Source organism: Eulemur rufifrons, chromosome 28 (assembly GCF_041146395.1).
Source record: "Eulemur rufifrons isolate Redbay chromosome 28, OSU_ERuf_1, whole genome shotgun sequence".
Lineage (NCBI taxonomy): Eukaryota > Metazoa > Chordata > Mammalia > Primates > Lemuridae > Eulemur > Eulemur rufifrons.
Genome location: NC_091010.1, coordinates 41,816,985 through 42,069,145, shown reverse-complemented (window position 1 = coordinate 42,069,145; position 252,161 = coordinate 41,816,985). Strand labels below are relative to the sequence as shown.

At 43.8% G+C, this 252,161-nt stretch overlaps 2 protein-coding genes across 3 annotated transcripts; one reads left to right on the top strand and one right to left on the bottom strand.

The window, feature by feature from the left end:
- Positions 1 to 11,637: 11,637 nt before the first annotated feature.
- CEP55 (centrosomal protein 55) lies at positions 11,638 to 31,051 on the bottom strand. Its single transcript, XM_069460642.1, has 9 exons — positions 30,755 to 31,051; positions 27,713 to 27,907; positions 25,304 to 25,579; positions 23,467 to 23,535; positions 17,833 to 17,983; positions 16,137 to 16,450; positions 14,739 to 14,810; positions 13,898 to 14,023; positions 11,638 to 12,781 (listed from the first exon to the last, which is right to left on the bottom strand). Exons 2-9 carry the CDS (start codon positions 27,893 to 27,895, stop codon positions 12,581 to 12,583), a joined length of 1,392 nt encoding a protein of 463 aa, XP_069316743.1. The 5' UTR covers positions 27,896 to 27,907; positions 30,755 to 31,051; the 3' UTR covers positions 11,638 to 12,580.
- Positions 31,052 to 44,239: 13,188 nt separating this feature from the next.
- On the top strand, positions 44,240 to 184,741 carry MYOF (myoferlin). Of its 2 annotated transcripts, XM_069460936.1 has the most exons (54): positions 44,240 to 44,468; positions 62,735 to 62,790; positions 65,733 to 65,824; positions 83,574 to 83,682; positions 86,772 to 86,859; positions 99,295 to 99,461; positions 100,088 to 100,216; positions 102,619 to 102,681; positions 102,765 to 102,815; positions 103,919 to 103,949; positions 104,479 to 104,594; positions 105,199 to 105,325; positions 106,981 to 107,084; positions 108,982 to 109,050; positions 109,151 to 109,194; positions 111,559 to 111,641; positions 113,739 to 113,777; positions 115,394 to 115,518; positions 116,594 to 116,710; positions 122,197 to 122,374; positions 123,928 to 124,052; positions 126,250 to 126,356; positions 128,666 to 128,858; positions 130,004 to 130,159; positions 132,928 to 133,059; positions 136,154 to 136,317; positions 138,530 to 138,644; positions 140,819 to 140,924; positions 142,107 to 142,252; positions 144,277 to 144,450; positions 145,351 to 145,459; positions 146,507 to 146,584; positions 148,477 to 148,658; positions 148,753 to 148,911; positions 149,031 to 149,129; positions 150,053 to 150,214; positions 152,242 to 152,407; positions 154,134 to 154,210; positions 157,822 to 157,833; positions 159,349 to 159,447; positions 161,056 to 161,181; positions 163,010 to 163,165; positions 163,628 to 163,719; positions 167,021 to 167,191; positions 167,933 to 168,081; positions 170,077 to 170,216; positions 172,325 to 172,413; positions 172,506 to 172,601; positions 175,125 to 175,266; positions 177,476 to 177,575; positions 179,845 to 180,035; positions 182,097 to 182,206; positions 182,577 to 182,724; positions 184,193 to 184,741. In XM_069460936.1, exons 1-54 carry the CDS (start codon positions 44,381 to 44,383, stop codon positions 184,229 to 184,231), a joined length of 6,186 nt encoding a protein of 2,061 aa, XP_069317037.1. In that variant the 5' UTR covers positions 44,240 to 44,380; the 3' UTR covers positions 184,232 to 184,741. The 2 variants fall into 2 exon arrangements, with proteins under 2 accessions (XP_069317037.1, XP_069317038.1); XM_069460937.1 differs by lacking the exon at positions 113,739 to 113,777.
- The last annotated feature ends 67,420 nt before the right edge of the window (positions 184,742 to 252,161 follow it).

The following is a 252,161-nucleotide window of genomic DNA, read 5'->3' as shown; positions in this document are numbered from 1 at the left end:
CAGATTGCAAAAGGTGCTTGTCCCTGTGGATAGATTTCAAGCCTCCCTCCTGCCTCTGTTCCTCCCATCTCATCACGGTGACACCCCCAGACCTCCAGACCCAACTGCCCTGAGTGTTCACCACTGAGTAACGCCCTCAGCCAGGCCGGAATGGGGTGAAGGGAAGACCACCTTGCACTCTGAGAAAGGTGCCCCTTCTTCTTCCTCCTGCCCCTTATTCAAGGAGGCCCAAGAGTTCCCAGGTAGACAAGGCGCTGATGGGTTCCAGGCCCAAGAAACAGCACACACAAAAAGGTGCACAGCACGCCTGGGAGGGGGCAGGTGCTCGAGTGTGCCTCAGGCCTGGGTCATCTCCACTGTCCATGTCACACTTACCCGCCAAAAGAAAGAAGTCCAAACAGACTGGAAAATGAAAAGGCTAAACCCAAGCAGGACTAGTGATCAGCTGCCTGCTTGTGAATTATTCACACACTAGCCCAGGGCAGGGATTGCGCAGTATCTGCTTTAAACAAGGTCTGGTGGCCGGGCCACAGCCAGCGCGTGCAGTGCTTTATATAAATTAGAGAAAGGTGCCCGCTCTGAGCAGACGAGTTAGGAGAGGGCACCTCTTCCTCAGGGTTTGGCAAGCAGGGGCTGGCCAGGGTCAAGCCCCCACATGTACCCCTCAGATGAGAGTCCTTTGCAAGTTGTGACCTGCACACTGGTTTGTGGGCTTGTGGGCAGCAGTGGCCCTTCACACTGGCTCTCCCTGCCCACGTATTGGTGGTTTCTGCTCAAGCTCTCAAAGCCCACCCCGTACCCTATCACATCGGGGGCATGAACTGGGCAAGGATCCTGTCTGTGTCCCACTGACGCGACCTCACGTGCCTGGGAACTTCCTCAAGCTCATCCCTGCGGGTGTCTCGCCCAAGGCGATGACGAAAGGAGAGCAAGGGCCAGCCCTGTAGCAACCGCCAGGACTGAGATGGCCTGACGCTGTCTGTCAGTGGAGCCCTGGTGTAACTGAACTCTCTCTCCCTGGCAGATAAAGAAGCCCCTGCTGCCCTGAGGGGGGGTTGGGAGGAAACAAATCAAGGAGGGATCATCCCCCACTCTGACTTTGGGGGAGAAGGCACAATGGGGAGCGGGTGGATTGGTGGGTGCAGGGAGAATAATAACAACAACAGTAGTAACAGTAACAGTATTAATAGTAATCAAACACTTATGTGTTAATTACCATTTTCCAGGCACAGTTTTAAGCACTGACTTGTATTAACTCATTTAATCTTTATTAAAATCCTATGAGGTAGTGTGGTGGTTATAAAATACGGCTGCAAATGTTTTGATACTCCTTGCTTCAAAAGGTGGAACCCAATTCTCCTCCCCTTGTCTGTGGCTGGGCTTACTGGCTTGCTGCGAATGAACAGAATGTAACAGAAATGGTGATGTGTGATTTCAAAGGCTCAGTCAACAAAAAAGATACAGCTTCTGTCTGGTGCTCTTTCTGGTATAGCTTGCTCAGAGGGAAGGCAACCGCCATGCTGTGAGGACACTCAAGTAGCCCCCCCTAGAGAGAAACCCAGGCCTCCCGTCAATAGTTAGTACCCACCTGCCAGCCAGGTGAGTGAGCCTCCTTGGAAAGGAGCTTCCCACCCCAAACAAACCTTCAGATGACCCTGACCAACACCTGACTGAACCTCATGAGAAGACTCATGACAGAGTTGCCCAGCTAAGCCACTCCCTCAAACCTGAACCACAGAAAGTAAGAGATAATACATGTTTATTGTTTTAAGCAACTAAAGTTTGGGGTAATTTGTTTCACAGCAACAGATAACCAATGCAAGTTGTTGCTTTTATTATCCCCATTTCACAGATGTGGAAACTGAGGGACAGAGAAGTTATGGAAGTTGCCTAAAGTCCTGGTAAGTGAGCCTTGAAGCCAAGCAGTCTGGCTCCAAGTCATCCTCTTCACCACCACAGTGAACCTCTCAAGAATCAGAATCTTAAGACAACCGAGTTCTGTCTAGGAAGTAAGTCTCGGGGACAAGAGCAGTGGCTCCTATAGCTTGAGTGCTCTTGGTCTTGCCCCTTTTATCACCTGGGTTCTACAGTCTTCCTGTCCAAACTGGGAACTATTAGGAGCCTTTCCAATGCACCTCTGCCCTGCTTATATTGGCCATAATGCACGAACTGCTGTTGCTGGTCACCAAGAAGCCAAATCAATAGAAGATCCAACACTACTGCCCTCCCCACCCCCCATGTTTTGAAGACAGTCTTTATTTTAATGAGGGCCAGATTGCCCCAATATGGGAGCTCAAATGCATAAAAGGGGTCTTGGTGATCACCTTGTTCCAGTCTTTCAAAGATGCAATCAAATCTCCCAAATATAATTATTTTTTTTAACTCAGAAAGGAGAGTGATTTAGGAATGGTCCATTTTCACTTAAGTGGCAGTTTTTCTCTACGGACCCCTCTTGGCCAGGAGCCACAGTGGCCAGCCTCGTAAGGAAAGAGGTCCTTTCAACACATGATTGAGCAAGTACCGCATGCCAGGCACAGGGTCCAGCCCTAGAAATGCCAGATGGCAGGTCGGTGACATCAGCACATGCCCAGAAGAGCTTTCCATAGTAAAGAGGTGGCTTCGCTACAATTCTGCAAGTCCCAAGGATACCACTAGCCAAGGTCTTGCACAGTGTTGCACAATTGCTCTTGCATCACTTTTTTTGTATTGATTTCTTTATTTTTTTATGCTTCTTATTACAAAATGCAAGAAATAAGTCAGAAAAGAATAAAGCGATTCATAATTCTTCCATGTAAAGATAACTCTGTGGGATTTTGCAGCATAACTTTCCAGTATTTCTTCTGTGCTTCTGGGCTGTCTGTATGCATAGGGGAATTTTCTAAAATGAGGGTCATGGTGCACAGACTATTTTGTAACATGTACTTAAATAGTTTTTCCCCAGCACATTATTTTCCTATTCTATCCTTCGTTTCCTTCAATGCACTTAACTGTCCTGTGACATTTTTAGCCCATTGCTTACTGCCCGCCTCTCACCCGGGCTTGGTTGCAAGGTGGAAGGACACCCCCGGCACTACACCAACCCTCCAGCAGCGGCTCTCAGAGGCCAGTCCCGGCTTCTGTTTCCACCGGGTTAAAGGGAAATGAGAAAAAATGTTGACCATGTAGTTTTTTCCAAGGCTAAACACATCAACACATCTACTTTTCGTTGCAAGATTATATCCCGCCTATATTTTTGTCGTTGTTAAACTTTATTTTCTTTTAGGACAGAGTGTTTGTGGCAGTCATTTTAAAAAAGAAACAATCCTACGTAAAAAAGCTGACAACTCTCCGTAAGTCATGGAGACTTTAATAGAAGAAATGATCATGACCTGTGCAGTCCTGAAGGCCAGGGACTGCTGCTTAGGAGATCTCAGTCAAGGCGCACCCGACTGGCTCGTGGCAATAATGACACACGTGTATCTACAAGCGAAGACCTCAGAATTTCAAAACCCTTCCACATCCACGCTCTTGTCTCATCTTGAGGGCAGCTCTCCAGGGCGTTGGCAGAGTGTCCTGTTTCACAGATGTGGTAGCAGGAGGGCTTGGCATGGCGAAGGGGGACGTGCCCGGTCACCCGGCTTGTTAGGCTTAACTGGAGCAGATTCAGGGTCCTCACTCACCCTCAGCCCAGTGACCTTGGAGGGGCTTTTCTCTGAGCTGCAGCTTTGTGGTAAGGCTGGGTCCCACACAGAGTAGGGATGTGCAGCTGCAGAATCAAACCTGACGGAATATTCTGGGGGTCCACTCCAGGAGTCACAAAGCTACAATACACTTGTCAGTGGCCAGAATCCCAGGCCTGGGGGTCTCTGCTGCTCCTGCTCACCCCCGTGGCCAGCGGGGTGGCTCACCCCAGCGGGCTTCACCACACTGCCCCAACCAAGGGGGAGGAGTTCCGAGTCGCAAGCCTCACCAGGAACATTGGCAGGAAATACCGGATCATCTGACGGCGGCCTCCTGGGTTCGAATCCTGCTTCTGTAGCTTCCTGGCTGTGCTCTCCTGGGCAAGTGACATCACTTCTCCAGATCTCCGTTTCTCCATCTGTAAAATGGGAACAACAATACCTCCCTCACAGGGTTACATAAAGATAAGATAATAATGAGTATCAGGTCTTTAGAATAGTAAGGGCTTAAGAAATGTAAGCTTATTTTTTTTTAGCATCTGACACATAGTAGGAACTTAAAATATTTTTAATAGATGAATACTTGAATAAATGAGTGAAATGGAAAGTGTGAGGTTTGGCGTGCCGTCTGCTGTCTCTGCTGCCTCAGGCCTGGTCTGCAGGAGGCTACCAAGATTTGTAAGGACAAGGGGGGCGGGGCAGGACCACACTAGTCCTCTCCCCGCTCTGCCCATACTGCCCCAGAGAAAGGACTGGAAATTAAAAAGCAGGCTATGGCCGGGCGTGGTGGCTCACGCCTGTAATCCTAGCACTCTGGGAGGCCGAGGTGGGCGGATCGTTTGAGCTCAGGAGTTCGAGACCAGCCTGAGCAAGAGTGAGACCCCATCTCTACTAAAAATAGAAACAAATTATATGGACAGCTAAAAAAAATATATATATAGAAAAAATTAGCCGGGCATGGTGGCGCATGCCTGTAGCCCCAGCTACTTGGGAGGCTGAGGCAGGAGGATCCCTTGAGCTCAGGAGTTTGAGGTTGCTGTGAGCTAGGCTGACGCCACGGCACTCACTCTAGCCTGGGCAACAGAGTGAGACTCTGTCTCAAAAAAAAAAAAAAAAAAAAAAAAAAGCAGGCTAGAGGAAACGGTACACAGGAGAAGCAAATGTTGAGAGAGGGTTGATTTGCCACAGGACATGTTCTGAGCGAGGGGTCCTTCCTTTCTTGGGAAACATGAGTCCAGTTGATCTGGGGCCCTTGGCAGGGAGAGGGGAGTCCGCTGAGGCCCCACCCACCAAGGCTGGCCTGCCCAGGGGCCGGAAGACACCCAGTGACTCGGCCTGGCCGTGGCCCAATGCGATATCGGTGGCCCGTCTCCTCTGTGCAGTTTGTGACCACCAGCAGGTGACCGATGGGGCCTCCTAGGAAGGGCCTCCAGGGCACAGAAAGCTGTGGGATGCTTGGCAGCATCCGGCCTGGGAAGGCGGGTTAGGAGCGTGCAGTACTGGAGAGGGCGCTGGACCCACATCGAGAGCCAACTTAGGAACCTTGTGCCCCTGGCACAGCCATTGCCCTCTTGGGCCTCAACTCCTTCCCTCAGGAAGGAAAAGTGAACAAAAGGAGCTCTAGAAGCTCTTCCAGCCAGGGCCTGGTGGAAGAGTGAAGGGAAGCCTTGAAAAGCTGCTCCACACTGCCCCCCGGTGGCCTTTGACTACAGTGACCATTGTCTCTCCAAGCTCAGGTGTCCACTCACCAGTTCAGCCACATACTCACCCAGCCACCAACTCACTTATTGACCTACCCACCCACCCATCCATGCACCTATCCATCCATCCACCCACCCATCCATGCACCTATCCATCCGTCCATGCACCTACCCATCCACCCATCTATCTATTCATCCATCCATCCATCCATCCATCCACTCATCCATCTTTCTTTCTTTCCACTCAAAAACACCGATAGGCACTCTGCCAGCTGTTGAGGGCACTGCAGAAAGTGATATATTGTCCTAGTGGGAAACTCACGAAGCATAGATAAATATGAGATCACCATGTAAATATTCCGAAGTGGTTTTAGTGACGTGTCGTGGGAGGTGGGCAGGGCAGCAGCTGACCCTCCTGGGTGACTCAGAACAGGATGCACGGAGGAGCCGGTCATGCCGCAGACGAGCACTGAGTGACAGACAGAAGTGAATTGGGAAATGGCCTCCAGGGGCGTGGGAAATGCAGACACAGGCCGTGTTGCACGGGTGAGAAAACCGCTGGCAGGGGACGTGTAGACCTGGGGAAGCTGGGGAAGAAGAGAATCATTCTGCACCCTAGTTTTGCCTCCCCTTTCCCAGGCCCGTGGGGCTCTGACAGGCACAGCCACTGGGAACTGTGGGGCAGGACCACTCTGGGGTGCCGCCCTTCACCCCAGAGGTGGGACTCACACCGTGAGAAATTCCCCAGTCACCTGCTGGACTTCAAAAGGACAACCATCAAGGATGATAAATATCCCCACAATAGCATTGCTAACTTATGCGTATGTGTGTGTATGAAATAGGCATGTGACCCAAGTCACGGTGAGTGTGCCACTGTCACTCTGATGCCTTCTCTGGGCACACAAGGGACTCTCAACACTTTCAATCTTGGAGATGTAGTTTTAGTTAAAGTCTCAAAGTCAAGTATTTTAAGACATTTTAAGCGGGTTTCCAAAAGTCAGTTTCCTGAATGAAATGTTTTACATAAGTTGATGGTCATTGATCCAATATTTACTTTATTTATGACCACATTTTTGAGGTCTGCTTTATAGTCTCTTTTACACGCATGTTTGTTCCAAGGTTGAATCATACTTCTTGCTCCCTGATGAGTCTACCTGAAATTCTAGAGATAAAAGCCAAGCATTTCTTAGACACAAAGTGTTGAAATCATTGTTTCCAAAAGAAACAATTCAGTTGCTTACAAAGTGTCTACTGAGGACCTACTATGTGCCGGTCCCTAATCTAGGCATGAGAGCCGGGAAGGGAGGCAACCTCTGACTGTAAAAGCTGCAGGGCTGGGCACGGTGGTTCATGCCTGTGATCCTAGCATTTTGGGATGCCAAGGCAGGAGGATCACTTGAGGCCAGGAGTTCGAGACCAGCCTGAGCAAGAGTGAGATCCCCGTTTCTACAAAAAACAAAAAAAATTAGTGGGGCATGTTCGAATGCCTGTAGTCCCAGCTACTCTGGAGGCTGAGACAGGAGGATCCTTTGAGCCCGGGAATTTGAGGCTATGATGATGACACTGCACTCTAGCCCAGGAGACAGAGTGAGACCTTATCGCAAAAAAAAAAAAAAAAAAAAAATTAAAAATATAAAAACAGTGCAGTCTGTTTGGGGTAAGGTGGGAAGAGAGGGTGGCAGGCAAATGGAAGATGACTGTACTGCTGAGAGAAGGGCCGTGGAAGAGGGAGGCACAGGAAGCTGCAGGGGAGAAACATAATTTCTTTTCTTTCCCTTCTTAGGTTCTTAGTTGAGGCACTTTCCTGAAAACAAAAGTCAGATCCACAAAAGAGAAACAAGTAGAAGTTTATTGACACATGCTGTACTCATCACGGGGAGAGGCTTCAGTTTAAAAGTATTTCTTTCTCAAGGCATCAGCTTAGGAGCTTTACTTAAGTAGTATTTTAACAAAAAGCCATAAATGCTACATAGGCTCAGGACAAAGGAGAGAGCAGTTCCAGTCTTTTACAATGAGGGAAAATGTGGGAAGAGGGTAGAATCTGTTCCCAGAGTCCTCTGGTGCCTGCTGGTGCCGTCTCTGGGCAGATAAGCAGGTGCCGTCTCCGGTAAGGAAGGATTTATGTCCTGCCATCAGGCAAGTAAAGGCAGAGGGTTCCCCTGCATTTTCAGTGTCTTTACTTCACAACCCTCAGTATTTGGTGGAAAAATGTCTGGATTCGCTTCAAGGCCAGGGAAGCCCAGAGCAGGAGAGCCCTCCCTGCCACAGCCTTGGCCAGACTTGCCGGCCTTGTGGGGGCAGGTGGAAATGGGATGGAGGGGCAGACTCCCACCCAGCAGCTATCCCCGAGCCTCTCTGTCACTGACATCTGGGGGTGGCCATGTGTGGCACAGAATGCCATGTGTTCATCATGCTGTTTCCTTTCCTGGGCAGGTTGCCCTTCCCAGCCACCTTCACAGTAGGTGAGGCCCTGGGATTGAGTCCTGACCAATAGGAAAGTGAGATGCGTTGCTTCCAGTCCGGCAAGTTAAAGACAGACTCGTGCTCCGCTTTCATCTCTCTCTTGGCCTGCTGCGATGACCATGGAGGCCGTATGTTCCACATGTATAACTACAGGGTGAAAGAGGACCACCAGCCCACAAAGACTGGGAGACGAGCAAGAACCACACTGAGTTAAGCCACTGAGATTTCAGGGCTTACTTGTAACCAAAGCCTAGCCTGGCCCATCCTGATACACTGTAAAGGGACGTGTACTACGCAGTTTCTGTATAATATTTTCCATTTCCAATGCATGGACTTTTCAATAAAAAGAGAAAAGCATATAAGGAGTGCTCATTCATTACCCTGGCTAGCTGTCTTCCTCTTGGCTTTGAAGAAGTCTCAGTAGAGTGTGATGTTTGGAACTACAGCAGCCCTGATGCGAACATGAGGAGGGGACCATTAGAACTCTGGAGATGAGAGCCCAGAGCCCAACATTGTGAAACGCTAGTCTAAACTGGGAGTGTGATTCTACACTTCTTTTTTTAAAAAAAGGTTATAATAAATGTCCTGATGGTGTAAATCTTTTATTTGAATTTGAACACATCTGCACTGACACTACCAGCAAATGAGGATGAGGAATGTGGTTATAATGGACATCCATTGTATCAATATGTGTGTGTGTGTGTATGTATATGTGTATATATATGAGGTTCTTGGGGGCAGATAATGTCACTCTCTTCTCTCGTGCTCTCTCCACCCCATCTACAGTATAGCCACTGCTGAAAAATAAAAACAATCCCAGACAGTATTTCCCATCCGCAATGTGTTTTCACGTACATATTCTGGCTTTAAAGTAACAGAAGAGAGGTGGCATAATGTAGGGGTTAATAGCTCAGCCTCTAGGGGCAGACACACGTGGGTTCACATTTTAACTCTGCCACCCTCTTTATTGTGTGACCTTGGGCAAATTCAACATAGCTTTCTCATCAGTATAATGGCACAATGATAGAAACTCCCATATATTGTCACTGTGAAAATGACATGACATGACACATATGAAGTGTTTCACAACAGCTGGGACATTAAAAACACTTCATACACAGGATCCCCTAAAGTAAATTGGACTTGGATTTTCATGACACCCCAGGATGATCGCGGTGGCAAGCATGAATATATTCCTAGTTTGAAGTTGGGGAAACTGAAGTGTAGGGAGGTTAATTGGCTCTAAGTCAGAACCACAATTTCAACCCGGGTCTGGTGGTTCCCATTTTAAAGCTCTTTCCATAGTAATATGCTTCCCTGAAGTGGCCAAAGAAGTAAAACAAAAGAAAATTTTAAAAGCTGAGGTGCTTCCTTTTTCATCTCGGATAAACAGAATCATTTTTATCAAGTTCACTCCTTTAAGGGAAGAAATTATTACTGTAGCACGTATGTACCATATTTTGACATTTATTTAACAGATTTAATTAACAGACTGTTAAATTTATACTGATAATATACTCTACAAGTTTTTTCTCACAGCTCCCCTGCCCGCTCACCGCCACCTTACAAAAATCGTGCGAAAATGCACTTCATAAACTGTACGAGGTAGCACATGTGCCGTTCTGCATAATTTGTGACTCGAACAGCCAAGTAGTCTTTTTCCCTAAGTTTTTTCTTCTCCTTCATTAAAACCTTTATGTATTATCCCCTCTGATAGTTCAGCATTCAAAACAGTTTGCTTTCTGTATCTCTGAGGCTACATGACTGACAACATGAAGGTAACAGGACACGAAGGAACGCCCTTTATCAGAATCTGGGTCAATGCCCCTGCCCTTCCTCTACAGCCCCATCCTTTGTCATCAGAAAGTGATCAATGGAACATAGGGCATGTTTTTCTTTAAGCTCTGCTTAATGATTCACTTGCAATGTAAGTCCAGGAACAAGCACAGTTAATACTTGAATAGTATTTGTTTTCTTCAACCTAGCTCAGTCATCGCCTCGTTCGGAAAGCCTGTCCTCTCTCGACCTTGTGGGGACTTCTCAGGGGGCACTCAGCTCACTGTGCTGTCGCAGATCTGCACTGACGTCCACCTGGCCTGGCTCTGCTGAAAGCAGATCCGTGTCTTGCATGGCACCTGGCCCATTGCCGGTGGATGGAATATTTACCGAATCAAGTGATGGTTTCCATGTGTGGTTCACTCCCTGAAATGGGTGGTATTTCTTCAGGAAACTTACCTGTAATGCTTGTTAAAACATTTTAATGGGAGATGTGCTGGTCCTGGGGGTAAATTAGTATTTTGAGCCTGGCAAGCAAGAAGGTGAAGGCCATTATCAGCTGCTAACTCATTCTCTTTGGTTCATGCCATTCCTTCTTTCTCTGGTTCTTGGTTCGGATGACATGACTTAACTTTGACTCTCTCTGAGTGTTCTATCTATTTCTGGACCATGGGACACTCCCCAGGGCTCAGTCCTCTCTGCTCCTTTTTTTGTCATCTCTCTGAATTCTCTCTATGCACTCTATGCAAATCCCTTGGTCCTGACCTTTCACCCTTGTTTGGGTGTTACCACTAGATTGGCAGACAGGAGACTCTCCTTGAATGTCCTGCTAATGTTTCCCACTCAACCATCCAAAGCCAAAAATCATTAGATTCAAACACAGAGAGCACAGCACAGAGGAAAAATAAGAAAAAAGAGAACCAGGCCAATAACCCACTAGATTGGCCTCAGGAAGACAAAGCACTGGGGGACTTGGAAAGAATGATGTTGCTCGAATCATGGCACACAAGCCAAGATGGTAGGGGCTCTAACAACCACTGCCTTTGGGAGCATTCCCCTCCCCCAACCTCCTGCAAATCTGCTGCTTGACCTTGGATAAGTCACTCTGCTCTCTGGGACTCCGTTTCAACAATAAGTCAAGGTTGGATTAGATCAGCAGTTCTCAATCTTCAGTAATGCACCAGAATGCTTTGAAGAGCTTGTCAAAAATGCATATTCCCCCTGACATTCTGATTTAGGAGATCTGGGGCAGGCTAAAAAAAATCAACATTTTCAGCTCTAAGGGTGAGGGGATTTTCTGGACCCAAGATGCCGAAGCATTATAGGTGACCTCACAGTTCCCTTCCAGCCCTGACATTCCCCCAGTTTTCAGGGTGGGGGAGCAGAGGGCAGCCAGGAAGTGCTGACAGGCAGCCAGCTCTCTGTCCAAGTGCGGCCACAAAAGCAGCCAGATGGCAGGTGCAAGGGAATGTTCCGGGAGGGCCGTATTCTCCATGTCACTCAGCACCCATCTAAGCGAACTGGTCGTGGGGAGACCTCGGTCCTAAGACAGCAGGCAGGGACTGAGAACCTTCCTAGGTTTCCTCCCCATGTCAGACTGAACGAATCACTCCTCCTTTTGCCTCATTCAGATGCTCCAAACAAAAGTCACGAAGTAAAAATGTGTTTTGGCCCACAGTGTTAAAATTTTATGAGTTTATGATATTTAAAAATGGGGAGGTTTCCTATTTACAAATCCCAGATTTCCCTTAGAAAGGTCTGCCACGTCGGACCCATGTGGTCCTGGGACACGGGCTGGCGCTGAGCAGCTGCGCCCCCTTTGGGTGAAAGCACGCATTGCCGCCCCGCGTGGTCAGCGACATTGCCAGAGGCTGTTTGGGAGGTGGCTGCCCTCACTCTAAAATTTACTCTGGGATAAGCCACGCATGTATCAGGACACTGCCTGCCCCTGAGGATCATAGAGTTGCCTGTAGCCCCCGACACTCCTCTTGGCGTAGAAATCCTAAAATATCTATGTATATACACATACAGTAGACATATTAAAACATCAAATAATTTTATTCTTTTCTCCTTTATATTACTAACAGTAGCCCAGTGTTAAGCATGTTAGAAAACATGAAAAAATAAAAAAATTTTTGGTTTACACAAAGCATGTACAAAAATATCTACTCAGATAAACAAATACCTGATAATGACATTGCCCAGCTTTAAGAGTGCCAAAAATAAATAGAATACTGTAAACCAAACAAGAGGGTAGCTGGTTTTGTTAAAACTCATTTTAACAACTTTAGCTAACTGACATGTGTTAATGAAATTCAAGTTAAAGTGATAGCCAGATAATATGAGAGAAAACATTGTGTATGGCTACTTAAGAGTATTGCTCAAATACAATATGCTTTGTGCTTAGAACATAGCTGGCCTTAGTTTCAACAGTAAGCAGCAGTAAAGATCAAGAAAATTCCCAACTTTTCTCTTAACCGTTCTACAATAGCAAGGAAAACAAAATGCAAATAGTATCATCACCTTTGAACAACGGACATCAGAATCAGAATTGTAGGTTTACTAAGTGCTTGAATAAAAAAATGCGAACACAGTAAAATTCTTGGTTAATTACTTGATTTTTTAAAAGCCACAAAACATAAAATATTTGCTTGCCTATGCAGTAACCCATAAGCAATAACCTGAACTATCTTTTCTTCATCAAGTACTTTAACAGTGCAAAATGTGAGTCGCTTCAGTACACAGTTGCTCACCACATTCTGTCATTGCAGCCTGATGATGAATCATCTCAGGGAGGTATCACTGCCCAGGAAAATGCAAAGCAGAATAAAAAATCCAATGATGCGCTCGTATGCCAGAGTGTCAAAGGCAGACAGGCAGTTTCTTATACAGAAGGAGAAATACACAATTCAAAATGTCCATAAGCGAGCATAAGATACAGTATTAAATCTTTTGACACAAAAACAAAGGATAATTACTGTGCTACTTTGAACAGTATTCCACATGGACAAGCAGATCTCGATGTTCCGTGGCTGGATACTGCATATTGCACTTGGGACACTCCACCAGGCTTTCGTTGAGTGCAGCAGTGGGGCTTCTTGGGGAAGCAACTTTCACTCTGTTTTCATTCTCTCCCTGGAAAGCAACTAATGGCTCTGCGAGGGCAAATTCATGAAGCTGCTTCTGCAAAACAAATTCCAAATCAACACCGTTTGTAAATACGGCCCCATTGTTCAGCAATTTTAACTGTTTCACGGATACTCTAGCTGTTTCAACCCTGCAGACTGATTTTCTTTTGAACCCCTTCTCATCCGTATCATGGTGGTAATATATGAGGTGTTTATGAATTACCCAGATAATTACTGTAATTACCCAACTTACCTGGGAAGTCCTGGAGTGGGGTGTTTATATGGATAGGTTTTATTAAGACGCTTAGGGCCAAAAGGAAGGTAGGTCTGTGTGCAAAGCTGACTAAATTTGCTAGTTTGGTAAAACAGGGGCAACTTCAGCAATAAAGAACTACATGGAATTAAGGGCAGCAAAAAGAATTTTAGCAGATCGAGCAGGTTATACACAGAAATGACTAAGATATTTTATAATACCTTTGAGACTTTCCTTTTTCATGTTTTTTTTTTTGTGAGAACTTAGTTAATAAGACTTAAAAATGAGTATTTTATAGCACACTGTGAAGGTGGTGGACAACAGGAACAAAGAAAAGCACAGGAAAATGTCAAATTCTTTTACATACGCTCTGGCTTCCTATGCTTTGGAAAACAGTCAATAATAAAAATGAATTACACATTTTGATTTCAAATATTGTAAATGGGCAAAATCAATGACATACTAAAGAATAGAGCTGTGTGCTGTCAAAGAATCTGTGTAGCCAAAGCTGGGTTTCTCCATAATATTCCATTATCCCTAAAAACAGCATTTCTTTCTTTTTTAATAGAAAAAGACAATTTCAGTTCTGGATTCTATGACTTCTCTCCCCCAGGCAGGCAATAATCAGAGGCACTGTTTATTGCCTCTAGGATCGTAACTGGGCTAGGTGGGGAGATGATGCCGGACACCAGTGATATAATCATCACCGAGAGGTACACAATGTCCCTCTTTCTAGTGCTCTGAATTGATGCTCAAAGGGCAGTGGCTTCAAATGAGGCAGGGGCTCTGCCTACTGATTTGAGATATAGCTAGCTGTTCTTTAAGCTGTATCCTTCTAGTTTGGGAACTGACTTGATATACTATATAAATGGAAAGATGGCAGAAAGAGCAATTTTAGTTTAAGCATTCCAGACTCACCAAGGATTCTAACTGTGTTATCTGACTTCTTGCTTTTCGGAGCTCCTTAAGGATTACATGCAACTGATGCTGCATATTTTGACGGTCAAGTTTTTCATTTTCAAAGTCTAAAGCACATGCCTGCATCTGGAAAATGCCCAGGACAAGAAAATTACAGTTGTATATACTCTCTGGTTCTCTTGACTGGATGCTTACATTTTTTTATTAGCACAAGAAGAAAACATGTGTTGTACCATCATAGTAAGAATTCATCTGAGCACTATGAGATGTTAATAAATGAAGAAGCTTATGGCTGAGGATTTGGTTTATCCAAGGAGCAAGGCCAATGCAGAGGTACAGGTGAGTGAAGAGCCCCTTAAGAAGTTGCTGGTTAGATTTATTCCTCCCCATCCCTCTTTTTTGGAGGGGGAAGAAGGAGAAGGGAAAATGATGGCCATCCCTGGTTTGAAATATACTAAGAATTTCTGCCCTACATTCTGAGAATGAATGGTGTCTGTCTGTGTTCTGCTTGAAGGTATCAGGTAGGCCTATTAGGAGGAGATCCTACTAGGCTACAGTAGGAACTACACCATTGGGGAAGAGCAAAACTTGCCAAGGCCAACGTTTCCCTGTCAAGAAAATTGTCATCATTCCTCAAAGAATCTGGTTTAGCCTAAAGACAATAACAGGAATATACAGCTAACACAGATATCTTTAAATATCTTTAAATATTTTTTGTTAAAGTCTTTTAAAAACACGTTTCATAACTTTCAAATGGTTCTCCACAGAAGAGTATAAACAAGAGGAAAAATTCCATTTTCTAGCAGACCAAATTGAGTGTAGAATCAACCCCAAGGAGTACCTGTTGTTCCAACAGAGCTACCCGTGTTTGTTCCTCTTGCTGCCTTAGCAGAGACGTGTAAAGAAACTGGACCTGCAGGATGTAAAGAGAGCCAGCGTTGTCACATCAACCTTTTATGGCTTGAACCAGGATGCATGAAAAGCTCACATCACAAGTGTCACATCTCTAACCAGGACACCACCACCTGCTAGTCAGCTGGTCATTTGGTGGCTCTCCATGCTAGCGGCTGAGCAGCACCACCTGGCTGGGAGTCCCCGAGGCACAGACACAAGGCTGATAAACAGCACCGGGCTCTGCCCAGGCCACACCCGCCTTCCTGGAGACCCTCACATCTACTGGAATTTCTGAGTGGAGTGACAGAGCTGGCAGTGCCTTGCCCTTGGCCACAGAGTTGGCACAAAATTTAATTATTTCTGCTTCAGCTTTCTCCAATATCACTGATCACACCCGCAGACAGAAATGAGAGTGGTAATGACTGAGAAGGCAAATGTGACAGACTGTTAACTGCCCCCGACACCACTCTCAACTTCTGGAGGATTTTGTGAATTACTATTATTTTAGTAGCAGTAACTAACATTGACCTTGCTTAGCTTACAAAGCACTTTACATTCTCTCAATTGACCCTCACAAAAGCCCTATGAGGCAAGCAGGGCTTACTGTTAACTGGACAAGTGAATAACCTGGGAGTCAGTGGAGCTACTGATTTGCCAAAGGCTGCGTATCCTGGACTGGAGCATGGACCAGGCATGGACCAGGCATGGACTCCGAACAGTGTTCTTTCCATTACTCCATTCTGCCAGGCAAAATCTAAATTAATGAGTTCTGTCAAAGTAGTATTCAATTCTAATAATCCTAACTTAGTAACTCCAACATTACTAGAATAAAGTTGTGACTATAAAGAGAACATGGAAGGTGACACGTGAATTCACTTAAGCACAGTATCATTACAGTCAAGATGCTGGCCTAGGAATCAGCTTTGGTTCCTCCCATTACTTCACATCTTCTTTTGGCTTCTCACATGGACCTAGCACCTTCTCTCTCAGAGCCCGTATGATTTCCTCTGCTGAGAGAAATTCCCACAGAAAGTCACCCACCTCACTGGATCCTTCCTGTCATCAGGTCTTTGTCCAAATACCATCTCCTCAGAGAGGCCTCCACCGGCCCCCAATTTCCTTTGTCAGACCACCATGTTGCGTTTTCTTTAATTTACTTGTTTATTTAGGTACTTATTTATGGTCAGTTTCCATTCAGAATATAAATTCTGCTCCCACGAGGGGGCAGAAACTTGGTTTGTTCCTTGCTGGTTCTCCAGTGGTTAAAATAGTCTCCGGCACTTAGTAAGTGTTCAGTGCACACTTTGAGTGATGAATCATGGACAACCTTACTGGGTAAGCTTACCTGAGATAAGAGCTCTTCAGATCTCTTCTTCTCTTTTTCAAGTTTTCCCCGAGCAGTATCATTCTCCTCCTTGAGTCTTTGTATTTTCTCTGTTTTATGCCTATCATCTTCCAGATGTTGTACATCTGCCTTTCTTTGGGAACACAACAGTTGATTTAAATCTTGAACTTCTTTTTGGGTTTCTTCATATTTTCTTCGAAATTCACTAAGTTCAAAACTCAACTGAGTTACGGTTTGTCGTTCAACCTCAAGATCTTTTTTGGCATTTGCCAAGAGATGGGTGTAGTATTTTTGCTTCTCTTCTTGAAGATAACCTGTGACAAACAACATTATGGCGCGACTCATCTTATAAAATAGGCAATATTCCTGAACAGGGAAACATCAAACATGTTCCTCTGAATGAGGTCACACTATTTCCTCAGCTCACAACATGGAGAGTCAGAGATAGTCAGACTACACTTGCTATTTGATGGAATAAGAAACAGAAGTTCAGGGACATCATTTGAAGTTACAAAACTCTCAAATTGAAGAACTAAAAACAGTACTATAACTATTCTGTATGGAGGGAAAGCCACAAATGTCTAAAGAAGACCAACAGGGACATGAGCTCATTATTTACAGATATGGAGATAATTACCAAAATTAAAAATAGAAATATTAAGAGCAGCTGTGCTGATGGGAGGAGGAAACAGAGACTGGGATAGAAAAGGTGGGGCACGGCCCTTCTCTACTATTATATTATTTTAACAAGTGCTTATATTATTCTAATAAAACAGAGAGAAAGAAAACTATATTACCAAAGAAAAAACAAGACTTAGCCCATAACTAAAATTCCGCTTTTATGTGTAATAAACATATAAAGGCACCATAGTACTAACTTTGTCTTATTAGGGCTAAACAGCTTTGAATCGCCTAGAGACATTCCCTTTGTATTTTCTTTTTAGCATTAGTTTAATTTTAAATATTCAAATGTGATGCTCCAAGATTATGAGTCTTATTCCCATTTCTTCAGCCTCCTCTTTATATAATTCAAGGCTTTGGTCCCCTCCTTTTCTGCTCTGTCAGTCTTTTAAGAGTGATTAAGAGGGTTTCTCTTTTTTTCTTAGCTTGCCCTCTAGAATTGCTGACTCTACTTCTTCATCTGTGAAATGTGAATGAGGACCTTTCCTGCCACCTTTTAGGGTTGCTGTGAAACTCCATTGAGATCAATGTTAGGTAAATTGCAAAGATCTTGGCAAAAAGACAGCGTCATGATAAGAAACTGTACCTCATTCTATAGTGAGGTTCAAATGACTGAAGAATCGTCTATAAAATGTATTCTTTCTCCTGGAATTGATAGAAATAAGTGCTAAAGGGAAGCAAAATAAAAAGAGAAGTGGTGACAAGGCCAGCTCTGGGGGAAATAAAAGTTGGAGAAGAACTTTGAAAGAGGGGAAGGACATTCATGGGTGAAAAAAATTTAATGTGACTCCAGAGCTGCCAAAGATGACCCTTTAACCTGTGTCTTGTCCCCTCCTTTTATCTGAGCATATCTGGAAATGAAACTTGCAAAAATGATATTTCTTACTTCAGTGCTAGAAGACTTACTATTATTTCACTTTCTAGCACATATCTATAAAAATCTAAATTTGATGAATCACTCCTTTTGGAAAATGTCAGGCCTATGCCAAAAGAACATTTTTACACCAGTCAGTACCTTCTGATTCAGCCTTTTTTGTCTGCTGTGGGAGTGAATGAGCAGCTGTTTCCGTTTTCTTTTCCAACTCAAAGATCTTTGCCAAAAGTCCTTTCACGTAGACCTCTCGCTGCTGATCATACACAAGCCACTGCTGATTTTTCTCCAGCGCCTTAATGTGAAGATGACAGGAAATCAACAGTAAAATAAAAACCAAAATCTTAAAATGGGCAAGGGAGTCCACCTGGTTTAGTCTTTTCCAACACATAAAAACTCTTATGGCTCATAGAATAATTATGGGCAAGTATGTCACACACCTTCAGAATACATGACGACATGGCAAAGACATAGTTTACATGGGATTAAGTTCATTTGTTTGCATTTTCCAATACACACCTTGCTTTGTGTGTGTGTGTCATTCTCTGTGAACTACAATGCCTGGTGTGGCAGACGTAGAGATTAGCCGTTCAGATTCCCCTTCAAGAAAGAGCTCTGCCCTGCTGCAGGTGGAGTGGTAGCAGGCAGCCTCCAGCTGTTAACCCCTTCAAGTTTCTCTCAGCTGTTGGGCGCAGCTCGGTGGCCCCAGCCAAAACTGAACAAGGGCCTGGCTATTTCTGCCCAACATGGAACTCTGCTCTGGAGCCCTCCACGGGCTGACAGAGATTCTGTCAGGTTTTCATCACGGTCTGATGGCCCATTCCTGTTTCCTTCTTCCTTGCCCAGATCTTGCTCCCTGATAAACCATTTGTACTCCCAACATCATCTCAGCGTCTGCTTCCCAGAGGATCAAACTTAAACAGCCACCTTCTCTCTTTATCACCAATTTTCATCCTTCATATCATCTTTTATAACCCAATTAAAAGCCCTAAACTGGGGTCACTCACATGTTTGTATAGGGCTTTTGTACCTGTAGTGACTTCAACAGTGTCCCCCAAAATTCATGCTTACTTGAAACCTCAGAACATGACCTTATTTGGAAATAGGGTCTTTGCAGATACATTTAGTTAAAATGAGGCCATACTAGGGTAAGGTGAGCCCTAAATCCAACGACTAGTGTCCTTATAAGAGGAGGAGAGGACAGATATACATCTAGACAGAAGGCCATGTAAAGACACAGGCGGAGACTGGCTGGCTGCTACAAGCCACAGATGCCTGGAGTTCCCAGAATCTAGAAGGGGCAAGGAAGGACTTTTCCTTAGAGCCTTGAGGCAGCATGTGCTGCTGGCACCTTCATTGAGGACTTCTAATTTCTGTTGTTTTAAGCCACCAAGTCTGTCATCATTTGTTATGGCAGCCCTAGGAAACTAATGTAGTACCTATTAACTCAGGACTTAAATAAATGTCTACTTATTTTAAAAAATGATTTTTCTTTGACCAGTTATCTTCAGCTTTTTATGTGTATTTGTTGCTTCTTTCAAACAGACAATAAGCTCTTTAAAGTGGTAGATTTTTCTCTTCTGAGGACTCTCACCTTTTGGGTATAATATATACACAAAAGAAATTATTTGGATGACGGGAGAATATTAATAAAATCGGCAGTGTCTGCTTAAGTGAGCAGGTTAGAGAAAGGTGATTCACGTTACTGTCACTGTTAGTACTAGTTTTTCATTTCAATCACACTTTTCTCTCAAAAAACTGGATATGCTCTGAGGGCCTCCCAGGCTACCCAGCATAAGGTTCAAAATCTTATAAATCACATCTGTATCATCCGCAGATCACACCACCTTATCTGTGACAAGACATCAGCAAATACATAAGAAGCTACATTAACTTTAGTGGATAAAACAAGGTGAAATATAAGAAATCTTTTTTTTCTAAGATAAAAAAATTCTATTGATAGTGTTAACTAGGACAAATTCACATATCCTCTGGTCCTAACTCAATGTTCTTAACCTCTTGATCCTTGGAATTCAGTCAAAGTCAAAGCAAAAAAGAATGTCAGGGCATCCCAGCCATCCCCAGCAAGTACATACTACCCCCTACCCCACACCTACCACCCTCAATTTTGCCAGGGGAGGTGACAGTCCTGCTACTGAAAGCAGGGCACGTTCAAGTTAAAAGCCATGGCCTCAAATAAATATGAATATTAACATTTTGACCGTGAACTTATAGCAAACTTAGTATAGTTGAGAGGATGCTAGGATTCGTGGCTATCTCAAAATAGGCTGCAGTAGTCATACTCTTATTCGATCTCCTGCCATCCCCAGTGAGGTTCTTATTCATACCCTATGCATCTTTCAAAAGAAAGGACTCATGAGAACCTCAGGTTCAGACTCAAATTTAGTTGACAAGACAGGTAGCATTGTATGACTCACAGAATACGTATATATCCAAATACCTAGAAATTATAGTGTATTAGATATCAAAAATACCTAATTTTATACCAAATTTTACATTTGTTCACATTTAAAAAGTACTTCCATACAAATAATTTAAGTCAACTTTGGATAGTCATGAATTCTTTTTTATCTTTTCAAAGAACTTATCCATACGTTACTTAAGCATGAAAAACAAAAATCCATGTTAGTTTAAGATTTAAGAAGCAGGCTGGGGACGGAAGCTCAGGCCTGTAATCCTAGCACTCTGGGAGGCCCAGCTGGGAGGATCACTTGAGGTCAGAAGTTTGAGACCAGCGTGAGCAAGAGAAAGACTCCGTCTCTACTAAAAATAGAAAAATTAGCCAGGCACAGTGGCTCGTGCCTACAGTCCCAGCAGCAGGATTGCTTGAGCCCAGGAGCTTGAGGTTGCAGTAAGCTATGATGATGCCACGGCACTCTAGCCCCGGCAACAGAGCAAGACTCTGTCTCAAAAAAAAAAAAAAAAGATTTAAGAGGCAATATTCTAAAAGACCACATGATGGCGATGTTACCCCAATAAAGTAAACATATCTTTACTCCCCACCTCTTCTCACTGACTCTGTATCCATCTGCCCTTTCCTAATAGTATCAATGAGTAGACTTGACAGCTATCATAAATGTTGATATTACTAGCTTTGAATCTTTAGAGTCATCATTACATTAGTTATCCTTTCCAGCTTTGTATCATCTACACATTTGTTAGGCATATGTTTAACATTTTCATCCAATTTGTTAATAAATACGTAGAACAAGAATGGGTACAAGAGAAGCCCTGGGGAATGCTACTAAAGCTCTTCCTCCTGGTTTGACAGAGATCCACTAAATATTCTGTGGGCAAAAATCCCAACATAGATTACAATGTTAGCCTGTATTGGAAGAATAAAAACCATGGGTCAATCGGCAAAACTGCAACAGGGATGGTAGATTACATAGAAGTATTGTGTCCATGCTAAATTTATTTGAGTTGCTATCTGAGCTATAGATGTGGATGAGAGTATCCTCATTCTTAGGAAATACACATTGAAGTACATAGGTTTAGAGGGCTGTGGATATGTGCAACTCACCCTCAAATGGTTCAGAAAAAATACAAAGTGTGTATGGTTGTGGGTGGGGGTTGAAAGAGAAAAACAGAATGCAAAATATGAACAATGGTTGCATTTTGGTAAAGGGCATATGGGTGTTATGTGTACCACTCTCATTCTTGTAACTTTTCTTTTAATTTGATTTTTTCAGACAAAATAATTTTAAAAAATCAGATGTTTAAAATTAAGAGCAAGAAATGCCTATTAAAACTGCCTTGTGGCTATTTGGTTTGATGTAGTTTGTTCCCTTTTTTTTTTTTTTTGTTTGAGACAGGGTCCCGCTCTGTTGCCCAGGCTAGAGTGCAGTGGTGTCATCATAGCTCACTGCAGCTTCCAATTCCTGGGCTCAAGTGATCCTCCTGCCTCAGCCTCTCAAAGTGCTAGGATTACAGGTATGAGGCACCAGGTCCTGCCTTTGGTTTGATATAGTTTGTACTAAAATAATTCTTAAATACTAAAAGGACTGACATTTGACAATATTTATAGCATTAACTCCACGTAATTATTTCAAAATGTCAGACAGATCTACATGGTAGCTGAGATATGATATAGCTAGGCCTTAAGGAAGATACACATAGGTTTTTAGGGCTTATTTTAAACATAACAAACACTGATTCTTAAAATAGGTGGACAAGCTTCTGCAGGAAGTTTGGTGGGAACTTTAGGGGGTGACAGAATCTGAACTGCCGAGTTCTCAAAAGCTGAATAATATGCCAGTGCAGGGACTACGAGTGAGATGTCCCTTTCCCGGCTCCCTAAGTCCTCCAACTACAATTTTCTTCCTGGTCTCAAAGATTTGCTGAGATTCCAAAGGGAAAACCAGAGCTAGTAAAATTTGAGAAACTCACAAGATTCCATCCATTCTTTCAAATGTTTTAGACACTGAGGATAGAGCAGTGAAGGAAACACACCAAAGTCCCTCCCTTATATAACTTACATTCTAATGGAAGAGTCAACAATTAAATAAGAGAAATAAGTAAAATAGATTCTAAGTTTAACAGTAATATGTGATGAGGGGCCAAAAAAGGGGAATAGGAATTGTCTGCATGCTATAATTTCAGACAAGGTGGCTAGGGAGCTCCCTCTCCTGGCCTCCTACCCCAAGAAAGTGACATTTAAGTAAAGATCTGAATGAGGTATGGAGTGAGTCATGAAGATATCTGGGGAAGAATGTCCCAGGCAGAGGGAACAGAAAGAGAAAAGGTGGTATATTCAAGGAGCAGCTGTAAAGCCAGCGTGGTAGAAGCAGAGTAAGTACAGTGGGGACACAGGAGGTAAGGTAAATTATTCATAGATATGTGCATCTAATGGGTAGCTACTGATATACACAGAATGATAAAGTTCAGTGTAATATACAACAAAGAACCTATTTTAAATTATGTTTCCTCTAAATTTCAGTTACCTCCAGGTAAATCACTTTGATAAGGGTACTTAGCACCCTGCTATGAACTCGAGAGATTTAAGTTCTTCATTTGAAGATCAAACAGACTTCAAGGGATACTCACTAGATTAAATAAAACAGGAATCTCAGAGCATGCTAACATCAGGATAGACATGCCAGGAATATTTCTGGAATCAAAATTCCAACCTACTAACCTAATACTTAAGTCGAGAACTTTACACTTTGTGTATTTAATATTAAAATTAAAAAAAATACACTGTAACAGTCTGTACTCTCAATTTATTCAATTCCCAGCAAAACCCACCAACCCATTTAAGACATAAGTTTGAAATAATACAGCTTTACCATATATATATCTAAAATAACTTCATATCAAGTTCTAGAGAAAAAGAGTACTGAGTGTACAAAGAACATGTCTCCCTTTCAAACTATGAAAGCAAATCCTAGTTCCAAGAGGATTTCAAACCAAAGATTATATCCAGTGTGAATAAAGAAAAAAACACTGTAAATTAAATTACATTATACTAAAATAGTAGGGCAAATTAGATATAGGTGGAGAGGTATATTATTGAGGCATTTGGTAGCAGTGGGTGATTTCTGGGGCATTCTAGCCTAAAGAGACCATGCTTAGAGGAAATGGCTCTTGAATGCCTGGAAAGAGACTGAGAAGACAATCACAAACCACTCAGTTCTTCTGTCTCAACGATAGATTTTTTTCAAGTCACAGCACTAATGCTGCCAATTTCCATAAAATTTAAAAATAAATGAATCAGTCCTCTTTACCCATAACTTAACAAAAAGGAAATGAACTTACATCTTTCAGCTGTATTTCTATGTCATGAATATTATTCACTGATGAGTTGAAGGAGTTTGCAGCCACAGTCTGTAAGGAACCCAATACTAGTTAATATCATATATTTCACAATAAAAGATTTTTCATTATATTTAGTTCCATAATATAGTACTATACTCCACAGGGTCATCCCCAAATCCAGATCTAGCACATGGCTGGTGAACCACAAAGCCAGGTGATAGTTACCAGAAGTAACCACTGTCAGAGTTAATATTCTCTGGAACTTTCCTAAGCAGATTAGAAACCCTGAGAATTCAGATCTAGGTTGACTTGGGGTCCTCTGGTCCCCAGGATCGCCAGAATAGCCCTTAATCCATATAAATAGCCCAGTGGTTTTCATCAAAAGAGGACAAAAGAACCGGGCTCCTTACATGAAATCTGGGAAATATTAAATTGTCCAACAAAAGACAAAACTTCTTTCTAGAACTATATTCTGTATCAGTAATATTATTAGTTATTATTAATTCATATAGATTATATGGAAATCAAAACATAATTTTTTTCTTCTTTTTTTTCTTCATTTCCTCATAGAAGAAAAAAAGAGGGGAAGTAGGTGGCTAGGTACCCAGGCTGGCCAAGAAACTCAGAAAAAGCTGTATGTCAGTCTCTCAACAGCTATAAGGAAAGAGACTTGTGAGAACACTGGCAAGGAAGGTCAAAAGAATTTTTTTCTCTCCAAAGATGTTCTATTCACTCACACTAATATGTACCCCCTTCTTTCTCCCAGTTTAGTGCTCTAGGGGGAAACTATGTTAGTGATGGTTCACTAAACCCCTTTCCTTTTTTTCTTGGGCACACTGTAGACTATGTTTCCCAGCCTTCCCTGTGGTTAGTGGGTCCACGTGACTAAATTCAATCCAATGGAATGTGTGCAGATGTGAAATATGGCAACACCAGGCTTGGCCCCAGAACCCTCCTAGGCAATTCTCCACATGCTCTCTCTATCTCACAGATGTTTATTAGAGGATCTGGTGGAGGACTCCACCCTACAGAATGATGGAGCCACTAGTAGGGAGGAACTTGGACTTGAACAACTCTGGAGCAAAGCCACCTCCACGCCAACCTACACTAGACTGTGGCATGAGGGAAAAATAAACATTTGTTGTGTAAGACACTGAGATTTGGAGGTTGCTTATTATAGCAATAGACATGATTACGAATACGAGATCAATACTGGATAGCCCACAGAATGATAAGAATACATTTTTAAATATTATAATTCTTACCAAGATTTGTATTTTATGTTCAAAAGTGAAGAAACTAATTCTTGAACTTCAAAAAAGATTTTAGTCAGCCACTTTGAATCTGACTGTAAAGTTTCATGAGTTTCAGCTTTGTGGAAATTCTCTAGAAAAACTTAACCTCTTTGAACTCATCAATAGAAACAGTTGCCTATCTTTGAAAGTATACATAAATGTATACATAGGTCTGATCTGTATCTCCTCTAAGGAGATAAAAACACACTTGATGTTATAATTGTATATCTCAAATATGAAAAATAACAAAAAAGCGAAGCCTACTATTTTCATGACACAAACTATAGAAATAAGAGCCCAACAAAATCTTATTAGCTATCACAGATACACAACGGACTTTGACTGAATATTCCACTGGGCAAAACAATGGTGTGGGAATCTTTGCCTATGGAAAAGAGGGTGGGCTACAAGAAAAGTGACTGTTAGTATACTATACTGTCTCATCATTTGGAAAGCATGTCTTAACAAACTCATTCTTCATAAGAATTACATATGGTATCAAAAAGAAAAAAAAAATCTAGATTTAAAGAAATTATTTGCACCTGTGATAAATGAAGTGTACTGGCTTTGCTTTCAAGCTCAGCAAGTCTTGCGGTCGCAGCTGACAACTGTTTTTTCAATACTTCTGTCTCTTCAGATAAGGATTTCAACAATTGCTCCCTCCTTTCACCTTCCTTTGTTTTTTCTTCCAGCTGTTCAAGCAATGCCGTAGTGCTGTATCTGGCCTTCAGCTGGTCTCTGAGTCGCTGTATTTCTTTGTCCTTCTCTGTGAGGTGAAAAGCATTCTTCTCGCTCTCTGCTTCAAGGACTCGAATTTTCTAGATATAAACTAAGAACACTCTTAGAACAAAGCCAGGTCAAACAACCAGCTAAACAAGATACTTCCACAAGCATTTATGGAGTGTTTCTCTTATATCAAGTCAGTATTACGCTAGATACCAGGGCCGAAAAAGAAGAGGAAGCCAAGGTTCTACGTTCAGATAGCTCACAGAGAAGTCAGCCAATACTGTAATGCAACGTGGTAAATGCTGTAGTTAAGAGACATAAAAAATGAATGACACAGACAGAGAGAGAAACCACCTCTATCAAGGGTGGTGAGAAAAAGCTAAAGATCAAAATGGCACTGTTACATTTTAATCTGTGTTTGCCTGAATACATTTGGGACACTGTGTTCAATTCTGGGTGCATAATTCAGGAAGAATATGGACAAACTACAAAGTGTTCAGGATGATGAGAAGCTAGAAAAGGTGAAGAATACGAGGTTGGTCCGCAGAAAAGTTGAGCAGAAGCAAGATTTCCTCAAATATCTGATAAACTGCTAATTTGGATAAAAAGTAGACTTGTTCTGTATAACTCTAATGGGCACAATTAAAATAAATGAATAGAAGTTACGGGAAGGTTAGTTTTCACTGATTATAAAAGAACAAAGTACCCAGTGCTTGTCCAAAGTGAAATGAACTGGAAAGCTCTCTCTCTGAAGCAATAAGATTCCATTCCAGATTGCAAAATAACCTTCATGTCTATAGATTGGTGACGGTTCATCTCTCAATGCTTGAATAAGTATTTACCTCAGTTTGCATTGTTAAAAACAAATCAGTTTTACGATATGCCTATATATAGAATTTCAAGAAATCAAACGATATACTCTTTGATGATTTATTTTCTAAATATAAATAAAAGCACTTTTGCAAAATAAATTAAAACCAAATTTGTGATTAAATCTTTAACCCCTCTAGCTCTAGTAAGTTCCTAACTTCCTTACCCTCTGTGCCATAACAAATTGTAAATTAGGGAATCTAAAATATAGTCAAACAGAATACAAAATGCCAACACCTATAATAATTTTACCTCAAAAAGCCTGAAAACAAAGATTACTTGGAAAATAGCCAATATGCATGACAAAATGGGTTTTAAACATTCACAAGGAAATCTGATCACTATTAACACTCTGAAAATGGATTTGATTTTTTACATTTAGTGAACAGAAAAACCAGATTATATAATTTCTGGTAAATATTTTCTCTTCTCCTACAGTAAAAAAGGGATGTAAAAATGGCACAGTATCCTTAAAGTACACATCAATGAATAATACAGTATTCCAAAACAGCACGGAAACAGAACGCTTCTAAGTTATGCTGTCAATTAAACAAACAGTGAAAATAGTAAACTGGCATGTTTTATAATATTAAATATAGCATGACAAAAATTAAGCAAGAATATTCATGTAATTAAGTTAAATTATAAAGAGGAATGACAGATTAGGTTACTATTTTGTTTTAAATAACTGAAAACCAGACCATACTACTGTGTTGAAGGTACATATTAATGAAGATGTCTTTATTTCTAAAACAAGCATAGTAACCTCAAAACACATACTCAATTACATTTAAAAAGTGAGAGAAGGCCGGGCACGGTGGCTCACGCCCATAATCCTGGCACTCTGGGAGGCCGAGGCAGGTGGATCGTTTGAGCTCAGGAGTTCGAGACCAGCCTGAGCAAGAGCAAGACCCCGTCTCTACTAAAAAAAATAGAAAGAAATTATCTGGCCAACTAAAATATATATAGAAAAAAAATTAACCAGGCATGGTGGCACATGCCTATAGTCCCAGCTACTCAGGAGGCTGAGGCAGTAGGATTGCTTAAGCCCAGGAGTTTGAGGTTGCTGTGAGCTAGGCAGGCGCCACAGCACTCTAGCCCGGGCAACAGAGCGAGACTCTGTCTCAACAAAAAAAAAAAGTGAGAGAAGTTAGTAATGACTAAAGTATGTCTAAGAATTTGTAAAGTCAAAGTAGGAATTTAAGATTCCGAACCCAAAGTCCACTTTCCAAAACTGATGAACTGGCTGGGACAGGAATAGTGGCAAGAATAAGAAGGTAGCATCAGGAAAAATCATAACATGCACCATCTTCTAAGAAAGCTACTACAGTTTAAAGGGTTATAAGACCACTTACCTCCAAAAGCCTTTGTCTCTCTTTATCAGTCAGCTTTCCTTTTCCGCTCGTGATTTCATCCACTGATGTTTTTAAGGCTGCAATTTCTCCCTTGAATCTCTGTAATGCAGTTTCGGATTTGGAGTTACTAGGCTTTGATACCCACTTACTTTTAATTAAATCTTTGGTACTTCTGGTAGACATCTCTGAAATGGTCTGGAAAAATAAAAATCAATTGTATTTTATAAATCTGAGTTTAAAAATTTAAATCTCAGGTGTTGAAACAGGTCTAATAACTTATCTGCTCTAAACAGAAATGAACCAAACCAATGGGGTATGGAGAACCACTGAGGAAGGCTTCTGAGGTGTGTAACAATTTTTTAAAAAATACCAGTGGTAGACAAATGGGAGTTCTCACCTGCTAAAAATATGACAACTTGTACCCTTACGTTTTGTGCAGTGTTCTGTATGTGTGCTATACTTCAGTAGACAAGTTTTGTTTAAAAAACAATTGAGGGGTTCCCAACCATTGAAAGAAGCCTGAAAGAAGTAGGTCATAATCAAGCACACATTTTACCCAAGAATAAAAACTGGTGGTAAATAGTATAATTCTGAGTATATAGGCATTGAAATGTCACTACTCAAGGCCAGGTGCGGTGGCTCACGCCTGTAAGCCCAGCACTCTGGGAGGCTGAGGCGGGCGGATCGCTCGAGGTCAGGAGTTCGAGACCAGCCTGAGCAAGAGCGAGACCCCCCTGTCTCTACTAAAAATAGAAAGAAATTATCTGGCCAACTAAAATATATATAGAAAAAAAGTTAACCGGGCATGGTGGCGCATGCCTGTAGTCCCAGCTACTTGGGAGGCTGAGGCAGGAGGATCGCTTAAGGCCAGGAGTTTGAGGTTGCTGTGAGCTAGGCTGACGCCACGGCACTCACTCTAGCCTGGGCAACAAAACAAGACTCTGTCTCAAAAAAAAAAAAAAAAGAAAAAAAGAAATGTCACTACTCAGCATAATGGTATGTTCTCTGTTTTAGAAGGTATGCCTAGTTCAGATCTCTATTGATAGTCATTTGAGAGAGCACAGTGGGAAAAAATGAGGGAAATTCAAGAAGAGACATTAATAGGAAAAGACGCACAATATTCAGGGGATTCAGGAATGAAAGGAATTAAGAATAAGGCACCGGCCGGGAGTGGTGGCTCACGCCTGTAATCCTAGCACTCTGGGAGGCCGACGTGGGAGGATCGCTTGAGCTCAGGAGTTTAAGACCAGCCTGAGCAAGAGCTAGAGCCTGTCTCTACTAAAAAAATATAGAAAGAAATTAGCAGGACAACTAAAAATATATATAGAAAAACTTAGCCGGGCATGGTGGCACATGCCTGTAATCCCAGCTACTCGGGAGGCTGAGGCAGTAGGATCGCTTGAGCCCAGGAGTTTGAGGTTGCTGTGAGCTAGGCCGATGCCATGGCACTCTACCTTGGGCAAAAGAGTGAGACTCTGCCTCAAAAAAAAAAAAAAAAAAAAAAGAATAAGGCACCAAAAGGAGCAGCTTGGTATCTGTTAACAGTACTAGATGACAGTTTAGAAGCAAGTATATAATATAAACTTTAGGAGGAAAATATATAGTGAAACATACTATGCATATAAATAGTATATAAAAGTAGCTCTTAATTAGGGAAGTTAAAAAACATTTTTCCACCTCATGCATCCTGAGATAAAATAATGGCAGTGTGATTAAAGAATATAAGAGGACTATGAGGCCATTAATGCATTATAAAATTACTACAGAGCCTATTATTTACGAAGCACCCTAATAGATGCTGGGTATAAACTGGTTCAAAAAAACAAAAAAAGACATGTTCCCTGACGTCATGGAGCTTTCAGTGTAGTAAGGAAACAAACACGAATTCATGAATTCTCAAACTGTTACAAATACTAATACAGGAAATGAACAGAGCACAGTGATAAATGATACCAGTAAAAATAGGGGAGATTGTCTTAGATAGGGTGGTGGGGAAATGACTTTTAAGGTCACCCCATGTGAAATCAGAACATCTAAAAATACTAGAACTAGTGTAGACTGAGTAGAATAAACCACTTGTCAAAAGGCTAATCCCAGATTTTTGCCATTTTAAGGTGAAAGACTAAGGCCAATCAGTTGAGGCAAATGCAAGGAAGGGTGTGGTGTCTCAGTAACCTACTGCCACAGGAAGTTCTTTCCTATGTGCTTCTGTTAACAGCACACTGTTGACTTGATACCCTGAGTTGATACCACAGAAAATTACTTTTCTACCAAGTCATTGAGACACAGAATGATGGAAATATAGATCAGCAGACCTTGGAAGAACCCCCAGAAATTTGCTTCCTGACCTTTGGACTGAAACTCCTGCAGTGAATGACTACTGCTTCTGGCCTCTAGCCTAGGCTGCTCTGCTCTCCCCACCTACTCCAACCAACCTCCTTCCCTGTATTATCCATTCCAGTCATCCACACGGTTCCACTATTTAAAACTTCCCTGACCCGGTCACATCTTCTTCAAGATGCCTTCCCTCTGTGAACTCTAGTAAATGATACAGCTCCCCACCCCCATCCCAGGCACAATCTGGTACCCAGTTATAACCACACCTAACCTTTGATTTTTTTCAATCGTTCAATAATTGTTTCAGGGGTCGCACTTTGAAAACTTTTTGCCATCCACAGAGCCTGATAATAGCAAGTGCTCAGAAATTATCGGTTGATTGGTTGAAGTGACCTTAGTCATGCGGGACAAGAGGTGACCAAACAAGCACTTTCATCCAATAAACTGCACAAGGCATCTCATGGGCCGTGTTTTCTACAAGAGGAGGCACATGTTTAAAAATCCTCACATAAGATCTCACTTGGGGAGACAGACAGGAAAAGAAAACTGCAAAAAGAGGCACTAGTTTTCTCACCTCTAAATTAAAGATGTTTGTAAAACAGACACGAAAGCGCCTGCTAACCGAAAAAAGCCATACTAACGAAAGACCTTGGCCAAGTTACTTGGCCTCTCTGCGCCTATCTGTAAGGAGATGATAATACCCACCTCGGAGTCCAAAAGAGGGATCAAAAAGATGACGGTCGTGAGGCGCCCAGCCCGGTACCAGGAACGAAGTGAGCGCCAGGGAAAGGGGACATCTATCGGGGCGGGCAGAGATTGAATCCAGCGGACTCGATCTGCCCACCGACCCCGGCGCCCTCGCAGTCCGGCCGGCCCCCTGGCAGCCCCTCACCACCTCCGCGGTCGCCTCCCTCAGGCCAGCCAGCAGCAGAGGTGGGCGAAACCCCTGGCTCGCGTCTACTCCGTCACACACTCAGTCGCGGACGCCGCTTCCGGGAGTTTGAATCCCGCGGCTGCAGGGCGGGGCACGTCACTGCCGGCGGGGGCGTGGCCAGCCGGAAGAGGGCCCGGGCTCGCGGCTCCCCGATTGGCTGCTGCCTTGAGGGGCGGGGCCTGGAATCTGAGGGCGGGCAGAGGCGGGGCCGCAGCTGAGGGGCGGGGAGAGGGCCGCTGGGCGGGGCAGACTACGGGAACGCCTCCTCCTGTTCCACCACTCAGTTTCGGTCTTGGGTTTCTCTGCGGACCTCAAGCTCGGTTTCTCTTAATAAGAGGCTGGTTTTGTGTTTATCCGACTTGGGGATGAAGCAAATTGCTATTCTCTATGGGATAAATCCAGTTAGTACTCATTCTGTGTCCTTGAGCTTAACGCACCCCTCTATCAGTTTCTCCCCGTATAAAATGGGGCCCCTCCTGCCCTTTGAGAACTGGATTTTACAAGGGGCGCAGCCTCCCTGTCTTCCCCTTAGGCCGAGCCTTAGTCCTGCCAAAAATCAGGGTGGAGCAACGGGGAGAGTAATCGGAGAGCTGATGGGCACGCCGAGCTTGAACGCTGAGACTGTGAACGCTAGAGGAGGCAGGCTTCAGCTGCTCTCTGGCTTGATACCTACCTGTGTCTGGGTCAAGTCTAGGTCTTGATTAGCTGCCTTGAGATTTCTATTGCTAAAAGAAGAAGCAACGGAAGTGCTTGGCAGGGCCTATCTTCCTCTCTTAGACCAAGCATAAACTCACCAGGGATTTAAAACAGTAGCTACACAGTAGCAAAACATACTAGGAAGGCAATGTTGTACAAAGGCGAAACTAAGACTTTCTGAGTTTAATTCCTGACTGCCTCTGACTAGATGTGTGTCCTTGAATAAGTTTATTTAACCTCTCTGAGCTTCGGTGTCCTGATCTGTAAAATGATGCAAATAATAATATCTACCTCATAGTGTGGTTATAAGCATTAAATGAAGGAACCCAAGTAGAGTGCTTAGCGTTGAGTTAAATGCTCAATTGACGTTAGCCATTATTAAACAAAAAGCAACAAACTCACTCACATGTTACTGAATAGAATGTATGAGAAACTATGTAGGGAATTTTAAAGAATCAAAAAACAAAGACAAAAACAAAACAAAAATGAAGAAGATGACGTCTCGTACCTACTTCCAGGGAACTCACATTTCTGGTGCGAAAGTGAACAAACTTTGTTTTCTTCCTATATGTTGTTAAAGTATCACATCAGATGGGATTAGGGTGGGAGAGGGAAAAAGATACATCATGGTGTGAACATTATTCATTGCCCAGAGTTGAGATGAAAGGTATTATTAATTTCTGTAGAAATTTATAAAGATTCTTAAAGAGAGAAAAAAAAAATCTCCCTGTTCACCTTTGAACCAAGTTGGGAGCAGAGAATGGGGGAGAAGGAGGGAGGAGGAACTCTGTGGAGAGAGGTGGCACCTGGCAGACGGGCAGCTGTGGGCCAGGCGCCCATGCCTGCTGGGCCAGACACTCCAATTCCACACGGGCTCTCCAGGACCTTCCTTTCTGGCCGGAAGCTCCCCCTGTGAGTGGGAACCTCAAGGAAGAGGAGCAAACGGGAGGCTCATTGGCTTGGGGAGCTAATTTAATTTTGTAATTGCCATTGTTAGATCTGAAAACCAATGTTTGCTCTTTACAGATAGGTGCTGCCCAGCATGAAGTTGTGAAGACCTGGTAGTTTCCACAAGGTCTTACAAGTGCTTTGATGTGGACACTTCATTCAGGGATAGGCTAGACAAAGATTCAAAACTCATCTTTATTCATGTAGAGGGAAATGGACCAGCCAAGCAGACTAGATATTTATCTCAGCAGGTGAGCTCATTTTCTTCCCAGTAAGAAAGTATACTTGGGAAACCAAAACAGTATCAAAAAGCTGCTGAATGGGTTAGAGTTTTTAAATGGAAATAGGAAGACTGTGGTAGATGAAGGCACCTATCACCTTTGAAGGTTATATCTTCTAAAGGGATACTAATGAATGCACAGGAACTCACCAACGCACAGACCTGCACTGTCCAATAGAACTTTTTGCAATAATGGAAAGGTTCCTCTTGCTCTATTCAATGTGGTGGCACCAGCCAGATATGGCTATTGAGTGCTTGAAATGTGGCTACTATGATTGGGAAACTGAATTTTTAATTAATTTAAAAACTGATAGTTGACTCTGTTAATGAAAACCTTTTAAGTATGTTTGGAACAACTTGGGTACATAAATTATTTTTTCAATTGTAAATTTTATGAAATCTAAATATAGATCAAGTATTTCTGTTGAAAATTTTGTGTCCAAATTGAAATGTGTGATATACGCAGATTTCAGAAACTTAGCATGAAAAAAAGAATGTAAAATATTATATTACACTAATACTTGTTTATATTATTATAGTACATGTTGAAATGATAATATTTTGGATATTTGGATGAAATTATATTAAAATTGATCTCACCTAAAGTATTTTACTTTTTTAATATGACTACTAGAAAATTCAAAATGATAAATGTAGCTTATGTTACAATTTCTATTGCACAGTGCTGGTATGCACACAAGAAATGTTCTTTAAATGCAGAAAAGAAGGAATGCGTAAACTCTTGCCTCCTACCAATCCAATTTCCCCTCAGGAGGGATTTTTTTTTTTTTTTAAATAATACAGATGCAATCATGATGTCGCACATTCCCTAACACAAACACAAAACATTTTATTGCCATTGTTCTTAGGATAAAGAACAACGACCCCAATCTGTTCTCTCAGGCCTAGCAGAGACCAATCCCACTGACCTTGCCAGCCTGGTCTCAAACCAACCACACTTGACACCTTTCATTCCTTGACCAGGCAGGCTCCGTCCTGCCTTAGAGACTTCTCAGAGGCCCTGTCTGGAATGCTCCCACTGTTCCCTCCTTTCCTACTTTCCAGATCTCAGCTCAGTTTTCACTGCCCCAGGGATTTCCTCTCTTTGCCCTTGTACTTCTTCAAAGCATTCACCACAGTTATAATTGCACATTTATTTCTGCGTGCTCTTTTTGATTGATATCTCTTTTCCCTCACTAGATTGTAAACTCCTTGAAGGGAGCGGCCAAGTCTGCTTTTGCCAACCACCATATCCTTAGCACCGAAGAGAACCACAGTGACTGAACAGTTGGGTTGAGAAGGAATTGATCAAAGTCTACTCTGACCTAAACTGTTGTGGAGAAACAGACAGATTCTTTACTTTCTTCCTTCTGTTATCGATATTTCTTAATAGGCACCAAAAGCATCCTTTTAGAGCCCAGGACCTTTTCAAGGTATACCCACCACTCTTCCCTAGATTAAAGTTCATCTTCAGCCCGGAAGGGCCGCATTTTAACTTGGCAAATCGGGAGGAGACACCCTCAGCTCCCAGCTGAGATCACTGCCGCTTTGGCAGCAGGCAACACGTTTGAAAACCATTTCAGGGGCAGGTGTTTCTTGGGGAGATTTTCTCTGGCTGGCTAATCTTATATTAGCCAGTGAGTGATACTTCCTGAGGTTGGTCTTGATTTAGGGTGCACCCTATTTAGAGAGGGCAGCCCCCTGAGTACTGACTGTTCTGCCTGTTTTAGCTCCTTTTAAAATTTAAGTCTGTGTGCTTATTAAAACATTTTACTTGTAACCAGGGTATAAGTATACAATCCAATCACTCCACTCCCCTGCTGGAAAAAACATCTTCAGTAGGTTCCTGCTGCCAGAAAGGCATGTACAGGAGTTAAGATCGTGGGCTCTGGAGGAAGACTGACTACATTCAGATCCTGGCTTCACTTATTGTAAGGACTTAGGCAAGGTACTTAGCCAAACTGGGCCTCAGCTTTTCCATCTGTAAATGGGGATCATAAAACAGTACTTACTTCATAGGGTAGTGTGGTGGAAGGATTAAATGAGACTAAAATGTTTTAAGATAGTGCTCAGCATGCAGCGAGCAATCAGTAGATATTACTGAGCAAATAAGACTCTCTGAGCTGGCATCTGCCGGCCCACCTAGGCTCACCGATTGACTGTTTCACCTCATACGTGATATTCCACCAACATCAAAAGGTTCCAAATGCTCACGATGTGTATTTGTTTAACTGTATTTCAGATATACAGTCAGACACATACACTTACACACACATACACGCACATCAATCCAACCATTAAGATTCAGTCTAGCTGTCAGCTGTCACCTCCTCCAGGGAGACTACCCTGCTTGCCCTCCCCTGCCTTATCATACACCTGGCTTTTGTATTTGTCTCTTCTTATCATTGCACTCACTACATTATGCTACAATTATCTGTGAGCTTCTTGCAGAGAAGAAATGTGTCATTCATCTTTGTAGTTAGCATTGTGCCTGGCACCAGGTAGACTTCAATAAGTGTTTGCTGAATAAATCCATATGTGCATGAATGAATGAAGACTCTTACAGAAGAATGACTGGGAGCCATTTGTCTATCAGACACTTTGATGAGGAGTTATAGTTTCTCTAAAAGTGAGCAAAAGGCTTAAAATTACTATACTTTTTCTTGCTCTATTTTTTTCTAGATTTGTTTTAGAAATTGTATCAATACTTTCTTGGAAAAGGTCAGATCATTCCTATCTTATATTTAGCTCCTCCAGTTGCCTTGAATAATGACAATATGATGGTGCCAAATGTTATAAAATCTTTTATCTTCTTCTGCCCCCCACGTAGACTCAGTCACTGCCAAGCACGTTTTTAAAGGAATGAAATTCAAATATACTATATATTAAGTTATTTAAAAATAGTGTCTTCTACTATGTAAAAACCTATAATTGAGCTACAAAAATAGTATTTTAGTTCTCAAAGCATTTCAGTTATCAACTGAAATAATTCTTGAATAAGTATTTCGGCAAACAGATCTTAACAATGGACCCTCTGTGTGTGCTAGTTTGAAAACTATTGTTAGGAAATACCTAAGACTCTGTAAAACTGAATTGGAATAAGATGTTATGAATCTTTCCTCATTTCTCTTCCACTAAATCCTTTTTTCTACCCCCAGTACTTTGTTTTCCATGTTTGTATTTTTTGCTGTCTCCCCTCTCTTCCTCTAAATATTTCTCTTTTTCTCTGTCTTTTGCCCCAGTGTTCCATCGCAAGCGTAAGGCCACTCACCTAGAGTAATGCACGCGTCGGCTTTTTGAGAGAAATGAGGAATAATGAATCTGAAATGTGAGCTCTCCGCTGAGGTGAAGCTGGAAAGGGAGTTTGACTCAGAGGACACTGGGTTTGAGTCTTGGCTCAAGTTTTTTAACTCTTCTGAGCCTCAGTTTCGTCAGCCGTAAAGATGACCATGGGGTTCTATCTCACAGAGTTGTCGCCAACATTGAACGATGAGACACGGGAACGCGCTGACTCGTGGTCCCCACTAGCTGGGGCTCCATCAGGCCAGAACTTTAGCTATTTTGCGCCGAAGCCCCATCACCTAACTTACTCTCGCCTGCCTCTGTTTCTTCAAGGTATAGAAATCAGTGCCAAATAGAAGACTCCAGGAAGCACTAGGGGTTGGAGAGTTCACCTTTTCCATGGCTTACTTAACAATTTGATAGGCTCCTAATTTTGAACCTACCACATGAAAAAACATACTTAAATGTCCTACATGCCACATTTAAAATAATATTTTTAAATTAGAAAGGATTTTAAATAATTATGTTATTGAAAATTTGGGTCATGAGCAACTTACAATGGGCTGTGATTTCACATATACTCAGGACTTGTTTCATAGTGTAAACATCTAACTGTACATTCTTTTCAAATGAAAATTCTTCAGTGAAAAGGGCGGCCTTGCAAAACTAACAAAAAAATACCTGATCTCACAGTTTCCCAGTAACAGTTAAAGATCAGTCCCATGAGTTCTCTCACTCACAGGCACCCTGCAGGAGTTCTGTTTTGCACAACTTCTGAAAAGAGCTGAATAGAAGGAAAAGGGATGTAAATCTCTCCCTTTCAAAATTGGTTTTTGAGAATCTGGTTTTACAGAGCTCCTGAGTAAACAGCAGGAGAACAAGTGACAGCCTCAACCATATCTCCAGGACAGAATCACATCTCCTGTGATAATCCCTTCTCCAAGGAAAGGCAGGAAACCAAATCCTGGACTTTGACATCCTGCTGCCACTTTTGTTATCAACTGACAGCCATCACTATTTGTTTTCTTTTTTTTTCTCTTCCTCCCCCTTAAAATCAGTGAGCCACTTGGCCTCGCTGGCACCCCCTTCTCTTTCTTTGGGATGCCACGCCAGTCTCCCTCCTCTCTTTGTTCCCCCTCTCTTTCCCCTCTATCTAACTCACTCTCTCTCTCTTCTAAGAAGGATAAAATAAACTTTTTTTATTTTTATATATCCTAATCTCTGCATGAGAAATCTTTCTCCACCCATGCCATGAGCACCTATAAGCTTTCCACCCTAACAGTGAATACCAAAAACTTACTCATTAATGAAGCAGACATTAGGTTTCGTTTTGTTCACAGGCTTTTTTCAAAAAATAAACTTTTCAAAGAGCAGTTTTGGGTTCATTGCAAAAGTACAGAAAATTCCCATATACCCCTTTCGGCCCCCAGACCTCCTCTACAACAGAGTGGAACATTTGTTACAACTGATGAGCCTACACTGACACATCATTATCACCCGAAGTCCATAGTTTAAATTAGACTTCACTCTTGTGCATTGTATGGGTTTCGACAATTGTATAAAGGCATTATCGTATCATACGGAGTAGTTCCACTGCCCTAAAAATCCTCTGTGCTCTGCCTATCCATTCTCTCTTCACTAACCACTGGCATCCACTGATGTTTTTAACTGTCTCCATAGTTTTGCCTTTTCCAGAATGTCACATAATTGGAATCATAAAGTATGGAGCCTTTTCAGATTGGCTTCTTTGACTTCATGATATACATTTAAGGTTCCTCCATATCTTTTTATAGTTTTTTTTTTTTTTTCTTTTCTTTGAGACAGAGTCTCGCTCTGTCACCCCAGGTAGAGTCCAGTCATAATAGCTCGTAGGAACCTCAAATTCCTGGGCTCAAGGGATCCTCCTGCCTCAGCCTCCCAAGTAGCTGGGACTACAGGCGCATGCCACGATGCCTGGCTAATTTTTCTATGTTTAGTAGAGACGGGGGTCTCACTCTTGCTCAGGCTGGTCTTGAACTCCTGAGCTCCAGTGATCCTCCTGCCTTGGCCTCCCAGAGCGCTAGGATTACAATTGTAAGCCACCGTGCCCAGACTCTTTTCATAGCTTGATAGTTCATTTATTTTTGGCACTGAATAATATTCCATTGTCTGCATATACCACAGTTTATTTATCCATTCATCTACTGAAGGACATTTGGGTTACTTTCAAGATTTGGCAATTGTGAATAAAGCAGCTATAAATATGTGTGTGCAGGTTTTTATATGGACATAGGTTTTCAACTCATTTGGGCATGTTTCATAGACTTTGTCAACCTTCAATAGCAAGATTCAGAAAATATGATTAAATGTAGAGCTAGTCCCATGGCTGCATCTGCCATAATGAGGTGGAGAGTAATGTGCTTCTCATAGAAAAGCACCGCAAGCCACGGAGCAACAGGTGGAGACATGTAACATTCTCCTAGGGACAGAGGAGCTATATGGGGAACCAGAAGACAATGGAGCAATGTTTTCAAATAACGGGAGAAAATGCTTTTGAACTTGGAATTCTGTGCCAGCCAAACTGTCAATCAAATATGAGGGTGGAATAAAGCCATTCAGACAGGGAAGGCCTATGCTTCGGCAAGACAAGAAAGTTAACTAAGAAAAAGGAAGACACACAGAATCCCAAATAAGAGAGATGCAAAGGGAATAGGTGTGGAGGAAGGAAAGCCCCAGGATGGCAGCTGTATATAGCTCCAGGGCAAAACCATCTAGATCCGAGCCATTCAGAAGATTCCAGGAGAGATTTCTTCAAGAATATGAAATTGACATAATTTCCAATGTGTATGAATGTGTTGGAAAATTTATACAATTTGGGGAGAGTTTAAAGTACAAAAAACAATAAGGTATTAATGAACTCCAAAAAAAGAAAGAAAGAAAAATCAAAATGTTGTAGGAAGCACATCATAGTATACTTCATGGCTTAGTTGTGAATGGTGTTTATATAGTCAAAATCATGTAAGCATCTGATCCACAAAAATTTACAAATATCTATATTGGGGGAACGAAATACAGGAAGTGTGTGCGTATGTGGATGCTTTGAGGAGGGGTGAAAGAAAGTTAATTCCTCATTTCCTTGTTAGGAAACAAATAGATGATGTCTGAAACTGGGAAATAAAAAGTAGAAATGAAAGCACGTTATTTGGAGATATGCAGATAAATACTAAAATAATTAGATGAAAGAGTTGGAAGTGGGGACCCCTGGGAATGGAAAATGGTGGTGGTGAGAAGAGGTGGACCGCTAACTTTGTAACAAGCCTAGTAGGGTTTCTTGATTCTTTAAAATAAATACAGGTATGACTTTTATAAAGGAACTACCAATCAGAAGAAATAATTTCAAATTCACAAATTCTTCCGAAGAATAGAAAAAAAGAGCAGCATGCCCCAGCTCACTTTATGATGCTAGCGTAACTTCCGTACCAAAGCTGACTGGAACGAAATGAGGAAGGGAAATTGCAAATCAGTGTTATTCATAAACATAGAAGCAAAAGTCATAAATAATATATAAGGATATTAGCAATCCAAATTTTAGCAATACGAAAGTACAAGATATGACAACCAAGTTGAGTTTATCTCAGGAATGCCAAGTTAGTTTAACATTAGAAAATAAATGTAATTCACCACATTAAGCATAAAAATCTTATGATCATCCCAATAAAGTAAGCCATCTGATAAAATGCAACTTCATTTATTATAAGAAGTCTTAAAGTCAGGCATGGTGGCACTCACCTGTAGTCCCAGCTACTCAGGAGGCTAAGGTGGGAGGATCACCTGGGCCCAGGAGTTCGAGGCTGTAGTGCACTATAATTGAGCCTGTGAATAGCCACTATACTACAGACGGGGCAATATAGCAAGATACCATCTCTAAAAAAACAAACAAACAAAAAGTCTAAGCAAGCTAGGAATAAAAAGAAGTCCTTTAATCTTAAAAAAGGCTAATTATGAGAAACCTACAGCAAACATTATACTTAATGGTGAAGTATGGAAATCTTTCCCTTTGAAAAAGATAAGGATGTCTGTAATTACCACCCCTAGTCAATATTATAATGAAAGGTCTAATCAACATAGTAATAAAAAGGAAAATAAAGTAAGCACAAGGATTGGAAAGGAAGAAACACACCAGGTGTTATTTGCAGATTATATAATTGTAATGGTAGAAAATCCATGAGAATTTACTGCTGATTACACTCTTACCAGCAGTATCTGAGACTTCCTGTGGTTCCACATTCTCATCACACTTAGCAATGTCAGATTTTTGCATATTTGCCTATCTGGAGAGTATGTAATAGTATCTCATTGGAGTTTTAATTTGCATTTTTCTAATTACCAATGAGGTTGAGTACCTTTTCATATTTACATTTCCTAATTCATGAAGTACCTATTGAAATCTTTTACCTGTTTTTCTCTCAAGTTCTCTGGGTTTTTCTTACTAATTTGCTGGAGCTGTTTATGTACTCTGAATACTAGTCCTTTGTAGGTTGTGATTTTCATTGAATTTATCAATATTTCCTTTATTAGTAGTACATTTTTTCATGTTAAGGAATCCTTTTCTATCCTGAGGTCATGTAGATATTCTTCTTTATAGTCTTCTAGAAACATATAATTTTTTTTTTTTAGAGATGAGGTCTTGCTATGTTGCCCAGGCTGGATTTGAACTCCTGGCCTCAAGCCATCTCCTGCCTTAGCCTATCAAGTAGCTGGGACTAAAGGCATGTGTAACTGTGCCTAGCTAGAAACATGTTGTCTTATCTTGGTTATTTAGATTATACTTTACCTGTAATTGATTATGTATTGTGTAAGGTTGGAGGTCATTTGTCATTTTTTCCCTTATAGATAGGTAAAATGCAAATTAAAACTCCAATGAGATACTGTTATATACTCATGAGATTATATAATAATTATATACATAATAACGGGCAAATATGTAAACAAAATCTAACATTGCTAAGTATGACAAGAATTTATAGCAACAGGGAATCTCATACACTGCTGGTGACAATACCACTGTGGAATACAATTTGGAGTTACCTAGTAAAGGTGAAGAAATGCATACTCTTGGATCCAGCTGTTCCACCCATAGGTTGGATTCTAAATAGACTCGTGCATATTTGTACCAGAAAACATGTAGAAGAATGTTCAGAGTAGCACTATTTATAGTAGCCCCAAACTCTGAACTATCTAAATGTCTATCAACAGTAGAATGGATTAATAGAATGTGTCATTCTCATATAATGAAATGCCATATAGCAATAAGAGTGAATGAAGGCCGGGTGCGGTGGCTCACGCCTGTAATCCTAGCACTCTGGGAGGCTGAGGCGGGTGGATTGCTCGAGGTCAGGAGTTCGACATCAGCCTGAGCAAGAGCGATACCCCATCTCTACTAAAAAAATAGAAAGAGGCCGGGCGCGGTGGCTCACGCCTGTAATCCTAGCACTCTGGGAGGCCGAGGTGGGCGGATCATTTGAGCTCAGGAGTTCGAGACCAGCCTGAGCAAGAGCGAGACCCCATCTCTACTAAAAATAGAAAGAAATTATATGGACAGCTAAAAATATATATATAGAAAAAAAAAAAAATTAGCCGGGCATGGTGGTGCATGCCTGTAGTCCCAGCTACTCAGGAGGCTGAGACAGGAGGATCGCTTGAGCCTAGGATCGCTTGAGCCTAGGAGTTTGAGGTTGCTGTGAGCTAGGCTGACGCCATGGCACTCACTCTAGCCTGGGCAACAGAGTGAGACTCTGTCTCAAAAAAAAAAAAAAATAGAAAGAAATTATCTGGCCAACTAAAATATATATAGAAAAAATTAGCTGGGCATGGTGGCGCATGCCTGTAGTCCCAGCTACTCGGGAGGCTGAGGCAGTAGGATCATTTAAGCCCAGGAGTTTGAGGTTGCTCTGAGCTAGGCTGATGCCACGGCACTCACTCTAGCCAGGGCGACAAGGCGACACTCTGTCTCAAAAAAAAAAAAAAAAAAAAAGAGTGAATGAAGTAGAGCTACATGGATGAATTTCACAAGATAATGCTAAAAGCAAGAAGCCAAACACAAAAGAATCCATACTGTATGAGTCCATTTCTATAAAGGTCATAATATAGCAAAGAATTTATACTGTATTAATACATGTATGTGTGTTTATATACATATGTGTAAATATATGAGTATGTGATGTTTATAACAGACAAAAGAATTTATATGACCATTAAAAGGTCAAAACTGGCTAGGCATGGTGGCTCACACCTGCAATCCCAGCACTTTGGGAGGCTGAGGCAGGAAGACTGCTTGAAGCCAAGAGTTCAAGACCAGCCTGGGCAACATAGTGAGATTTCATCTCCACAAAATATTTAAAAAGCAGCCAGGCATGGTGACATGTACCTGTAGTCCTAGCTACTTGGGAGACTGAGGCAGGAGGATTGCTTGAGCCCAGGAGTTTGAGGTTATAGTGAGCAATGTCATTATAGCTCACTGTACACCAGCCTGGGTGACAGAGTCAGATACTGTCTCTAAAAATAAATAAATTAATTAATTAATGTCATACCAAGCAAACCTAAACTATTTTTTTCTTTTGGTATAAAAAGCTATAAAGAAAAGAAAGGAGATTGTTACCATAAAATTCAGGCTAGTGGTTACCTCTGAGAGGAAGGCAGTGGATACGATACAGGGGACATCCCAGGGGCTTCTGGAGTGCTGGTAATACCCTCAGTCTTGATGCGGATGTTTTTCAAACTTCTACATTTATGTTGTATGCATTTTTCTGTAAATGTACTTCACAGTAAAAAGGAAAAATAAAAAGCAGCCAAATAAAGGTAATGTTGTCTATATTCCACTAAAACTCTGTGTCCACTAAATACAATAACGTGTATAGCATTGAATACTAGGTTCTTTGCTTTATGTAAGTCTTGGAGAAACTCATTGAGGCATTCCTGTAGCTCAAACTATCCTTTTTCAATGCACTGGAAGTATTTGTCTCCAAATGGGTCTTCTTGGTTGTATGTTCTGAAGCAAAAAGAAACCCTTTGTTTCTTCACCCTAAGTTTTAGCCTTTTCTTCTGAAACACAAAGAGATGCTGATTTTAAGCCAGCTTGCATTAACACAATGCTAGGAAATCAGGAGTAAGCATGAACTTCTGGTGTGTATGTGCTTTGTGCCAAGCCCCATAAAGACCTTTAATTTATCACAGCTTTATCTCCACTTTACAGATGAGGAAACTGAGGAAGAGAGGAGTTAAGAAAGTTGCCAAGGTGATGTAGCTCAAAGTGGTGAAGCAAGGACTCACACTCACGTCTGGCTGACTAAGCCCATGTCACCTCTTGTGATCTTAACCACCAGGCTTCACTGCCTAATGCATTCTCGGGGACGGGAAGATGCTATGCGCGCGGTAGGTCCAGAAGCAGCGGCAAGGCACTTCTCCATTTTCACCGAAGACTGTTGGAAATTTTCGATAGCTCAGGAAAACTTAGGAGCCCAGCTCTCACCTCTGAAGAATTTTTAAAGAAATTCTATGGGATCAGCCCTCACTACACCAATTTTGTAAATTCCTATTTCCGTGCCCACATTGGGTTAACTTGAAATGAACGCAGTTATTCCTTTTCCATACACTAGGGGGAGCCTTTTAACTGATTTTCAAAAGTTGAATCTCTGGATTGCTGGGTGAACGCGTTCAACAGCGTGAGTACAAATGGCAAAACTAAAATGGGGAAAAAAACCGACGAAAGTTTAAAACTCCATGAAACTCAGAAAGGAATGAAAGAGGTGGCAGAGAATTAATCCGATTTCGCGAATTATTTCTAAAAGGCAGCAACATTTTAGTAGTTTCCTGACCTGCCCACGTGTCTGAGCTCCAAATTCATTTTAGTTTCATTTGTTGCACAAACTTAATTTTTAGTTGAGGTTTATGTCCTTTTCACTTCCACATTTCCCAAATTCATAAGTCGGTGCCTGTGGCACTGCGTAGACTCCTGGGGTTGGGGTGTCAGTTTACACGCAGTAAATAATCCGTCAGAGTTCCACCCATTTTTGCCTTTTCTCCCTTCCCTCTTCCCTGGGAGGAATCCTCCCTTCGCTGGGAGAGGAATTCCCTCCAAGGGCGGTGCGGCCCGGAGCTGCGGCTTAAGTTCCTTTGCTGTTTGCTGAAACTTGCTTTCTGCCAATTAAGAGCCATGCTGCGAGTGATCGTGGAATCTGCCAGTAACATCCCTAAAACGAAATTTGGAAAACCGGATCCTATTGTTTCTGTTATTTTTAAGGGTAAGGAGAAGTTTTCTTCTTTTTCTGAAGCCCTGTTTTGGAATGTTAGTTTCTGGGGCCAGGTTCTTTAAAAGTCTGCGTGTAGGCAGCCGATAGAGCCAGGTGTCTCCTGCTTCGCTTGTTACCTGCGCAAGTCAGGGGAGAGGACCGATTTCTGCGGAAAGCAATGAATTTTCCCCGGGGCTGGGGACGCATTGAATGACCTGATATTTCAGTTCTAATAATGTGATTTCTATAGGTCCTTGGGGGAAAACATGTATTTCCTAATTTTTAAATTTCAGGTCTCAGAAAGGTCTGTATCTCTCAAAGTAAGAGATTCAGTAGTCTTATGTGCATATTTTTCTCTGCCTGTGAGAAATGGGTAAAGTAGGAAAAAGAGCAATGAAATTGTTGGAGGCACCATTACTCCATTGAACAGCCTGATGCTGCTTTTATTGTCATTGGGCTTCTGGGAGGCAGGGTGAGGTCAGTATTTTGAATGAGTTTGTTTTCATGTTTTCTTGTGCCACTTTGTAATTGTTCTTCATGTCAAGGCAGTTGGTGTGTTTTTTGTATGTTCTGTAGCTTTTAAATTGCCCATAGAGGACTGAGGTCTAAACAGCAAATCTGAATTTTGTAGATCTAGTTCTGTCTTACTGAATGGCCCTGGGCGAGTGACTTCATTTCTCTGGGGTCTCAGTTTTCTTTTCTGCAAAATGGTGAGGAGGGTTTAGACTAGACCATTGTTAAAAGGCGCATGGTAATGTCAAACAGTTATTTTTCTATGGCATTTGATTGTGATTGCAGGGAAGGGGACAGGAGTGCTCCATGTGATGGCCCACTCCGTGGTAGGGAGTTCAGTTTTGGCTGGAGTGGTGTGGCTAAATCTGAGTGTAGGGGCTGTGTTCATTTTGTGTTAGTCCATGGTCGGTGATCAGATTGCCGGCTCACTTCTCGGCAGGAGGAATGGCAGAGAGGGTGGGAGCCTTGACAGGCACATGTTTCCTGACCACGCCTTGGTATATTTCTCACTTCCTCCAGGAGCCTGACTGCTTCTCCCTGCTAGTTCCTCAGTAATCTAATAACTTTCTCCTGTCTTCTGCCCATTTTTTCCTCCCTATTTCTCTTCTCAAAGCTCCCTCTCTGTGGATGAGCAAGAAAAGGAAAGAAAGAAATGAAACTCAAAGCTACCAAATGGTTATTTAGTTTTTTAAAAAAGATCTGGAGGGCAAAAGTTAGATTCTTAAAGGATAATGTCATTTGAAAATCTGACTAGTGAATATCATGTGGTCACGTTAGATCAGAGTTATTAATAATTTATGTGTGCTAGGTTTTTTAATCTTTTTTTTCTTGAAGCAGTTACATAATAGGGACATAACATGAAGAGTTTTTATCTTTAACATTGACATGCAAAGACACATCAAAATATATTGGGATCAATCTGGTGATGTCATTATTTGAGGCGAGTCATATGGATTATAAAGGAATTGGAGTTAACACCATATTGAAATCTGACTTGTTATTTGGAGTGTGGATGCACTGATCAAAAATTTTAAATGACTAAAATATGTATAAGGCTATGGATGCAAATAATCAATTGGAAGTGGAAAATTTAAATTGGCAAATATAGTCCATCCAAACAATTGCGTTTACTAGATTACTTAACTTCAGTTTCTTTTCTGGTCTGCTTCGGTTATACAAACTGAGTGGTTAAGTCATTCATTTATTTATTCATTCATGCATCCAACCAGCAACTTGATGGAAGAAGGAACACTGAACACAGAATAGGAACATCTGTGCTCTAGCTGATGTGAACACAGTATCTGATGACCTAGGCTAAACCAGATTTAACCACCTGGGTCTCAAATTTCTCAGCTATGGATGATGGAAACTGGTCTCCTTCAGGTTCCTTTTGGCTTTAAGATTCTATAATTTTCTAGTTCCAGGTATTAAATGTCTGCTCTCAGCATGATGTGAAATGCATTGCCTTAGGTGCTAGGGGGATAGAGTGATGAATACAACATTTTTCTTGCTTTCAATCCATCCCAATGATTTACAACACTGGTGATGGCAAACCTTTTCCAGGTGTGCCTATCGATTTGGAGTACCGTGTAAAACTAAGTAATATTACGTTCTGACAGGACTGAGGATACCATGATAATGTCCATCTGAAGGAACATGGATCAAAGTTAAATGCACTTCACCATGTGGTGTCGGGTAGAATGTGGTAAGATATACAAAGCCCTAACAGGAGATCGAGGAGGCACGGAAGAAAATCCCTGTGTTAACGGAAATGTGTAAACAATTTGCCTCTTGGGTACATAAAACAGCAAGGGCAAAGCCTAAGCAGCTCTTCTCGAACTGTAAAATGGTAGGAAGAATGACCAGGCGAGGGATGTGTGAATGGTGATGCTGGTACGACACTGGGAGGTCCTGTTAGTAGCCAAGCTGGAGTTGGGAATGTGCTGTTCTGACAACACACTGGTTTAGAGTTGACCTCAGTCTTTTGTGTTCGAACCCCTTCTGAGGCTGACGGTCAAATGACCCAGGAGTAGGTATCCACTAGGAGGATTTGGGGGTTACTGTAGCCCCTGTTGCATGGTTGTTGTTGATATTTAGCCCTGTTGGAGTAGATTATGAAAGCCACAAAGCTTATTTGATTTTTCGCATCCTTGGGGTGCTCCAGGTTCCATGAGCCTGCTCTGAATCTGAAGGCCAGAGTGCCTGTGGGCCAGATGTGGCCACTCTATCCTGAGTGCCAGGCGGTGGAGCTGAATCTAGCCGAGATTGGATCACCCAGACCTCTGAGACCCTCTCTCAACTCTGAGACCTTATGATTCTCCCAAATGTAACAGGCTTACAAAAAAAATTTAATTTAAGTAACATAATATTTTAAAATTATTATTTTTTACTAAAAACTAATGCATATAAAAATAAAACAAACTAACAATCTGGAGGGGATTACACAGCTAAAAAGTGAAAATTCTCCCCACATTCTCCTACTCTTTCTCTCTCCTATTTTTACTACCTCAGGGTCACCGCTCTGAATGATTAGATTTGAATACTTCTCAGCCGTTCACAACCACTGCCCGTTAGCAACAATACTGCAATGGATGTCCTTGTAGCACGTATCTTTGTGAAGATATGAAATGCATTGCCTTAGGTGCCAGGGGGGATAGAGTGATGAATACGGCATTTTTCTTGCTTTCAGTCTATCCCAGTGGTTTACAATACTGGTGATGGCAAAACCTTTCCATCTTTGTGTGCACATGGGTGCATGTGTGTGTGTTTCCTTTCCTTTCCAAGACAGTTTTCCTGGCTATTGCCATGGATTTTTATTTTCCCTTTGACCCATCCCTTGCTTCTGTGTCAAATCTCTTGAAATGGTTGATTGTGAGAAAATTTTTTTGCATACTTTTTTATGGTTGTGCCTTTACAATGTGGCGACATTACATGCAAATGAAACATCCATCTCCTGGAGAATGCGGTTGTTGCCACCATAGTGGTTCTCTCTGTCTAGTTCTTACGGTATGGTCTGTCCCGTCAGCCAGAATTTTCTCTCATTTCTGGTCTTCTGCAAATCTTTTCCTGGTGGAATGGCTGCTACTGTTCAGATGACCGTGAAATAATTGTCACAGTCATGGGGCCCCTCTCTAGTTAGCATATCAAACTTTGTGGTCTTGAGCAAACCAGTTAACTTGTATGAGAACCCACTTTTTTCTTCGGAAAAATGGGGCTAAAATGGCTTATCTGAAAGGAGGTAAGTCGTAGAGGTCACTAACGGTTCTGATGTATCCCATAGACACTTGCCTGACTATGTTTAGAAGAACTGCTTTGTCATTTGAAATGTTACAGTTGGGTTTTTCTTTTTTTTTTTTTCAGTTGGGGACATTAACACCAAAGATATTTTTTAGAGAATCTTTGAAGTAGATGCAAAAGCTATGAGATCCCATTTAAGAATGGGGCAGTATGATGGGAGAAGGATCTCATGGGTCTCATCCACTGTGGTAGGTCAAGGCACCTGGTGAGTTGCCCACAGAGAGCCTTGGTTCACCTGGTGGGCTCCACACGACTCATCGAGAAGGTTCCTACCAGTTCAAACTCACAATCATGCCGCGTGGGTCCTCCCATAAAACCGCGGCACTGTATTCACAACACACTCAGGAGGGCAAAAGTGTTTAATCTACTGAGTCATTCCCATCACTTCCGGAAGAGCAGGGCTTGGAGACTCCCTGCCTAAGGCAAGTGGCCCCACCCCACTGAAGCACGGGAACTCTCACAGGTACACTCCCCAAAGGCACATTCTGCGGGCTCTCGGTCATTTACAAAGCCACAGTTGCCTTTTAAAAATTAATTAACGTGTCTTGTGTTTTGTTTCTCCTCTCCTCCTTCACAACTTATCTTACCTACACGCCTTCAGCCCAGGGCTGTGGGTGTTTGTCTGCCGTAGGTTTCTTTTCTGATTACTGATGAGTTTTTTCATCCCCCCAGAATGTGGCCCAGTCAAGAAGACATGGGGTTTTTATGTCCTCTGCAACACCTAGCACATCGTTGGTGTTGAATATACGTTTTAAATGTTGAGCCTGGAAGTAAAAACCTGGCAGGAGATTAGAGACATCTTGATGTGATTGAATCACTGATCCTTAGTCCTGAAGGGGACAGTGGGAAGTCAGCCAGTCTCTTGTTTCAGGCAGAATTCCACTCGGTATTCTCTCCGGTGTTTCTGGATGAGCCAAGCACCACTCCACACATTCCTTAATACTGAGCACAACCAGTTCCCAGCACCTGCCACCCAGAGGTAAATCGGTGGCTTAGATTTTTTTTCATTCTTGTTCTTGGCAAGGAAAATGTGAAGCTGCCAGGTTTTTTTTTTTTGTCTTGCTCTGTTGCCCGGGCTAGAATGCAGTGGTATCATCCCAGCTCACTGTAAACTCAAACCCCAAGGTTCAAGCTACTCTCCTGCCTCAGCCTCCAGAGTAGCTGGGACTACAGGTGCATGTCATGACGCCCAGTTAATTGTTTCTAGGTTTTGTAGAGGTGGGGTCTTGCTCTTGCTCAGCCTGGTCTTGAACTCCTGCACTCAAGTGATCCTCCCACCTTGGCCTCCCAGAGAGCTGGGATTACAGGTGTGAGCCACCATGCCCAGCCTAAGCTGCCAGGTTTTATGTTGAAAATTCATATGTGAAACTTCCAGTGGTCTATGATGCACATACTTAGAATGCCATGATATGGCAGTGGCCACCTTACCCACTGTGCAAGTTCTATTGAACGACTGTTTGGTGAACAGGGGTGTGCCTTGATAGAGACTGAGCAAAGTTCTCACTCAGAAGTAGCTGTGGCACATCTGGCACCGTAAGCCTTATCAGCTAACTGCTTATTGGGCATCAGGCTGCAAAGGCCCTGGGCTTGGGGCCAGAGATGCCTGGATGAGAATCCCCATTGCCATCCCTTACTTCCTAATTGCTCACGAGCAAATAAAGTCTTCAGCTTCAGTGTTCTTAGTCATACCTCCTACCTTGCAGAGTCATTTGAGGAGTAAATGAATATGCATGTGACATGGCACATGGGAATCCATACATTTCCTTCCCTATTTGAAAACAGTTATTTTAATGGAGTCTCACAACATACCAACATGTTAAGAACCAAGGCTAGAAACCTGTACATAACAAGGTCTTCTAGGCCTAGGAGACCAACTAGTTAGAATACAAGAATGAGACACAGACCAGAACAGACATACAGAAATTGCAATTTAAGAGTAGATGAAAGAGTGAAAAGCTTTGTGGAGAAAGTATCATTTGACTTGGTCTTAAAGGATGCATGGTCATTTGACAGAATGATGGGAATAAAGAGATTCCAGGCTTCAGAACAGCACAGAAAGACCGGGAGCCGTGGGTGTCTGCGCTGAGGTGAACAGAGGAGTAATCTGGCCTGATCGGGGCTGTGCTTGACTCAGAAACTAGTGGGGAGCCTCCAGGCAGCAATGGGAATAACAGATTAGTACTAGTTAGGGAGACTAGTCTGAAGCTTTACTAGTTGAGGCAAATGTTTCCCAGGGCAGAAGGAGCTCATTCCAGGACTAGAATCAGAAGGAAGAAACTAATAATGAAAGATATGAAGGAAGCAGACTGATTGGATTAAATTAATAAGAAAAGCACACTGGGCAGGCTCATTTGGCCATCGTCCCTCAGTCAGCTGGGAAATGGGACATCACACCGCCTTCCTCCCAGCTGGCGTGGTTGCCTAGCAGGTGGGTGCAGGGCTGGACGGGGTGGCTCTGGGCCCAGAAGCTGGAAGGCAGGGGAGCCCCAGCCTACCTCTGACCTGGACATAGGGCTTTGGTCTCATTACCAGCAAGAAATTGCTCTTAATCTCAGTTTCCCCAGCTTGAAGTAGAGATAAGACCTACTTCTGAAGGTTGTAAAAATCAAATAAGATGATATATTTATGGTGCCTGGACTTAAAATAGATGTTTATTCTCACTCCTTCTCTTGAAGTCTGACTCTCTTTGCACATTGCAAAGTGAAAAATTAGTGGGCTGCGTTGGGGACTAAAGAAATAGAAAGTTAGCAAATTAAGCAGGGACAGCAGACATAGGACCTTTAAGCTCTCCTTTTAGAAGGTGAAGCTATGAATCTGGAAAAGAGGTCTAGACTGGGTTCACATTTTGTCAAAACTAGTCAGTTTTGTGAAAATAAAATAGACCATTTCGCAAATTTTTTTTTTTACTTCATTTGGCAATCATTTATTTGCGTGCTTACTGTGTGCTAGATCAGCGGTCCCCAGCCTTTTTGGCACCAGGGACCAGTGTCATGGAAGACAATCTTTCCACAGACAGAGTGGTGGGGAGGTGGTGGAGATCTGTGGCCCAGCCCCTGACAGTAATGGCCCGCAGCCCGGGGGTTGGGGACCGGAGTGCTAGATTATTATTCAGAGCAGTGCTGTCCAGTAGAACTTTCCATGAAAGTGGAAATATTCAAGATCTGCCCTGTCCGGTATGGCAGCCACTAGCCACACATGGCTACTGATTGCCGGAATGTGGGCTCTGTGACTGAGAAACTGAAATCTTAATATTGACTTTAATTTGAATGTACATAACCCATGTGACTACTGACGACTGTATCGGACAGCACCGATAGTGGCAGGACAGCAGCGGTGACAGAGTCCAGGCCTTCTCTCAGTCCCTGTTGCCTGGCATTTCTATACAGTTACATGTCGCTTCCCCACAGGGCCATGTTCTGAGAAATGCATTGCTAGGTGATTTCATCGTTGTGCAAACATCATAGTGTGTACTCACACCAGCCTAGATGGTACAGTCTGCTACACACCTGGCCTATGAGGCGACAGCCTGTTGCTCCTGGGCTACAAGGCTGTGCAGCATGTTACTGTACTGAGTACCGTAGGCAGATGTGACACCATGGCAAGTATTTGTGTATCAAACATATCTAAACATAGAAAAGGTACAGTCAAAATATGTGTTATAATCCACGGAACCACCATTGTACGTGTGGTCCGTTGCTGACCCAAAGGGCGTTCTGCGGTGTCTGACTGTACCTTGGTTGCCTCATCTGTAAAGCAGAGAGGATAACATTGGAGCATTGCTATGAGGATTAGCATGAACAAAATGCAAGCACGTAGAAAGCGCTTTAAGCGTTAGTTGCTACTTAGGTCTTCTGGAGCTTTGGGCGTGGGTGGGCAGCCTGAGCAATAGGAGCTACTCACTCTTACACTGTGCCCACACCTGCGTGTCCTATCTCATTTAATCCCCATTTCATTTTTAAGAAGGAGGTGTTATGATTGTCTTCCTTTCCCCTCGTGAGGGAGCTGAGGCCGAGACAGGCGAGGACTTAACTGGATTCCAGATTGGCGGTGCCTATTCACCGGGCTCAGCATGGGTGGAGAAACAGCTCGCTGCCTGTGCCTACAGCCTCCAAGTTCAATGAACACCCCCTTCCTCTCGGAACAGATTGAATTGTTTAGTGTGTTGAGGCCATTTGGATCCAGTCTGAAAGAGGAAGAAAGTGTATCAACAACACAAGAACTTAAAAAAAAAAAAAAAAAAAGAAAGAAAAGAAAAACAAAACCCAACCCTCCTGGGGCGAGTTGGCCACAGGGTAATGAGAGCCTTTATGACTTGCTGTGACTCAGAGGCTCAGGGGTGACATAGCTCAGCCGTGAATCAGTTCCCCGGATAATCAAGCCTGAGCCATTTTGTTAGCAGAGACTAAAACTCTAACTTATGGCATGTAAAGTATTAAAACTCTAATATTTGGCGGGGTGAGGCTGCACTGCATTGCACCTCTGCTCGCTGGTTCATTACCGTCATTGTCTTTTTCATCCCAATAACACAGCTGATAAACTGAAAAAAAAAAAAAAGAAAAAAAAGAAAAATCCTTTCCCTTATCTCTCTTCCTTTTAATAATAAAATAAAAGCTATGTGTTTCCTACTCCTCCTCACTGTCTGAATTCACTGCCGGGACACCCCCTGGCTCTCTCCCATCTCTTTTGCTGCCGCTGCCTCCTTCCGAACATGGATCCGCTCGGCAAGCATTGATGGAGAGCGCGCTCCACCGGGCAGCGTGCCCAGCTCTGGGCACAGGGTGGAGAACAAACCAGGCTTGGCCCTGCCTGCAAGCAGCTTGTGGTCTAAGCTGTAATAGAGCTGGAGTTTGCTGAATTAAGAGTGCAATGAGTTCTGATCATTATTAGCAGATTATGTTGATGCTGAGAGCTTACCAGCTGTTAAGCACTGTGTGAAGTGCTTCACCTGTATTATTTAATTTTAATGGACTCATTTATTTTCTCACCAAAATAAATAAGTAAAAATTTTTTTAAGTTCTCATTTTAGAGATGAAAAAACCTAGTCTGGGTAAGGCGGGTTAAATACCTCGCTCAGGATCCCACAGCAGGTTGCAGGCGGAGCTGGGACACAAACAGACCCCTGTGTTCTCCCTTATTGAGCTCCTGGTCTTGGCCACCTCTGCATTTGGCCCAGCCTGTGGTCATACGTGTGGACTCAGGGCTCAGATTCCATGTGGCTGGCAATCCAGGCTCCATCTCCTACTCATTGTACTTCCTTGGGCAAAGCCAGCCCTGGGCCCATCTAGCCAGACCATTCCAGGTCCTGGAGCACTGGTGCCTTTGGCATGGACACCTCTGGCCTCAGAGGCCTTGTCTGGGACTCCAAATGCCCTCCAGCTTATCCCAGGGTGCTAGACACATTGTGATGGCTTCCCTTGTGTGACATGCCCTGGGGAAGGGGCCTTGTCCCAGGGCACTTACAGTGTAGAAAGCCCTTTTGTGGGCTTGCTCTCATTTGTTCTCCACAACAATACTCAGAGGCCCCTGCTGAAGGCAGGTGTTTATACCCATTTTGCAGATGAGCATGTTGAGACTTAGAGATGTCAAGCTAGAGCAAAGCCGTGTAGTCAGAAAGATGAAGGGAAGGACTAGAATCTGGTCCCAAGTGCTCCTCTGCTGCTTCATGCATGTCTGGTTTTCTTTGTGCTTGGCCTCTTGCTTTAATTCCACTGTCTCTGACCCAGGTCCTGGTGACAAACGACAGTCCACAGGCACCCCTGACTCCCCGCTCTCCCTCAGACCAGCAGCAAACAAGGAGTCCAGCTCGCTGAAGAGCCCAGAGGTTAAAGCCATTCACAGCATGGGAAGGAAGGCTGAGGAAAGTGGATTAAAACTGCTGGCAATGGCAAAAACCCCATTTAAAGAGATTACTAAATTGTGTGACACCAGGATCTGGGGCTGAGGGTAAATTCAGCTGGAAATTTTTTGCCTGGGAAGGATAGGATCTAATTATCAAGATTATGACTTAGTACCTTGCTTTTGTTTTCAAAGCTCTTTTATGTGACTATTTTATTTCTTCTGGCTGCCATCTCCTGCAGACAGGGAGGGAGGAGAACTGGATCCTCCAAGTGCTGGCCTAACGGAAGCAGTGAATGATTCTAACTCAACCCGTAGTAATGTCCCTGTGTCCCGGGCACTTCACGCTTTCTCATTTGATCCTTACTGCAACTCTGCCAGGAGTGCTTTTTCATCCTTCCTCCTTTTGACAGGATATGAGGGCCTTGGGAGGCCCCGTAGGCCCCACCTCCTCAGCTGGGTTCCACAGAACTTGCTGAGCACCTGCCTCAATTCACTCCCTAGCAAATTATGTCTCAGAAACGCGCCAGTCAGAAGCTAGAGAAGTTAAGAGGTTTAGGAGCCAGAACACCTATATTTAAATTCTGGCTTTGTTTTCTTACTTGCAGGTGATGCTGGACAAGCTACTTAACTGTGTTATGCCTCAAAATAAAGATGATAATAATAGGTAACATCTACAAAGTCCTTAGAAGAGTGCTTGGCAGATGTGAAGCCCTGTATATGGTAGCCATTATTCCTGGGCATTAGATACCAATATTTGTTAATGAAGTAATCTAGACCCAGAGAGCTGGAGTAAGTAGCCCAAGGTCACAGAGCTGGGAAAGGCTGAAAAAGTGGCAGGTCACTGGCACCCTCAGGCTGTGGTGGCAGCTCATCGTAGAGGTTTGGAAATCACCAGACTTGGGGCTGAAGTGCAGCCCTGCTGCTCGCTGGCTCTGTGATCTTGGGAGAGTCAGTTAACATCCCTGAACCTCAGTTTCCTCATCTGTAAAATGGAGATACTAACGCCTCCCTTGTAAGGAATGGATGTGAATGTGCTTAACGTGCCCAGCACGGAGTGGATGCTCACACACAAAATAAACACCAAGGCAGCCCATTCAGGTGCCTGGCCCACCTGCTGCCTCCACCTGCAGCCCTGGCAGTCGGCAGAGCTGGAACGCGACCGCTCACCGGCATCAGCCTTTAGGAAGTAGATTCTGTCTGAGTCGTTCAAATTGGCTGGACTTCACTGCAGTCGCCTTGGGGAATTCGGGTTTGATTCAAGAGCTTGCACGCAAAAGGGCATCTCCAGAGGCCAGTGGGGCACTGGGTGCAGAGAGGGGAGCAGTCACCCAGCCTATCCTTTTGCCTGGGCGTTCCTGTTTATCAGCGGCATCAGTGACTGTGGCAGAAAGGTACCACACTGCCTCGCTTTGTATCATGGTTGCCACTTGGCCAAAATGCCTGTCTCCAAGAACCTGTTTGGCAACATCCTCTTAGAGCGGGGGCAGCCAGGGATGCAGAGCAAGGAGTCAAAGGGACTCCTTTAGAGAGGTCTTCCTGGTAGGCCATGTGTTTCTGTGCATCCCCCAGTCCCTTTTCAAGTCCTGAGGGCTCAGGAGTGTCCTGCTGGTCCTTGCCAGAGCCTTCTCTGCCCCCTGGTTCCTGTGGAAGTTACCTTAATCCTGGTGGCTGCCAGGCTGCCTGCCACTGAGAAACAGTCACTGCCCACAGCTGCCCCTGGCGGGCCTCAGAGGCCTGGAATGGGGCCATGTGGGAGAATTATTCCACCAGGGCTGTCCCCAGCCTCACTGGGCACTTCCTCAGGCCCTGCCCTTCAGGCCCCCACAGCCTGGGCACCCCCCCAGGGTATGCAAGGGAGGGGGGCTGCCCTGGTGCTGTAAGAAATAATCTGATAGAATAATCCTGTTTGTTTAGTGCTTACTGTGTGCCAAGCCCTGTGCTGAGCACTTTGTATTCATTTGCTCATTTAATCGTTAAAGCAATGCTAGTAATAGTACTTACATGAATTTATGAAGTCCAATTCACTCAAATCTTAGGTGAATTACTATGTAGCCAGCACCCTGGGGGGAATAACAATGTTAATAAAATACAGTCCCAGGCTGAGCACGGTGGCTCATGCCTGTAATCCCAGCACTTTGGGAGGCTGAGCCCTTGAGAATTGCTTGAGCCTAGGAGTTTGAGACCAGCCTGGGCAACACAGCGAGACCCTATCTCTACAAAAAATTTTAAAAGTTGCCAGGCATGGTAGCATGCATCTGTAGTCCCAACCACTTGAGAGGCTGAGGTGGGAGGATCACTTGAGCCCAGGAGTTTGAGGCCGTAAGTGAGCTATGATCGCTCCACTGCACTCCAGCCTGGGCAACAGAGTGAGACCCTGTTTCTTAAAAAAATAGTCTCAGCCTTCAAGGAGTCACTGTCTGGTCTTAATCCTCCAACTTTGGAAACTGCTCTGTGTCTCTATCTGCCAGGGTTCGAATCTCAGCTTACTAGCTGTGTGATCTCTAATAAGTTGCTTAACCTCTCTGTGTCTTGATTTCCTCCTCTGTGACAGGGGATGATTACAATAAAACTTACCTCTTAGGATTGTTGTGATGATGAAGTGGAAGAACCCATGGGAAACACTGGAAGCAGTGACTAATTTAGAGCACTTAACAGATGTAAGCCTTGCATGGATGGGCTTCAGGGCTCTGTGAAATTTTAGGCAAAATCATGGATGAGTTTGTAGGTGACTGCTGATTTCTCAGAAGAAAGGAGCCATGACCCAGGGACCCAGAAAAGATGAAATACTTTTGAATGGGAGGTCAAGTGTAGACTTGTGGCTAAACCTACAGATCTTGTTGCTCTAGAGCTGAGTTTCTTAGGGAGCCTTTGTAAATAGCACCCCCACTTTTCCTGAGGCCATTTCCATAAGACACAGCAAACTAACCATTCAGGATTTGGGAGCACTAAGTCAGGCTCATGTGCCACCGGTCCTGGAGGAAAACTTAGAGATGATCTCATTTGAATTCATCAGTTTACACATGAGGGACTCTGAGCCTGGTGGTTGAGCCTTGTGTTTTCCCACGATAACAGGTCAAACTAACAGAGAATTCGCTGATTGGAAAATCTAGTCAGAAGAGCAGGGCCACCACCTGGCCTTTCCCCTGCAGGACTGTTAGGGTCATGGAGATGGTGTGTTATTTGGAAGCATTTAAAATGTGTTGCCATTGTAGGTGTGATTCTTACTTCCATGGGCACCTGGTGTTGATGGTTGGATTAGTCAGGGATCCCCAGAGAAACAGAATGAATTGTACAGGTGTGTGTATATATATGCATGTGTACAGAGAGAGAGAGAGAGAGAGGAGAGAGATTGATTGATTTAAGGAATTGCCCTATGCGATTGTGGGGGCTGGCAAGTCTGAAATTTGTGGGACAGGCTGGTAGGCTGGAAATTTCGAGTCCAAGATCTGTAGGGCAGGCCAACAGGCTTGGGCAGAAAACTTGGGCAGGGTTTCTAGGTTACAGTCTTGAGGCAGAATTTCTTTTCCAGATCTCAGTTTTTTTTCTCGAGACCTTCAACTGTTGGGATGAGGCCCATATACGTTATGGAGGGTAATTTGCTTAAAGTCAACTGATTGTAAATGTTAATCTTGTCTACAAAATACCTTGACAGCAACATCTAGGCCAGTGTTTGACCAAACAGCTGGGCACCAGACAACTTGGCACATAAAATCAACCATTGCAGCTGACCACTTGCACCGACGTAGCAAGCTAGTCTCGGGGGTCCTGGTGTGTTTCAGGCCTTTTCAATAAGGGTCCGACACGCTGTCTGGTAGGTGAACAGCAGAGGAAATGGTTCTGTGAAAGAGGGCGGGGTGGCTTGGCAAGGAGCCCTTAGTTTTCGGGAAAACCTCATTCAGAGGCTGGCATTCGGGTTCATTACTGCGGCGGTGACCTTCACAGAACCCAGCCAGAAGCAGCCATAGCTAATCAGAAAACAGGAAACGTCCTGAAGAATGCCTTGAGCCCTGGTCCACAAAGTGTTCTGCATTTGAGGCAGTTGTTATGTTCTGGGTTGAAAGTATTTAATTCCTTTCCATAGGAAGAAACGGTCATCTTAATAAAGTTAGAGGTGGGAGCCAGGCAGGGGGAGGGAGGGTAGGTGATGTGGAGAAAGGAGAGGGAGTTTCCTGTTGAGTGCCTGCAACTTTGATCTTTTTAAAAAAAAACAGTAGAATCAAAAAATTGAATAATATAAATATGTGACTCTGTGGCTGCTGATAAGAAAAGAACTTACCTTTTTTTTTTCTGCCTGACGTGTTTATGTGAGAGAATAGGTTTTCAGTGAAATGTAATGTATACACATTTTGATAAAAATCAGAGCCTCTTTCTTGGAAGAGACTGAGCTGGGTTTCTCCAGCAGGGTAGGAGGTAATGGCAGCTACTGAAGTTTTCCTGATTAGCTAGGGAGGTAGGAGAGTACAGTGGTTAGATGCTAGCCTAGACCTGGTTAGGAGGCTTCTTCCTAGCTCAGTGATCTTGGGAGAGTCACCTAACCGTTCTGGGCTCTCTTTGCTTATCTGCAAACTGAGGATAACGATAGCACCTACCTCGTAGGCTTTCCAGGAGGATTCGACGAAATGATGCGTGTGAAGGGCTTAGCGGTGCCTCCTGGCCCGAAGTGAGTGTCCCCTAGAGGGTGGCACCATTGGCCTCAGTTCCTGCACCAAATGCCAGGAGCTGCAGGAATTTCCACTTGAGTAGCTGGCCTGTGGTCAATTGGCATCTGCTTTATTCTCAACACACAACTGAATCATGTGTTCAGGAACAGGTATTGAGAGAGTGTTGGGCAACTTGGTTTTTCACTGGATTATGAACTTTTTAAAGGTATCAAGTCCAGTTTCTAACACTCTCCTCCCTTAAGTGCTTATCTCAGCCAAATGAAGCTTAGTCTGGTGGTCAAATCTTTACAGTGTGACCATAACCTTTCTACACAGCCCAACTGCCCCTACTCCTTCCACACCCCGTGGTTCCAGCCAACTGGGCCACGTTGTGTCTCAGACATGACTGGTTCTCGCCTCGTCCATGGCTGACCCCTCCCCACTATTGCCTCTACCTGGAGTGAGCTTTTCTTCCCACCTCCGTGTTTTCAGTCCCTCCTTGTGCTTTAGTCCCCAGCTCAGCCTCTGCTTCCTCTGTGAGGCCTGACATGGTGCACACAGCCAGAAGTCACCTTTCTTTCCCCTGAATTTGCATTTGCACGTGTACCTCTCTGATGGCAACTGAAATCCTTCCTTCTTTCTTTTTTAATTTTTTTTTTTTAGAGACAGGGTCCTGCTCTATTGCCCAGGCTGGAGTGCAGTGGCGTGATCATAGAACACTGAGGCCTCAAACTCCTGGGCTCAAGTGATCCTCCCGCCTCAGCGTCCTGAGCGGCTGGGACTACAGGTGCATGCTACCATGCCTGGCACCTTTTAAAATTTTTTTGAGAGACAGGGTCTTGCTATGTTGCCCAGGCTTGTCTTGAACTCCTGACCTCAAGTGATCTTCATGCCTTGGCCTCCCAAAGTGCTGAAGTTACAGGTGTGAGTCAATACACCCGGCCTGAAGTCCTTCTTTCTGTATCAGTCACGTATGGCCACATCTACCTTCCTGCTAGACCACCTAAGGGCAGGAATCATGTCTCGGGGATTTGTATATCTCCTACAATGCCCAGCTCAATTCCTGGCAAAGACTATTTCACAGATATTTGTAGGTTGGAAGAATGAAGGAGTTGATTAATGTCTATGGAAGATCTCACTTAGGGAACCATTTCTGTGAGGTGAGCTGTGTGTCCCGTGGCCTGAGCAGGCCAGTCAGTGACTATTTCCATTGTTCTCCCTCATATTCCCCGAGAAGGAACTCCAGGATGAGAACGAAGCAGGCAAAAGCATGGTGAGGTTTTTTGCTATTTGGTGGAAACATGCACTAAGATTTATTTGCTTCCTCTATTCAGTAGCCCATAAACTACATTTATGGGCCTTTTTAAGACCAGGAACGATCTTGCACTCTTCTGTTTCCTGTTATTGGCACATAATGGGTGCTTATAAATGTTCATGAATGAATGAATGAGTGAATCTTTTTACATCCCCCCTGGTGACTCTGGAACAATCTTGTCCCTCCTGGGGGCAGAGAGGGTCAGTAGTACCAGACTCGGCATCAAGATAGCTTCTCAGCATGTCTACCTCATGCTCTATTTCCTAGGACAGTAACCAGGCTTGGGACTTTCAAGTTAACAAATGCTGGCTTTTTCTGCAGCCTCCCTGGAGCCCCTGTCCCTGCTTTGGCTCCCTGCTTGAAGTCTTGGGGACTTGGAGACTGGATTTTGCTTCAGTACTATCCTTCAGTGACCCAAATCCTACCCCAAGCCCCAGTGCCCAATTTCTATAAATTATTTGCTGCCTTCCTGCTTCACGTTCTTGCTGGGACTTCTTGGAATTGCCCCTCTTCTGTCCTGAAGGTCTGCCATGGCCTCAGAGTCCAGATCGTCTCTTTCAGGACTCAATTCTCCCTCGCCAAGCCCTGGTTATGCGCAGCAGGGGTAGTGGCGAGGCGGAGGGAGACTGGGGGCTTCATTTCATGCTTGTTGAATGCAGGGATTCCTTTTTCAAGGTCACTAACTCATTGGAGAATCTGGTGAGAACAATAAACTCTTTCCCCAGAAAAACTCACAGATATAATATTTTGCATACTAGAGAAAATAATCTTAGAGAGTTTCAGGATACCCTGGAACCTGACCACGGACTTCCCTGTGGACATTGCCAAGATGCCAAGCCCATCACACATACTCTGTTTAGGCATCTTCCGTATCCATCATTCCTGACAGCTTCCAGTGACGCGCTGTGGTGTGGTAGCAAACGTGCAACTCAGGTTTTGGAGCCAGAGGGATGTTCGGTTCAAAATCTGGCTCTGTTTCCTTATTAGTTATGTGTTCTTAGGCAGGTTAACTAGCTCCTCTTGGTTTTATTGTCTGTAAAATGCAGAGGACAATGTTTGCCTTGAAGGATTGTCGCAATGGTTAGAGACGGTGCTGGACAATGCACAGCCGGGCACCTGCAGATGATTATTTAGAGGGAGCTGCTGCAATTAGGCGTAGGAGCCATTTTATCCACTTCCATTTAAGTTAAAAATCCTTCGCATGGCTCCTCTTTCTCATAAGAGCACTTCCTGTACTGTAACCGGAGAGGGAGATTGGGAGTTTATGTCAGATGAAGGGCGGGGTGGGGGGGACAATACCGGAGTGTGGGAGGGGAAATTTCAAGGCAGCATCTAGGCAACATCTGGATCCGATCCAGTGAGGATCTCTGTGGGCCACGCAGGAAGACCACAATCAGAGCCAAGCAGCAGAGGTCCGGGCACGAGCTGATGAGTAAGGTCGCACTGAAGCCTAGAAAGGGAGCCCAGTCGGGCTGTGTGACGCCCACTCAAGTGGAAAAGTTAATGCTTAGCTGAGAGAAGGGCATGATTCACGGCCTTGCTATGCTGAGGTCTTGGAAGAATGAGGTGGTTAGTCCCACAGCCAGCTGTGTGCTGGGCGCTGAAGCAGTGTGGCATTCAGCTGAACAAAACCCACTACCTCCTACATTCCACAGCCGTAGAGAGGAAGCAATGGCCAAGGAGTAGTTCAAAGTGTGGCCACTGGTGTGAGACTGCCTGGGTTCAAGTCCCAGCCCTGCCACTTACTAACTAGGTGCCTTTGAAAATGTTACTTAGCTTCTAGGTTTCCTTAGCTGTGAAAGGGGAATGGAAATAGTCACATATACCTCCCAGGGTTTTTAAGGAGATTAGAGGAGATAATGCTTACAAATCATTTTGCACTCAGAGATTAGCTTTCGTTTTGGTAAGTATCTGGGGACTTGGGAATCCAAGAGAACTCTCTGCTCTTTGGACTTTGCTCCAAGGAAGCTTTAAGCACTAACTGGGTTTACTCATGTGCTCACCTAGGTAGGTGTACTGCCCGGGCTTGGACACAACCAAGGAAGACCTCGTGTCTTCAGAAAAGGTGGGCTGAAGTAAAGGAAACCCCAGATTCTCCGCTGGTCCTAGGAAGTGTTCATCTCCTAGTCAGCTTGTACCAAGGCCCGTGGCAGGGAGTCCAGGTTCATCTTTAAGCTGTGTTGGGGGTCTTACTGCACTCACAGGCAGCATGGGCTTCAGAGCTGAAACGTCAAGTTGACATCAGGGCAGCACTGCCAGGTGTGAGCCCAGACACATTTTTGACTTCTTTGAGCTTCAGTATCCTCGTCTATAAAAAATGGTGACACCACCATCTCAAAGGTCAGCTTCGGTGGCATCTTTCTGCAGCAAACTGGACATGCAGAGGTCCTGGAGAGCCGTGGTGAGAGAGGGGCGGAACATCACAGCATTCCCATGATTTTGAATCCCTGATCCCTTAAGTCTTTGTAGATCTGGAGATGGGAAAACGTTGTAGGCTAAAATATGCCATTCGGTTTGGAAAACTTCGATTCAGGAAGCCCCATCCTAGGCAGATGAATGCGGAAAATGTGGGCACCTAGAGGGCCCTGAGGTAATGTGCTTTGAATGAATAAATTAACAGTACATTCTCTTTACTTATTTCTGATTGATTGATGTCTTTTATTTTTTATTTGCAGATGAGAAAAAAAAAACAAAGAAAGTTGATAATGAACTCAACCCTGTCTGGAATGAGGTGACTGTATTGTTTTTTTCTACTTTAACAGATAAGCTATATCTGATTGCCCAATCTTTGGGTCAGAGGTTAACCCTTTTCTTTGGAAGGAGAAGGTCTCCATTTCACCCCACCTCATCCATCTCCCCCTTTATGCCCACCAAGAAGGCAGAGCAGTTCGAGAAGATGTAACACACTAACAGCCATCTCCTGTGCAATAATAGTGTGGCCAGGGAAGCCTGGAATGAGTTCTAGCCTGGCACAGCCGTGACCTTGCTGTGTGTCCGGGGTCCATTTATGCTGCACATACATGTGGGGCACATCTGTAGAGCAAGGGGTGGGATTAGGTCATCTCCAGAGTCTCAGAAGGAAAGCGCCAGAATTAAAAACAAATCTGCATGTGACTAATCAAGGGAGTATCACATGAGACTCTGTGTCTAGCTGGGTAATGACATCTATTATTTATATGTTGATAAAAGTAATGTCCAGGATACTTAACATAGAAATTTTTGAGAAAAATTAGCTTTGGTCCCACTCTCTAGAAGCAACTACTGTTAATATTTGTAATATATCAATAAGTGTTTATTGAATGAATATTTTAATAAAATATGAGTCTGAAATACAAACTAGCATCATATAGCAAATACAGCTCCCTCTCCTACTTTTTGTTACTATTTTATCCAGAGCATATGCCCATATCATTCAATCCAAACATAGTTTCAATGACTGTGTAATATCCTATTGAAGGGATATAATATAGCTTTTTCACCTCCCGCCACTGCTGATTTTATATCTGTTTTATAAGTGTTTTGGTGTTTAATATTTTCATAGATATGTGAAAATTTTAATTCTTCCCACTGAGTAGGGTTTTCCTACTCTATTTTTTTTATTGAATAACTACCCAATCTTGCATGAAACCCTGACAATCTTTTAAAAGTTGCTGGTCAGCCCCACTGTTTTTCAAAAGCCAGGTCAAACCTCCCTGGCCAAGAGCAGCAACAAATGTCTTTGTTATTTTCACCAAGTCACTAGGCCGCGAAGGCTCCTCCTCCTCCCAGTGCAAATCCCTTCCTCTTCCAAATAGAGAGGAATCTAGTTGGGATTTATCTCCACAAAGATAGAATATTTATCTCTAGATAGTGGAGACTAGACCTTATCCTTGAATGAGGTGAAGACAAAAAGCTTCTTAATGCCTTTCTGAAAAGCCCCGCTGGTCTCAGGCAGGTTGAGAGAGAATTCTGCTTCTCTGTAGTTTCCCTGGAACCCAGAAGACAGCCAGCTGCATGACAAGCTCCATGACAGCAAGAGTCATGCCCTGTCACTGTGGATCCCTAGCACTGGGCACAGAGCTCCAAGGATAAAGCAGTAAAAAATACATTTGGCCGGGCATGGTGGCTCACGCCCATCATCTCAGCACTTTAGAAGGCTGAGATGGGAGGATCACTTGAGCCCAGGAGTTTGAGACCCTGTCTCTACAAAAAAATGGAAAAATTAGCTGGCATGGTGACGCATGCCTGTAGTCCCAGCTACTCAGGAGGCTGAGGCAGGAGGATTGCTTGAGCCCTGGAGTTTGAGGTTGCAGTGAGCTATGATGATGCCACTGCACTCTAGCTGAGGTGACAAAGCAAGACCCTGTCTCAGAAAAACAAAAACAAAAAAAACCCAAACCCCAAAACCCAAAAAACATTTATGTGTATTGTTTACTGCTTCAGATTTTGAATCATCCTAACATGTCTCTTTATATTTGAGCTCAAGCCATGTGACTGTTGACAGATAGATGTGTTGTCATGTGAGCTGGCATGTTCTCCACAGGGAATCATCCATCCTATTTAATTTTGTTTTCAACATGGTGTTTTTTTTTTTTTTTTCATATTGCAAATGTATTTGTCAAGTAAACTTCCCAATTGCAGTTTTATAACTAAAACCAAGCCCAAATGAAATGTCAACCCCAAACCCATTGGGAGTGTGGGTGTGTTCCATGAGCCCTGGGACAAGTTTTTCTTCCATTCCAAGCCCACTACAAGGAGGATCAAATCATCATTTAACTTATTTTATTCATTTATTACCTAATCAATCAAAGGCATTAGTGGTGCTATGTTGATTTTTTAATATATATATTTGTCATTAGAAAGCAAGTTGTTGCATTGAAGTGAGGGACTCAGAAAGTAGACGGCAGCACTGACTGACCACGATGGGACTTAAAATGAGGGGCTGATGCATTTTAGAAATGTTTTCTTAGATTTTTTGTCTTCTTTGTTTCATAGTAATATGACGAAAAGAGTAAATAATTTAAAACCATTGAAGAAAGCATTTTCACATACACATTTCATTTCATTCTTGCAGCAGTTGTGATTGGCATTAATCCAATTCTCTGGCTATGAGGCGGGGGATTGGGGACCTGGCTGAAGCCCCAGAAGCTGGGAAACAGGAAGCCTGAAGTTGCTTACAGGTCCTCTGCATCTAAGTCCGTTCTTTTCCTCCCACACCCTCTGTTGCCGCCAGGTTTGTTTGTTTATTTATTTATTTTTGAGACAGAGTCTCGCTGTGTCACCTGGGCTAGAGTGCCATGGCATCAGCCTAGCTCACAGCAACCTCAAACTCCTGGGCTTAAGTGATCCTCCTGCCTCAGCCTCCCGAGTAGCTGGGACTATGGGTGCACGCCACCAAACCCGGCTAATTTTTCTATTTTTAGTAGAGACGGGGTCTCACTCTTGCTTAAGCTGGTCTTGAACTCCTGACTTCAAGCGATTCTCCCACCTCAGCCACCCAGAGTGCTAGGATTACAGGTGTGAGGCATCGCACCCGGCCTGCCTCCAGGTTTAGAATTTAATCATTTCTGTCTATAAACTTCAAAAGATTGTCATCGGTAAACATAATGACCCAACATTCAGTGTTGGTGCATCTTATTATATTCTCTGTTCCTTTTAACAACATTTTTGTTTTCATACCCTTTATGTGAACAGATACTGGAGTTTGATTTGAGGGGTATACCACTGGACTTTTCATCTGCCCTTGGGGTCGTTGTGAAAGATTTTGAGACGATTGGACAAAATAAGTAAGTTGTTTTCAACTGTTTTTCTCATTATACATATCACTATTGTTTATTTTGTTGAAGAAACACATCTTTAATAATATTATAATACTTCCAATATAGTCATGCTTTAATTCCATGCCTCTGCCCCCTTCCGAGCCAATGTCAGATGTGACTCATCAGTCAAACACCTTTTTCCCAATGATTGCTTTCTTCCAAAGAGGCTGCACACACTGAGCCACCACTAGTCCATCAAATCTGGCATTTATGGTGAAACCGTTTATGCTCCTACAACTTCTTTGTTAACTGCACCTCCTACTTCTGGTTGTTTATCTGAACTGTAGCTGTATTGGACACAACCAAAATCATTTCTTCTTCCGATTATTTGTGGCCCGTACACATGTCTTTCAAGTACTACTTCCAGTCCCACTTCTGCTTTAATGTCTCACTCACCTATTAATCCTAACAGACCTACGATAGACTCCTCGTCTTACTGTCTCTTTCAGTTTCAATGGTAAGGGTCATGGTGGTGCCCATAGTGACACTGAGGGTTGTCCTCTGGGTAAGGTTGGGAGGCTTCCCAAACAGGTCCTCATGGGACAGAATGACCTTAGTAAATTCACCCCAGTCTTGGAATTGGACTTTGGCATTGTAGACTCAGACCTAGTCTTAGGTTACCTGTTCAAACTAACCAAGTTCACCAGAGACTAATGCTTAACACCAGAATACCTACTTGGTATTTTCCAGTGGAAATCAATTGCCTGGTGGGAGGGCATTCCTACCCTCTCATCTATCAATTTTCCTTCAAGTTTTACCACATGGGAAGCCAAATTACTCTGTATCCTTGATTGTAAGATGTCATTGTTCATAAGATGTACTATCAAATTAATAACTGGTTTGGGGCAAAAGAAGCCTGATATTTACTGTCCACATCAATTATAAGCAGCATCTCAGTTTTTAGTAATGTTAGTACATTTGAAAATGTATGTCTTTGCTCAGACACATTTGCCAGATCAGAAAGCCTCAATGAGAGCAATGAATTGGGATGAATTAGTTGAGGTCGGGAGACCACATGTCCTGATTTCTTGGGACAGTCCTGGTTTATTGTCCCAATGCAATGATTAATAGTGCCTCTTTTGCTGTCAACAGTGGCTTGGTTTGGACAGTAAATTAGAAAGTCACTTCAGTCATTGGAGTCTTTTGCTTAATGGTATCAGACTGAGAGAGCCCGGACAGACGGTGCTTAAATGGGCACTGCCATGCTCGCCTGTGATGAGGTCCCCTTTCCATGCTCCATGGCTGACCAATGCCTCTTGCAACTGATGCATTTTTTTCTTCAACTATCTAAATACATTCTGGTGGGTTCTGGTCCTACTCTCTTGGACTGAACACTATTCTAGCTTTTTAAGGTTCTGTTACATATCTCAGCTTCAAACCATTATGATTATTCACCCCTCAACCCCAACTCTCAGAAGCCAGTTTTATTCCCCATATTTCAAAGTTCTGGGGAAGTGGAAGGTAGAACCTCATGCTGGCCTCCTGTGTGTTACTAATAATAGTCTTCTTTTCTTTCCTCTTTCTGCCAATGCTACTGCTATTTATATTCCAGACTAGCCCCTTCCAATAGAAATGTAGTGCAGGGTGCATGTGCAATTTAACGTTTTCTAATAGCCACATTAACAAAATAAAAAGAAACAGGTGAAATAAATTTTAATAATATATTTAACTCAGTATATCCAAAATGTTATCATCTTAACATGTAACCGGTATTTTAAAAACCATTGAGATACTGAACATGTCTTCTTTTTCTTACTGAGTCTTTGGAATCTGGTGTGTATTTCACACTTACAGCACATCTCAATTCAGACTAATCACATTTCAAGCACTCTGTAGCCACATGTGGCTGGTGGCCACCATATTGGACAAGACAGTTCCAGACCACTGGGCTCAAAACCTCAGACCTCTCTGCATCCTCTCCCTTTTGCATCTCATCCAATCTGTCCCCAAATCTTATGTTTTCTTCCTTTCCACAGTCTGTGCCACGTGTTTCTTCCCCATGCCCACAGCCACCAGCCTGGTTCAGGCCTTTGTCAGTTTGTGCCTCATCTCTTAGCATGGCAACAGAGCCTGGTGGGCTGGCCTCGGCACTCCCTCTGTGTTTCAAAGTCCTTGCTTTCCTGAAGGTTGCATACTTAGGGAAAGTCAGAAAATAAACAAATGCACGAAGAAATATATATGTAATGAGCAGGTACTATGAAGTGCTATAAGCTAAGGAGGAAACTCTGATATATCCATGAAGAAAAATAAAGTGGAGTGAACGAGTAAAGAGAGGTCAAGGGTGGGGGTAGGGGAGATCCAGTTTTATTTGAGGTTGTGATATGGCGACCATTGAGCAGAGACCTAAAGTAAAGGAATGAATCATGCAGCTCTCTGGGGGGCAAGAATATCCCAAGCAGAGAGAATAGCAAGTGCAAAGGCCCTGAGGCAGGAGTGCACTTGGGGTATTGGAGAAATATGAGGAGGCGAACCAGATTGGACAAAATGAGGGAGGGGGTGGGAGAAGGAATTGAGGTCAGTGAAACTGCAACACACATGGGTGTGTGGGCCATGGCAGGGGCTTTGGATTTCCTTCCCAGTGAAATGGAAACCCATTAAAGGGTTTTGAGTATGATCTGACATATTTAAAAAGAATCACTCAGGCTTTCTGTGTGGACTAGAGGTAGGAACCAGTTGGGAAGCAGGAAAAACAATACCAGAGACCCTTATATATTTATTTACACCTATTGAAAACACAGTAGGAGCCTCGGATGACAGCAATGACAGGGAGAGAACAAACCCCCACCCTAAGGCTCACCTGGCACTCATTTCTGGTGTCTGTGTGCACTTCTAGAGATAGAGTTGATGTGCGGTCTATCTGAACCTGGATATTGCATATTTTTCTGAATCTATGACATTATTCACAACTCGGAACAAAGAAAATACGATGAGTCCTGTTCTAAGAGGCTCCTGCTGGAGTTTGGGGCTCCATGCATCTCGCTGTGACACGCTGCACGTGGTACTATGGTGTCTGCCCGGTGGACAGACCAAACGAGCAGGGGGCTACTATGGTATTATGATGACAGGGGAATTTTTAGGCATAACAGAAAAAGGTAAATTCTGGGCCGAATGTGAAGCTCGTCTTCATTACTTTTTCACTCTTTCCATCTTCCTTCCTCTGATTTTTCCCAGGCACCTGGCGTCTTTATGTTCTCTGGCTCCCGCCAGGGTGCCTGCTCCGGCCTGTCCTCTGAGCCACACCCGGCACCCTCTGCCAATTCTTTTCCCCAACAAACTTCTCTGTCCTGTGGCTCAGTCCTCCCAGGTCTTGTTTCAAGGCACTTTCTGAGAAACTGATTCAAGGGAAGGTGTAACAGCCGCTAACGGTTCACTGCGTTAACTTCCCAGAAACACTGACTCTTTGGACCAAGGCCATCAGTGACTTACGTGAAGGAGGGAACAAAATGGGAACTTTAGGCCCTGTGTCAGTGTCACTGGGGTGGGTGCTTTTCATTGGGAGATGAGTTCTCTGACCTGCAGGTTTCACTGCATAGTTGTTTACTGTCTTGCGGTGGAAGGCCGACCCTGCATTGGCTCTGTGATGAACAGGGCAAGACAATAATGTCCCCCCATCGCCAAGCAGCTAGTGTCCCCATCGACAGCTGGAATCATGACTTTTGGCTTAGTTTCCACCAGTAAGCAACACATAGACCTTGGTCAAATTACCTGTGCTTTTCAGATAAAAAAAAAAAAATTAAAACTATCTGGGGAATAAGCTGTATGCTTGTCCAAAATATTTGTGTATTTTGGCCCCAGATTTTCTTCTGGGCTTTTCTTCTAGAGATTTGGCCTTTGAGGAGCTGCTCACCGCTGTGTGGGAAGGCGTCCCTCACCTGGAAGCCCTGGGTGGAGGCAGAGGATTTTCTACCAGCTTAAGGAATGTCATGCCTGTTGACTTTCCTGTTGCCATGGAGATGGCCAGTGCAAATAGGCACTCTCACGGCTCATCTGCTGCCCCCGGGCCTGTCAGCAAATAGCCAGGCTGCCTGGGTTTGCCTGTGGGCCGTGCCCACACCCACGGGACCAGACTGGGCAGGCCCAGTGCGCACAGGGGAGCAGGTCGGCTTGTTCAGAGTAGACTCTCTTCCTCCCTGTACAATCATCTAACCAGCCATCCAGACTGAATGAGGGCGAGAGAAGAGCCACAGGAGTGTCTTGGTTACGTGATCAACACGAGCTATATTTTTAGCAGAAATGTCAGAGTGGAAGAATTTTCCCAGAGACTGAAGAATGAAAGCTGCCTTTGCAGACTATCGGCTGTTGCTTAACGAGGACTTAGCGTGTGCGAAGGCTTATACCCAGCCCTTTGCATGCATCATCCTACTTGATCCTCCCAGACACCCTATAAGACAGGTCCTGTTTTTCCTCAGAGAGGTTTAGTAACCTGCTCAAGGTCACACAGCAGGTATGTGTCCGAGTCAGCTAATTTATATCCAGGCCTGTGGCTCCTGACTTTTATGTTATGCTGAAAACCTCTGACCACCTGTGGGAACCAAAATGTAGGTAGAACGATCGATCATGTCTTTGCTAAAATGGAAGTGATTTTTCTTCCTGATTTTGAAAAACAATTAAAAATTCTCAGTATCAGAGTATTGGTACTTTTTATAAGCTCCTCCCTGGCTAAAAATTTTAAGCAGGTGTTTTTATCCTATTAAATACTAAGTCACTTATTTTCATGCTCTACAACAGACAAGGTTTGTTCAGAGATTATATCTCATCTCATTTAATTTCTGCCATAACCTTGAGAAGTGGAGAGGAGACTTGAGCATCAGAGCGCATGAGGCTGGGACCCTGGTCCCTTGGCATCCTGGCCTTGCTGTCACTCCACTTGAGTTTCTATCCTAAAGAAGAACCATCTTCAGGAGCCTGGACGTGTAGGAATAAAAGATATTTACAAGTTTTCAGATTTGTGTGTGCTTGTGTGTGCACACGTGCACATGCCCTGGAGAAAAAGGAGGCGCCACATAGGGCTTTTGCACTGCTGTCCGTCTGCATGGAATGCTCTTTCCTTCAAACTGCAATAGATGTACAATCTTGTCCTTGTCACTGGGCCTCAGCATCTTTGATCACCCAGCCTACAGCAGCCCCTCCTGGCCATTCTCCACGCTAGTGCCCTGTTTCACTCCTCTGAGCCCTTCTCATTAGGGAGCTCTGCAGAGCGTAGGAATGGTGGAGGGAGTCTCTCTCTGTGTGGAGATGTAGACGCTAGGGTTGGGTTTTAGACAAGTGCTCAGGGTATGTGTTGGTCTGCACATCTGCTATATCGAGCTCAGCATTCAACACCATCTGAAACTTGCTTATCTATTTATTATTCATTTGTTCTCCCTCTGCTAGACAGCAGGCTCCAAGTCAATAAATGTTTGTTGATTGAGAGAACAAGTGAGTTCTGACAGTACTGCATGAATGACATTTACCATTTACAAAGCACCATGTAGCTGTCCCATCAGCCCACCAGGAATGGGCCATTTCTGTGGAATCTGTCCACAGCTCTCTGGAACAGCTCTCGGGTTCCAATTTGGATTTAAGCTGCAAAGGAGTCAGGACACAAAGGAAATAAATGCCTCTCACAAAGCTCATGTCCTTTTGTAGAGAGACGTGGACCTTGAGACTGAGCTCACAGGAAGGCAGTAGAGCATGGTGGCTAAAAGCTGGGATTCTGGACCAGGCAGAGGCTGGTTAGAGACTTAGGTCTACTGATTACTAGGGGGTGACTGGGGCAAGTGACTTAACCTCTCCAGGCCTCTGAATTCTCAGCCTTACAGTGACTGAAATTTGGAAGTTCCATTCATCCTAAGATGACATCACAGGGACCATATTTACCCTCCCACCTGACATGATTAAAACAAAGTACATATAACAGCACAGGACAGTGATCCCTGAGAGAGGGGAAATAAATGAGGTGACCCCTATAGGTGCCCACATTAATGCCCAGAGAGACTCGTCTCCAGCTACAGTGCAGGGAGAGGGAACCCAGGCAGATCCTGGCTGTCTCCCAGAGCTAGGGAGATGCAGGTGGGATATCCAAGCAAAATGGATAAGAGAGTCTAGAGATGTCAAGGTGCCAAGACCAAGAGGAGAGAACTACACATGTGCACATGGACACACGTCCATGCCCCACCCCACACACACAGAGACAGACTACTCTAAAGATTTACAGAGAGTTCTCCTTGAATCTCAGCTGAGTACTGAGTGAGGAAACTGCTTGAGGCAGGGGAAAGAACTACCTCAAAGGAGCCAACAGTACAGTCTTTGGGACTCTCACAGGGCTGGGAATAGTTTATATTCCCACCAACCAGTGTGGACAAACCTTGCAATTCATGGAGAAGGATATAGCTCAGTAACATTGAGAAAAAACAATCAATAGAAACTGACCCAGAAATGGCACACATGATATTTTTAGTATACTTGGACATTAAAGTAAGTATTATAGTTATATTCCATAGGTTCAAGAAGGTAGAGGATTGCTTGAGCATGTTAAGTAGCGACATGGAACATATAAAAAAATCCAAATTGAACTGCTAGAGACAAAAATTGTCTGAGATAAAATTACCATAATTATCTCTCTAAGAGTTTGCATTTCTAGTATTCTTCCCCGCTCCATATGTGTGTTCTCGTGCATGCAGAACTACCATTACACATACCCTCACACAAATGCAGAGCAAAGTTAGAAACTGTATCTGAACATAAGTCACTGTGCAAGGCATCTGTTTTGCTGTATTGTGAATATGAAGGAGATAACAAAAACCTAACAATAAAGCTATAAGAAAATTTATTCAAGTTCTTGCATAAGAGGTGTGGGCAAGTGGCTAGCTATATGCTCAAGAGATTAGTTGAGATTTTGGTTTTGCTGCTTGGGTGACTCTTGGCAAGTTTCTTCATCTTTATAATGGGGACTGTAATACTTCCTCAATAAATAGTAGACATAAGGGCAAATTTGATATAATTAAGAAAAAATTGCTTCAGTTTCCTGATGAACAACAGAACAATGAATTTCTTTTTGTGGGTGTAGAATGTGTCAGGGATTGTGCTAAAACTATTCCACACATATTTAATCTTTATGACAACTCTGAGTCAGACAGTCTTATCCCCAGTTTACAGATAAGAAAAATGTGGCTCAGAGAGGTTCACCAAATTGGGTAAGATCACCCAGCTCTTTAAGTGGAAGCACATGGATTTAACCTAGGGATGTTAAAATCCTCTTACATAGGGCCCAGACCTTCCAAGGTTTATGTGTGTGTATGTGTGTTAAGGTTGAGGGCCAGGGTGTCAAATGTGAAAGTGAAAGAAAACATAGTACACACACACACACACACACACACACGTACATACGTGGTGGTCCTGGGGGCTACAGAATTAGAAAAAGAAAAAGGACTAGCATAAGTTGTGAAATATACTAACTCTCTGGGCAAAGGTTTTTTAAATTAAAGAAAACAGAAAGACTGTGGTTTGGAATGAAATTAATTTGGTGGAGCGAAGTAGGGTATTGTTTAGAAGAAATATTCATTTCCTGGTATACGAAAGACCTTTGTCTTTTAGCTTTTAACACTTTTTCCCCTTCTAGTTATGCTGCTCATTTCTGACCTTGCCACGTGTGAATGCGACAGTGGGGTTTGTTTAGGTGGTCCCTCCTCCCAGGGTTGCTTGGAGAGGAGGGTGGACAGGCCATGGCTGGAGGCAGGTTTTTCTAACTGGAGTAGCTTCTCAGGCTGTGAGAAAATCTAAACCAGAAGCAGTTGTTACTATGGAGGAGACTTCTCAGTTCTGGTTTCTTTTAGTTCCACATTTTCAGTAAAGCAGCAAAACTATGAAAATATCAGAGCTGGTTTGGGCTGGCTGTCTCTGGAGACTGGAGAGGCTGAACTGCATTTTTGGGGAAGGCTGACGAAGTTGCTCCTACAGTCCCGCTGGCATGGCTAAGATCTTGTGATTCAGTAAGGGTGGGCCACAGCCCTGTGGAAAGATACCCACAGAGGCTGAAAGAGAAAGGCATTTCGTCATGGCAAGAGCTGTAATTATCTTCCAGTAGTTCTTCAGAGGACAATCTCCCAGAAGAGGAAGCTTTTTAACCTGTAAATAATTTGCAAGAAAGATCATTGGTCTATCTTCCATGATGCATCAATTAATTTATTCACGCCACAAATAGTGACTAATGCTTGGACATGGTGTCAGACCTGGCTCTAAGCACTGGGGGTACCGCATGCGTTTCATGGAGCTAACATCTAAGTGGAGGCAACAAATACACATGTAGCGTATGAGATGGTGATAACTGCTATGAAGAAAAATAAAGCAGGGTAAAGGAGAGAAGACAGCAGGATGACGTGGGAGTGGGTGCTGATTTAGACAGAGGTTTGTATAAGGATTTGTTTTGGGGTCTCTTTTATAAGGAAACATCTTATGAGACCTAGGGCTTTAAAAACTTCATCAGATTTCACTAAATTGGATTTTATGAGAATTTAGCTGCAACGGACATTTACCCTTGTCTAACCCTGAAAATAAAAATTGTTTCCCAAATGGGTTCGTGGTATATATAGCATGGAGGGTGGGGAGGGAGCTATTTGATGTATGTAAGAGAAAGGAGTGGTTTAAGAACTCTGCACAGTGATTGCGCAGAAGTGAACGTGGCTGGTTCCAAGGGCTCTTATCTGTTCATTCATGCCCTCGTGCCCAGCCGCCTGCTGTTCAGACCAGCTTTCTCAGCAAGTGCTGGCTGGGAGTCATATCCTCACATGCTTTTTTTTAGATCCCTTTTTCTAGAGTGGCGTCTGAAATAATAATAAAAGGTGACTGTTAAGCACTTGCCGCCTACTTGCCCTACAGCGATATATTAGGTAGGAGCTGTCATTATCCCCATTTTACAGATGAGGAAACTGAAGCTCAGAGAAGTTAACATGTACACAGCCGGGAAGACAAGATGAGTCCAAATTAGCCAGGTTTGCCTACCTCCATGTCCTTAATCATTATGCTGTGCTGTCCCCTTATAAGGTTCAAGTGCATTAATGAACAAATGAGTGAGTGAGTATATGGATGAATGAATGAATGGAAAAACTATTACTTTGGTTCTAATGGTTGGGGGAATTAGAGATAGTGCCTGGGAGCTCTGCTGAGCCATCAGAACAGGCAGACACAGAATTGGTCAGGTGAAAAAGGAAAAATAGTAGGTTATAGTCACTTATTAAAGAAATAATACTGAGCATCTCCCCATGCCCGACATTAGCTTGTTCATCTGCTCCCTGCAGCCACAGAGTAGCCGACTCTGGCCTCAGTGCCTCACTGCCCAGGAGGGCCACAGCCCTCAGGGCAGGTCAGTGATTCCACAGCCAGGTGCGGAGTTAGTTAAATGTGCGGGGGAGGCTTGGACACAGCCAGGTTTGGGAACCACTGTTGTGGACCAGCATTTCTACATTTTTTAAAACCCATGCCTCCTTTTGATGAACAGGACAAAAGCCTCAAGGTTCTCTGACAATCCTGGTATGGAGTAAGGAGGGGAAGTCACAGGAAGGATGCAGGTTATTAGGCCTGGGGAGCAGGTTTTAATGGAGTTTTGCCTACTACAGTTTGTTTTGATAAGTAATTGGATCTCTATGCAAATGGGAACCTGTATTGTCATGTTGAATGTTTTTAAAACTACACATGTCCCCCTGTCCCTAGATCCTGCTTTGCCACTTGCCTTCCCTACCCCCATGCCCTGTACCCACCCTCCACCTTCCTCAGGTCTAGACCATTGTTTCTCAGACTTCCTGGGTATAAGAATTACCTTAAAGAGAAAGTCTGACTCAGGGTCCTGAGAATTTGCAAACACCCTGGCGCGGCCTGAGGGAAGCAGATGTTTGGGAGATAATCCAGGGGCCAACGGAAGGTGAAGGTGACTCCCGGATTCCCCACTGGTGCCAGTGGAGGGGCGAACCGAGGAGGTGCCCTTCGAGGGAATTCTACCTTAGCAGGGGCTTTCTGTGACATGACCTGCAGCCATGGCTGTGTTAAAGAAAAAACTGTTTCCTGACACTTGGTAAAACATGGTAAGAAAGACTTTGTTCAGGGCCATCAAGAGAGGTAGAAGGACCACTGCAGGGGGCAGAGAGATGGGGCTCCACTCCGAATGCAGCACAGCACGGGGCAAGGAGGAATTTATGGGCAGGAGCAGGGTGGGGGTCAGTAGATGGAAAATCACTACAGGAAACCTCAGGGTGAGGGGGATTCTGGCTAAACCGCCCTAACAGGATTCTTGCTAAAGCCGCCAGGTGAGCAGACATCAGTGGGGGATGGTAGAGAATGAAAAACCTGATTAGATGTGGAGAATGATCAGGTATCGGGGCTGGGGGGTTCTTGCTAAGCTGACTTGGTAGGGTTCTCTGTTAAAACGGGATTTCACGAGGAATTTCACACAGACAGGCCTAGGACGAGGTTCAGGCAGGAGCCTGACTAAAGTCTGGCCAAGCAGAGTCTTTGTCAGCTGAGGCTGCCTCTCCTGCCAGTCCCGTTCACAGCAGGGGCAAGCTTGGCTCTCCCAGCTTTGGGCTTGGGACCCAGGAAGAGCGTGATGGATCCTGGCCCAGGGGAGGGAGAAGTGCAAGGAAGGGACACAAGGCTCAGCCTGGGAACCCCACAGGCCCACGGGCCTGGCTGAAATGACAGGGCTCAGCCAGCTGAGAGCCTGGTGCTTCAAAGGTGGGGAGGTCCTGGTGTTTCAGGTTCCCTACAGGGAAACTGCCAGCAGCTTGGAAACATGTTTGTCCCCAGCCCAGCTGGCGACTGTTATTCCCCTTCAGAGTCTGGGATGGCAGACTGGGAGGCAGAACCAGTTCGACACGTGACTTATCTCCCAGCCTCCAACATGTTTTTCCTTCCTTCATGAAGGAATTTCCAGTAAATCCTCCTCCAGTAATCACGTGGGCTGAATCTCTGCTGCCTAGAACAGCTCGGTATATGTGAACCCCCTTCTGAAGACTCAGCCAGCAAAGCCCTTAGTCACCACAGAGGCACGCCGCCCTGAACATTTGCGCCAGTGCTATTGGGGAGAACATTTTCCATTTCTCTTTTCTAAACAAACTATACTCTGTCTATTTTAGGAAGAAAAAAACAGTTTAAGAAACTTTTAACCAACACTTGCATGACTAAGTTGGCTAGTTTACAATTACACTCTTTTATTCCCCCAGGCACATTTAATTTTCAAGTAGTTGCTCCCACCGTTTAGAATTATTAATAGTTCAGTGTCACAGAGAGACTCAACTCAAAACTGTATGACATTCATGCACCGAAAGAAAAAAGGAGCATGACTGGCTTTTTCTTCTTTTTAGAGGACATCTGCAGTTTATTAACTCCACAAGTCAATCTGGACAGTCTCAGGGCCTTGAATTGAGATTCTTTCACTATAAAGTTTCCTTTTGAGAACGTGGTCCATCTGTTTTAGTGTTGAGTGGAGTCCACGGGGAGACTCTTATTTTTCCATGGAAATACAGGGCAAAGCTTCCTCATTACTCTAACACTATAGCATTTTAGCATATTTATGGCATTAGTAACGTGAAAGAGAAAAAGGGTTCTTGGTTCAGTGTCACCTCCTCTAAAGGAAATTGGCTTGTGGTCAGAGAGATCTGTTCTTATCCCCGTGTAGGAAGCCAAGTCATCATTTCCCGGTTTTCCACAGTATTTTGTATCCAGGCAACGCCATAGAAAATGGGCCAGGCCAGGCTGGCAGGAAGTCACTGCAGAACTCAGACTTACCCATGGGGGGTGTTTTCTTCAAGTCACAGTTTAAACTGCTAGAAGTTTTAATTGTTTGCATTTTTCCTAAACTCAGCCTACTTGTAAAAATGTCTTTGGGATTGAAGTCTTTGCAGGCTTTCATCTAAACACAGTATCTTTACTTCAGAAAAAAAAAAAAGCAAGTTTTCTTTTATGTGTCCCCTGCAATGTCCCTCCCTCCACCCTGTCTCAAAGCATCCGAATTTTTTAAGAAAGCACATGTTAGGAAGTAGGGCTAAAAGTTTCCAAAAGATGGGATTGAGGATAGGCTTTATAATTGGCTTCTTTTATTTTACTCTGTTCCTGGTCAGCTACCTCACTACCCTCTCATGGGGAAGAGAAACTAGCAGATACTGGCTGGGTCAGAATGGAGATGGTAAAAATCATTCTAGGCCATAAGAGCTCTGCAGACGGGGAATGTTTTAGGCAAGCCTGTTCTCTCTGGTCAGCCACAAGCCCCACTATTCCCTATTGTATTACATATCACTCATTGCATCCCACGTTTCTGTTATTTGCCTAACCTTTCCCCCTGACACTGTGAATTTAAGTTTGATCCACAACATTACATAGACCAATACCCTTGAAGGCAGAAACCCTACCTGGCATTCTGGATTGTCTAACACGTACATGTTCTAGGAGATTTTCCCCCCCTAAATTAGAGAAAAAGGACTTTAAGAGAAGGGCAAAGAAGTATTTAACATGAGGTGGTTTCCTAAATAGATATATATATATTGAAAGCATCACATATACAGGCCTAATAGCAGACTTTTGGAACTGAAAAGGGTTTGAGAAAGTTTTTACTTCAATTCACTTGTTTACAAATAATGAAGTAGGCTCAGAGAGTTAGGTGACTTAGCTAAGTCCTCAAAGAAAGTTGGGACACAGAGAATTAGGGATAGAGCAGGAGTTGTCCCCAACCTGGGGCGATTTTGCCCTCCAGGGGACAACTGGCTGCTGCTGCTGGCATCTAGTGGGGAGAGGCCAGGGATGCTGCTCATCAGGACAGCCCACGGCAAAAACAAAAAAAAATTTTTTTAACTATTCATTATCAAAGATATATTCCATAAGACTATAAAATAGCTTCTGGGTTATAAGGGAGAGTAACGTCTGTCTAGAACTCTATACCAAGCTAAACTATCATTCCATAGTCAGGATGATAGGACTTTTTTCCCCAAAATGTTAATTAAGGGGTGCAAGTGTTTTTGTTACAAGGATACTTTGTATAATGCTTAAGTCAGGGCTTTTGGTGTGCCTGTCACCGGAATAGTGTTCACTGTACCCAATGAGTAAGTTTTTATCCCACATCCCCTGTCCCACCCTCCCCTTTTCCTGGTTTCTTATGTTCATTATATCACTTTGTGCCTGTGTGTACCCATCTATTAGCTTCCACTTATTAGTGAGAACATATGGTGTTTGGTTTTTCTATTCTTTTTTTGTTTTGTTTTGTTTTTCTTTTTTTTTTTAATTCAGCATATTATAGGGGTACAAATGTTTAGGTTACACATATTGTCTTTACCCTGCCCAAGTCAAAGCTTCAAGCATGTCTATCCCCCAGACAGTGCGCACCATACCCATTATCCCCACCTCCCCCCTGGAGATACCTCAAAGAGCTAAAAGTAGAACTACCATTTGATCCAGCAATCCCATTACTGGACATCTACACAAAGGAAAAAAAGACATTCTATGAAAGAGACATCTGCACTAGAATGTTTATAGCAGCACAATTCACAACTGCAAAGATGTGGGAACAACCCAAGTGATTTTCCATTCTTAAGATACTTCACTTAGGATAACGGCATCCATGTTGCTGTAAATGACATTATTTCATTCCTTTTTATGGCTGAGTGGTACTCCATGGTGTGTGTGTGTATCACATTTCTTTATCCATTCATAAATTGATGGGCAACTTAGGCTGATTCCACATCTATGCAGTTGTGAATTGTGCTGTGATAAACATTCGAGTGCAGGTGCATTTTTTATAAAATGATGTTATTTCCTTTGGGTAGTTACCTAGTAGTGGGATTGCTGGATCAAATGGTTAAGTCTACATTTATTTCTTCGAGGAATCTCCATACTGTTTTTCATGGAGGTTGTAATAATTTGCAGTCTCACCAACAATGTATAAGTGTTCCTTTTTCTCTACACTGATGCCATCATCTTTTGTTTTTCGACTTTTTAATAGTGGCCATTCTTACAGGGATAAAGTGATATTTCACTGTGGTTTTAATTTGCATTTCCCTGATGATTAGTGATGTTGAGCATTTTTTCATATGTTTCTTGGCCATTTGTCTATCTTCTTTTGAAAAATTTCTGTTCATGTCTTTTTCCTACTTTTTGATGGGATCATTTGTTGTTTCTTGCTGATTAGTTTGAGTTCTTTGTAGATTTTGGATATCAGTCCTTTGTAAGTCCTTTTTCATATTTTCTCCCATTCTATAGGTTGTCTATTCATTGTCTATTCATTGTCTATAATTTCTCTTGTTATGCAGAAGCTTTTTAATTTAATTATGTCCCATTTGTTTATTTTTGTTGTTGCTGTATTTGCCTTTGGGGTCTTAGTCATAAATTTTTTTGCCTAGTCTGATGTCTACAAGAATTTTTCCTAAGTTTTCTTGTAGAATTTTAATAGTTTCATGCCTTACATTTAAGTCTTTAATCTATCTTGAATTAATTTTTGTATATGATGAGAGACAGTGGTCCTGTTTCATTCTTCTGCATGTGGCTATCCAGGTTTCACAGCACCGTTTATTAAATAGGGCTTCCTTTCCCGAGTGTATGTTGTTGTCTGCTTTGTCCAAGATCAGTTAGTCGTAGGTAGGTAGTTTTATTTCCCGGTTCTCTATTAAGTTCCATTGGTCTATGTCTCTACTTTTATACCAGTACCATGCTGTTTAGATTACTGTAGCCTTGTAGCATAATTTGAAGTCAGGTAATGTGATACCTTCAGGTTTGTTCTTTTTACTTAAGATTGCTTTGCTATTCGGGCTCTTTGTTGATTCCAAATAAAGTTTAGGATTTTTTTTTCTAGATCTGTGAAATATGACACCGGTATTTTGATGGAGATTGCATTAAATCTATAAATCACTTTGGGCAGTGTGGACATTTTAACGATGTTGATTCTACCAGTCCATCAGCATGGGATGTTTTTCCATTTATTTGTGTCATCTGTGATTTCTTTCATCAGTGTTTTCTAGTTCTCCTTGTAGAGATCTTTCACCTCCTTGGTTAAGTATATTCTTAGGTGTTTTATTTTCTTTGTAGGTATTGTGAATGGTATTGAGTCCTTGATTGGACTCTCGGCTTGTTTGTTATTAGCATATAGAAATGCTACTGATTTGTGTACTTCAATTTTGTAATCTGAGACTTTGCTGAATTTATTTATTTATCAATTCTAGGAGTCTCTTAGTGGAGTCTTTAGGGTTTTCTAGATACAAGATCATATCATCAGCAAACAGGGATAGTTTGACCTCATCTTTCCTGATTTGTATGCCCTTTATTTCTTTCTCTTGCCTGAACAACAAAAACATTAACAGGTTCAAAATGTCAGTAGTGCCAAGGTTGAGAAATGCTGGTCCAACCCCAGGCCAGCCCTCTTTCTACTTTGGTCTTGTCCCAAGATGCTGCACTGTTCGTTCTAAGACTTATTTACTGATGATAGAGATTCAGGTCATTTTGACTTTAGCAAAACCAGATCAGTACATGTTCAAGTGCACATGGCTATTAATCACAGAGTTGGGGTAGGAATCATGGAACTGGGAGGAATAAAGTCCAGTTTGTTTCCGCATTTCAAGGCAAATACCTCATTTAAACAATTAGTACCAGTCAGATGACTTTTAAACCTATAGTTTTCACATTTTATTCTTATAAAAACTCAATTAGCCAATCCCATGACTTATTGCCCTGTTTTAAAAACATGGAAAGAAATCCTTAGGCTCATACTGTGTGGCTGAGAAAGATGTAGAAGAGATGTTAGGGGCTCTCACCTTGTCTTAGAGGTTCCCCTGTTTTGTCTGGTGAAGATGGAATAATGTATAGACTTCTGCCCTCAACATGTCACGGGAATAAAAATCTATTATAAGTGAGAAAAAAATGCTCAAGGAAAAAAGCCTAAAAAATCATACTGAATGAACATGCTCATCTAAAAAAAAGTCTGTAATATCCCCATCAATTCTTTATTTCTATAAACGTAAAATGTATTTTTATTTTTTAATTTCTATAAAAGATAATTTATTATTTAAAGAGAAAATAATAACAATAAATTGTGGTGTTTTTAACATGTAGAAATTAAATGTATGGCAACAATAGAGGGAAAAAAAAAACACAGGAGAAAATTCCCACCAATTCTCAGCCTTGACTGAGAGACCTAATTTCTGTATTGACCTAAAAGGGCTGAAAAAGGTCACTCTTATTTCTCTGGAGGCAAAATTTTTGTTTTGCATTGCCAACTACAGACCCTGTTTATGATATTAGAAGAAATGAGAAGCCATCACAGTTGTTCATTGTCTGCGTGGTGTGCTGTATAAGAAAGTGCACTCTTCCAAGAAACCGTGTACAAAAGGTTTATATCATTGGGTAAATGGGTGAAACAGGGTGCTATAGCAATTTCCTGGTCTAGTGCAATGTAATACATCTATTCACAGAAAGTGAAGTTACTTATTAATATTGCCGAGTCACCGGATATATGTGATTGGGTTGCAGACCCCAGCTCTGCAATCTAGTCCTGTTTCTGAGGACTGAGTGGGGGAGGAGAATACGGATACAGTATGTATCTCTCACTTCAAAAATGATGTACCCTCATGGCCACCTGGCATCCCTGGAGCACCTCTGGGAATCAACTTGTACCTCCTGATTTTTGAAAGGAAACTGTATTATATTTTAAAATAAAATGAATTATTTCTGTACAAGATGAATTTTCCTGATTATTATTTTGCCCCAAAGCCCAGAGTTATATAAAAATGCTCACCCTGGAATTTTGATATAAGGAATCTCTATTATCAGTTTAAGTACTTAGCTTTCTATTTTTATGGTGATTATTTTCTGTTCTATCCTATCTGCCAGCTATTAGTATAAGTTCCTGCAAATGTAGGCAAGATATAAGTAACATTTAAAAATTCTTACTGTTTCTCTTTTCCTATTTCAGCATCCATACTGAGAGCACACCCCTGGGCTGTCATTCTCAATATATGAAGATATTTTTATTCTTTCCTTCATTCAGGAATTATCTGTTAAGAACCTACAATGTTCTGGCACTAGGTTAGGGGAGTGAACAAAACAGGCAGCAATCTCTGCCTCTAGGGAGCGTCACACGTGGGCGGGGACACAAGGGTACTTCTGTACCAATATGTTATGTGCATTAAGAGATGGATGGTCAAGTGATAGAGGCTGAATACAACCCTGCAGGGTCTAGAAGGGGAGAAAAGTGAACACATTGAACTTCTGAATGCTGCACTGGAGTACATGGGGTCGCAATTTAGCCCCATCAGCAACCTAGTGACCTATTTACACTTCTAGGAGGTCTACTCAGGGGGACACTTTTACAGTGGGCAAAGATTTATGGACGCTTTTACATTTCTGTTATAGATGATCACCTTCTTCTCTTACTGAATTTTGTCCTACTTTTCTCTCTGCCTGGATTCTGGGGGGCTGTATTCAGTCTTGACCTCTCTGGGTATAGATTCATCGGTCTCATCTTCGTGACTGTTGAAATTTCATAGGCACCAGAGATTGGCTCCTGAGTGATGCCTTGTCATGGAGAAGGGAGGGCAGACAGGTCATGTGTACTGACAAAATACCCTTCGAGGCTGAGAAAAAAATGGCCCACCTCTCCTTATGAGATGACTTTAGTGAGGACAGATGGATAGGTAGGGAACTGGGAGGCCCTGACTCAGTGGACCTTGCCTCCTACTTAGGCTGCTATATGCTTGTTTGTTCCCTGCAGGTTAATTGGCACCGCGACCGTAGCCCTGAAGGACCTGATCGGTGACCAGAGCAGATCGCTACCGTACAAACTGATCTCCCTGCTAAACGAAAGGGGGCAAGACACCGGGGTGAGCCTTTTCCCTCTTGTCGAATGGCTTAGTAGTGAGATGCTTAAGCGAAATTCATTAAGAAAAAAGTATGCATTGATAATTAGCTGATTACACAAAAAGCAAAAATCTTGTTTTGAGATAAGTGGGTCTATTCGAAAATGACGTGGGCCTTATTTTATACTTGCAATGGAAGAACCAGCAAGTTAGATAAATTTAATTTTCTTTGGCAGAATTCTGTAGTGTGAGTGGGACCCCTCTGGGTATAGCTCTGTGCTTATCCTTGTGGGTATTAACATGTGTGTGGTTATTCTAGCTCTGTGTTTCAGACACTCTTTGAAACATTCTATAGAAGGTAGTTCATTAATATTCCCTTGGCATATCGAGATGGTAGTATCATAATTTTTATTTTTGCATTGGTAGCTGGATGTTTTCTGATCACAGCTTCCCTAAATAAGTACATACTGATATTGTCTGATGTGACACCAGATTTCTTTCTCAAGTGTGTGTGCTAAAAAAAAAAAAAAATGACTCAAGTGCCACAGGTCCCAGATTTCACATGATTACTGAGAAGCACTCATAAAGCTTCCATGCTTGACCCCTAACCTCTAACCCCTTTGTTTTCTAATCAACTTATTTTGCTTGGGAGCTTGGGCAAAGGGAGAAAATTTTACACTAAAAGAGGATATCCTATAGACAAGAATACAGGCCAGGCTGCTCAACGCCCATATGAGACAATGTCAGCTTTGCTGGTCTAGTCTCCAAAACTTATAGGCTTGCTATGAATCAGCATTCTAATATAAAACATAAATTCAAAACACTGGCTGAAACACTTCTCTACCCAAACCTGGCTGAGAGAAATGATGCTCAGGAAAGATGGTAGAAGTCAGTGATTTCTCTGCCTGCTTTTGTTTGTTTGCTTTCCATTTTCTTTATTTAGAATTTAGTTTCTTGAGGAGCGGTCAGTGGATCTGAAGTTGCCACATTTTTTTTTTTTTTTGGAGACAGTGTCACTCTGTCACCCTGGGTAGAATGCAGTGGCATCATTATAGCTCACTGTAACCTCCAATTCCTGGACTCAAGTGATCTTCCTGCCTCAGCCTCCCAAGTAGCTGGGGCTGCAGGTGTGCACCACCATACCTGGCTTATTTTTCTATTTTTTTGTAGAGACAGGGTCTCACTCTTGCTCAGGCTGGTCTCAAACTCCCGAGTTCAAGCAATCCTCCCGCCTTGGCCTCCCAGAGCACGAGGATTACAGGCGTGAGCCATCACATCCAGCCTGAAGTGGCCACATTTAAGTGAGCTGTTCATGCTACTGAAATAAGAATGGAGATGCCTATATATAACTTTTCTCTCAATCCCACCGAGAGACTTCAGCCCATATTACATTTAAGGAATTTCAATCGGTTTGTTGTCCTGTGCTGCTTCTTCTTTTTTTTTCTCTTTCTCTCTCTTTTCTCCTTTAAGCACAGAAGAAAGCATGTGTAGAACCTAGAGTGGCAGGACTGATGTGATTCAGTGGAGTGGGGAAGTCAAAGGGCCTCAGGCCCTGCCCCCTGGGATTCCCCTCGCCCTGTGGGGCCCCTGGAACACCTCTGGGAATCACGAGGTTACTCGGACACAGCATGAAAACCACAGAGCCAGGGGATGAGCCATCTGTGTGCTCTTCTAGGTTTTAAAACTTTGATTCTTAGGTTAAGTTTAGCACCTGAGCCCTCAGTGCTCCCTGCGTTCAGTCTTCATGCTGTAGCCTGGTTTTCCGCACAGGGAGCCGGGAGGTGCTGCTCACGTGGTTCCTTCTGTGCCGTGAATCCGTGGGTGGGGGCATATTTCTTATCCTGCTCCTGGTCTCCCAGATCAGTAGTTCTAAGTTGGTCACAGTGTGTGCTGATCCGTGAGGGCATATTCACTGAGGAGCAGACAAGTGGGAAAAATAAGGGCAATTCAGTGTGTGGGAGTGTGTGTGTGAATTTATCAGATGTAGCAATAATAGCCAAGGAAAGTATAGGATGCCCATTTAAATGTGAATTTCAGATAAACAATGAATACTTTTTTTAGTGTGTGTATCCTACACATTGTGTCCTGTATTTTATATGGTCACTTGGGTTGTGTGTGTGTGTGTGCGTGTGTGATCCTTATTTACAAAAGACTCTCTTTATTATGAGATTCTTTTTTCATTTTTGGTGTTAAAATGCCTTTCTTTTATGAAATGATTGTGATAGTACATGATAGTTGTAGGCCTGTGTTTGGCAAAATACATAGCATATGGTTAACAACCTTATGTTGATTCTCTGTAGCAAATTTTTGGAAATTGGGTAGGTCCGTGAAATATAAAAGTGTTGTGTAAGAAATTCTGCCCTAAAATAATGTCCCAGGTGAGAAATTTATCTCAGAATTTTTAAGTAGAAGTAACTTTATCTCCTGTAGGGAACTGGGATGTTTCTTTCTTTCTGAGAGTGAAAGCTGCATAATAACATTTTCAGTTTCCATTTTTGCTTTGGCCCTTGGGCACTTTGGGGTCACAGTTTATGCAGGAAGGGTGGCAATTACATTTAACTTGGTGCTTTGCCTATTTGTTTCCTCTTTAATCAGACTTAATTCCTCCTTTTTAATCCTCTTTTGTAAATCCCAATTTTATACACATTTTTGGTAGTCACTTAAAATTCATTTTAGAGAGAAGCATGAAAATAAATCTCAGCAATTAATAATAAAATAAATCCATGAGCAAACAAATAAATCAATGATTTAAAATGAGCCTCTGTAATTGTAACTGGGTGACAGGAGGCCATCTCCAGTTTAGGATGGCGTTACAAGTTTGCACTTGCTTGTTGTTACAAGTTCACACACTTGCTTGTCACAACTTTACTCCAGTCTGTGAGGTTGACCTTTGGCAACCTGTGACAGGTAGCTCCTGTCCCGCTCCACCTGGCACACGTATGGGAAGGTAGGAGCAGTCTAGCTGTGCCAGCCTTCCCCCTTTCCTTCTCACTGTCCTATTCCCTCGCTCACCCCTTCCGAGATTTTGGCTCTTGCTGGATGGGTCTGCAGTGAGTCTGCAACATGCCGACGCCCTGCCCTGATTCCATCTGCTGTGAATTCTTCCTACCCAGGCCACCATTGACTTGGTGATCGGCTATGATCCACCTTCAGCTCCACATCCGAATGACCCGAGTGGGACCGGCGTGCCAGGCATGGGAGGTAAGCTGACCCTCTGAAGGCCCACTCTACCCCACGGGGAATTTGCTAAAGACACACAGGAGAGTGTCCAGATAGAGCCTGTCATGTGATCACACAGTCATCGCTCCCTGCCCACCGAGGCTGGGGCATTTGAAGGCAGGTGGAGCTGCCTAATTGAAACACTGCCATTGTTTATGAAATGCCCTGCAAGGTAGGGGGAACGGTGAGACAGTCCTTTACTGAGCAATCTCACGGTGAGCCCGACAAGCACACACAGGCCCTGGAAGAATGTCCTACATATGGCTTTGCTTCAGGTTTGTAGCTTCCACCCCATACAATGTCCCCAGGCTGTTTGGCTCAAGGAACAGCCCCTCTGCTCCCCTGCACGTGTCTCCTCACCTCCCAAAGTTGCGACCACCAGTCTCATGGTCAGTGCTCTTGGAATGGAGTCTCTCTTTCTTCCTTGGCCCTGACCCCCTCCCACCCCCAGACAGCCCCTTGGTCCTCTAACCGATTGCTTCCCTTCAGCATAACCCACCCCATACTCTGACATGCGTTGCCTGTCATTCAGGGCCATCAGGTGCCACTCTAGATGGGTTGGGGCTGCAGGCTCAGGAGAAGGCTTTAGGCCTGAGGTGGAGGGAGGGTCTGCGAGACAATCAGGCCTTTCACTCGGCTGAGTGTGACCTCGTCTTAGCGTTTTTCCAGGTGGCATGATGCCAAAAGTGTCTCTGTCCCTTCCTCTGTCCTGAGATGCATTACCAAAGGCACCTTCTGTTCCCCCAGCCTTGGCATGTGCCCCAGGAAAGGAGAGACCCCTCATCTTGCCACCCTCACCTGCTGCCTTGACATTCTTCCCCTGGGGGGATCCCCTGGCACTTGTCCTTGAGGTGGCTCCTCAGGGCCTGTCTTCTCTTGCTTCTCAACTCAGCTGTCTGGCCACCCGAGAGTCTACTCCACACCCACAGCGACGCCTTCCCTTCCTGCCTCTGCCCATTCCTGCCTGACTTCATGTCTTAGCCCCATCCCACCCCCTGCCCCTACTTATCCACCCAATATTAATGTTTTGGCCCATTTTTTGACCAAGTAGTTATGAGTTTCCAGCGTGGGTTAGCTGGCCTTCTCTTGGTGACAGTTACGACCGACAGCTCCCCAGCATATCAGCAGCATGCTCTGCATGTCACCCTCTTCCTAACGGCACCGTGACCGTACTCCTCGGTCTTGGACACTCATTCCCGCAAGAACCCTGCTGTGGCTTAAGAACATCCACAGCTCCCTTTGCTTCCACAGCAGTGATGGTGACGAAAACACAGTGCTGAATAGCACACCTGCAGGTGCTGAGCCGAGTGGTCCAACCCATTTCCATCCTGCCTCCTCTGCTGACGATGTCACCAGCGTTTGTATCTGCCGGGGAGGGGCGCTGGGTACTTTCTGACCTGCATAAGGCCTTGCTGGTGGGCTGTCTGCAGTAGCCCCTGAAAACTGGGAAGATCAGGGCATCTTCCCTCACACTGATGTTTTTCCTAAGCCAGACCCCGTTTATTAGTTTCCTAGAGCTGCTATAATAAACAACCACAAACTGGGTGGCTTAAATAACAGAAATTTCTTCTCTCACAATTCTGGAGGCTGGAAGTCTGAAATCCAGGTGTCAGTAGGGCTGGTTCCTGCTGGAGTCTCTGGGGGAGAATCTGGCCCATGCCTCTCTCCTGGCTCCTGGCGGGCTCCAGCATTCCTCGTAGATGGATCATTCCAGTCTCTGCCCCTGTCATCACGTGGAGTTCTCTCTGTGCGTCTTTGCTTTTGTTTTTGTTTTCTCTTGGATATAGATCCTGAGTGTCTCTGTTTTTATGTGATGTTCTCTTCTCTGTGAGTCTGTGTCCTAATTTCCCACTTCTTATAAGGACAACAGTCATGGGATTAGGGCCACTCTAATCCAGTATGACCTCATCTTAACTTGGTTATATCTATAAAGACCTTATTTCTAAATAATATCACATTGTGGGGTTCTGGTGAGCATGACTTTGGGGGGAGACAGTATTCAACCCAGTACATTGCATATGAAAGGCAATTTCATTAAGCTTATTCCATTCTAAGAGCCAAAATGTGAAATGGCTTCCTTTGTGTTACTCTGTTGGCCAGGCCTTTAGGAAAAAAGTAATGCTCTGGTTCATTCAAGTAAGAGTCATAAACTTACAGAGGTTGGTGCCACACTGCTTATTCTATTTATGGAGTAAAAGAATTGGTTGCTGGGTTTCTAGAGGGCCATTGCTAGATGCTGCAGTACCAGGGTGATGAGTGTCAAGAAAAAGCCCCTGCCCTCCAGGAACTTTCAGTTCCAGGTTGGTGACAAGAGTCTTTTTGTCCTGAAAGTTAACATTACAGATAAAAGCAACGGCTTTGGAGTTAGCCTGGCCTAGGTTGGGTTCTGTGTCAATTGTTGTTTTTTTTTTTTTTTTTTTGAGACAGAGTCTCACTCTGTTGCCTGGGCTAGAGTGCCGTGGCGTCAGCCTAGCTCACAGCAACTTCAAACTCCTGAGCTCAAGCAATCCTACTGCCTCAGCTTCCCGAGTAGCTGGGACTACAGGAATGTGCCACCATGCCTGGATAATTTTTTCTGTACATTTTTAGCTGTCCAGATCATTTCTTTCCATTTTTAGTAGAGACAGGGTCTCGCTCTTGCTCAGGCTGGTCTCGAACTCCTGACCTTGAGCGATCCTCCCGCCTCGGCCTCCCAGAGTGTTAGGATTACAGGCATGAGCCACCGCGCCCAGCCAGTGTGTCAATTGTTAATTATCCATAGGACCTTGGGTAAGTCCCTTAAACCTCTCTGAATCTCAGCTTTCCTTACTGGACAGTGCGAATAATAGCAGCACTTATATCAGAAGGTTGTTGTAAGGATTAAATGGGATATTGCCCATGACGTGTTACAGCAGTATCTACACTAATGGTAACTATTGTTACTATTGTTGCTATTATTACAAAAACATTTCCTGATGGCTTGTAATTATAGCTCAGTTGGGTGGCACACTATGTATGATATTCAAATTATTTCCTCTGAAAAGTAGAACTTTTAGAAACAAATGGCCTGGTTTGGCTCAGAGTCAGGTTGAGATGATCAGAGGCTTTCTGATCATCTTTTTAAAAACCTTTTTTTAAAAAAAAAAATTTATACCAGTGAACCAGAAAGTTTTAGAGAACAAGCAATTTATCAAGCTATTCGAATGTGGGGGAAGAGCCTGTCTCCTGAGATGGACCCATGTGGGTCCAAACCCAGAAACCTAAGTGCCAAAAATATGTGATTTCTCTGCAGCAAATTTCTGCTTCCTTAGAAATAAGAAAAACACCAACTCTTGAATTTTTAAACCCTCTGCAGAGAAAATCCTTGCCACCTAGGCCTCCTCACCAAGGGCTCCTTCCCCTCACCGCTTGGCTTAAGCCTCTGTGGCACGGCACTGGCACCAATGCTCCCAGCAGCCCTGTGCATGGAAGGAGCCCACCCTCCCCCTAGGAGGCTGCCTCCCAGCAGGCTCTGCGGCAGGCGGCTGGGCAAGTGCAGCCTGGGTCTCCCATGGAGTTCACCAGAATCCCTGATGCTGCTCAGCTGAGATGGGACGTGAACCCGAGCTTGGGTTCCTTGTATTTGGGTGTCAGACAAAGAATGTTACCAAGTGCTGCTCTGCAAATGAGCTGGGACTGCAGGGCAATTTTATTTTCAAGTGTGAGATGACAAAGTGAAATTTCTTTATTTAAAAAAAATGAACAGGGTTCTTGGATCTGGAAGTGCTGTCTTTGTTCTATAAAATGAGTATTTGTCAAGACTGGCTCAAGGGTGACATTCTTAATGTTGGTCTGACTAAAAGAAACTTCTCTTCAGTGTTTTAAAAAATCTTCTAATACCCTTGATTATCTAGATGTTTCAAGGAAGAACATTTTTTTCCCCTAACATGGTCATTCAATTCAACCGAGCAAAGATATCTACGCTGCAACTTCATGCTAGAGAGGACATCAGGGGGAAAAAAAGCAACTTACACTCCTGAGGGAAGATAAGGCCGACAAACAGGAGACAGAGAAAGAACAAGACAGCCGGCCCTCTTGGCAATGCGAACCTCAACTACACAAACAGGACACCTGGCTCAGAATTTGTTTTTTTCCCTTCAATTGACTCTTTGAAAAAAATGAAACTTTTTCATTCTACATAAAAGTAAATGTTTGCTTTCTCTGATTTATATAGATATTTTCAAATTCTTGGAAGTTGAGTTTCTTTATCATTTCTTGAGCACAAAAAAATCTGCTTATTAAAATGTAAATGTCGGCCAGCTGTGGCGGTTCATGCCTGTAATCCTAGCACTCTGGGAGGCCGAGGTGGGAGGATGGCTTGAGGTCAGGAGTTGAGACCAGCCTCAGCAAGAGTCAGACCCTGTCTCTACTAAAAATAGCAAAAATTAACCGGCCGTGGGGGTGCTCACCTGTAGTCCCAGCTACTTGGGAGGCTGAGGCAGGAGGATCACTTGAGCCCAGGAGTTTGAGGTTGGTGTGAGCTAAGCTGATGCCATTGCACTCTAGCCGGGCAACAGAGCAAGACTCTGTCTCAATAAATAAATAGGTAAATAAAATAAAATAAAACAAATGTAAATGTCACAGAAATATAAGGCACAGAAAGTGAAAATCTCTCACAGTCCCATCTTCCTGAGAGCACCACTGTCAGCAACTAGTGATATTGATCTTAAAGGTTATCATCCACACAGTGGCTTCTGCAGAGGAGAAATGAGAAATATCGATGATAGCACACAAAAGTGAAGCTTTTCAGGAAAATTCACCCCTGCAATTTGAAGAAACTAGTTATGATCATACATCTCAGGAATTGAACACCTGAGGGGTTCGTTTTTAAGGAGTGCTTTCTTGGAACTCTTACATCAAGAGGACAAAAGGTACAGACCCTGAGGCATTGGTGGCTTGACTGAAAGTGTGTGGTGTCAAGGATGTCCCTTTCCTTGACCCATCTCAGAGACTGTTCCCCGGACAGAGAGGTGGGCTGACCAGGACTACAGGCTTGACCTGAAAATCTGTTACCATGGCAACTTGATTCACCAGCTGTCAGCAGCTTTGCGGGAGCCTACATTCCCGTAGCCGGAAAGAACTATTTTTAAAATCTCACATCTATTTTTGAAGAACCATCTGTTAAATGCGTGCTCTGTCCAACTATAGAAATGCAAAAACTCATTCATAGCCAAATTTCACTGCTCCAAATTTATTTCATTCCATGAACACCAAAGTCATTTTTCTTGAAATTAAATTCAGTCAAGTTCAGGAAACATTTTCTAACCCCTGTCTGTGGGCCATACAGACGTAAGAAAGGCATCGCTTTGCCACCAAGGAGTTTGCAGTTCAGTAGGAAGGTAAGATATAAACATGAATAACTATAGCCCAGAGCTAAACATAATAAATTCCTCCAGAGAGGACTAAGCAAATTATGACATGGAAACAATTTCTTCAAGAAAGTACTTTTTCAGCCATGTATTTCAACCTGTGTCTTCTTGGTGCCAAGAAAGTCTTGGAAAGTCATAATGGTTCAGTAATTGCTTGGCTGGTTGAGTGAATGAATGAATGAATGAGTAAGTGAATAATGGATGGACAATGGATATGGTTTAAAATTTTTTCCAAGAAGGGCATTTTGGGGAACACTAGTGAATAGACCAAAGTGCCTGGTTCATTCAGAAGTATGTTGAAAAGGCAGCATGTTCCTGAGGGCTGCAGATGCTGGGCTGAGACATTTGTCCTTGATGGACAGACCATGGAAATCCATGGCACAAGGGACTCTTGGTCAGAGCTGAACTGGAAAATGATCAATGTGCTAGAAGATTGCTGCAGGCACTATTTCCAGGATTGGGTCTCTAATCAAGTGATTTTGTCCAGTAAACTAATTGTGTTAGGCCAATTTTTTTCTAGGATATTTAGGAAAATCAAAGTGCTCATAATAAACATGTAGTTCTCAATATTTAGACACAATAAAATCATCAAGAGAGATCTCTAAACGTGCAGTTATCTGACACTTACCTCCAGAGAGCCTAATTTAGCTGTCTGGACGGAGCCCCCAGTCTGTAGATCCTGTTGAGGACAGATTCTGGAGTTGACGTTATAAAACCCTGGAGCTGTGCATTTTACTAGGTTAACATTACATTGCCCAGCTCTTTGGGTACTGTTTTCTAGACCAGATCACAGCCTGGATAGATCAAAAGCAGATGCTGTTCGGGACTGCCCAGCAGTCCTGTGTTTCCATCCCTGATTGTCAGAGGCTCTTCCGTGGCATGTTTGCCGGGATCCACATATGGGAGCCATGCCAGCGGGTTCTTAGGGCACATCTAGTGCTATTTACCCAAGAATTGGGGTGGGGTAATGAACTGCTTACAGTAGGACACAAACATTTATTTATAAAAATTTAACATTTTAGAAACTCAGAAAAGTTATTGTTTAGCATTCCAGCTAAGTATATGTGTTATCCCCAAAATGTTATGTGTTTCCATGCTTCGAAACTTACTCTTCTCTGTTCTGCATTACTTTTTCTTCAGACAGCGTCTCTCTCTGTCGTCCAGGCTGGAGCAGATCATTGCTTACCATAACCAGATCGTAGCTCACTGTAGCCTTGAAACTCCTGGGCTCAGGCGATCCTCCCAAAGCGCTGGGGTTATCCTCTCGGAGCCTTAAATTCTTTACTCATGACATCAGGGGATTGGATTAAATGACATGTGGGGTCCCTCCAGCTCTGATGTTCTATGATTCTATTAAAATGGCCTGGTGGAAGCCAAGGTTCATGTAAGAAGATGGGATGACAGAAGTCTCTTTGGTGATGACATCAAATTGCAAGTGCCAGGATGAGCATTTGGTTCGATAGGCTGGACCCCAGAGCAGAAAGTGTTTCAGCGATTACACGAACAAACGCCGCGGGGAGTTTGAGTAAGAGGAGACTTGAGGCTGGACTGTTGGATTTTGTAATATGAAGGTCTTTAGTGACCTCAACAAGAGCAGTTTGGTGGAGTAAGGGGCAAAGGCCTGGAGGGGGCTCAAGAGACAATCAGAGAAGAGGAAGTGGAGGACGTGAGTGAAGATGATTCTTCCAAGGAGTTTGCTGCAAAAACGAGCAGTGAGGAAAATGGAGCAGTAACGAAAGGGGGCGCTGTAGAGTCAAGGAAAGGGTTTTGTTTGTTTTTAAAATCATGGACGGTATTTCAGCATGTTTATATTTTGATGGGAATCATTCAGTAGAAAGGGGAAAACTGCTGAGCGGATACAGAGGCAGAAACTGCAGAAGCACATCCTTGAGTAGCGAGAGGAGCTGGGATCCGCACAAACAGGGAGGTTGGCCTCGAGCTGGGAAGCACAGTCGGTTCAGCAGTGGAGTGAGTGTAGCAGGAGAGAAGGCAGAGAACAGATGCAGGTAGGAGATAGTTGACTTGGAGTTGGAAGGATGTGAAAATTCTCTTCTGATTGCCTGTTTTATCAGTGAAATAAGAAACAAGGTCATTAGCAGACCATGAGAAAGATAGAGAGGGTGTTGCAAGATTTCAATAGCTGAGAGTTCAGAAAGGTGAAGTGATTTGCCCGTGTTGGTTAGTTAGTGGCCGTGTAAGACTAGGATCCAGGAAAGCTTTGGAATTGATGTCTGGGAAATGTGGTGGGGTGGTCAGGCAGCCTGATGAGTACACTCACGGTTTGTCATCCTGAAATTAAAGTGGGACCAGCCAATAAGATGTGGGGTCTTCTCGGCCAAGTTCAGTTACCTGGTGCAGAGGTGGGGTAAGTGGAGAGGTGGATAAACCAGGTAAGCACAGTGAAGTGAGAGAGGGGAAGGGATTGCGGGGCCTTTGGGGGAGCGACTACAATGTCAGATCACAGAACCTAACACAGGCTTGGCGAAAAGCAAGATGTGAAGGAAGTGGGGGCAAGAAAGGCGATGTGGTCGATAGATTGGGACTGACTGTGTGGCTGGAGGAACAGATGGAGCAAACTGGAAAGATACACAAGACGGGCTCTCTGGTGGGTTGAATAGTGGCCCTTGAAAACTCATGTCTACATGGAACTTTAGAATGTGACTTATTTGGAAATAGAGTATTTGCAGATATAATTAGTTAACGTGAGGTGATAGTGAATTAGGGCAGTCACTAAATCCAATGACTGGTGTCCTTATGAGAAGAGGTGAGGACACACAGATGCACAGGGAAGAAGGGCCTGTGACCACAGATGTAGAGATTGGAGTGATGTAGCTACAAGCCAAGGCTTGCCAGGAGCCACCAGCTAGGAAGTGGCAAGGAAGGAATTTTCCCTGGAGGCTTCAGAGGGAGCATGTCCCTGCCAACAGCTTGATTTTGGTCTTCTAGGGTTTGGAACTGTCAGAGAACAAATTTCTATTGTTTTAAGCCACTGGGTTTCTGGTACCTTGTTACGACAGCCCCGGGAAGCTAATACAAGCAGCAACTTCCTATTCAGTCAGTGGTTCCCAACTTAATGGGTCTCATGGACAGGACGTGCCGGCGCAATGGCTAACAGTTTAGTAACGAAACATCTTGCGCAGAAGGGTGTGTTCAGCAGCACCTTAGGGCCCCGTCATTCTTTGTGGAACACTCAGTATTGCATCGTTTCATCCTGTGCAGCTTCCTGCCACACAGAGGGGAGATTTCCTGCTCGATGTCTTTCTGCTTCGAGGCAGAGATGCTGGCTGTCACCACGGCTTAGACTGTTGCCTCTGATCCATCCCTTCAGCCTAAAGTCTGAATAGCAGGAGGTGTTTCCAGAAGAAATAGGCTGTTCATTATCTGCAGTCTGATTCTAGAACTTATCCAGAGTCCAGCGCTGCTAATGAATTAGGAAGCAAGCTCATGACTGAGCCCTCCTTTTTCTCCTGCTTGGCACTATAAACAACCAGCAGCTGAGAACAGGCCCATCCACAGCAAGGAGGAAGTCCCACTTGGGCCCAGGATGGTTGACGGAAGTAAACCCAAAAGCTATCCTGCCCATGTATTGCTCAGTCCAAGACAGGGGAATGACTCTCAGCGCTTCCCCAAGGCTGGCGCCGAGGTTGGGGGAGCTCTCCTTTAGCTGTCTGCATGCTCTTTCCTGAGAACTGGACCTTAGCTTTGCCAAACTTGAAGGGACATTCAGGGGTCACAATTCCCACCCATTCATTTGCTAGTTCCACGTTGATGAGCCCCCTGCTATGATACCAGGATTTGTGCACGGTATAGGGGCAGATACAAAGGGGAACAGGGCAAGCCCCTGCTCCTGAAAAGTGTCTGGGGGTGGGGAGGCCTACGGGTTAACAAGTAGATGTAAGAGCGCGTGGTGAGGACTAGAAAGGACAATGTGGTGGCAGGACAGGGTGGGACTCACTCCATCCAGGGGAGGTGAGAAAGGCTGCTGGAAGACAGCATATTGCACCTGCAGCTTGAGGAAGGGGGGCACTCACCTGCTGGGGAGTAGGACGGAGGACACTGTGGGAGCTTGGATCCAGGCCCTCCTCTCCTAGGCAGGAGGCAAGCCCACGTTGGGAAGCCTCTTCAAGAACAGAGAAGAAGTGACCCAGACCATGTGGCAGAGGACAGAGGTAGCTGTTCCTTACCTTTGAGGTCTATGGGGGTTTTCCCAGTATCCTGACAAAGACGGTGAGGCCCCGGAGAGCTTGTTCTCCTGCTGTTTACTCAGGAAATCTGTAAAAGCAGATTCTCAAAAAAACAATTTTGAAAGAGAGAGATTTACATAGGTCCATTCAGCTCTTTTCAAAAGTTGTGCAAAACAGAACTCCTGCAGGGTGCCTGTTAGTGAGGGAACTCATAGGATGGATCTGTAACTGTTACTGGGGAAATTGTGGGTTAGGTATTTTCCTGTTACTTTTGCAAGGCTGCCCCTTTCAGTTTAGTCAGAGGAGGAGGAGGACAGCTGCAACAATCCAAAGGAGTATGTGTGACCCTGTGTCCACTGCCGTGGAAGATCAAGGACAAGGACACAGAAAAGTGTGCTGAGCTTAGCAGGGAGAGGCCATGGCTGGCCTGGCCTTGGAAGGACAGGAGCCAGGTTAGGACGGGCTACGCATGAGTGGACGGTGGGGGGGGGGAGCAGGGCTTCCCTGGGCTAAACTGTGAAGCTGTGCTTTTGGGGAGGCCTTTACTTCCTCAAAGCTGCCTCTTCCTCACTCTGTGCCCCCTGCCACCGTGCTGCCCTCTGACTGCCCCAGTCCCACCCCGCCCTGCCCTAATTGCTGCTTCCCAGGAAGTGTTTGTTCTGGGTGCTCTTTCCTCCCAGCCGCTATGGTCTAAATGTTGTGTCCCTCCAAAATTCATATGTTGAAGTCTTAACTCCCAAAGTGATGGTATTAGCTGATGGGGCTTTTTGGAAGGTGATTAGGTCAAGAGGTCAGACAGCTCATGCCTGGGATTAGTGCTCCTATAGAAAAAGGCCCAAACGAGCTCTTTGTCTCCTTCCGCCATGGGAGGACACAGAGAGAAGGCACCACACACACCTCACCAGACAGCGAACCTGCTAGTGCCTTGATCCTGGACTTCCCAGCCTTCAGAACTGTGAAAAGTAGATTCTGTTGTTTGTAAGCTACCCAGTTTATAGCATTTTGTTATAGCAGCCCAAACAGACTAAGACACTAACCCAAACTGACTGACTGGTGTCTTAGTCCATTTTTGTGTGACTGTTAAAGAATACCCGAGGCTGAGTAATTTATAAAGCAAAGAGATTTATTTCGATCACGGTTCTGTAGGCTGTACAAGAAGCATGGTACCAGCATCTGTTTCTGGTGAGGGCCTCAGGCTGCTTCCGCTCATAGCAGAAGGCGAAGGGGAACTGCAGGTGCAGGAATCACATGGTGACAGAGACGCCAAGAGAGAAAGCGGAGAAGATGCCAGGCTCTTTTCAACAACGATTCTTGCAGGAACTAAGAGTGAGAACTCACTCACTCCTGTGAGAATGGCATCCATTCATTCTTGAGGGATCTGCCCCCAGGATCCAAACACTTCCCACGTGACCCCACCTCCAACACTGGGGATCAAATTTCAAAACAGACTTGGCAGGACCAAACAAACCATAGCCAAACCATAGCACTCAGCAAAACTAAAACAAAGAAGTAAATTGATTGGATGCTGCTCTGTGCCAGGCACTGCATTAAAAGGCTTTGCATGTAGATTAATTTTATCTTTACAGTAAACCTGTTGTAAATACTATTATTTTCCCCTTTTTACAAATGAGGAAACTGAGGTTTAGAGAAATTAAGAAACTTAGACTCACAAAGCTTGAAACTGGGATTTGGAGCCAGGCAGCATGGCTCCAGAGCCCAAGCTTTCAAGAGCAGGGCTACAGAGTAATCTGATTGAACTAATTCTTACCAGGGTGTGAGTGACTGACAGGTGACTGCATATGGAATATGGAAATTAAATCTCTTACATAATTTTGCACTGTAAAGGAGAAGTTTCATAATCTAAAAGTAGGCCACACAAATGCTGGTATTTTCTAGACAAGGTGGTTAGTCTTCTGGGCTCTCAAATTATATAGTACAGATTACTATTATGAAAAGAAAAGCTAAAGTTTGTCAGTGAGTTTCAAAGAGTTTGTGAATAAAAGAAAGGGGAGGGGGCAGAGTTGATTTTTGGTTTTAGAATTTTTAAGGAGAGAAAGATCTGTGCACACTTGAAGGCAGAGGAAAGGCCTCTGTGGAGAAGAAACCCCTGGAGGTGAGAGAAAGAGAGAGACAGAGGAGAGAGAGCACCTGCGCATTTGCTGGGGCCCTCAAAGAATCAGGAGGGGGGAGGATTCACTCTGCTAAGCAGGGAAAGCTCCTCCCATGGTGCAGGGGAAGCTAAGGGGATGAATGAGGAAACGTGTTGAAATGACAAACCAGGAGGACGATGGGAGAGCGAGATGACCACCTTGGTCTTCTTGGCAAGAAAATGAGGCGAGTTTCTCATCTGCCATGAGGGTGGAGAGAGGCTTGTGAATTAGGTAGCTCAAGCAGAGAAACAGTACAGACATCTTATGAGCAGATCTCTAGAGAGAAGAGTGGGAAGGGTGAGAGTGAAGTCTGTTTTTGCAAGGCTCCAGTTTCCTGTGGCATTTCCCAATTGCTCTGTCCTAACTGCAGAAAATCTCTCTGACCTCAGGCTGGGTTCTGAGATCAGAACCCAGTGATTCCTGGCTGGGTCCAACGGTTGCCGTCTCCTCTCGAGATCCCCGTGAACTCTGACTTCTCTTGGTCTCTTTGAAGCCAGCCTGAACAAGTGCCCTGATGCACCACGAACACATTTTCCTAAAGAAACGATCTGAGTCGCAGCAAGTCCCAAGTCAGTGTCACCAAGAGTGTTTCTTTCCCCTGCCATCCTGGGAACACTTAAAACATAATGGCAGGCAACCCATCTGTTTCCTGAAAACGTGAGTGTTCTCTAACTGGATTCCTTTTTGATATTTTAGGAGAAGGAGAAGAAGATGAAGGTGATGAAGACAGATTGGACAGTCCAGTCAGGGGCCCTGGGCCCAGGGGCCCAGCTGGGACGGTGTCGGAAGCTCAGCTTGCTAGGAGGCTCAACAGAGCGAAAAGCAGCCGGCGGATGCTGTCCAACAAGCCCCAGGACTTCCAGGTAGAAACAGCCCAGGTGCTCTCCATCTTTGTTTAAACACCATTCAGGCAACTGCAGTGATGCTAGGAGGGACCTATGCCTTTAGTAAAGCAATAGCAAAAAGGGGTGGCGGTGCACAAACCCAATAAGAAGACCTCTCTGTCTTTCTTCCGCATGCAGAAGTGGGTTTAGTCAAGCCAGAGGAGATTCTTCAGAGAAATGAAACTATAACTTTCCTTTCCTTTGGTGGTAGGAAAGAGCTAATCAAAGAATAGAAGCACAGATGTTGCATTTTTCTTAGCTCTGGGCACTTCCTTATACTTGGGAGACAGCTATGGGGTGAGTTAGTACATTGTCAGGCGCAGGAAGAGCAGGTATGTGGCTGGAGGCTGGAGTCTGAGCAGTGACCTCTGCCCTGCTCTTTCCAAGCCAGCTTTGAACTATTGCAGCCCCGCCATGACCCTTGGTTTCTACAACCCAACCCCAGTTTCCATCTTGGGAACGATGACAGGTGGCCGCTCCCGGTCTGTGAGCTCCGGTATACTGCAAATCTGTGCTGGCCTGGTTCCAGCGATTCTTCTCCTGAGGGTTCTGTTCCACCATGTGCGGGGAAAGGAGCAGTGACAATACCCCTTCTGTGCCTGCAGATCCGCGTCAGAGTGATTGAGGGCCGGCAGTTAAGCGGCAACAACATAAGACCTGTGGTCAAAGTCCATGTCTGTGGCCAGACACACCGAACGAGAATCAAGAGAGGGAACAATCCGTTTTTTGATGAGGTAAATGGGTGGAGAACGCACGTCCCTGCTCCGTGAGTCCCGTCGGGGAGGGAAACACGCGCAGACCTAACTGCTAACGGCAGCAGGGATTTCTAGTGTTCAGCAGACAAAGTTATGAACCGATGGGTGTTCGAATCACCTGGTCGGCTTTGTCACTGGTTCTCAGAGATGCTGGTCTCTTTCTGCTGTTTTAGCAACAATTCTCAATGATAGAGCCCATGACGTCATTTGTACCTACCTTTGCTTCTGCTAATTAGCAGGATGTCCCTGAGGGACAACTTCGTGTGACTAAGTAATGCAGTTTTTTTTTGAGATGTCAAAACTTACTTGGCTATAAAAATAATATATCTTAAAGGAAAGCAATTATGAGCAAACCGGGTTTTCCTGGCCCCCATACTGAGCATGTGGCCTGCTTCTCTTGACTTCTTTTATAGCGCTCCTCAGAAATACTTCCTACCTCGACAGCCTTTTACTGGGCTGAGGAGACACATTTCTGAGATTCCCGGGGCCTGTGGGCCCAGGTCTTTCTTATCACAGTTTCTCTTCGTTCCCTACAGCCTCTAATCCCGACTCCAGCTTTTCTTTTGTTTTACTTCTCTCTTCACAAAATAAACCGGTTTCTTCTGCCCAGTGTTTGTGTTTCTTCCCCTTGGTGCAAGCTGGCCCCCAGCTTCCCGGAAGGCCCCATTCTCTTCTCCCCTCGGACTTCCCCTCTTAAGAGGAATTGCAGACAACAGCAGGCTGCCAAGTACAGTAGTATAAATGCTCTCTCAAGAGGTCAGGGTCACACTGGGATGGGGCACTTGGAATGGACTTCAGAGAAGGCTGGGAGAGATTCACGCAGGAGGGCAAGACTGGGTCAGAGGGAGGACAGGGTGCCGGCTGACGTGGGCCCGAGTGAGGCCTATCTAGGCACTTATACTGCAGGCATCCTGTTTATTCTACGGCTCTCTGAAGAGCCCAGCAAGAATCTCAGCCTTCCTCAGAATTTTTCCATTCTAATGAATTTTGGGGGGATTAGATTTCTTGGCAAAAGGGAAGAAACAAATAACTAGGCCTCCAAACAGACTAGTTTGTAAATCAATAAAAGAATTTTACTAAAAAATTCTTGGTTTATGTAGATCTTCTTAACCAAGCGATTAAACTTGGTATCACCAATGATGGGACATAAATGACATGGTGTCCTGATGTGGTAGAATGGAAATAATCAATATTGCCTGTGTCATGTCTTGTTAAACGATCAAGTTGCATCCAACAGCGGGGAAACGTTCACACAAATCCAGACTGTGGGATAGTCTACGAAGCAACTGGTCTCTATAGAAAGAAATGAGAAACAAATAAAAATGGAAATAGTATTGTTCTAGATAAAAGGAAATCGAAGAGACACAACAACCAAATGCAATGTATGATCCTTGCATGGATTCTGGATTAGTTTTAAAGCTAAAAGGAATTTTTGGGGGGAGGACATTTGGAGAAATTTGAAAATTGACTCTAGGTTACATGTTAAATTTCTTGGATATGATAATAGTATTATGATTATATAAGATGTCCTTGCTTTTAAGAGATGCATGTCAATATATTTTGAAGGAGTGAAGCATCATGATATCTAGAACTTTCTTATGAGTAGTTCAGTCAAAAAAAAGAAAAGGATAAAGCAAATATCCCCAAATGGTAACAATTGGTGAACATAGTTGAAAAGTGGTATTTATCTTACCATTCTTTCAACTTTCCTGTAGACTTGAAATGTTTCTAAGTTAAAAGTTGGAGAAAAAAGTCTCAGTTTGGATAAATGCTCAATATTTTTTAGGATTAACGTTTATTGGCCTGACATGATACAACCTCTATATACCTAATATTCATCTCTCAAGAATCAACCTTCTTAAAATTAGCTGTTACGACGAGTTAAAATGTGATCAATCTTGACTCTGCTGAGGCACTAACCTAATCTAATGGGCAAAGTTATTTTTGAAGATGTTTTCTTAGAAAGAGTAAGATTAGAGTCACTAGACACAAACAATAGAGCTAAAAATGTTAGAGAATTAAATAAACACCTTAGGTCGTGCCAGCCCTAAGCACCTATTTTAGTAAGAGTTGCAACATGAATTAGCCTTGGATCTTTGCTTCATTTAGATTTTAGATACCTAGTCCCAAATAAACGATTTTATTTAATTAAATAAATGCTATATTTGTTAATCCTTTTCCTTTTTCCACCACGTGGGTTTACCATGAAGCTTTAATTTCAGGGCCTTTTCCAAGGCCCTACAATGTGTTCATATGGTTAAGTCTGATTTTGAATTTCTGTTTTGTATTTTTTTAGGAGGGCCCCCAAAATTATATCATTGGATCCCACTAAAGCTGAATCCCCTGCTAACATTGAAACATTTTCCCTGTTGTTTTGACAGTTGTTTTTCTACAATGTCAACACGACCCCTTCTGAGCTGATGGATGAGATCATCAGCATCCGGGTAAGGCTGGGCGAGTGAGAAGGTGCCGCACACTCACTGCCAGCCAGTGCCGGTCACCTCGTCACTCCTCTTCTTTCTTCCAGGTTTATAATTCCCACTCTTTGCGGGCAGATTGTCTGATGGGGGAATTTAAGGTAGGTGACAACAGTCTGCTTCATTCAACTTACATAAAGATGAGAATGTTCATAATAGAACATCTGATTCCTGGGTACCCATCTTGGTGACATCTTAGGGTCACGTGTAAGAGATGAACACCATGATCCTTGCCGAGGGCTGCCTGGGGCCTGCCGACTTCTAAAGTCCAACACCTAGCAGTGCCCCAAAGCAAGATGCCCCGAAGCTGCCACATCAGGGCCCTGCCAGATTTCCATCTGTGACTGAAAGAAAATACACTTGTACGGCAAGAAGCCCACCATCCAGCTCCACTTACCAGTGGCCCCAGAGCTCCATCTATTAATACAAAGCCAGTTATAAGTCTGGAGTGTGAAAGGAAAGCCAAACCAGGCAAGAGATTCAAGGTGCTTTTCTAAGAAACTCTCATTGAAATTAAAAGACAAATACCTGGTTGGCTTCTTCCCAACAATTCTACCTGGAATAGGCTACCTCCGAAGGAATGAGCCAGTCACTAGAAGTCCTGGAGGCTGATCTGGGCCAGGCAGACCTGCGTTCATACTCTGTCTGCCACCAGTGAGCCACATGGCCCAGGGGAACTCACGTAACCTCTCTAATCTTCATCTGTGAAATGGGGTCATTGTGAAGATTAAATGAGATAGTATATGTAAGTACCTAGCACAGCACCTGACACATTGAACTGCCCAGTCAATGGTTATGTTAATATTAGCATTAACTGGAGGAAGAAGGGGAGGAGGATTGGACAGAAAGCTGGGCCAGGTGAATTTCTATACGATGACCAATGGTCCCAGTTTGCCTGTTACTTTTAGTGCTAGAACTGGGAAAGTCCCTGGCAAACTAGAACATGTTGGTCACCCTATTTCCATGGTCCCTTCCAGCTCTAAGACTAGTTCATTCATTCAGTAGTGATTTATTGAGGGTCTTCTACGTGCCACACATCAGACAAGGCATTGGGGACGCAGAGGGTAAGATGGGAATGTTGGGTCTGAAGGAAATTTAAGTCTAGTCAAGAGCATTATATTTAAATATAATCATGACTGTTTCTTTATAGTGACTAGACTGCTTTTAAAATTTACTCAAACTACTTTAAATTATTTTTTCCCAGATTGATGTTGGATTCGTTTATGATGAACCTGGTAAGTAATATTCTCTCCATCAATTTGAAGTCTTAAGTTCATGCCTTGTGACACTGAAGAAGATTCTAGCAACCAATACAATTTGGAGAGGGGGGAACAGGAGTCAAGGAATTAAAGTCAAAGAAATTAAAAAATTTGATTTTTTTGATGGGGAGAGGGGAGGATACTTAGCGAGAATAAATATTAGTAACAGTAGCTTAGTGCGGATGTCTAATTTTTTTAATGTTAACACTCATAAGTAGGTGATTTCTATGTTTGTGAGGATATTTTGATCTTATCAAGATCAGATTATGAAATTAGTTGATCCAGCTTAGAGAGTCTTGTTTGAGTCACATGAGGACAGGACGGCAGGGGTGGGGAGGGGGAGCGTGTAGAACAGAGGACATTAACATGGAGACTCCTCTGGGGACTTTGGCGTGCACCATGAGGCTTCCAAGAAAATGCTTGTTTATCTTACAGCACATGAAATCACAGACCTGTCAGCATCTCTTTAGAGTGTCCCTGTCCTTCTACTCCTTCTTTATGTTAGGTCATGCTGTCCTGAGAAAATGGCTTCTTCTCCATGACCCAGAAGATACCGGCTCAGGTGCTAAAGGCTACATGAAAGTCAGCATGTTTGTCCTGGGAACTGGAGACGAGCCTCCCGTGAGTCCCTAAATTCTCTACCTTTTACACTTTTCACTAAAAAAAAGACCACAAATTAAGTGTATGGGTACCAGGAATTGTGAAATGGAGCACAGCTTGTAATTCATGGAATAATCGGGGAATTCTTCATCATGGAATTACCATTCTAGCTCACCTAGACTCCTTCCTGGTGTCCGTGGGCTAGCATTTAATTCAGAAAAGATTTGTGTGTTTTCCCAACTTCCTTGCTTCATTTACAAAGACTGATTTTTTTATCTACAGAGCATGGCTTGTCTGCAGAGTCAGGCATTGCTCCCTAAATGGGAAATTGGGCAGCAAACTGGAGAATAGTGAGTGGCCAGTGAGATTTGGACAAGCATCAGGAACACACACACTGTACTATTTGGTGCTTATCAAATTACAAAAGACACAGAAACCTACGAGCATTGATTTTTGTAGAGCAGTTTTGAGGCTGAAGGAAAACTAGTAGCTGAACTCTTAAGCCCAAAACACTGGAAATCCTAATGGAAACAGTTCTGATTGGTTTCATTTTATAAGCATTAATTTGGCTTTTTCTAAGTGCTGCTTTTCTATGAGTATAGTTTTAATCACGTGTCCCCAATAGCCTGACAAACAAGACCACGATGGCGACTGTGATGACGTGGAGAGTAATTTGTTACTCCCTGCTGGCATTGCCCTCCGGTGGGTGACCTTCTTGCTGAAAATCTACCGAGCTGAAGATATCCCCCAGAGTACGTATGGATTTAATCTTGCCCCGGGATTATCAGTTGTCTGCGTGATGAGATGTGTTAAACTCATACTCTGAATGGCATTGGTGTTCCCTACTATGTGCTTTCTTTCTTTCCTACCACGTGTTTTTCATGGAATTGTCTTCATTCATTCTGGCCCCACCGAAAGCTGCCTGAGCATGTTGGCGCAGCTGGCTGGTTGCTGATCCGTGTTCCTGTCATGCACTTGCCTTTGGCCCATTCTGCTCTCGTTCATCTTCCGCCAATGTCCTATACTTGCCCCTTATTCTAGAGAATGCTAAAGAGAAATGAGCAGTCAGCACTTCCAATCCCTTTCATCCCAAATTAAAATGTGAACTTTTATTTTCAAATAAATGTGTTTGCTGACTATTAAAAATTGCTGAGCAAAGAGTGGTAAAATCCCAGTGACTAGAAGTCTACTGCTATTGTATTACAAGATACATTTAAGAGAATCGCTTACAGTGATTCCATTTCCAGTTCCTCCTTTGTCACTGCTGACATCTTTTCTGCCTTGCCGAGTCTGCCTGCTCCCTGCTGGGCTCTGGGACACAGAACCCTTCTCCAAGTCCACAGGAGGCAGCGCCCACTGTACAGACCAGGGGTCTCTTCAGGGTTTGCTACTTCTCCTGGGAACTCTTGTCCCCACCCCACCCTACCCCTCCCTTTTTTTTTTTTTTTTTTTTTTTTTTTTTTTTTTGAGACAGAGTCTTATTCTGTTGCCCAGACTAGAGTGCAGTGGCGTCATCATAGCTCACTGCAGCCCCAAACTTCTGGGCTCAAGCAATCCTCCTGCATCAGCCACCCAGTAGCTGGGACTATAGACATGAGCCACTGCGTCCAGCTAATTTTTCTATTTTTGGTAGAGATGGGGTCTCGCTCTTGCTCAGGCTGGTCTCGAACTCCTGAGCTCAAGTGAGCCTCCCATCTCAGCCTCCCACTCAATCCTAGACACTCTAAAGTGCTAGGATTACAGGTGTGAGCCACCGCGCCTGGCCTCTTCTCCCTTTTTTAAGACACTGTAATGCCTCTCCATACCATCTTTCCCTCAGAAATATCTCAAATCAAGTAAATAAATTAAGCCTTACATTATACTTCCTACGCTGACCTGTTTGATTTCTATTCACTTTTGAGTTTGTTGAAATAGTTGATTGAATGTGTTATTTAGGATTATGCCTAATTTTCTTGAATTCTCTGCAAAAGGTAGCCTAGACCTATCTTGTTGCGACCTAAAGCATCTTTTCCAAATTGAAACTACACCTGAGTTTGAGAATTGCCTCTTACCCTGACTGAATGAACTTTATTCTCATTTTTTCCCCTCAATAAATGATTGAGTCTCAACAGAATAATTTATCAATTTATTTTTTCTCTCAATAAATGATTGAGTCTCGACATAATAATTTATCAATTTATTTTTCAAGGGGCTCCTGTTGATTTTAAAATTTTGTGGAGAAAACATTTTCTTTTTTTTTCAGCTAAGACAAAAAGAATTATCTGCTACTAGTTCTTGCCACCCAGGGGAACAATTCTTGTTGCAACTATTTTTACGTATAAGAGAAAGTTTTAAATTTTGCTGAATAATTTCTGCTCTTTTAAGAGAATCAAATTTAATTTCTGCTGTGTGATATGTTATTTTCCAGTGGATGATGCCTTCTCACAGACAGTGAAGGAAATATTTGGAGGCAATGCAGATAAGAAAAACCTTGTGGATCCTTTTGTAGAAGTTTCCTTTGCTGGAAAAAAGGTTTGTACATGATCTAAATGCAAATGCCTCTAGGAATAAATATTTCAAACACTGTGCTTTCCTTGGAGTGAATTCCGGCTTACTGTTTGTTAAAACAGCCCCCTGATGAGCTGGGCCCTCTGCAGGAACACAGATTATCTGAGTCTGAGCATGCCAGACTTCTCCACAGGTTTATTTTGGAGTGGAAAGTATGCAGAGCTCAAATTAGAAAATTCAATCTTTTGAAAGATTAGAATAGCGAAAGTTACCACTGAATTTTTGGAATTATTTTTCAGGTCCAAGCATTATATTAATCTGAGGCAAGCTCCCTAGCCAGCCGCAAGCATCCCTGGTAGATATTGTAGAGTGTAGACCCCCACCACCCAGCTGCTCCCTCCTGCCACCCCGCTCCTCTGGAAAAATCTGGGAGATTCTAGGTGTAGGGATAACTTTAACCTACTGAGATTGTCAAAGATTGGAGAATGAGATTCCACAGCAGAAAAGCAACACATCGTGGACAGTTATAGGCGTGAAGAACTAGCATCTTCTATGTGTTTGAACCATGTTTTTGTGAAAGCAAGATTTGGAAAACCACGCACACACATGACTGGGTGTTTTTTTGCTAAAACAGTCAGTGGGGTGTGGTAGAAAAGCCTTCAGCTCTGGGGCAAAATGAGGCCTGATTTCAATTCAGGCTTCACCCCGCTCCATAGATATTCAAATCCTGTACCCCTCTGACTTTTAATTTCCTGAAAATGGAGATGGTCATAATCTCATAGGATTGCTGAGATGGTTAATTAATTTGAGAAGTAATTATTGTGCACCTACTGAGTACCAGATTCTGTCCCACGTGCTGGGATACAGAAATGAACACATGGAACAGCCGTTGCTCTCACGGAGCTTACTTTGGAATAACAGAGACAGACAAGAAATAAGCAAACAAGTAATTGAATAATTTCAGACAGGGCTAAGTATCATGCAGTGATTGGTGTGGGGGAGTGGTATTTAGCAAGGTTATCGTATCAGGTGGGGCAACTTTGAGGAAGTGACATTTGAGCAAAGGCCTGGATTTACGGACATCTGGGGAGCAGGGGCTTGCAGGCAGGGAGGAGTGCAATGGAGAGGCCCCAAGGAGGACACACACTTGCAGCAAAGGAATATCCATGTGGCCGCAGTGGTGGAGTGAGCCGGGGAAAACCGAGAGATGCGGTCAGAGAGAAGCGGTGATGGAACAGGTAGGGCTTCGTCAGCCAGGCAGGGATCTGGACTTTATTCTATGTGTCCTTTGAGGACTCACTGAAGATGTTACACAGAGGAGTGACAAAAGTCAGGAGGCAAGAGAGGCAGTCGGGATCCAGATAGGAGCCAACTGCAGGTGTCTGGGGGAGACACGTTTCAGGATCTGCCTGAAGATGGAAGTGTCAGCATTTGCTATTGCACTGGGTGAGGCACGCGATGGGGAGAGGTGTTACAGCTGACTCTGATTCCGACCCTGAGCAACTGGGCGAACCGCGATGGAAAGACTGGAACAGGAGTAGAGGGGCGAGGAGGCTGGTGGGGAAATCAAAAGACCTGTTTGGGTGTGTTAATGATGAGATGCTTATCAAACAGTATACATTAAATGCTCATAAGCCTTAACTCTTGCTTTGGTATATTAATCTAATGTTAGAAATCTGACAACTGGAAAACTAATGAAATTATTAAAAATAAGCTTTTAGCACATAGAAGAAGCAAAGATCAGTATTAAACTCATGTCATATTTTGCCAAATCATTAGCAAGAAAAATATGGTTTAATCAAGTTACTAAGTATATAACTAATAAGTAAACTGCCAGAGTCATAATCTAGCATACATATATTATAAACTTTTAGACATTAGAAAGTTAAAAACCTACTGTTTTGCTTTGGTGATTTTGCAGGTTTGCACAAATATAATTGAGAAAAATGCAAACCCAGAGTGGAATCAGGTCGTCAATCTTCAGATCAAGGTTTGGCTTTCTTTTCTTTTAGAAAAAGTAAGAGTATTTACTTTAATAGCTACTGGATAAATAGAAAAATAACTACTTTTTCTCTGTTTCATTTTTACAGTTTCCTTCTGTATGTGAAAAAATAAAACTAACGATATATGACTGGTGAGTTAAAAATAGACATATGTCTAATTAAACATTAAAGAATTAAACATTTGGATATTGTAAAACATTATTCTAGATGGTCTAATTTTCCAGTATATTTGCTTTCCTTCCAGAGGAAGGGGATAAACTGGTCTTGGGATTAGGTGTTTTCTAAAAAAATTTTAAAAAACATTTAATAACAGTGTTATTGCAGAAAAGCTTTGGATATTTTGGTTCAACTCCTCATAAATAAAACAAGGGGAAAATGATCTGAAATGTCCCCAGATAACAAATCAAGGATTGAAATATCATCAGGCTGTCCAAAATAGACTTCAGAAATAGAGTAAAGTCTATTTCTTAGGAAGAATCTTCAAAACATTATAAGAACGATTCTTTGGTATTGCTAGAAAGGAAAGTGAATGAAGCTACCTAACTGAAGGCAAAGGAAATTCGTTAGAATGGTCCATCAGAATTTTTACTAGATCAGCCTCATAGTACTGATTGCCCTAATGAGACCATTCTTGGAAGGTTCTAGTTGAATGGAGCATTAACTGGCAGCCCATAGTTTTCTGACAATGGAAACATGGCAAATATCGTCACCACTACCATCATCATCATCATAATTTATCATGTTAGTTGCCATTTTTTTGAGCACTACCAAGTGCCTTGTACTGTGCCAAGTATCTTACATACAGTATCCCATTTAGTCTTTAGAGTAACCCTATGGAGTAGAGACTGCTATTAGCTTCATTTTATAGTGAAGAAACTAAGGCTCAGACAGTTAGGTAGCTTCCCACAGTCATTTGGAAAGTGACCCATTTGGGCTCCCACCCTGTCTGGCTGTCTCCACCATATCTCCTTTGGCCAAATGTATTTAACTTTCCTCTTAGTACCTTATCAGTACCATGGCATCAGGCATGTGGGGAGGAGGGGAGAGGATCTCATTTTGTCCAAGGACCACATCACAATTAATTGAGAACCATAGCTGAATTCTGAGGACAAATCGTGCCTTTCCAATGATTGTAAGCTAGTTTTAAGGTAGGTGGGACCCTCAGGCCACCTACAGAATGTGCTCCAGTGCCCTCAAGAACCCTCAGGAGTGTGGGTTTGGAACCTACATAGCTCAACTGACCACTCTGGCCTATGGGCTCTGCAGATTGAGCCATCTCAGAGTTACCTGTAGTCACTACAAATGGGTGTGTGTGTTTTTTTTTCTGACCTAGTCTGCTCTCCCCAAAGCAATAGTGTAGCTTAGGCTGCACAACGAGACACAGTTTAACTGGGGAATCCTTGGAGCCAGATCTTAGGTTACATATCCTGTAAGGTATTTGCACAACTGAGGGAAAGATAAGGATTCTTTAATTATAGTCTAGACGATATTATCTGGATGGACAGAAAAGATTCAAACTCCATGCATGTGATTTGATACCCATAAATAATAAGTTTTTCTTATGCAAATTGTGTTTAATTAGTCACTTTCTATAACCTAATATACTTTGCTAAATCCTCCCCCAAAATACTGAACCTTTGCTCCCTCGTATGGGGCCTTGGAGTTCCGAGCAGGCACGCCACTAGATGGAATGAAGAGGAATGAAGCAGAGAGAATGTTCATATTTAATAGTATGTACCCAGTCTGAGGCCATTTTATGGTTCAGGCTCACAGGCTGTCTAAGGTACCCCCAGAAGGATACACAAAGTTGTATGTACTTGTAGCGGACTAATGTGTCCCCACAACATAGGTAAGATTTAGGTTCTAAGTAAGCAGCTACACTCAGAGAAGCAGCATCTATCACGTGTTTGGTGCTCAATCAATATTGGAATTGAATTAGAGGGGAATTTTTCTCCCTGCAATGTTCCTTTAGATATAGCTCTTTATAATTATTAGGCCATCATAATAATTAAAATGAACATGGTCAAATAAGATCTATACACCTATTTTGTGTAAGGTGATTGATTATATTACACTCATCATGTAATGTGCCTATAATCGATTAATTCATTTCATGACAATGGTATTGAGTGTGGCCACAGGCAAATCCCTTGACCTCTCTGTAAAACCATAGTTTCGTAACTGCAGAATGAATTACCTGACTGGATCAGTGTTTGTACAGGGTGGTTGGAGGACCCTCTGTATCAGATTCAATTGGGATATACTTGTTATAAACAGGGACTCTTGGTGCCCACCCCAGGCTTACTGAATGAGAAGCTTGGGCGGGAGATGAGAGTGGGGAGTTTCCAGGTGCTTCTTAAGTGCAGTAAAACTTGAGAGGCCCACTGGACATGATGAGTTCTGAGGTCTGGGGTATTTTCCAGCTCTACCTTTTTTATTATTGAAATGAAGACATGTTTTCATAGGTGGAGGCCTTAACCTGTTCTTTTATACAGGGACCGTCTTACTAAAAATGATGTAGTTGGAACAACGTATCTACACCTCTCTAAAATTGCTGCCTCTGGTGGGGAAGTGGAAGGTAAGTCACTCAGCAGATTTGGAACAAGATAAGATAGAGAACTTCTGGAGAAAGAATGGACTGAGATAGCCACCTGGCGATAGACTTGGTTTCTTAAAAGCCAAATGTGAACCATTTCTGTGATATTTTGGTGATGGCCAGTAAACAATTAATAATCGAAGCAACTCACAGCTTGAAGACTTTAGCTCTCTTGCTCCCATCCCAAACCTCTTTCCCAGTAGCTGTTTTGCTAATTTTTGAGTGTCAATACAGAGCACCAGCACCTTATTTTTTGGAGTGGCATTGACACAGGTCCACCCAAGTGCAACATAATATTCTCTTCTCAGTGGAATCCCTTGACAGGAATAACAAGGTCAGATGCCAAGGAACCACGTAATCTCCACTCCCTAAAATAATGTGTATTTTGTTTTCATTCTCACAAGCATTGGCAGCCAAGACACTCTTCTTTTTGTTTTTCCATACTTGAGAATTGCTTGTCTATACCTGGCACTATGATTCTATGCATATGCCAGAAATTGTAATGGGGAACAAAGAAAAGAGGTTAAGATGATAAGAGAAAAAACTCAATGTGAACACATTAATACCAGCAATATTTTTTGTTACCAAAACAAAAATTCTTGTAGTTGCCAACATACTAAATATATTGAGAGATTAAACGTATTTTAAAAAGTGAGAGAATTTGGGACAAAATTTTGTCTTGGGAAACTCAAGGTCCCTCTCATCTTCAACTTGCTTAAGGTGTTTTATGGGTTTTGAAAAAAACATTGTTATAGACAACATGGATAAGAATCTCTAATACTAGATATTAGAGATATGGTGAAGAAGATATAGATTTCCTCCCCAAAGAAGCAAAAAAAGGAAGGCAATTAGAAATTCCAGGAAAAACATAGAGGTGAACAAAGAAGGTATGGTACACATACAAAGTCCTGTGTGGTGTTATTTCAAGCAAATGGTGGAAGGTAGGAAAGAGATTCCATATGAACATTCTCTGCTGAGTAGCAGAGGTATGATACTGAAGCAGCAATGAAGGAAATGTAATTACAACCCCTTCCTTTTTCTCTGCAGAGAACAATATTTATACGGTTGCTAGAATGTAAGCATGATTTATTGTTTTTGGATTTTTTAAGTTAAGCCTATAGCCAAATCTCAGAAAGGAGTGTAAATGTCATTGCCCATCACAATGTAAAAGTAAAAGTATGGAAAATAGAGATGAGAAGTGAGAGGAGGAAGGAGAGAAGTAAGGGCAGGAGGACTAGTAGCCTCTTCTTGTCAAGTCAGGAAACCAGGTATAATGACTGCAGATGAAATCATAAAGGTAACCAATAGAGGAATTAAAAATCATGCTAAAACTACTATATATGAAAGGAGAGTAAAAATGACTTAAATCCATTCATTATTAGTAGGAAGTTATTAAATAATATCTAAAGATAATTATTCAAGAAATATTGGCGTAAGCATTTTACTTAGTGCTATGGTGGTAACATCCAGAAGAACTAAAACCAAAAACTGTTACAAGCAGTTTTAGCCAATGTCTCTGAGACCTTCTGTCATTGCAGACCCTGCAGACAGTCTGTTGCAGGGCCACAAAATAACAAGCTGTCATTCCCCCTACCCCTGACCCCCCAAAAGAAATAAACCATGCTTTGAATAAAATGATGTACAATAAACTACAGGCCTTTGCTTACACAGTATTAGACTAAATTTACTTGGATTTTCTGGCCTTGGTCCCAACTAAGTCAGCCTTAAGACAAGTAAATGTTTTATTAAAAACATAAAATACTGGTTAACTTCACCAGGCCTCCTTTGGCCCTGGAAGTTATCTCTTCCCAGATGGCTGGCTGCCTTGGGGCTGGCGAGATTGCGTTATTCACGTGTGGTGGGTCTGTCACTTGTCACAAAGTTTTGAGCCATTTTGCATTTAACCGGTGAGACTTGTATAAATCACAAAAGGGTGAGGTGATTTAGGTCTGAATTTGGGATTCTTCTGGTGTTGCTAAACCACTTACCTAGCATGGGATTTGATTAACTTTTTCAATGCCTGTTTTATAATGATTGTGTTTCTCTTGTTGTTTAACCAATAATATTTTTACTGTGTAGATTTATCATCCTCGGGAGCTGGGGCTGCATCATATACAGGTTTATGCTTTGTAATTTTGCTGTCTATTAGATCTTCCTATCTACTATTATCGTATTAAAGATATATTAATTGATTGCCTTTAGAACTTTTTTTTTTTTACGTTTTGCTGTCTCAAACATTGTTTTGCTAGAGTAATAATTTTTGTGTGTGTCGAATGGTTGTCCTGCCTGAGCTTAAAACTATGTTAATCAGGCTTTGCTCTGTCTCTTATTATTACATAAATGCACACCACCGTCCTATTTGACTTCGTTGCAAATAATTGTAAGAGATAACATTTTTTATTATTGTTTATGTTCAGTAAATCAATTGTTCTGAAATGTATGAAGTGACTTATTCCAACTTTCAACGTGCATCTCTAGGTTGGAAGATATTGAACACTTTCCGCTTTGTTCCCTGAAGGTCTTCACCTCCCAAATATGAAAGAGCATAACGTGTCCTTTGGTCTGCACAGAAATGGCCATTTTTTGCAAGTTTGCTCAATGCTCTCACACACTTAACCATCACAACTCTCCCAGGGCAGGTGTTATTATTCCCCTAATAGCTGAGGGCTCTGAGGTTGAGAGGTTCATCATCTGTCAAATAGGCATGATCACTGCTAATTCACATTTCTCTTTCTCCCTTAGTTTTAAGCACAGAGTCAGAAAGGGCCATAGAGGTTATCTGGTCAACTTCTCACCTGTAGCAGGAATTATCTGAACATCCTGAAGGACAGGCTGAAACCTTTGCCTCAACATTTCTTCTAATACTGTCTGTCCCATTGTTTGTCATCTCTAATTCACAGAAAGTTCTTTCTTACACTGAGTGAACCAAAGTTGGCTTCCTTGCAATTCCCAGCAGTGGTTCTAACTCTGCTTTCCGAGACAAGTCCATCCCTCTTCCATATGGGGGCCATTCAGACTACTGAAATCAGCTCTTACATTTCCCCACCCTCACCCACAATCTCCCCTTCTTCCAGCTCTTTCCTTACATTGCCCTCAAGTGCCCTTTATTGGGGAGTAGTCTTGCTAAGACCAGGTAGCAGAAATAAGGAGCTTATCAGACGATCACCAGAGATGGAAAATAATGAATGGGGATCTTCTCATCACTTATGAATATCATATGGTCTTACAACTGTAGGCAGGCAGTTCATTGTGACATAAAATTTTAAAATGTCATGTATTTTTTAACAGCATCTGCCAGATTTATACTAAATGCTTGAGATTAAATGACATTTTTTAAGTACAAAGTTAAGCTGATACATCATTTAAATGCCTTTCCAAAACAATATAACTTTTTATCCCAATTGACAATGACTTGTTTAATACAACACCAATTATAAACTTGCAAAAAATGTGAAGATCAACTTGAGAGTCTTCATATTCTTTCATTCTAATAGAATTATCTGTTAGTAAGAATAAGTTTACGTGAGCTACCCCCCAAATGTTTTTTATTTAACATTTTATAGCAGTGAGAAAAGAGAACTATGGCAAATCCCATAGTGCTCATAATTTGCACTAATACAACTAATGCACAAAATGGAGGAAAATAGTCTCACCTACCTAACTAATAACTAATATTTATTTCAACAGATTAAATGTTAAAACCCTAAAATCTAATGGTGGTGTTTATCTCTCAGTAAATACAGGAGAAACAGAGGTGGGGTTCGTTCCAACATTTGGACCTTGTTATCTGAACCTCTATGGAAGCCCCAGAGAGTACACGGGATTCCCAGACCCCTACGATGAACTGAATAGTGGAAAGGTTAGTTTCTCAATTAAGGTTTTTATTAAGGAGCACTGGTTAATGTGATTCCTTCATTATAATGGTTATAATTAAGTATCATATTTAGGGGGCATCCCTCCCCCACCACATGAACCCATTGTGCGACTGATCAAGAGTTGAAGGAGAGAAGTCTCGCACTCCTCAAGTCTTGGAATGCAAGAATAGAAGAGGGTCCTGGAGATTATCTCCGTGTAATGGCCACACCTCCCACAACTTCTATGCTTATGGCAGACATCAGTAATCAATGCTGGTTCTCTTTCCTAATAAGCCACTGTGCCGCCTTGGAATTCTTTTCAACACCATGTTCCAGGAATTTATCAATTGGCAGTGACGTGCCCACTGAAACGCTTTGCCGTTCCTGATCTGATTCAGCCCCTTCATTTCACAGAGGAGGACACGAAGGCTGAGAGACGGGAAATGCTCTTTCTACAACAGAAGCCAAATGTCTCTTAGCTGGGAGCAAGGCTCAAGAAAGGGACTAAGCCAGAGAGAGGAGGGGAAAGGTGGAAGACCGGCTGTGGAGGTGGTGCCTGCCCTTCCTCTCTGGAAGCGTCTAGTGCCAACACTGCTGGATATGGGGGGAGGAGTATCCACTCTTCCTCCTCATGCTCAGTCACATCTTGACCGTCTTCCTCCTCTACTTCCTGGCCATTCTGAGACTGCCAGCATGGCAGCCTCCCTATTCTGAGAAGAGAAAAGAAGCTGAGTTAACACAGACAGATGCAGAGCTGCTCTGCTGGAGCCAAGTGAGGGGGACTTAGAGCCCCATCCACCCCACCCCTAAATCTCTGGGAACCCCTTCCAGACTGAGAGCATGATTTGAAGGCCTCTGACCTTGGTCATGGCTAAGATCCCTTTCAGCCCTGGAATCCCATGGCATTCTTTGGGATTCTCGTTGGTTGCTCTCCTTTCAAGTACCAAAGATCTGAATCAAGCTGGGAGAGTTGCTGGCTCATTCATTTTGAAAGTTAGGGAAGGAGAAATTTTTTTGTAGCTGAGTTCTTTTTGCTGTTGTTCATGCCTAGAGGAGTAATTCTGTGTTGCTGCCTTTCAGGGAGAAGGAGTTGCCTACAGAGGCAGGATCTTGGTTGAATTAACCACTTTTCTTGAGAAGACACCACCAGATAAAAAGCTTGAGCCCATTTCAAATGATGACCTGCTGGTTGTTGAGGTATGTAAATAATGCACGGTACAGAAAAGGGGACATCCAGGGACCGAAGGGTCAGCTGGGGTGAAGCTGGAGGGAGACCTGACTCATAGCAAGTGCCCTTGACAACCTCTGGACGTGTCTACAATAGCCCTGTGAGGGTGGTGAGATTTGCTTCATCCTTTGAGATGTTGATACCTTACTGAAAACTGGCAAGAGCGCTGATACCCCCAAGCTGAATGGCCCATTTGCTCACTGGGATTGGGGGTTATAGAAAAGTGGCCACAAGAGCCACCATTCAATGCCATAGGTGCCACACTCGTCATTTCTGTTTTCAGAGATGACAGTTGTATCTCAGGCTCCCCAACATGTGAGGGTGTGCTTCCTCAAGGCCTGTGTTACAGTGGCTCTGAGCCCTCATTCCTCCTTGAAGACAGGAAGTCTTCCCAGTTCAACCCCCCAACACCAGCTATTTCTGAGAGTCCCGGATCCGTGCTCACATGTTCCTCAAATCCAAATTGTTGCCAGAGCAGCCAGCTCCCTGATGCCGCTCTGCCCAGGGACACTCCTTGCTGGGTTGCAAGTCACCCCAGTCCCCCAAGCTTCCCACAGCTGCTGCTGCCTTCCCGTCACCCCCTATTCCAAGCATGGGACCGGCTCTGCTCTGATTTTCCCACATTACAACAGAAACCAAATGACAACTTTAAAAAAGCTTTTACTTTCAGTTCTGGGACAAGAGTAGGAAAACACGGTGAAATAGTGACAACATGCCTGCTAAATTGGCAATTCTCTGGCAGACAGCCTCCCTGTCTCCTTCCAGCCTGCCTCCTTGTGGCGGACTCAGCTCTCCGTTCTTCCCAAACTCCAGTCATGTCCTGATTACATCTTCGTCTCAGTCCAGGCCCAACTGCCACGAGTTGTGCGACCTTGAATACACCTCATCTATTTCAAGAGTATTCTGTGAACTTGAATAGTTCTCTTTACTGCAAATAATTAAATACACATAGGCAAAGAAGCTTATTTCAGGATTTTAGTAATTAAAAGAGCCAACAACATAAAAGTGCACGGTGTATGTCAACAATATGTCAAGAGCCTCCCCATGAACCTTCTCCTGCTCAACTAGAACCTCCTTGAGTTCTCCCACTGGTCTGGCCCACAGGAAGGCTCAATAAATGTTGCTAGAAACAACACCTTCAGATTCTTCCACCTGCTCCCCCAGTCGTCAGCCACATTTAGTTAACAGACCAAAGGTGGCAAGTTGGGCAAATTTTTTTTGGCATCTAGTCTCCTTGTCACTGATCACAGCCATTTTCAAGAACTATTACCCCTTGTCAATATTCTGCTTGATAAAAATCACCTCCTTTCCCGAACTGACTTCTGAAACTGCCCTATATCACCTCCTCTACTATGTGCACTAGTTACCGAGGATCAGAAAGATAGCCACAAGGCCCTACCCAAAGAAGCATCCATCAGTGTCTAATGGCTATAATTTATGTTCTTTAACTTTCCCGCTTTGTGGGCAGTTTGCATTCAGGCTACAAAGGGAGGGCTCAGAACAAAAGCTGAGGCTCTGGACTTCTCTAAATGGTGTTTAGTATTCCTTCCTCTTGGCCTCCTCTTTGTGCTCTGAGGACAGAGGGGAGGTGGGAAAGGGCTGGGGGCCACCAGGATCCTCAGCTGCCCTGATTGAGGGTAGCCTGACTCTGGGGCAGGTGAGCAGGTGGTAGAGGTGCTCCTTGTGGACTTGGGACTTGCAGATGGTCCAAGGAGCTGCTCCCTCTTCAGTGGCTTGCTCACAGTTCATACTTACTGTGTTGGGAGTTGTGGTGATGACCAGAAGCTCAAACTATTGTTTTTAGGGCTCAGACTCTCCAGGATGAGGGTCCTATCAGGGATTCTCTGGGTGACTGTGCAAGTTCTGCATGAGAACATCCAGGGAGTTGTGATGAAATCCTTGCCCATGTGGAGGTGTGCAGGGCAGAGCCAGCCCGGCCAGAGGGCATCCGCACCCCTCTGCGGAGCCTCCCCCGGACCTTCTCTGTACTCCGCAGCCCCTGGCTTAATAGATGGCTCTGGCTTAAATACTGGTCACTTTCTTCCGGGCCCTGACTTAGGCTCCAAATTATGTTTCCTACTTTTAGCTCCTTCCCTTCCCTTGTGTCATCCTAGGTGGTTTATGAAGAAGTCGTGCTGTTAAGTTCTGACTAATATTATACAAATAACTTCCTACTTTTTAATTTTTACACAATTCAAACTCAAACCCAGAATTTCCCTAGCATTCCTCAACCATGGGTAGCTCAGGGGGCTTAGTTGTGGCTAGTTAAACAGAGCTCTTGACAAATAGCCTAAGTCTCTCAAGCTCCTCTCTGCCAAAGTGACAATGGACTAAAACAGAGAAGCTTTGAAACTCATAAGGTTTGGGCTAAAGCTCCCCAGGTAATTCAATACGCAGTTAGGTTACAAATCAGTGTTGGCTCAGAGGGTTTTGTAACAGAGGGAATAGCCTGAAAAAATGGCAAAAATGTTTTCCATCTCTTTAACACATCCTGCACTCCTTTTTGGGAACTAAAACCTGCATCCCTGCCTCAGTCCAGCGGTTGGGAGGGACAGGTTAAGTCTTTTGTTATTTGTGCAGTGAGAGGTGGCCCAGCCCAAACCTGTTAAAGGGAGGTCCTGGGTAAAGGTCAGGAGATTGTCTTCAGCAGAGGTGGGAAGATCAGAATCATCAGCTGTAGTTGAACAGTAATTGCCTGAAGCTGAGAACCCATCCTGTAAAAGCTCTGTATTTCTGCTTATTATTAGGACGATTGTTTTCCTCCTCCTTTTGCTGGCAAAGTAATAAAATGTCTCTTTCCTTCTTCCCCAAACCACTTGTCCTCGTTCTTCCAATTGGGCCTTGTGGACAAGTGCTGAGCTTTCGGGAACAGTTTCTGATAAAACCCTGTTGGTGGGTTCTGTTATACCATGTCAAAAATTCCTTTAACCAAAATGGAGTCTTTGTAATAGTGACGTATCCAGGGATTCTTTAACCACAAGCTACAGTCACTGTCAGAAGTTCTGAAAACAGTACTCAAAAAATTAAAAATAGAATTACCGTATGATTCAGCAATTCCACTTCTGGCTATATACCCCAAAGAACTGAAAGCAGGGACTGGAACAAGTATTTGTACATCTGGTGTTATTTACAATACCCAAAAGGTAGAAGCCACCCAGGTGTTCATCAGTGCATGAATAGATAAACAAAATGTGGCATATTCCTACAATGAAATATTATTCAGCCTTAAAAAGGAAAGAAATTCTGACACATGCTACAACATAAATGAGCATCAAAGACATTATGTTAAGTGAAATAAGTCAGATGCAAAAGGACAAATACTGCATGATTCCCCTTATGTGAAGTACCTAGAATAGTCAAATTAATAGGGACAGAAAGTAGAATGTCATTGCCAGGGCTGAGGGGAAAGGGGAAATGGGTAATTACTGTTTAATGGGTGTGGAGTTTCAGTTTCGCAAGATGGGAAGAGTTCTGTGGATGGGTGGTTGGTGATGGTAGCACAATGCGAGTGTACTTAATGCCATTGAACTTAGCATTAGAAATGGTAAATTTTATATTATCTATATTTTACCACAATTTTTGTTAAGCAGGAAGTTTTTTAAATGGTTGTCTAAGTACTTCTGTAAATATGTGAGCATATTCTTGCATCACACAAGCCGGAAGACCCATCCTTGACAGTGATTCGTTTTATTGAACAAAAGCCCTGGTATGGATGGGTAACGAAGGGAAGGAAAATCAGTTTAATAAATATCCTAGAGGGATCAAGTCATTTTTATTAACATCCAAGAGGTGAAAGCCATCATGACTTTATTTCTTAGATTGTGGAACACAAAGTGATGGCAAGGAAAAAACCAAATACAACAACAAAAAAGTCATCGTATGCCAAAGTTTAATACCTGTGTGGCCTCCAAATCTCAAACTGAAGGACCGCAGAGCTGGAGTTCCTTCTCTAAAGGCTGTTGAACTAAACTTGCTGTGGTGAGAAATTGTCAAGCTGTTTGAGTATGATCGCTCGTGGGTCTCCCAAGTGCACAGGCGGGGCCCACAGCCAATGTGGCTGCGCTGCCGTAACCACTGACGTTCTCGCCTCTCGGGTAGGCAAGTGTACACGGAGGCCGGACACCAGCAGGGCTCCAGAACAGACTACGGTTGTGGACAGTATTAAAGGGCAGAATGCACAGGACATAATGAAGTACAGCAACTTAAACCATTGCATGGCTGTTTGAAAAGAACCCAGGAAGACAGAGTGCCTGCTGATCAGTGGGGATATAGTTCTTAAAGAAACAGAAATGTCATCTGAGCAAGGATTCAGGGCAGGATGTGGATTCGAGAGATTTTATGTGCCCGTGAGGGAAGGCCTGAAAGGTTCACGGTCATTTCTGCTGGGCTGGTAGATGATCAGCGTGGTTATTCTTGGCCCTATCTTCAGCTCCCTCACACACAGACACACTCACTAAATCAGCAATTTAGAAAGAGAGAGAGAAAAAAAGAAAGAGAGAGAGAGAGAGACAGAGGAAGTTCGATTTCCATTTCAGAAAAATAAATTCACCTTATTTCATTTATTTTTAAATTTGGCATCAAAAATATATTTCTGATTAGAAAATTAATAAACATTTCAAAAAATTAAAAATGTATAAGTTAGAAAGTAAAGTTATAATCTCTCTACCTTCCTCAACGTAACTACTGTTAACGATTTGAGTTATATCCCTACAGACCTTCTCCATGCAAATGACAATATTAAAAATATATATTTAATGGATTCATGTAAAATACACTTCTTCTGTGTTTGCACATATGGATCTACTTAAGTCTTTTTTTTTTTTTTTTTTTTTTTTTTTTGAGACAGAGTCTTGCTTTGTTGCCCGGGCTAGAGTGAGTGCTGTGGCGTCAGCCTAGCTCACAGCAACCTCAAACTCTCAAACTCCCGGGCTTAAGCGATCCTTCTGCGTCAGCCTCCCAAGTAGCTGGGACTACAGGCATGGGCCACCATGCCCGGCTAATTTTTTCTATATATATTTTTAGTTGGCAAGATCATTTCTTTCTATTTTTAGTTGAGACGGGGTCTCGCTCTTGCTCAGGCTGGTCTTGAACTCCTGATCTTGAGCGATCCACCTGCCTCGGCCTCCCAGAATGCTAGGATTACAGGCGTGAGCCACCGCGCCCAGCCTACTTAAGTTTTTTTATGAGCTTTCATTCCATTATATGGATATAACATAATCTGCACTGACAGCCATTTGTATTGTTTTCTTTTTTTCCTATTTCAATTGACGCTGCAACATACATCCTAGTACTTCCGTTTTTGCTCATGTGTGTAAGTTCAAGGGGAACTGCTGGGTCCAAGAACATTCTCCCCGGTGTTTAATTATTAAGTTTAGAATTTCATCTGCTAGAAATCCACATGTAAATAAGGGCAAAAGGAATTTCACTGAGCCTTATGTCTGCTCATACTTTACAGAAATATCAGCGAAGGCGGAAGTACAGCCTGTCTGCTGTCTTTCATTCGGCCACAATGTTGCAAGATATTGGTGAAGCCATTCAGTTTGAAGTCAGCATTGGGAACTATGGCAACAAGTTTGACGCGACCTGTAAGCCTTTGGCCTCAACCACTCAATACAGCCGTGCCATATTTGATGGTAAGATTGCCGCTAACCGTTCTCCCCTCTGCACCACAAGACAGGAAGCATGCGCTGTATCCTCCCTCTGGCAGCCATACCCCCAGCATATGCTTAGTGGAAAGGAAAAGGTTGAATGGGGAAGAGAGTGTATTTGGAGTTCAGGCACCTTCAAGATTGGCCAGACCCAAGAAGTTGCAGGTTCCATTACCAAGAGCTGAACCCCAATGCCCCCCGCCCAGCTTAAATGCTGGCTTTACCTTGTAAAGTCCCAACATGATGATTCTGCTAAATACTGAGCTTTCCCAAAGCAGCTCCTGCCCCTACCAAACACCAAATCTTTCTTAGACTGAGTAGCTACAGTGGATGGGGCTCTGGCCCAGGCCCTGCAAACTCAAGTTTCTGGTCTTCGCTCTGTTACTCATCAGCACTCTGACCTCAACCACACCACTTAATTCCAACTCTTGGCATTTCCATCTTCCCCAGAGTTGCTGTGAGGATTAAAAAGCTCTATTTGAACATGATGAGTGAGAAATGGTCACCGCTTTTAAAGAGCTTACATTCTAGTGTGTAAAATAAATCATAATAGAGGGCAAGGTATGAGAACACCCTAATAAAAGTATCAAAAAATGGTTTGAGAGTATAGAGAAGGGAGAGGGGAATTCTGATCAAATAACCCAACAGTACTGCCGTAGTTTTTACCTAATTTTTGTACAAGCAGTTTTAAAGTATAAAATGCCCTAGAAAACATCAGCTAATAATTCTTTTTTTTTTTTTTTGAGACAGAGTCTCACTCTGTTGCCCGGGCTAGAGTGAGTGCCGTGGTGTCAGCCTAGCTCACAGTAACCTCAAACTCCTGGGCTCAAGGATCCTACTGCCTCAGCCTCCCGAGTAGCTGGGACTACAGGCATGCACCACCATGCCCAGCTAATTTTTTCTATATATGTATTTTAGTTGGCCAGATAATTTCTTTCTATTTTTAGTAGAGACGGGGTCTCGCCCTTGCTCAGGCTGGTCTCGAACTCCTGACCTCGAGCAATCCTCCTGCCTCGGCCTCCCAGAGTGCTAGGATTACAGGTGTGAGCCACTGTGCCCGGCCAGCTAATAATTCTTAATCATGGTAAGGCTCTAAGTAATACCAAACCCCATGTAGCCAGCCAATGCCTTCAAAAAACAGAAAATTCTTTTTTTTTGGCCCACTTTCAACAAAAATATTTCCTTATAATAGCAGTTTGCAGGGATAAACACATTCCATCTAGTCTCCCATGCTGTCTGTATTTACTGCCGCCTCATTATGTAATCATCTCTGATGTTCAGATGCATGACTTGGAATCATTAAAAGATCCTGAGATTGTTGTACTCAGTTTACTAGGGTATTTTAGAGAGATTTTTAAAAACAGGCTGGATGAGAAAGAATTTTCTATCCCTCAGTTGCTTAACTGAATAAAATTAAAGAACCCAAACCGTGCCCCAAGCATATGGCTTCATCAGCAGCTCAGTCTGCACATTTCTTTAGTAAACATGTTGTCTATTTTAAGTGTCCAAGATTCTCTGACCCCTGTGTTTTATACTAGGGAACTACTATTATTACTTGCCTTGGGCCCACACAAAGCCAGTTGTTACCCTGACTTCATATTGGGAGGATATTAGTCATCGCCTGGATGCAGTCAACACCCTCCTAGTTATGGTAGAACGGCTGGTAAGTTTATCTTTTCTATGTTTCCCTTTACCAGACTAAGTGAACTATGTATTAGTCAGGATGCAGGCTAGGCACCTATGACACAAGATCCCAAAATACAGTGGGCAAAAAGGTAACAGCAATTTCTTTAGTAACAGCTGAGGTTGAGGGTCCAAAGCCAGTATGGAAGGTCAGTGGTATTTGGGGACCCAGGCTCTTCCCCCTGGTTTCTCAGCCATCACCAAGGAGTTATCCCCTCCAGCCTGAGATAAAGGGAAAAGAGTGAAGAGAAGATGACACAGGCCTTTCCCTTCAAGGGAAAGACCCAGAAGTCACTTGATTTCTACTCATGTTCTGTTGGTCAGAATACAATCACAGAGCCACATCTAACTACAAGGAAGTTGGGGAATGTAGTCTCATGCCTGGGCAGGCGTATGCCCCAATAAAGGTTTCTCACTGTGGAAGGGGCGAGGATGGGAAATGTGGGGAGTGGAAGCTCATAGTTTCTTCCACAATTTGTATGTGGAGAGTGGCTCATTCCAATAGCAACATGCAACTCTTAAAGCTTTGCTGTTAGTGCAGCAAAAATCCCCACTGTAGGAAGAGATGGCTTAAAGGAACCAGTGTCTGGCATTTTCCACTCTTGCTACAGACCAGAGGAACTTTCCTTGTTTGGGTGTTTGTGGGTTTCCTCTGGTGAAAACTGCATAGATATGGTATCTGTGATTATCCATCTAGTTGACTTTGGTCAACTAGGTTGGTGAGAAGGGGGATATGTTTGGGATATTTCTAATTAAGTCAAAGATACTGAGTTACTCCTATTTGATAAAAATCTATCTGGTATCAGTGTTTTGATTTCCAAATTATATTAATATTAATTTTTTCTAAGATCTAATCTCTACCAGGGCTGGGCCAAGATACATGGGAGTTTGGGGAGTATACCTGACCTAAGACTCCATGGCAAAATCTAAAAGTATTATTTTATGTTACAAAGACAATATGGAAGGATAATAAGAGGTTTAAATTAACTTAATCATAACTGTTCATATAATACAGCTGCAACTGATATGCAATGTAGTTGTAGTATTAATTTCCAGTCCTCCTCAAAGACATTCGTGGAGAATTAGTCACACCTTTATTCTAATTATGTTTTGGATGTTCTTCAGCTTTCTCCATCTGGTTCTTCTTATCAACTCTCTCCAGCTGTCTTAATTCCATGCTACTCTGGACAGGATGGGTGACTTTCCATGAAGAGGACTGTTGGTACTCATGGTGGGCACTCCCTTGACCTCTCTTTTTGGCAGATGCTCAACGTAACACAACAATATGTTCTGGGCTTATCTTGTACTTTCTCTGCCCTGGCCTTGGAATCACCATTTCTCCAAGTTCCTTTTAGTGGCAAATGGCATTTAAAAAACAAGATCTGGACACTAAGTGCTCACTACTACTGAAACGTTGTTGCTTCTGGGCTTTCTCTGCAGGCAAACTCACACACACACGCGCACACACACACACACGTATATTTATTTCTATATCTATCCAGATACTAAAACCCAGGAGTTCATAAAGATACCTCCAATTCCAGTCCAACACACAGGGTTTATTCTAGCCTCCTCTATTTCTATATTTATAATTTTCTTCTCCAACAGTGAGAAATCTGGCCTTTGTCATCTTCAATATATCTACTCATTTGTTCAATTGTAAAATCCATAGATAAGCCACTGTGAAAAACAAGCCTGCTAATTAGGGTTTGACAAGTTTATGGGTTTTTGTTTCTGTTTTTGCCTTTGAGAATACATAGTCAAAATATTGTGTTCAAAATTTACTTGGGTTAGTTCAGTGTAATTATGTTATTCATCTGAAATATAATTAGATCTATTTTGTCTCTGATTATATTCCATTTTAGGGTTTTCTCCCCTATCCTTGCTGGTTTCATTTTGTTTTTTGAATATATAAATATTTACATGGTTTCAAAGGTCAAACTATATGAAAACATTGTCCTATTACTTAAACATATTAGTACTAATTGCATTTTGAGCAAAAATAAATAGTTCTAAGCTATGGTAAGTATTATTAAATGAAAAAAAAAACCCTTTAGTTTTTCTCTAATTGAGCCTTTTTATGTATTTTTTCCTCGAAAATAAAAATTAAACCTTTACTGGGTATAATAGCATAATGCACAATTACCAATTATTTCCTCTCTTTTCAAATTCTTCAGCAATCAAATGTAGAGGCTCTAAAATCAGGGATACAAGGTAAAATTCCTGAAAACCAGCTGGCTGAATTGTGGTTGAAGCTGATAGACGAAGTTATAGAAGACACGAGGTATGGTGATCTTATTTCTCTCTCAGAATTTCCAGCCAAGCTCTTCTCCCTGAAATCCTAAGACTGTAAAAGCCTCTAGAATTGTCTCTAGTGTTTGTCTAAAAAACGAATTTGAACTATTCAAGCTTCTTAAAAGGCCCTCACTGGGAGGAGTCTCTGAATCACCACCAGGAAAAGCTCTACTTTCTGATTTGGTGCCAATTCTAAAGTAGCCTGGGGAGGCTGAGGCCCCACACCCAGAAGCACGTCTCAGGGCAGCCTGGGGCAAGGGACAGGGGAGTGGCGAGGTATCAAGTGTGGTGCCCACCGCCCTGGAGAAGGGTGGCTTCTGGCTCCCACCGAGAAGGGGGTCTCGGGGTGGAGCAGCAATTTTACCATTCAGAACAGTGTTCCTAATTCATAAACATATTTTTAGAAACACCCTTTTTACTTATTCTTTTACTGAATGCCTAATGTACACTGTGGCCCACCCTCTGTTAGGCAAAACCCGTAGATTTGACTTAACCACAGGACTTTTCGTAACAGTGACTTGGGGAAACAGCTCAGATCTTTTATCATTTGGAAATCAAAGGGGGAAGTGATTCATTCCAAACTCGTTTTCAGTGTTGGCTAATAAAGCAGTGGACAGGGAAGTTCCAAAAGAAAAGCACATTGAATGCTTTCCACAAGCAGCTAGAACCACGGCCTTTCTCCCCCTGCGGGGCTAAGTCACCCTGTCTTCTTGTGCCTCCTAGCGGTTGAGCCAGGTAATTGCAACGCAGCCGAAATCAAAGTACGAGGCTTAAGTTCAGAATTTTAGACCTGGGTCCTAACCATCATCTCCTCCAGTCTCCTTATCTTGTAGATGAGATATCAGAGGCCCAGAGTGAAATGACACGCCTGATGCCCCGAGTTGGGTTTACCAGCTCAGCCCCTTTTCCTGCCACATGTTCCATAGTCAACCTCTGTCAAAAGGCTCCAGTGTGACTTCTGAGCAAACAGCTTCCAGACATATTTTTGCCTCAAAGAATCACCGAGGGACTTAACCCTTCCAATGCATTGCTATAGCTATTAATGAAACCAAACAGAAACACTTGGTAATAACTTTTATGTAGAAAATGTCTGAGAATTATAAGGTTTGCTGAGCAAATCACAGACAGATCTATTTATACTTCTGATGTGAGCTGTTTTTGAATCTTTTTCAACTTTCTGTAACAGGAAATTCAGTGTTTAAGGGAAGTCATGCTAGGATCTCCTTCATTTAAGAAACTGGGTGAAATTCAAGTGAGTGGAAATGCTAGGTGGGGACAATGTGAGTAGAACTTCCTGAAACGGGTGACAATCTCACCCTGTGTCCCACCAGCTGCCACAGCGGGAGGGAAGGCTTGGCAGAGGATGACTAATTTTGGCCCCAGCTCGGCCATTCTCAGTAACCTTTGGGGGTCCCCTCACTATATTTCCCAGTTCTCATTTTCAATGGGGGCTTGACCTACGTAAGTGATTCTTAATCTTTTTGGAGCTCATGGGCCCCTTTGAGGATCTGATGAGATGATGTCAGTGACGAAGATGACCATGAGATGATGGTGATGACAGCATTATTTAGACTTTACAATGCAACTGTTTCAAATATTCTCCATATGCTCATTCGTTTCCTTCTCACAGCCACCATAAAAGGTGTTTCTCACATTTGAAGGTAGGAGAACAGGAGAGTAAGGGACAGCCAAGATAACAGAACTGGTGAAGAATAACAGAGCCACGATTAGTACCCAAGTAGTTGGCTCCAAAACCTGCGTTCATCATTGTGTCACAGTGCATGTGAACACAGATGCACACAGTTTTCTTAATAAATTCCAGGCTTTCATGGACCTCCTGAGGCTCACCTGTAGACTGCCTAAGGATCCCTGGTCCCTGAGTTAAGAATGTTTCAGCTAAATGGTTTCTAACTTCCCTTCCTCCTCTGACATGTTGTGGGTCCCTACAGTGATTCTAGGAAGCCAAAGAGGGGAAAGCCAGTTTCTCCCAGCTGCTGCTGTTTCCATCTTCTTTCCAGTGTCTCCTTGGGCCTTAGGTTAATCCCTAAGGCTTAAAATTGCTTTGGGATTTGAATCCCCCTCTCTTCCTCCTGAACATTAAGAGACCGTCTGGCAGGTCTGTCTGGCAATGCCAGACCCTCAGCTCCACCTTAAACCAGGCAATGCCTGTGGAATCAGTTAGGAGATTGATGCGGTTTCCAAGACAGAAACCTAACATAAAGGAACTCAACAGTTCTGTTTCTCTCTCTTTCTTCCTTTTTTCCTTTGTTTCTTTATTTTTTTATTTTTACTTTTTAGATACACGTTGCCTCTCACAGAAGGAAAAGCCAATGTCACAATTCTGGATACTCAGATCCGAAAGCTGCGGTCCAGAGCGCTCTCCCAGATACACGAGGCCGCCGTGAGGATGAGGGCTGCAGCCACAGATGTGAAGTCCACACTGCTGGAAATTGAAGACTGGCTTGATAAACTAATGCAGCTGACTGAAGAGGTAAGACCTTTAAACTACACAAACGTCACCTGATCTGGAAGGAGGATTCTATGGAATGGTGCCAAGGATGGGAGTGGTGGAAGGAGAATCTACTACATTATCTTGGATATTGAGCAGATCTGACAGATTATAAAAACCAAGGAGTCACTGGACTGGGAATGCTAATGGGTAACGGGGATGAGTGTCACTGAAATCGGGGCAGGAGAAGAATTTTGAGTTGGTGATCCTGGAAATGTCTTCAAAAGTAGATAAATCATTTTCATAGTACTGTCAGAGCATATTTTGAATGATGTTGCAGCAGATCTATGTAGCACAGAGGATTAAAATGTCAGCTTTGGTTGGGGCCAGGAAGACCTGAGTATGAATCCTGGATCTACCATGTGTAACTTCAGGCAAGTTATTCAACCTCTCTAAACCTCAGTTTCTGCATTTGTAAAAGGGAGATAAACATAGTGCCCACTTTGTATTGGAGCCCTGGTGTGTGAAGATTTAAAGACGATGAATGGGAAGGGCTTAGCACAGTGCAGGGCATACAGGAGGTGCTGGGTAAATGCTGGCTGCCACTGTCCTTCAGAGATGAGGACAGTAGGTAGCAATGCATTTGTGGGTAGAAATATATTTGGAAAAAACAGGGTTACAGGTAATTTTTATTTTCTGCTTTGTATGCTTTGGTGCTTCCACAGTTTTCTATGGTAAACTTAGATCTCCGTTATAATCAGAAGAAAAAAGAGGTTTTTAAAAACTAAATTAATATTTCAGATTTGGCAAATATTGGATTGTGAGGCTGAGACACTCTGTGTCCTGTAAAACGTACTCAACCTGCAACCCTTTGACTGCCGCTGCCGGCTTTCTTCAAATGATGCTTGAGATGCGAGGGAGTATTTCAGAGCAGAGTAGGTGGGGCTTTTGCTGGGTGAAACTGCCCCTCTGCTTCCCCCTGTTCCCTGTGGCCACCCCCAGCCTGCCTCCCGGCCCTGCAGGCTCACAGTGTGGTCCTAGAAGATACGAGTCACAGGAATTTAGGACAGTGCCCTAACCACGGCATTTCTGTGCTAAATGGAGCCCTGAGGGTCCAGTCTGCGGGGTCTTCAGTCCTCCAGACTGACTGTAACGTTGCCTCCTTTTCCACCAACCCTCGTGACCAGCCGCAGAACAGCATGCCTGACATTATCATCTGGATGATCCGGGGAGAGAAAAGACTGGCCTATGCACGAATTCCTGCACACCAGGTTTTATACTCCACCAGCGGTGAGAACGCATCTGGGAAATACTGTGGGAAAACCCAAACCATCTTCCTGAAGGTACACATCTTCACTGTGTGATGCGAAATATACTCAAACGCAAACCCTGTGTTCCCAAGAAGGGGCTGCGTTATGTGATTGGCTGATTATTGAATGGCAAGGGTGGTTGTGATCAATTCTAGCCCATTCTGGTCCCTTCCTCTTGGGTGATAATTCTCAGAGAGTGACTTGAGTTTGACTGGCTTTCAATCCAGGACACCTCCTTAGATGTTTTTGTGGCATCCGTATTATCATGGCATTGTGAATGCTCTGCTTTCTGGCATGAATTTTCCACTTACTTCTAATGTCTCATGCAAAGCAATGCCTTTCTTCCCTTCATTCCAGTGAGTGTTGGGGGGAAAAGGGAAGGTAGTATACATAGACCATGGAATGTATTGCTCTAGCCAAATGGGTCCTCAGATTGAAACATTTTGGTAATTCCTGCTTTAGGGCAGAGATTCTGAACATTTTTAGAGTCATGGACTATGTTAAGTGCCTGACGAAAGCTATTGGTCCTCTCCTTGGAAGGAATGCATATTGCTTGTGCATCCAATATTTTGCATAGAATTTGAGAATTTCATAAAACTCATAAGTCTGTCTTAGAACCCTGTATTAGTAACTGCTCCGTGTGTACACATGGGGAACCAAAGCAGGGCCTGAGATTGGAAACAATGAAATCAGAATAATTCCCATCTATATGTTTTGACATCCTCTCTCTGACCGGCCCCAAGTGGTGTTCATTGGATTTAGGGGAGAGAAATAAAAATCAAGAAGACAAAAAGTAGAGTCAGAGGAGAGTGTTCTCTTAAAACAAGGAGATATCTGCTAACTTTTAGTAAATTTGCTCACTGCTCTTTAATCAGGAGGGTGTAAATAGAATCAGAGTGATTATCTTCTTTCAAGTGTCTCTTGGTAGAATAAATTTTACTTAAGATAGAACCACAATTATAATTGACCTCAGCAGTGGGTGGAAGCAAACTGATTAATAAATAAAACTTCACAGGGGGTGGGAGGGGAGACAAAGGCATCTTCTCTGTGTTAGGTTTTAGAACTCAGTGGATAAACAGCAAAATGCTTTTAAGAGAATGTTTTATATATTTATTGATTTTGTAATACTCATTATTATAGAGTTTAGGAAGCATTAATTCTGTGATTTTTTTTGTTCTTGGGACCCCTTTATACTTTAAAAAATGCATGAAGACCCCATGATTTATGTGGGTTATATCTGTTAATATTTACTCTAATAGAAATTGAAATTGAAACTGAGAAATTTAAAAAATATTTATTAATTCATTTAACAGTAATGATAAACCCATTATTAACATAAATTACATATTTAATTTAAAATGTTAATAAATTATATATTTTTATAAAATATAACTATACTTTTTGTAAAACATCAGAAAGCAGAGTGATCATATTTTACATTTTTGCAAACTTCTTTAATGTCTTGCTTAGCAGGAAATATAACTGGCTTCCCGTATCTGCTTGTGCATTTAAGTTGATAGAAATAACCAAATAAGTTATTTGGTTGAATTATATGAAGAGAATCCAGCCTCACAGAGACATGTAGTTAGAAAAGGGAAGAGTATTATGATAATCTTTTCGGATAATTGTGGATATCCACTTTTGACATAACACCAAACTCAAGTGGTAGTTTTTAAAAGGTTGATTGTCATGTGAAATCTGGAACTGTATCAATAGTTTTTCATACTCAGTTACATTAAAATCTACTGGACTTTCTTGAACTTTGAATGACTCTTATCCATGCATGACTTTGTAACTTCAAGTATGATCATTTGGAAAACTATTGGTTCACTGAGTTATGCAGATCATCCTAATGTTGATGCATTTCATCATACAATATTGAAAAACAATCACATTTTTATCACATTTGTTAATATCACCTATCAGAAAAGTCTTTATGTATTGGGAAGCTATCAAACTCACTGTGACAGATACAAGTTTTCCAAAACTCTATTTTTTACTTGAAAGCTTGAATTTTGTCATTGGCAACTAATAAAGAGAGCTATTTTTCTTGAAATGAGAGGCTTACTGTATGTTAAAGAAAATGCCCTAAACTCAACTCTGAATAACCATATTTGTCTGTCAATTGTTGTTTTAAGTAAAAATGGTGTTTCATTTTTAAAAACTCTAGTTCAATTTACAGCTCAAAAAAATTGCACAAGAGCTTTTTTGCTCAAGACAACCATCATATGCTCATTTGCAGCAGGAGTGGTTTGTGTGTACTTCCCATTTCATCACACAAAATATTAAAAACATATGTATTCAAGGGTCAAGACTTAATAAGAATAATAAATTTCACTGCTTGATCAAGCGAACTCTTTAGTAAAACTGGCGTTTTGTTTTCTTTACTGAGATTGCCTAGTTACTATTACTTCTACTATCACCACTGGGTACAGTTTGGGGTCACTGTTTGATTCCTGCTTCAGTGCCAGGAGTGTTAGCCACCATTGCTTTTGCACCATCGGTGCAAATGTCAATACAGTGAAGAAGATAAATACCGTGTTAGTGTTATTAGGAAAATTATTTTGACCTGGAAGACCTCCTGAAAAGGTCTCAGGCAGGAGTCCATGGATCGCACTCTGAGATTCACTGCTTTGGTTATTTTAATCTTTGCTGTAGGGTCATTTGGAAATATTTTAACTGAAACAAACATAAAATTAGACTGGTGTCAGCAATGATTCACTCTTGCTTTTGGCTTTAACTTAATGTCACAGTCCATGCTGTGCCCAATATAACCTAACGTGTTATTGTTCGCCTCACAGTATCCGCAGGAAAAAGACAACGGGCCAAAGGTGCCTGTGGAATTGCGAGTGAACATCTGGCTGGGCTTAAGTGCTGTTGAGAAGAAGTTTAATAGCTTTGCAGAAGGAACTTTCACCGTTTTTGCTGAAATGGTACATTTAATGAGATCACGATCTTTTCTTCTTTGGTGGGAAAAGGGGTACTTTTACGTTACACTCTTGGGGAAAACATGCACCTACAGCCATCATTACCACCACCTAAAACCCCATCCAGGGGACCTTAACCTAAGGGCATAGGAGAAGATCCTCTGGAGGTTTTATTTTCAACACTGGAATACACCAGCGTGATTAATGCCTTTGTGTGATAATTCCAAGAGGTGACCTTCACCCAGGTCTTACCAGCAATACTGAAAATGGGTACCCTTCTAGCTTTCAGAGCTAGAACTCAGTAATAGTCATACTGGTGCTTGATGGTGGTGTACTGAGTACACACACACACACAGAGACACACATACACAGACACACACACTCACGCACACACACACTCACACACACACATATGCACCAACCCGGGAAAGGGGACACTTAAGATGTTCAGATCTTGATAAGCTTGCTTGGGGTGGGGGTCTTTAAACCGAGGGAGACCCATCCTACACTTAGGGGAAGCCTCAGGTGGGTTTGCCCAAGGACAAAGAAAATGCTGCCTGAATACTTCAGAAACAACAGAGATAATTTGTAAAAACCTTCACCAAGTTTAAAATCCACTTAGTTAATTGAAAATCTCATTACAATTAAACTAATGAAAATGATTGTCACAAACTTTTATAGCTAACAGTAGAGTTATTTTGATTTATTATATTATTGTTAACTCAAAGTGCTTATTGATTTAAATTTACTAGATGTATTTGGTGGGTCTCTTCTGACAATTTTCAGATGAAAACTCCACTCTATAGTTAGGCCTTCATGCTCAAAATCCATGAGGAGAAAACTACCTTCAGTCTAGCTAATCTATAAACCTGTCCCTGCTACCCACTACTGTACCTAACAACTGATTCAGGACCATGGCTCTGCTCTGCTTGCTGGGCAAGAAACCCATGGCCATCTTTTATATTTACTTTTTATTCATTCAACAGTGCCTGGCATGTAACAGGTCCCTATAAATATGTATTGAATGAACAAATAAATGATGACAGAATGTATCCACCCAACCATCTATCCATCCATCCATGCATCCATTTGTCCATCCAAGCTTTTAGGGAGTGGGGTCTTTACTCCAGGCACTGAGCCAGGTGCTGAAAATGATGAAGAAGCCAAGCTTCTTCAAGGATCTCAGAATCTCCTGCAATGATTGTAAAACCGGGTTTCTGGTTAAATGTGCAGACACTCAGAGCCACCCTGGGGATTCTGACTCTGTAGCTTAGGTTAGGTTAGGGATTAGCACGAGAGGTGATTCCAGCGTGGGTAGACCTGGGGCATCAGTGGGCCACTTTAAGAAACAATGGAAAGTGTGGGAGACACACACAAACAAATCCTTACAGCTCAGGCTTGGAAGTGCTAATGGAGATGAATAGACGGTGTGCTGGAGGCCACCGGGGAGGCCCTGAGTGGAGGATGTTGATGTCCAGCCGGCTAGGTGGTGTGGGGCGGGGACACCAGGGCATACATAGGGAGAGGTTTGTTCCTACCTTCCTATAGGATTTCTTGGCATTCACCTGCCCTCCAGCTCTGTGGCTGTGGCCAAGCCAGGAGAAGCTAACCCTGAGCAACGATCGACCAGCCCAGGGCGCCCTTCTGCTCTTTCCCATTTCCAGATCCTTCCCTGCATAGAGTGGAGCTCAAGCTGCAACTCATGTAGAGAGACAACTCACCCATTTCAGCTGCATCGTGTGACTTGCCCCTGAATACCAGGAGGGGCATGTTAATAATGATAATGGGAATTTTACTGGTTCTTGCCTTCATGTGCTAATACCAGAATTCAGTTCTTTGCAAAATTTCCCCCTACAATTTCTGGGGGTCTGTGAGGTGCTTGCTCATGAATCCTTGTTTCATGCTGTCCTGCCTCACTGCGGCTGGCTACAGGCCACAGCTCTCAAAGCCACTGGAGGCTCCATCTCTGCTGCTCCCTTCTTGTCCACGCCAAGATCTTTGCCTGGATTTTATCAATACTAGGGCCATGCTGGTTTCCAAGCAGAAGCAGCAGGAATGCTTTGCTCCTCCATTCTGTGTCCTTGTCATATGTCCCCAAGTCTTACTGTCCCTTGTGATAACAGCTCCTTTAGCTTCTGCCTGAAGCTCATCTTCCCTGCAGGGTCAGAGCCAGCCTCTGAGACAAGCACTACTGTGTCCTCTTGTTCCCAGTTTCCTAATCAGACCCGTACTCAAATCTCCTTCCTCATCTTTCAGCCAAAAGCTTTGCTATGGCTCGTGCAAATCATCTTCTCAGTGGGTTCATCAGTAGAAAAATGGAAATTCCAGTCTGAGCCCAAAGAATCACACTCATCACATGGGCAAATTTCTACCCTTTCTATGGTTGAGAAAGTGGCGAGCAGACCATCGTAAGTTAATAAATTCCAACTTGGAAAGGAATGCCCTGGAAACCAGAGTCTGCTGCTGTTACTAAAACTGCTTCCCAGAAAGGTCTTTGTCTACCTGCCATGCTCGGGAGGGGATTAAGGCTTGTAACTTTTAGGTCCAATAAGGGGCCAAAAGGACCTTCATGTTTCAGACGGGTTTTTTGTAGGCTACCTGGGAAGTAGACCACGAGTTATATATTGTTTCAGTGGGTAAATGTGCCCCAAGTTCTAAGCGGTAGGCTTACAAATAAACTTTATAAATCTACACATTCATAAGTGGAAGGACTTTTATAGGTATTTAAAAGATAAGGTTCAAAGAACCATTTTGAACCATGCAAAATAATAATAGAAGCAACTAGCAGGATATATCACTGTTTACAAAGCACTTTCATAATCATTTGCACGTTTGAACTACAGAAAAGCTCTATAAGAGAGGTATTGTTATCCCCAGTTTTCAGATAAGAACAGCATCTCATCTGGTGTTTAAATAAGTCATTGTTTAAAGTTGCAAAATCAATAAAAGCCCAAGTTAGGTCTATACCTTCTGAGCATAAAGCTTTTTTGCTTTCTATGGTGGTCTAGGCTAAGTCCTAGACGAACTTGAACATTTATGGGCTGGCTTTGTTTCTTGCTCTCTGATGATATTTCCCCAATTTCATTTCTTTTTTTAACAGTATGAAAATCAAGCTCTCATGTTTGGAAAATGGGGCACCTCTGGATTAGTGGGACGTCATAAATTTTCTGATGTGACTGGAAAAATAAAGCTCAAGAGGGAGTTCTTTTTGCCTCCAAAAGGCTGGGAATGGGAAGGAGATTGGATAGTGGATCCTCAAAGAAGGTAAGTGTTCCATTTTCTGAGAAGAAAAAAAAAAAAAGGATGCTGTGAAGACTTGCCCCAGAAATTTCTAGATGGATTGTTTCCATCATCATTCTTGATGGTATTTATATAACTAAGGAGTAAGTCTATGGAAATTTATAGACAGTCAAAAGATGTCATCAGTGTCCCATGAGCATTGGCTTCGCGTCTTATTTGATCTTGACTACAGCCCTACAAGAGAGGTAATGGCACAAATTATGACAGGTCTGAGACTGTACACTACTTGAAAACTAACAAGGTCTCCTGCCACAGTTTCATGGATGCCGGCAGGAGACACCTGACTCCTGGGTCAGGTAAAAAGGACTTTATTGCCCACAGCAGTAGCAATACCAGAGGATCAGCATTTTCTCTAGTTCCTTGTGCCCCAGTTCCCACAGGGTGACATGTCGAGGGCCAGATGACACTTGAACATGCAGTGGATTGAGTTACAAGAGAGGAACCCTGAGCTGAGGGAACCGAAATGTTTTACAGTGGGTGGTAAGCAGGCTGGCCCTTCGCTCTGGAGTGAGACCATCTCTGTCTTCCAAAGCTGTTCCCCATGGAAATATTCTTGAAAAGATAGTCCATAACACGGGCAGTCAGTGCCTCAGCTGGCAAGATGTGCAGACATGCAAGAGACTCACAGAGAATTATCTCCCAACAAGAAGTAGTAGCATCTCCACTGTGCAGACAAGGAAGCTGAGATCTAGAGAGATTAAATAACTTGTGCAAACACACAGCCTGTGAGCAGTAAAGCTGGGGTAGAATCCAACTCTAGCCGGGAAACCCAAACCAGTATTCAACTATTACACTGAAATGCCTGCAAGAAGCACTAGAAGGTACGTTTAAATGGGTGAATTGCATGGCATGTGAATTATATCTCAGAAGCTGTTATTAAAAAGAAAGAAAAACTAAACAGCGTGCTTTTCCCGCAGGGCACACTAAAGCCTGGTTTCTAGATGTTTCCAACAGCATTAGAGCTGGCGCTCCCTCTTCTTGCTGCCTCGTGACAGCACACTTGAGTTTGGGGGAAACAAGCTTGGGAAGTGGGATCTTAAGACCCCCAACCAGAGTCTGGTCTCTGTCATTTGTTTTCCATACTCACAAAGGTATCAGGGGGCATGGGGGCAGTGGGACACAGGCCTGTGAAGGTCCAATGCTTGCACACGATTGCTCTCAACTCAGGGCAGCTTGCTTTGAATAGACTTGGGGGAGATGGGTGAGGAGAAGAAAAGTGAGATTTGCATTGGACAGAGGGAAGGAAGGTTAGTGAGGACAGGGGAAGAGCAGGGGGAATCGTGATGGAAAAAGCAGAAGGCTGAGCGTGTCAGGGCTGGATGGGATGCTGGAGGCAGCAGCCAGGGCTCTTCTTCTCCTTTTCTGGGGTCCAGAGAAGTGATGGACGGACCCTAGTTATACACATGGTTGGGATTCCTTGTTTTTTGATTCCTTTCCAGTGCTTGATTCTAGGGGAGGGTACGGCAGGGAAAGATGCAGAGGCAGTAAAGGAAAAAGAACCCTCATTTGAGTGGGTGCCTGGCAGAAGACCTGAGTCAAAATTGGAACCTCTGTGCTTTCCTCTATGAGCTGTCAAAATAGTTCCAAATCTGAGAGGAAAATTGTCATGGCAGAGAGTTAGTATGGATTTCTCAAGTGCCCAAATGCAGTTTGGAGTCTTAAATGACCTGGTTTGGCTGTCTGTCTAAGAATTATCCAGAAAATGTAAACTCCTCCCTTCGGTCTGCGTTACGTAGACCTAGCAAACCTTGAGTAAACGTTTCCACACTTGGCTTCACGAGACTGTCTCCACTCCATTTTCAAAAACAGGGGCCATGCGGAGGACGACTCCCTGTTCTTTTGAACTGTAAGCCAAGCTGAGAGAAAGCTGAACAGCCCTGAACTGAAACAGAAACATGGTCCCTGGAAGAAGCTGCCCACAACACTGTTTTCCCAGTCCCCACCCTAATTACCAAGAAGGAGCAACCTTGCTAATTCGAGGAGTTCTCTATAATTTAGGTCTCATGGTTCCAGCAGGCCCTTTCTTCAAAGGAACGTCAGAAGCGATTAGTACAAAGAGTAGTTTGGAGTGGAGTAGCAAGAGGGGTAGGGCGAGGAGGGAGCTGGTACCACTCCAGGGTGCGGATGCTGCCCGGCCATCGGCAGTAACTGGGGCTGCCGGGGTCTGTCTCTGCAGCTTGCTGACCGAGGCGGATGCAGGGCACACGGAGTTCACTGACGAAGTCTATCAGAATGAGAGTCGCTACCCCGGGGGCGAGTGGAAGCCCGCAGAGGACACCTACACAGATGCGGTGAGCAGCCTGCTCAGGAGAGAAACCCTCGCACGCGATCACCTCTGAATCATGATCTGCTGGGAACCCACCAGCCTCCAGGCTGGGCTTCACCCTCCCTCTGCTCCGTCTTATGTTCTGAACAGTCTTCCACTCATAATTTAAGCCACACAAATACCATGACAGTTACTTTTTTTTTTTTTTTTTTTGAGACAGAGTCTCTCTCTGTTGCCCAGGCTAGAGTGCCGTGGCGTCAGCCTAGCTCACAGCAACCTCAAACTCCTGGGCTCAAGCGATCCTCCTGCCTCAGCCTCCCGAGTAGCTGGGACTACAGGCATGCGCCACCATGCCCGGCTAATTTTTTCTATATATTTTTAGTTGTCCAGCTAATTTCTTTCTATTTTTAGTAGAGACGGGGTCTCGCTTTTGCTCAGGCTGGTCTCGAACTCCTGACCTCAAACAATCCTCCCGCCTCTGCCTCCCAGAGTACTAGGATTACAGGCGTGAGCCACCTCGCCCGGCCAACAGTCACTTTCTATGGAATAGAAATTGGGCCCATTTCACCAGATGTTGGTACATGGTAAAGTCTGGGTTGTGTGAATTTTTTAGGGTAAATTTTTATTTATTATTTAACTAGTTTTAAAAATCTTAACAAATGAAATGTTCCTTTCTTTTAAAAATCCAAATAGTGTGAAAGGAAATGAAAAGTAATTCTTCCCCCCGATCTGTATTCTACTACCCAAAGATAGCCATTGATAGCAGGTATATAACTTCTTTTTTCACTGCCTAAATAAAGTTGTGTTATACTTAGAGTTCTACAGCTTGTGTTTTTCACGTAATAGTATATCGTGGACATCTTTTGATATCAGTGCATATAGATCTATGAGCTTTTAAAAAAAAAATGCCTGGAGCCAGGCACTGTGGCTCACACCTGTAATCCCAGCACTTTGGGAGGCTGAGGCCAGAGGATTGCTTGGGGCCAGGAGGTTGAGATCAGCCTGGGCAACATAGTGAGACCCTATCTCTACAAAAAAATTTAAAAATTGGCCAGGCATGGTGGTGCATTCCTATAGTCCTTGCTATTCAGGAGGCTGAAACAGGAGAATGGCTTGAGCCCAGGAATTTGGAGTTACAGTGAGCTAGGATCAGACCCCTGGGCTCCAGTCTGGGCAACAGAGTGACACCTTATCTCTAAAAAGAAAAGCCTGGAGAACTGGAGAATGTTTTATTATATACACCTAATTCACTTATTTAATTAATCCCCTTCTCATGAACATTTAGGTGCTTTTTTTTCTTGTCTTTGATTTTTATAAACAATGTAACAGTGAACATCCATATATATACATTTTTATTCGCTTATAAAAATTTATCTGCAGGAAAGATCCTTGGATTTGCTTGGTTAAGGTTTAAATATATGTAAAATTTTGATAAATACTGACAATTTGCTTTTCAAAGAGGTTTTATAAATTTGTATTTCTAGCAACAGCCTAAGAGAAGGCTGTTTGCCTAAACACTCCCCATCCCGCTGTATCAGCCTTGCCAATACATGAATAAGTGGTATCCTGTTGCTATTTCAATTTTCACTCTCTTAATTTAAAGTGCAGCTGAGTGTTTTTCCACATGTTTATGGGCTACCTTTAGTTCCTTTACTGATGAACTTTCTTTTCATAACTATCAGTTTTATGCAAACTTAAATCAATATTTCACATAATCTTTGCTCAATCTTGTATGACTAACATCATGAGCCTCCAGTAGCATCTCCTTGGACTTGAAAACACATCTTTAATGTTTTATCCGTTCTCTGATGGGTTCTTTTCTAGATAAGAGAAAAGATCTAGAAAAGATCGTTTCCTCATAAAGATCGTTGCAGCATTTTATAATATTGAGTTGAACCATGTGAAACTGCTGAGATTCTACCCTTTTTACCTACAAAGACAGCAATTTTACATGGTGCAACCTAACGCTATTCCCTAAGAGAGAAACAGAAGGGAGTTAAACAATTGTTATGTAGCAATTGTGCATAAATACAGGTTAGAGATTTTTCTTGGGTAAAATGGATCCCTAAGGTGGTATCTAAGTAAACGTGTGGATACCGTAGTTAAGTGTGAGGAACCGTATCTTACCCTTTTCATCCTGTTAACACTACGGCTTACCTCTCTTCTTTGTTTTTGCTCTTTTGTTTTTTGTTGTTAAAGAATGGTGATAAAGCAGCATCACCGAGCGAGTTGACTTGTCCTCCAGGTTGGGAATGGGAAGATGATGCGTGGGCGTATGATATCAATCGAGCCGTGGATGAGAAAGGTGATGTTTCACATCTATCACCTGACCAGGGGCTGTGCAGCAGGGCCTTGGTTAACCAGAGTAAAGGTTCTTTGGGAGGGATGGTGGGGATTTACCTCTGCTAGTGTGTGGCACCCAGGTCATGCGGTGCTATCTGTGCCTATTCAAATGTAGAATCTGAGGGACAAGCAAATGCTTGGATAGGTGCTGGGTTGGGGGGGGGATGTTCAGAGTGAAAAATATGCTTGTCTGATTGGTCTTGTTGATTAAAAAAAATGAAAAATATCCAGTGATGGGGGCCAACTTGTTGGGCTTTGAGATACTTGGGGATCCAGCATGGGCGTTCAGGAGGGAGCTGGAGTTGGGATTTTCTGTATTTTAACCATACCCCGTAATCTTCCTGGGAACACCCCCTCAGGGGCCCCCTCTGCAAAATACCTTAAAAGTCCCCCTATGCAGATTACTGGCATAGCTTCTGGTAGTGGTGTAGATCTTTTTTATGAACAGTAATCTAAAGTCAAGATTTGAATCAAAGAAAATTTGATTTTTTTTCCTTTTGAGAGGGAATAGTTCATAGAAAGAACTAACATTGATGCCGAAGATTTCAAATCAAGTTCCTTGCTGAGCTTGATACACACACCAGGTCTTAGAATACCATCATTAGCATTGGTTGAGCAATAATTATGTGCTAAGTATGGCCCTCATGCTTTGCATACATTATTTTGATTGTGTTAAAATACTGTAACCCTATAAAAAGATGTATTTTGCCTTTATAATGGGGAAATTGGGCCTTAGGTAGATAGGTTTCCAACTTGCAGGAAACTTATTTCATAAACAGCCAACACCTGGTAGTGTTGGGATTTGAACCCAGATCGTGTGACTACATGGCCCACACCCTTCCCACTGTCTTCTTCTGCCTCTTGAACTGTGTTTTATTCTTAGATGCGCTGAATTACCATGAATGACTAGAGGCATAAAAAATGAAGGAGAACTCCACAGCACAAAGGGAGTTTTTTGAGGAGGGAGCCAGGGAATGAGGCTGTATTCAGTTTGGCTGAATCCCAGCAAAGTGAAAGAAGCTGTGTGTGCGGTCATGACAGCAGAGAACATCTGGGGGCAGAGACAGTGACTATTTCCTGGAGGTTTATTTGGCAATCTGGCAATGCATCTCATTTGGGTAACCATTCACAAACTCTGTTCCAGGCTGGGAGTATGGAATTACCATTCCTCCTGATAACAAGCCCAAGTCCTGGGTTGCAGCAGAGAAAATGTATCACACTCATAGGCGGCGAAGGCTGGTCCGGAAACGCAAGAAAGATTTAACACAGACGGCTTCAAGCACTGCAAAGGTAAGAGAAGAGGGGAAGGGAGCTGGACAGGGGAGCTCTGCCTTCCAGACCACACAGAGCTCCAGTTAACTAGAAATTTCTGCAGAAGCTGTTTGCAAATCTCGGGCTTAATGCTGCACTCAAGGATTCTCAAAGTGTGCCCAGCCCAACAGCAATGCCTCACCTGGGAATTTGTTAGAAATGTCTCACCCCAAACCTGCTGGGGGTGGACCCAGCAATCTGTAGTTTAACAAGCTTTCCAGGTGATCCAGCAGCGAAATGTTGAGAACTGCTATAGAGCTGTTAAGAGAAACTGGAATTATTTTATCAACATAATATAGTAGTGTAATAACTCAGGACTTGGAACAAAATATGTAAGGATTGAAATCCTAACTTCACTTTCTTTCTCATCTGCTAAATAAGAATAATATCTATACCTATCTAATTAGGGTATTGTAAGCTTTAAATGGAACAATAATAAATTAAATAGAATAATAGTAAGTGGCGTGTGTAGAAGTGTCCTTCTGTAATGCCAGGTACTGAATATGCATCATCTACAATCTGTAAGGTTTGGATTTTATGTATATTTTACAGATAACGCTCACAGAACTTAAATAGACTTGCTCTAGGCCCTATGTCTAGTGAGTGACAGAGCCTGTGTTTGAACCCAGGCTAGGCTAATTCCAAACAGGAACTCTTTCATTCTATTCCACAAAATGCCTAACTCTCGTCAGTGTTATGAAGTTATTTTTATTAGATAGTGAGTTTGGGGGAGCAAAGATGGAGCGATAGTCATCTTTGTGTCTTCCTTGCTAACTCAGGAATGTGCTCCTAATAGATAATATATTTAATAGTAGAATGAATGAGCTGATGAATGAATGAGCCTTTATTATTGAGTTGGCCCATCCTGATGGGGTAAGAAGTTTCTAGAGGTGCTTGACCCTCTCCTTGCACACGAGAGCACCAAGGTGAAGTGGGAAGCACACTGAGCCATCGGTCAGAAGGCTCGGGACGTGGCCCAGTTCTACCAATGAGTGTTTCTGGGACTTTGATCATGTCACTAACCTGCCTTACTCTTGGCTACGTGAAATAGTTCGTTGCCACTATCAACATTGTTAGAGGGTCGGTTCCAAGATTGAGGTTAACCTGCATTTTACATTTATTCAAAGTGAAAAAAAATAGACCCAACAATAATAATTATCCACGTGGAGCTCTTATTTCTAAGATCCGAAATGTTATTCAGTATTATTTCACATTTATTAAATCCAGTCATACTTTTAAGATATTTAAATAAAATTTCTGCCACTAAAATGTCAGTTACATGATGGCAAAGACCTTGTCTGCCTTTTTCTTCACTGTGTCCTCAGCCTTAACACAGTCCCTGTCACATAGCCGGGCGCTCATATTTGTTGAATGAACAGAAATATTATCGCATTGAAAACTGAGATCATTTGTATATTAATAGTTTTTAAGCTGAAAACTACCATACTCATTAGTTATTATGGAAGTAATATACTCTGATCTATTCATTTAATTATTAGTTATGGCAAGCTATTAGCTTATTAAGACATTTAAACCTGGGGGGGGGGCTATCATTTTTTTCTCCATATATAAAATGGGTATAATAATGTTTTCCAAGCTATATCACAATAGCAATATTCTTATAAAATAATGACGTGAGAAAACAGAAAGCAATTTGAGAAAGACTCCACTCATTCATCTCACCCTAAGTATGAATAAGGTGCCCTTGCTGAGGGTATGTCCACCACACGCCAACATCTCACTGTGCTGTGATCGCCTGGTTCTCTCCCTGTATCCCACAGTCCATCCGCTCTGCAAGCGCAGAGATCTTGTCTGCTTTTTTCTTTTTAATTTCAAAATATTAAGGGGGCCTATCTGGTTTATTTTTTCTTCGCTGTGTCCCTGGCTCTAGCACAGTGCAGGGTAGATTTTAATACTACATATTTGGTGGTGGACAAAATGACCTGTTTTGATCCATAAAAGGACTATTGCTATTATCATTAAAATTTTTACTTCTGTTTTAGGCCATGGAAGAATTTGAAGACCGGGAGGGCTGGGAATATGCTTCTTTAATTGGCTGGAAATTTCACTGGAAACAGCGTAGTTCAGATACCTTTCGCCGCAGACGCTGGAGGAGAAAAATGGCTCCTTCAGAAACACATGGTGCAGCTGCCATCTTTAAACTTGAAGGTGCCCTTGTAAGTAATAAGTAGCCAAAGTGCAAATAATATTGGCATAGAGGAAATATATGAGTGTTGGATACAACACTGCTGACTCCATAGAGGTCCCTGTGACCCCAGTACTATAAGACTGCAGACAGGTTAAGTAAGGGAAACTTACACATCCTAGGTGCTCAACAATTCTTATGGAATAAATACACCGTTAACACAAGAAAAGTTCTAAGAAATAGTACTGCAGACACACCTGTTTCACCCAACATTTTCCAAATATATCTGTTCTAGGACCCCATTTCAGGTAACATCTATTAACGTCCCAGGCACAGGCTCCTTGGATCACCCTTTGGAAGCTGCAACTGTTCAACAAACCAGAAAAGTTAAATATACAGATGTGAGGGGGAGGAAATCTGAGGGATGGCTCCCGAAATTAGAGAACAATTCATATGGAGGCACAATAAAGAAGACAGGGAGAGAAAAAGAAGGCAGGTGGAAGGAAGGAATAAGAAAATGGCAGTGGATGATGGTCTAAACCAATATGGTGGTCAGGAGCCATTTCCAAACACAGCCTATTTTTGTACTTCTGCACTCTGACCTCAGTGTATTCCTCTGCTGCTGCTCTTTCTCTTCCTCCTTCTATCCTTCTAATCCCCTTATTTATCCTCTATGTTTTTCCTTTTTTTGCCCGTTCTTTCGGCAGCAGAGTTTGGCAAACCTGGGCTCAAGGTAGGAGGACTGGCTGGCTGCTGCTGTCCAGCTAAACGACTTTGGGGAAGTCACTGGGACTTATTCATCTTTAAAAACGGTGCGATTGGACAATTAAATCTTATAAAAGCCACCATTCCACTTGTTTGTGATTCTTGCCTCTTGGTTTGTTGTTTGTTTTTAGGCAGTGTTCATTGACTTTTCTGCCTGTTACTTTAGGGGGCAGACACGACCGAGGACGGAGATGACAAGAGTGGGGACAAACAGAAGCACAGCGCCACCACTGTGTTTGGAGCAAACACTCCCATTGTTTCTTGTGATTTCGACAGTGAGTTTTAAACATGACTTTGTGATTTCTGCTTCTATAACTTTTATTTTAAGCAAATTCTTTCAATCTCTTCATGCAAACATGAATTTCATTTTCACCACTTAAAGAGGAGGATTTTTTAAAAATACGGTTTTAAAAACTGTATCCTACATGGGGTGAAGGGTGGTCAATCACTGATTTTAACATAGCCTGTCTAATATGTACTCATTCTGTCTGATAAGCCCCCCAAATTATTATTTTAATTAGGAAAAAAAGGCTCAAATATAAATCAAGCTTGGTTTCAATGATAATCTACTGGGCTTTTAGAATGAGGCAGACCTTCTCTATAATAATAGCAAATACTTGTGTAGATCTCAGCACGTACCAGAAACCATACATATAGTAGCTTGTTTGATCCTCATAGCAACCCTGTAAAGTAGATAGTATTATTGTTCCCATTTTATAGATGAGGGAACCAAGGTACAGGAAAATGAAATAACTTGCTCATGGTCTTATAGCTTGTAAGCACTAGAGACAAGATTTGAACTCAAGTAGTCAAGCTTCCAGAATCTGTGTACTGAATCACAGTGCTCCACTATCTCTCAAACTGTGTGTATGTTAATATAGTAATAAAGAGAAGGAGTATGAAGATTTTGAAATGCCAAAGAAACTTTTAGCAGATAACTTTCCCAGATCTGGTGTTGAAGGAGTATAGAAAGCCCAATTTCTATAACTGCCAGAGGCCTAGTTGCATTTTAAAGGTCTGTGATGACAAGCAGTACCCTAAATCCAGATAGTTTAAAACAGGAGTAATGCTCTCCTGATTGACACAGTGGCATTTGCTCACTATAGTATTGTTTTAAAATGGGTTGTAATTTACAGGAAGCAGAACTGCTTTGGGAGGACACATTGTCATTATTATATGTGCTCTTCACTGTGGGGAACTAGACTGGGGTGACCCATTTATCTGAAACATGTATTATCTCCAAATATTCCAGAAAAACAGCAGTTTGTAGTGTTATATTTCTTGTAAGTAATCTCCGCCTTGGTTGTTTTTTTTATTTTTAGGAGTCTACATCTATCATCTGCGCTGCTATATCTATCAAGCCAGAAACCTCATGGCTTTAGACAAGGATAGCTTTTCAGGTAAAGGAAAAAATATGCTACACATTACTATATAGTGGGCTTGATTGTACTTCTCATCAAGTGGATGCTTTTTGTCATTTCTAACAACGGAAACCCTTTTCACGTTGAGATGGGTTTGGTATGCTTGAAGCAAACTGCTCAGTCATTAGAAAAATAATTACTGAGTGCTTTGGGCACAGTTGCTGGGTGCTAGGGACACATTAGAAGATCCGTGGTTTTTTGATACTAATAAGGATTAATTGATTAAGTAATAAAAAGCACCAAGAAGAGTGATTTCTGATCTCTATTTATATACTTGATTGTATTTTTATCCCTGGGCCCTTGGGTTGACTGGTAAGTTAAAATACTTTAAATATTTTTATAGCTCTCTTAAGGTGACAAAAAGATCACAGCCAGTTCACTCATTTGCCTACAGCACCAAGCTTTGGCAGTCTGGAGTCCATTTGGGCCTCCTCTGATGCCTGCTCCCCAAGTTCCCAATACTATGAAACCCCCCGGGCATTACCACCCCTTGCACTGTCTCCCTGGCTGCTCTTGTTGCCTTTGGACTGGGTCTCAGGGAAAAGCTGTTGGCAGGGGAGGGGAAGGACGGGGAACCTGCCTGCCTGGGACTTGAGTCCCTGCTGGTGGAAGCACGGGTAGTTCAGGAGCGGTCCCTGGCTGTTTGGGGAGCATTTCTCTTCGGGACCTGACGCCCCGCAGAGCTTCCCTGGGCCTCCTGTGGAAACAGCCTTAAGGCATTTTCCTGACACTCTGGCATGTTCACCTCAATTGTGAAGCATGTTCCAAGCCCTAATATTTATCAACATTTGTGAATAGTTTCCTTTTCTTACAAATTAGACCAGATTCAAGATCATCCCTAGAATCCACATCTCCAAAATGTTTTAGAAGACATTTTCAAATATTCTCCACCAGGGGGCACTCCATCACTGAAAGTCAAAGAATCCTTTCCAAATTACTTGACCGAAGGTTTAAAAATCTCTAAGCGCATTCTTTGCAGTTTGAGATATAAGATATATCATGGGGCAAAGGCAAAGAGTTCCATTCGTATGACACTGCTACACTGCTACAAAACCAAGCACGCTTTTGGCTTCTGCAAGAATTTCAGAGTAGACATTAGGTTATTGCTTAGATAGATCAGCCCCCAGGTACTGCAAAAAGGTTTGATGAAATTATTTAACATGAAGGAAAACATTGATCACTTCCTAATATATAAAATTGCAGTTAGTTCATTTTCAAATATGGTGAAACAAAGTTTCCTGCTTTTACCATGCTCAGATTGTAAACTCTATGAGCATCTGAACCTTTCCTGGTACTATGGTACTTCGGAGACCTGACACTTAATAAATATTTGCTGAATGTGTGGATTACTGTCGGCGTTAGAAACAATGATGATAACTAGCCTTTATCAGATACTCCTTACATGATGGGCTCTGTCCTAAGTGGTTTACATTCTTCATATCATTTTATCCTATCGATACCATGAAGCGGATATTACTTTCATTGGGTGGAGGAAGGAAGATTAAGTATTTTTCCCCAAAGTCATGGAGCAGGGGTGAAGAGGGATTGGAATGCAAGTGTTGGGGCTTCAGAGGCTGCATTCGACCACGAGTGCAGCACCCTTGCAGAAAAAGACTGTGCGCACAATTAACCTTGGTGGGGACGCACTCCAAAGAGCGAGCCCTCAGGACACATCAGGGCCTCATTTCGGGTCCCCCTGCTGCAGTGCCGGAGCCTGCCTCAGCACATCTGCTCCTAGAAACCCTATCTCCAGGTGGATGAGGAGAGGCCACGATTACTGTATCCAGAGAAAAAGAAGCCGTTGCCGTGAGTGGTTCTGGGGCGCTAGACGTTAGCCATGGCCCCACTGTTATTCCCTTTTTCTGTTTCAGATCCATACGCTCACGTCTCCTTCCTCCATCGAAGCAAAACCACTGAGATCATCCACTCGACCCTGAATCCCACATGGGACCAAACAATTATATTTGATGAAATTGAAATCTATGGGGAACCCCAAGCCGTTCTACAGAACCCACCCAAAGTTGTCATAGAACTTTTTGACAGTGACCAAGTGGTAGGTAATTTAGAATTTCTGAGATGACTTGGGGGAATGATGGAGATTTGAAGGGATGTTTGTTGGGGGATTTAAGGATCGCTTGTTTCTCTAGGGCAAAGACGAATTTTTAGGACGAAGCATTTTCTCTCCTCTGGTGAAACTGCACTCAGAAATGGACATGACGCCCAAACTCCTCTGGTACCCAGTAAGGAATGGAGAAAGACTCTGTGGGGATGTCCTTGTCACTGCAGAGCTGATTCTGAGGCACAAGGTACACTGCCATGTTCTCACTCAAGCGTTCCCGCAGCTGCTTAAAACGCCTGCTTGTAACTGTAGGCACCGTTTGCTTGAACTAAAGGTAGCATTGACATTGCCATGTTTATTTCACAGGATGGCTCCAACCTCCCCATTCTTCCCTCTCAAAGGGCACCGAATCTGTACATGGTCCCCCAGGGGATCAGACCTGTGGTTCAGCTCACTGCTATCGAGGTAAGCTGCTCCTGTGTTTTATAGATCAGATCAGACACGTGTGACTACAGAACAGGAGTCTCTCGTATAGGGAATGGAATCGTGTGGCATATTTTCTTGCTGTCCCCAACTTCCTTTAGACTTTGTCCAAAAACTTGAGATATTCATGGACACAGAAGGCTTATTGCAGCAACAAGGAGAGTCCATTCCTGTGTTCCTGAGGGAATCTAAAGTCCTCATTTGCTGGGAGCCAGCAGAGTTCTGAGTTTTTGGGGTCAGCTGGAGAACCGGGAGAGGGAAGACAGGCCAGCAGGGAGTGGCTGTGTACAGAGGCAGGAGTGGGGAGGGAGCCGTGGGCAATGGCAACATGTGAGACACCAGTAGATGGTACTAACCAGGCGACTTGGGGGACGGTATCTGGCCTACACTCGAGGCTTCCCCCTGTCCAGTCAAGCAGCTGTTACCCCAATATTTCCCTTCTCCAGCTGTCTTGCTAAGAGTTCTCAAAGACTGAGGCAGGGGGCTTTAAACAGCTATAATTTCTAAATGCGTGTGGGTCAGATACCATGTTAAGAAGTTTACACTTGACCCTCAGAATAACGCTGTGAGAGACGCTCAGACCAGTCTTCCTGTAGGTGAGACAGAGAGAGGTAATTTCACTCATCAGCGTTCACCCAGCTGCGAGACGGCACAGCCAGGATGGCATTCCTACACTCTTACGAACCCTGCTTTTTTTAGCAGCTCGGGCAGGAGAAGGAAAGGTGCAAAACCGCTCTCCTTGCATGACCTACAGGCTTGCTAGGATAATGTTCAAAGATATTCTAGGCAGGTCTACACAAATTAATCTTAAAGACTTTGCCAGTTATTGAGACAGAATTTTTCCTTTTGAATATTGTTTTTCATATGCTGGGTTTCCTTCTCCTCTCTTTAAATTGTTTTCTCAGATTCTAGCTTGGGGCTTAAGAAATATGAAAAACTACCAGATGGCCTCCATCACATCCCCCAGTCTTGTTGTGGAGTGTGGAGGGGAGAGGGTAGAGTCGGTGGTGATCAAAAACCTTAAGAAGACGCCCAACTTTCCAAGTTCTGTTCTCTTCATGAAAGTGGTACAGTATCAACATTCTGTCATAGTCCCTGTGTGTTGAAATGTGACTGTCTATACCACACGTGCACACGCGCGCGCACACACACAGAGTTTATTTCCAAAATCTGACAAATAGAAAAACCCTGCCTTATATCCAGCTTGTCAGTGATTTTTCTGCCTTAGGTTTTCACACTGTAATGATGGTTTCTTAAAGCTTCAAACAACTCCAGTGACAAAGCAATATCTGTAAGCAATACTTACTTATTTCTCCAGTAAACTTTCTATCTACTCAACTGTTACAGGCTTTTGATCAACTCCCAAGGGCAGAACATTAACTCCTAGTCGTGCATGGACAAGGTGCACTGCCTATGGATGTAGAAGCAGGACCCTAGGGATAAGGGCTGGCTGGCTGGGGAGGGGGCTGCTGCACGGAAACCCATGCGGGGTGATGGAGCCATGGCCCCAACAGCTCATGACTGTGCCCCACCTCCAGGCACCCCTGGGGTGGCCCCTTCTTTGCTCCATCGAGGCCACCCTCTGGCTACTAGAAATATGAGAGCATCGGGTCCAGTTCACAGTCCTCTGTCACAGACCCCATAATACTTGGAGCCAGCAGAGGTCACTCAGCCTTTCCATTTTTAAAGCAGTTAAATTCATAACTTATAAAATTTAAAAAAATCTTTCTTTTTTACTCTACTATTATATAAAAGAGGCAAAAATGAAAGCATTTTCTTAGTTTGAAGGGTTGGAAGGCCTAGAACCTTCCCGTTCTTTTCCCTGCCCCAGTCATTTTCCTGCCCTTGAGGTTACCCACACACTGCTCTTGAACTCTGGGGTCATGTGGTTCAACCTCTTTTTACAGATGAGGAAATGGAGAGGGAAAGCGACTGGTCCAACCGTATAGCCAGTGTTAGGCCACGCCTCCTAATCCGAGGTGACTGTGTCCCAACTATTAATACCACAGCAGCTGTAGCTCGGTGCTAGGTGCATTCATGCTCTGTGCACTTGGTCTTCAACCCTGCAGGGTGGGCATTTTCACCCCTCACCCGCCCACCTTGAGGGAAACCAAGAGGTTACACAAGGGCACACAGCCAGCAAATGGGTGGCCAGGGTTTGGACAAAGATCCCTCCAACTCCAAAGCCCAGGCTCTCCTCCCTATCGTGCCACAGATGGAGGGCCACCTGGATGCTCCCAGCCAGAATCCCAGAGTGCTGCCCCAGGGCCACTCCACCCATCCTTCTCCTCTCTCCACCCCTCGCCCACCTTCCAAATTCTGGTCTGGAATCTAGCATTGGTCAGCAGGGGCGAGGGAAGCCACTCAGCCCACCCCAGCTCCTATTCCTACACAAGGCCAGAGATAGAAATTCACCCAAGCCACATACCCAGCAAGTCCCTGGGTCAGCCCATGATAACCCAATCAGGCAATGTCACTAAGGCCACCAAATTCCACATGGAGGAACCAGGAGAAGTCGAGGAAAAATTAGCATGCCATTTTTGGCACTGAACTCCCAGGGCTAAAATACTCCCAGCCACAGATATTTCCCTTGGAGGTTCAGTTGTGTCTTGACCATTTCTAAATTCCACTCAGGACTTGGCTACTAGATTAGCAAAGTCCTAGGTTCGTTGTCTTGTGCAAATCCCCTCTTGGGAAACAGAGTACAGGTCAGTGGTAAAGCGTGCTGGTTCCACATCACGTTAGCTAACACAGGGCACTTACCGTGGGCCAGGTACTATTCCATGCACTTCACATATAGTAATTAAACAACCCTGCTATTACTGATGAGATGACTGGGGCACGAAGAGGTTAGAAAAAGTCCCTAAAGTGATGCAATGTGTGTTGGCAGAGGCAGGATTTGAACCCAGGCAGGCTGGCTAAGAGCTCGTACTCTTAAGCTCTGAGCTGCTTGCCTGGCACATAAATAACCCAACAAATTATTGTGAGTCCCCTGGGCTACTTGGCAAAATGAACTCTTGGGGGAATTTTTGGCAAAGCTATTCTTGTCAGGTCTTGTAAGGAAAGAGAAATGATCTCCCTTTGTGACCCCCAGTTACTGCCCAAGGAGGAGTTGTACATGCCTCCGCTGGTGATCAAGGTCATCGATCACAGGCAGTTTGGGCGGAAGCCGGTCGTCGGCCAGTGCACCATCGACCACCTGGACCGCTTTCGCTGCGACCCTTATGCAGGCAAGGAAGACATTGTGCCACGGCTAAAAGGTAAAATGCAAATCTATAAATAAGTCTGTGGGCTTTTCTTGCATGGATATAAATTAATTTTTACAAACCTTCTCAAGGTAAGTCCTGTATTCGTTGCCTAGGTTTTGCAACTGAGGAAACAGTTGGATTTCCACTGGGCTATGTAACTTTCCTAAGGTAATACAGTTGGTAAGTGGCAGAGCTAGGCTGGAATCCTGACCTAGTTTTGGGGGGCCCAGTGCTCCAGTGATGACCCTGTGAAGTGTCCTGCTCCCAGATGAACATAAGACTCCTTTTGAGGCGATGTTAAGTGCTTCATGAACTTGCCCTATTTTCCTTTCAACAAGCAGTCTGGCAAAGCAGGGCGGGCTGCTCCCACATCAGTGATGGGGATGAAGCGATTCCCTGCGCCCTTCCACAAATGGTATCAAACACTCACTGAATACCATGCACCGTTGTAGATGTTTGGAGGACAGAGCGGGCCAAGACAGCCATGTTCCCACTCCCACGGAGCAAGACTGCAGCAGGGAAGACAAACAAGGACATGGGCAGTTACAGTCCGGAGCGATAAATATTTTGATGGGGACATGCAAGGATGTTCCCCACCCCCATGCCCACCGTCCATGAACACTGGGGGAAGAGATTTTTATTTTAAATTGGAACAGATTGCTTTTCATCTGTTGTCTCACCTCATTAACCCATCCCAACATTGTTGTGACGTAACTTGAAAGATATTTCATTGTTCTCCACAGAGGAAAAGTGTAAATGACTTGCACTAGGTCATATAATCACCACGTAAGGGATGGAGCAGGGCATAATACTTACTTTAGATTTCCATAATAAGTAATAGCTAATGATATTGCTATTACCCATTCAACAGTTAGTTGTTTTTAGCTTATCATGTGCCAGGGACTGTGTTAGGGGCTGGGGTGTGGATCACTCACTCACATCAGTGCATGAGATCCCAGGGCCCCCTGCCTTGAGATTAGACCCCAGTGGAGGCTGGAACACCCTCATTGGCTGATCATTGGTCACTTCAGGAGTAAAGCAGATGTCTTCTATTTCAGCAGCTGTGCCTCTAACCAGTTCTATTTAAGCTTCCATAAGGTTTGGTATTGATTGATTTTCCAGAGCTTCTGAAACTCATCTGCTATGTAGGTCTGAGCATCCTGTATCTCTGATTCAGAGAAGTAGAAAAAAAAATCCACAGTCACGTTTGAGCCTTCTTCTCTGCCCACACTGTGAGAACAAGGGCCGAGAGAGCCACTGCAACTTCAGACCTGAAATACACAACTCTCCATTCTGCTTTTCATTTCCTTTCCTTTCTTTTTCTCGTCTCTTCTTTTCTCTTCTTTATTTTCTGTGACTTACAACAAATTCCAAGAAAAGATGGCTCCTTTAAATGTAGGTTCTCCAACCACCACGCCCATATCCTCTAAAGACATGTATGAAACACATTTCTTTTCTGAGAACTTCCTGTGTATAAGCACTGGGCTAATTGTCTAAAACTAAAGAAAAATGGACCATACAGTCCCCTAGAAAATGTCTAAAACCATAATATGTTTGGGGGAAAATGATGGATTGTTGGGTTATTTGCTAGACTCAGGTGTTGTCCTCTCCATCCAAAGTCTCATCCAGGAATAAACTCTACCATCCACCCTATGGCTGTTAAACTTGAACTTAGAGTAAAATGTTCACCACTGTATTTCTCTAAGTATCTTGGATTAAGAAATCGTCTGTCTTGCAGCCTCCCTTATGTCTGCCTCACCCTGCCGGGACGTTGTTATCGAAGTAGAAGACACCAAACCATTACTGGCTTCTAAGGTAGGCTTCAGAGCTGATCATTGATAGTGTCAGTTTTATCTTCCAGATGTCTAAGCATTTGGTGAATTCAGTCAAACATCTTTTGAGTGCAATTAAAATAATAATCATCAGACCAATTTATCGAGGACTGAGGAGAAACAAGAATCTAAATCTTGCACTCAGTCAGCAGTTATGAAGACACAGTGGTCTCAACCATCACTAGTCAGTCACCCAGGATACTTAAAATAATACCCAGGCTTAGGCCCCACCCTCACAACCCAAGTGGCAGAAAGACCTGGACATCAGTATATCTTCAAATCTCCCCAAGTGATTTTAATGTGCATCCAGGTCTGAGAACCACTGGTGTGGACAGTCTGAGTGATATCATTTGCTAGAAAGAGAAGTTTCAGGAACAAATTTACACCATTGTAATGTTCAGAATACGGATGCATAGAGCATGCCAAGTTTGTTCCTTGCAAGAAGCAGAAGTGTCATGGAGTTTTAATGACCCTATTTGTCAGTATAAGGGACACTCAGATTTGTATGTTCATTGTGGTTTTGAAGTGAAGAAATTGGTGGAAATACTCAGACCCTATTTTAAAACCATTCCAACCACTTCTACAAGAAGGAAGGGAAAAAGAGAAATCTCAGCCCAGAAAAAAGAAAACACCAAATATCTCCCTGTTTCTTTTGGCATTTACGATGAATTTTCACAGCATGTTTTAATGTGCAAACTGGCCAAAAAATGCACATGATTGTACTTTAATGTGTTACGTCCATAAACAGTGCCTTTAAAAAAATCTACTTCCTTCCCACCGCATTAAACTCACTAACGATTGGACCGAATAAAATGTGGTCTCCACAGCCAGCACCATGCAATAGTGTGCTTGAGTCTACTCTCTGGGAATCCTATACAGTCACAAATGACAATACCAAATTTCCCATCCCATGGGGCAAAACTACTGTTATCCCATTGTAAACCACCCCAAATATTCCCAATAAGACAGTAGTAGCCTTGGGGGAAGTTAATATACATAAGACCCTTCTGTAGATTTTTACAACTGCTCTGGAAAAAAGATAGTTTAAGATCTTGCTGTATAATCTGCCTCCAGCTTTACCGTCTCCCGTTGTCGATCAGTTCTTACCACGTGCCTCCTGGGTACTCAGTAGCCCTAAATACAGTTGGGTTGCAGGAGAAGAATAAAGTCAATAATCCATGCCAACCTTTTCATTCATTTCTCAACAATAGGTAAGAAACTACCAGTTTGGGACACCAAGGCAGGAGGATCTCTTCAAGCCAGGAGTTCAAGACCAGCTTAGGCAACATGGCGAAACCCTGTCTCTACAAAAAAAAAAAAAAAATTAAAAATTAGCCAGATATGGTGGTGCACACCTATAGTCCCAGCCACTCCGGAGGCTGAGGGAGGGGAATTGCTTGAGCCCAGGAGTTTGAGGTTGCAGTGAGCTATGATTGTGCCAGTGTACTCCAGCCTAGGCAACAGAGCAAGACCCTGTGTCAAAACAAAACAAAACCCAGAGATGACTAGGCTACGGTAGCAACATATTATAAAATTTCAGTTTACATTGTAGAATTAAACATTGCAACATAGCAGGATTGGGGGTGGTAGTATCAGTCATCCCCACTGTACTATAAATGACTTTAATCAGCTTACTCTCCTAACACCTCGTAGAGGTACACTGTTGATAAGAAAGACTGGTTGAAATCTCTAGAAACCTGAGTCTGCCTGTTCATCTGGGTAGACATTGCACATCTGTGCAAAGTCAGATGAGCAAAGTTGAACTTCAGAAGAGCCAATGATAAGCTTGCTGATGTCCTGTATTACATGTATATGTAATGTACATGTAATGTAAATGTATTACCACTAACTCGATGCAGGCCTTATATCTAGGTAAACTGAGGGAATGTGTCAAAGCTAACTGTGCTATTGCTGGGGGCTGGAGACTATGGCTTTGGGTGACATTGTCATGCTCCAGAAACTCATGGCATTACCTTGCGATGTCCATGGGTGTTCTTAACAAATGGGCTGAGCACTACCACAAGAAAAGTGAGAAATAAGTGTTTGGGGCAAATTGGTCAAGTGCTAGCCAGATAACACGGACATTCCTATATGGCCGTCTCAACAATGACCTTCCAATTCCAGTGCTTAAGCAGTATGTCTACAGCACTCAGCAAAATGGCTTCTCCAACGACAATGCATGTATGTATGATAAGAAAATGCATGAAGCTGCCTGGGACTGTGGGATCTCGGACTAAAGACTTGAATTCTTCTTTCAGATTCTTTCTATTAGTAGATTTTGGAGTGAAAGGTGATCTTTAGCCAAATACGATTGTTTTAAGCCTAAGGGAAGAATCTTCTGTGCCGTTTAATGATTCGATTCCCATTGCAAGCTCATTATTAGATGTAATAAAGCAAGTCACGTTGGTTGCTTCCGTTACTTCTCCACGTGAACTAATGAGCGAGTAGGCATGAATATATCCTCTCATGCTAATCCTAAATTTTACAATCAGCAACTTGTCTTAAATAATGCTTTCTAAATCATGAACTGTTTTTCAAAGCAGTTTTGAATAGCTGAAAATAGATGTGAATAAACAGACTCTAAAAACCTGAATTCAGGAACCATTGAGAAATGTAAGAGTACTTTTGGAATCAAATCCCTCTCTCCAAAATCTCAATTTGGCTGTGACGATTTAACCCTTAATCGCTTTGGTATGTGTCTAATAGAAAGAATTGATGTATCTGTCTGTCTCTCTGCCTCTCTTGGCAATTCTGTTGTGCCGAATGAAAATCAAATTTGGAAAATACGTAGCAGCTGTGAGAAGCGTCCATTAGAAATGAACTTGAAGTCAGGATTTCAGAAAGGGGATCTCGGCAGCATTTTGTTAAGCTGCCGCTGAGGATAAGCTTGGCTGACGTCCCAGCAGGCACCAGGACCACACTCAAAACCCCTGTCTCAGCTCTTCATTTTCTCAGCTCCTGGTTGTGCCCCAAGGTCAGAGTAGATTCTCCATGCAAAAATTCACACGGAAGGATTTGGCCAATGAAAAACTCGAATCCTCATATTGGAGTAATTTTGACGAATGAGCATTTATTTTGTGCTATGACATAGGCGTGGAGAAAAACCAAGAGAAAAGGACCTGCATCATGAGATAGCAGTCAAACACACCCTGTGACAGGGGAGTTTTTGAAGGGAGGAGAATCGAGCCAAGTTGGGGAAATACTTTAGGAGATAAATGGAATGAAAGGTCCAGGGTAGGGAAATGGGCAGCTCCCCACCTCCCTCCAAGCGACCCCTGTGTGAGCAGAATGGGACACGTCTGATTCTAACGGAAACATGAGATGGGGTGGCCACCTCCAAGCCTTTCATTTTAATACTGTGTGTAATCCTTTTGCATATTTTCAGAGAAGAAACCAATAAGGTGTGTTCAGTTATGAGATCATCTTGACTAGAATAATTTAAATAATCCATCAAAATGTTGATAATGTAACGCTTATATGAAAAATAATTTCTTCTTCTCTCTTCCTCTTTAAACCTAATGTTCGTGGGGTCTCTACATCTGTGTGACCTGTTATATGGTTTGCCCTCTACTGACCATACATGTGCGTGAGCAGCTGACAGAAAAGGTAACTGTTGTATTCATTTTGCTACATTTAAGATGCACAGGCCACTCATTGTGGCTCAAGCCAGTAATCTCACACTTTGGGAGGCTGAGGCCGGAGGATCACTTGAGGCCAGGAGTTCAAGACCAGCCTGGGCAACATAGTGAGACCCTGTCTCTTCAAAAAATAAAAAAGAAATTAGCCGGGTATGGTAGCACATGCCTATTATACCAGCTACTCAAGAGGCTGAGGTGGGAGGATCACTTGAGCCCAGGAACTTGAGGTTATAGTAAGCTATTCTCAGACCACTGCACTCCAGCCTGGGCAACAGAGCAAGACCCTGTCTCAAAAAAAAAAAAAAAAGATTTATGTATTTTCTGCCCATAATTGACATGTAAATAAAAATTTTCTGAATCCACGGGTGGGTTACTAACCCATGAAGGGGGCTCTGTGTAACACACACATGCATCACACACACAAATGCACATATATATATAACACAAATAAGAAATAGCTTTTCTCATCTGTTCTTCCTTTCCCCAAAGACTAAATAGGAAGCTATACTACAGGTGACATTCTGTGTTTTTGCCCACATCACTACTTCCAAGGGAGAGGAAAAGAAGCAATGGTTGGGGCTGATGAAAGTCTATTCTTGTTATAAGTCTGAGTGGAAGGCCTTCTGTAGTTTGAAAATGTTCCCCAAGTGACTCTGATATGCTGTCCCTTCTGCCCAACCAAGAACCACCCATCAAAACCAGAGGTCCTCAACACTGGCTATACATTAGAGTCACCTGGTGCACTTATGAAAGCACATTGGACGCCCAGGTCTCACCCTGGACTGACTGAATCAGAATCCCCAAGTGTAGCCCCTGGTCTAAATGAGCCATAATGCCTCCCGACTGCCATTTCACATTTTATAGTTTTCAAAGCTCTTTCATCTAATGATCTTATTGGATTCCCAGAACAACCTTCTACGGTAGATGGAGGCAGGTAGTGTTATTACTTCACTGATGCTCAGAGATGGTAAACAACTTGCCTAAGCTGATATGGTTTATAACATAAGTGTAGGCTTATAACATAGAGGAGGGACCCAGAATTAGAACCAGTTTTTCCAACTCTCAGCTTAGTGGGTGTTGTGTTACAATGCATTGCTGGCTAAAAGGGTGAAGAAAATGAAATAGTAGAAAACATATATTGGAAATTTTCTTTAAATGTATATGTATATGTACATATCAAGTCAACAAGATAAAAAAATAACAAAAATTAATCGATTGTGTCTATAGTATATAAGAAAATTATCTAGTATCACTATGGATATTAAAGCCATACATATCATTGGCCAAGAATGGTCATTTCACCCTCAGCTTCTGAGCAGAATTGTGAATCCTTTGTCCATCACGCATGTAAACAAAAGTGTCATTTGACCTATAACAGTTCCAGAAGTGCCTATTTCTTCTTACCTATTACATATGAGTTTTCCTGCACAGATTGGAAATCCAGGTCATCACCAAAGATTTTTCGATTTTGACATGTCTTTAGGAAGAAGAAGTCGTGGACTGGTGGAGTAAATTTTATGCTTCCTTAGGGGAACATGAGAAATGTGGACAGTATATTCAGAAAGGCTATTCCAAGCTCAAGGTACGTGGATGTATGCCGATGTGGGTGGGGAATGAACATCCATTAAACCTGGCCACATGCAGAGCTAAGACACTACTGAACGGTCGGTCTCTTGGTGGGTGCTAATGGGATGGGGGCAAGAGAACCTCTGACCTCCTGGAGAGCCCTTTTGCACGGGTTTGTCTTTGCCAAGATTCCAGGGACTAGAGGACAGCTATTGAGTCATGGTTACGTGACTGCCACTCTGGGGCTTGGAGGCATCTGGCAGAGCGTTGGGAATGAGTTGGCACCACACTAATTAGTCCCACAATGATCCTGTTTGACTCAGGGAGACCCAGAAGTCATAGTGCTCTTTGCACAACAACACAGGATGTCAACATGCTTCATTGTGTCCTCTGAACAGGGATGGGTTTCACTAGTTGAAAAGTTGATTCTGTCACATGTATACAGCATAAAATCACAACCGTGGGAACATGTGTCCAGGAGGAAGACAAGTATTGAGCTAGGCAGGGCTGGCCATCTTTGATATTGCTGTGAATGTTTTGAGTTTTCCAGTTCTTCATTCAATTTTTCAGCCTGTCATGTACTCACATAGAAGCAAATGCTAAAGTTTTCAGAACCATGTATATGAGGAGCAAACTTTAAACTGAGAAATAACTAGTCACTAAAATAATTTTCCCCATCAAAGTGGGAAAAAAACCACATCCATTCACGTGATTGTCATAACGTCTCAGTGCAGCTTAAGAAATACTAGCATGTAAAGAACCACTAATTTAGCAACATGATCAAACTGGGCTGGGGGATCAGTTTCACAGCTCATCCTCCCTCCCTCCCTCCCTCCTTCCTTTCCTCGCTTCCCTCCTTCCCTCCCTTTGTCCTTCCTTCCCTCCTTCTCTCCCTCCTTCTTTCCCTCCTTCCCTCCTCCTCATCCTTCCTCCCCTCCCCTTGTTCTAGCCCTTTCACTGAGGAATAATTTACATACAATAAAGTGATCTATTCAGTGAGTTTCCACTATTGTATGCACATGCGGGCACCACCACCCAAAACAAGACAAAGAATAGTCCCCTCACCACAGAAAGCTCCCCTGTGTCCCTGTCCCGTCAATTCCCCACAATCCTGATCCCTCCCGGGAGCTGCTCTGACTTCTATCACCATAGATTGCTTATGTCTGTTTTTACGCTTCACATAAGCGGACTCATCCGGGATGTATCCCGTGTGTGTCTGGCCTCTCTGGCCCCACGTTGTAGCTTTGAGACTCACCACATGGTTATGTGTGTCTGTAGTTTGTCTTTTCTTATTGCTGAGTAGGATTCCTCCTGTGGATGTACACAATTTGTGTATCCCTTCTCCTGATGCTGAAGCTGCCGTGAACATCCTTGTACCATGTGGACATGTTTTCATTTCTCTTCAGTAAATAGCTAGGCAATTTCCGGATCACTGGATAGGCGACTCTTTAACTCCCTAAGAAACTGCCAGGCTTTTTCCGAAGTGGTTGTGTCGTTCCCCCTCTCACCAGCAGCTGGAGTTCCAGTTGCTACGTCCTCACGCCCCTTGGCATTGTGGGTCCTTTTGATTTTAGGTTTCATCTGCATTTTAATGAAATATTAAGAATCTGTTGATGGTTTTCAGATATATGATTGTGAACTAGAGGATGTAACAGAATTTGAGGGCCTGACGGACTTCTCAGATACTTTCAAGTTGTACCGAGGCAAATCAGATGAGAATGAAGATCCTTCCGTGGTAGGAGAGTTTAAGGTGAGGAAAATGTGTGTGTTGCCCTGTTTAGAATCTACCTTTAATTTCTTTATAGACCTGAGATAAAGGACAACCAACCTCTGGGGCAGGGACATGTCCTCCAGCCTCTGAAGGGGCAGGAAGGTGCCACCAACACAAAAGGGCGATGGGGGAGCCAGGACACTCAAGGTCATTTTCAGTCCCTCTTCCCTCCTCCCGGCTCACGCCGACCGGTCCTGAGTCCTGTAGATTCACTCCGTCCGAGATCTAGCTCCTCCTTCCCATCCCACACCAGGATCATTGTGACAGTTTCCCAATTTGCTGTCCTTGCCACCTTTCTTGTTCCACTGCAGTCCAGCCTCCACGAAACCAAATCCGATCCTATTTCTTGTGGCTTAAAGACATTGTTTGGGTTTCCACGGGATCAAGTCTCAACTCCTTCCTAAGGCAGAGCCTGCCTTTCACCAGCTACGTGTCCCCTCGTCCCCCTCCCTCACACACCCCACCCTCCAGCTCAGGAGAGCCTGTCCCCAGCCCCGGACACACCTTGTCCTCTCACTACTTGGGGCCTTGGGACAGGCTCTTCTTCCTTTCCTCTTTGTGGTCTGACAAAGCCCTACTCATTCCTTTAAGCGCCAAGTGTCAGCTCAAATGTCACATTCTTTGTCAAGTGTTCCCTGATTGCTTCAGTCAGCGTGACTCACTCCCACTCTGGGCTCCCACAGGTCTGGGGTCATGCCGCCATGGAAGCTCCTTTCTCACTGTCAGTGTCTGCTGTTGGGATCGCCTCTCCCTGCAATCGCACCTGGCAAAGCCAGGACAGGTGTGCTGCCGCTGCTTAATCCTTCGCCCTCAGCAGACACTGTTAATGGGCCAGAGGATGGTGCCCTCCCGGTGGTCTCCAGGGCTTCTCATTTCCCACCGAGCAATCAAAGTCGGCAGGAGAGTCAGCCCCGGTGGACATTCCTGTGCCACACTGGTTTCCTTGAGCTCATTTTTGGGGTCCCAACACCTGGCACACAGTAGGTGCTTGTTTCATGCTGCTACTGAATGAAGACAGCTGGAGCTAAGATTCATGCCTTCTGAATAACCAGCTTCAGTGCTTTCTCCTGGACTTAAGCTGGTTTCAAGGCAAAATAGGTGGCCTCTCCAGTGGGCCTGCTGGCTCACTCTTCAAAACACGTTTTCCGAGCCCCTGCTCGATGCCCAGCCCTGTGCTGGGCCCTGGAGATGGAGTGATGAACAAGACCCAGTGCCTCCCTCGGGAAGCTCACAGTCCAGTAAAGGACATGGGCAACAAATGGTCCATTTCACTGTGGAGGTCAGGGCTGAGTGCAGGGTCAGAGACACGCAGGGGACACACCCCACCCAGGGGCAGTCAGGGAGGTGTCCTGAAAGAATTGAGCCCTTTCAGCTGAGACCTTGCTGGGAGGGGGAGGGGATGCGCAGGGCTGATGCAGGAAAATGGAACTCAGGCTTGGTGCCTCATTGGGTTGAAGAATTTTACTGTTATTCCTCTCTGCAAAGTGTGCGGCATCTCCCTCCTCCTCGCCACCACCTCTCCAGCGCACGGCCCACGGCACCTCCGCCCCTCACCGGGGCTCTGGTCTGGCCCCCTTGCTTCTGCCTGGCTCTCTCTTCTCCCCTGTGGTCTCTCAAACAATTACCTTATAATCACTCCACTTTCCCTATTGCAAATACGCAAAGTGTGTGTGGCCCACGTTGTCTCTTCCATGAAGGGCGGCAGCTCCATCGCCCAATTCCACCCCCCTGGTGGAGGAGGACGCTGCCGTGGACCCCCCTGCCTGGGGCGCCAGGCCCTGCAAATCCACCCGTGTCTCTCTCTTAGGGCTCCTTCCGAATCTACCCCCTGTCGGATGACCCCAGCGTGCCAGCCCCTCCCAGGCAGTTTCGGGAATTACCTGACAGCGTCCCACAGGAATGCACGGTTAGGATTTACATTGTTCAAGGCTTAGAGCTCCAGCCCCAGGACAACAATGGCCTGGTAAGAGTTTGGGTGTGGGGCCTTCTCCTGTAGCAAGATAATTATAGTCATCAGCCTGCAGTAATTGTCATGTTCTTTCTTTCTAGGCGTCTGTTATCTCACTAGGGGAAAGATACTCTATCCAAACAATGTATTTGGGAGGGTTGTCCTGATGGGGATTTATCTAAGAGCTTGTAGGGGCTTAAAGTCCTCTGGTTCATCCTTCTCATCTTACAGGTGTGAGCTGGGACAAGATTCGCTCCAGTCACACAGGCAGAGCCCGGCTCCCCTGCACCCACACTACTGGCTTCGAGCCACCAAAACGGGAGTGTTGCTCTGGCCTCGTCTTAGGCTCACGGGTGCCACAGTGGCCGCCTTGTCATCAGCTGGGAGCGGGTGTGGAGGGAAGCGGAGTCTGTCCCAGAACTTGACTTCCACTTGTGCCCTGCGGTGATGTGACACCTGTCTGTTTTGTGCTCGCAGTGTGACCCTTACATAAAGATAACACTGGGCAAGAAAGTCATTGAGGACCGAGACCACTACATTCCCAACACTCTCAACCCCGTCTTTGGCAGGTGAGGCACATTTGTAAATGTTCTTTTGTCATCCGTTTCCTCATGGAACATGCACGAAGGGTGCCATGTGCGCCCATCCCTGGTCTAGGCTCTGACACCGTGGTCATGATGTAAACAGACATGCTAGTCAGGGGAGCAGGTAATGAATAGGTAAATGCGCAAATACAAGAATTTCATGGGAGGGAAAAGTGCCGTGATATACGTAAGTGACGAGAGGGCTTTTCTGAGGAGAGATTTGCTCTGCGACCTTGGCAGGTGGAGGGACAGCGTTAGCACCGGGCGCAGGAGTCTGATAAGCTGTGGGTTCTCCACAAGGGCAGGAAGTGACTTCACTGCAGTGACACGTTGCTCTCATGTCCTGGTCCAGTTTGGGGTCTGTTTTCTGGGATGTTTGATTCCACCATTTTGATCGGGTGAATGTACCACTGACTCTGGTTCCCAAAATCAAGGAGGCGGCAGAAAGTGACAGGGCCAAAGTGTCCCACTGCGCCTGTCTTCTGTTCCCAGAGATCCTTCAAACAGCATCATTTTCTTCACCGTTACGACTCGGGACTTGTTTCTGGACTGTGATATTTATCTCATCAGAACCGTCTCAAGTGACCCAATCCATGTGATCTCTAAGCAGGACCGGCATTTTTCAGCTATAAACAGTTTCCCCATTTAATAATAACTAGTATTTGTGGAGCACTTACTGTGTGCAGGCATTGCGCTGAGCTGTTTATGCAAAACATCTCAAAAATCTCTATTTTTATCCCTACTTTGCAACAGAGGAGACCGAGGCACAGAGAGAATCAGTGCCTGATGTGCCCCTGTGCTAAGGGTGAGGATCCGAACCCAGGCCACCTGGCCCCAGTCTGTGTGGCTCAATGCTGCTGCCGTGGCCTGACTTTCCTCTCCACGTCAGGGCAGGGCAGAGATCCGCAGCCCAGCTCGACAGGGGAGGGAAAGGGGCTCCCAGAGCTCTGTGGACAGAGGAACTAAGTGATAGAGCCAGATTTAGTAGGAATCCTGATTCCAAGCCCCATGCTTTTTCAACCCCTTTGGGGATGTTCCATATTGGTGGCAAAGCCATCACCTGTAGAGAAATATTCTTTGTTCAAAACGTTTGTGAAAATGGTGTAACTTTCCCAGAACCTTGCCGAGAATATTGTGCTCTTGTCCGCTGTGAGGCCTGTGTTTTTATTCCTGGTTTTATTATCTTGCCTGTGCACTTCTTTTCTAGTCACGTGTGTTGGTTTGTGCCCGTTTGCTCTCTCATGTGTCTCAACACACGCACGCACACACACACGTTCATCACTCACAGTCGCTCAAGTTCGCACACACACGGTAACACACGTGCACACAAGACCGCACACTCAGCCCCCGGGCGCACACACGTGCACAGTCGCGTGCACACGCTCCCCCGCTGTGCCGTGCGCCCCGGCCGCGTGCCGAGGCCAGGGAGTGGAAGTAATCCTCTGGCACGGCAATATGATCATTTTCCTTTTCTTCCACTGATCCAGCCCTGGGGTCTAGACAGGAAGAGGCACGCAGGGCAGGAAGGAGGGCTCCCGTGAGGGAGACGGGGAGGCAGGGAAAGCCAGCTTTGAAGGGAGAAAGGCGGCCCTGTCTGAATCGCTCGTCTCGGAGGAGCCAAGCACAAGCTTAATTAAGTGGCAGGAAAAGCCTTGCTTGGAGCCACCCTGGAAGGAAGGGATGCTGTCAGGCGCTGCTCAGCCAATGGCCGCCCGGCGGGTGTGGAGACTTCCCCTCGGCCAGCTCTGGGCCACAGCCTCCGTCTTAGCGGGTGGCTTTCTTCTCAGCAGAGATTCCTGGGGACTCTGGGACAGGAACTCAGGAAAAGGCAACCTTTCCCATGTGCTTGGCCATCATTCAGCATATTCCTGTCGCATCGTGGCATTCTCCAGATCACATTCAAATGAATGTCAGTGTAAAAGAAAATCAGTGTCTTCTATAAGACATTAATTTGATGTTCCAAGAAGGAAAAAAAAAAAAAAAACGGTATTCCTTAGTCAAACCAAAACACCTGGGTTAAAAAAGATTATAATTGCAGGACTTCTCAGAGCTTTTAGTTTGTCTATAGGAACTCCAAAAGAAGTGGTTCTCAACCGTATTTGATCAAAGAACTATTTTTCTCAGAGGACACATATTACCTGTCCCTTGGAATCTAGTATTGGAAATGTGACATTATGGGGCATGTGTGCTTACGGTGCTTCCTGTGTGCTCACGATACAAGCACTACAGGCCTCTGCCGCAGTCTAGAGAAGTTGCTCTAGGATTGTCGAGAGACATCTTGGAAGCTTTTCTCCAGAGCCGCAAGGACACACACCCTTCTGTTCAAGGGGGTCAACATTCCTGGCTCTGGGGCAGGAACCAGTCCACACACTGGAGAGCAGGGAGGAGGGAGGGAGACACAGGGAGGGAGGAGGCTTCTCGCAGTTTTTCCGCCAACAAACTTTACTGAGCACCTTCTCTGGGAGTAGTACCTCTGCAGACAGTGCAGATACAGACTCCAGCACCCATCTGGAGCTTATGCCATACACTTAGCACCCTCTGGATCAGAGTCCTCACGTACCACAAAGAGTACTGTTTGATTATTTATCTTTGTCTCAGAAGCGTTTGCATTTTAATGTGGTTTCTATAGAAAAGTCTTAAGGAACCAAAGCCAGTGGCTGCCCCAGAGGGTCTGGGAGGAGGGAGGAACCTTCTGGGCGCGCTGCACATCACACCGTATGGTGGATTCCACTCACACCCCTGCCCTGTGCTCCTGCGCGGTGAGTCACAGGTGTTCTGTGGCATAGTGGTCCCTGTTGGGGCAGAGGAGGGAACATAGTAGGGGCACAGATAGGGGGCTATAAACCAAGGTGATTGTGCCTTGCTAATCTCCCAGCCGGGTAGAGACAGATGCTCAGGAGACCTGGTAAATGGGCACATGATGATCGTAAAGTTGATGATGTTATTAATACAATGCATTACTGTTATTATACTGTGGTTTGAGGAACGCACTCATGCCAGATGCTTTCTAAACATTTCTTCACTCGACCCTTATAGCAACACTGGATGGCAGGTATTATAATCACCACTTTACAGATGAGAAACTGAGCACAGAGAAGTTAAGTAACTGGCCTAGAGTCCCACAGCTAGCAAACAGCAGAGGTGGGATTCGAACCTAGGTTTTTAAAGCCCACAATCTCCTCCTGAGCAAGCATATATTCTCTTACTGTTCTTCTTACTAGTATGTGGCTTTTGAGAGGTACCTGGACGGGTCGTGGAGATTCTAACCTTGCATTTGTTCATTTAGAATGTACGAACTGAACTGCTACTTACCTCAAGATAAAGACCTGAAGATTTCTGTCTATGATTACGACACCTTCACCCGTGACGAGAAAGTGGGAGAAACAATTATCGACCTGGAGAACCGATTCCTTTCCCGGTTCGGGGCCCACTGCGGCATCCCTGAGCAGTACTGTGTGTAAGTTGCTCTGGCCATCGATGAGGCCATTGGCTTCATGTGACAGGCCCACTTCGGGCAGCTTTGGTGCTCTATCTCACTGTCTTTCTTCCACTGCTCCTTTCAATTGGCTAAGTACCATTTTTAATGATAGAATTGTCATAGAGAGAATCAGGGCCACCACGTGCTACCCAAATTCACATCACGTGCTTTGTAAAATAGGGCCCGCTGGAGCAGTGCCACACCCTGGAGGTGGCATATATCACAGCTCAGAGAACCAGTCGCCTCGCACAAGCCTCTCCTGGATGTCAGGGACTGAGGGCCAGCAAGGTTTGATGGCAGGAATCCCCCACCCGTGGGAAACAGGGATTCCTTCCCCCTCCCCCAAACTGATGGATTTTGTGAAGTCCCTCTTCCTCTGCCTGCTATACGGTGTCTTTCTACAGTATCTAGTGAGATGTAACTTGCAATTTCTAGTTTATGAGTTTTCCTATTATGATTAGAATGATCTCAAACTCCTCATTTTTACAGAGGAGGAAACAGAGGGCTAAATAAATAAATAAAGATAACTGATTGGCTGAGGCGAAAATAATGTGGATTTTAGGCCTCCGAAATAGGTTTCTAGGCAAAATCTAAAGTGGAGAGCACATTCCCTGTTCCTATTATACGGAAGCGTCTAGAAGTATATGTGTATGTATGTGTGAAACCAAGAACCACCTGTGGGCCCTACCGTAACTCCGGCACCTCTGATGTTATTCACAGTTCTGGCATCAATACTTGGCGAGATCAATTGAGACCAACACAGTTGCTTCAAAATGTAGCCAAATTCAAAGGCTTCCCACAGCCCATCCTCTCCGAAGATGGAAATAGAATCAGATATGGAGGACGAGACTACAGTCTGGATGACTTTGGTGAGCACATTGCTGTGGATCGTAGACCGGTACAAAGTGTAATAACTCGTTTATGTTGCTGGGTTTGGGGGAGTGGGGTAGACAGAGCCAGGACCCTAATTATGCCTTATGAGACTCTGCACAAATGACATTATCTAACAACAAGCATGTTACAGTAAAGTTTTTCTGACTTGTCAAGTGTCAAGGTGGACACATTCTCTTGCCTGTCTTTTTTTCACTCACCCTTTTTAGGTCATGATCATTTGAGCTTTGAAGACAAAGTTCTAGTAATTCACTAATTTCTATGTAATATATAATTATCTCAAAAATGCTCAGACAGTGGTGCAAGAATTTCTCTTCCAAATTTATTCCATCATTCCCTTCTCTGAAAAGCCTCAGGGACACTGGGGGTTGATTCGTAGAGCCCACTAAGTTCCCATCTGGCTCCTGTCCAGGCCTGGGGCCTCCCTCTTTCCCAAGCAGTAATTTATATTACAACCTGTCCTGACACATGAACAGCTAGCCACACTATGACACTGGCAGAAATAGGCTTCATGGAGCATAACAGCTATGGAATGCTGCCATGCTTGGCAGGGGCAGGGATATCCAGAGGAGGGGTAGTGGGGCTGGCCTTCAAGGTTGCGGGACTCCCTGTGGGATACCCAGGGAAAGCTGAGCAAAGACACACAGGAGGGAAGGTACTTCCTGATCCTCAACTTGACCTTGTAATTAACTATGTTTTGCCTTTCCATGTTAAAGAGGACTTAGTCTTAGTCGATATCAGGGATGATTAGATGAAGAAATGCTGATGCCACTAGTGTGTGGCCCTGCAAAAGCGATTGCAAATAAACTGGGAAGCAACATGGTCTAGTGGTTTAGGGTACCCCCAAATAATCAAGTAGCTACCCCCCCAAAAAAAGCTGTATCAGTCATGTGGATTTTTCTGATTATTTTTGTGATATAACAAATCACCCCAAAACTTAGCAACTGAAAACAACCATTTGTTTTACTCACAATTTCGTGGATCAGGAAGGGGCTCAGCAGTTCTTGCTTGAAGTCGTTCACGCAGTTGCAGTGAAATGGAGCTGGGGTGCTGTCATCTGAAGGTTCTGCTGAGGGGGGACAGCCCAGGTGGCTCAGCTGGCAATGAGAGCACGTCCACGGGCCTCTCCAGCAGGGCACTTTCTGGACGTTTGGGCTCCTTACCTGGTGGGTGGCTTCCCACACTGAATGTCCCAAGAGAACCAGACAGGAGCTGTATGGGCTTCTCTGTCTGGCCTGGGAAGTCACACGGCTTCTTTTCTCCAGACTTTAGTGTTTGAATATGTCTACAGATTCAGAGGGAAATGCACAGACCCCACCTCTCGATGGGAGAAGTGTCAGAGAATTTGGGCGCCATGTTTTTAGAAAGCCATAGTGATGCTAGCTGCTGTAACAGTTGAACGTACAAATTCCAGTAGTTTAAGACAAAAGAAGTTTCTTTCTCATTGATTCAAAATAGGTGTTCCTACAGGTAGGTGACCCCCTTCCGAGTGCAGGGCCCTCCGTTTTTTAGCTCTGCCATTCTTCAGTGCAGGTGTCTAAAGAGAAAGGCATATGGAGGATCCTCCCAGGAGGGACTTATGGGCCAGATCTAGAGAGGATACATGTGTCACGTCCACCCGAGTTATGCTCTAGCTGAGCCCGGTGGCCTCATCTAGCTGCAAGAGAGGCTGGGAAGCAGAGCTAGCCAGGAGCTTGTGCCACTGAAGTCAATCCAGACTGCTCCCACTTACACGTTCCGGTGTGTTCTGGTCCCTTAGCTATTGGCAGTCCACAAGTTAGGTGTGAGCCTGGGTGGGGCAGGGCCCCTGGTCAGGAGTTACTTCTATCAACTATTCCTTTACCAAAGTTTGCGCATTGGCACTGCCCATCCATTTTGGCAAAGTCTGGGATGGAGTGCTGCAAATCCCCAGGCAGTTTGGCTGAACTGTTCCCAAATGCCCATCCCTGCTTCACTGTCACTGTCCATTCCAGAAGCCAACAAAATCTTGCACCAGCACCTCGGGGCCCCTGAAGAGCGGCTCGCCCTTTACATCCTCAGGACTCAGGGGCTGGTCCCTGAGCATGTGGAAACGAGGACTTTGCACAGCACTTTCCAGCCCAACATTTCCCAGGTAAAGGGGCTTCCCTCCTTTGAAGACCCATCATCCATGCCCCAAATGCAATAGCAATGGCTGACACAGATTTGTTTCTTTTATTGTGTTTGAATACTTTCAGATACACAAGAAATAGAAATGAAACTCAAATTAGTTTCATCCCAAAGGGGAATTCATAGTAAGAATCTCCAGGTAACTCACTAAGCCCAGAGAGGAGATTGGCTGTGACTCAGAACAAACCTGAACCAGCGTCTTTCCCTATCTCTTACCTCTGTTTCTCTCTTTGAGTCTATTTAATCTGCCCTCTTGCTGGGATCACCTTCCTATGAGTCCAAATATTATGTACAGTTTCTGAGTGTTTTGTGTTGTAATATAACTCATCTGCTTCCAAATGTCAATGGATTGGTCACCCCAACTTGTCCAATTGCCCACCATGGGGCCACTCGCTATAGCCAGGAAGGTAGGGTCTGGGAAAGTGAGTGACCTTGGCCTGGCATGGGGGGAGGCACCATCTGAGACTAAAGCATCAGGGAAGCAGGGACCATGTGGATATTGGTGGGAAGGGTCTGTTCGCAGAAGATGGGAAACAGTTTCCAAAGAAGCAAAATGAGACGTGGCCAGTGACAAGATAATCCATGAGGAAGATTGTTATAATGAAGATTTCTGGGACGTGTCTGCAGAGATTTAGATCCACTAGATCTAGGGTGGGGCCAGGAATCTGAATTTTAACAAGTACTTGGAGGGATTCTGATCACACTCTAAGGAATATTAACTAATGCAAATATTATTGATACTGACAAGAACACTATGGACAAGGTAATCTCTCAAGAGCAGCCACAAGTGGCCTGGGCTTCCTAGATTATTTTGTCATTTGCTTCTTGCCTTTATTCTGTTCCACATTTCTATTCCTTCCTTTTCTTATTCTCCTTCCTTCCACCAAGGAGCCTATTTCCCCTCCTCTCTCCTCCTACTCCTCAATTGTACAGAGAGTCTCAACAACTGACAAAGTGAGGAAGATTTCTCCCTGGGAATCCACCAATGTTCCATCACTTCTGCCTACAGTATTAGATGCAGACTGTGGCCAGGTTTTAAGAGACACCTGGACGCCTAACGTTCCGAAGTGTGCTTGATGTATTATAGAGCCCTGAGCCCTAGAGATTAGTTGGAAGAGAGTCAGGATCATAGTACAATATATCTCTTTTCAAGAGCTTGAGTTAATTCATTTGATCCCAATGCATTAGGAAGCCAATCTAGTGGTTTCTTTGGCAACTTTCTTGAAGACCAATCTGTTTTTCTCTGAAGACAGAGTCTACAAGACATCCAAAAAAAGTTTGGAGACTATAAATTGGTTTGTATGGTTGATATAGTTTTTTAATGGCATTCCTAGCCTGTCTGGAAGAACATTTCAGTCAGATGGATGGGCCCAGTCTGGCAGTCAGACAGCTGAGCTGTCCTCACCAAGATGGCGACACAAGTGTTGTCCAACTTTCACCCTCCCTTTCTGTGAGTCTCTTACTAGGTGGTGGGCACTAGTGAACCCATGGCAAGGAACCCTCTTTAGGAACAGTAACATTTTTGATGTTGTTTGAGTCCCTCCTTTGAAAGTGCCACGTTGTAAGTTTTTCTTTACAAAGTTCAACACCATTTTCATTACTCTGATTTTGTATCTTGAGGTAAGTGGAGAAACCCTGGGGGATCACAAAACTGGGACTGATATGAAGTAGGCAATGTGTCGATGACTAGAGTGACAGCATGAGAACCGTACAAGGTTGAAGAACCCAATTTTAAGTCATTATAAGAGTGTGTGTGTGTGTGTGTGTGTGTGTACCGGTGGTTGGGTTAGTGATAGGAAGCTCCTCATCTTACTAAGCAGGGAAGACTAAGGTGGGCATTTGCAGCCACTGGAGATCCCTTGGTGAGAATTGGATATGGGTGGCCTACATGACATTGTAGATAAAAGATTAATATTGGTATGTTCTGCTCCACTTATTGCCTTCCATATTGACTAATGAATTAGCAATTCCAAAGAAATAGTTTTACATAAGAAATATGAAAGAAAATTGTTGTCTCTACCAATCATAATATAACTTCAGTCCTCTTTTCTTTTTTCTTTTTGGATGGTTTAGGGAAAACTTCAGATGTGGGTGGACGTTTTCCCCAAGAGTTTGGGGCCACCAGGCCCTCCTTTCAACATCACACCCCGGAAAGCCAAGAAGTAAGTAATCGTGAGGCCCTGCTACATACACTGGGCTGGAGACTTAGTCCAGGACTAGAAGAAAAAATACCTTCAAAATTTGCTCTTTTCAGATACTACCTGCGCGTGATCATCTGGAACACCAAGGACGTTATCTTGGATGAGAAAAGCATCACAGGAGAGGACATGAGTGACATCTATGTCAAAGGGTGAGGTTGGCATGCAAGCGCCTTTGACAAGCTCAGGGGATGAGACAGACTCTCTCCTTCATTAATTTTCATTATTGAAGGTGCCCACTGTAGGATTCTTGATTATTTGAAGCTATTTTATGTCACTGATGCAATCTGTTTAGGTAGCTCCTAAAAAGCAAAGGAGGAGGGAACAGAAAAACAAAAGAGGGAAACTCATTTGGACCTTGTTTATGAGCAAAAGTATCTAAGGACTATAAGAACTGATAAATATTTCTTTGTTTCCCTTTTAATAAAGTGGATTTTCTTTACTGTATCTACTTCCCAAGGATATTCAGAAGATTCAGGGCATTTAGGATAGTGCCTACCAGATAGTACACACCATATGCATGCTAGCTAGTATTATTACTCTTTCATGTGAACTGAGTTTGGTTCCTGGATATATAAAAGATAAGGCTTGTGGAATTTAACATATTCATAAAGTGAGAACAAAGTTTCACTTGTGATCCTAAGTGGGCCTCAATCAAAACTTTGTTAAAGACATAATTACCATCATTTAAGTTCCCTGTAAACAGGGAATGTTTCATCAAGTTCTTCATTATTCTTTCTTATTTCAGGATCTCATTACCATTCCCCAAGGAAAACTAATCCCAGCTAATTATATATATGTAAATTTATTTGACTATCATAAGCATTTTTTTTCAAATCAAGGAAACAAACTCAATAATGCTAGACTGAGAGAAAACTCCTCTAATCAAAGAATAGAGCTCAACTTAAAGTACCATGTAAAATTTGGAATTAAAATCTAAATACTATATGTGAAAAGATGAATAATGCATAAATACCATGCTTAGCACTAGGCACATATGGGTACTGTCTTATATACAAAGCTACACATATATGCACACAAACACATACACCTAGAGTGGTTGTTTAACTTGTCTTAAAATTAAAATGTGAAAAGATTCACGTTTAAAATTAAATATGAAAAGATTCACCAAAAAAAGAGAGGATGAGGTTGCAGAGGTGAGTGGTCAGAGGTAGAATGATGGTGACACTTTAGGTGTGGGTCTGGAGATAAAGCCACCAAGGTCACCGCCAAGAGAATGTGAACTCTCCTCAGTGACTTGGTTTAAAAGTTAATAGCCCAAAGGAGTCTTTGAACTAATTTATCTAGTCAGTTCATTGCTTAGCAAAAAGGAAAACTACTGTAGTTGATTGACATTGATACCATTGCTAATATAATAATAGGACTTAATATTAGCAAGTGACTTTGCAGTCTCTTTAGTGTAACCGGACTTTGTAGCTCAGTAACAGGACTTTGGAGTCAGACTGACTTGGAAGTCATACTTAGTTCTGTCAGTTACTGGCTACTTGACCCTGAGTAAGTTAAAATATCCTCTCTGAACCTTAGTTTCATCATCTGTAAAATGGAGAGAGTTACACAGTTGTTGGGAAGAATAAAATAATACATGCTAAGTGCCTGGTTCATAGTAGATGATCGTAAGCATGCATTAAAGATTCCCCCCTCCCCACTCTGCCCCTGCTAAGCCGTGATCTCTCATTCTGTCCTCACTTTGACCATGTGACGGGAGCACGTGTCATCAATCTCATTTTCCAGATGGGAGATGAGGCTCAGAGAGTTTCACAGCCAGTCCTGCCTCCTACCATGAATCTCTATCTGTGCGGTCCAGGCATCAATATTTTTAAAAGCTCCCCAGTTGATTCTAATGTGTTTCTAATGTGCAGTGGTGAGAACCACACACTCTACCACTTTGCCAGTCTAAAATCAAAGTCACCCCTGGTTCCAAACCAGGAGTCTTCCCAGTTCCAGGCAGATATGACAACTTCCTTCCAGGCGCACACGTGCATGCATTCTTTCAACAGGTATTTATTTAGTGTCTACTATGTGCCAGGCACAAACAAAAGGAAGCTTTTCGAATGTTAAAAGTTAAGACATTAAATTGTTACTAAAACGAATTCTCAGAGATATGCATATGCAAATAAGAGCTTATATGCCAGTCTCATTAATATGATCATAGTGAATTTAAGAATAATAAAAAAAGGAAGCTGTAAGATTACTTGATTCATGCCTTCTTTGTTTGCTTAAGTAAAATATGGGAAAGGAAATGCTGAAATTTTGAGCTAACTCATATTCATTGAGCCTATCAGCAGCGATGACAGACACTGATGAGTTATAGTTGTGAAGACTAAAATCATAGCCAGCGGGCTTCAACCTACCCAAAATAGAAGCTATGTTGTTGATATTTTCCAGAAAATTTCACCTTAGCTCTGTTAACTGAAGTCTAAAGGGCTTCCTGCTTTGGTTTTAGAGGAATTATATTTTATTTGGCTACAAGCTGTGTTGGATGCAATAGAGCACCTCCCCTTCATAAATCACCCCCAGCTCTGTAGATAACTGGAAGCTGCCCAAGAAAAGTGCATTAATCCTCCTGCTCTTCACTCCCCTAATCACGGCACAGTTTTGCGGCTAGATTACTTGTCAATCACACGAAGCTAAGTCTGTTTGCCTCTGCTTTTCAGCTGGATTCCTGGCAGTGAAGAAAACAAACAGAAAACAGATGTTCATTACAGGTCCTTGGATGGGGAAGGGAATTTTAACTGGAGATTTGTGTTCCCGTTTGACTACCTCCCGGCTGAACAACTCTGTGTCGTTGCTAAAAAAGTGAGCTTTGAAATATGCCAATGGGAAGTGGATGTCATGGGTCTTCCTTAACTAGAAACTCACGGAGGCACTGGAGGTCACTGAGTCCAGCTCCCTCTTGGTACAGACGGGGAATCTGAGACCTTGATACTTGCCCAAGGTCACGCAGCTATGACGGGGATTTGTGTAATTAGGAAGAATAAGGAACGCAACTCTTTTCCCTACCATGTTGGTGGCGGGGTGAAGGACAAAGGGTAGAAGTGATGTCTTGTATCAGTGCATTCGATAACCCAAGTGAGTTTTGTATGTGATGGGGAGACTGATTTTCTCCCATGACAGGCAGAACCAAACAGAGGCAAATTATTAAAGACGGTGAAATGTCTCTTTTGCCTTCCTTATCCAACCTCAGCGTCTGCTTTGCCTCCTTCAGAAGTAGTTCGTGAGGGTTCAGGGCCCTCGTGGTCTTAATAAGTAAGATGTTCAGTTACAGAACTCAACTCCAACTGGTTTACACCAAAAAAGTGATTTATTGGTTCACATTACTAAAAAGTCCAGGGTTGGCTGGCGTCAGGGATGTCTGGATCCCACACTGAAGGGATGTCTTTAGAAACTGGTCTCGCTTTCTCTGCCGCTCTGCTCTGTCTTCCTCTGTGGGCCTCATTCCCAGGCGTGCTCTTCCCTGGCAGGGGCAGCAGCCCCGGCTCACAACCCGCCCTCTCCGCAGCCCTCGGCAGAAGGAGAAGAACGAAGCCCTGGAGGTGCTGACCAGAGTTCTGGAACTGGGCTTCCTTGTCTCTGCCTTTGGGATCATGTTCCTATCACCCAACCAACCACTGTTACCCAGGGATGCAGTGCCCTGATTGGCCAGGCTCTGGAGTTAGGAATGGGGTCAACTCCCACCCAAATTTCACACACTAGGGAAGGGGGAGTCCCCAAGGAAAATCAGGTGCTTTCATCCAGATTTTCATCTGGGGGCCTGGAACCTAGGTGGACAGTAGTAACAGATACCCCCTGTAGGTCCCCTGTCCCATTCCAATCCTGCACATCCTATCAGCTTTCCCCAGCTCTGCCTGGTCACCTCCTCTCCCCACTCCTGATCAAAACGTACCTCCCCTGTGGCCCATCGGGCCAGACCCTACCCTCTGCTGGCCCAACTCAGCGCTGATGCTGTAGTAAGCACTTTTTTCATGCCAGGTGGGATGAATGCCATCAAAGGGGACCTTGCAGAGGTACAGAGGCTCCCTGTAATATCAAACATGCACACTGGCAGATAGTGAGGCAGAAAGGGGTGCAGATGGGGGAGGAATTCAGGTCAGGTAGGCCTTTAGGTAAAGTTACTTTCCTGTTTACCCATATCTAGGGCTGGACCTCCCCATGCCATGAGTGGTACTTGGGCATGACCCCACCCAGGACAGTCAGGCAGGGACAGACTATAGCAGAGTGGGCTTCCCAGCCTCTCAGAGCCAGATCCTCTGAGCCCTGCAAAGGAAAACATTCCTGGAATATGTAAAACAAAAAACAACTCAATGATCTTCCTTCAAATTCCTGAAGCACTGAGGGAATTCCCTTCTTGCTGGGGTTGGCTAATATTATCTGGGCAGAGGCGGTAATACCTACCTCTAGTGTGAGGGATCTGAAGGTCTTAGGTGACCACAAGCATATAAAAGGCAATGGTATTTTTCAAAAGCCAAAAATGCCAGGACATTCTAAATCTGCACTGATAAAAGAGTGGAATCTGGGCCCCCTTCTCTTCACCCCCCAACCCATGCAAATGAGAGTATACTCAGACATCTGTGTAGGGTAGGGGGAAGGCTGGTGAGCAGAAGTGACACCCCAGTGGGTGATATTGTGGGCTGGCTTAGAATGCCCGGCTTTAGGAGGATAATCTAAGTGGGCCATTGTGGTCTTCAGGAGGGAGATTAATTACTCCCCAACCCCCAGGGGTGGCCGCAGGAAGTCACACTGATAGGAACATGGCAGGAAACCTTCCATTTGGAAACAGCCTGGGACATCCTTTGTGTCACCCAGCTGGTGGCCTTGAGATTTCCTGGGGAGCCTGACTGCCCCTGTCCATGGGGCAGAAGGACAGGGCCAATGGGAGGGAGTGTCCAGGGAGTGCAGAGGAGATGAAAGGCCCAGGCCTTGATGCTGTTGCAAGGAGCCAAAGGTGAGAGTTTCAGCATCCAGTAATCAGGGTCATTTGGTTTGTCCATGTCTCTTTTCATTTTAGGAGCATTTCTGGAGCATTGACCAAACAGAATTTCGAGTCCCACCCAGACTGATCATTCAGATATGGGACAATGACAAGTTTTCTCTGGATGATTACTTAGGTAAGGCTTACATTTGGATAATTTTCTCTAAGAAACTGTACTTGGAATTAATGAAATCAATTAAAATTAGAAGCGATTATTTAAATCTGTAATACTTTTTGGTATTAGGGGGACAGGGGGCACCCCCATTGCTTGGCTGTCCTCTTGGCAGTGTGGCCTAACAGTGAATGCCACCCGGTTCCATGGGCCCCGTCCTCTCTCCAGGGCTCTGGGGGAGGGCCTGGCACCAGCTCCTGTCTCTCTACAAAGACCCAAACCCTGTTTCCACAGAGGGATGCCGCACCCCTGCCTCTACTTCCACACCACCCGCACTCTCCTCAGCACCTCAGAATCAACTCCCACCCCCTCCTTCACCTGCCCTCGGAAGTTACTGAGCCCCCTAATCCCCTAGCCATGGCTCCTTCCCCACGTCCATCCTCCACCCTCCTTTGTGGCTAAAGGTACCGGTTAAGTGGCCTCCTCCTGCCATGGCGCTGTGCTCTCCTGGCTTCCGCTCTCCCTGGCCTTGGCCCCGTCGCATGGGCCGGCTCTGTTTCTTCCTCCCACTCTTTCAGTGCAGGCTTCCCTGAGGTTCTTGGGCTCCTCCCCAGCTCCCTCCACCCCGACCCCAGCGATGCACCTGCTCTCCCCTCCGGGGAAGGTGCAGCTCCACCTTTCCCCCTTCAGCAAGATGCGACTCCCGAGCCAGGGTGTGTGCCCTGACCTCTCTCAGCGCCTCACGTAGCCTCATAAGAAACGGTCACGACCATTATTCCCAATTCCCCACCAGAACCTCTCATCTTTACATTTGGCTGGCGCCTCACAGTTATCACACCAGACATCAGACTCAGCCTCTCCTCCCGGCCCTCATACCCGCTCTCCTCAGGACCGTCTTTGCTGTTCACAGCCCCTCCGTTTCCCGAGCCACCAGGGGACACACCCAGCATCCTCTGTGGTTCCTCTTCTCTTCCCCCGACATCCCTTCAGCCACTCGGTCCTAGCGATGTCATCTGCTTCATCTCACGCACGTGCTTTCTTATTCCCATGTGTCCACCACTGGCCAGTTCAGACCTCATTTTCTCCTGGCCACCATCACTGTAGCCCCTGACTGCACTCCCTGCCCCCGTCTTGCCTCAGAGCACTCACCTGGCAGAGGAAACCCCGCCAACAGCTGTCTCTTATTCATCCCTTGGCCCCTCAGAGCACCTCATGCGATGGTTTTGACCTAGTCAGTGCTCAATAAGAGTTGAACAAACAGATGAGTCTGCAGGTAGGCTAATGCAAGGCACACAGGTAGTAAGTTCCAGAATAGTACAGGGTTGTGCCCTGGAATTTAAACAGAATAGTCTGACAGCAAATAAGGAGAATGACTATATCTCAAAATGGCTTGTGAGCACGTCACCAAAAGGACAGAAAAGACAAAAGCAGGCGTAGGCTCAAGAGAGGCTGAGGTAACTCATGGTCTGTGGATCCATTATATTATGTGAGGAAGGGCAGTCCCTGACCCGATGGTTTGAGAGGAATCTGCCCCAACCTCGCTGTGGCTCTTGGCTGCCACTGTTGGAAACCAGACTCTTGTCCCAGTAGCCCATAGGCTCAACCCCACATCACACACACCGTGTTCTTGAGGGAAAGGGCTCACAGGAGTTCCCAAGCCCCAAAGACACTGTTCCCTCACGGTGAAAGCAGGAAGAGTTACTGCCTCGCACCACAGAGGAGCAAATGTGCTTCTCCAGACACCCCGATTGAGGCTGGGACTCGTAGTCGCTGGTGAGGATTTTATGTCGAGTTGTTACATTTCTTCTCAAGCTCCTGTCTCTGAGGTTATGCCAGGAGAGAAGACTTGAAGGCAAGTGTTCACTGAGCATCCCATGTTCCAGGCGCCAGTTGTCTTTACCCAAAGCCAAATGACCTCTCTGTTCGGGACAGCTCAGAAACAAAATGAGCACGTTTTTAAATCCAAGGTCCCTGAGTTCAGTGGAAATTTTGTCTATAGATATTTAATCCCCTTGAGTCTACAGAAGAACTCTGTTTATGCTCACGTCTTTGAGAAAGAAAACATGTAGTTCTCTGTGCAGTGCTGAGCCGTGGATGGTGGCTAGTTCTTCTGTCGTTTCCCATCCTATCTGGAAAGAATCTAAACATCTACCAGGATTTTTTTCTCAAACTCACCTGTCACCTGTTCGAAATTACTGCGTGTCTCTTCCCTGACAAGAACATTCTGTTCGCTCGTGAACAACGGCTGATCCACTCAAAGCTTATTTGGATTTAATGTTCTTTCCTTGGCTAGGTTTCCTGGAGCTTGATTTGCATCACACAATCATTCCAGCAAAATCATCAGAGAAATGCAATTTGGACATGATTCCAGACCTCAAAGCCATGGACCCCCTTAAAGCTAAGACGGCCTCCCTCTTTGAGCAGAAGTCCATGAAAGGATGGTGGCCGTGCTACGCAGAGAAAGACGGCACCCGTGTGATGGCTGTATGAGTGCTTCCTGGTTGAAGTTCACTTATTCCTTTATCATTTAGGTTTTGCCCTTTATCCATAGATTTACTCCAGATAAGGAAGTGTTAAATTGGCGGGACTTTATGGGAACAGTTTGTCTTTGGGATTACAAGAGAGTGTGGGAGATGCCATGAGCATGAGTTTGGAGTTGGGGGAAGGTGAAGGACTTAGAATGGTCAAAAACTAGGAGCTTGAGTGGTTTCACTAAATTTCTTTAGGACTCTGCTTTATCAGGAAGGTTACTTTATGCCGAGCTTCCACTACAATTCAGTACAGAAAAAGAAACTTCAAATTTGAGTTGTTCTCATCTAAAAAAAAAAAAAAAAAAAGTACAGGAAGCAGGAAGTGCTGGCATTTGTTGAAAAAGAAGGTCATTACTTACAAGCAAGTTGATGAACTCAAGATGTATTCTGATATAGAAGCAATATGGGTTATCATGCCATGTCACAAAGGACTACCTAGTCCATTATGCTTTATGTATTTATTTATGTATTTCAGAGACAGGATCTTGCTCTGTCACCCAGGCTGGAGTGCAGTGGTGTGATCATAGCTCACTGCAACCTTGAACTCCTGGGCTCAAGCAATCCTCCTGCCTCAGCATCGCAAGTAGCTGGGACTATGGGCTCGTGGCACCATGCCCAGTGGATTTTTAAAATTTTTTTGTAGAGATGGGGTCTCACTGTATTGCTCAGGCTGGTCTCAAACGCCTAGCTTCAAGTGATCCTCCCACCTTGGGCTCCAAAGCACTGGGATTATAGATGTGAGCCACCCTGCCCAGCCCCATGTTGCATTATTAATAATAGCTAATATTTTTATCACTAATTATGAACCAAGCAATATACTAAGTGCTGTACAGTCATAATCTTGTTTTTTAAAATAACCTTTATATATAATTTACATAAAGTAAACTGTACCCATTTAAGGTACAGAATTTTATGAGCTTTGACAGATGTATATGCCCATGAAACCACCACCATAATCAGAATCCAGAACCTTCCCATCATCCCCAAATTACCTTTTGTCCTTAGCAGCCCATCACTCCCTCCTCCCCAGCCCCAGGAAACCACTGATCTGCTTTCTGTCACAATACACAAGTTTGCACATAATCTCATTTAGTTCTACTGACAACCACATGAAGTAGACATTGTCTCCGTTTTATAGATTCCAAAAACAGGCTTGGAGAGGTTGAGCAACTGCTAGTGTCAGGCATCCAGCTCTGTCTGACTCATAGGCAGAGGAGTCCTCTGAGCTCTGCCACCTAAACGAGTGTCAGGGTCAGGGCTTCTCAAATTGCTGCTGACCTTGTGGGCCTTCCTGGGTCCTGGAAAGTCAGTTACAACCTTAGGCAAACGTAGCTATAAAAGTAGGCAAGTTTCTGGACCTCTTTCTCTTCAGCCTCAATGTTCTCATCTGCATATAAGGACAATAATAGCACCTTTATGGGGTTGCCATGAACATTACACGAGATTACCCACGTGGAAGGTTTGGAGAGTGCCCAGAGCCTGGCTCAGGAACCTGGTAGCAGGGAGGAGCATTCACTCATTCAGTCACTCATTCATCTGTTGAGCTAGCAGACATCAAGTACCTACTAAGTGTCAGCAGGGCTTCACACAGTAGGTGAGGATGATGAGCATGAACACACAAGGCCCTGCTCTCTTGGAGCCTACGGTTAGTGCTCCACAAATGTTAGGTACTGTTGTTAGCAGGATTCAGATTCATCTGGGTCCAAGCAGAGTTACAAAGGAAAGTGCATGAGAAGGCAAAGAGATGGATGTGAGAACGTCAGAATGACGGGGAGACAGAGAAAAAGAAGCAGGGGGGAAGAAAAGCAATTTCTCCTCTCCGTTTCCCACACCGAGCTGGTTCAGGAACACATGGAAGAGGAAATGGGATGAAATCTCTTGAGGAAAATTTAAGGCAATCTAAGGATTGTTTTACAAGAATAAAAATCGTTGCTCGGGGAATACTCCTAGGGTCGGAGTAAAAATATTTGTGCAACGTGATGTCATGTGTTTAACCTGTTCTGCTTTACTGAAGGGGAAAGTGGAGATGACATTGGAAGTCCTCAATGAGAAGGAGGCCGACGAGAGGCCAGCTGGGAAGGGGCGGGATGAACCCAACATGAACCCCAAGCTGGACCCACCAAAGTGAGAGGCCTTCTTTGTTCTTGATGCTGCCTGCCCCCCAGACACCTGCAGTCTGAAAGCTCCCCCTCCAGTTGGCTTAATGGGCTGGATTAGCTGTTGTCCTTCCAATTTTGGGCTGAATAGTGGGAGGTGGGGTGGAGAGGTGGGTGATCTGGCTGTATTTGAATCATTCTCCTTTCCCATGAAGCCGAAGTTCAGTGTGTCTCAGGAAGCCATAGTAGGTTAAAGAGCCTTCTCAGCCAACTAGGGGAATCAGATCTTTTCTTGACTTTATTCATGTTATTGGGTATTCCTTAAACTGTGTTATGGTCTGAGGTGAAATATTTGTCCCTCCCGAGTGGGCAGGTAATACCATTTCTTTGCACCGCAGCCGACCAGAAACGTCCTTCCTGTGGTTCACCAACCCGTGCAAGACCATGAGGTTCATCGTGTGGCGCCGGTTTAAGTGGGTCATCATCGGCCTGCTCCTCCTGCTCATCCTGCTGCTCTTCGTGGCCGTGCTCCTCTACTCCTTGCCGGTGCGGGTCCTTGGCTTCTTGTCTTGGCTTTTTTGTGAATCGTGGTCGGTCATCTCACTTGGCATTTGCCTTTCTTGCTGTTCAGAAAAATAAGTCACTTAGCAGTGGGGTGCCACCACCCCTTCAGCTTCTGGAAAATTGAAAGTAGTGTGTCCTGTGATTGGAATGACATTTGTAGGGTTTCATGAATCACAGGCAGAACATTATGGTCTGAAAAAAACTTTGGTTTCAGGAATTGTAGGAAAAATCAATCAGGCCTTGATCAGTGTATGTCTGGACTATAGCCAGTGTTTTCAACTGATCTTCCTGCCATCAGACTTGCTTGTTCCCAACCTTCCTACATCCTAACCCCTTGCCCTAGCTTCAGGGACCCCCAACTCTGTGCTCAGTATAGGTTTACACAAACTCTGTACTCCACCCAAACTAGATCATGGATCCCCAGCCCCAAAACACTCATGCCCTTACCTGTCTGGATGCCTTTGCCAATGATGCTCCTTTTCCCCCATTTTGTCTGTCAAATCTTACTCATTCTTTAAGGCCCATGTCACATGTAACCTCCCCCTTAAGTTTTCCTTAATCACCCCAGTTATCAATGGGAGTCCAAATGGGAGATCTGGCAGTGTGCCTAGACGTAGAATTCCTTCATTCCTCGGGTTTATTGAGCATCTACTATAAGCTAGGAATTAAGTTACAGAGATGACCACAGAATGATTTCTGCCCATGAGCAGTTCATAGTCTGGGAACAGGCAGACATTTGGACAAACAGATTACTGTGGCAGGCAAGCTGCTACAGAGACACGCACAAATGACCACAGGAACTCATTGCTGAGGACCGTTCCACCAAGGAGGGGACATCTTTAAGTTAAATTCCCCAAGTGGAGAAGGGACAGTCCAGGCAGATGAAACCATGGGTAGAAGCAAGGGAGGGGTACTGGATGTCACAGGAGATGTTCAAAAATTTTATTCCAATTCATATTAATAATAATGTCAATAATTTTGTCTTTAGTAGCATAGTCATACTAAAACCACAATAGCAGAGGTTTTATGTTTTTATTTTTCCCCAGTATAATACTTTTAGTTTGTTAACTATGAGTAGATGCACACTATTTTCTAGTTGTATACAGTTCAATCTGTCTTGACCATTTAAAACACCCCTCCTAGTTATTTCTTTCTCTTGACTTAGAATCTATTGATTTAAACCAGTGGTTCTCAACTCCATGGGGGGGTGAGATTTTGCCACCCAGAGGACATTTGTCAATGTGTGGAGATACTTTGGTCGCAGCAACTGGGGGGTGCTCCTGGCATCTATGTCCAGGGATGCTGCGAACATCCTACAATACACGGGATACTCCCCAACAGGAAAGAATCATCTGGCTCTGAATGTCAGTAATGCCAAGATTGAGAAACCCTAACTGAAATACACATCTTCATAAATACATATTTATCGTTGTTTCTCGTTCCTTTACAGAACTATTTGTCAATGAAGATTGTGAGGCCGAATGCGTAAGGAAAGCAAAGCCTTCTTTTCAAGAGTCATCCAGCAAGAAGGAATCTCCCCTCTGTGGACCAAAATCAAGTGTGATTCTGTTTGTGTGAGACCACAGCCCAGTGGCATGTTACACTGCTTCAGCGAGCCCGTCCGTTCTCAGACGGCCTCCATGCTGCAACGTCAGGCCAGCAAGCGATACTTTCATCTTATCTTTTAAAGTATTAAATGTTTTATTTTCTAAAGTTTTGACCATGTTTTCAAGGTGGCTGGTTCCATTTTAAAAATCATCCTTTTATGTGTCCTTATTTCTATAATTCAATTTTTGGAAACTGCTGAAATGAAATTTGAAAATGTATGCTTCTTGATGTCATATACTCATTTGTAATCAGCTAAAAAGAACTGTGCATGATAAAACCAGAATAGTTAGAGTGATTCTTATTTATGCCTACAACCATTGTTATGATATTTTATATGGATAAACCTATTTTAACCTCTGTGACAAACCTAAATAAAAATGTTTCATCTTTACACCTGGCTGTTTGGTGGAGCTGTGGGTCACGCTGGGGAGGAGGCAGTCTCTGGTCCCCTGGTCTCGCTGGACAGAATGCCGTAGCATACCTCTTGGCCATAAACCCTTTATAAGTGTGCTACCCAGTTTTGGCCAGTGTGTCAAACTGAGGGTAACATTGTAAATAATACAAACTAACACTTATTAAAGGTACTTATTCTGTACACAGCATTTTTTTAAGTGCTTGATGTTTATTAACTCACTTAAGGACAAGGTAACCCTATAAAGGTAGATAACATTATTAGCCCCATTTTAAAGTTGAAGAAATTGAAGGGAAAAGGTCAAGTAACTTGGCCAAGGCCACACAACCAATGAATGGTACAGCTGGAGTTTGAACCCAAGCAGCCTAGGTTCTCTCTCTTAATGTCTCTTAACCACTGGACTATACCACCAATGGAAGGTCTTTCAAAAGGCACACAGAGCTGAGATGGTCAAGAAATCAGTGACAGTAGCAATGCAGTGGTGACTCCACGCCTACACCAAAGAGAGCCAGCGTGTTTTCTAGAACATGTGAGAACACTGTCCTGCTATGTAAGAGATTATGGTGAAATCAGTAAACAGGTCTACTCAAACAGCAACATAGAACCGAGTGGAGCAAGAACTGGCACCATAATGACAATGCTTTTAGACACTTAGACAAAATTGTACTTCAAGGGTGATTATGTTGGCATTATTGCTGAGTTGTTTCACGTTTGCAATATTTTAATTCCTTTCCATGTCCTGCCAAAAATCCAAGCATTCCAAGTGTGCTAAATACATAAAAATGAGACACACCGCTCTGGCTGAATTACAATGTCCATCCTTCCCTATGCCCCCCTCCTCCCCGAATGCCACCCTCACCTTTGCTGGTGGAACTCCTGCCCACCCTTGAAGTACTGGTTCAAATGCCACCTTCTCCTTGACCCTTCTTGGGCCCAAAGTGATTCTTCAATCTCAGAAGTAGACGAATTAGTATAAGCTTTCTGGAGAAATATATATATTAAAAGCCTTGAAAATGTGGGCTACTTCAGGCTCCCCCGTAGACCTCCCTGTTGTGGGGCTGAGCGGATGTCATCACAGCTGTCATGTAGAGTGGCCAGCTATTCATGGTCCAGGCCCCCAAGCACACATACCCTTCCAATCCTTTCAAGCCATATTGTACCTACACCCAAATTACTACTTTATAACAATGTCACATCATCTTGCTTAGACCTTAACTGATGGTTACTGTCCCAATTTTACAGATGAGGAAACTGAGTCACAGAGGAGCAGAACCATAAACCGACGCTGGGACGGACAAAATCATTTAGTTCAGTGCTTACTTTCACAAACGAGGAAAAGGAGGCCCTGGGAGGAGACGCCCCAAGTCACAGGGCTGCGTCGTGACCAAGCTGGGGTGAGCTCACAGGCTTCCAGACGTCTGGAATCCCCTGGCCCCGTGCTCTTGCTGCCTCGAAGACAGGATTCCATCCATTTATTTTGTTTATCCCCGTGACCCAGGTGAAACCTCCTCTGCGAGGCTGCCGTGCTCCATCGGAATCCAACTGGATATCCCTGGTCCTCCTTCTGATAATTACCGGGGCAGGACTTAGCTGAAATATGATGGGGGAGGATTACAGGTTTGGCTCTAGGATTTTGTGAAAACACATGGAAGTAGCACATTAATATTAGTCAAGGACTGAAAGAGCCTTTTTAAGAAGTTGAGATAAATTTTGGCAAAATCAGGTTGCCCTGAGAAGCATTCAATGTACTGTGAGGGAGTTGCCCAAAAAATTATGATTTTTTTTTCCCCCCTTGTTCAGTTTATTTAAATAGTAAAAATCTGGAGTCTGCGTCTCCTGCTAAGTTGCACCCCTGAAGTCACGCGTTAGACTGTACATATGGTGGGCCTGTGTTTTTCATTATGTTCCCTTACTTGTTAGGGTTTGCAGTTAGTCCACGTTACACGTTTCTTTCGTGTTTTTGTTGAACTTCATGAACTCTGGCATTTCATTTCATGGATGTATATCCAAGGGAAAAGCAGCCTTCCTTTGATCTTCCTTGGGACCCCATTATGTTGAACCTAAGAAAGATTAGGGAGTTTTCATTCAGCGCTGAACAAACACAAAATTCAGCTGCAAAGATGGCGGGTGCTTAATCTATTTACAACATTGACTCCATTATGAGCTAATTCCACATCAAGCAGATTTTTGAAAAGCATTCTTCTGAATGGAATTCCCATCTGCTTTCGGAGGCTAGATGCATATGGCCCACAGTACTGAATGTATTGGCCTCACAAAGGAATCTATTTAGCACGAAATATTTAAACGGTAGAGGGTTTTTAAACTTTGAAATCGCTGTCGCTGTTGGTTTCCCAGATGGTAGTCAAGTTGTATTAATGCTTTGTGCTGGCTCTCGCTGTCTCCCTGAACTGACCGAGCAGTTTCTGGAAAGTGCCCTCACCTTCTAGTTGTATTTGTAATAACATCTGCTCCACAGTGGTGAGACAAGTCAGCTCCAGTCCCTGGACAAACAATCCTCAAAGCGGAGCCGGGGTGAGCTTGGAGGGGCACCGCTCGGCCAGCACCTGGAGAGCCAGACAGCTCAGCTCCCTTCTGCCCATGTTGGGTTTCCAAAATGGGTTTCGAAAACATTGCCCTTTTAAATAGTGCTTTAAAGTAACATACGGGTCTAATTGTGACATATTTTTTTTCTAGCCTTAAAATGAGAAAGGAAGAGCAAAACAAAGTCAAGTGTTAGCCTGTCAGGATTTTCGGTTGCCTGTCATCCCATGGCATTGATGGAGATTTATTTTCCTAATGAAGGCTCCAATGTTAATGGTGGCACTTGCTAGAACCAGTTAGGACTAAGTGTTATTTAATTCACAGTGAAGCGATAATCTGACTGGACCGTGATTAGTTCCAGCTTTTAGCTATCATTTATAGGTCACCAGGCGGCTAACAACCTCAATTGAGGGATCATTATCTTTTGACAAGATGAAACTTTTTCTGGGGGGTGGGAGGGGAGAGAGAGGAGTTATACCCAGAAAGCCCAGCTCAATATTCTCCATGGGAATGATTTCACTCCTAATAGAGCTTTGCCGCCATTTACTCAAAGGAACTACTCCAGTTATATGTCATTTAACAACAGGGATACATTCCGAGAAATGCATCATCAGGAGATTTTGTCATTGTGCAAACATCACAGGGTGTACTTACACAAACCTAGGTGGTATAGCTCGCTACACAACCTAGGCCATATGGTATAGCCTATGGCTCCCAGGCTATAAATCTGTACAGCTTGCAACTGTAGGAATACTGTAGGCAATTGTAATGCAATGGTAAGTATTTGTGTATCTAAACATAGAAAAGGTAGAATAAAAATATGGCATTATAATCTTATGGGACCACAACTGTATATGCAGTCTGTCATTGAATGAACGCTGATTTGTGGTGTGTAATTGTTGTGGATTCCAGTTAGGTATGGTAAACACAAGGAAGGAAGAGGCTTTCTTCATGGCCATTCGTTTATCCACTCAGCAACTGTTCCTTGAGTGCAGCATTGCGGGAGGATGTGTTAGCGGAGTACCCTGGTACAAAGGCTAATATTCAGCCTGCATATGTTGGTATGGCTGTTCTAACTTTTTTTTAATATATCCTTTATCCATCACGATGGGTTGAGGGATCTGTTCTGATGGGTTGGTACCAGTGTCATACTGATTGTTAAATATTCCAAATAAAACCCTTGCCTGGAACAACACTCATTTGTGAAGCCTACTTTTTCTCTAAGAAAATGCCATTTTAAATGAAACTGTCTCCCCGTGAAGATAAAATGTTTTAAAATACATAAAAGTGTTTCGAACAGTGCTTAGGACAAAGTAAGCTCTAGATATATTTTACTGTCCAAATCATCATCATCCTCATTATGGGACAAGAACAGCCAAACAGACGTGGACCAGAAGGTGACAGACATTTTCAACTTTTGAAACAGTAGCCTTAGAAAAGATACAAATCACCACTGTCCAAAATAAGGCTGACTTTCCCCCCAGTTCGAATGGTACAATCCTAAGTAAAGAAAGTAGGATAAAATTCCTGACAGTAGGGCAGTTCTTCACAAAATTAAATATAGAATGACCATACGATTCAGCAATTTCGCTTCTGGGTCTATATGTAAAAGAAATGCAAGTGGGACTTGAAGAGATTTTTGAATATCCAAGTTCATAGCAGCATTATTCACAGTAGCCCAAGGGTGGAAGCAACCTGCTATAGACTGAATATTTGTGTCCACTCCCCCCTCCCACCACCCAACAAACTCATATTTTCAAATCCTAACCCCCAAGGTGATGGTGTTTGGCAGTAGGACCTGAGAGGTGATTAGGTCGTGAGGGTGGAGCCCTCATGACTGGCATTAGTGCCCTTATGAAGGAGGCCCAAGAGAGGTCTCTTGTCTCTTTCATGTCTTAAGAACACAGCAAGAAAATGGTCATCTATGAACCAGGAAGTGGGCCCTCACCAGACACCAAATCTGCTAGCGCCTTGAGCTTAGAGTTCCCAACCTCCAGAACTGTGAGAAATGGATTTCTGCTGTTTATATAAGCCACCTAGTCTATAGTATGCTGTTATAGCAGCCCAAACAGACTAAGACATAACCCAAATGTTCACTGATGGACGAATGCATACACAAAATGTGGTATCTACATACTATAAAATCTTATGTAGCCTTAAAAAAGAAGGAAATTCCATCACATGCTACAACATGGATGAAACTTGAATACATTATGTTAAGTGAAATATGCCAATCACAAAAGTCTAATAAATACCATATGAGCACACTTATATGAGGTACCCAGAGTAGTCAAATTCATAGAGACAGAAAGTAGAATGGTGGTTGCCAGGGGCTGCGGGAGGGAAGAATGGGGAGTTAGTGTTAAAGAGCACAGAGTGTCAGTTTTGCAAGATGAAAAGGGTTCTGTGAGTGGATGGTGACGATGGTTGCACAACAGTGTGAATGTACTTAATGCCACTAAACTGAACACCTAGAAATGGTCAATTTCATGTTATATATATTTTACCACACACACAAAAAATGCTAAGAGCATGAAAGGTCCCTCTCAGACAGAGCCCTCCATGAAGTCAGGGCCTATTTCTTCTCCTGTTCCCTGCAGAAAAGTAGGTTCCCAGGCCCTGGAAGACAGGTAGTACTTGCTGACTGTCCGAGGGGGAACCCTGTCTCATGACCAAAGCTCAGGTCACTATGGGCTTTGGGAACCTAAATCCAACACCCACAGACACAATTTGTTTGACCCAAACTACCTTTTTTTTTTTTTTTTGAGACAGAGTCTTGCTCTGTTGCCCGGGCTAGAGTGAGTGCCGTGGCGTCAGCCTAGCTCACAGCAACCTCAAACTCCTGGGCTCAAGCAATCCTTCTGCCTCAGCCTCCCGAGTAGCTGGGACTACAGGCATGTACCACCATGCCCGGCTCATTTTTTCTATATATATTTTTAGTTGTCCATATAATTTCTTTCTATTTTTAGTAGAGATGGGGTCTCGCTCTTGCTCAGGCTGGTCTCGAACTCCTGACCTCCAGCGATCCACCCGCTTGGCCTCCCAGAGTGCTAGGATTACAGGCGTGAGCCACCACGCCCGGCCCCAAACTACCTTTTTTTAAAATTAGCTGCCAATGTTTAAAAATTGGAAAAAGTCATTAAAAATCACATTTTTAGCTTTTCTTGACAAACTGAAAAGCCTGCCAAGATTACACAGTGCAAACATTGGCTGGAGTCACGTGCCTGCCAGCTCCCCACAAACCGCCTGCCTTGCTCCATGGACATTTGCTGCCCGGCTCCTCAGGACTCAGAGGGTGGGACTCAGGTGCATTTTGTTGTCAAGGTAATGGGAGCTGGGGGTCTCTAACCAAGACAGAGAATCCACTGGAAGCCCCCAGCTGGGCAGTGCTTTCAGCCTGTCCCCACGGCCGATGTAATCGCAGCCCTGTCCTGCTCCACTCTGGACTTGAGGGCGGCGTCTCCCTGTCCCCAGGCCTCATCACCCACCCCAGCTGCCCCAAGTCAGCCATGACCCCAAGGTTGCAGGGAAATACAATTAGCATCTCTTCAACAGGCTCCTCTCGGACATGAAAATTCAAATGGTCCATATGGTAAATTGCTCAATCTGATGAAAAAGGAGGAAAATACAAATTAAAATGACAATGAGATAGAATTTCAGAATTTTTATCATTCAAGGGGTAAAAAAGGCTGGGCGTGGTGGCTCATGCCTGTAATCCTAGCACTCTGGGAGGCCGAGGTGGGAGGACTGCTTGAGCTCCAGAGTTCGAGACCAGCCTGAGCAAGAGCAAGACCCGGTCTCTACTAAAAATAGAAAGAAGTTAGCCGGGTAACTAAAAACATGTAGAAAAAATTAGCCGTGTATGGGGGTGCATGCCTGTAGTCCCAGCTACCCGGGAGGCTGAGGCAGTATGATCGCTTGAGCCCAGGAGTTTGAGGTTGCTGTGAGCTAGGCTGATGCTACGGCACTCTAGCCCAGGCAAGAGAGTGAGACTCTGTCTCAAAAAAAGAAAAAAAGGGGGTAAAAAAAAGAATTTCAGAATTTCATTTTTGCCTCCAGATTGGAAAAAAAATGTAAAAGTCTGACATCAAGGACTTAAGCTATATATTTTTATATATAGCTGGTAGGGGTAAATTGGTAAAACCACTGTGAAAAACAATTTGTCATTATCTACTAAAGGTGATGGTTTCTACTCTGACTCAGCAACCGCACTCCTAGATTTATACCCTGGAGAAACATTGACACGTGTGTACCTGAAGATAATTGGGTTTTTTGTTTGTTTTGAGACAGAGTCTCACTCTGTTCCAAGGCTAGAGTGCAGTGGCATCTGTCTAGCTCACAGCAACCTCAAACTCCTGGGTTCAAGCAATCCTCCTGCCTCAGCCTCCCAAGTAGCTGGGACTACAGGCATGCGCCACCATGCCCGGCTAATTTTTTCTATATATTTTTAGTTGTCCAGCTAATTTCTTTCTATTTTTAGTAGAGACAGGGTCTCACTCTTGCTCAGGCTGGTCTCGAACTCCTGAGCTCAAACAATCCACCCGCCTCGGCCTCCCAGAATGCTAGGATTACAGGCATGAGCCAACCCCACCCGGCCTACTCTTTCTTTTTTTAAAGACATAAAATTGGGATTCCATTCCCAGAACTTCCCTGGCCTTGCTCTCCCAACTCTCCAGTTTTATACCTTGCTTTCCTTCCCCTCTTAAAATTGTGTTTCACAAACATTTTCCACATCATGGAAAAAGACTAATTTATAATGGTTGTTTAAAATTCTATCATATGGATCTATTATAATGTAATCCTCTCTCATTGGACATATATTGTTTTGAATTCTTTGCTATTTACAATGCTGCTTTCAACATCCACGGACAAAGCTCTTTGCCTGTTTGGGGGGACCTCTAGATCTATTAAACTATCAACAGTACGAGGGCAGGGACAATACTTGTCTTGTTCACCCAGCCTTGTATGTGAGATAGAGCAGCCATCATTGAATGAGTGAATTAGTTTCTCATTAATTCTTTAAGTTAAAGCCCCAAAAGGGAAAGTCCCTGAGTCAAAAGACAGGAGCATATTTAATGTCCTTGAGACATATTGCCGGTTGCTTCCTTGAGAGGTGGTACCGATTTATCCCTTGGCCCCCAGGACAGGCTCGAGAAGGTTCACGGCAGAACTGATGGTCATTCCTGAGCCGCTCCAGCCCGGTGGGTGCCGTTCCCAGCCCTGACTGCTGGACCTCCAGGGCTGCAGGGGAGGAAAGGGCTGCCATAGGACTGCTCCGAGGTCCTCCTGTGGGGACAGTAGTCTCCTATGCGTGCAGAGAGGCAGAGAAGTCCCCCAACAACCTTCAGAAAGAACACGCTCTGGGACTCTTTTCACTTAGAAAACGTGCTTTTTACTAAAGAACACCCAATATGACTAAAATATCCTGAGCAAAAGTCCCCTGCCAGTAAACTGAAATCTACAAGTCCATCTTAAAACCTCACCGATGTTCAGATAAATGTCTCCATATTCCCTGTAAAAAGAGGATAAAGGTGCTTCGAGTTAATTCACACACACAACAGGCAGAATCAAACAATAAAATGGAATTTTCACAAAGTTAAAACAAGGGTATGGGAAGAAAAGCAAATATGGCCATTCTAAGAGTATAGTTGCTCTGATTTAGGTTTAAAAAGTGACCCAGGAAACTGGGGAGAAAATTGTCCTCTGGCTGTTTTTGCCTGATTGGTAAAAACATACAGGTCCTCAGAAAAAAAACAATTATTTCTTATACCAAAAGGTGATAGAAACGGCTCATAAGGATCTTAGCACAGTTCCTGCGTTTGCTAAGTCCACAATAAATGGCAGCTGTTGTTATTATTATTTGTGCAGAAATGCTTCTTATAGCAACTTTTAATAAAAGTCAGAGCAAACTACAAAAGCACGATCCTTTGAAAGACTATGTTGAGCGAGCCGACATACGTACCTATTATGAAAAGTACAGCTTTTAAATTCTTTCCCAAATATTGTTTCTTTCCCCCAGACATTTGATAATGAGCAGGATGGCGAACAGATCAAAGCTCTGCTCTCTGGGGAGGTCTGGCCTCCTCGCTGCTGCCAGGGACGTGTCTGTGGGCCCTGTGTGCAGATGGCGACAGCGTCCAGGGGTCACACTTGGGTGGAAGCCACACCACCTCTGTGCAGAAAGTGGCCCCAGCCAGCATCGCAGCCACATACTCCCTTAGTCTGCAGCAGGCGTACCTGTTTCCGGGGTTTTCTCTCTCTCAAGGCTGCCACCATTGACGTCCCCTTCACACTCCAGACCTGGTCACGAGCCCAGCACCTCTGCCCAGAAGGCTGGCTCATTCAGACAGCATGACAATGAGAGAGACTGCCTTCTCTGCGACACTCGTGACCTCAGAACAAAGATGCCAGCGCTGGGGACGCACACAAACCTGGTCAGACCTCTTGGCAGTAACTCTGTGGCAACCTGGGGAGAGGCGTGGGACATCAGGTGCTGTCCGGCATTTTAGAAGGATCTAAAAAGGATAATTCTTGTTTAAGCTGAGCCCAGGACCTTTGGGGTGGACATTAAAGGGACCTCTAAGGTCTCTTCAGGCCATTTCTGTCGCATCCTCTAGAGTCTGTCTCTTCACGTGTCTTCCTCTCCTGCCCTCTTCCCTCCCCACTTCTTTCGTACCCGCTCCTTTCCCCTCTGTACCTCCTGTCTCCCCATGTTGTCTTCAGCCCCTACAGGTGCTGTTACTGGGACAAGTGATACTGGTGCTCAGAGCTGGGAAATCTGCCAGCCCCAACACAAGCAGAGACTCCGATCCCTTATTCCGTGTCCCTGAAGCATCTGGCCTTGCGCCTGGCTGACGATGAGTGTGCCATACTCAGTTCTGGAATGAAGGAGAAAGGCCAGCTGTCCTGAGTCAGTCTGTCCACGTGACAATGCCTCTATGTACAGGAATGACACATGGGCGCCTGGTGAACTTGGAGTCCAAAGTACCCCAATGCACAGGGAAATGGACTTAAATCCTGTGGAATTTACCTGCAGGTTTGAAGTTTTTTGAACGTCTTGCTTTAATTTATAAATTTATTCTAATTTTTGCACTCCATTTTACAATCTTTTTATCAGACTGTGACTCTGTCTGCTACTGCAGCAAATGAAAACTCTGTTTTCATCAAATATAGAGGCCATGTTTGGGGCAGTGCCACTTAAAATATAGGTTAAATGGCACATATGATATTCACTTTGTGCCCTTTCCATCCTGGAGAACCTCAAAGAGAGACATTATTCCTGTCCCCGGCCCCACCTCCAGCTGCAAGTGAGCTGCTTCTCACGTGGGCAACTCTACGTCAAGTGCTCCAGGGCAAGTGACAAGGACACGTCTGTACATGTGCAATTAATAGTGGTTGAGGTTCACCTGAGCAGTGCAGAGGAGGCCAATTTATATAAAAACGAAGTTGTAAATAACTAGTTAAATTACTAATCCTTCCACTTCCCCCCTTGCCAATCTCCAATTATGATATATTCCAGGAACAAATCCATGTCTCTCCCGAGGCTTTGCACAGCCCTCGTGCACACACGCTGGGAATGCTGCAGCCCAGCCTGACAGCCGCCCATATTCTCGCCATCTAGCACAGTGCCTGGTGCGTGGCCCGTGCACAGAGATCAATAAAACCCCTGTGCTCCACAGCTCTGACCAGCCTTCAAGGTGCTCGCCGCCTTGCTGGAGAAGCAAACACATAAGCAAGTCATTGAGACGCGAGGCACTGTCACAACAGGGAGTGGGAAGGGGGAAAAGAGAAATAACTTAAAAAAAAAAAGAAAAGAGTGTGGCACAATGGCCAAGAGTTGAGTCCAGAGTGGACAGGCTGGGGTTGAATCCTGGTTCCCTTATTAAGCACAGTGCCTGAAACTCAATAAATGTGAGTTGTTGTTATAATAATAATAATTATTATTATTATTACTTCAACAGAGGAAGAGAAATAGGTTAAGGATGGCTCCGGAAACGTGGCCTAATTCATTGCAAAAAGAATATTCCATCATAGAATCGGCAATCAGCTAAGGTTTCTTTGGGAGAAACGTAAGTGTAGAGGCCATCCCTGTCACCTCTCCTGTGTTTCAAATACTGTCCACAAGATGGCAGCAGCGGCCCCGGGTTCCCGCTCGGCCTGGCCGGCATTCCATTCAGTCTGCATTCCACGGAACCGCCCCAGACAGGCATCCCTGGGACGTATTTTAAGTGGAAGGCGACCAGCACCGCATCTAAAGGATGCCCTTCCTTCTGGAATGCTATGGAAGTCTATGACTAGACGGAAAAAAACACTCTGGCCTTGGCAAAAACTAGAAACCACCCATTCATTCATTCACTCATTCATTGCTTCAACAAACATGTCCCGAGACCCCACCGCCACACAGGTGTCCTGAAAAGGAAGAAGGCGGAGAGGGCCTGCTCTCGTGACCTCACAGCCAGTCACACGCCAATCAAACAGCGGTAGATCACGGGAACGAGTCTCCCATCCTGCTAAAAATGACAAGCCTTCGGGCTGCGGTAACACGCGATTGAAGGTTAAGCAAAGAAAAATAGACCACATGACAGGGTGTGCACACTGGCTCTGCTTCGCATACTGACAAGGGTGGCAGGGAATTAGAAGCGATAGAAACTGGTAGAATGAAATCATGATGGAGGGCTTTGCCCCTGTAAAATTACTTAAGTTCTTTTTCTCCCCCCTCCTTTAAGCTAGAAATCTGGGCCGGCTAATGGAAGCTGCCACCTGGAATGTCTGGGGCAGCCGTGCAAGGTTACATTCCAGGCTCCAAGCAAAAAATGCCAGCAATTTACCTTTTGTCAACTGCAAATTAAAGTAATTTCCACACAGAGGGTGTCTCCTGCTGGCGGTGAGCACCCCAAAACACCAGGGCTGTTTGTGCCGGCCTTTACCCGGCTGCCCCACTGGGACAGACACACCTGAGGCTGGTGGCACCTCTGGGTGGGAATGGGGCTCGGCTTGCCTGGCTCTCCTTTCACTGAAGCCCCAAGCCAAGCGGGCACGAAGCGGGTGGGGCCTGGAGGTGGGAAGCAGGGTCTTGTCTTCAGTCCCTTAGCTTCCTCGTAGCACTTTCTAGAACGTGGGACAAGAGAGGCACTCAGCTTTAAATAAATCAAGAGAAGGCACATCTGTCATACCCAGCGCTATGATGACAATAAAAAATCTCCACTATTACTGAGTCCCAGACAGACACATGCTAAGAACGTTGCAGCCACAATCACCGAATGGTCAAAGGGATCTTAAGGTGGAGGAAGTATTATTGTCGTTGTATAAATGAGGAATTTGAGGCTCTGTGAAGGTAAGTGGTTTGCAGAAAGTCACCAGTGGGGATAAAGGTGAGATTTAAACCCTCATTCATCAAACTCCGGGTTGCTTAACCCCACACAGCCAACCAGCTGCAGAGGTGGGCAGAGAGCTGTGTCGCCACCAAACACCGAGGTTCATTCATTCACCGATGCAGTACGTGTTTAGAGAGCACCCGCCCTGCATCAGACACTGGGCACGCACAAGTAGGCACCGTCAGCGGCAGAGTCAAGTGATTTCCATGCAGGGAACTTCTGCTGCGATGTGGTCCCAGCTAGGAGCCCAGAGATGTGAACAGGCCCTGCACGTCCCTTTCTCCAAAGCGGGAGCCAATGCCTGGGATTCAGATCAAGAGCAAGTGGGCAAGGCACCTTCACTTGCAGACTTGCTCGTTTTGCGGATTGGAATGTCACCACACTTAGAAGGCAAGCTTTAGGCCCCTGCGTGCACCCGGAAAGGGGTAAGGCCTACCCCTCCCACACAACCATGTACACACACACACACACACACACACAACCCAGTCTGTACCCAGGCCTGGCTGGAGACCTTGCAGATTCTGGAATCTGAAACCTCTCCCGTCCCACACTCCCTCCCTCATGCAGCTTCCACTAGGTCTGACACAGCTGACCCCACTGGAGCATCATCATCTCCCCAGTCTGTGGCCTTTCCGGGCCTCCTTTTCCTTGCCTGTTGGACAAGGTGACCTGAGATCCCTCCCAGCTCACATACTGCTTCAAGGCCCTATTGAGCTCTCTGGGGTCCCTTTTGTGAGGGCACTAGTCCCATTCACCCCCATGACCTGGTCACCTCCCAAAGGCCCCACCTCCTAATACCACCTCATTAGAGGGTGAGGATTTCAACATACCAATCTAAGGTGGACACGAACATTCAGTCCATAACATAGACATTCAGATAATTTCCCACTGACTCAAAAAAGGAGAAGTGAAGGCTGTCGCTTTGTCCTCCAAATTGTTACGCCACCGCCGCTGTCCAACTCTCCCCGCTAGAAGTCCTCATGACCACGTGGGCAGTTCTCGCTTCATCCGTGTCCCCATCCTCTTCCACCCTCCTTGCATTTGTTCCGGAAGACTTGGTACCCAACACACCCTGGCCTGCCATTACTCATCCGATATTCATGGGGATGCCCCCTGAGCCCTTGGCCTTGGGGCTCGGGACACACCACCCCAAAGTGTGACACAAACAGACCAAAATATGGCCCCCAAATATACTTCTTTGGTGTATTTTCAGCTGGTTATTCTGAGAAACTGCAGACTCAGGAGTAGAAATTTACATCTATAAAGAAAATCTACATTAGTAAAAGTATCTGTCTTAGGAAGAGGGCAGCTCCAGACAGCTTTTATTATCTAAGAGGCATTTTTTTAAAAACTGGGAGCAGAGGTTCAAGTTGCCCTGGATATCCACTCCCCCTGAGAGACTCTCATCTGCATAATGAGACACCCTCTGGTCCCCACGCATCTCCTCCCCTCGTGCCCCATAACCTGTCCCCACCACCCCCAGAAGACCCAGGCCTCTGTCCCTTTCTGTGGCTCAGGACACTGTCTACTGAGAGAGGTGGTAGCTTCAATCACTTGGCCCTTCTTCGAGTCGCTTATTTGGTGGGACTCTGAGCATATGCATGTAATTAAAATGGTGTTTGTCCCATCGATCTGTCTTCTGTCAATTTAATTCGCAGCCCAGCCACAGAACCTGGAAAGGTAGAGGGAAGCCATTTTTCCCTCCCCTACGCACCCTATAGAGATACTCTGCCTTCAAGGCTGGAAGCTCCAAGCTCCTGATTTCCCCACGACCTCTGGCCCCTGCAGAGCCCACTCCCCACCCGCACCACGACCTCCACCTCGAGCTGCCCTCGTCCCTACCCCATCACCTGCCCCCAGCCCCCTGGATCTTGGCCTACGTGACTTCCTCCATAGACAGACCCATGTCAGTCACTTCCCCTCCCCGAGTCCTCTCAGCTCTCCTCCCCTGCCCCCCAAAGTGCCTCGGAACTGACTCTCTCTTTTCTGACTTCAAGTACCACAATAACTTTACACAACCTCTCCATCTTCTCTTCCTTCCTCTTTCCAGGATGGTCAACCCTCCCCCCAGCCTACTTCCCCTCTAAGCTGCGAGTCAGTCTGGGACACCTCCTCCAGGAAAGACCTGTCTTTTCCAAGTATTCTTTCTCCTTTTGACATCTTCAAACTCTCCCTGTCTCCAAGCCACTGCCCTCAGCCTACAAACCTGCTCAGGTCTCCTCCCGGCTTGGGAAACGTCCCCAAGTGGACAGTGAGAGGTGATTCTGTCCTTCCTTCCCCCACCATGACTGCTTTGGGGAGACTCAAACTTCAGGCCTGATTCTCCCGACGTCTGACCTCCCGTGTCACTGCACTGAAACACCCCCTCCAGCCACCAACAACTCCCGGTTTCTATATTTCACGATCTTTCCTCAGTTCTTGTTCCTAGTGACCTGTACAAGTAGAATCTGCTGTCAAACCCAGGTCATTTTAACTCCAGAGCTCTTAACCTCTCAGTGGCGACGTTGACTCTCAGCTCTAAGTTTCCTGACTCTGCTGAGCCTCAGTTTCCCCATTCATAAAGGAAGAAAACAAATGCCAACATCCACAGTGTTGCTGTGGGCATTGAATGAGATACCATGTGCCTGACATATTGAAGGGTTCCATGAGTGTCTGTTGTTGGTGTTGCCTTTCTCTCTCGTGCTGAGAGAGTGTCTCAGTTAATCGACCTTTAATCCACCTACAACAGCCATCACCGTAAGCCTTTTAAGGGCAGAGACTCTTATGGGCCTAAGAAAATCCGGGAATTTGCCTTGCACACAGTAGGGACGGAGTAAGTTCACTGTTGACAGTCATGACTGCCTCGTAACCTCCAGCTATTTCTCCGGTCTCTTTAATTTCAATAAACCACAAATGCTTTTTCTGCCATGGACTTGGCTGCTTAACGGTTTCAATCCTTTGAAAAGGAAAATGACTCCTTTATTTTTCACTTACTCGCTGCGGCATGGAGAACCCTTTGATGTTCCACGGGCCTTTCAAAAACGCCTCCTTAGAAATAGGAGCTTGGCTTTTGCCACAGGGAAGTGAACTTGAACCCCAAAGGTTGAGCTGGGACCCCGGAGTCCCAGGCAGGCATGTTCCTCACAGGCTCCAGGCCTGACCCCAACCCGGAGCTTGGAGAAAATTCTATTTGCAAGCTCTTCATCCTTCTCAAAGCTGTCATTTTCGTCAGCCCCACTGGGCATTTTGACAAATGCCTTTGCTAATTACTTAATTATTTTGGCCTGCACAAGTGTGGGAGCTATTTTCTTAAAGAAAAGAGGGCTTAGCCAGTCCATTTTTATCCATGCAAGGCCTGAAAGTAGCCGACTTCAATCCTATTAAAGTGTTTGGGTAACTAAGCACCCCCACCCGTCAAATTAACTGAATACATTATGATGCAAGAACAGAGAGGCACAAAGTTCTCCTTCCCCAAAGCTAGGCTAAAGCTAGCATTTGTTTTCTTATGCCACTGGCTTGTTTCTTCTAGTTCAAGCCTCCTTTGCATGGGAAAGAAACCTGTGCTTATCTGCTGACTTTCAATTAAAGGAACAATTAGGCTAAATGGTAAATGCATAAGCGTGTCTCTCCTGGAATTAGCCAGGAGTGTGAGCCTGTCACCCAGCCGTCAACACAGTGGGGTGCACAGGCAGCAGAAAAGCGCTGAAGAGAGTCAGCCCTGGGTGGAGGTTGAACTGGCGACCCCCAGGCCAGCCTGTCTCTCTAAGAGAAATGCTCTCTCTCTGAGCATCTTCTCCCTCCAGTGATACCAAATAACACCTAGCATCTCACCACATGCTGGGCTATGTCTTCATTGCATCCAAGAGAAAAGGCCCTTGACTAGTCATTTACTCAGGGTACGTGGAGGCCAAAGCAATCTCAGAATCAACCCCGAAATGCAACTTGCACCTGGAGCCCTGAATTATCCAAAGTGCTTGTCCGCCCTGATCAGACAAACAGCCAATGGCCCATCCAGAGGCTGGCATGGTGCCCGGCGCATGGCAGATAGATGCCCATAACTGGGCATGAGGTTAAGCTACTGTCCATCCTGCTGAGGTCCCCAGCCTGCAGGAGGAATCTCAGGGCACAGTGGAGTCTTGGTGAACCATGGAGGGGCAGGGGGCCCACAGAGGGCTCCAATTAGGGTCGACCCAGGTATTTGTTTGCACAGCTGGGACCAGAGAAACTGAGCTGACCCTGGGTCTTTCTCATGAAAATGCAATGAGGGCAAAGCTGCCCCCGGAAAATACCAACGTTTTGCACATAGTTAAGGGCCACTTCATAAACCCTTCAGCTGGCTTTAGCTGAGAGGATCTTACAGATAAGTCCCCTTCTTTACCAACAAAAAAACCCACGATCTGGAGAAGGTGAGTGATATGCCTAACCAACACACAGCCAGAAAATATGAGATGCACGTATTTCATTTACTGTAGAGACTGAAAAGAGAAAATTTAAAAAGGGGTCTGTAGGATCTATAAGAAGAAAACTTTCAAGCACTAATGGGGTTCATAAAAGAAAACTGAAGTAAATGGAAAACATGCCCTCTTTTGGGTGTCATTCTCCCTAAATCAATCTATTATAGCTCAATGCATTTCCAATTAAAATATCAAGAGAATGGGGGACTTGGTAAGATGATATTAAAATTTATCTGGAAAACTAAATATGTGAAAATGGCAAGCAAATGTCCAAAGAAGGATAATCAGGAAGGACTGCTCTTATTAGGAATTCAAATACATTGGGAGAGCTGGGCACAGTGGCACATACCTGTAGTCCCAGGTACTCTGGAGGCTGAGGCAGGAGGATCACTTGAGTCCTGGAGTTTGAGTCCAGCCTGGGCAACATTAGGGAGACCCTGGTTCTTTCATATATATATATATATATATATATGAAATTATTTCATATATAAATTGTTTCATATATAGTATATAAATTGTTTCTCATATATATATGAAATCCTTAACATCAAAATAAATTTTAGTTACATCAAAGATTTAAATTTTAAAGACAACATTTTAAAAAGTAGGCAACTAGAAAATAAAAATATTTTTAAAAAAAGAAGGAAAGAAAAAAAATGAAACCACAAATTGTCTCAAAGCAAGCGCGTAAAATTTATTATGTAAGAGTGGAGAACTTTCTAAGTAGACCATAAAACCCTGAAGTCAAAAGAAACAATTGATAATGTGACTGCACAAAAATGTACAATTTCTGAACGGCAAAAATAAATGCTTTTGCCAAAATACAATAACACTGGGAAAAACTGTTTGTCATCTATGACCGATAAAAGATTAGTTTCCTGTTTCACAAAGAGCTCACACCAATCGGAAAGATCTAGTACAACTCAGCAGAAGAATCAGCAAAGGATATGAACAGGCAGTTCACAGAGCAAAAGATCCGGGTGACTAGGCAGAACTCAATGGTGGTAGCACTCCAGCTCATTAAGCAATCTTTCCTATGACTTATTTTCATCAGAAAATCCATCAGTGGAATTTTTAGCTGTGTGTCCTTTCCTGAGGATCGTCATTGCTATTTTGGTTCTCCCTGAGCCAGCTCTTCAATGGGAAGAGTCCCAGGCACAGCGGTGAAGCCAGGAAACACAAGGGGCCCCACGCTGCCAGCCAGCCAAGGAATCCACTGCCAGGCCTCCTTGAAGTCACCAGATGTGGAGGTCACCAAGCCTTCCAAATTCCATGCTGGGCAGGTACTGAGCTGCTCTCCTGCACTTGAGAAAGGGGACAAAACCCACACCATCTTAATGTCACCACTCATGTGTGCCACCTCCTGGTAATGCCTTACCACTCTTGCCTCCCATAAATGTGGAATCAACTATGAATCTCACCATAGTGAGGCTTCGTTCAATCCCAGCTACCGAGAATACAGAGAACCCAGAGTGCAAGCAAAGAAAAAATGCCCCTTAAAAACAACGGTCATATAGCACCTCTTGTATTTTCCTGGATAGAGCTGGAACCCATTCTACTAAGTGAAGTATCCCAAGAATGGAAAAATAAGCACCACATATACTCACCATCACATTGGTTTCACTGATCATCACCTAAGAGCACATTCAGGAATAACATTAATCGGGTGTCGGGCAGATGTGGGTGGGGGAGGGGATGGGTGTATATGTACATAATGAGTGCGATGCGCACTGTCTAGGGGATGGACATGCTTGAAGCTCTGACTCGGGGGTGGGGGCAAGGGCATATACGTAACCTAAACTTTTGTACCCCCATAATATGCTGAAATAAAAAAAAAAACGCCACTTAAATATTTGTCGCTCTTCACCGCACAGGATTGACTCTCCTTGGCCCCCCCATCAGTGCTGGCTTTATGTACAGTTTTAGCAAGACCTGCTCTGTGGACTTTTCAGAGCTTCAATGACCACCTTAAAATCATGTGCTGTGGAATAGCAAGAACTGATACTGATGAAGCTTGAGGTCAGTAATTCTCCAACTTACTTATTTTTGTTTTCTTTAAGCACAGACCATGCCCCAGGGAACAATGAGAACAGTGTGGTATCAAATAAAATGAATAGCGTTGATCTGCACACAAACACATGATTGCTGCTGCACTGTGTGGTCAGCATCAACAGGAAACCTGAAGAACCAAGTGCGTTTTACTTTTATTGTTTCCCTTTTACAAATTAACCAAACTCTCAGTTTCATCATTTACGTACTGGGAATAAAAATGATTTCCTGCAAATCTTTGTTGCAGGCATTAACTAAGGTATGTCAGGGCCTGAACAACACCTCACACGTGATAGGCAATAAATAGAAACTTTTGTTGTTGTTGTATTTCCATCATGTTAATATCACAGTTTCCAGAATCACAAACTCACAATCTCAGAATCAATCATCTTTTTTTTTTTTTTTTTTTGAGACACGGTCTCACTCTGTCACCTGCGTAGAGTGCAGTGGCGTCATCATAGCTCACTGCAACCTCAAACTCCTGGGCTCATGCAATCCTCTTGCCTCAGCCTCCCAAGTAGCTGGGACTACAGGCACACACCACTGTGTCTGGCTAATTTTTGTATTTTTTGTAGAGACAGGGGTCTCCCTCTTGCTCAGGCTGGTCTTAAACTCCTGGCCTCAATCAATCCTCCCACCTTGGCCTCCCAGAATGCTAGGATTACAGGTGTAAGCCACAGTCCTGGCCCTATCATCATTTTCTTATAACATGAAATCATTCTCTCTCATAGGCACACAAAAACATACACACACTCTGCACACAGGCACTGCTCTAATGACTACATCGATTAACTCATTTAATACAACAGCCCTATAAGTATTTTTATTATCCCCCATTTTACAGATGAGGAGATTGCACACAAGAAAATTAATTACATTAACAAGGCCTCAAACAAGAAAGCAGTAGGCCTGAAAAGTATTGCTTTGTGAAAAAAAAGCAAGATGAATAAGAGTATGTCCCATAGACACACATAACGGAAATACAAACGCATATACCTACATACATATTTTTATATATTTGTATATGTACCCAAACAGAGAAAGAGAGAGAGGAGCATGGAAGCTGGGATTAAAAGGGGCACTTGGTTTTCACTTCTGACCCTTTTGAATTTTTTTGTGCATATTTCACCCATTCAAAAATTAGTTAATAATTGAAGAGCTCTCATGCTGGGTGTCCTTGCCCTTCTTAGCAGGTTCAGACCTGCTTCTGCACACATAGGCCAGCCGTCCAGGGGCCCCAGGCTGGGCCTGGCCTGCCCTGGGGAGGAGACGGGTGGGCCCCGGGTCACAGACAGGCTGGCTGAACTCGGGATGGCGCTCACTTCCAGAAACCTTGTGAGAGTGGGGAGGAATCAACTGTTCTGGGTGACACCTCCACCCCCTCAACTCAGCTTTGTCATCTGAGCCAGGCTTGGAAGTAGAATGTTTGCCCCCCTCCCCAAAGAGGACCCCCCTCCACTCTTCCCTGGTTTCCTTGCCTGCCCTTTCAGGGAGACAGAGCCTTGCATTCCACAATTAGCCACTGAGGGTTGAGGGTTTAAAATGCAAATTCCTGGAGGACTTCGCAGCAGCCCCAGTGAAAAGAGTTTCCACTTAGGTGTTAATTGTTTCCACCTCCTTCCTGGGCTGGGCTGGGTGAGAGGAAGAAAGCTGGTGGGTCTGTTGGCCAGAGGTAGGTGCTGGGGTGGAGGTGAGGGCACCTCCCGGATCCTCAGCCTGCCCAGTTCCCTGCTCAGAGCAGGACACACCAGAGGACACCCCTGTGGCCCCCTCCCCTGTCACCACCTCCATCACAAACGTGTCTCCAGGCAAGAAAGCCAGGCAGGGCCATGGAGGGGGCAGAAAAATAACCTGCTTCTCTATGTCTTGCTTCACGGAGCCTGGCCACTCCCCAGGGAGTGTAGACGTTGAAGCCTGAGGTTGGTCCATTCTAGTGGAAGGGTCTCATTCCCTGTCGCCCCAGAGTAGGAAAACCAAGTGGAAGCCACTAGGATCAAGAAGAAACGTGATAAATAAGTAGCCAGTGCATAATAAAACCAACAAATGATTCCTAATATCTCAGTTTGGGGCTTGCAAGAGTAACCCATGCTTGTTGTAAACATTCAAACATTACAGAAGACTATGAAAGTAAAGCTCTACTCTGCTCCTAGAGTTTAGTGCAGGTTCTTCCAGAACTTTATATATTAATAATGCAAATACATAGGTAAGGTTTTTACAATAAAGAGACTGTAGTGTATGCTTTGTCCCATAGCTTGCTTGCTCTTTTTCTCCATTCAGTAATTTATTGCGTATTGTGGACATCTCTCCGTATCAGTACACTTGATTAGCCTATGGTCAAGATCAGTAGTTTAAATACTTATAAAAAGTTGCTTTAGGTATTTTTTTCTGATTCTAAACATAGTACATATTGAAGGTAGAAAACTGGGAAAGCACACAGAAGTTCAAAGGAAAAAGCAAAGCACCCACACTCCCAGCACCCTGACATACCTACTGTTCCCTATTTCATCTATTTCCTGAAGGAATAACTAACTTGGTACCACTGGAGCCTTGAGAGGCAGGGTTCCCCCAGAAACAGCAATGGCAGGCACTAGTAAGCGAGTGCTCACCGGGAGCTCGGTGCCAGCCCATCCATCACCTTCAGTCCTTGCTGCAACCTTGTGAGGAGGCATGGATGGGACGCGGTGCGAAGCCTACAGGATTCATCCGTCCCTGACACTGCAGCGCTGAAGCTCCCACTTCCTGGCAACCCTGCAGGCAGGAGACATCACCACCCTTACTATTTATTCTCCTAACGCTTTTGCCCTTTTGCTGATGTCCGCCTCTTCCCCAGGAACGTATCCAAATTCTTCAACAGCTTACATTCAAATCCTACTACTGTCCCATCTCCCTCCCTCCCCTCCACAGCCCAGTGGACTCTAAGCCCCATGAGAACAGGCACCATGTCCAGTGAGCCTGTGCTGTGCCCAACAAATGACCAGCCCTCAGTGAATGTTTGCTGAATAAATGAGTCAACTAAGCCATATGCCAGTCTGCATGTGCGCCAACCTCCTGGTCTTTGCTTGTAATATTTCCCCTGCCTAAAGCACCTCTTTTCTTCCTCATGTAGCGTCTGTAGACACTGTGTTTAGGGGCATGCTTCAAAGTTCACCTCCTCCAAGCTTTTCCTGGCAGACTCACCTCCCTCTACTCAAATCAGCCCTTACCACTTTCGGTTTTGATTTCTACAACCATTCACCAAATGAATGAGGATTCATAATCTTGACCACAGGTTTTGTTTGTTTGTTTGTTTTGTTTTAAACTGAGCCGAGGGAAATGGCTTTGGTAGGTTGTACTGCTTTAGTCTCAAAGTAGAGGTTAGGAGGTTCCCTGTGTGATCTGGGTCTGCCACACTTTCTCTAAGGCTTAGTTCCCTCTTCTGTAAAAGAAGGGATTGCACTATAGTAATTCTGTGGTTTCTTCCAAGTAACAGGTTTTATAATTCCTGGCTTGGCTGTGTATTTCCATTCCTTCCTTATAACCTTTGATGTCTCACCTCCTGAAAAGATTTCATAAACCTGAATTCTTGGCTTCAATTTTAAGACTATGAAATGGGAAAACACAAATAAATGGTCTTCATTTAATTACAGCTGATTTCCAAGAATAATTCCTGGGTTTGCCAAGTATTCTTTCTTCTTCTGGGTCACAGTTGGAATTTACGTTGCATCCACAGTGTCCTACTTCTAAATGACTTGGTAGGAACTGTTGGTGCCTCTCTCTTCCATCCCTTTTCTCTTTTCCTCAAAGAAGTTCTGGCTTCTACTGCCAGAGGAGCTGGCTTCAGTACTGATGCTCATGTAATGCTACTATGGTTGTCAAAAAAGTTGACACCATGGAGATCCCTGAAGCCCTGAGAGGTCTGGTTTTTAGAGATGTTGTATATTCCCCTTCCCCTACCACCCACAGATCTAACCACACCAAGCCTAACGTTCCTTTCTGTTATAGGCCTTGCCTTTCTTCTCCTCCTGATTATATTAGTCCTTCAAAGTTGTCTGTGAAACAAGTGTTTAATTTCAGTTCCTGCATGTTCTATTTCTGGAAGTTCTATTTGGTTCTTTTTCATATCTCATAGATTTTAAGAGCTTATTAATTCCTTCAAATACATCCAAGTTTACAATTTACATAATAAAAAAGCTTGTTTATAATCTGTCTCTGATAATTTCACTCTGTACCAAAAGTAGGTGCAGGTTTGTTTCTGCTATCTGTTGTTTCTCTTGATTTTTACTCCTATTGCATTCCTTCTGCTAGCCACAATCTTAAGGCATAAAAATGTCTTTAAATGACACCGAAACAAAATTCTCCAATCATTCTTAAAACCCGGTAATACACAATCATCTTGAAACAAGAAAGAGGGATATGTTTTGGAAATACATGTGTAAGTCCAGGATCATCTGTCAAGATCTGTTGGAGTTCAATCAGCTGAGCTTTTGATCTTGTTCCTTTGTACAGCTGACTTCCTGTGACCTCTCTTTCTCATCCTCAGCCATAACTCACCCACTGCCCTCAGGCCTGCATGATAATTGTACGTGATGCTTGCAAAGGTTGTCACATCCTTTACTACAGCAATTCTCCCTGCGGTTCTTTGAGACAGGCAGAACTGGAGGTTTTTATCCCCATTTTCTAGACAAGGAAAATGGTTTCAGTGAGTCAAATCAGAGGGATCAAGAGTTGCGAGGGAGGTACCAGACCCCTGTCCTGGCTGCTCTGCCTCCATGCTGATTGCTGGGTAGTGAATCCACCAGTCCCCATGAGTACAGGCAACTGGCTTCCCAAACCACTTTAGTATTTCTTATGAAGAGACATTTTTTCTCAGCAATTGGGTTGAAAAACACGACATTATGGGAATGAGCCACTCCTTCCTTGGTCAATTGTCTGGCTGGAGAAGGACAGCTCTTGCAGCCAGGCCCTCAACCCACTTTCTGTGAGGCCAGGGTTTCCAAGCACAGGCAACCAGAAGCTGCTGTGATTTCTGTTGTGTCCCTCAAGTGAGAGGTGGAGAATCATCCAAGAGAGATGGAAGGAAGGAGGAGGGACAGACCTCATTAACAGGAACTGGGCTAAAAGCCCCTAGAAAAATGTTGCACCTACTTGCAGAAATCTTTACAGCAGGAAGCGAGACAGACCCCTGAGTTGAAGTCTTAGAAAATACCTGCAATCACTTGAAAGTGGACATTTTTTAACCCTCCCCGGGAAGGCAGGAGATAGAAGCCAGTAAACAGCATTTTCAAAGCTGTCTTGGCCTCACTCTCAGGCGGATGGCTGCTGGAATGTGAGGAGTGGAAGATAAAATGGGCCAGGCATTTTTTTTAGTGAGAGGGACTCTTTTTAGAGCTTCAAGGACCCTTGAACCATTATGAAAAGGTATCTGATGCCAAACGCAGACGGACCTGGTTCACATGTCAGCTCTCCATCGACTGTCTGGGTGACCTAGAGCAAGTTGGTTCAGTTCTTTGAGGTTCCATTTCTTCATCAGCAAAATGGGGATAATAACAACACCACCGTGCTACAGGATGGTTTAGAGAGAACGAAATGATCTGACACCCAGTAGGCGTGTGGCACACAGCTAGTAGTGCTACCGTGCATTTTACAGACAGAAGAACTGGGATCCAGAAGGTGACATGAATTGCCCAAGGTCACTCATCCAGGGAGGATTGTCTCATGGGTGGTCAGAGAATCATGTGGATTTTTTTTTTTTAATTTCTCAAGGATTCCATTTCCTTATCTGTAAAATGGGACTAATACATATTCTCAATACCTTATCTGAAACACTGGAGCTGGGTTTTCAAACCTTAGAAACCTCTAGCAGGATCAAGGACACTACCCAGTAATCAAACGCATTAGCATTTCTGCAGCAAAATGTAAGAGTATTTATATTAGGTGAGAAAAAGAAAGACTGTATATAGCTTCATGTTGGTTTAGGTTACGTTTTAGTACAAGAAGAGTTTTGGGTTTTGGAGCTTTGGAATTTCAGATTGTGGACCTGTGATATATACTTCAAATTGTTTGGAAGATTCTACATCAGGTGGGCTGTTGTGGTGGTGTGGCGGCACTCTATACTAAAGTTAATTATTGTTATCAGCTAGCCCCATGCGTGGCCACAGTGCTACAAGCTGTCAAGTCATGAATAATATCTGGGCAGGATGCAAGGATCTCAGAGAGCCTCAGGACGCTGTCCTGCCCACGCACTCCATCTAAGCATACCATGCCCTTCCTGCAGGGCTAGGGAAGAGAGGAGAAGGGACCAGTGTCCTGTGAAGACATCCCATACCATCAGGCTGAACCATGAGCCCTTGAAGGGCTCCTCTAAAGCACTATTGGGGTCCTATTGGATCGATCCTCGTTCTGAGGTCTCTGGAAACTATGCTGAAGGTTATTTCAATTAGGGAACAAGAGGATGATGCTGTAAACCAGGGATTGAAGGCTCAAGGGCCAGGCAGGCAATGTAAAGGAACAAAGGGGACTGGGCGTGGCCTGTGGCAAGGGGACAATACCTGCCCATCCCAAAGGGTAGATGCCACCCACTTAGAGTTGTTAGTTGCCATATGAGAATTTCAGCCTTGTCTGCCTGATCTTTGGATTTTCAAAAGGGGCTGAAATCTAAAATATGTGAAATGTCCTGACTTTTACATATTAGCTGCTCAAATTTTTAAACACTGTACAAACCCAACAAAATACATCTGTGGACTTCTGGTATAAATAACCATGCTGAGTGCCATTTAATTGAGAGCTTACTGTGTCTGGCAGTGCCCTAGACGGGCTGTATGCATTACCTTTAATCTTAAAGCATCCCTCTAAACAAGAAACTATAAATGGCATTTTACAAAGCAGGAAAACAGAAGCTCGGATTACATTAGATACAAAATGGTTAATGTTCTACAGGTCAGTAAAACTGGACTTTAGGGTTCTCATGTCTAAAACAGAATTAATCAACATCTCTACTAGAAACTCCTTCAAAACAACTTATCAATCTTCTACAAGTTACTATCCAAAGTTACAGTCTGGACCTTAAGCAATAGTGTCTTTGTCAACTCAGGCCGTCATATCACAGTTCCACAGTCTAGGTGGTTTAAACAACAGAAATTTATTTTCTGACAGTCTAGAGGCGAGAAGTCCAAGATCAAGGTTCCAGCTGATTCTGCTTCTGATGAAGACTCTCTGGACTGCAGATGGGGGCCACCTTCTTGCTATGTCCTCACCTAGCCTTTCTTCAGTGTGTGTGAACTGGTGTCTCTTCTTATCAGGACACTAATCCTATCACATCAGGGCCTCTTATGACCTCATTTAACTTTTTTTCTTTTTCTTTTCTTCTTTTCTTTTTTTTTTTTTTTTTTTAGAGATAAGGTCTCACTATGTTGCCCAGGCTGGTCTCGAACTCCTGGCCTCATGTGATCTTCCCACATCAGCCTCCTGAGTAATTGGAAGTATAAGCCAGAACCACTGCGCCCAATTTCATTTAACCTTAATTACTTTCTTAGAGACCTCATCTCCCAATACAGCCACACTTTCTTAGAGACCCCATCTCCAAATACAGCCACACTGGGGCTTAAGGCGTCAACATATGAGTCTGTGGGGAGATACAAACGTCCAGTCCATACAAATAGTAAATAGTAAGTAAAACAAAATGATAATTCCCAGAGCATCAGATGATCCTTAAGGGACCTTGTTAGACAATTCTCTAATACGTCATCGAAACAAGGGCACACAATAACTTCTTTGCTTTATTTCCAAATTTTGGATGATTTTTCTTAAAAACTTTGAAAGCAAATTTTAATGAGCCGTCACTTGATAACTCAGGAAAGCTATCCTGGTCACATGAAAATAAGATTAGCGCTGAGAATTTGGAAAGAACCACCAGAAAAACTTTATCCACTGATTTTCCTTTTAAAAATATTCTTCATATCAGTCACCAAATGCTTTTGACATTATAATTAAGATGAAATTTTCATGATATTAGCTTCTCTTTCAGTGGTTACATTTTAATTGGTGCTTCCTTTTTATAAAAAAACAAAAAAATTTTTTTTTAAAAGACAGGGTCTCATGTTGCTCAGGCTGGACTCGAACTTCTGGACTCGAGCAGTCCTGCCACCTCCACTTCCCTAGTAGCTGCGACTACAGGTGTGCATCACTGTGCCCGAGGATGCTTCCTTTTTGGCTTCACTGTAGGCCTCTTGCTAAAATTTACACAGCCTCTTAATGCTATTCAACAGACTCTGCATTTATGAAGCACGTACAGCTACACCAGGCGTTGTGCTGGGACTTTTGGAATATTCCATTTAATCCTCCCAATAGCTCTGTGAGCTAGATGTTACTGGCCCCATTTTAAAGACATGAAACTGATACTCACAGCTAGTAAACAGAAATGCCTGAAATCAGACTCCGGCTTTTTTACTCCAAGTCTGATGTACTTTCTGTTGCTTAGCAGTTGGGTGCTACAAATATTTCCCAGGAAGACTGCCACAGCCATGTTATTAACTAAACAAGTATTTGTTGAGCATCGAACATCATAGCGCTAGACATTAGGGATAAAACAGTACATATGATCCAAAGAGTCCCTGTCCTCACAGAGCCTACATTCTGGGGTGGGAGGATGGCTTATCTTACCCGCTTTTGTCTCTTCTCCTCCTTTCAATTTCAGATAGTCACATTTTATACACTTACCCTGGGATCTTAAGGGAGAACTCTGTTTGGGTTCTTCTGTCTCCTGAAACTGGAAACATGGGCAGTTTTGCCAAGGAAGAACAAGGGTAGGGCCATGGCCACAGCCCCTTATACATCTGAGGGTGCGGTACCCCGATGGCACTGGTGTCAGATGCCTCTACTGCAGGATTAGGCCAGGATTCTCTGAGTATGAGAAAGGGACTTCTACGAATAGTTCCTTCTTAAACAAGGACTGCCTTTCTGGGATCCACTGGAATTCTCTCTACCTCATTGAAGGACTCATTGGCAAATACTCTTCCTTGGATTTTCAAAAGAATGACTTTTTCAGGACAGAGTCCAAGAAAAATAGGATTCCCTTTAATATTCAATTATTTTGCTTGCTTCATTTCTCCAGCTCTACTACTTAAAATGACATAGAGAAGAGCAACCACGTCCATACAAATTCCACAGCTGGACAAAAACTTGGGATTGGCTAGCCCTTCCTATAAACAAGGAACAAATACCTAGGGATATTGAAAAGCCAAAAGTCGATCAGGAAGTCATTTCCAAATTCACTAATTGAATCCCTACATGGTGGGAGCTCAACAAATGTTCGATAAACAAACGGAAGGAAGGAGGGATTAACGGGTGGAGAGATGGATGAATTGTTGTGTGGATGGGTAGTTCATGGAACTAATGCATAGGTTGGCTCTTGACTCAGTTTTCCTCTGCTGTAAGGACAAAGTGGGAACATTTTCTGGCTTAGCTAAGCACAGCTTGGGAAGTTTGGGGAATTTGGCTTCAATACCAAGGAAGTATCTAGGGGCTTGCCAATGCCCTCCAAAGGGCATAAGGAAATTGAACTTGTTGCAGCTGGTCATATCACTGGCTAAACACACATGAGTGTGCCCTGACTCATGCCCATGAGTTCAACATCCTTTGAGCTATTTTTATTCTTTATTTTGTATCCATGACACTATTTCCACAATCCTGAATAACTGGGTTTACTTGATTATATTTAGTATACTTCTACTCTGGAGGTTTTATTGCCATTTTATTGTTCTCATTGGCCTGTTGACGCCATAGAATAAAAACACTACATCCTGAAAAGGACAGTGTGTTCTTTGCAAGAGGGAAAGAAAGAGTCATAATTGGTTTTGATTGTTAAACATTAAGAATAGGCCCTGTCATCTCTATTTAAACTCAGTGAAATGAGAAACATGATGTTTCAGCGCTGCATGAATAATCTATATTGCTTAAGTAGAGTAATTATAGAGGGATAAGTGGAGGAACATGGAAGGAGAAATAAGGGCCACGGTGCAGCATGACTGAGAAGGAAGAGCTTGTGTCCATCCGAGGCCACCAACCACCACGTACGTGTCCTTGAGCAAGTCAGTCTGTCCCCAAGACTTATTGCTTCATCAATGACACAAGAGGATGAATCCTATGGTCTCTTCCTACTCTAAAACCTTGCTTTTCTCACTAGAACCTTGCTACTTACTCGCATTACAGGTTTCTCAAGGGAAAATTTTACAAGATCCTTTTTCAGGTAGAAATTAGCTTTATTTTCCCTCTTCCTTTGCCCTTGAAATACCTTTCTGGCAGTCTCAAGCCACCTTTTCTATTTCAGTGTCTTCGATGTTGTTTTTCTCGCTGTCCTTGACTTTGCCTTCTCTTCCTCCTGACGTGCTGTCCCGGGCATTCCTGCTGCTTACCGCAATGTCAATCTCAGAGAAAACTGGTCGCAAGAGTTGTGAACCCTCATATTGAGTCAGAATAGATAAATAACAAGTCCAAGGCAAAGGTGCTTGAGGTATTTGCCTCTGAGGTAACTGTCATTAGCCAGGGCTGCACATGGGCACTTTCTAATATTTGACTTTTTAAAATGAAACCTTTATGAGAATGCTTTTGACCCAGCAATTACCCTCTAGGAATGTACTTGCACAAGAGTACAAGGCTATAGGGTTCAGAAATGCTGTCTTAGCATTGCTTGGAAGAGTCAAATGGAAACCTCCTACGTGCTCTATGTCTTAGACAAATCATGGCACATCCAGGTGACAGGTGGCCATCTCAGCTCTGTGACCTGTGATCACTCACCTATTCTAAGGGTTGTCTCCAGGGCATTGAGAAACTTGGACTCCTTATTCAAAACCCTGTAAGGAACCTAAAAACTACACTAACTTTCTTTGTATGGAACAGAAACACGAGTTTCCTTTTTAGACATAATGGTTCCCTCTTACCAAAGGAGGATATGTTCCAAGACCCCCAGTGGATGCTTGAAACTGAGATAATACTGGACCCTATATATACTATGTTTTTGTCTATACATACTTATATATGATAAAGTTTAATTTATAAGTTAGACACAGTAAGAGATTAACAATAACTAATAATGGAATATAGTGATTATAACAATAACTATAATAAAAGTTATATGAATGTGGCCTGTCCGAATCTCTCTCTCTCAAAATATTTTCAGACTGCAGAAAGCAAAACTGCAGAGAATGGGGGACTACTGTATTAGTACGTAAAGGCCCTAATGCTCTACTTCCTTTTCTAAATAAGTGTTTATGCCTTCTTATTCTTAGCGGAGTACTGGTACACAGGAAGCACTCAATAAATGTTAGTTGTTGTTGTAGAGTGTAAGGTCTGTTTAGTGCAGAGACTTGACTGTTTGGGTTTTGCTTTATCCTTGGCAGCCTGAACTACGCCTGACATAGTAGATGCTCAAAATGTATGTGTTTCATTATTCAAGAGTCTTTGCTTATTTTTTTATCCTACTCCAGACCAGCTCCTTCTCTCAGCACCTGTTGGGTAGGGGACCCCTGATACCTCAGGAAAAGCCTGAGATCACATGAGCAAATCATCAACATGGTTTGGCCTTGGTGGCTTGTCTCCAACAGCCTTGACTTTAATTTTCACCAGGATACCTTAAAAGATCCTTAGCAGAAGTATCTAAGAGAAATAGTGAATGCAAAAATATTGAAGTCAGAATGCCCAGTGGTGGAAAAGGTGAGTTCTGGATTCAAATCTTGACTCTGCCACTTGCTAGCTCAGACATGTTGCTTAACTTCTCTGAGGCTTGGTGTTCTCATTCTTAAAACTCAGATAACCATAGTACCTACCGCTTGCCTTGGTGGAAGGATTACATGGGACAATCCAATTTAGGTGTTCGGTGTCTGTTTCAAAGAATGGCAGCGGTGGCCCAGGAACAGAACAAACCCAGAGGCTGCTTCAGACCTCGGCTTCTTTCTGTTACAATTTTCCTTTGGTTCTTTCAAAGTTGAGACTCACTAAGAAGAGTCTTCTTGTATTGGTGGTTTACATTTGTAGCTTTGCAAATGAAGAAAAAAATGCTGGTATTATCATTATCAGATATTATTATTAATTCTTTCTACTAATAGAAACTATTGTAGCCAGTGGTATGCTGGTAAATGTTTAACAGACTCTTCAGAAAAAAAAAAAAAGAAGAAGAAAAAAGCCATAATCAGGAGCATTTGTTAACTTTCATGCTGTAAATACTCGCACTGAAGTGAAGTATTTCAATACTCAAGCTACCGAAATGAATGTTACTGAATGTGGAGTTTGAAAAGAGGTGCTAATGACCAGCTTTGAGCTGCTTTCAATGACCTTTGGGTGTCATCTCATACAAAGATACTCACTTTAAAGAAGTATTGATTGCATCCCTCAGTTCTGCCTGACTCTTAGCCTGACATTATATGAAGTCAAGAGGCACGGCTTAGATTGAGACTGGCTCAGTCTGCTGGGGTCAAATCTTGGCTCAATCGGTTACTGGCTCTGGGACCTAGGCTAAGTTATTTGCCATCTTTCTCCTTTAGTTTCTTTATTTGTTAACTTAGACTGAAATAGAGCTTACGTCGTGCATGTACATGGATGTGGTGTAAAATGCTTAGCCTAGTGCCTGGCTCTATGTGTAATTTGCACTAAACACAACTGTGTAATACATGTCAGCTACTATTCATATTATCAGCATTGCATTAGCACAGAGAATTCCTGCCAATCCAATAATTAATAGCTTGTTATTATCATATTTGACTTTCATAATAGTCCCATGTTGAAAACCACCCTGCCCTACGGTTGAAAAACCTGAGGGCCAGCGTCATATTGGAGATATTGTGGCTGTTCATGGAAGTCTCATCGCTCAACACTTGGTCCTAGGTTCAGAGTAATGTCCTAATCAAGAATCCTGGAGAGGCCGGGCGTGGTGGCTCACGCCTGTAATCCTAGCACTCTGGGAGGCCGAGGCGGGCGGATTGTTTGAGCTCAGGAGTTTGAGACCAGCCCGAGCAAGAGCAAGACCCCGTCTCTACTAAAAATAGAAGGAAATTATATGGACAGCTAAAAATATATACATAGAAAAAATTAGCTGGGCATGGTGACACATGCCTGTAGTGCCAGCTACTCCAGAGGCTGAGGTAGTTGGATTGCTTGAGCCCAGGAGTTTGAGGTTGCTGTGAGCTAGGCTGACGCCATGGCACTCTAGCCAGGGTGACAGAGCAAGACTCTGCCTCCAAAAAAAAAAAAAAAAAAGAATCCTGGAGAACCTGAGTTTATATCACACAGTTAAGTTTATTCCTGAAACTCTTTTAAGATCATCAGAGTTCTCAGAAATGAATCAAGGAACACGTAATTTGCTAGGCAACAAGGCAGAAAGCAAATCTAGTGGCCTAAAATTGTGTTGCAGAGACCCAGAGTGGATTTAACCTTGTCTTGATAACTCAGTAGCCAGGAACGTACTCAGTTGTAACACACAAAAGGACTCAGACCACAGGCTCACCCTTCAGGCCTTCTCATGAGCACTGAAGGAGAACTTCAAGTTGTGTTTTCTTCCTGATTCTCAACTGCGTTCTGCTGAGATGAGGTTGCCTAAAGAGTTTGGATTGGGAAAGATTTAACTGTACTAAAAAATCAAGAAAAGAGGTTGCTGAGAAAGAAAGCACCTGAAATGTGTTCATATTTCTGTTTAAATATTTGCTCCTTGCCGTTTTGTTTTTATTCTGGTAAAATAGACATAATGTAAAATTCACCATTTTAACCATTGTAAAGTGTACAATTCCATGGCATTTAGTACATTCAGGATGTTGTGCAACCATCATGTTACTACTATCTAATTCTAGAACATTTTTATCACCACCAAAAGAAACGCTGTACCCATTAGCAGTCACTCCCCATTCCCCCCGACCCCCACCACCGACAGCTGATAATCTGCTTTGCCTCTCCATTGATTTTCCTATTCTGACATAACATATATTGGAATCATATAATGTGTAGCCTATTATGACTGGCTTCTTTCATTTAGCATAGTGTTTTCAAGGTTCATCCACGTTGCAGCATATACCAGCACTTCATCCTTTTTTATGACTGAATACTATTCCATTGTATGGACATAGCACATTTTGTGTATCCATCCACCCATCGGTTTGTGGATATTTGGGTTGTTTCCACATATGAGCTCTGTGAATAGTGCTGCTACAAACATTCGCAGACACGTTTTTGTTTGGTTACCTGTCCTAGATTCTTCTGGGTATATTTCTAGGAGTGGAATTGCTGGGGCATATGGTATTTCTATGTTTAACTTACAGAAGATATTTTCTTTTTGTCCAAGATAAATTTAAAGGAAAAGTTATCTTCGAATGCAAGAGTATGAGCTTTGGGACCAGAGAAGCTACCCGAATCCCAGCTCTTTCACAAGCAGCCGTTTGGCTGTGTTAATCTGTCTCCTACACAGTTGGTAGAAGAGCAAAACCTAACAACCACAACATTACTAGTGAGTGATTATGTGTGTGACACTTTGCTATGTCCCAGACTCAGAGAGAGAAGAAGACTTTCTTGGGTTTCCAAGGGTGAGGATCTAAAGGAAATGATGCGAATGAGGCAACGTTGGCATTACTAGTTGATTCTCACCAGCTCCTACCCCATCTGCTCATAACACTAGGCCTGGCTTCACATCTCCCCCTCCCTCCATACGTATTTTCCAGAATTTCCAGGGGAATGTGGTCTCCATATATACAGCCGGGAGTCTCTCATGACCTTCTTCTCTGTGAGGCACTGTGCCCTGTCCCCACAAGGACTCTGCTGGTGACCCCTTTGGGCAGAATGGAAGGGATGTGGGGACACTAGCTCTCTCCCTGCTCAGTGTGACATTTTGTCCCCCGGATGCTCAGCCAACAGTGCTTGGGCACAGGCTCAAGAAGTCTTTCATAAACACAGCACCTGTCTCACTACAAGCCCAGTATGGGGGAACAGGGAGACAGGAAAAGTGGTTCACACCATCCAGTTTCCCCTCCCTCCCCAGGCAGTCGGGAGGGGGAAGAATTTCTGCCCTTCAACCAAGAGCCAAACTGCTGTGCACATTAACTCATGCAAACAGGCTTGGGCTGAGGGGGTCACCGGAGTCCCCTTCCAGCTGTGCCTCAGCTCCAGCTCAGCCAGGACAGCAGCTTCCATAAATATTATCTCAATCTATCCACAATCTTATGAACTAGCTAGCATTATCCCATTTCCTAGATTATTTAGAAAGTTTTACAGTATGAGATGTCCAGTATTTTAATATTTTAACAGAGGAGACCAACCTATCCAGCAAGCAGTAAAGCTAGTGAATTACCATCTGCCATCCCCAGCCAGGGATTTGGTTATCTTGCATAGCTTGAATGCTTGGACACCTGCATATAAACTTCCCTTTGTGGCTTCCTCCTTCTGGCTAATTGTTTAGGAATATCTCTGCTGATCCCCTATCTTTGCTGGCTATGGTCTTTTATGGCCCCTGATAGGATCCCAGACCACCCCCTGGTATGTGAAAGTTTTAGACAACTTGGGGTCTGTGAAAACAAGATGCCAATCTTGGCTCCCAAAAGACTGGGATGGTAGGAAAATTCAGAGTCTGGCTTAGTCATGTTGTTTACCCTGGATGGCAGGAAGATGACAAGGTTCTGGAAAACATGGATGTAAAAAGCCTCCATCCTGCCATCCATTATGGATGGAGAGGGGATTTTGAGATTTAGATAAACCTGGGCCAAAATGCTGGCCTGGTTTTATCCATCTTTTTAAAGAAGCCTCAGGAGTCACAGGAAGTCATCATCTCTAAAGGGTGGATATTGGTATCCAACCACAGATGAGGAAACAGGCTCAGAGAGGCTAAACGACCTGCCCAAGTTCACACAGCGGGGCCAAGCCAGGAAAAGATGACCCCAAACCAAAAATTTTGAATTTGGAGCCCTCACTTCAGGCCACTTCAGGCCAAGATGGTCACAGGTGGCTCTTCTCAAGCTGTGCGCTCCTCACATCCCCAGGCTGCTGTCATTTCCAAGGACCTGGGAAGAGAATGCCAGGGGGTCCCAGATTTGTATGGGAAATAATTATATCTTTATTTTTCACAAATCTCCAACTGAAATTTAGCATTTCCTTAGATTAGCAATGTAGGCAACAAACTACAGGAATGTTAGCCATACCTGGGACTTTGTTACCGATGGAAATCATGGATGTTTTCATATCATATTCTAGTTATTGCAGGTATCTCAAAATATCATTTATAATTATCATTGTTTCAAAATTAAGGTAGTTATTAGGCCTGCTGCATTAGTAAAGGAGGTTATATACTTCTATAATATATCATAATCCATTTAAAAAAATTGATAACTGTATATCAATATTAATGTTTTCTTTTGCAATCATGTTGTACATAGTTCATGCAAATATATATTTATGTACACATATATACACATATACATAATTTTATACATTTTAAAACATTATTCAGCACATTATTTGCAATAGCCAAAAGGCGGAAGCAACACATGGCCATTGAAGGGTGAATGGATAAACAAAATGTGGCATATACATATAATGGAACATTATTCATTCTTAAAAAGGAAGAAAAGTCTGACGCATGCTACAACATAAACAAACCTTGAGAACATTATGCCAAGTGAAATAAGCCAATCACAAAAGGACAGATACTGTATGATTCCACTTATATGAGGTACACAGAGTAGTCAAATTCATAGAGGCAGAAAGTAGAATGGTGGATGCCAGGGGCTGGGAAGTAGGGAGGAAGGGTGAGTTATTGATTAATAGGTACAGAGTTTCAATTTTGCAGAATAAAAAGAATTCTGTGGATGGATGGAGATGATCGTAGCACAACAGTGTGAATGTACTTAATGCCACCAAACTATGCACTTAAAATAGATAAGATGGTAAATTTTATGTTATGTATATTTACCACAATTAAAAAACCAAAAACTATTATTTGGCAAAGGGATCTGCAGAATTCACCAGACTGCCAAAGGGGTCTCTGTGGTCCCCCCCAAAAAGTTAAGAATCATGTTCTTATACAAATAATGAAAATCGCATGTTCATTAATACATGAGGGTCTATGCCCCCAACTCCCATAGTCTACAGGAGGAGGGTCCCTTGGGCAAGTCACATAAGCTCCTTAAGCTTGTATTGTTTCAGAATGGCGGTGTCACCCCTGTCCCTCCTCCCTCATGGGTTTGTGGGGAAGATCTGGGGAGGCAGTTGCAGCTGTGACCATCCTCACTCTCCATCTTGTCCTTGTCCCTCCTCACTGACCCCTCCTTCCTGGTGAAATGCCTCCTCTCCTCACCCTGCAGATACTGTCTGCATCCTGCCCTCCACAAAGCCTTTTTTGACTATTCCGGTTGAATCAATGGCTCTAAATTTGCCTTCAATTAGGGGGGGATCCTTCTCAGGAAATATACTCCTTGCTTAACCAGCAATCAAGAGCAAGGGCTTTGTAGGACGACTGTGGGTATGAATCTTGGCTTTGGCACTGACCCGCCCCCGTATGTCCAGAATGGAGAGCAAGCTACTTAACCACCCTGAGCCTCAGTTTCTTTATCTATAAAATTGGCTGATAAGAGCCACCTTATTACAAGTGTAGCAATTCAGTGAGATCATGAACATAAAATGCCTGGTACATAATAGATATTACATAAGCTACAATTAGTACTTCTATTCTTATTAGAGTTATTACTCTTGGACAATAAGTATCTTCAGGTGGTGGATGGAAAATTTGTATGCCCCACAGAGACTTAGACATAGCAATAATTTACTAGGTTCACAGGCACATAGTAAATGTTGGATACATGGATGAAGACAGGGAAATATCATTGACAAACTACTTGTCCAAGGTTATCACTGGTGGACGTTGTTACAAGCACCTGCCAAGTGAGTTAAGCAGGTATTATGAGTCTCCTCTCTCTCTGCGGCCAGAGCCCACTATTCTAACTGCCTTGTTCAGGATGCAACCTCAAACCTGGGTAAGTGGCTTAATTTTCTAATCCATCTGGAAAATAAGGATCAAACACAATGCCTTTTGCCGCCCCACCCGGCCTCTCTTCCCAGCAAAACCTCTGCCTTCCCCACCTGGTCTAATGGATCCTCCAGGTCAGTCCCAGTCCCTCCCCGGGGTGCGCAGGCCGGACGCACCCTCCTCGGGCGCAGGGCAGGGACGCACAAAGCCCATCCAGGCGCTGCCTCGATGGGCGGGGTCAGGAAACGCCTCCCTCTTTAATCTCTGAGAATCACCCCCACCTCCACACCCTCACTTCCACCCACCCAGCGGGGTCCCGCAGCTGCAGCTGGGAAGGTAATTAGCGGCAGCATAATTGGGGCTAGACTCCTGAGGGCCCAGGGAGCGACCCCGCGAGGGTGCGAGCCCATCTGGCCTCTGCTAACCTGGATCTGCCTGCTCAGGCTGCACACGGGAGGGAGCAGGTGCCTCTGGCGGATGGCCCCAAAATGAGTCAGTTCATTTCATCAGTGAGGGCACAAGCATATCTGCACTTAGTCGTTCTGTGACCCCTCCCTCCCACCACCCAACCATCACTGTAGCCCTTCTGTTCCTGCTTGCATTCTTCATGCATTCACTCTGCCACCCTTTGGTCATTTTTCTCACCGTGCATGATGATAATGATAGCATAATAATTAGGAGACACTTAAGCTGTGCTAAGCACCTTATTGCCTGTTGCTATTTATTTTAAAAACTCTATGAGCTAAGTAGTACTGTCATTATTGTTGTCATCCCAAGAGAAATGAGGGACAGAGAGAACGTGCCGGAAGTTGCAGGGCTAGTGAGTGGCAGGGCCCCAGGCGGTCTGACTCCAGAGCTTACTTAACCTCTCCGGATACTGCCTCCTAAATGCCTATGAAGTGCAGCCACAGTAATTGCTTTAGAGATGAGCAAATCATAAAAGCAACAAGAAATAAAAAGTATGAAGCCCTCTCTCTACCCTCCATGTTCTAGTCCTATGTGTACAATCTTGGACAAGTCACAGAATCTCTCAGCTTCAGCTTCCCCCTGAGGCTGAAAGAACTTGTTTAGAGTGAGCGACACATATTCCCGCCTGATGGAACACGGCATCGGCATCGTGCAGAAGCTGGAGGCAGGAGGAAGGGAAGAGCGGCAGCCTGTGCGGGCCTTGATCCAGTGATGCTTTCCAGACACTGTGGAATTGGATAGAAGGACATCGGGCCGATGGAAGGCGCATTGCTGGCCTCCTGACACCTTACTTTGCATTTCCAATGATTGGTGTTCACCTGCACAGAGCAGAGGATGAGCAGGGCACTGAAGACAGGCGTGTGTACGTGTGCTCTCCGTGCCAGAGAGGGGCATACCCAGAAAGAAGGGTAGAGGGGAAGGTGTGGGCTCTGGGAAACCCAAGCAGGCTCAAACAGGAATTTGTGCAGCTTTGCGATTTCTTCAAACAGCCTAGCTTTTTAGACAGGTTCCCAAATCTGCACCGGGCCCTACCAAGCCAAGTCCAGGGCCTCTCTGTTACGCCACCATGCCCAGTCCAGCATGCTGCATGCCAAGGACATTTGCTCCCCATGGGTGGATAGTTTGGCCTGTGATGTCTCTCTCTCTCCTCTCTTTTTTCATGACTCTGTAAAGAACTATGATTGACTTCAAGAGTTCAAAGCATTCTGCAGGCAAGAACCCCGTTGCACACAGCCTGCCACAGACCATTAAGGGAGCCGGCGTTAGTGTGTGGTACAGTGTGCCATGGAGGAGCCCTGGGGGCAGGACAGTGAGGTTGGGTTCTGGAAAGGGAGTTTATAAATGTCCTTTGAGTGACAGCCTGGGAATAACCAATCTTCAAGCCAGTTTCCTCTCAAAGTGTGGCCGAAACCACCTGCATCCAAATCACCAGGAGTGTTGGTTGAAACACCTCTGGTTGAAACGTCCCGCCTCTGCCCCAACCTTAGTCGTTCTGTGACCCATCCCTTGTCCCCAGCTCTGCTCCAGACACACTCGGTTACATTCTCCAGGAGTGGGACCCCATGATGCCTATTTTTAAAGCAGCCCCACCCCAAGACTCTGATGAACGCTAATGTTTGGGAACGACTGCCTTAGACCCTAGCCAAGTCACTCTAGGATTGGCTTCCACCGGCACCCCAGCAAACGGGTTGTCCGCATTTCCAAATCGGGTCATTTCCTGCTTAAGGTGCCCGTACCTCCCACGCTGCAATGGGGCCCCTACCCCGTTCCTGACATTACACCCACTTTCCCACTTAATTTCCCTGCTATCTTCTCATATCTAACTTGATTAGCATGTAAGCCTCTAAGCGAACTTAGTATTTTAGGAATGAGACCTAGAAATAAGAATTTCCAAGGAGGAAAAAAACCACGCTGTAATCATAGTTTTTCACAAGGGGGAATATAAAAATGGATATAAAAGGGCCCTTTCATCTCGACTGTCTATAAATGTTTAAAATAGGGTGGGTGATAATTAATGTTTCTATAAGTATATGCTTAAGCAGTCGTCACAATCGGCCTTTGTCTGCTCGGAGTTGGCAGCCTGGACCCACTGCATTTCGAAGGCGATGTTTGAGGGTCATTTCACATTGCCTCACTCCTGGCAATTCGAGAGCTGCTATAATTCTGCCAAAGAACATAGAGGGTTTCCCAGTCAAGTTCCATCCTGATTTTGATTATTGTTTATCTGCAGTCCCTGTCTGAATAGTCGTAGTAAAATAGAGGAAGTTTTACTCCTGAATCCGAGGTCAGCTTGTAATGAACCATGGTTTCAATTGCATGAACAGCTGCTTCTTTTATAAGCAAGGAGGGTTCACTTACAGTTCAGGGTAACACAGAAATAATTTAAAGAACAAGGACGCTTCTATTCATTTCTTTATTTTTTTATATATATTTTTGAAACTTTTTGACATTTGAGTGGCTGTAGAATGTGGATTATTGACTAGACTCAACAGGGAAAAAAAGAGCCAATAAAGTTTTAAAAAAGTACAATATTTCTTGACCCACCTCCCACCCTAATCATTATATAAAAGTTTAATTTGTATGGGGAGAGCTCAAATAATTGACTACATTTAAAAAAAAAAAGGTATTCTGGACATTTAAAAAGTTTTATACCAAATACCCTTAAAAAGGTCCAAAAAATCAAGCAAAAACACTACAATGTAAACAAAAAACTGGCCTTTAGTTTAAAAATAAGTCAAAAGACTATTTCTCTTCATTACTACTAATTGGATAGAAAATGGAATATTTTAGGTTTGCATTTTTATGTTGCAAGTATGTCTGGCACTTAGCCAATGATAGTATGGAACATAATATATTCTAGATCCCAAAGGACCTTGCAGATCACACAGCCCACCCTCCCACCTGCAGAAAAAATTACTGCCACCACAGCCCTGAGTCCTGGTCACTAAGCCTAGTGACTACATAAACATGTCTGGTGTCGGGGAGCAACCTTTCCAGTTCTGCTCATCACTGTTTGTCACTTCAAGTTGGCATTATCTTTCAAAATTCAAAATGGATGTACCCATGGACCCAGCAATTCCAATTCTAGAAATTCATCCAACAGATAGATTTGCTCATAATGTAAAATGGCACTGTGTACAAAGTTCTGCATTGCAGCCTCATTTGGAAATAACCTAAACAGAAGACCAGCTTAAGAAATTATACTACGTCCCAGCATTGGGATACTCTATACAAATAGTAAAAGCCTACATATAATGAATGCTGCGATGTGCCAGGCCCTGATCTAAGTGCTTTGGAAGTATAAATTTATTTAATCCTCATGGCTATTAATATACTATTAATATTATGCAGATGAGGACACTGAGGGAAAGAGATTTAGTAACTTGCTCAAGATCTTATAGCTAGTACATGATGGTGCTGAGATTTCAAACTAGGCATTAATTCATTCATCCATTTATTTGTTCAATCATTCAATAAATATTTATTGTGTACCTACTGCAATACACCCTATATGACAAAGACACAAAGTCCTTGCTTTCATAGAGCTTGCTTTCTAATGGGGGAGATGACCAAAGAACTGAGCAAATGCACACATACTGTGCCAGGTTATGCTAGGAAGAAATAGAATGCAGGGTAGGGGACAGTGGGTGATGGAAGGGAACCGTTTTAGATGAGGTGGCCTTGTTGATTCACAGGTCTGAATGAAGCAGAGGAGCAAGCGGTGAGGCTAACGAGGGCAAGCAGTCTGGCTCCAGGACGTGCATTCTTCCCACATAGGACATAAAGCCTCACAGCCATTAAGACAGTCAAGGCTACGCTGTATGGGTTTGGAAAGTTCTCCAAAGCATATTAGGTTTGTGAAACTGTATGGAACAGTGTGCAGAGCGTGCAGTCACTCCTGGACATGCAACCAGCAATCTACCTACTGTTTCCATGTAATTATTCCAGAATTTCATATACCGTAAATGGAATCATATACTATGTGGTCCTTTGTGACTGGCTTCCTTCATAATGTTCTCAAGGTTCGTTCATGTGTGGCATACATCAGTGCTTTGTTTCTCTTTATTGCCTAAGAACATTCCGTCATATGAATATACCACATTTTATTTATCCATTCATCAGTTGAAAGACAATTGGTTTCTTTCCATCTTTTGGCTATCATGCATAATGATATCTCTTGCTATCTTTTAAAAATAATTTTATGGCATAGATAAACCCTTAAATAGTATATCATTCTATCTGGCTTGATTTTGAGTTTGTAAAAACTGTATCATATGTAGTCTTCTACAACTTACTTTTTTCATTTCAATGTTGTTTCAAAACTTTTCCATGTTGCATATATCTACAGTTTTTTTTCATTTTCGTCCTTGAATATTATTTCATTGTAGGAAAATACTACAATTTATTTATCCATTTTCCTGTTAGTGGACATTTGGTTATTTCTAGTTTGGTGCTTGCAAAATAGTCCTGCCTAGAACATTCTTATACACATCCCCTGGTACATGGTGTACAAGAGTTTCTCTAGGATACATACCTACAAGAAGGCTGGCTGGGTTATAGAATATGAAAATGGTCACTTTTCCAAGTGTCTACACTGGCTTTTACTCTATTCTTTGGAGCTATGTAGAGCAAATCTAAATCTCACTGTCCAATGTGCCAACCTTCCAGAAGTTTGAAGATAATGATCTTATTTGCCTAATCATGTCTTCTCCGATGCACCTAGATAAGTCAAAGTGAGACAACTGAGAGAGAAATTGGAACTGGGTGTACCAGTTTCCTTGATTAGTCATGGAGTGTGTTCGTGGTTCCTAAGGAGGCTGATAGGATCTGTGTTGAGAAAAGGGGTTCTGTGGGCAATAAATCTGGGAATGCTGAACGAAATGAAGTGAGGCATTTTCTTGGCTGTCGAACTTCTCAGAACCTTTAATACACTAGTTCACATTATGAATTTTTGAGAGAGATTATAGAACTTAACAAAATACTTTTTGAGAAACACTTAGGCCAAACTGGTCATGAGAAAAAGTGAGTACTAGGTCCTTGGTCCTCTTGACCTATTGTCATTCACTTTTGCTTACTTTAAGCATCATATATACTGTGTCTTTCTCCTCCTCATCCCTGCCCTTACTACCAAAAATATTCCTCATAAAAATTTATAACAGTCTTTTAGAACTCTAGTGTAAAGTTTGATTCAAGTCCTGTCTTTCCCAGTGGTTTTAGCCCTCAACCCCAGAATAGAAGCTTTGAGCCCAGATTAAAGAGAATTGTAAAAAGAAGAAGTAGCCTCAAAGGAAGTATCAAAAGCATTTTTCTTTTTCCCTAATTTCTGCTCATTGTAGTGGTCAGGAAACGCAGTTCTGAATGGCAAGAGCCAAGTGAAATATTGCATGGTAATGTGTCAAGTGAGTGGGCATAGGCAAATATTCTGATGATAATGAACATAGTTTAATTATAGCTAACATTTCAACTTTACAGATAACATCATATTTAACCTTTCTCACAGCTCTGAGAAATAGATATCATCTCCATATTTCAGATGAGGAAACTGAGGCTTACCCAATCATGCAGCTCCAGAAGATTCTGTCTGACCCCAATGTCTGGACTCTCAACTCCTTGCTCACCCACCTTCACTGTCAGCACGGTGTCATTGATCACTGGCTCTGCAAAACCTGCTGCTGCGTATCACCCTGCCTGATCAAAGCACAGCAGCCTTCTAATTGGCCCTCCTGTTTTGCCTGGAACACTAAGTATCCCATCTCATCAGCCTTCTTGGACATCTAGGATGAAATTCTCAGCTACCCTGGCTCTGACAAGGGGAACATTCTGAGCTTGATTTTTGGCCTTTTATACTTTTCTATGGTCCCACTATCCTCTCTAGACTGATTAAATCACAATTTCACTATCTATACTTAGCTTACCTCTTGATCCCATTCTAAGCAGCAATCTGCCCACAAGACTTCCCAGACTGATGTTCTCCCATGAGCTAAGCCTGAAAATTGCCCCAATGGTGTGCCTTTCCTTTTAACTTCCACAGGGGTCCACCCTGGCCCAAGCTTACCCTGAACCCAGATTCAAAAAGCAGTCAAGGATAACAGGAAACAAACCAGACAGCACCTCTTCCTTTATTTATTTTTTTAATTTGTGTTTACAGATGCCCAGCGTTTAAAAAAAAAGACCGGGCTCCTGGGTCCAGTTCTGGCCTCTTTTTGGGTACCCCCATGCCCTGATTTTTTCCAGGACACAACAGGTACATAGTTAAACCCTCATGGGGCTCAGGAGCAACCGTGGGTATCCCCAAAGGTTCTGATCTGATAAAAAAGAAAACATGCCATCACAATACTGCAACAGTTTCAGGGTGCCTGTCTCCAAACACTGCCTTCTGGAGGAATCTGCCCCATTGACAGGTGCCGCTGCCCTCAATGGTCATTTTCACACCATCTGACTCTAGTCACAGTCGATAGGATGGGGAGTGATATCTGGCCCCAGGAGAAAGCCATCCATAAACCAGCAGCAGCCTATATCCTACATGGCTGGCTCAGGAAAATGAGGCAGACTGATCAGGTTTCTCTCTTGAGAATTTAAACAAAGAGCCTCCAAAGGGAAGTTCCCAAGTGGTGATGGTGGTGGCACTGCTGTTGAAAAGGAAGGGAGAACTGAGGCTGGGTGGCCATTGTGGCCATTATGACCCATGAACAAGGTGAGATTTGGAAAGAGGAGAAGCTGAAACCTCACAGAGAAAGCCAGGGGAAGGAAAGAGGAGTTGTGCTGAGAGAGAGAGAGAGAGAGAGAGAGAGGCCCTATTTCTGACAGCTGTTTGGAGTTTCCCATCTTTGTCCCATGAGATCTGGCTGTGTTGGGCTCTGGTCCACAGGTTTTGTAGTGTTTTCCTTTTGGTGTCTCATGACTAAGGCCCCTTTTCTTGAGCACACTCAAGTGAGTCCTTTTTAACTAAAAGGATTCTGACTAGTCCTCCAAACTCCAAGGACAAGAGTCTATTGCTCCAGGAGAGGTTGGCCCAAATCAAATATTGCTAATCCTCTTAAATCCTGAAAGCCCCCAAAAGAAGTAAAATTTCTAGGAAATTTAAGACTTGGACAGGCCAATTTTTTCATCTGTTTTAGTTTTTAAAAAGGGAACACAGACATGCAGATATATACAATAGTCTTATCTAGCGTCTTATAATTCCAAAGTCTTGTTTAAAAACAAGAAAAGGTGTTATATGTTAGATGGTTTTCACACAACATTATTGTGCTTGGTGGTTAACATTTAAAGTTGAATTTATTCCGACTGTAACTACAAATTGCCAATTGAATTCACCTCTACTGTTTTACCCACGAGATTGCAATTTCCAGCAGGGAAGTGCTTTTAGATTTTTAGTATGCTTTGTTCACTACCATTATCCCCAGAAACTGGAACAATATCTAGTACCTAAATATTTGATTAACATATTTTAAATACCTATTTTTAAATGTAGCTGCAAGCTAACAATTTTAAAGTATTTTCCATACCAGGCTTTGTTTAATTTTTAATTCACCCAAATTGGGCAAAACCTGATAGCAAAAGAACTCATTCCTATTATCATGAAGTCCTAAATACTGTTATCTTTTAAGGATGAGTAGATACTGAAAGCATTAATTTTGGGAGAAAGATCTAAGGAAGAAATAAAGGGGAAAAGATCCCAAAACATATTAGGCACATTTTTGCCATTGAGCACTTGGCCTAAATTTTCTGGGTTAGCTCTCAGAAATTTCCGCTTCACTTGACTTTTATACTTTTATTATCTTCACATATACCTGAAAACAGGGAATGTTTGCACCAAACAGAGATAAGCTGGAGAGTCTGTGGGGCACACTGGAGCCCCTCTGGACTCTGGCTGAGACCCATCTCTGACACATCCCAGACATGTGACAAAGCTTTCTGGAGTTCACAGCTCCCCCACCTCTATAATGGTTAGAGGAGAAGAAAACTAGACAATGGCTAATTTCTTCTGAGCACTAATCGTTTCTGATTCCAGACTTCCAGCCTTCACAGATATACTTGGTGCATTGGTGTATTTCTAGATCCAGACAGTTTCCTTCCCACATGGCAGAGACAAAGCTCTTAAACGCCAGGGAAGACAGGGGCTGGGCCCTGCCGAGAACCTGCCAGCCTGGCACAGGGAAGCTCTGCCTGGAAGGCACCTGGACCACATTCCTCATCCAAATACCCAGCGTCTGTGACATTTGAAAGTACCTTTCCAACCTCACGACCCAGGCTGTGGCTTGGTTATTTAACCCACTCAGAAGCAGTAAGTATAACTTACACTGCAGCCTTTGACGCTGAGATAGAAGAGAGTTACCATCCCTTGACTAGACTGAACAAAGAAAAATTTCTTCCTGTTTCTTAAGTGCACCTATATTTTTATGCTCTATTTTTAAGTGGAGATGCACCTAGAGTAGGAAAGTTCTTCAAAGGTCACCTGTTCTGTGGTTTTAATACCTATTTCCAAACTAGACGTACCTGGGCATTTCTCTAAAAATATGAATTCTGGGGCCCGCTTTATATCGACAAGTCAGAAAGTGGGGGTGTAGGGCCCCCAAATCTGAAGTTTAACCAGCCTTGCAAGTGACTCTGATGAGCAGCTGTGTTTAGAATACACTGCCATGGACCTCGTTGTAGAATTATGGAAAGACTCTGCGGCATGGGGATCTGAGTTACGGAAATTTGCTTTAGGCATCGGGGACAGCAACAGAAATCCATGTGCCAGGACAGGAGGTGGGGCTCAATCACTCCGGGTTAGGTTCCTCACCCTACCAGGTCCCAGGAGGATGAGAGGAGTCAACCAAAGGCACCTGGTGCTAAGGAACTGATCTCTTGGAAAATTTGGATCCTTTATCTGCTCCCAGAAATCGGTGCCTGTCAGAGGCTACCGACCTGACCAAGCCGCGAACCTGGGCTCAACTGGATTGTGGTGAACAATCCTCCATGCATTTGTTTCCAGCCATAAGCTTGCTCTTCCAAAAACTTTTTATTTGAAAAATTCTCAAGCCTACAGAAAACTTGAAAAAATTAGTGCAACGCACATCTATATATGCTTTATCTAGAAAATTTGGTTAACATTTTATCATATTTGTAGAGGATGTTACCTCTCTTCCACCATTCACTTCATATAAATGTTTTTCCCCCCCTTCCAAATCATTTGAGAGTAAGTTGCAGATATCACACTGCGTAGATAAGTTCTTATGTGTTTATTTCCAAAGAACAGGGACATTTTGCTACCTACACACAATATAACTAGCACACTCAGGAAATTTGATATCAACATAGTAAGTACTATTACAGGGGCCATATTCGAATATTGCGAATTATCCCCAAAATGCCCTTTATAGCTTTAAAAAAAAATACATTAATAATTCAATCTAGGAACATACTTTGCATTTAGTTGTCATAACAGCTTTTTCCCCCTATCTTCAGTATAGTGATATTTTTTAAGCATACAGGCAAGTTATTTTGTAGGACGTTCCTCAGCTTTGGGTTTGCTTGATTATTTCTTTATGATTAGGTTCAAATTAAACATTTTGGCAGGAATATTAGATGACTGTGTATTTTTCTTGGTGCCTCACATCAGGAGGCATATGTGGTCAGTTTGTCTCATTTTAGGTGATATTAAGTTTGATCATTTGGCACAAAAGTACTTTTTCCCTTCTAATAAGTGGACATCACTGGAGTGATATTTTGAGACTGTGTGAGTCTCCTATTGCCTAATGGCTTTACCCAGGGTTAGGTGTCCCTTGATGAACCTTTACTTGCCTCTGTTAATGAAATGGGTGGTTGGAAAAATGATGATTTTAAAATTTTGTCACTCTGTTTTACATTTATTTGGTGGCATTATTCTATAAAGAAGAGATTCCCCATCTCATTCCACACTTGATTATTATTTTTTTAGTATCTCAATGGACTCATTGATTTTTTATTTGGTGTGTTATGATTTATTGCTTTCACTATTTTTCTCGATGTTCCAATTGACTCAAATTTAACAAATGTGGGCTCTTTTGAGATGGCTGCTATGTCTTTTTGACATTTCATCAGTTTTTAAACATTTTCTTGCTTTGAGTGCTTTTTGGCATAACAAGAAATTCCAGACTCACTTTGTATTTTCCCTTCCCCAGTCCTGGAATTAGCCATTTGTCCAAGGAGCTCTGGCTCCATTTGGAGGTCATTTCCACTGGACTGTCATTCCTGTGAGGCCTTTGGACTAAACAGAACTAGGAAATATATATCTATTTTTTAAAACATGGATTTGTACGAATACTTCCAATTCCAATCCAACACCAAAGTTCTTCCCTTTTTCCCCTCTTCCATATTCATCTCTCCCTTCTCCACAGTAAAATCCTAGCTCTGCCAAATACCAATCTATTTACTCATTTACTACAATATACACAAAATAGTTTAGGAATTACTTCACCACAATCACCACTGACCACAAACCTTTACAAACTTTAGTAAAGGTAAAGATTTTTAGAATCTTATAATCATTGGACTACATCCCACCAAGTTTATGCAGAGTACTTTGTTCAGAAGTTCCTTGGATCAGTTCTTTGTTTTCCTCTGCATGGTTATATTATCAATTTGATCTATAGTTAGGTTCAACTAAGCTTTTAGTCAATATTGGGAACAAGCTCAAGGTATAGTCACTGACAAAACCTAGAGGGCAAAGACCCATGTTGCTAATTCAGGGCAAACATGCTTTTAGTCACTGATGGGGCAATAGTGTCCACACCTTGCTGGGAAAACAGACCAGGACCCTTCCTCTTTCACATGACATGAAACTATGTGAAACTATTAGAAAACGAACACATACATTATCTGCAGAGCTAATGCCCAGTAAAGTTCCCCAGCTCAGAACGTTAAGGGTTGAGGTTTGTCTCGTTGTTTTGATGCTTCCTTCATTTGGGAAAGGAAAGCTATGCATGGAGAACACCAGAGACAGAAACAAAGGGAGACAAGGAAGGGACTGAAGGAGAGAGATGGAGAGAGACAGTGGGAGGACCAGAGGAGAAAGAATGAAAAAACAGATGCAGAGAATGGCATCTATCTACATAGAATGGGGGCCGCGCAGTGTCCTGCGAAGCCCACACTGCATCAGTCTTGGCTAACCGTGTCCTGAATTCTCCTCTTTAGAGGGCAGGTGTGAAATGGAGTCTGACATTTGGGAGACCCCCAGCCAGCTCTAGTGCTCCTCAATTCCAGGCGTCGCATGAGCCTCTGGTCCAGCCAGCTCTAGCGGGAGAGACCTCAGCAGCCGCTGTGGGCATCAGGGCAGATTCTGTGTTATCAAGATGCCACAGGGTGGTGCTGGTGTCCGTGTGTCAACAAGATAAGGCTTTCCCCTGCTTCTCCTGGGTGTGAGTCAGATCAAAGTAGGCATCTTCACTCTCACCAACCACGCCATAGACAGGAAGAGCTGAGTCTACCCTTTCTGATGTCTGTTATATGCTGTCATGGCACAAAAGGAAGCCAGGAAGTCCCACATCTGATTTGGGAGTGAGAAATCCAGGCAAGGGATGAAGATGAAGAGGAGCTGAAGGGCTGCTGTTGGTACAGATGTGCCAATTCCCCAGCCCCCTTGGTACAGCTCTCTCACTGATGGAGGGCCCGCCATCCTCTCTGCACGCTGTGTGGGCTGCAGTCCTGTGGGAGAGCTCTATCCACTGCCCCTCCTGCCCACCTGCTCTCTAGAAAGCAGTCAATACACATTCTTCCCAAAGTAAAAACCTGGGTGTACTTTAAAGTGTGATTCCTCCAAGAGAAACCTGAGTTTCAGCAACAGATCCTAAGGCAATAGGGTTTAGAGTAGTAACGGTGGACATTCAGGCAGCCTTTTCTAAGCACCCGTACAGGTGATACTCAGGGCTAGGGCTCTTGAGAACTCACTTCAAATCATGATGCTGACCACTTTTAAGGCTGGCTCTGAATGGAATAACAAGATCTGGGAGATGCTTGAAGGATTCTGTTTCTTCCTAATTAATTTATTCTTTTAAGTCGCCTCACGGCTTGAGGGCCTGAGTAAGTTCAGAGGTACCATAAGATTTACTTCAACAACAACCTGACCAAAATCTCATAAAATTCTGTCGAAGCTATTCCATCCAATCACAGTGTCAAATTGAAGCATTGGGAGGGCCCAGGTTAAAGTATGATAATATCACACCACCTCCTTCTACCTGACACTTGCCTTTGGGTAGGCAGTGAAACGCTGGCATTGTTCTTAAGGAGACAGGTAAGGAAAGGAGGCTGAGCACAGGTGTGAAGCCAAAGACTCAAGGTAAAGTGAAGACGTGGCTCTCATTAGCTTCTCAGATTTCCCAGTTTCCTTAACTGCAGCCAGGAGGCGCAGAGAACCACAGGTCCCAGAGAAGAGTGAGAAGAAGGAATGTTCCAGAAGCACCATCTCCAGGAAAATATGGAACTGAGAGACTAGCAAATGGGTTTACTATTGGGAAAAATTGTACTGAGAAACATTTTTGGTGTATTAGAGGATGTGGGAAGATTTGGCCAAAGGTTCAAAGAAATCTAAGCAAAGAAAAAAAAAATGAGTAATAATTAGCCCCAGGAAACTAAGAAAGTTATACAAGAAAATAAATGTGATAGTACACCACTTGGCTCACCATTAAACAAGATTAACTGTGTATTTTTTTAATTATAAGCTTGCTAGTTTATTTGAGTTTTAAAACTGTGTTCAATTATTATTTTGATAAAAATGTATTGAAAAAATTTTAGTGACTTTAGGATCTTCTCAAATTTGTTAGAGTGAGTAGATTGGGCCTAAATTCAGTGTGGCATTTGGCAAGACGTCCGATGTTGATATCCAGTGGTTTTGTTCTTCTCTTTTCTTTAAAAGGTTCAAGTTCAGAGGCAAGTTAGGGACTTGGGGTGTGGCATCAGATCACATCCTCTTGGGGGAGTGGGTGCATCCAAAAGTCACCCACAGCTCACAGCACCTTGAGAGAGAGCATCAGGCATCCTTGCGAGCCTGAAATGTCACCGGCAGGGCAGCCCAGAGCTGAGAGTCAGTGGACTGGGCTCTAGTCCTGCCTCTGCCACCACTAGGTTGACAGAACGTGGGGTGAGCCCGAACCATTCATTCCACACACCTCACACTTTACCCTGGGCTTCAGCTTGCTCAGCTCTAAAACCCATGGAACAGGAAAAGGGCACAGGACAGTTACCTTTTGGTTGTTTCATTCAATCAGGAAAGTTCATACAGCACCTCCCACATCCTTGCTGGTCGTAGGAATTACATTTTAAACCAAACCCACAAAGGCTCTGCCCTCGTGGGGTTTTTAGTCTAGCAGTGGGATGGACATGAAACCAGAGAACAGGTAAATAATGACGAACTGTTGGGATGAAAAATAATGGAGGACAGGATGTGGGGGGCTTATTACGTGGGGTGGTCAAGGAAGGCCTCTCTGAGGAGGTGACTTTGGAGCTGAGGTTTGAATGATGGGAAAAAGCAGTTTGGGGGTTATTCAAAGTGTCATGGGAGGAGGTTCAGAAGAGTGTGAAAGGGCTTTCAGCAGGTTTGTGTGACATGGGCTGATGTTTGTTTTAAAAACACACTGGCTGCTGTGGGAGGAGAAGCTGGGTGAAGCAGGGAGACCCTACAGAGGCTGCTGCTATGGTCCTATCAAGAATGCCAGTGGCTGGCGAGGAGTGAATCGATTCCAGCTGTGACTGGGAGTCCTAGGGTGTTTCTGCAGTTCCTTCCAGCTGAGTTTATTCTACCGCCACGTTCAATCTGGTTTAAGACTAGTTTTGCCATCTTGCCTTGGAAGGACCAGGCCCACCAAGCTATAAGCAGGGCTTTAACACTGCCAGCCCCGACAGAGCCTTTGCGCACTTTTTTAAAAGACTGTTTTCTGCAGGCAAGTGCAGGTCCACACCAGGCTCACGGGGGTTCATGAGTGTGGAGGATCTGCATGTGAGCCCCAGCTCCCTCTGGGCTGACTGCCTTGTGCAGTGTGCAGCGTGCAGCCCGCCAGAGGGTGTGTGGCAGCTCTGCCCTCTAGGTGAGAAAGGCCCTGCGTTCAAAGCTGCAACAACAGTGACTTCCCAGAGCCCTCAGTGACAGTGCTTGGAAAGGGGGAGGGGCCGTGGAAATCCAGTGAGAGCTATATTGATCTCCAACCAAAAGCACCCCCTCCCCCCCCCCCATACACAATTTAGCTTCCTTTCAGAGAGTAGCACACCTCTGCACCACCGCCTCTTCCAGCTTGAGTTCCTAGCAGCCACTGCTTGCCGGAGGCGGTGGCTGTTGAGTGGCGGAGCAACTCTGAGACGCTGGTGTCCCTCCTCCCCGGGCAGCCTCGGGTGCATGGAGTGGGCGCGAGTTCACTGCGATCCCCCCGGGCTCCCGGGGAGCAGCCCGGCCGCCCAGCACATCTGCGTGTCCTTGAACCGCCGCCTGGTCGGAGGCTTTAGAGAAATGCGGGCTGTACTTGGAGGGAAAGCTCACATACTTCGTGGGGCGGGGGGCGCAGAGTTTGTGTCTTTTGCGGGAGAGGAATTAGAAGCCCTTTGAAGAGCAGACTTCCTTTCCAGAAAATTAAAGCTTAGGGCAGGCTGTGAGATGTCCCCTGGCGGCGCGCCTGCCCGCGCTGGGCATCCAGCGCCGGCTGCCCGCTGCCCGCAGCCTGCGGGCCGGGCCGGGCCGAGCCCCAGCGCGGCCGCCGAGCACCTGGTGGAGCCGCGCCCGCCCCGCGCCGCCGCCCTCCGCCCGATCCCTGCCAAGGACCTGGAATTTGCAGGGAACCCGAGCCTGGCCCCGGAGCCAGGGATCTCGTTGGCAGCACAGAACCCAGGAATTCAAGAGCAACGGATGGGAAGGAAAGAAGGAGGGAGCGGTGGGGGAAGAGAGAGGGAGAGAGGACTAGGAGGAGGGAGAAATAATTGGGAGGTGGGAAGGGGACTCAGAGAAAGCCGGAGAGCAGGGATGGCCTGGCGAGCAATAATTTTTATGACATTGTCTGGGATCTAGACTCCTCCTCTCCTCCCACCCCCCAAATTTCTGGTCTGTCCTTGATTGGCCCCATCTATGTTAGTCTTAGTCCGTTCTTTAATTTTTTTGAGTGGAGATCTCTCTCTGTCGCCCAGGCTGAAGTGCAGTGGCACAATCATGGCTCACTGCAGCCCTGAACTCCTGGGCTCAAGCGATCCTCCTGCCTCAGCTTCCCTAGTAGCTGGGTGTTTTAGTGCATTTTCTGTTGCTTATAACAGAATACCCAAAACTAGGTAATTTATAAAGAAAAGAAATTTATTACTTGTAGTTAGAGGCGGGGAAGTCCAACGTCTAGAGATTTCATCTGGTGAGGGTCTTCTTGCTGCTGGGGACTCTCTGCAGAGTCCTCCGGTGGTGTAGGGTATCACACGGTGAGGGGGCTGAGCATGTCAGCTCAGGTCTCTCTTCTTATAAAGCTATCAGTCTCGCTCTCATGATAATCCATTAATCTATTAACCCATTAATAGATAGCCCATTAATCTATTAATCCATTCATGAGGGCAGAGCCTGGATTTTAAGTCTTTAATTCATTTTGATTTGATTTTTGTATATGGTGATATTTTGTATAGGGTCTAGTTTCTTCGTATGGATATCCAGTTATCCCAGCACCATTTATGGAAGAGACTGTCCTTTCCCCACTTCACTGTATGTTCTTGGAAACTTTGTTGAAGATAAGTTCACTATAGATGTGTGGATTTATTTCTGGGTTCTCTAGTCTGTCCCAGTACTATATTGAATAACAGTGGTGAAAGTGGGCATCCTTGTCTTGTTCCAGATCTTAGAGAAAAGGCTTTCAGTTTTTCCCCATTCAGTGTGATAGTAGCTGTGGGTCTGTCATATATGGCTTTTATTATGTTGAGGTAAACTTCTTCTATACCCAGTTTTTTGAGAGTTTTTATCATGGGGGGGGATGTTGAATTTTATCAGATGCTTTTTCAGCATCAACTAAAATGATCGTATGGTTTTTGTCCTTTCTGTTGATATGATGTATCACATTGATTGATTTGCGTATGTTGAACCATCCTTGCATCCTTAGGATGAATCCCACTTGATCATGATGAATAATCAAAAAAAATTATATGCTGTTGAATTTGGCATATAATTGCTCATGGTAGTCTCTGATGACCCTTTGGATTTCTGCGGTATCAGTTGTAATGTCTCCTTTTTCATTTCTGATTTTATTTATTTATCTGCGTTTTCTCTCTTTTTTTCTTAGTCTGGCTAAAGATATACCAGTATTATCTTTTTAAAAAACCAACTTTTTGTTTCATCAATCTTTTGTATTTTTTGTTTCAATTTCATTTATTTCTGCTCTGATATTTATTATTTCTTTTCTTCTACTAAGATTAGGTTGGTTTGCTCTTGTTTTTCTAGTTCTTTAAGATGCATCATTAGGTTTTTTTATTTGAAGCTTTTCTACTTTTTTGATGTAGGCACTTATTGCTATACTTTCCTCTTATTGCTGCTTTTGCTGTATCCCATAGGTTTTGATATGTTGTGTTTTCATTTTCACTTGTTTTGAGAAGTTTTTAAATTTCCTTATTCATTTTTTCATTGACCCACTGGTCATTCGGGAGCATATTGTTTAATTTCTCTGTGTTTGCATATTTTCTGATGTTACTTTTGTTATTGATTTCTAGTTTTATTTCATTGTGGTCAGAGAAAATACTTGGTATGATTTCAATTTTTTCAAATTTTTTAGGACTTGTTTTGTGGCCTAATATATGATGTATCCTTGAGAATGATCCATAATCTGAGGAAAAGAATGTGTATTCTCCAGCTTTTGGATGAAATGTTCTGTAAGTACCTATTAGATCCATTTAGTCTACAGTTCAGGTTAAGTCCGATGTTTGTTTGTTGATTTTCTATCTGGATGATCTATCCAATGCTGAAAGTGGAGTGTTAAGGTCTCCAACAATTATTGTACTGGGGTCTAACTCTCTCTTTTACTCTGATAATATTTGCTTTATATATCTAGGTGCTCCAGTGTTGGGTACATATATATTTAGGATTGTTATACCCTCTTGCTGAATGGACTCCTTTATCAATTATATAATGATCTTTTTGTCTCTTTTTACAGTTTTTGTCTTGAAATCTATTTTATCTGATAGAAGTATAGCTATTCCTGCTCTTTTTCTGGTTTCCATTTACATGGAATATTTTTTTCCATACCTTTATTTTCAGTCTATGTGTATCTTTATAGGTGAATGTGTTACTTACAGACAACATATGGTTGGTTCTTGTCTTTTAATCCATTCAGTCACTCTGTGTCTTTTGATTGGAGAGTTTAGACCAATCACAATGAATGTTATTGACAGGTAAGGACTTAGTACGGCCGTGTTATTATTTGATTTCTGGTTTTTACATGGTCTTCTCTTTCTTTCTTACTTCCTGTCTTCTTTTGTTATATGTGATTTTCTCTGGTAGTGTGCTTTAATTTCTTGCTTTATATTTTTTGTGTATGTATTGTAGGTTTTTTGATTTGAGGTTTCCATGAGACTTGCAAAAAAACATTTTATAACCAATCATTTCAAACACGTGACAACTCTGCTTACAAACAAAAAAATAAACAAGCAAAGAGAAATCTAGCAGAAATTCTACCTTTCATTCCATCCTCCCCTGCTTTTTACATTTTTGTTTCCATCCATACATATCTTTTTACACTAGCTATCTTTCAAAAAGTTGTTGGTAAACATCAGGTGAGAAAAATCTGTCAGATTGCCACTGCCTACTTCCAATTTAACTGAAAATACTTTGAGTTTAACATCTAGACACCTCAACTGGATGCCTTTCAGACTCTAAGGAAACTGGTTTATAAACCCATCCAAATATTAACCTTTGGTTTTCTTCTGTTTGAGACCTCATCTGTAATGCCATCTCTTAGAATGGGATATAGCTGTTTAACTGATCTAGTCACAGGGCTAAGAGACAGACTAATGAAGATATGGGACAATATATTTAAACTTGCTCTCTTCTGTTTATCCCTTTTTTTTTTTTTCACTCCTTTGTCTATCTGTAACCTCTAATGAAAATTTCCCCAAAGCCATTAGCTTGACTTTTAACATGTGAAACTTTTTAGTTTCCAAGTGGAGACTTTAGGAAATTAGAAATATTTTATCCCAAAATATGTTTCTTTGAAATATTTTCAGATGGCTGCCATAGGTACAACAGACAGAAGTAATGCTACAAAGCTGTCTTTTGTGGGGAGGGAAATTTGCATTTGTAGAAAAAACTCCATTAATGCAGCCAGGTCTTTCCTTGCCAATCTAAGAAAGATTAACTGAGAGTCTGATACCTTTAAAAGTCTGAAAAGAAACATTTATTACCTATTTTCTCTGAGGGCTGCTTGCTACCTGAGAGGCTAAGACCACCTTTGTTAGTCAAACTTCCTTTCTCCCTCCCATAATCTGCTTGGCCACCTAAAACCTGTTTTGCCACAATCTAAACCCCTATTCTTTAAAAACTTCTATACTTCATTGGGCAGTCCAGTCTTCATTCTGGAGGCTCCAGTGTATACATGGTGAAATAAATTTGTATGTCTTTTCCTCCAATTAATCAAAAAAAAAAAAAAAGAAAGAAACAATTTTAGAAAGTTTTGGATAGATTGTTTAGATATGATATGATTTAGATTATTTAAAATATACTTGGGCTCTGTTAAGTTAAATAAATAATATGAGTATGTTGTGACAAATTCAGTGACAATTTTGCAAATCTTCCCAGAAACTGAGGAAGAATTAACTTTATGTTAACAATCATTCGCATCAGCCAACCTGCTATCCTTTAACATGTATGGCTATCTACATTATCTTTTGCTGAGAAATAAATCATCTCAAAAAAAAAAAAAAAAAAAGTTGTTGGAGTTATTTTTGATAAATTTGTCTTTTAGTCTTCCTACTCAAGATATAAGTGGTTTATGCACTGCAATTACAGCAATAGAGTATTTTATATTTGTGTACTTACTGTTACCAGTTAGTTGTATGCCTTCAGATGATTTCTTATTGTCCATTAACATCCTTTTCTTTCAGATTGAAGAACTCCTCTTAGCATTTCTTGTATAACAGGTCTGGTGTTGATGAAATCCCTCAGCTTTTGTCTGTCTGGAAAAGTCTTTAATTCTCCTTCATGTTTGAAGGATATTTTTGCAGGATATAATATTCTAGGGTTAAGAGTTTTTTTCCTTCAGCATTTTGAATATGTCATGCCACGTTCTCATGGCCTATAAGCTTTCCACTGAGAAGTTTGCTGCCAGACATATTCGAGCTCCTTTATATGTTATTTTCTTTTTTCTTGCTTCCCTTAGGACCTTTTCTTTTCTGTGACCTTTGAGAGCTTGATTATTAAATGCCTTAAGGTAATCTTGTTTGGGTTAAATCTGCTTGGTGTTGTATGACCTTCGCATACCTGAATATTGATATCTTTCTCTAGGTTTGGAAAGTTCTCTGTTATTATTTCTTTGAATAAAATTTCTACCCCAATCTCTTTCTCTACCTCCTCTTTAAGGCCAATAGCTCTTAGATTTGCCCTTTTGAGGCTATTTTCTAGATCTTGTAGGCATGTTTCTTATTTATTCTTTTTTCTCTTCTGAATGTATATTTTCAAATAGCCTGTTTTCAAGCTAACTAATTCTTTATTCTGCTTGGTCAATTCTGCTGTTGAGAGACTGTTGCATTTCTTAGTTTGTCAACTGAAGTCATAAACTCCAGAATTTCTGCTTGATTTTTTTTATGTGTATTATTTCAATCTCTCTGTTAAATTTCTCTGATAGGCTTATGAATTCCTTCTCTGTGTTGCTGTGAAGTTCATTGAGCTTTGTCAGGACAGCTATTTTGAATTCTTTGTCTGAAAAGTCACCTATCCCCATCACTCCAGGATTGGTCACTGGTCCCTTATAATTCATTTGGTGAGGTCACGTTTTCTTTGGTGTTTTTGATGCTTGTGGATGTTTGTTGATGTCTAGACATTGAAGACTTAGGTATTTATTTTAATCTTCACAGTCTGGGCTCATTTGAACCCGATCTTCTCGAGAAGGCTTTCCAGGTGTTCGATGGGAATCAAGTGGTATGATCTCAGTCTTTGGTCATTGCAGCCAATCAGCACTGGGGGTGCCCCAAGCACAGTTATGCTGTGACTCGTGCAGACTCCTGGTGGCACTGCCTTGGTGGACTTCGGTGAGATATGGGAGAATTCCCTGGATTCACAGGCAAAGTCTCTCACTCCCTCCCCTCACTCTCTGTGCCGGGCCGCTGGAGTTGAGGGAGGAGTGATGTGTGCACTCCTTCATCGCCACCAGCACCAGGTCACACCTGAAGCCAGCCCAGTCTCATCCAAAGCCAGTAGTGACTGTTGCCTGGCTACCTCTGATGTTTATCCAAAGCCCAAGGGCTCTTTCGTCAGCAGGTGGTGAATCCTGCCAGGACTGGATCCTTCCCTTCAGGGCAGCATGTTTCCTTCTGGCCCAGCATGGGTCCAGAAATGCCGTCCAGGAACTAAGGCCTGGACTCAGGGCCTTCAGGAGTCTGCTTGGTACTTTATTTTACTATGGCTGAGCTGGTACCCAAGTTGCAAAACAAAGTCCTCTGAATTCTTCCTTTTTGTTTTCCCAAGTGGAAGAAGACTCTCCCTGAGTCACACTGCCTATGGTTGGGGGAGGGATGACACAGGCACCGGCTTGGCCACAGCTAGTGTCTCACTGGGTCACGTGCACCCCAAGTCCACTGGCTCTGAGCCAGCACAGCCACAGGAATTGCCCAAGGACTGCAGCCCTTCTGACCCAACTGCCTTATAAATTTAATCCAAGCCCCAGGCTGCTTTTTGTCAGCCAGTGGTGGGGCTAGCTGGACCTCAGGTTTCTGGGTGGAGGATTTTCCTCTGGCCAGGCTGGTCTAAATACTTTCTCCCTGGGCACCGGCAGAATTCTTCCCTGTGCTGTGTACCCCTGTGCCAGGGCAGCCCTGAGTTTCAGTGCAAAGTCCCACAGTGACTTCACTCTTCCTCCCCCCAGGAAGGGGGGCCACTCAGGGTGCCAGAGCGGCACTGCCGGGGTCTGGGGGAGCCTGGCATAGGCAAAGCAAAACTGTCTTTTTGCCCTCTTCTGTGCGTCTTTCCTTGATATAGTCTTAAAACCAGGTAGTATGATCGCTTATCTGATATTGGTTTCTGAAGGTGCTTGCTTGTGTGAATAGTTGTTGAATTTGGTGTTCGTGAAGAGACGATCATTGGAGCTCTCTACTTGGCCATCTTGCTCCACTCCCTCTACAAATTTCCCACAGTCTTGATTAACCTGATTGTTAGAACCCACTTTAATATTTTTGACTAGAGTACTGCATGGGCAGTGTGTGGATGAGGTGGGCGTTGAAAACCAGCAGTGGGCAGTCTGGGCAGAAATGCCAGAAGATGTCCTTCACAGAGCACCTACTGTGCAGATGCTCTGGGCGTCTTGGTGCCCTGCCCTGGGCATCTTGGGTGCACTGCCCTGGGCATCTTGGGTGCACTGCCCTGGACGTCTTGAGTGCAATGCCCTGGACATCTTGGGTGCACTGCCCTGGGCGTCGTGGGTGCACTGCCCTGGGCGTCTTGAGTGCAATGCCCTGGACATCTTGGGAGCACTGCCCTGGGCGTCGTGGGTGCACTGCCCTGGGCGTCGTGGGTGCACTGCCCTGGGCGTCTTGGGAGCACTGCCCTGGGCGTCGTGGGTGCACTGCCCTGGGCGTCTTGGGAGCACTGCCCTGGGCATCATGGGTGTAATGCACTCACAGAGGGAGGGCAGCAAACGCCTGCGTTTGGGGCAGGGGCAGGTGGTGCAGGGCTGTGATTGCACAGGGGGAGTCCCGGGCAGGTGGGAGAAGGAATTTAAGAATGGAAAATGTAGTTGGAGGCCAGAATACGGAGATGCCAAATGCCAAGTTAAGGTACCTGGTTTTACACTAAGGCCTTGGGAATGTCTGGAGGTGTTAGAGACATGCTGGGGGTCAGAAGGCCCAGAGGGTTGGGGGCCCCGTCCAGACCACACAGGGAGTGGAGGGGCCCTAACTGGAACCCAGGACGCCTGATTCCCAGGAGTTGCCTGAACCACACTTTGGCACAAACATTCACTGGAAGGGGAGGGCATCCCTTGAGCATCCCTGAGGTCAAGCCCAGGGAGGAGGAAAGAGAAGACAGAGTCTGAGCAAAGAAGTAAGTGGGGTCGGGGAGCCTGTCGGGCTCCAGAGCCAGAGTCCAGATTGAGACACCGCCCATGACGTGGGCCGTAAGTGCCAAATGACCACTTGTTTCCACACTTCCTTTTGTTCTTTTGCAAACTACGTTCACATGAGCTAGTTTGTTTCACCTAAATAACAACCTTATACGGTGATGAAATGTTCTCATTTGAATATTTGAAAACCTGAGTCCTGGAGATCATTCACAAAAGGAATGAATGATGGATCGGGGTGGCACTGCAGGTCTTCGAGGCCCTCCAAGGTGCCTGTGTCTCTCGACATCTCAAATTCCATGACATTCGCGTATCTCTCCCCACTCAGCTGGATGAAAATGGAGCTGGGCTAAAAGGTGAAGCAAATGGGCCAGGCTGCAGGTTTCCAAAGGGATTTTCTGAAGACAGCAATTCTCCCTGCTTTTCAAGCCCATGTGTGAGCACCACAGTGGTGCCAGTGAGGCCCTGGGTTTGGACAATGAGCCTGGCTGGGCACAGGCCTGAAAGGTGGGGACAGCCAGGGTTCAGTGTGTCCAGTGGCAGTCACCACCCACAAGCCCTTCCCAGGTGCCAGTACCAGGATGATAATGGGCTAAACACAGCCAGCAGCATGAGGGAGGAGAAATGGTCCCATGGCTACTGGCCCTAAGGGAGGACTAGGCCCTCTGCCAAGTCCTGTGATGCCTCTAACCAGGCCCTGGAGGTGGGTCCGGGGACCCTGTGACAGTTGCAGGCAGCCGGGCTGCTCAGGCCTGTGCCAGAGGGAGAGGCTGGCAGTGGAGACACCAAGCCATGCCCAACGCCTCATAGCCGGCCCAGGCCACACATGGCGCTGACCACAACCGAGATGCGGCAGACCTGGCTTGGCATCTCGAGGGGCTGCGATGGGCCTGCCAGGAGAGCAGACGGCAGGGATACACGCCATCAGGCTCCAATCACCTGCCTAGCCAGGTGCCCCATCCCCACCAAAACCACACCAGAGCAGTCATGGACTCCCCCAGCCCTTTCGCACACTCCCCTGCTCCCTGGATAGGAGGCCCATAGCAAATTCACTTCAGCCAGCACTTATTAAGAACCATGAGTTACGAGGCTGAGTAAGACCCAATCTCTGCCGTAATCAAGTTGCTGAAGTGGAGGTCAGTCATCCTTCACTTTGAGCAGCTAGTTTATAGGGAGAAAAGACAGGTGAGAAGTAATCCCAATAGAGTGGCTCAAAGCAACAGTTCTGTAAGCTTGAAATGAAGTACGGAGAAGGAAAGAAGGGACGGGAGAAGGATGGAAGGAGGGAGGGGTGGTGGGAGGAAAGTCACTAGATGATAATGACCTTACTGCAATTTCTTGCAATGCTTTGGTGCCAACAGGAGACACTTTGAGTTCTGATACAAGAAGGCCACACAACACCAGACCCTAGGGGCCCACATGACCTTCACCTTCACACAGCCTCATCCCCTCCCACTACAGTCTCGACCCCCAAATGCCCCATAGGGCTGCATCCTCCACTCCCATCCACTCCCCGCTCCCCCAGGCCCTGGGAAGGCCCGCCTCCCCCTTCACAGCCCACAGCCACCCCCACGTGGTGCTCGGCTCACACCCTCACACCCTCAGGCCCTCCCCCCAGGGATACAGCCAGACACACAGGCCAACACACAAGCAAAGTCAAACAACAAGGGTGCACAGACCAGACAACCAAAGCCCCACGCTGCTACTGTGTGTGCACAGCCACCCTCTTCCCACCCAGAATCACACTGATGGCCTCTGCTTTGCTCAATTTCATGCCCAAACACAGTGGCCAGGGCTCCACTGCCTGGGTAGGGGCTATAATCTTATTTCTAACTCCAGAGTGTCAGGCAGTGGAGACCCGGGCTGGGGTCCATGTGACAGGGGTCCCTGCCTTCCAATAAAGATGTCTTTGCTCCCCAAAAGACTGGAGGAGTTGAAAGGATAAAAAGGGAAAGAGACAAGGAAGGAAGCAGAGGAAACACAGCCCAAGCAATAGACGGCCTCTCGGCCCTGGGGCCGCTTGCCTGCATTGTGCCGTGGGAATGGAGAGGAGAATGGAGGGGGCGCAGGAGCTGGCACCCCCACCCCTAGGAAGGGCCTTAGGTATCCAGGTTCCAGACTGGGGCAGATGTCTGAAAAAAAATCTGCCACTCTACATAATCACAAGGGACACTTCCTGGTTCTATTATGCTCCCTAGAGAAAGGCAAAAATAAAAATAAATACCATCTCACGTTTGAAACACCTTGTTGATGTTGCTGTCTTGTTATTGTAACCATGTACAGCACTTTCATGACCTCATTTTATGCAACTTGGCTTATTTGTAATGTCCCAGTTTCTGTGCAGCCCTGGCCAGGAGAAGAGAAGTCTGAGTTCCAGTTCTTGGGAGGGCCATTTAAACCCCTTGTGTGTCAGATTCCTCACCTCCAAAAGGAGGCGATGCCCGAGGCCCCTTCCGGCTCAAAAGTCTTATGCTGCTACCGTTGTAGAGCGATATTTCCAGTAGAAATATAGTGGGAGCCACATATATAATTTAAAATTTTCTAGTTGCCACATCTTAAAAGTAAAATGGAGTAGATAAAAATAATTTTAATAAAGGATTTTATTTAACCCAACATATCCAAAATATTAGCATCTCAACGAGTAATCATTTAAAAAGTTATGATGAGATATTTTACAGTCTTCTCTGACAAGTTCTTCAAAATCTGGTATATATTTTATACTTGAAGCACAGCTCAATTCAGATGCTAAATGTTCTCAGGAAATACTTGATCTGTTTTTAGATTTCATAAAATTTGAAGTTGTAAAAGTAAAAGGTATGACCCACATACCTAAGTTGTTCCAAACATATTTTTCCATTTTTCCAATAACTGAATCAAGCACTTAATTTTTCCCCCTTTTATTTTTAGTTGATATGTAATAATCGTACTTGTTTATGGGATACAGAATGATATTTCAAGACGTGTATACAATGTATAAAGATTAAATCAAGGTATTTAGCATATCCATCACCTCAAAGATTTATCATTTCTTTGTGATAGGAATATTCCAAATTCTCTTTTTGAAAAAAATACAATAAATTATAGTTAACCATATTCACCCTACAGTGCTGCACATCACCAGCACCCATTCCTCCTGTCTAGCATTGGTTTTTAAATTAAAATTAAATAAATGTACAGTTTTGGCCTTCCCTTGAACTAACCAGATTTTGGAGGCTGTGTCACAGCATGTGGCATAGACAGCAGGGATTGCATGGGACAGTGTGGTGGCCCCAGCGGTGTGGCCCTCCTTGCCTCTGCTCATAGCACCCCCCCCCCCCACGCACACTTGACTAACTCTTGCTGAGAGATGGGAGTGGCAAGATAGCATCACAGATAATGTCAACCCAGGCAACATCTGCCCACCACCTCACTGTCTGTGTGCCAAGGAGAAGCCAGAGGAAGAGCTGACCTATCTGGCCCATGGAACAGTCTCCAGCCCGTTTCCATGGAGCTGCGGCCAGCATTTCTGTGGGCAGAGGCCACGTTTCCAGCTCAGATGCAAAAGGCACAAGCAGGCGACAGGCGGCTGAGCTTCCTTCCCCTGCTCACAGGAATGCCCGCTGGGCAGCCAGCCGGGTGCAGCCCGACTCTACGTGTCACTTTGGGGATTTGGACTTTATTAGCAAATGTCAGATGCAGAGTGATGGTGGCAGTGTTGTAAGGATAGTTCCAGGGGACAGTGGGTGAAGCATTAACACCAGCAAACAAGGCCAAGAGAAGGACACAGGCACTTCTGGCTCTGCCCTCTACCGGGGATACAGGGCGAGCTTCTGGAAATATCACCTGGAACCTCATAGCCCTGCATGAGAAGAAGCACCAAAAAGTACCACCAGGACGTCTTTTATGCTTCCTAGAACTGTGGGAAAAGTTACAGCTAGCAAGGGCTTCACATGCTGTTATTATCTTCATGGAAACACTGGAACTCAAATAAGTAACTTGCCTAAGGTCGTTCAACTCCAAAGCTGAAATTTAAACTCAAGAAAGCCCCACTCTTTCTATGAATGACACCTAATAACAATAGGCAATGCTTATTGAATGGGGCCGTGTGCCTGGCGCTATGCCAGGTGCTTTATAAAAGGAAGCTCATTTATACTCACAGCATTTCGGTGGAGGTATTATTTCATACCCATTTTATAAATAAGGAAAATTGAGTCTTAGGTCATATAACTTGCCCAGGGTCTTCAAACTGGTAAGCGACAGAGCAGAGATTTGAACCTGACTTCTACGCTCATGCGCTGAGCCAGGACAAAATGCCCCTTCGTAAATGAGAATGCTTAGGGTGCCGGACACTGCTGATGTCCCACGCCACATCCTCTGGGTCCACCTCTGAGCCCACAGCAGCATCCACCTCAAGTACCTGCGTCTCTGCTTCTCTGCCTGAAGCTTTTCTTGGGCAACTGGGGACTGCGGTAACTGACCTTCAAGCAAGTATTAGTTTCCCATGGCTGCTAACAAAGTTCCGTAAACTGGGTGGCTTAAAACAGCAGACATGTATTCTCTTTTGCTTTTGGTGGTTGCTGGAAGTCCTTGGCATTCCTTGGTGTGTGGCAGCGTCATTCCGATCTCCTCCCGCCACCCTGTCTTCAGACGGCCGCCCTCCTTCTGTGTGTCTCTTTTCTTCTTATGAGGACACCAGTCTTATTGGATGAAGGGGCCATTCTACTCCAGTCTGACCTCATCTTAGCCAATTACATGCAACAACCTCATTTCCAAATAAGGTTGCATTCTGAGGCTGTGAAAAAAAGAACATGGATTTTGGAGGCACACTATTCAACCTAGTACAGGGACAACCCTCAACCAGTGGGGGAGACGAGTGGATCGGCCAGTGCTCCAGCCACCCCATCCTCCGGCAGCACAATTCTGCCGTGTGTTCCACGTGATTTCCCGAAGGTTCCCCAGTGACGCTGAGCCTCCGTTGCCCACAACGAGAACCCTCTCTTTGTTGGGGTCTGGTCAGTTCCCCTGATGTCCTGCTGGATAAACCCAGGACCCTCTTTGGGTGGGGATGTTTGCGTCTTCTTCTTGAGTTCCTCTGTGTCTCTGACCTCTGGCAATCCCACCCAGACTGTCATGGTCACGGCAGGGGCACTCCCAGCTTCCCTCCTAGTCATCGGGCTTCCCTCCCGGTACTGAGCCCTGACCAAGCAGTGGAGATGCTGCCCGGCCGGGAAAGCACCACTGAGAGGGATGTGCCAAAGTCCCGCCCGAAAGCAGAACATGGGACCCCAGCACCCTCAGGGATGTGGCCAAAGCGACAGGCCTTCCCTCGCCACTCAGTTGGGCTGGATCCTCTGTATGTTGACTTGTTGCCATGGAGATGAACAGGCTGCAGCTGCCTGTATTCACCACTGACAAAGCCACTGTATTTGGCAGCATCAGATAGATCAGGGTTTCTCAATCTTGGCACTGTTGACATTTGGGCCAGATAATTCTTCGCTTGGGCGGGAGGTGGGGGGGTAGTCCTCTGCCCTGTAGGATGTTCAGCAGCATCCCTGGCCTCTACCACTAGATGCCAACAGCACCGCCACCCCAAGTTGTGACAACCAAAAATGTCTTCAGACATTGCCAAATGTCCCCCAGGAGGTAAAATCATGCACAGGCAAGAACCACCAAGACAGACTAACTTCAATGCACTGACTCTCTTCTCTGAGGTCCTTACAATCCGAGGTCATTTTTATCATTAATATTTCAATGATTTTAGGTTTTTAAAATGTATTTACTATTGCCTGATCTCAGTGATGTAAGAAAAACCTACGAAAGGAAAAAAAAAAATGACGGGAAGGAAATATTAATCATGGTTGTCTCTGAATGCTGGGTAGTGAATTTGTGAGTGAATTGTCTTTCTACTTTTCTAGATTTTTCTTTTATTTATTATATTGAGCATGTATTAGTTTTATAACTGAAAAGAACTCTCTTTGGTGACTTGGGTATTTTCACATTAAATACAATAATAAGATCCTATTGCACACAGGATAAAAAACAAACAAATAAACAAAAAAAATAGTTTTAAAGATAAACAGAGCAAAGTGATAAAGGAGAAAGAGCACAGTTTGGATCCTGGTACTTCTACTGGCTTAACCAGCTGTGGGCGTGTGTTAATATCTACCTTGCTAGGCTGAGCCAAGGCTGACTGTGGGACTCTCTGTAAAGCATCTAGAATAGTGGGGGTTTAATAAATGGTGGCTCACACAATTGTTGGGCTCCCTCCCAGTTCAAGATTCTGGGCCCCTCTTTAATCTATGCCTGTGCCACTGCAGAGTCCCCTCCATGGAAAGTCACCAGCATGCCCATGGAAGGCCCAGTAGAGCCTCCCTTGGTAAGTGGGCTGTTTTCCAAACTCATCCAGACTCAGGGACTCTCCTAGGAGAATAATAACAGTTATCACTTATCATTATTATTATACCCCACATTTTTCACAAGTGCCCTTTCTTCTTCCTCAACCACCCTATGAGGTAGGAATGATAATCTCCTTTTCAGAGATAGGAAACCAAGCTCAGAGAGGTTATGTAACTTCTCCAAGGCCACACAGCTGTTAAGCAGCAAGAGTCAGCATCGAATAGTCCAACTCCTTCATCAAATAATCCAACTTCCTCTACATGTCCAATTTTACAGGTGAGAAAATTGAAGCTTAAGAGAATGAAATGGCTAGTGCCTGAGGTCACCTAGCTAACAATGCCTTGAACGAGAGACAGACTCTTGGTGCCATGCTCATAGCACACACACAGGCAGCTCCTGTGTGAAGGGGAAGGGAGGGGATGTCGACATGTCACTAAGCAATGACTGAAGTCAGAAGTCAAGGATAACATTGTGGTTTAGAGAACAAGACCGGCAGCCTGAGTTCAAATCCTGGCTCTATCTCTTACCCAAGCTGTGCTGTCCTGAGCAAGTTACTTAAAGTTGCTGGGTTTCCATTTCCTCATCTCCAAGAAGAAAATAAGAATATATTTAAGAACAAATAATTTAATTCACATAGGCACTTAGAATATAATGAGCACATAATAAACATTAGGTGTTACCAAATTTTGCACAATGAGCTGCTAAGAAATTAGGCAGTGACTGAATTTTTTGTTTTATTCTCTGCTAAAAAGTATTTTTCCCATGATTTAAAGTATCCCTACCATTGTAACAAATTTGGAAAGATAAGTATAAAGAGAACATAACAATCACCCATAATGGCAACTAATTAAAAACGACAACAGAAAACTACCTACTTCGGGAAATTTCAAACATATACAAAAGTAAAAAAGGATAGTACAGGAAACCTTCATGTTTCCATCACTCAGATTCCTGAAATGCTAACTCCTGACCAATGTTATTTTATTTATAGCCCCATCCACTTCTTTCCCACTCCCTCCTTCGATTTTTTGGAGCAAATCCCAGACATCATATAATTTCATCGCTAAATATTTCAGTGTGTATCTCTGAAATATATAGATTCTCTTTTCCTAAGTCATAATTCCAATATCACATCTTTAAAAATTAACAATAAATGTTTAATATTATATTATCAGCATCCAAATTTCTCCCAATTGTCACATAAATGTTGCAGTTTGTTTGAATCAGGATCCAAATTGCATCCACCTGTCGAGTTGATTAATGTTCTCTTAATTTATTTTAATCTATAGATTCCCCCTCCGTCTCTTCTTTTCCCCTTGCAATTCATTTGTTTAGGAAATCGAATCACTTGTCCTATTGAGTTTCTATAGCCTGGATTTTGCTGATTGCATCCCTATGGTATTACTTAACATGTTCCTCTGTGAAAGGTGGTCTTACTAATAACCTGTCTAACAGAGGATAAATAAACTATCAAACAGAAATTAAGAGAAAGGAACTCATAGCACATAATTGCCCCTTTGAAAAGAAAACTCACAACACAACTACCCCCTTTGTTTTGTTTTAATTAAGCACCTGTGGCTTAACTTGTTATCTCTAAGAGTTGTTTCTCAGCCTTGAAGAGTCCTAAATGGACAGTATGGTTGCGAACTCCCCATTCCAGATCTCTGCCTCGGTTGCTGCCAATAAAAAAAAAAAAAAAAAGAAAACAGATTTCAAGGACTCAGATAACCCAGCCTCATAGAGAAAGAAAAAAATAAATAAAAATAAGCAACACGTGCAACTGCTTTGCTGCTGCTTCTGTTATCAATCTGCTGAAGCAGAGGGGAAAAAAAGTCATTTCACTCTTTAAAAGCACCAAGCAACTTTCCTCAGCTTCCCCTGCCTACCCTCTACTTTTTCTTCAGTGCCACGGTGCCCCGCCCCATATATATGGAGAGAGAGAGAGAGAGAGAGAGAGAGATTCTTTCTCTCTTT

Bases quoted from the DNA above. Each gene is read 5' to 3' on its own strand.
- CEP55 (XM_069460642.1), bottom strand. From the start codon at position 27,895: ATGTCTACCAGAAGTACCAAAGATTTAATTAAAAGTAAGTGGGTATCA. The intron at 23,536-25,303 runs GTGCAAATAATT...GGTTCCTTACAG, and splicing joins GTACACTTCATTTATCACAG to ACTGTGGCTGCAAACTCCTT. The intron at 16,451-17,832 runs GTACTGACTGGT...TGTTTGTCACAG, and splicing joins AAAAAAGGCTGAATCAGAAG to GTTATCTTCAAGAAGAGAAG.
- MYOF (XM_069460936.1), top strand. From the start codon at position 44,381: ATGCTGCGAGTGATCGTGGAATCTGCCAGTAACATCCCTAAAACGAAA. The intron at 102,682-102,764 runs GTAAGGCTGGGC...TCTTTCTTCCAG, and splicing joins ATGAGATCATCAGCATCCGG to GTTTATAATTCCCACTCTTT. The intron at 122,375-123,927 runs GTAAGATTGCCG...GTTTTATACTAG, and splicing joins CAGCCGTGCCATATTTGATG to GGAACTACTATTATTACTTG.